Genomic DNA, 288,358 nt, shown 5'->3' with positions numbered 1-288,358 from the left:
TTTGAGATTTAACGTAATTTGTATCTGCGCGCTTACAAATATTATAAAACTACAATGAGAGACTAACTGATCAAAAACGAAAAGCGAGAGTCCCTTAGTGTAATTTACATATTTTCTGAAATTCTAACAAATGTTATTGATCAAGAAATATAAATTTTGCATCATTAAATACACAATGTATGGTTTGTCAATTAATGATTCCTGAAGACGCAAATCGTATTTTACTCAGCTTGATATTGAATACCTAATTCATATATCAATACGGAAAGTGTTTTTTTACACATTGATAGGTTGGTTTGTATTTATATGACATAATAAATTCAAATAATAATTTGATGTACAATCAGACAATTTAATTTTATTTTTTCATTTAGTTTAAACATTTCGTGAGTAATTAAATACAACTGTAGAAAACTTTACTGATTTGAGTAAAAAACAAAAGAAATTATTATATAATAAGATACCTATGATTTCGACATAAGACTAAAGTTATATTTTTAATCATAATTACATACTTCGTTTTCTAATTGTTTTCTAGATTACAAACTACAATAACGCTTCATAATTCGAGTATACACATTAAGAAGATATGATTTGATAAGATACCTATGATTTTGTATTTGACATATAAATGGGCATGTGATGTTTTTTACTAAACTGTAAAAAAACATAATAAGTACAATATGTATGAAAATTAAATTGAGGTGTTCCAAATTTTTTTTTTACAAACAACAAAAAGCTTTTAAATTCTTTTTACGATGTATGCAAATTGGAGTATATATTGACGTTGTTATATGAAACAAAATAATGTTAAAATCCTTTATGACAATTTATCAGTGTGAATAAAAATGCAGATATTGCGCAATATTTATAATGAAAGGGACTTCCTCGTATATTGGCAAAATGCCAATTTAAAAAAAGCCATTCGTTCAACAAAGAAGATATACATTATATTCCAACAGGCGAAATAACTCTCAAGATTATGAATATGTTTAAAATATAATTTCTTTTAAGGATGATCATAAATACACATATTTAAAATAAACAAATGTAAATAAAGCTTTTAATCGCTGATGCATTCGAATTTAGGAGTAATCAAAATACTTTTTGCCATTATTTACTTTATAATATATTTACAAATATACTCTAAGTTAATACATTTTATGACAATTTCTCAAACTCCGAAATTGTGTGAACAAGTTCCTTTAATGACAAGAACACTGCTTAGTTAGGAGCGCCTAAAACCAGTTTAAATCCATGATACTTTGTATTTAACATTCCAATGCGGTGCCCCCTGTGTTATTCATGTTAATGCTTTTACTTTTTTGTTTGTTGTGTCAAGTGCGTTTTTTGTTTGGCGATTTTCAATATGTTTATTTTTGATTGACCTTTAACACATCATCACCGACACGTATCGCATAGACGGACTCTAAACGATACGAAACTATGTAGAAAATAACTATTGTTAAGATTTCTATGCGTTTTTTTCGAGACCATGTAAAGATGTTCATAAGAAACGATTTCTGCAAACATTCATTTTTTTCTTGATTTTTTTTTAAACACCGCCTGTAGCGCCGTTAAATGTCGAATCGCCGTTATATGTCGCAAGCTACGAGATTTGTCGCAACGTTGACGATAAATGTCGCAAGGACCGATATATGTCGCAAATCCTACTGACGATATATGTCGCAACTTTAACGATAAATGTCGCAAAAATTTCAACTGCCGATATATGTCGCAACATTAACGACAAATGTCGCATACCTTTGTAAGTCATGGTATAAATGAAATGGTGAAGTAAAAATGACTAAAACTTTAAGGTTAGATCTAGATTACCCGACGGGGTTCTTTGGGTCGATTTTAACCAGAATGCTCAGTTTTTAGCGAGCATTGTCCGAAATGGTCAGTTGTGGTCAGTATTGTCCACAAATGTCAGCTGCGGTGAAGATCGACCGAAGCGGTCATATTAATTCATTTTCGACCAAAAACGTTAAGTTTTATTCAAAATGACAAAAATCCTTGTTTTGAATTGATCGGAAATCGGAAAAACGAGATTCACGTAAGTTTTGCTTTGGGTTTGAGGCCGTTTCGACAAGTTTGGTTATATAAGGTCAGTCTTACAGGAACCGTCTGGGTAAAACAAAATGTGAATCCCTCGGTTTATCTGCTGGAGATTGACAACTTTGCCATCTTTGAATAAGCGATAAAAGGCGAATATTCTTTGGTAGAATCGTCAATCGCAACGGTACCTGCTCAGCTCTTTGACTCATTGTGGGGCCGGCAAAGGACAATGCCTTTCTATGAAAACTGCCAGGAAATACGGGTTCTCTTCTGAAACGGTTGGTCGTGCGGATGCAGCTGCGCAATGCATTAGATACTAAACCCATAATCAAATTTTAAGTATATCGTGCATAGAACTGCTGCAAACATGCTTTGCCTCTGACACTTAGTATATCTTCGTTTTAACAAATGATATAACCTTCTCACACTTCTCTAACACACCCCCTTACTTTTACGGTAATTATGAGTTATAACTTTGCTGCATGTTGATTCACACAAAAGCTCTATTCCCTTATAATGCAGTCGATTATTTTCAATCGAATAAAACCCCTTGTATCTTTGAAAGCTTCGCAGTGTATATCGTTTTAAGGGTGTCCTTTCAGCAACCATTACATGATACGTCCCGTCCGATAACACTTCGAACATTATCCTAAACTCTGTATCAGACATTAGCCCAAACGTCCTCCAGCCCTTTGTTAGCGCCATCACAATCGGCAACAGCAAACATATCAACCTGTAATACATAATCAAATAACAACAATAAACTAAAACTCTGTTAACAGTTATATTATCTTATTGCTTTTACTAATATGTTTCATCAACGTTAAACTGTTGTAATATTTTAAGAATACCTTTTTTTTAATGAAAAATCGCAAATTACGGGAATTTCAATCTTTATTATAAGACCTTAATCGAAAAGCAATAGAGCTTACTGTTGACCAAGGTTGACATAAAAGTACACTGTATGGCATTATTTAAATTAAAACGTTATGGTTACGACGTCATTTCCCTTGACCTGAACCGGCCGATTATATGAGACCTTAATTGTGCGTTTCCTGATTCCATAGCAAACGAAACATATTTTCCCCATGCGGTCGCACATTAACTAAGCATTTGGTAATACGATGGATAGACACAGTGTCAAGTAAATTTGTCAAGTACTTTGATAATGATTGAAACAATCTAGATGCTTTGGGGCTGACCCTCTTACCCCGTTATCTCAACATTTTACAGTACATGTTGTATTGTTTAAATTAATTTATCGCAAGTCACGCGCACTGAGTTAAAGGAAGAATTTCAACGGCACATGCGCTTCTTTAAATTAGCCAATGTAAAAGACTCGACAGTATTCAGTTCGGTGGCAGCATTATACTGTTCCGAAAAACTCATTTAGAGTAATCGCCCTTTAACGCTCGCGATACGTTATTTGGCGACGTCGACGGCTTTTGATCAGACGTCATGGATGTCGCAAAATTGCCGCTAGAAAATTGAATAATTACAAAATATGCAATCAGTAATTAAAATATATTTCGCCACAGAAAAGTGATATTTCACCGTGGAAAAGGCAGGCGATGCAAAGACGATCCTTTTCTGAATTTAAGATTTCTCATTTTCGCACATAAACTTTATTAGAGTATGTTGAATCCAAATAGGAAATATATAATGAAATCGGTCATGGTCTCGATGTTTTAAGGAAAATACTAGTTGCGACAATCATTCGTATTTTTCTGTTACACATACTTTTCATGTTAAATGCATTTTATAATTATAGTTGAACCATTTAGTAAAAAGACGGTATTTATGTACCAATTTGAATATTTCGTTTAAAGACTATTGGCAAAGTCTTAATGATACAAGAAAATGAACAACCAATAATATTGCACCCGTGTTCTACGTTTTGAAGGAATTTAATGTTCGCCTCCGACAACAACAAGTAATTGTAAGCGTCATTTTTTTCGTAATCGCCTTTCAAAATTAAAATATCTTCTTTAACATTAAAAAAAGTCAAATTTCAGCAACAAAGTTCATGCAAATCACGTTTACTTTATGTATATGACTTTGCAAAGCTTTTTATGAAATCAGAGTATATAAAGGTATACTATAGTTACCATGGTATTATCACACGAGCAATCGTGGTATATTTATGCCCAACTAAAATCAAACATAAAAAATAATTACATAAAAATCAGCATCGCTGTCTTCATGGTTCTTTCTCTAGTAAGTGTGCCAAAATGAAATCCCAGATAACTCTACTGTTGGATAAGATACTTCATCCAATTAAATTTAATAATCGCGAATCGTGTTTGCATCTTGTAGAAACATGTCTAAACTAAATGTCAACCGGATGGACGATCTCATTTTCACGCTGGGTATGCGGATACTTTGATAACAGGTGGCAATTCGATTCCAGATAACAACAAAAGCCACGCGCGAGAGGTAAGTTCATCAGTTGTTTTGAAGTTATATTATAAAGATTAGTTTTTTAGACAAGGCGCATGGTCGAGTTTATAAATGGTGTATCCTTTTCTATTGCGAAGAACAAAATCACGGAAGAATGGTAGATTTGTCCCCCCAAAAATCGAAAATTCGGTCGGAAAACAGCATAAACTGGATGAACAGTAAACATTTCAACAAAATAAAACTACTTAGAAATATTGCAAGAAATTGTTTGATATACCAGTATGTAGAGTAATCACTGTGCTTCAAATACTTAAGTTTTGATAGTATTCAATGAAATATAAACGAAGATAGAGCATGTTTTAATAGGTAGTATTCATGAAGTTGCGGATACTTTGATTCCCGATATAAGGCACTTCGGATAACAGAGACTTTCAACAAATTGGGCACTCAGATAACCGAGTTTTAACTTCTACCTTAAATGCATTTATGTATATTATGGCTATTCTTACCAAACATTTTAAAGTACGAATCAATTTGCATTGTCATGCCCGACACATTGAGAATTTATGCATAACGTAATTACAAACACAAGTAAAATATAACCAATGGCGTTGTTCGTTTTCAAAAATCTTATTACTATTATTTATATAATTAATATTATAAGTTCAAATTTTAAATAAGATGCAAATGCTTATTTCTGAAGTAATATATTTCAAGTGACGACCGAAAATAAGTGTCTAAATAATAAACTTGTTTGTAAGTGGTACATTGAGATTAAGAGAATTGAAGATACATCGGATCGTGTGGATCAACACGACTGTGTTCAATTGAACTTATAGCAGGACTCTAGATGAGGGTAGCAAGGGGTCTTACAGCGATCAATACTCCTCATAAAATCCTTTGTCATTGGTGCCCATTAGAATCGCATCATGAAGACGATACTAATGCGTAGCCACAAAATTTAAAATAGATTGGAAAACACCCTTTATATTGAGCTCTACTTATAGGAAGCACACCCCTTTACACTTCACTTTCCATTTTATTATCATATTACAAAGGGATAAGAACATGTTTCGGTAATTCGTTGTTAATTTAAGTCAGTACATACATTTTTATGTATTGCCTGCTTACTATAGCAGTATTCCACAGCGATTTCTGCATTTCTGATTCACTAAATAGAGTGTGTTATATCAGGTAAAAAGTGTCGAGTTATCTGGATCGAAGTGCCATTGTCTTTGAGGTGATCGGTAAAAGAAGTGTCCATGAAAATTTGGCATCCGACTCTTAAAACATTTGAATTTCCTCAAATACGTTATTTAACTAAAATTTAACATGATGTAACATTAACGGACATATTGATCTTTTATTTCGATTAGTTGGCATGTTCTTGATTTATTTCCAAGTATTTTTTATTTTGTTGAAATACGTACTGATCATCGAATTCATGATGATTATCGATGAAATTTCATTTCTTTTTTTTATAATCAACTGTTTTTTTCACGACTTTCTTGCTCCGCAATACAAAGTACTATACCATTAATCGACCAAACAATGTTACGTGTCTGAAAACAAAATGAACAGAACATAAATGCACAAAAAGCTGAAGATTTCAACTCTCGCGCGTGGCTTTTGTTGTTATCTGGTATCGAAGTGCCATCTGTTATCAAAGTATCCACATACCCGGCGTGATTTTGCTGCCATTTATTTAATTAAATTGAAAATTTGTCTATTAAAATGATTGTTAGCAATAAGACTTTCGTACTGTGGCTGTCATCTGAACATCTGTAAATTTGTGATGTCATTTGTGTGACATCAAAGCAGGTGCGGGTTCAGGGTTTTCGAATACGGGGAGGGGCGTAGGTGTCAAGTTTTACCTGGGGTGGGTACTTTACTGAAAAATTGTTAACCCTAAAACGGTTGATAGTAGTTTATGCTATCCAATTCCATCGCCGAAGGCCTTTTTTTGTTAAGCAACCTTTGGCATTCGATTTTAAGGCCCAAATATGCACATTTTAATTAAAAAAAAATCTAGGCTGATTTTAGGGGGGGGGGGACGCACGCCGCTTCCGCCCTCCTAAATCCGCCCGTGCAAAAATTCGAAAACGTTCAGGGGAGCACATAAACGAAATATTTGTTTGACAACTGTGATGATTTGAATATAATCTGGTGAAATTAACATATTCAAAAAATGACATTTCTATGACGAATTGTCGTTTGTATCTTATTTTTGTCAATGACAACAGTAATGTGTCGTTAAAGAGACTTTTTTCAGCTACTGAACTTATCTTATCGCCGTACAACAATATTGAATTGACACAGACCTTAGTGCAAGCCTTTCTTCAAATTTAGGTTGGAAAATCGTACATCTTGTTCAGTTAACTGGTAATTACGACCGACAAGGAGTCCTTGTCATTTGAGACTGATTACTGACGTTGGGTGTAAAGCCGTTCACACAGTAAAGTGAGCTGTAATCGGCGATAATTTGATTATGGGTTTAGTATCTAATGCATTGCGCAGCTGCATCCGCACGACCAACCGTTTCAGAAGAGAACCCGTATTTCCTGGCAGTTTTCATAGAAAGGCATTGTCCTTTGCCGGCCCCACAATAAGCCAAAGAGCTGAGCAGGTACCGTTGCGATTGACGATTCTACCAAAGAATATTCGCCTTTTATCGCTTATTCAAAGATGGCAAAGTTGTCAGTCTCCAGCAGATAAACCGAAGGATTCACATTTTGTTTTACCCAGACGGTTCCTGTAAGACTGACCTTATATAACCAAACTTGTCGAAACGGCCTCAAACCCAAAGCAAAACTTACGGGCACCTCGTTTTTCCGATTTCCGATCAATTCAAAACAAGGATTTTTGTCATTTTGAATAAAACTTAACGTTTTTGGTCGAAAATGAATAAATATGACCGCTTCGGTCGATCTTCACCGCAGCTGACATTTGTGGACAATACTGACCACAACTGACCATTTCGGACAATACTCACTAAAATCTGAGCATTCTGGTTGAAATCGACCCAAAGAACCCCGTCGGATAATCTAGATCTAACCTTAAAGTTTTAGTCATTTTTACTTCACCATTTCATTTTTAACATGACTTACAAAGGTATGCGACATTTGTCGTTAATGTTGCGACATATATCGGCAGTTGAAATTTTTGCGACAGTTATCGTTTAAGTTGCGACATATATCGTCAGTAGGATTTGCGACATATATCGGTCCTTGCGACATTTATCGTCAACGTTGCGACAAATCTCGTAGCCGGCGACATATAACGGCGATGCGACATTTAACGGCGCTACACCGCCTCTATCCATGAAGTGATTCCACTTTTTTCGACAATATTTCGTATATTTAATATCAATTGAAACTCTAATTTCCCCGTTCTCGGCAAACATGTTTGTTTTGGTGGTGGCTATTTAGTTCGTTTTGCAGAAATATTTGTAGCCGAACTTTGTCAGACATTTTCTCAAAATCTCCGAAATTCTGTAAACAAGTTCCTTTAATGAAAAAACACTGCTTAGTTACAGAGCTGGAGTTCAAATGAATAAATTAATACTCTTGTCGTTTAAAATAAATTACATTCACCGTACCATTTTATTTATCACAGAAAATCTCGATAGCAGTGCTTTAGCTTTGTTTTTAGTTATGATTGTTTGTAGCTAGGATTTTGAAATTATTGGAGATAATTCGTTTAATAAAGCGAAATTTACTATCGTTTCATTTGCTTAAAATAAGTTACATATTTCATGGTTTTCGTGATTTCGTATCAATTGCGTGTATTTTGGAGATGTGCCTTTCTTGACAGATGAGTCTTGTGCTTTATTTTGTAATGCACTTAGATTAATATCATTTTGTTATGCTCCCCCAAAATTTTTGGGAGGAGCATATGGTCGCCGTTTCGTCTGTCCGTGTGTCCGTCCGTCCGTGCACAATTTTTGTCCGGGCTATTTCTCAGCAACTAATGACCGGAATTCAATGAAACTTTATGGGAAGCTTCACTACCAAGAGGAGATGTACATATTATCAGCCGGTTCTGGTCGGGTGAATTTTCACAGAGTTATGGCCCTTTGGAATTTTCTATAAACTGTGCATATTGTACAATTCTTGTCCCCCAACTACTGACTGGAATTCAATGAAGCTTAACGGGAAGCTAAACTACCTTGAGGAGATGCGCATGTTATTTGTGGGTTCTGGATAGATGATTTATTTAGAGAGTTATGGCCCTTTGAAATGTTTAAGTTGCTAAACCATCCATCGTATTATTTTGTCCAAAGTTATGCCCCTTACGGCGTTTCCTTTTATCTGAATATACAGTGCAATATTGAGACAAAAAAAACCTTTGGGGATCATCACCCGTCTCCGGGTTTTAGAATGGCTACGGTGTGCTGATTTGAAATATAAGTAGCCAAAGGGTTTTTATTGTATACCATAAATCTCAAAAGTTGTTAAATTAATTCATGTCTCTAAATGCTGCTGATTGCAAAAAGCAATATAAGAATAATTTTAGAAGTTTTTTTTTTAAGAGTAAATTTGCTTTTATTCCAAAACGATACTAACTATAGAGTAGATTCAGCATGGCGAAACGTAGTATATGTGTCCGGATTCGATTTCTGCACTAAAACAAGCTGCACGTCCTCAATCATGATTAATTACTGTAAACGTATAGAAATTCGTCGGTATGAAATTTCGTGGTTTAATAAAAAACAACTAATTCGTTGACACGTAATTTCGTGGATTTCAAAAAAAAACTAATTCGTTGACACGTAATTTCGTGGATTTCAAATAAAAAACAACTTACCGTCATAATTATTAAAGTTTTAATAAAACAACCAGAGTAATAACGAAGCATAATCTGCTTATCTGTGTTGACAGCAAGACTCGAGGTTAATGTGCACTGAAGCGTGAAAGTGTTTCCGATAATTGTCGATAAGAGCGATAAAGCGGCGCACTTGTGGGTCTTCACTCGCTAATTGCCATCAATGTTGTTTTAACAATATTTGTAAATCACAGCGCAATAGGTCCCCTAGTCGTAACAATTGAGTAATAAGGTCCCCAAAATACAGGTGTGAAAACTGCAATGTCTCTTTTAAGTTTAATTGGCATTAATTGACATATGTGATAAATGTCCCGTAAAAGAGGATAGTCGTTGATGTACAGTTTATATACCGTGCTTGATTATAAAAGCATTATCAACCAAACACTTATCAATAAAACAACATATCGCATTAACTTGCGTTCAAACAATGTCTCTTTCAAAATGGTTGAAAACGGGAACAGTACCGACACGTTTTCCTACTATGGCAGGATTGCCAGACCCTGCAAAGGCTCTGTCTACGACTGAAGCTTTATTTACACAGACCGCTAACGATGCAGTAGAAGAAATGGTCATTGGACGTAAACGGAAGCGTGGGGAGTACGCTTCTTACTGTGACGAAACCAGGGCAAAAATTGCGCGTTACGTTTATTAACCATGATGAATAAAACGTATATTTACAATGATGAATAAAAAATAAAAACTCGCACGACTTTAGTGTTTTATTAATGCACTGGATGGCGAACAAATTGATATTTTATATAAACACACTACTTGTTATTCATACTGATTAATCATTAACATCGTAGTTCTTATCATACTAAGTAATCATAAACATCTTAGTTCAAACATATTTAATTTACAACAAATTCGTGGAAAATAACAACAACATTTACAATTTTGAAATATTTTAATTAGTCGAGATTAAAGTGTAATGTGACCTACTGAAGTGAAGTTACTATTACAAAAAACAAATATCTCGGACAACCGACAACAAAAGAAAATGGCGGAAATGCCATTAAAAAAAGACCGATTTCGGATTAAAATGTATCAAAAATCATTGGTACTTGAATTCGTGGTTCGGCGGAACCACGAAATCCACGAAAATTAGTACCACACGAACTTTAATGATTTTACAGTATAACTTGAATAAATGACAGACAGTGGTTATTGCAACGAATACAAACTTGTTTGAAAGAACGAATCATCAATCGGCAAGTGAAGTTTTATTTTATATTTTCATATATGTTCGTGACCTTTCAACGGTGCACTGTCAAAGAACATAAAAACATTGGTAAAGGTGTTTTAATTTGAATATATAATATAATGAACAATGTTTATGCTATAATTTAATCACATTAATGCAGTTTGAGCTACTTCATAATGTTAATTTGTACAATTAAACTGTGTCGAACATTTAAATAAGGGAAAACAAGAAGCTCAGAGGAGTGGCCAGTTTTAACCACAGGAGCATGACTTAAACAAATTTGGTAGAAGAACAACACACGATGTTAAATGTAAATCAATATTTAATCTTTTGATCTCGTTATTTAAGAAAATGAATCTAGTCATTTTGCTACATAAGTTAAAAATCATGCGACTCCCCGGCCCGTTTTTGACCCCAGGGGAATGCGTGAACGAATTAGGTGAGGGATCACTAGGCGATGTTACTCACCAACTATAAAATCACCGACCTTTGTGGCTTTTAAATATAATTGTTAAGCCTTGATGACCCACATATGCAATTGACCAAACGATTTGAAACAATTAAAAATCACCCAATTATTATTCACAAGAAGTTTCGTCAAATCTGTCGATGATTTAAGGTGGAGAAGTCTTAAGAAGATAACGTTTACGTACTCACCTCACCCACCTTGGGCACGCGCTGACTTGATGGTATCCTAAGAACGCACGCATTTCACTCACTTTAAGCATGCAATGACTTCATGAAATCATAAGAGCTCACGCATTTCAATCACCTTAAGCACGCAATGACTTCATGGTATTTTAAGAGCTACACATGAGCACGATGTGATCACGTGAACTAAATTTTAAACTTACATTTGACGAATAGACTAGCGCCTTGAACTAGAACCAATACCCGATAAGCACTTCTCGACTGACAGCTGGTATTTAACGTTAACGGAACAACATTTAATTTATCATTACAATATTTAGTACAAACATCAGCAGTGTGATTCTAAAACAATAGTTTATAAGTTAATCGTACCGTATTAACAATTGTTTAATTGCAGATCTTAACATTCTAAGGATTTATATTTAACAAATACATCAGGCGTCAATAAATCAAAGTGGTAAACAAGCGTGTTATTTTTGCACCATAGACTAGATATACTTTTCGGGTTTTATCCCCTGAGATGGAATTACTAATATTTTTGAAGGTCATAATCCTTCTCTCGTGTTTACATAAATGCACGGGAAATGTTGGGCATGATATTTGGGAACACCTTTTCACGAACTCATCTTATAATAAGTACATTCGCCCAGTAAAAAACTGGAGAACACCAACTGAAGTTGGCATTGGCGTTTCATTAATTGCCATAATCGAGTTCGACGAAGTTCAACAAACTTTACAACTTACTTCGAAAGTGAGCATTATTTGGAAAGATGAATTCTTGGTTTGGGATCCCGATGTCTTTCAGAATGTTTCTCATATACATGTTCCTCAGGATTTTTTATGGAAGCCGTATATATTTCTTGAAAACTCCGTAACTAAGCAGGCCGAGCTTGGAACACAGTCCCTTGAAGTACTCTTGGACAACACTGGCACAGTCACGTGGTCTCCGACAGAGGTGTTCCAAACGACATGCGCGGCAGATGTGAGGAAGTTCCCGTTTGATACACAAAAATGTTCGATGGTGTTTGCGACTCACGGTTACACAGAAATGGAAATGAAAATGAAGACTTTAAAGGACCATATCGATTTCCATGGAAACGGTGGAACTGCAGGCTGGACAATAACAGAGACATTGGTAGAAACAGAGATTGCGGATGGCGGAAACATTCACACCACATGCTTTATGACACTCCAACGTAATCCACGCTATATTGTCCTTAACATTTTTCTTCCTATAGTGTTTTTGTCATTCATGAACATATGCGTTTTTATTTTGCCAGTACCGTCGGGCGAAAAGAGAGGCTTCGTCATTACGGTCTTTTTAGCTTTGGCCGTGTTTCTGACAATTGTGAGTGGAAACCTGCCCGAAAATTCAGTCAACGTTTCGCTTCTTAATATCTATGTCTTCAAGAGCACCCTGCTAAGTGTCATTATCGGTATTGTCACCATTGTTCAGATCAGGATCTACCATCGGGATTCAAACCTGCCTGTTCCTCCATGGCTGCGTTTTATTGCCAAAAAATGTACGTCAAACCCAAGGTCGAATGATGTAGAGTTTGAAACTAGTGTTGAACAGGGAGAAAGGAGTGGGTCCTCAACAAATGGAAGGCGTGCTTGGTGCGAGAATTTGAAAGAGGGTGACGTCACTTGGCCACGGACGGCTTGTAGACGCATTAGACAACATTTTCTTTGTTGTTTTCTTGCTTATTAACATCATCATGACCGTGACGATATTTGTTATGGCTCTGATGGAAGAGGAAGTCGTTACAGAAGATCATTAATATTAAGATTTACATTTTAATGAATAAAGGCTTTATAACAACGATTATTGTGTATTGTATTTGAAAGTTGATTGTGTACACGTATACATGTATATTATTAGACATTATTTCTTATTTACATTTGCTACATATGTTTTTTGTTCACAGAAAAAAATCATGTATTTTATCGCTGGGTATCAGTTTGGTCATCCAACAGTTTTAGTGAACTTTTTGCGATTTGTGTGCTAACTCTTGTGTCATGTGCTCGTATATGCTAGTGTTTTGTTTACACGAGGACATGCCGATACGCCTTTTCAGTTTATTTACATGTTCAAGGATTCAATGTTGTTAGAAGTAATTGAACGCCGCTACTATAAATAACGGAGGGGTAATTTTTGCTATTTCGTGTTTAACAATTTCCACCAGACGCTCAACATAACACACATGCTAACATATAATCATATATAAATGCAAATTCATTAAATCGTCATCTTTTCTTTAAACATATAAAAAAAAAGAAACATCATAATAATTTTTATGAGCACGAAGAATGGTTCCTATGTTCTTAGATAATAAGGCTAAATTCAGCCGAATGTATGCAATATCATCAACAAGTATACTGGAAAAATGTGTGTGTGTGTCGAATAAATTGCAAGTTTAAATAGTATAACAGTTGAATTTGATTTGTAAATTAAAAATAAAACAAGTTGAACATACTATGATATTTTTTTAAAAGAAAAGAAATTATAAAGCGCCAGATATTGGTCATTTACATAAAAATTGAAGTTTATTGTCAGTGGAATGGTAAATTGTGCAAACTTTCGAATGAAAAACTTAATTTGATTTTCGTGTATATATGTGTTTATATATGTGTTAATAGATTAAACATTTTGTTTACAAATTTTGTGTTTTAACATTCCCATTGTATATTCCACAAGGGTAACTGAAATAATGTTCAATGAATCACCAAAGAACGTTTTTGTAAAATTAATACAGCATTTATTTATTTTTAACAATTGTTCGTAGCATTTGGTATGACTAGAAAGTTGCCGTCGCTCTGGTTCAACATCCAAATATTTCGAAGTTAAATGCTATTTAAATTGAAAGGTATTCTCTTTACTTGCTGTTTATTTTTTGAGATTTTATTATGTTAATTGTGATTTCCACATGAATGGTTTACGAATGACTCTTGGTCAAGTATAAAGTTCGGAGCGCATTAAACCAGTTAAAATTAATGCTACTTTGTATTGAACATTCCAATGCGGTGACCCCTTAGTTATTCATGTTGAGTGTTTTTTCGTATTTGCTTGTTGTGTCTAGTGCGTTTTTGGCAAGTTTCATATATTTATAATTTATTTGATTGACCATCATATTCGACATGTAGCGCATAGACAGACAATTTACAATACGAAACTATGTAGAAAATTACTAATGTTAAGATTTCTATGCGTTTTCTTTCGAGACCATGTAAAGATGTTCTTAGAAATGATTTCTGCAAAGATACTTTTTTGGAATTATTTTTAACAACGCCTCTATCCATGAAGTGGTTCCACTTCTGTCGACAATATTTTGTATATTTAATATCCAGTAAAACTCACGTTTCTTCACGTTTCTTTACAAATACATTATAGTAGCCTTCTTAAGTTACATCCTACAAGTAAACACAGTGGAAATGTTATTTTGAAATCACAAAGTAAGTTTATTTTCCTGTTAGCAGTGACTTTTTAAGCATTTTAAGAGCATATATTATTTCAAGCATTTATTTAATCTATTATTTCTTTTAAATTCGGTTGGTTTCTGTGTTAATGGAGCAGAAGTTCCCTCAAAAAGAAGTCGTGATGACCCAAAGCGAGTTAAAGCAACGAGTCTTACATCGTAAACGGAGAGGGGCTGTCCGGTAAGCGCGGTTGTGTGTTCACGCGCTTCAATCGACCATGTATCATTCCCCGTTCTCGGCAAACATGTCTGTTTTGGTGGTGGCTATTTAGTTCGTTTTGCAAAAATATTTTTTGCCGAACTTAATCAGACAGTGTTAGTGAAAAAATGTTATCAACTACAGTTTTAAACGAATATGACTATTGTTAGACGTATTGACTTTCTGTGATATTTGTAAAGATTTTCAGGAAAATAAATCATAGATTTACATTTTTACTATTGCCTTTCTGTGATATTTTTTCATTTTGCGGACAATACAATAATGGTAAACATTTTTAAGTATTTAGTTATTGAATATTTAAGCATGCACGTTCAAAGCATTGTAAACAACTAAATCAACAAATATATATAGAACTGGTTTAAATGCAGGTGTGTAAACTATCGCCCTATATTAAACTGTGCAGTAAGCACAGGCTAATCCGGGGTAACACTTATACATATGGATTTTTTCGTATAGACAATGTTTATATTCTGAAAACAGAAATCCAGTCAAAGAAGAAAGTGTCGCCACAGATTTGCCCTTTCGCACTGCACATGCTTATTTGGGACGACACTTTATTCACATGCATTAGGCCAGTTTTCCCAGAGCGCAGATAGAAATAATTTGTTGAGCCTGCGTGCAGGGAGCAGTCAGACAGGTTGGTGTGTGATTGTGTGTGCGTCCTAACATATCGAAACTACAACTTCATCTTTCATCATCCAGTTTTCAAATAACTTTACAACAAGTGGCGATGCAATGTTGTGTCCCTAGTCAAAACATTGAATACAATCTGGAATGTTATTTTATTCATCAGCTAATTTTAAAGTTACTCTTCTTTTGAAAGTAGAATTACAAACATGGGACTTATGCTATAAGCGTCCAGCGCAGCTCCAGACCAGCCTGCGCATCCACACATTCTGGTCAGGAGTATCAATGTGCGCTTATGACACCAGAAAACATTGCATGACTACAGAGCAGACAAGGTAGTTCCTGAGGAAATTGTGCAGTTGCACAGGCTGGTTGGGAGCTACGCTGGCCGCATTGGCCATAAGACCCATTTTTGCATGACAAAGACGGTACAAAAGTGAAACACACAATGAAAACTGATTTTATGGTAAAGGAATTAAGATGAGATCTGTTAAAAGTGTTGCCATTTGAAATACCATGGTATAATTCTACGCTACAGATGGATACTTACTATTAATATTTCTAAGCATATTATGGATGTGTTAAAGTTATTTAACTTAGTGGGGAACATTTGTCACAACGATTAATAATATTATGATTAACACTATTTGACATAGAGAGCAGACGATGCTAGTTTCGAATATTTTATAATATAAATCAAGAGCTATAATTCATAAGTGTTTCAAGAAATCAGACTGTTAATTAAATTAAGCCAAGATATTAAGCCAGCAATATTGTAACGAAGATTGATGATAATACAAATAAAACTAATTTTGAGTAGGAGAGCTGACAAGGTAAAATTGGCCAATTTTTATGTCCCCCACTATAGTAGTGGGGGACATATTGTTTTTGCCCTGTCTGTTGGTTGGTCTGTTGGTTGGTCTGTTGGTTGGTTGGTTTGCGCCAACTTTAACATTTGCAATAACTTTTGCAATATTGAAGATAGCAACTTGATATTTGGCATGCATATGTATCTCATGGAGCTGCACATTTTGAGGGGTGAAAGGTCAAGGTCATCCTTCAAGGTCAAAGGTCAAATATATGGGTCAAAATCGCTCATTTAATGTACACTTTTGCAGTATTTCAATATTCAAGATAGCAACTTGATATTTGGCATGCATGTGTATCTCATGGAGCTGCACATTTTGAGTGGTGAAAGGTCAAGGTCATCCTTCAAGGTCAGAGGTTAAAATTATGTGGACAAAATCGCTCATTTTATGAGTACTTTTTCAATATTGAAGATAGCAACTTGATATTTGGCATGCATGTGTATCTCATGGAGCTGCACATTTTGAGTGGTGAAAGGTCAAGGTCAAGGGCATCCTTCAAGGTCAGAGGTCAAATATATTTGGCCCAAATCGCTTATTTTATAAATACTTTTGCAATATTGAAGATAGCAACTTGATATTTGGCATGCATGTGTGTCTCATGGAGCTGCACATTTTGAGTGGTGAAAGGTCAAGGTCAGGGTCATACTTCAAGGTCAAATATATGGGTCAAAATTTCTCATGTAATGTCACTTCTGCAATTTTGAAGCTAGCAATTTTATATCTGAAATGCATGTGTATCTCATGGAGCTGCACATTTTGAGTGGTGAAGGGTCAAGGTCAAGGTCATCCTTCAAGGTCAAACGTCATATAGGGGGACATTTTGTTTCACAAACACATCTTGTTATATAATGTAAAGGCCATAATTCAGATGTGCTTCAAGCAATCTGGCTTGTTATCAAACCTGCTAAGATGTAATATCCTAAACAAGTTTCATGATGATCAGATTTAAGTTTTTGAAATAGAGTGCGGACATTGTCTTAAATATCATCTGTCCGCTGGAAGGGTTTCCATAATATTACCCATTTTAAAACAGGCATATAACAACTGAATTTGTCTAAGAATCTCCAAAATATATCAGTCAAGGACACATTTCTTTATGAAGGAGAATTTTAGCTCCGATATTTTCTCAACAGAGACATCTATAATGGAGGCGATGAGTCCTGTGATGATTCCTATCATGCCCATAATGAACCAACTGGCCAGCTCGCGCTTTAGCACCCACTGAAAGATACAAACCTCATAGAAACATAACAATGAGAATATACATGAACCTTGCTCTGCTTAATCAGAGACAAGACTTCCTTTACACGAAACATTTCAGAAAAGCAGAAAGTGTCGTCCCTTATTAGTCTGTGCCGACTGCACAGACTAACGTGAGAAAACACAATTTCTGCACATGTACTAATCCATGTTATCACAGAGCGGCTAAAATGGTTGTTAACAAATCTTCAGATGCAGAAATACGGTAAAAAGTTCTTTTGACAGAGATTTTTTTAGCTACTTAAATGGGTCCAATTAAATGACCAGGCCCATATTTATCTTACACTTATTTACTCAAGAGGTTTTAATTTGCAAGGGCAACAATGACCCAGCAACATGTGGAGATCTAGGCATAAGGATTGTTTCTTCAAATCTGAGTTCCATTCAATGAAAAAATTCAAGTTTCAATACCTGTAGACTAGACAAATAAACTGAAGAATGTTTGTCCACAAAATTATAACATTTTATGCTGACAGACCAACTGACAAACAAACAAACCATCTAACAAAAGCATGACTTTCAAATCACATGCAAAACTTTGTTTGCAGGAGGAAATGATTGTTTTAATTATTGTTTTATGTAAATAACTGAAAGAAGTAAAGATAAAAAAGCTTCCATCTGGGTTGTCTTACTTGCAAGGTGGTTTATGTCTGGGATATGACAGACTTATAACTAAATGAGAACACTATTGTCTGGGAGACTCTTTGTTGATTGGTTGCTTAGCAATTAGCCTCAATAGCAGAGTGCAGGATCACGCGACTTTGTTGCTTCCCAGTTTCAATGTTAAAAAATGTAAACACACCGGTAAGAGTGTTTTTTTCCGAATAACTTTTAAAAACAAATGTTCTTAAGAATTTCAACAAGTGCATAAAAGACAGATTTTTTATGCTGCTTATGGCAATGCGAAATACATAATTATTACTTTATTGAATAAGCATGTGTTCAAAACTTGTATGTATACTGCATTCATTTATATGGTTATGCTTCACGCAATATGAAATTTTGTAACCGATTTAAGACCTATTCACAGTTTTATTCTTATACCTTAAAGGGATCTTTTCACGCTTTGGTAAATTGACAAAATTGAAAAAAGTTGTTTCAGATTCGTAAGTTTTCGTTTTAGTTATGATATTTGTGAGGAAACAGTAATACTGAACATTAACCATGCTCTAATATAGCCATTATATGCATCTTTTGACGATTTTAAAACCTAAAAATTATAAAGCGTTGCAACGCGAAACGATTGAATAATTTGGAAAGTTCTGTTTTTGTCGTTAAATTTTGTGAAACTACGAAGATTGCTTATATAAGGTATAAAATACGTCAGGAATATGTACTCGGCGGAATAGCTCAGTAGGCTAAAGCGTTTTTACTTCAGGACTCTGGCAGGACTCCAATGGGTCACTGGTTCGAAACCTGCTCCGGGCATTGTTCTTTTCCTTTTTTAAATTTTTTTCTTGATTTTTTACTGGAGCTTTTACGATCCAATGTTTACATTTATCAATATAAAGCATTTAATGAATAATATAAAAAAATGCCAAAATCTGTGAAAAGGCCCCTGATATCGGCACACACTGCGAGAAAAACTGTCTTTTATGCATTAAAGATTTTTGCAAATGAATTGCAATAACTTGAGATATTTGCAAAAATAAAGTTCTTAAAGGTATGTTTACATTCTGTCTAGCCCGTGTGTAAAGCCCTGAAAAAACCCGTTGATTCTGTGCCCTGCTCAATAGGCAAGTGATCTGAAACAAATGTGCTGAATGTGTACCTCGTACATTCCTGACAACACATGGCTTGTGTCATCAATGTCAAACTCTACATTTGATTGGAGTCCATTATTTTCCGCATCATAACCATGTGGAGGCACTGATTGTATTCCGTCATCATTGATCTGGAAAATAAAACCTTGGTCTGGGAAAACCAGATTTAATGCATGTGCGTAAAGTGCTGTCCCCAATAAGCCTGCGCAGTCTGAAAAGGCTAATCTGATGACATTTTCCGCGGTTATTGCATGTTTTGTCATTAGGAAGTCTCTTCTCAACAAAAAACCCATTTAAGACAGACAGTGTCATCCCTGATTAGCCTGTGCAGACTGCACTTTATGCGCTTGCAATAAACCCTGTTATCTTAGAGCGCTGCTCAAACACAATATGAGAGACAACTCAAGACAAAAAGACTCCTCATTCAAATCCTGGACTGCCAATCATTGAACCTTCACATATTTGATTGTACTCCACACTCTGGTTTCTAGAACTGGGCTGGTATTCTTAATCTATCTTAGGTAATTTTCATCTAAGAATTAAGAAAAATGATATCGTTCCATGATCGACTATTCATTTTCAAGGTGAGAAAAATTGGTTATTAATTACCTGTACAGTTATGAAAGCACTAGACCAATATTGCTTAACCTCATGTCAATGAGCAACAATACACAAGTCTATAAGAAATACTTTGACAACAATAGTCACAAAAATATATTTTTATAGTACATGTAAAGTATTTCATTTTAGTTTGCATTTTTATTACAAATGTAAATGAATATACATCAGATAGCATTTACATATACCCGGTATTCATCTCTTAAGCTTTCTGTGGACAGTAAACTACTTAAGTCATTTGATAATAAGTCTTAAGTGTATGTGTTATTTGTCATATTTACACTGAAAGTATTATAGTTATGTTTCATGTTTTTATGATAAAAATTAATATGGTTCTTCTATATCAATATTTCATTTTAACAATTGCTTTCAATTAATATGATACATTAAATTGTATTTTTGTGATACAAAACCTTTTTAATGACAAATTTAACAACCTTGTAATTTTTTATTACCGAAGTTGTTGTTATTGAACTTGGTTCTTAAAAATAAAATAAAAAAAAAAACAGTGTAATATTTTACTGGCGTAATGCTGCCTTTTTCTGTGGAAATGTCATATACAATTTAAAAATATAGATGTATTTCTGCGTTTTAAATACAATGACACGTTTGGCAAATCTTACATATATCGAATTTACCGAAACATTTATAAATGAATCATTAGTCTGTTAATTTCAAAATAAATACGAATGTTTTGTCGTGTTACAAATAATACACCTTAAACAATATACATATTTGCTAAATTTACTTTGAGTTATTATTTTCTTGCTTATTTCATTGCGTTGTTTGATTACGTTGCGTCTGCGTTTTTCTTATATTTACTTTTCGTATGCGAGAAAACGCAGACCATATAGATATAGTTGAAAAGTGCAAACGATATGAACAATAAAGGAATAGGCAGATGGGATACCGGTTTCATAACATTGATTTAAACCATTAAACCATTAATTAAACATTGATTGATTGGTTGCCATACACATGTAAATCTTATATTTTATTAAAAAATAAGCACATATTATCAATCTTACCGATGGTTAGTATATTTTAAATAACCCGTTAAATATATATTCCACTGTATCTATGAATTAAAGTACAACATCTATTCTCTAAGAAACAATAATACCTGAAAATCTAGCTGTATGAATGATCTGAATGGAAACCCCGTACAAAGTAAGTTGCAGATAAGTAGAGACGTTGAGAAACATATCCGGTCGCGCGTGTCATATGGCATCAGCCATTGTCATTTTTTCATAAAAATATCATAAATAGCACTGTCCCAATCCCCCCTCAAGAAATAATAACCCTGCAAAGATTATGTTTTTAAAAACTTTCCAAGGTCTATATCTTCAAATAATTTGTTTACATTATACATACAGTAAGCTGTCTTAAGTTTCTTAACACGATGCATAGTTTTTATTCGGCATATTTAACCTGTTTTCAGATACGTCATTTGTGAAACGTTTTTGCGGAGATGCCCTCAAAACCAAGTGGGGATTAAAACTGCACGATGACAGGCACCTCGGCTTTTCCATATACAATGTATTCATGTTGTGAGAAGCACATCACTTGGAGTTCACAAGATTCAAATGCAGTCGAAATTGCGTATCGTTTAAAATATACATGCTCCTTTCAAATTGGAACGTTTGTAAAAGTGTCTTCATTTGTGAACTTATTGTTAAGGTGCAAAAGCATTGGGACAATTTGTCGAACATGTGCAGAATTTGCCATCAAAACAGATTTGACAAAACATCGAAGAAGAGAGGAATCAGCCGTGAATGGAAAGAAGGGAAATGCAGACGGGTACCGGTTTCATAACATTGATAAAAAAAATTTTAAAACATTGAAAAGTTGCCCCACAGTTGTTAATCTTATATGTTAATAAGCATATAGTATCGATCTAACCGATAGAGGGGAAAAAATAGGTGGAATTTTAACAGTCCGCGTTTAATGTTTATGTGTGTAAAGGGCTTATTAAATTTGCACATCAATACTTATATTTTTGTTGTGTTATAAAATAATGCATGTAAAACAAGTAAAAATATTTGTTAAAATTATTATGAACTATTATTTCCTTGCTTATGTCCGCAAACGATTATGTCCTTGCTAATTTCACGCAGCTGTTTGATTTATATGCGTCTGCGTTTTTCTTCTATTTACATAGCGTATGCAACAAAACGCAGACCATATAGATAACGTTGAAAAATGCATGCGATATGAACAAACAAGGAAAATGCATACGGGATACTTGTTTCATAAAATGGATTTTAATCATTTATTTAATATTGATATGATGCGCTACACTTGAAAATCTGATATTTTGTAAAATATATTATCTATATAAAACAGGTTAAAATTTACAAATCCGCGTGTACTATTTTACGGGTGTTATGCTTCTTTTTCTGTGGAAATGACTAATTGAAAAACATTAAATATATATGTATTCTGTGTGTTAATATACCATGGCACGTTTGTCAAATCTGAAATATATCGTGTTTACCGATATATTCATACATGAATAATAAGTCTTTTAATTTGCAAGTATATACGTATATTTTTTTGTCGTGTTACAAATAATACACCTTAACAAATATTGTAACATAACGCACACAAAACGCACATTTGGGGCTTTGTTGGATTAATATGATAGTCAAAATTTGTACCAGATTTCATGCGGTCTTGGATAGGCGGCCACCTGGATCAAAGACCTATAGATTACATGTAATCTATAGGTCTTTGCCTGGATCAACATTTCAGTAGCCTCGGGTTATCAAATGTCAATAAGTACCGGGCACGAATATTTGCTTACCTTATGTGTCAATCTTAGGTCAATTCCGTATGTATTCGTTATGTGTCCGTTGCATACGTCATTTATGTTGCAGAGATGTGGCTTTGCAAACGGCCAATCAGAATAGTACACGTTTAATCAACTCTACGTTGCAGACACGTGACTTTACACGGCCAATCAGAATTGCAAACGAAACAATTATCAACGCTTTCATTGTTTATATCTATATTAATAAAAACAGTTTTACTTGAGCAGTCGAACATAGAAGGCGCATTATTGATTGCTGTCGCGGGGCGGCTTGCGGCCTTGTATGTTACTGGTAGTTCAGAATATTAAAACGTTGTGTTGTGTTAACAAGCAGAAATAAAACGTAAAGAAAACAGACTTGGACTTTGTCAACGTTTATCGCGTATTAATGACTATGTCACAATATATTTTCTAAAATTTATATGAATTATAATTTTCTTGCTAATTTCACAGCGCTGTTTTATTTCATTGAGTCTGCGTTTTTCTTCTATTTACCTAACTGATGCTAGAACACGCAGACCATATACATAACGTTGAAAAATGCAGACGATATTAACAAAGAAGGAAAATGCAAACGGGATACCGGTTTTATAGCGTGGACTGAAATCATTAATTAAACATTAATTAATTGCACTTCACTTCAACATCTTATTTTTTATTACAATATTAGCATATAGTATCGATTTTACAGATGGTCGAAAAAAAATAAAACAGTATAAAACAATTATGTCCGCGTTGTATTTTTGGAAATGACTTATTAAATTTGGACATAAATACTTATATTTGTGTTGTGTTACACATAAAACACGTTAAAAATATAATTATTTGCTTATATGAAAGAATAATTATTTCCTTGTTAATTTCAAGCGCTGAACTATTTATTTGCGTCTGCGTTTTCTTGCATGTACATATCGTATGCGAGAAAGCGTTGAACATTTCAGACAATATGAACAAAAAAGGAAAAGGCTGACAGAATACCGGCTTCATAACATGGATTTAAACCATTAATTAACATTTGATCTTACCGATGGATAGAATATGTTACGTTATCCATTTAATATATCATTTATCATATCACGGCCGATAATCACGGCGCCACCTCTTTTTTTGCAATGCATTAATAAATTAGCCAATGCTACTTTCGAGGTGGCGCTAATGACCGGATGTTTTTAATTTTCACGGATATTTAAACAGGATAAATAGGTTTTGTGGTTTTTGTTCAACATATTTCGCCTTATTTTAAAAATAGGGCAATGTAGTGCGATTCAGCGCATATTAATTTATCCACAAATGTAGAGAAATGCGCCACGAGTGAAAATATTATGTTTCTATGATCACTCAAATATAACAAACGATCTTACACTGACATCAACAAATATCCTGTTTCTTTTATGCCCCCTTTTCAAGAAAATAATAAAAAGCTGTTTCCCTTTCGCTGAAAAGTTACCCTTTCTCCCGTGACGTGCCTCAATACATTTCAATATACAAAATGACGTCATTTTTTCGACGAAATGACGTCACTATTCCAGCGAAATTCTTTGTTCATTTGCACTGCTGTTATTTCACTGCCATTTCATGTCATATTTTATCATAAGGTATAAAAGAAACATACAATCACAATTAATTTTGAAACGTGAGGACCTTTATTAGTTGGTCATGGTGGAGTTTTTGAAAGCAAATCTATTTATTTTGACTGTGTGACGAGCAAATTTCCATCCGAGTTATTCGCTAACGACATCAAATGATTGCGTTCAACATATACTAACTGCTGCATGCACAACCACATTGGCTTCTTGCAGATCTAATAGATAATTTGTGTTTTTCAAAAAGAGATGGAGCCAATGCCATGGAGGTGGCGCTAATGGCAGGAGGTGGCGCCGATGCACGCTATATGAATCATCAGGTGACTTTAATATGATAGATAATGTTCCGTTTTCATATTTCTTTTTATTTGTTAACGTAAATATGTAAACCCAAATATGTACAGAACATGTACACAGTCTATAAAAACAAGATGTAAATATATGTCACAAATTCAATTGAGAAATCAGCAACCTAAATAAAACATATTGCAGGATATAAACCCAAAATATGTAATACTCAATAAAATCCAATAACTAAATTCTCAACGTTCTCAAAATATTTCTACTACAACAAATATGTTAATTTAGTAAGATAGTTCTCGAAATAATTAAAAGAGGTTACAACTTCTGCTTGAAACGATGGGTTTTCTCCCCTTATTCAAATGCTTGATTCACTAAAAGGCAAATGTCAAAGAATCTTAATTAGGCTAAAATATGTCATTTGTTCCCACTAACATCTCCAAAAAATAAGGTAAGCTTCGTCTTGAATAAGGAATATAGAACTGGTTCCTTTTTCATCATTCATCCGCGAAAAAGGAACTGGAATATAAATACAAACAAACATGTTCCAATGTACTAGATTGCTCTTTTACATCACATAAATGTAACATATTGTTATATGCTCCAGGTTTTATTTATGTGAAGTTAGTATTCGAAGTAGAACATGCCGGTCCGGTTTAAATAAGAAATACGATGCATGCGCGAAGAAGAAACATGAATTTGTAACGTATGTTAATATATTCGAGCCATGTTGTTTTGATTTACTTAAGAAATGTTTGCATTATTTTTCTTTAAAACCCTATATCAAGTATGTTACGCATGAATAATGATTAAGAAACAGTTCCGTATTCTTTATCCGAATAAGTAACTAGGAAAAAGGAACCAAGTTTATCTTCGTTACAAATTATGTCCTTTTTGACGATTCTAACAGCATCGTCCAAGGTATCATAATCGTAAAAAAAATTCTCACAATGGCGATATGTAAAAGACCGAGCCAGTCCGATTGAGATAACTCGATTTTTCAGTTACTTCCCTTTTGCATTCGCCACTGCGTAGGAGATTGCTCGTCATTGATTACATTCTCCTAGCAGAGTTGTCGTTCGTGTTTCAATATTCAACAATGGCCGCCCCAATGAGAGTCTCGAGTCAAAACTTTCTTACTGCATAAATTGGCTTGTTTCGCTATTTAGAAGCTGTCATTTATGATATATGAATTATTTATTCACTAAATCTCCGCTAATGACAACAAAGGATGGAATTCGAAGAATATATTCGATGTGAATGGATCACTTTCTATGGCTTCGCCCATGAGAGACTTGATAACACTCGTGTCAAAACTTTCTTACAGCTTAAATCGGCTTGTTTCGCTATTAAGTAATGCATTTGGCATGCATGTGTGTCTCATGGAGCTGCACATTTTGAGTGGTGAAAGGTCAAGGTCAGGGTCATACTTCAAGGTCAAATATATGGGTCAAAATTTCTCATGTAATGTCACTTCTGCAATTTTGAAGCTAGCAATTTTATATCTGAAATGCATGTGTATCTCATGGAGCTGCACATTTTGAGTGGTGAAGGGTCAAGGTCAAGGTCATCCTTCAAGGTCAAACGTCATATAGGGGGACATTTTGTTTCACAAACACATCTTGTTATATAATGTAAAGGCCATAATTCAGATGTGCTTCAAGCAATCTGGCTTGTTATCAAACCTGCTAAGATGTAATATCCTAAACAAGTTTCATGATGATCAGATTTAAGTTTTTGAAATAGAGTGCGGACATTGTCTTAAATATCATCTGTCCGCTGGAAGGGTTTCCATAATATTACCCATTTTAAAACAGGCATATAACAACTGAATTTGTCTAAGAATCTCCAAAATATATCAGTCAAGGACACATTTCTTTATGAAGGAGAATTTTAGCTCCGATATTTTCTCAACAGAGACATCTATAATGGAGGCGATGAGTCCTGTGATGATTCCTATCATGCCCATAATGAACCAACTGGCCAGCTCGCGCTTTAGCACCCACTGAAAGATACAAACCTCATAGAAACATAACAATGAGAATATACATGAACCTTGCTCTGCTTAATCAGAGACAAGACTTCCTTTACACGAAACATTTCAGAAAAGCAGAAAGTGTCGTCCCTTATTAGTCTGTGCCGACTGCACAGACTAACGTGAGAAAACACAATTTCTGCACATGTACTAATCCATGTTATCACAGAGCGGCTAAAATGGTTGTTAACAAATCTTCAGATGCAGAAATACGGTAAAAAGTTCTTTTGACAGAGATTTTTTTAGCTACTTAAATGGGTCCAATTAAATGACCAGGCCCATATTTATCTTACACTTATTTACTCAAGAGGTTTTAATTTGCTTATTCAACTGTATGATGATTGCTTGCACACATCACTTATCTGACCATTTAGATTGTCATTCTAGAAACTCCCTGTTATCATTCGATCCTTACAATAGAATGTAATGACCCTCAATACCTGTAGACTGTGAATAAAATAAACTGGACAATGTTGTGTCCCTTACCCTGGTTGAATGCAGCTGCTTATCTTTGAGATGTATCTGGTTTTCACAAACGTCATAGTCCAAACCCTGGAACAGAAAACATCACTTGTCAAACGCTGACATTTCACTTGCTGCAGAAAGGAAATTTGAGCTTTGCTCTGTGAAAATGGGGGGGAGGGGGGTGAATGCAGGTGAGTAAAGTGTTGTCCCAAATTAGCATGTCCAGTCCGCACAGACTAATCAGTGACGACACTTTTCACATAAATGGTATTTTTCATTTAAATGAAGTCTCTACTTAGCAAAACTCCAGTTAAGGCGTAAATTGTTGTCCATGATACGCTTGTGTGGACTGCACAGTCTAATTTTTTATGACGACAATTTGTGCACATGCTTTAAAATCTGTTTATCAGAGCAATGCTCATTTGCTTTCACAGCTGTTCAAAGCATTATGAAGTCTAATGAGACACCTTGGTAGCCAGTGACTTTATGAAGTAAAATTAGCAATCCCAGAAAAGAATCCATCCACTGTTTTTCATACCATATATATTAGTTTTTCAGGGTTCAACATTGCCGCCTTTCTGATTGTCCTGGACAACCAAAAATAAAGGTCAGGACAAGTAAACAAATACTCTGTGAGTCCGACCGGACAAGCGAAAAAATTATAATTCTTCTTTTTCAATAATTAACTAGCAAATGATCAAATAGGTATGCTGGTATTAACTAGCAAAACTTGCTGTTGAAATCAAAATAATACAGCACACATTTTTACAGATACACACTTAATGAGCTGTTAACAAAGGAGTATAATGGCATAGTTCAATTTGCAACACTATTGCAGTTAGTTCTTTAATACTTCATTTCACAACTTCATTCTTCCTTGCAGTTTATTTATGCATCATTACATGCCTTGACATTTAAGTCAGTCCGATTGTCCGGAACAACTTAAATATTGGGTGAGAAAAATAAAAATAGTAAGCTAATCGGAAGAGACAAATGAAAAAATGTAAGGCCTTCTTTTTCTCTAATAATCTAGCAAACAATCCATTAAGTATGCCGGTAATTACTAACAAAACTTGATGTTGAAATTAAAATGATTAAAAGCGAAAAAAGTAGATAACACTATATTGCACAGTTAATAAGGGAGTATAATCACACAGTTCAATCCACAACACTGTTGTGGTTAGTTCGCTTATATTTTATTTAAGTCATTTTCGCTTGCAGTTTATTTAAGTTAGATTTTTTTAACATCATTAACAGTTTTAACTTGTTCGTAGGCTCTTGTCAAGTTTGGATGTTTATAAATCAAGATATCTGCTAAGCACAATAATTGGCTGTTACACTATAAATACTCCTATTGATATTCAACATTATTGTGATCTATGATAGAGACATTAGAGTACACCGAGAGTTTACCATATCAGTCACTATTACGTCATTGTTTTGTTTAAATAATGAAAGAATGAGGGACATTATAAACAAACAATCGTTTAGTCGTGCTAAGCTACCATATGCACGTATATGTTGTTAATTTACTGAATAGTTACATGGTTTATTTAGATACTTTTCAAGATAGTACAAGTAACTTTTTTCTCTGGACAAGTGACATTTTATGGCACTAGTTCAACTGGAAAATTTGATTAAAAAGTTAATGTCAAGCCCTGCCATACTATTGTTGGAACTTGCAAATTCATTTTCATTTTGTTAACGCCAGCTGTGTTTGGGATAACTTGTCATACTTGTAAACATTGCATAATTTTGCTGTAATTATAACCCACAAACACTAAGCTACAATAATAATGGCAACTTATACTATGTCACAAAAGAGTCTAAAAATACCCTTATATTGTTTTGACACAGGCATAGGAGCAATGTCCACTGCTACTTTCAAGCGCATATAACTCAGAGGATCAAGGCACATTAAAATTGTGTCTTGCCTATATGCACGTCATTGTCTTGACATTGTTCAAGTTTCAATTAAAGGGGCCTTTTCACAGATTTTGGCATGTTTAGAAACGTGTCATTAAATGCTTTATATTGATAAATGTAAACATTGGATCTAAAAAGCTCCAGTAAAAAATCAAGAATACAATAAAAGAAAGAAAAAAAGTAACCGTCAGCAGGGCTTGAACCACTGACCCCTGGAGTCATAGAATAAACGTCTACCATTTAGACCACTCGGCCATCCGTCCTCATATAATGAAGGATGTATTTGATACTTTATATAAGCAATCATCGTAATTACACAAAATATAACGGCAACAACCAACAACAGAACTCTCCAAATAATGCAATCGTTTCGCGTTACAACGCTTTAAAATGTTCAGGATTTTAAATCGTCAAAAGATGCATATAATGGCTATGTTAAAACATGGTAAATGTTCAGAATTACTTTTCCCTCACAAATATAATAATTTAAACGAACATTCGCGAATCTGAAACAACTTTTTTTTTTAATTTTGCCAATTTACCAAAACGTGAAAAGGGCCCTTAAAATCACTTGAGAAATGTAGAGGTAGTCTTCTCCCCAACATCAAACATCAAAACATTGTATGCTTCTGCTATACAAATGGCTTAGTTTAATGACACATAACTCAGAAACATGTACTTTATTGGGCAATAAATAGGTGTCTTACACATTTACACACTTCATGATGATTACAGTGTTCAAGTTTCAATGCAATCACTTGAAAAATGTAGAAGTAGTGACTCCACAATATTCATGCTGCTTTCATAAACTATCTTACTTTAAGGGCACAATACCCAGCAACATGTGGAGAACTAGGCATAAGGAAGGTTTCTTCACATCTGAGTTCCATGGCAATGAAAAAATTCAAGTTTCAATATAATCGCTAGACAAATATTGAAGAAGTTTGCTCCACAAAATTATAACATTTTATGCTGACAGACCAACTGACAAACAAACAAACCATCTAACAAAAAGCATGACTTTTATAATCACATGCAAAACTTTGTTTGCAGGAGGTAAAATGATTGTTTTAATTATTGTTTTATGTAAATAACTGAAAGAAGTAAAGATAAAAAACCTTCCATCTGGGTTGTCTTACTTGCAAGGTGGTTTATGTCTGGGATATGACAGACTTATAACTAAATGAGAACACTATTGTCTGGGAGACTCTTTGTTGATTGGTTGCTTAGCAATTAGCCTCAATAGCAGAGTGCAGGATCACGCGACTTTGTGGTGTTCCCAGTTTAATGTTAAAAAATGTAAACACACCGGTAAGAGGTGTTTTTTTCCGAATAACTTTTAAAAACAAATGTTCTTAAGAATTTCAACAAGTGCATAAAAGACAGATTTTTTATGCTGCTTATGGCAATGCGAAATACATAATTATTACTTTATTGAATAAGCATGTGTTCAAAACTTGTATGTATACTGCATTCATTTATATGGTTATGCTTCACGCAATATGAAATTTTGTAACCGATTTAAGACCTATTCACAGTTTTATTCTTATACCTTAAAGGGATCTTTTCACGCTTTGGTAAATTGACAAAATTGAAAAAAGTTGTTTCAGATTCGTAAGTTTTCGTTTTAGTTATGATATTTGTGAGGAAACAGTAATACTGAACATTAACCATGCTCTAATATAGCCATTATATGCATCTTTTGACGATTTTAAAACCTAAAAATTATAAAGCGTTGCAACGCGAAACGATTGAATAATTTGGAAAGTTCTGTTTTTGTCGTTAAATTTTGTGAAACTACGAAGATTGCTTATATAAGGTATAAAATACGTCAGGAATATGTACTCGGCGGAATAGCTCAGTAGGCTAAAGCGTTTTTACTTCAGGACTCTGGCAGGACTCCAATGGGTCACTGGTTCGAAACCTGCTCCGGGCATTGTTCTTTTCCTTTTTTAAATTTTTTTCTTGATTTTTTACTGGAGCTTTTACGATCCAATGTTTACATTTATCAATATAAAGCATTTAATGAATAATATAAAAAAATGCCAAAATCTGTGAAAAGGCCCCTGATATCGGCACACACTGCGAGAAAAACTGTCTTTTATGCATTAAAGATTTTTGCAAATGAATTGCAATAACTTGAGATATTTGCAAAAATAAAGTTCTTAAAGGTATGTTTACATTCTGTCTAGCCCGTGTGTAAAGCCCTGAAAAAACCCGTTGATTCTGTGCCCTGCTCAATAGGCAAGTGATCTGAAACAAATGTGCTGAATGTGTACCTCGTACATTCCTGACAACACATGGCTTGTGTCATCAATGTCAAACTCTACATTTGATTGGAGTCCATTATTTTCCGCATCATAACCATGTGGAGGCACTGATTGTATTCCGTCATCATTGATCTGGAAAATAAAACCTTGGTCTGGGAAAACCAGATTTAATGCATGTGCGTAAAGTGCTGTCCCCAATAAGCCTGCGCAGTCTGAAAAGGCTAATCTGATGACATTTTCCGCGGTTATTGCATGTTTTGTCATTAGGAAGTCTCTTCTCAACAAAAAACCCATTTAAGACAGACAGTGTCATCCCTGATTAGCCTGTGCAGACTGCACTTTATGCGCTTGCAATAAACCCTGTTATCTTAGAGCGCTGCTCAAACACAATATGAGAGACAACTCAAGACAAAAAGACTCCTCATTCAAATCCTGGACTGCCAATCATTGAACCTTCACATATTTGATTGTACTCCACACTCTGGTTTCTAGAACTGGGCTGGTATTCTTAATCTATCTTAGGTAATTTTCATCTAAGAATTAAGAAAAATGATATCGTTCCATGATCGACTATTCATTTTCAAGGTGAGAAAAATTGGTTATTAATTACCTGTACAGTTATGAAAGCACTAGACCAATATTGCTTAACCTCATGTCAATGAGCAACAATACACAAGTCTATAAGAAATACTTTGACAACAATAGTCACAAAAATATATTTTTATAGTACATGTAAAGTATTTCATTTTAGTTTGCATTTTTATTACAAATGTAAATGAATATACATCAGATAGCATTTACATATACCCGGTATTCATCTCTTAAGCTTTCTGTGGACAGTAAACTACTTAAGTCATTTGATAATAAGTCTTAAGTGTATGTGTTATTTGTCATATTTACACTGAAAGTATTATAGTTATGTTTCATGTTTTTATGATAAAAATTAATATGGTTCTTCTATATCAATATTTCATTTTAACAATTGCTTTCAATTAATATGATACATTAAATTGTATTTTTGTGATACAAAACCTTTTTAATGACAAATTTAACAACCTTGTAATTTTTTATTACCGAAGTTGTTGTTATTGAACTTGGTTCTTAAAAATAAAATAAAAAAAAAAACAGTGTAATATTTTACTGGCGTAATGCTGCCTTTTTCTGTGGAAATGTCATATACAATTTAAAAATATAGATGTATTTCTGCGTTTTAAATACAATGACACGTTTGGCAAATCTTACATATATCGAATTTACCGAAACATTTATAAATGAATCATTAGTCTGTTAATTTCAAAATAAATACGAATGTTTTGTCGTGTTACAAATAATACACCTTAAACAATATACATATTTGCTAAATTTACTTTGAGTTATTATTTTCTTGCTTATTTCATTGCGTTGTTTGATTACGTTGCGTCTGCGTTTTTCTTATATTTACTTTTCGTATGCGAGAAAACGCAGACCATATAGATATAGTTGAAAAGTGCAAACGATATGAACAATAAAGGAATAGGCAGATGGGATACCGGTTTCATAACATTGATTTAAACCATTAAACCATTAATTAAACATTGATTGATTGGTTGCCATACACATGTAAATCTTATATTTTATTAAAAAATAAGCACATATTATCAATCTTACCGATGGTTAGTATATTTTAAATAACCCGTTAAATATATATTCCACTGTATCTATGAATTAAAGTACAACATCTATTCTCTAAGAAACAATAATACCTGAAAATCTAGCTGTATGAATGATCTGAATGGAAACCCCGTACAAAGTAAGTTGCAGATAAGTAGAGACGTTGAGAAACATATCCGGTCGCGCGTGTCATATGGCATCAGCCATTGTCATTTTTTCATAAAAATATCATAAATAGCACTGTCCCAATCCCCCCTCAAGAAATAATAACCCTGCAAAGATTATGTTTTTAAAAACTTTCCAAGGTCTATATCTTCAAATAATTTGTTTACATTATACATACAGTAAGCTGTCTTAAGTTTCTTAACACGATGCATAGTTTTTATTCGGCATATTTAACCTGTTTTCAGATACGTCATTTGTGAAACGTTTTTGCGGAGATGCCCTCAAAACCAAGTGGGGATTAAAACTGCACGATGACAGGCACCTCGGCTTTTCCATATACAATGTATTCATGTTGTGAGAAGCACATCACTTGGAGTTCACAAGATTCAAATGCAGTCGAAATTGCGTATCGTTTAAAATATACATGCTCCTTTCAAATTGGAACGTTTGTAAAAGTGTCTTCATTTGTGAACTTATTGTTAAGGTGCAAAAGCATTGGGACAATTTGTCGAACATGTGCAGAATTTGCCATCAAAACAGATTTGACAAAACATCGAAGAAGAGAGGAATCAGCCGTGAATGGAAAGAAGGGAAATGCAGACGGGTACCGGTTTCATAACATTGATAAAAAAAATTTTAAAACATTGAAAAGTTGCCCCACAGTTGTTAATCTTATATGTTAATAAGCATATAGTATCGATCTAACCGATAGAGGGGAAAAAATAGGTGGAATTTTAACAGTCCGCGTTTAATGTTTATGTGTGTAAAGGGCTTATTAAATTTGCACATCAATACTTATATTTTTGTTGTGTTATAAAATAATGCATGTAAAACAAGTAAAAATATTTGTTAAAATTATTATGAACTATTATTTCCTTGCTTATGTCCGCAAACGATTATGTCCTTGCTAATTTCACGCAGCTGTTTGATTTATATGCGTCTGCGTTTTTCTTCTATTTACATAGCGTATGCAACAAAACGCAGACCATATAGATAACGTTGAAAAATGCATGCGATATGAACAAACAAGGAAAATGCATACGGGATACTTGTTTCATAAAATGGATTTTAATCATTTATTTAATATTGATATGATGCGCTACACTTGAAAATCTGATATTTTGTAAAATATATTATCTATATAAAACAGGTTAAAATTTACAAATCCGCGTGTACTATTTTACGGGTGTTATGCTTCTTTTTCTGTGGAAATGACTAATTGAAAAACATTAAATATATATGTATTCTGTGTGTTAATATACCATGGCACGTTTGTCAAATCTGAAATATATCGTGTTTACCGATATATTCATACATGAATAATAAGTCTTTTAATTTGCAAGTATATACGTATATTTTTTTGTCGTGTTACAAATAATACACCTTAACAAATATTGTAACATAACGCACACAAAACGCACATTTGGGGCTTTGTTGGATTAATATGATAGTCAAAATTTGTACCAGATTTCATGCGGTCTTGGATAGGCGGCCACCTGGATCAAAGACCTATAGATTACATGTAATCTATAGGTCTTTGCCTGGATCAACATTTCAGTAGCCTCGGGTTATCAAATGTCAATAAGTACCGGGCACGAATATTTGCTTACCTTATGTGTCAATCTTAGGTCAATTCCGTATGTATTCGTTATGTGTCCGTTGCATACGTCATTTATGTTGCAGAGATGTGGCTTTGCAAACGGCCAATCAGAATAGTACACGTTTAATCAACTCTACGTTGCAGACACGTGACTTTACACGGCCAATCAGAATTGCAAACGAAACAATTATCAACGCTTTCATTGTTTATATCTATATTAATAAAAACAGTTTTACTTGAGCAGTCGAACATAGAAGGCGCATTATTGATTGCTGTCGCGGGGCGGCTTGCGGCCTTGTATGTTACTGGTAGTTCAGAATATTAAAACGTTGTGTTGTGTTAACAAGCAGAAATAAAACGTAAAGAAAACAGACTTGGACTTTGTCAACGTTTATCGCGTATTAATGACTATGTCACAATATATTTTCTAAAATTTATATGAATTATAATTTTCTTGCTAATTTCACAGCGCTGTTTTATTTCATTGAGTCTGCGTTTTTCTTCTATTTACCTAACTGATGCTAGAACACGCAGACCATATACATAACGTTGAAAAATGCAGACGATATTAACAAAGAAGGAAAATGCAAACGGGATACCGGTTTTATAGCGTGGACTGAAATCATTAATTAAACATTAATTAATTGCACTTCACTTCAACATCTTATTTTTTATTACAATATTAGCATATAGTATCGATTTTACAGATGGTCGAAAAAAAATAAAACAGTATAAAACAATTATGTCCGCGTTGTATTTTTGGAAATGACTTATTAAATTTGGACATAAATACTTATATTTGTGTTGTGTTACACATAAAACACGTTAAAAATATAATTATTTGCTTATATGAAAGAATAATTATTTCCTTGTTAATTTCAAGCGCTGAACTATTTATTTGCGTCTGCGTTTTCTTGCATGTACATATCGTATGCGAGAAAGCGTTGAACATTTCAGACAATATGAACAAAAAAGGAAAAGGCTGACAGAATACCGGCTTCATAACATGGATTTAAACCATTAATTAACATTTGATCTTACCGATGGATAGAATATGTTACGTTATCCATTTAATATATCATTTATCATATCACGGCCGATAATCACGGCGCCACCTCTTTTTTTGCAATGCATTAATAAATTAGCCAATGCTACTTTCGAGGTGGCGCTAATGACCGGATGTTTTTAATTTTCACGGATATTTAAACAGGATAAATAGGTTTTGTGGTTTTTGTTCAACATATTTCGCCTTATTTTAAAAATAGGGCAATGTAGTGCGATTCAGCGCATATTAATTTATCCACAAATGTAGAGAAATGCGCCACGAGTGAAAATATTATGTTTCTATGATCACTCAAATATAACAAACGATCTTACACTGACATCAACAAATATCCTGTTTCTTTTATGCCCCCTTTTCAAGAAAATAATAAAAAGCTGTTTCCCTTTCGCTGAAAAGTTACCCTTTCTCCCGTGACGTGCCTCAATACATTTCAATATACAAAATGACGTCATTTTTTCGACGAAATGACGTCACTATTCCAGCGAAATTCTTTGTTCATTTGCACTGCTGTTATTTCACTGCCATTTCATGTCATATTTTATCATAAGGTATAAAAGAAACATACAATCACAATTAATTTTGAAACGTGAGGACCTTTATTAGTTGGTCATGGTGGAGTTTTTGAAAGCAAATCTATTTATTTTGACTGTGTGACGAGCAAATTTCCATCCGAGTTATTCGCTAACGACATCAAATGATTGCGTTCAACATATACTAACTGCTGCATGCACAACCACATTGGCTTCTTGCAGATCTAATAGATAATTTGTGTTTTTCAAAAAGAGATGGAGCCAATGCCATGGAGGTGGCGCTAATGGCAGGAGGTGGCGCCGATGCACGCTATATGAATCATCAGGTGACTTTAATATGATAGATAATGTTCCGTTTTCATATTTCTTTTTATTTGTTAACGTAAATATGTAAACCCAAATATGTACAGAACATGTACACAGTCTATAAAAACAAGATGTAAATATATGTCACAAATTCAATTGAGAAATCAGCAACCTAAATAAAACATATTGCAGGATATAAACCCAAAATATGTAATACTCAATAAAATCCAATAACTAAATTCTCAACGTTCTCAAAATATTTCTACTACAACAAATATGTTAATTTAGTAAGATAGTTCTCGAAATAATTAAAAGAGGTTACAACTTCTGCTTGAAACGATGGGTTTTCTCCCCTTATTCAAATGCTTGATTCACTAAAAGGCAAATGTCAAAGAATCTTAATTAGGCTAAAATATGTCATTTGTTCCCACTAACATCTCCAAAAAATAAGGTAAGCTTCGTCTTGAATAAGGAATATAGAACTGGTTCCTTTTTCATCATTCATCCGCGAAAAAGGAACTGGAATATAAATACAAACAAACATGTTCCAATGTACTAGATTGCTCTTTTACATCACATAAATGTAACATATTGTTATATGCTCCAGGTTTTATTTATGTGAAGTTAGTATTCGAAGTAGAACATGCCGGTCCGGTTTAAATAAGAAATACGATGCATGCGCGAAGAAGAAACATGAATTTGTAACGTATGTTAATATATTCGAGCCATGTTGTTTTGATTTACTTAAGAAATGTTTGCATTATTTTTCTTTAAAACCCTATATCAAGTATGTTACGCATGAATAATGATTAAGAAACAGTTCCGTATTCTTTATCCGAATAAGTAACTAGGAAAAAGGAACCAAGTTTATCTTCGTTACAAATTATGTCCTTTTTGACGATTCTAACAGCATCGTCCAAGGTATCATAATCGTAAAAAAAATTCTCACAATGGCGATATGTAAAAGACCGAGCCAGTCCGATTGAGATAACTCGATTTTTCAGTTACTTCCCTTTTGCATTCGCCACTGCGTAGGAGATTGCTCGTCATTGATTACATTCTCCTAGCAGAGTTGTCGTTCGTGTTTCAATATTCAACAATGGCCGCCCCAATGAGAGTCTCGAGTCAAAACTTTCTTACTGCATAAATTGGCTTGTTTCGCTATTTAGAAGCTGTCATTTATGATATATGAATTATTTATTCACTAAATCTCCGCTAATGACAACAAAGGATGGAATTCGAAGAATATATTCGATGTGAATGGATCACTTTCTATGGCTTCGCCCATGAGAGACTTGATAACACTCGTGTCAAAACTTTCTTACAGCTTAAATCGGCTTGTTTCGCTATTAAGTAATGCAACAATTAATGGAATTCGAAGGATATATTCAATGTGAATGAAGCACTTTCTGGATCTCGACAGTTTGACAAGGCAAAACTGGCATACTGATGATACTGGTATTTTTAGTTATCAATTTAAGTCACATTTTGCTTAATAAATTTTGTTTAAGCATTTTGCGACTTATTGAATGGCTATGATACCCGATATCAACATGTCATATGGGATTTTCATATCACCAAGCTGTCCTGAAATACAACATTGAATACAAACTCTTTACTCAAATTAATGGTAAGTATGAATTCTTTCTTCTTTCTATTTAAGTAGTCGATGTCATTACAGTCCAAATAATTAGACGTAATTTACCGTTTAGTCCATGTATATTGACCTCATATTTATAGGATTAGATATTATGTTAAAAGGGGCCTTTTCACAGATTTTGACATGTTTTGAAATAAGTCATTGAATGCTTTATATTGATAAATGTAAACATTGGGTATTAAAAGCTCCAGTTAAAAATCCAGAATAAAATTCTTTAAAAAAAAGTAGTCCGCAGCAGGGCTCGAACCAGTGACCCCCTTAGTCCTGGAGTAAAAACGCATTACTCATAGTTATGATTAAATTTATTATTCTCTATTCTCAAAATACTATTAAAATCTCATCATCTTTATAACCCATATCATCATCATTATCATTATCATACAAATAATAAACCAAAGACAAAATAGGAGTGAGTGCTTGTATTTGACAGGACTTTCAACATATACATGTAAAAAACAATTCTTCTGACGCCCGTATGTGTTATATGTGCAATGGATATAGACCTCAACGGCACAACTCAGTTGATGAGTCTCGAGACGACTGGAAACGGTGTTACATCTTTGTTCAGGTGTATAAAGAACTGAAACGATACTATTTAAATGCTGTAGGGCAACTAATTATGAATACTTTACATGCACATGTGTGTCATGTGAAAAAGTGCAAATTTATTCATAACAATTAGACGTCAAGTATATATCTCAAATAAAGAGTAAATGTTTGAATAAACTGATCCCCGCCGATGCCCAAAGTGCACACAGTACGCCCCCAATGCCCATCAATCACGCTAACTTGCTTAAATATTATAAATTAACAAATGTGAAACATTAATTGTTTCAAAGAAGCTGCTAATATCTGCAAGATTCATCCACCACCACCAATCAAGAGAAGTGTACATGACTTCACGTACACCCCATACAATAATCAGTAGTAATAAACGATTCAGGTAAAACCGCGAGCGGGATACGCAACCCTACTGCCATTTTGTTTTCTTATTTTTTCTTTTAATGGCAGGGGGACGTATGAGGACCCATGGCTCGAGACCGGTGTCTAGGTGCCTTCATCACCCCCCGAAACCTCTAATTTAAGAGAAATCTACAAATAAGCAGCTATTATTATACTGTAAACATTAAGTTTTCTTTAGTAAAAAAAATGTAATTAAAACATTATCAATTTCATTGCGCAAATTAACATAACAAACAAACATCAAAAGCATCCCGCACACACCCCGGACATCAACAAGAAACAAACAAATCACTCAAACCATAAAATCCATAAAGCACCTAAAAAGAATGTTGATAAATCATAAGTATTCCGAGAAATATATAACAGCTATATTAAACCGACTTCCACATCTAACCAGTCACACCAAAATGAAAATATTAAGTAATCGTACAATAAGAATGTCTTTAAAATTAAACGTTCATTACGAAAGACAAAAAAAAAAAATAACACTGACATTTATACATACCAATATTTCAATAAATATGCTGTAGGAACTATCTCCAGGAAGTGAGAGTCTCGAAAAACATGACACCCATAACTTAAAAAACCTCATTCAAACACAATATTAAGTAAAAAAATGAGTCAAAATAATCAAGAAAACTTAGCTGCTTCAGACTTAAATGAAAAAACACCCATCGTCTTTCCCAGTAAAGTAATCGGTTCGTGTTAAGATCCCATCTCACATGGACTAAAAACCGAACTGAAAATAAACTAAATATAAACTTTATAATTGCAAAATTATAAACATAAAAGCAATGTAACCAATTATTTAACCATACATATGTTCATTAAGGGCGGGTGAGCGGGGTTATCACCCTTTCGTTTTCTTGTTCCATAACGTTTGCCTGTCAAATACACCCTCGAATGGCGTCTTAATAGATGTGCAAATTATATATACCCCAAAACGAAAAACTCGTGCGCTTTCGCGCTAAAACATGCACACAAAACCAGTGCATTATTCGCGCTAAACCATTACCATAATCTCTCTTCTAAATAACACGTATTAAACCATACTATACCGTATTTATCAAACCGAGAATAATTTCATTTAGCCTGCTCGACTATTCTGCCAAGTATAAATGGCTGACGTATTTTATACCTAGTATAAGCAATCTTCGTAGTTTCACACAATTAAACAACAACAACATAACTCTCCAAATTATTCAATCGTTTCGCGTTGCAACGCTTTATACTTTTTAAATCGTTAAAAGATGCATATAATGGCTATATTAGACCATGGTAAATGTTCAGTAATACTGTTGCCTAAAAATAACATAACTAAAACTAAATTTGCAAATCCGATACAACTTTTTTCAATTTTAGTCAATTTACCAAAACGTGAAAAGATCCCTTTAAAGTTAAATGAACCATATCCCAGTAAAAGAGACATTGAAGCGATTGTGGCCAGTTTAGATCCAGTTCAGCCTGCAGTTGCTTGAAAACTGTTTGCTTAAGAGCGGTTTTCTGACAATGAAAAATAGTTTAATTGGATACTGATTAGACTGCCCTTTTCCTGTGACCTGGCTAATTAAATTCCGAAGCCTGGTAACAGTTTAACGTTAATGTTACCAATGTGTCAGACCAGGGCCTGGATTTTGAAATCTATGACATGCATGGTCAGAAGATGTCATTAAAGATTATACATTTTTTCAAACACATACAAATGCATACAAATATAAATAGTAAAATGCACTAAGTCAGAAGGCATTTGACTTCGGCTGGTGCCTTGGCCCACCAGGTGTTTCGGTTGCAATAGTTTAATGGACTCACTACTTGGATGTGTAGTTACATTATTTACAGTATATCAAACAGTATTTAGCATGAACCAATGATTTTTCAAACATAAATTATTGATGTAAAATGCTTGAAGGAATAATATTTAAGGTTTAACTCTTTCAGTGCTGGAACCGAATTTTGAAGGTCTTTGCAAACAGTTTGGATCCAGATGAGACGCCACAGAACGTGGCGTCTCATCTGGATCCAAACTGTTTGCTATTCTGATAGTATTCTTTGAAAAAAAATGAAGAAAATGCTAATTTTAGAAATTCAGCAGACAACATTTTAGCAGACTACAAATTTCCCAGAATGCAAAGGTTTAAGAAGGCATTTTCTTTTTGTTTAAAGGATATCTTTGAAAATTATATTTTTCATGATTATTTTGGCAACAAGGGATAATGCATTTTTAAAAAATGTGATTAATTTTCTGACAAAAAACTGGTACCATGAGTAGCATGAAACAATATTTTTTTTAAACATTTGTAATTGATGAAAAATGATTGCAAAAATAATATCTAAGGTCATATAAAGAATTTTTATTGCCCCTTCGAAGAAGAGGGGGTTTATTGCTTTGCACATGTCGGTCAGTCTGTCGGTCTGTCGCTCCGTCCACCAGGTGGTTTTCCGGATAATAACTCAAGAATGCTTGGGCCTAGGATCATGAAACTTCATAGGTACACTGATCATGACTCGCAGATGACCCCTATTGATTTTCAGGTCACTAGGTCAAAGGTCAAGGTCACATTGACAAAAACATAGTCACACAATGGCTGTCACTTCAACGGAGAGCCCATATGGGGGGCATGCATGTTTTACAAATAGCCCTTGTTAATTTTATTTTAATAGGTTACTCTGAAAATTCTATTTTTCATGATTTTTTTTTGCAACAAGGTGTTATGAAATTTAAAAAATGTTACGGGATTTTTAGACCAAAACGTTACTATGATAATACTATGATGCACTTCGCCAAAACATTTATAATTATATTGTTTATTCTTGAAAATGTATTTCCCCTATTCACTAAAAATAACACTTTTGATCAGAAAATTCATATAAAATGATGTTTACTTTTATTTTCAAGAATCATAATGCCTCTTTTTAGTTGTATTTAGCCACAAGTTCTCGTCAGCCACTTAAGGGTTATGTGTTGCCTTTCTTTTACTAAATGCAAAATAATTCTACACTTTGAGACATTCATAAAATATTTTATGTCTTTACAACACCGACAGGCTAATAAATTTATCTATCAAGTACTTCCATACTAACAGGACCATTCTAGGCGGGCAACCTAGCAACCTTGATTTGTTCATATCTTCCTATCAATCTGTTATATGTGTTATGAGTCATTTGTTCGGAGAACATTTAATGTTTGTTATAACTTTTAAATAATTCAATGTTCAAAGTGATATTGTTATTGACCGATAAACCAACATACTGATTAAAAGGGAATATTTTATTAATTATTTGCATTTTATCTTACATGAGAAATATTTGCCTAAATGTTTTTCAAACTATAGAGAAATCTATATACAATTAATAATTGACGACGTTTAACAAAAAAAAGAAATAGTAAACTGGTTTCTGGATGATAACTCAAGAACGCTTATGCCTAGGATCATGAAACTTCATAGGTACATTGGTCATGACTCGAAGATGACCCCTATTAATTTTCAGGTCACTAGGTCAAAGGTCAAGGTCACAGTGACCCGAAATAGTAAAATGGTTTCCGGATGATAACTCAAGAACGCTTATGCCTAGGATCATGGAACTTAATAGGTAGATTGATCATGACTCGCATTTGACCACTATTGATTTTCAGGTCACTATATCAAAGTTGAAGGTCACGGTGACCTAAAATAGTAAAATGGTTTCCTGATAAAAACTCAAGAACACTTATGCCTAGGATCATGAAATTTCATGTGTACATTGATCATGACTCGCAGATGACCACTATTGATTTTGAGGTCACTAGGTCAAGGTCAAGGTCACGGTGACCCGAAATAGTAAAATGGTTTCCGGATGATAACTCAAGAACGCTTATGCCTAGGATCATGAAACTTCATAGGTTCATTGATCATGACTCACAATGAACCCTATTGATTTTCAGGTCACTAGGTCAAAGGTCAAGTTCACAGTGATCCGAAATAGTAAAATGGTTTCCGGATGAAAACTCAGAACGCTTATGCCTAGGATCATGAAATTTCATAGATACATTGATCATGTCTCGCATATGACCCCTTTTGAGGTCACTAGGTCAAAAGTCAAGGTCACGGTGACCCGAAATAGTTAAATGGTTTCCGAATGTAACACAAGAACGCTTATGCCTAGGATCATGAAACTTCATAAATACATTGATCATGACTCGCAGATGATCCCTATATAATTTCAGGTCACTATGTCAAAGTTCAAGGTCACGGTGATCCGAAATAGTAAAATGGTTTCAGGATGATAACTCAAGAACGTTTATGCCTAGGATCATGAAACTATATAGGTACATTGATCATAACTAGCAGATGACCCCTAATGATTTTCAGGTCACTAGGTCAAAGGTCAAGGTCACAGTGACTCAACTTTGAAAAATGGTTTCCAAATGATAAGTCAAGAATGCTTACGCCTATGATCATGAAACTTCTTAGGTACATTGATCATTACTTGCAGATGACCCCTATTTACTTTCAGGTCACTAGGTCCAATGTCATGGTGACTTGACTCGCAGATGACACCTATTGATGTTCAGGTCATTAGGTCAAAGGTCAAGGTCACAGTGAGTCAAAACAGTTTAATGATTTCCGGATGATAACTCAAGAATGCTTACGTCTAGGATCATGAAACTTCATAGGTACATTGATCATGACTTGCAGATTACCCCTATTGATGTTTAGGTCACTAGGTCAAAGGTCAAGGTGAAAGTGACTCAAAGCAGTAAAATAGTATCCAGATGATATCTCAAAAATGCTTACGCCTAGGACCATTAAACTTTATAGGTACATTGATCATGACTGGTATATAACCCTTATTGATTTTCAGATCACTTGGTCAAAGATCAAGGTCACAGTGACTCATAACAGTAAAAAGGTTTCCTGATGATAACTCAAGAAAAGCAAGGCCTAGTATCATGAAACTTCATAGGTAAATTGATCATGACTGGCAGATAATCGCTAATGATTTTCAGGTCACTAGGTCAAATGTCAAGGTCACAGATACAAAAAAATGTATTCACACAATGGCTACCACTACAACTGACAGCCCATATGGGGGCATGCATGTTTTACAAACAGCCCTTGTTTGTCTTATGTTGGTAAATGTTCATCTCTGTCAATTCTAGGTTAAGTTTGAAAGTAGGTCATATGTGGTCCAAACTAGGTCAACAAACCAAATCACAGAAAAGGTTAGTGAACACTCCAGAGGTCACATTTTCTTCCAGATCTTCATGAAAATTGGACAGAATTGAATGTTATCTCGATGAAATAAAGTTTCAGTTTGAAAGTTGGTAGTTTGTCAAAAACTAGGTAATTAGGTCAAAACATAGAAAACTTCCTTTACCTTTCTACAGGTCACATTATCTTCCTGATTTTCATGAAAATTGCTTACAATGTCCATCTTAATCAAATCAAAAGCTGAATTTGCAAGTTGGTCCTGGCAGGCTAAAGCTAGGTTACAACTTAGTAAAATCATACACAAGTTTTTGACACTATAGAAGGAGTTTTGGGTGAGCGATACAGGGCTATCTTGTTTTAGAACAGCCTGTAGTAAGAAAGGGAAGGTATTGTATTTGTTTCAAAAGTTACATTTTATTGTTATTAGAAGTAACTGAGCAATTATATGATGTAATAGTTTTGGTTATTTTGCTCACTTGTTATGATGTGACAAGGTGAGCTTTTGTTATCACTCTTTTGTTGTATTTTATCCAAAGTTTATTGTGAACACATAAGATATCATTTTACAATGTTTAAATTTGGGTGTCCCCTGTTTGCCAGATTCTTATGAAACTAGTCACCTCTATGTCATTTTTGGTTTCATATTCTATAAAAAAATAGGGAACTAGGTCAAATATAAGAAAAGGTCTGTTAATACTTTAGTGGTCACATTCTCTCTCTGATCCACTTGTAAATTGGTTAGAACATTATTTTAAATGCTTTCAAAGTCAAGCATGAAAGTAGCATATTTAACATTTAGGTCACAAGGTCTAGTCTCAGTGATTAACAGGTCACGTTCCAAAGTGGGTCATGTGCTTCCAAGCATTTGATCAATAACTAAAATCATTAAAATCCATGTTAAAACTTACATTTTTTACCTGATCTTCATGGCAGTTGATCAGAATGTTCAAATAAATAAAAGTAGGATCTCGGTAACAAGACTCAACTAGATCGGATAGACGCAAATAGTTTGTTCATACTCACAATGCCTTTTTTTCTAGATCTTCATGAAAAATTAGTTAACACCACTAGGAAACAATCAGTTTCAGGTGAGCCACATTGTGCTGTTAAAGCTATCTATGTTTAGTATAGATTGTTACAAAACCTTGTTTATCAATAAAAATAAATGAAAAAAATGGCTTTCTAAAACTTGTAGTCTTGGATGATATATTCATCAACTTGTAATCTACGACAATCTTTTGAGAAGAAAAACAAAGTTTGATTATTATTATACTCCAACATACTGTGATTGGGGGCTAGCACAGGAATTCTCAATTATGTTCCTCGAAAAATAATGGGTTAGCATATTGTTGCTGTTTTATCCAGTTGTCTGGACCATTTCTCCCAAAAGAATTTTAAGTTCAAATATGAGATATTTAGATAATTAAATTTCATTGAAGGGATGCAGTGTCCAAGAACGAAAACGATTGCACCACAACCATTAACTATTGACCTGCGGATAAATGACAAGCAATAAAAATTACACAATTGCGGTGATGTAGATTAACTTAAATGGATGCTTATTAATGTTATGCTTTCCGGTAATTTATACAGAAATATCAGTGAAATAAACCGGTATTTCACTTTTTTAAACAGTGAAAAATAACAGTGAAAATATCGATATTTTTCGCATTTTTTCTGGGAAAATCGATGTTGCCGGTGGGTTTCCGTGAGGTTCTATCGTGGAGGATAAACTCGTTTGGCTTTAATATATTTATTAATGGTAATAAATATCCTAAATATACAACAAAGAGATGTATACTCTTTGAATGTAAAGAATCGAATCTATATAAATATAGCAATACACAAATACAAGTAATGCATGATCCGACGGTGATTCTTAAAATACAAACAATACTAACAATACACACAATACAAAATACAATTTAACAACGAAATATTGTGAAAATACTAAAACATAGTTACCTGTAATATATTTATCAATGGTAATAAATATCATTAATATACAACAAAGAGATGTATACTCTTTGAATGTAAAGAATCGAATGACTTTAGCAATCATACGATTCACGAGATCGACATTAAACATATCAGTGCACGGGAAAAGGGATGAGTGATCTGAGTATTAGACAAATTATAAACGTGCAACTGTATGGATAAGATGAGCTGAACTTATCTAACCTAGAGAAAAACGACCTTAACGAATAAATCGAATACTAGTAAACAACTAATCAACGAGTACAATATGTATTAAAATAACTACCGTTATGAACTCATAGACAAGTCGTGATTTTCATTTAAAAATAACGATATTTAGTAATTGGTACAACAATAAAACAACACAACACAATATAGTTTAATATTTAATAATAAATACGACCTGTAACATATTACCGTCCTCCGATTTTGATGTCGTCCTCGACATATGCTTCAATTAAATTCGAAACAAAACTCGCGCAATTATCAGTAATACATTATGAACGCGTGAAATCGTCTAAGGAGGATCTCTCACATTTGGAACGTCGAAAAACGCAACTCTGATCATATTAAAAACAGACAACTGTGGACAATAAGGCATATTTAATGTGTAATTATAGCACACACATAATATACACTAGCATACTTATAATAATGAATAAAACATCATGAAGATACACCTTGTAATTTATTTAAAATAAATATGTATAACATATTTTCACGATTTAATGGAGATAATAGACTTTTACACTAGGTAATCTTCAGTGCGTTTCCACGCTGGGGTTGTTGTTGCGCGCTTTGTTTTGCGCGGTAACAACCCTGGTTCTCCAGGCTTCCGCTTGTGTGGTGGAACGTACACCGACTTCGATCGACCATTACACCTCAACGTACTGCGTGCTGACGACTGGTCCGAACGCGATCTATTGGATTCTGCATCTGATGTTTCGTGCGTGTTTGTCGTCTCCGATTCGGACGTAGACTCCGATTCAGATGTAGACGTTACGTCTAGCGGCAGTTGGCGGATTGGTAATAATTGGTTCCGGTGAACTGTCTTGATATTTGTTTCACTTTCGTGCTGGATCCGGAACACCGGATTCGACGGGTCTGGTTGGCCGATCACAGTATATGCATGTTCTGCCCATATATCGGCGATTTTGTGAGTTCCTTTTAACCCGTAATTGCGAAGTAAGACTCTGTCGCCCACGTGAATAACAGTTTCACGTACTTTTCTATCATACTGTTGTTTTGCTTTCTTTCCACGTTCTTGCGATACACGGCTGGCTGTTTTGTAAGCATCCCCTAAGTGTTGTTTGAGCTCTTTAACGTATGTTGACGGTGCTGAGCCTCCAACACCCTGTCGTTTCAAACCCAGTACTGCATCGATCGCAAGTCAAGGGGCACGTCCAAACATTAACTCATATGGTGAGTAGCCAGTGCACTCATTCCGAGTCACGTTATACGCATGTACCAGTGCTGGTACTGCAGATTTCCAGCCTTTTTTCATTGTCCAGGGTGCGCAAAATCTGTAACAGTGTACCGTTGAATCGTTCGCATTGACCATTGCCCTGCGGATGGTAAGCAGTCGTGCGCGTTTTCTTTATACCTGTTATCGCACAAAGCGTTCTGATCACGCGCGACATAAAGTTCTGACCGCGATCGCTGTGCAATTTCTCAGGAAACCCGTAATGTACAAAATAGTTGTCGAACAGAGCTTTTGCCGTGGTGCGAGCTGTTTGATTCCTTGTTGGAATAGCTTGAGCATATCTCGTAAAATGATCCGTGATTACGAGTATATTCTCATAACCCCCCTTTGATGCTTCCAGTGAAAGAAAGTCTATACACACAAGTTGCATAGGTGCCGTCGAGGTTATATTTACTAGACCCGTGGCAAAAGTAGGGGCAGTTTTACTCCGAATACATCTGTCGCATTCTCGTATCCATTTCGTTATGTCACTTGACATTCCAGGCCAATAAAATCTTTCGCTGAATAGAGATATTGTCCTATCTCGACCCTGGTGTCCCATATCATCATGCAATGCTTTAAAAACATGCAATCTGGCCGATTCTGGCAAAACAACCTGTTGTACGGTTTGTTCATGTAATGTTGTTTTATGCATTAGAATCCCGTTATCAATGTATAGATGCTTCAGCACGCGGACATACTTTTTAACTTTCGGCGGAAGTTGACGGACGTTACTCTGATTAGGTCGCCAGTTCAGAACAATAAGTGTCTTGACCTGTGAAATTGTTGGATCAGCATTTTGACCGTTTATCCAGTCATCGGATTTTAGAACTTCCGGTGGGTTGCAGGCTTTATTTATTTTGGTCTGATCGACAACAGGACTTGAATTCATAGGGGTTGAATGCGTTACCAGGACAGCTTGTACCACGTCCTGATCTAACCTCGAAAGTGCATCGGCCTCAACATTCAACTTTCCGGACCTGTAGTGTATTTTGAAGTCATAGTTCGCTAGTGCGGCGACCCATCTATGACCACATGCATCTAGTTTGGCTGAGCTTTGCACAAATGTTAGTGGATTATTGTCCGTGTAGACATCAAATGGGATACCATACAGGTAATCATGAAATTTATCGGTGATTGCCCATTTGAGAGCAAGAAACTCCAGCTTACTAGCATGATAATTCTTTTCCGATGTCTTCAGACTGCGGCTCGAAAAGGCAACCACTCTATCCACGCCGTCGTGTTCTTGATACAATACTGCACCAAGACCGTGCGAAGATGCGTCCGTATGCAACTTAAACGGCTTCGAATAGTCAGCATACGCAAGAACTGGGGCTGTTGACAATTTTTGAACAAGAGTGTCGAAAGCAAGCTGTTGTGCCTCACCCCATGTAAACTTTTTCTTCGTAATTGACTGGTTTCCGGATGTGCCGATCAGCAGGTCGTTGAGGGGCCGGGCTATATGGGAAAAGTTTTTAAGAAACTTTCGATAATAACCAGCGAATCCTAAAAAACTTCGAACCTCTTTGATAGATGTCGGTACTTTCCATTTAAGTATCGCTTCGATCTTACTTGGGTCGGTTTTGATACCGTCTTTTGAGACCAAATGACCAAGATAAATCATTCCGGTTTCATAAATTCACACTTGGAGGCTTTTAGTTTGAGCTTATGGTCTTTTAAACGTTGTAAAACTGCTTTAAGTCTTTGAACAGCCTCTGAAAAATCATGACTGAAAACAATTATGTCATCAAGGTATATGAGGCATTCTTTTAGGTTTAATTCGCCCATACAACGCTCCATTAATCGTTGGAATGTAGCCGGGGCATTGCAGAGGCCAAATGGCATCCGGTTACACTGAAAGAAGCCTAAACTGCCTACTTGGAAAGCGGTTTTTTCTTTGTCTTCTTCCGCCATCTCTACTTGCCAGTACCCCGCCTTCAAGTCAAGTTAAGTGAAGTAACGGGAACCGGAAAGGAGGTGAATGGTGTCGTCAATGCGGGGAATGGCATACGCATCCTTGTGGGTACGGCTATTCAGCTTCCTGTAATCAATGCAGAAGCGTATAGTTCCGTCTTTCTTCCGGACAATGACCACGTTGGATGAGTACGGGCTGGATGATGGCTGAATAGCGCCGATGTCCAACATTTCCTGCACATGCTCACGAACCTCATTTATGAGTCCAGGCGGTACGCGCCTGTAAGGTTCTTTAAATGGTTCGTTATCACTTAGCCGTATTTTGTGGCGAACGAGATCGGTATTACCCAGATCTAACGGCCCTGCCGAAAAAACATCCTTCATTTCAAACAACATGGATTTTAGTTACTCTTGTTGTTCCGGTTCTAAATGATTAATATCAATTTTCAAACTATCACATAATCTATCCCTATCTTCCTTTTTTGTTTGTTGTGTTGCACACGTCGCGTTTAATGGTGTCTGTGCGGTATCTGGTGTCCATGAGCGCAGTACCTTTGCAGGTTGCAATTCACAGAGGACGGTTTTAGGGACAATTTTAATGGGTTTGGCTGACAAGTTGAAAATGCGGACAGGAACTCTGGCAGTATTTCCTCGGCTGTCAAGGCGGACAACACGCGGGCATACACCAATTCGACTTGACGCCTTCTCTGATGGCTCAGTAACAGCGGCCGAATCCTGTGTTAATTTTCGAACGAAACCGGATATTGTCATAGTTTCGTACGGTGGTAGTTCTACAGTGGATCTGTTCGTAGAAACCACCAAGCCTATGTTCGTCGCCAGAGACGTAGCCATTAAAGCTGCTTTCCATTCCTCAGATAAGTTTTCTAATGGCAGTGAGTGAAGGTGTCGTATCACATTGGTACCGATGATAACTGGTACATTGATATTTTACTCCGTATTGGGCACTACCAAAACAGGTACGTCAAAGGTTTCTTCACTTATGTTTGGAACTGATATGGCTGCTTCGATGTATCCCATATACACAAGTTCGGTTCCGTTAGCTCCTGTAATTGACAGCTGTAAATCTTCTAAGCTATAGAGAAATGGCTTTGGGTCCATTTGTTCATAACAGTTTTGACTAATAGTCGTAACCATGGCTCCACTGTCAATCAATGCCCGTGTTCGTAAGCCATTAATACAAATATCGGATTCGTTGGAACAACCGATAAGCCTATTAAATAAATTGCGTTTTCGTGGTTTGGGGTCAGAACCGGAAACGTCGTCTATTCGACCCTCAATGGCGACGTTTCTTAGTTTAAATGTTCCTTTGATGCTGGTTGATTCGTCATCAATTTATCGGGGTTTGCAGTATGATCATTATTTCGGTTATTCTGATAATAATTGGGGCGTCTCCTGTATCCACCTCTCTGAAACCCTCTCTGTCGGTATTCACCTGTGGTATTTGCAGCTCTATCATTGCCAATCTGCCGACCTGTATGTCCTTCCTTTCTCAAGTCTTCCAACTTTCGATCGAGACTCTCAATTTTCTTCATTAGCTGTTGCAGTAATTCGTTACTTTGACACGTATCTGTCTCAACAGCAAGCTGACTCACTTTCCCTATCTTATGTTTGGTATCCTTGTCCTTTAGTAGCTTCACCTCGAATTCCTCTTCGCGTACCTTATTTCGTAGTTCCTCATGTGTTACATTATTTTCGAAGTGAACCCTGGTGGCATTTCTCAATTCTTCGCTCTTGAGCCTCTCCAAAACCTTTTCTTTAGCATGGACCGCCTCTCTTCGTCATCAATTTTGGTCTTTCTGGTTACTTGAAGGAGCATTTCTTCGAGTCGTAAACCCCACTGTGTAACGGACTCGCCAATTTCCTGTTCTGCACTGAGGAAACGGGATAGTAATGTGTCGGTACTGGCGACATTTCCGAAATTGTCTTCAAGTTCGGTCATGATTTCATCAACCGTCGCATCAGCACGCATATGAAGCATCTTTTTCTTGGCTTGCCCTTTAAGTGCTCTGCGAAGGCCTTGTTTGACAACGTGGTCAGCATAAATAACTTTCACACTGTCTACCTCTAATTTGAAATCCTCGAATGACGATTCGCTCCTTGGTACTGGTACCTCTCCTGAAAATGACGAGATGTTCAATTTAATTTCTGTGGCATCTCTCATGCCGTCCTTTTGAATTAGCGTTTTGCCGTATCGTAAAACGTCAGCATCTGGTAATCTTGGTTCTAATGCTGCTTTTTCTTTTTGAAGAGTTTCGATCTTACGCTGAAGTTGGTCAATCTTCTCTTTGCTGCTATGTTCAAGCACAGACGCCTTGCCCACTGTCTCATTTCGTTCATTTTTCCAGTAATTGTCCGATGTACGATTCTCTCGCATCTCAAGTTTGCATTCTAGCTTCTGCATCCTCTCAGATAATGAGATTTCCATATCTCTTAGCTTCATTTCTTGAGATAATAATCGCTCTTCTCTGCTCTCAAAACTATGTTTCATGTCTCGTTCCTTTTGCTGTAAGTCAAACTCTTTACGTTTCCAACATTCATACATATGCTCTTCTCTTTCCCGATGTTTGCTTTCGCGATCCTCTAGCTCCAGAAGCCGCCGTCGTATCTCTAACTCCCTTTCTGTGCGTTCATTTTCTTCTCTGTTACGGATAATGTGTGCTTGTCGTCCGTATCTGCTGTCTGTTTCCGTCTCCTGTTGTTGTGCAGACTTTTGATGTTCAAACGTCTTGGTTTGCGTTTGTTCGGTGTCACCAACGTACTCATCAAATGTAACGAGGTCACCGACATTTGATTCAAGGCTATTGATTCTTTCCCGTAATTCCATTCTTCTAGAAATCTGTCCAAATCTTCAAGATTCTCTCTCTCGTGTAATGGAACATGAGACGAAACACGTTGTTGTCTGGAACAACTCGTAATTCGCTCCTGTGTTCGTAATGGGAACTCACATGCATGGACCGATTCATTCAGGCGAGTACGATTCCTCTCCTGGATATATTGTCTACCGTGCCTTATTTCTTCCATCTCTTTTTCTATATTTCTCCTCTGCAATCTATCCTCTCTTTCACTCACATTTCTAAACTGTTCTAAACTCATCGTGCTAGCCTAACCTGTCTACTATATATACTGAATACTTATATCTATGTACTTATGTAGAGGCCTCTTTATACTAATCAACAACTAGCACTACTATCAATAAATACTATTCTTTTAAGACAACACTATCTCCTTAAAGCACTATATTATCACAGCAACCTCACGATCACCTCACGTTTCGTATGAAGTTGGTTGCAACATGAAAAAATACTTTTTTCAAACATTCAAATGATGCAGTATAATTAATTCACTGCCCTTGCTCATAATCTACACACATTATCTCCCCTGAATTGCACTTCCGTTTGCCAGCTTTAAGAAACACTGATTTACTTAATTTTATTTTCAAACGCACTCAGTTTGATAATTTTCTGTCAATTTATTTGTAATGTGGTCAATTTATTTCAATTATTTTGGAAGTCTCCAAAGTTGATTTTGTACGTGCCAGTATCCTGAATCGAACTCAGTTCTCCCGCGTGATAGTCTAAAACGCTATCAACCGCGCCAATTCCGCTACAAATTACAGTGAGCGAAATTAACGATTTTATAGTGCGATACGCGCGTCACTCTCGCGTGCAAAATGCGGAAAATCACGACGAATTACCAATGTGTATAATACAAATACAGTGTATTTTACACGTAATGCATTACAATGCATGGTTTCATGTACAATTTTGGTATGAGAATATTTGGTAAATATTTCTGTCGATGCTATAACGTCCACAGAAATATGAAATACTTGTTTACAATACTTAAAATCGTACGTAAAAGTTAATGTGTGCACATTTATACCGTGAATGTCCCGGGAACGGTTTCTCCGTGAGCAGACAGACCATAGAACGTTCAGCAAACGCGTGTTGTCACTAAACAATCCAAGTTCAGTCGACTGTTTCTTTGGGAATAACTCCCAAATATGTCTCTACTATGTCAAATAGCAAAGGCGTAGTTTGGCCAATTTGAGCAAAATGCTGTGCTCGACGATTCAATGTTGAACGATTTACTTCAAACGTTGTTTTCCTGTTTTCCACGACGACTTGTTGGGCGCCAATGTTGCCGGTAGGTTTCCGTGAGGTTCTATCGTGGAGGATAAACTCGTTTGGCTTTAATATATTTATTAATGGTAATAAATATCATTAATATACAACAAAGAGATGTATACTCTTTGAATGTAAAGAATCGAATCTATATAAATATAGCAATACACAAATACAAGTAATGCATGATCCGACGGTGATTCTTAAAATACAAACAATACAAACAATACTAACAATACACTCAATACAAAATACAATTTAACAACGAAACATTGTGAAAATACTAAAACATAGTTACCTGTAATATATTTATTAATGGTAATAAATATCATTAATATACAACAAAGAGATGTATACTCTTTGAATGTAAAGAATCGAATGACTTTAGCAATCATACGATTCACGAGATCGACATTAAACATATCAGTGCACGGGAAAAGGGATGAGTGATCTGAGTATTAGACAAATTATAAACGTGCAACTGTATGGATAAGATGAGCTGAACTTATCTAACCTAGAGAAAAACGACCTTAACGAATAAATCGAATACTAGTAAACAACTAATCAACGAGTACAATATGTATTAAAATAACTACCGTTATGAACTCATAGACAAGTCGTGATTTTCATTTAAAGTTAACGATATTTAGTAATTGGTACAACAATAAAACAACACAACACAATATAGTTTAATATTTAATAATAAATACGACCTGTAACATCGATATGCCACCGAATCCAACAAATATCCTCTATATATCCATCCTCTTCAAAAGCATCGTCAAACCAGTACTTTCAGTACTTTGATTTAACATCCCGATTTGTATCTAACTTATTGTAAGACAGGATTTTTAGTATATAATTAACTTTAAATAACTGTTTTTATTATTTATAAACGAAAATCAATGAAATTTGTTTATAACTCTACCGACGGGAATAAGTTACATATTGATTATACATCTATCTCGTTATTTATACACAAACATACATTTATCTGTCAACAAAATAATTTGTGAATATTCAGCAACTGAAAAAAACTAAACTGCTTTTGCTTCTGATCGGAGCAGTATAGTGACCTCAATTTTCTGTATTTATTTAATAAATAAAATATGTGGTAAGATGTCGAGAAACTAGGACTATAATACTACTGAATTGCTTCACGGATTTAAATTCTATTTATACCATATTTTGCTTATGTTATAACATATATTTAAAATAGTATAATTCCTACCGGGCACATTCATTTATATATTTATTTAATGAATCTAAATTAGAACATTGAAACGATAATTTACCGGGTAATAAAATATTACATATGTAATTTGGATTATTTAGTTAAAGTATTACGAATGTGCAATTTCCTATTGCTTATTGGAATAATGAATATAATTATAACAAAGTTTATGACATTGGAATGCGAGAAAATATGGTATATCAAGCTCGTGTATGTTATGCATATTCATAGATAAAAATGTAGTAATTTCATATCAAGAGATATAAAGTTGCATAAAAGATGTAGACAATTGATAAATAATAAAACTTATTTGAAGGGAGCGGGAGGGGGCAGTATACTCATCCGTCAGAAATGACAAAACGTGCAATTATATATATATATATTATATATTGTCTGTTTTTAAATGTAAACATCAATATTGAATGATTTTTTCAAATATATCGTTACATTTATATTCATTTTATTTGTTGGGAATAAGCAAATTATTGATTTACAATTAAATTAAATAATTAAATCATGGTGATTAATAAAAAAGGGTATATTTGAAATTGTAAAAATTGTTCTTATGTATCCTTCTTCTTGAAAACTTTACGCGTATTTGAGATATATATTGTTTTACCTTAAAAATGCGATAATTAAATAATTACTAGAAAACAAAAGTTGTATCAAGTGACATGCATAAATCTTCAAAGTGTGTGTATAATCTCATGTCGGCAAATTAAAATAATTAAACTTAGATACTTTGATCGCAAAATGTTTAGCTTATTTTAGTGAATTTTAGTGTATTTCGCAAAATGATGTTTTTGTCTACACATATTAAAAACATAAATATTAACAGTTTATATATGTTTATAGTTTATAAAGTTTTCGTGTTAAGTAAAAGTAATTACCAGTAATTGTCGCAAAAGTATGTCGTATGTATTTTATTTTTGGTACAATGACATGTATCTTGCGTCTTGTAATATATGAGTTGTGTCTGAAATAATAGATAAAATAAGCATAGCGTTTTTAAAGTAGACAAATATATAAGCCTCAGATCTATCAATTAACATTGGTCTTTGTTTAACCGTATACAAATCTAGTAAATACACTGATAAAAATTTCATCACGTTATTTATAATAAAATGAGCAAATTACTGTATATTTTATAAAGATATTCCATGTATATAAAACCGCTGTATTTACAATGTATGTAATACAAGAGAGACTGAATTGGTGAAATAGATTAATGATTGCATTCTTACATATCATGAACTATTTTATTAAAATATTAACAGTAATCAAAGACCTATAGATTACACAGATTGGAAACTTCGCGCCTTATCGGGCTATCTCTCGGCGGGGTCACGTGGTCGAGAAACTGATAAGAACACTTGGGATCAGCAGACGATTTATTCCATGAATCAATCGGAGTAGTCCGGAGATAGCCGGTGTATCACGATTGCGATAAGATAGCGACGCGTCAGTAGCAACGGCTACGATTATCGAGCAAAGTTATGCGAAAATGTTACAGCGCTGTAGAAAGGCGGCTGTAACTTGGTCAATAATGATCCGATTTTCATAAAATAAAGTTTCATAGAAACATGAGTAATTATGTTTTTATAAAATCTCGATTTTATTTACCTACAATAAGAATTTATAATGCCGCGATCATTGAAGCAATTGCGCTAAGAACTTCCAAATCGCGGCGAGAATGCTGTTGAATAATTTATTTAAAAGGCTTTTGCTGATAAAATATTCTTGTATAATTTGGTATTTCAGACAGTTAAAACCTGATAAAATATTATTATTTCAAAACGGACAGATATATGTGGACACATAGATCTAGGTCTCTGATTAAAACAACATTACAGTATAATAAATGCTATGATCGTTCGATCCAAAACCGGGTTTAGTTCGACTTATTTCAATATTGATTGTGTAGATTTTTTTCAATTGTTTAATTCTCTTTTTATTTAGATCTTATTAATGAGTTATAGGTTATTAAAGTTTTGTTTGTAATCCAGTTTTTTTCTTTTGGTTATTAAATTAAGCTTTCAGTATCGTGGGCTAGGATTTCGCGAAAAGAAAAAAACAAAAACATTTCACGCGCGTGTTAATCGTCGAATCAATTAGCGAACTGAAGATGCTTTGAGTGTTTTTACTTTACTCTTGAGAATTAATTAAAAGAAGGGATTCTTACTTCAATTATCAGTTTGCGTTGTTGATTGATTTTAATTGTGTGATCAGTGGCCGCGGCCGGCGAATTCATTCTTTATATGTCATTGTGATGTCCAATTAAGGTAAGTCTTTGTTGTGAATGTGTTAGATTTTAATATACTTGTTTATAATAGTACGTTTTAAACACAATGAAATGCTGTATAAAACTGTTTAAAAAAAGGCTATTATCGATTGTGTATCTTATAAGTTGGACATACTAGTACATATTTTGGATTTTACATTTTTTAAATTCTGTATCATTTGTGCAATCATGTCGCGTAACAGAGACCCTGATTTTTTCGCTTGGAGTGATAGTGATGTAGACCTTGATGAGCTTTTTGAAGGGGACTATACTGACAATGACTCTGTTTGTACTGATAAACATAGTGTTGATAAGAAAGATATATATGTGTGTCCAATTTGTTCACGAGAATACAAGACTATATCTGGGTTCCGAGGTCACGTAACGAAAAAGCATGACGAGAACTTTAAAGGTATGGCATTTTTCTTCATTTCTTCAAAGTACAATTCTCACAATATATGTGTATCAAACAGGTATTTCCTGCTCAGCAGCCACGTTATAGTTCCAAATTATTTGCAATAGATTTTATATCCAGTACTAGCATAGATTAGGTTTATAATGGTATCAGTCTAAAAGTCTGCAAATCTTTAAATATAATATAAGTGATTTGCTTTTATACCGGAGGGGGGGGGGAGTAGTTCTGATTAAAAGAGACAGGTTTCATCTGTTAAAAATGACTTTAATAATGGCATTCATTAAAGTATCACATGATGAAAAAACAGTATAAAAAAATATATATATTCCATACTTCGCGAAAGCTGTCTGTCCCCAGTGGACATGTTTGACAAAATTTCTTTTGGGCAAGCTGACAGATTTTAGGAGCTAGTTCAAATGACTGTCTGGAAAAATTAAAGAAAATAAAATTTATATAAATACTTTGGTCTGACGGTTTAATGGATCCTGTCAGACCGACTGTCTGGAAGATTTTCTGAGCTTCGCGAAGTCTGCAATTCTTGTTAAATATTTAATCACTATCATTTATTGGCGAATCAGCACATTCGCCTTTGGCCATTCACAATGTATTTGAGTTTAATTATGGCCAAGACATACAACAATAAAACATTTAAGCGTATAATACAAAACAATAATAACAATCATAGCATTAGATTAAAACAGAGCAAGTGGATTCAGTTGTAGAGCACATTTGCAAGATAAAAGGGAAAAACAGTGTAAATTCCCTTTCTATAGTATGCACAGATATATCACTAGTTTCAGGTATTGCTTGAACACTAGCATCTTCAAATTCTGTCTGAATGGTTTGAACATTTACATCAGTGAATTCACGCTGGACTGTCTGTTTACTGTCACATTCAAAGTTTATTTCAGGATTCACATTTTCACTGCTTTCATGTTTTGTCTTTTTTAAATAATGGTATTTATGACGCCGACCAGAAACACCTGCTCTCTTCTTTTTTTTTGGCATTTTGATCTGGAAAAAGAAATACTGAATTATTCATAATGCTTTTAAGATTGATTAATTAACATCACTCTTTCGATTAACGAACACGGTCTATTAACCCTTTCCCACTCAGAAGCAAAGTGAAAATGGCTATGTGCTTAACCCTTTGCATGCTGGGAAATTTGTCGTCTGCTAAAATGTTGTCTGCTAAATTTCTAAAATTAGCATTTTCTTCGATTTTTTTCAAAGAATACAATCAGAATAGCAAACAGTTTGGATCCTGATGAGACGCCATTTGTGGCGTCTCATCTGGAGTTTGGATCCTGATGAGACGCCACGTTCTGTGGCGTCTCATCTGGATCCAAACTGTTTGCACAGGCCTTCAAAATTCGGTTCCCGCACTGAAAGGGTTAACCCGTTTCCACTCAGATTAAAAAACATGATGGGATTTTGTGATTCTAAAAAACGACTTTCTGAAACGCTATGAAAAGTTCCTTATGGTAACATATTTACGCTGAATTCAGACCAATCGCACATGCACAATTTTTTAAGCTGATAAACATCAACGTATGAGGCGATATCGATTTTAGCTGACTTACTAACACATTAAAGTTGTGAATTCAGTCAAGTGTTTAACACATCATTGTCAATTACCTGTGAAATGTCAGTTGTCAATACACTGTGTAACATTTCCAGGAAATTTTGTTGGAATTTAATTGATTCATACCTAGATTAACATATCACCAAGCATAAAAATCTGACTTAATCTATTTGGGATGAAAAATGAAAAAGTTTATCAAAAACACGTTTGACAGCTATCTTGTACAACAGAAGAAAAGAGCTTAAAATTGTACCAACATTGTATAAGGCCAAATCCTTTAAATTGAATATTTTCTTCTAGTTTGTTTAAATCTATACTTAGATTAACATATTGCCTAGCATAAAAATCTTACTTCAACGATATGGGATGAGAAATAGAAAAGTTTTCACAAAGAAACAAACCACTTTGGCGACAGGTGTGAAAAATTATTGAATGAATTAACAGTATAAAATTGTACAAAGGCAAAATCCTTTAAAATGACTTATTTTCGTCTACTTTTTATTAATCATACCTAGAATTACATATCACCAAGCATAACAATCTGACTTAATCGATTTGGGATGAAAAATGAAAAAGTTTATCAATAAGAACAAAAACACGTTTGACAGCAATCTTGTACAACAGAAGAAAAGAGCTTAAAATTGTACCAACATTGTATAAGGCCAAATGCTTTAAATTGAATATTTTCCTGTAGTTTGTTTAAATCTATACTTAGATTAACATCTTGCCTAGCATAAAAATCTTACTTCAAAGATATGGGATGAGAAATAAAATAGAAAAGTGTTTCAACAAAATACAAACCACTTGATTGAATGAAATAACAGTATAAATAGTACAAATTGTACAAAGGCAAAATCCTTAAAAATACCTCATTTTCGTCTACTTTTTATAAATCATACATAGATTAACATCTCACTTAGCATAAAAATCTTACGTTATCAATATGTGATGCTTAATGAAGAAGTTTATAGAAAAATGCTTCGGGCCTTTCAATTTTTCAAAAATTATCGAAAATGAACGAATCCAGTGTTCTCTTTCAAATTCCGATAAATTAATAATTAATTAGAATAATAACTACCAAAACCTAAAGAATTATCAAGACAGAAAATAAATACTTATTTCTTATCACACAAAGAATATTCAATATGTCTTTTTTCGGAGACCGACTTTGCTCACTACGTAAAGTTCGTAACGTTGCGCTTTCAGGCATTCATTGCTCTGCAAACTGACAACCGAGCGCTAAAAACACTAATTAACACATTAAAATTGTTAATAACAATATCAAAATAATATAAACTTACCAGATCATGCTCAGAATACCCTACGACATCAAATATTAACGACTAATTACGAAGAATAATTGTTTGCTTTAAAAGAAAATGGCCGACAGCAGCTGGAACAGTGAAGATTCTACAGGTACACCGGCATCTCCAAAATCAATGTCACGTGATCCGCGTCCGCCGATAGATATTATCGCATATCGCTATAGCGGAGACGAGAGATTCCAATCTGTGTAATCTATAGGTCTTTGCAGTAATGTGTGAGTTAAATCAGTATGAAGATATATAGCCTATTCCTGTCAGTTGATTTATGTATTTAACAAATGCTTTTATTTGCGTATATATATTTTAAAATACTGCGACATTTATTGACCGGGTTTGTAATACGCGCATTATTTTTATATAAGCTTACCAATGGTTTAATGCATTGCTTGGTGTGCACCTGTTTGTATTGATCGCTGCTGATAATAGTCGCTGCTCTGTGCCCACAGCAGGATGTCAATAAACGGGAATAATACACTTGATTGTCGCCAATATTGAACCGAATTAAGTACCTTACTGTTGTAACTATGTACTGTAGAGCTATAGAAGATTGCAAAATGGGTTTTCCGAACTGGGATTTATGTGTAAGAAAACTTAACGATGACTTTGAGTTATATATATATATATATATTTATATTCCTAAAATATATGTAGTTCTTTGTCTTTTAAGACCATGTATGTTAAAAACAATTTTATCACACTCTGTATACTTTAATACAATAAATATTGGCTATTTATGATTTTTCGACAGTTTGCTTGTTGAGGGAGACTGTTACACGCTTTGCATTTTTTTCATCCTTGTTAAGTATGAATATTTAGATTTGTGCATCCTCGTTATGTATTCACAGTGTGATTGACTGTTATAATGTGTGATCGACTGAATCCGCGATTGTTTATGTAAGCGAATGACTGTAAGAATCAGTGAGGGACTGACTTAATCCGAGTGTTTTACTGACGGTGCAAGTTTACAATTTCGTGATTAAATAACAGTTAGAATAAGTGATTGATTAACTAAATGTGCGAATGAACACGTGGGCGATTGACTGACAGTGGGAGTTAACATGTGGGTGATTGACTTACGGGTAGACTGAGTGAGTTGATTGACTGACTGAATCACTATGCGAATAAACAGTGAGTGAGTGATTGGTGAACTGCACGCATGACCGCATGAGTGATTGACCTACTGTTTGAGTGAGCGCTTGTTTGAGTGACTTTGCGAATCAATATGTGAATGATTATCCGACTGTTATAATGTGTGATTAATTCACTGACTGCAAATGATCATATGAGTGATTGACAAACAGCGCGAGTTTACACGGGAGTAATCGAGTTACTGTTACGAGGAGTGATTGATTAACTAGCTGTGCGAAAAAATGAGCGATTGACTGACAGCGCGAGTTAACATGTGAGTGATTGACTAACTGTACTGTGTGAATGAACATAAGATTAGATGACTTCTGGTAAAATGTGTGATTGATTGACTAATGGTGCGAGTTTAAATGTGAATGATTATCGTGCGCTAACAATGATTGATAGATTGACTAACTGTGCGAATGAACATGAGAGTTAGTGACTTACTGTTAGAATGAGTAATTGACTGAATGTGCGAGTTTACATGAGAGTGATTGACTTATTGTAAGAATGATTGATTGATTGACTGACTGTGCGAATGAACATGAGAGTGATTGACTTACTGTTAGAATGAGTAATTGACTGACTGTGCGAGTTTCTATGAGAGCGATTGACTTACTGTTAGAATGAGTAATTGACTGAATGTGCGAGTTTACATGAGAGTGATTGACTTACTGTAAACATGAGTGATTGATTGACTTACTGTGCGAATGACCATGAGAGTGATTGACTCACTGTAAGAATAAGTAATTGACTGAATGTGCGAGTTCACACGAGAGTTATTGACTTTCTGTAAGAATGATTGATTTATTGACTGACTGTGCGAATTAAAATGTAAGTCAGTAGAAACTGTTATGTGTGACTGATTTACTGCCTGTATATGAACATGTGAGCGATCGACTGAGATTACGATTTTAATTGTTAGTCATTTACTTACCATAAGCATGAGTGATTGATTGACTGAATATGCGAAAGAGCATGTGAGTGAGGGACATAAGGTTATGTGCGATGGATTGACTTACTGTAAGAATGATTGATTGATTCCATTAAAAATGTCGGGACATTTGACCAAAAAGTGGGACACCTAAAACAATCAGTCATGTCACCTTTACTATAGTCTGTAATCAGCATATTACGTACAAAACCTCATTTTATCGCGCAAATATTGACGAAAAATGTGTTTAAGAATTTCATGAACACAGGCGTTCGCCTTTCCGGATGAATGCATAACGTGAAATGTGGGGCATGCCTCTATTTGACTTTAATTTGTGACAGAGGCATGTGTTATATTGTGTAATTGCTAAACGCAATGTGCGCGCATTGAGCACTGTTTTTATTCAACCAATCATCACCAATGATGCAATATGTACTAATTATTTTCTGAAAATCAGTCAAAAACGAAAGTAAATTTATGTGAAACATCAATGAGTATTGGTTAGCGCTCAATTTGTTTGATATACAAACTGGTGTTTTGACAGGTTTTTAAGCCCGTTGTGGCATTTTACACAGATTACCGCGTAATAGCATCTTTTGACTTTATTTGGGCCATGAAATACAAAAGCACAGTCTGATTTTAATTCACTATGATGCATCTATCGCTAGCAAATATCATAAAAACACCATGGTGGGAATGCCCGATAAAATCAATAATTTGCCGATAGATCCACGATAAGGTTTCAAAAACAACACTGGATCACTCGACAAGTAGATATGGTTTGTTGATAGGGGGCAATAAACAGAACAGCACAGAATAGTTTAGTTTTGACTTAAGCATGTGAAGCTCATCGTCGTTAACATACATATAAATAAATAACAGTATGCATTGAAGTACACAAAAAACACACATCATTTTAAAGAACAATATATCTAAATAAACACGAAATTAACATATTTCGTGAACGTATTTCGTTAGAATGGCACATGGATGGGTTTAATACACAGTGATCACACAGTGTTATTCGTATAGTATTACAAATATAGCAATAATTACATAATGCTGACCTTATTTTCTTTGTAAAACATGTATTACTATTTAACACTACATATATATGACATTTTCTCTTATTTTAAAGCATTTTAAACTTAACATGGCGAGCTTTCTTGATACAGTTTGTTTGAACTATTAAGAAATTTAATAAACTTGAACATATTTTTGCCGGATTTTATAATATTTCGGAATTAATGCGTTCCTAACATCATTATAATAAGGACATTTAAGAACAAAGTGAAATTCATCCTCGATGTCATTTAGGTTACATAATATACATGTGCGTTGATCTCTGTCAATGTTCTGGTGTCTGTCCGTTTCTACAGATAATTTGTGAGACGACAAACGTAATTTAGCAATAATGTTCTTTTTAATGTTTTTTTTATTTTCAACAATATCAAGATAAGATAATCTTTCAAATGTGTGTATCAGAGTTTATTTTCAGGTCCTACCGGCCTCTTCACGAAGTCTTTATGGTCCGACCTGCCCCTGTGACCTTTCAGGGAAAATATATAAATTTTGAGCCAAAGTAGGTCAAATTTACCCCGGCTTCCCGGGTATTCGCCAAAGATATAATGTAGATCCAAATATACCAGTGCACAGTGGCCAATGAGACCTTAATGTGAACTGGTAGTTGACAATTCAAAGACAAATTCTTGTCTGTACGCAGCTCCACCAAAGGAGTGCAAGCAGCTCTTCCTTTATGGCCCCTCTCGCTGTCACCGGCCGTCGTCTTCATCCCCGAGACAGTTTCCCCAGTGCGTTGAGCGTACTGAGTACCGCCGTCCCGGGGTCCCTATATAAGGCAACCGCTTCGATGTTCTAGTAGCTACTCTAAAGCGCAAAAGTAGCCCCAGGTCCGCCCGTTTTTCTTCCGCACTGGTGATCTTGCTGTCCCACTATCCCCGTCCCTCTACAGACGGGACCTCTGGCAGGTCCGGGAGCTCTCGACGATTAACAGCGGGTGACCAGTCCGCTTCATCTTGGAGAAGACAGCAATCCAAGCAGTGTGGAATACGTCCGGCTCGAGGGTCACGGACTCAGCTGGATTAGCAGAGCCACCCGCAGAAGTTCACCTCTATGAAGATACTTCTGCGGGCGACTCTCGCCTCGGTCGCGACGCGCACGCTCCAGCTGCTGACCGACTGGTATGAAGATGGAATGGATCTTTCAAATACTGCTTTTAGTTCCTTATATAGGATCATTGAGCTACACGACGTCACACTGACATCCCAGTTAGTGATATACTGGTCTCGTAATCTATTTTTGAATAACGGGATAGTGATCATTGTTTACAGATTCGGGGAATAGCCATATATCGGTGAATCGATTTGGTTGAGAATGTCCCGTATTTTCGATGACCAATTGTTTGCATTATTTTTACGTTCAATTTCTAATCTCTGTAAAACTACAACTTGTTTAAGAATATAATGTCCTGTTTCACAGTATGTAATTAAAAAAAAATATTTAACCATCCTGACATATCTATCGATATGCAATGGAAATCGACTAACTTCGCATATAGCGATAGTGAATTTGTTGACATTTTTACGTTCAATGGACTTTTACAAAATTTACGTTGAACGCGTTCAATATTTTCCGCTTTGATGGAGCCCCAAACTTCGCAGTTGTAGTTTAAAATTGATGATACATATGCGTCAAATAAATTAAACATGATATGTATGGGTACGTTAATATCTTTTGTTAGGTTGAACAAAGAATGGATTGCTTTTAAAGCTTTGCATTATAGTGTATTTGTTGCGGACACGAACGATCCACCACTTGACATCACAATTCCAAGGTAATTAAAATTGTTCACAATTTCTAGTTCTTGACCTTTTTAAGTCCATTTTAATGCTTTATTGATTGGACCCCCTTTTTGAAATACCGTGAACTTGGCCTTTGTTTTTTCGATGTTAACTGTTAAATTCCAGTGATCGCAGTAGGTTTCTAAATTGTATAATGACTTTTGAAGACCCTCTTGTGTTTTAGAAAATAAAACCGCGTCGTTAGCGAATAATAAGAGATAGATAGATATTTGATCTAATGTCATGCCGGCGTTTATTCCATTCTGCAGACTAAATAAAGAGTGGGAACAATATGGGCGAGGTCTCCCCCTGAAATAGACCAACGTTTACTATTGAATATGTCTGACAGTGAAGCCATGTGTTTAACCTGTAAGTTTACTTCAGTGTATAGGATTGAATAAGGGTCAGAGTTTTCCGTCGATGCCCAGATTTATCAGTTTACTCCATAATTGACCGGGATTGATGACGTCATATGCTTTCCGGTAGTCAATATAACAATAAAATAGTTTTCCTTGATTCTGCAACTGTCTTTCTATGAGGGCATTAATAATAAATATTGCAACTACTGTGCTTCAGTTTGGTTTAAAGTCGAATTGCGCATCCGTTAAAATGTCATTTGTTTCCGTCCATTGTTTAAGACGTTCGTTTCATATATACTTGTAAACAGTTTGGCAAAACAACTAATTAACGTACTTCCCCGATGGTTATTTGGGTCTGTAATGTCGCCACGTTTATGTATTGGTATTTTTTTTCTTTACAATTGTCTGAGCAAGTTGCGAAAAACTTTTGCGAAAAACTTTTAAATCTGCATTTGAGACGATGGTGTTACCTCTGCCACCACCAGATGTGGATGAGCGGGATATGCGCTTTGAACTTCGGAGGTATATTTCATTTTCAGACTTTCCCCAGTACGCGAATGTCTGTGGCACAAGCGGAGTTCTTTTACACGGGATTAGGAGTAACGGTAAGGTGCTTTTGTTGTCATAGAAATCACTCTGATTGGCGAACAGACGACGGCATCCTGTTCCCAACCGGTAACTTCATACACAAGGTTAGCTGTGCTTTTATGCTGGGAATGGACACAACCATTGGCTCTATGCACGCAAAGAGGAGTCAGTAGAAACCGAAATGGATTGTCATACTTTGGTGTTTTTTTGGGGATACATCATGTAAGTGGACAATTTGATTCGTTATTTGTTTACATGTACGCCGATTTAGCTCAAGCTCTTGTTAAATTCCTTGCGTATAAATTAGTTATTTCAGCCGTTTCGTAGTTATACTCGCAACAAGGGAAAGAAATGGCTATTGTTGACATTTCATTTGACCTCTGGATTAAAAGCGCGAGAACGCGATACGGAAAAGCGAAATCTCGATGCTTCGAGATAATGATGCTTAATCGTTGTCTCACAAATTTAATGGACAATGAGTAAATATAATAATCTATTGCTTTGAATTTCATTGGAAGTATAAAACCTATTTAATAATAATACATGTATAGGGTTTGTTGACAATTTTGCGACTACTAGTTTATCTAAGCTGTATGCACAATTTTATTAATGAAATTCGTGTAACACCAGCTCTGATTAAAAAAAAACCTAAAGCGCATGAGTTCCTGTCTTTTTATAGTAAGGCTGACTCCAGATTTCAAGCACCGCCGATTGCCCACGCGTATTATGTCGTTAAAATGTTAAATCACATTGCGACTTTATTCGGCGTAACTGTCTACGATAGAATTTGACTAAGATTTATAGCGATATCCAGCCTGCCAATTGCAAAGCGCCAAAAATCGTGTTTTAGGGAATACACATTAACAACGGTCTGATATATTATATTAATTGTTGGAATTTCATTTTTTTTCAATTACCAGTTAAATTTAAACTTAAAAAAATGTTTTCGCTATATGTTTTTCTATTACGCCATATCAACACCTGCATCCTGTGTAAAACCCTTGAACACATAGTATCATCTAGCATCACTAAGCACTTCACACAGAATCTAATCTTTTCTATGAACCGCAGCACGGGTTTCGAGAAAAGAGGTCATGCCAATCCCAACTCCTAATGCTCATTGATGATATTCTTCAGGCTGTTAACCTAAGAAGCCAAGTTGACCTCATATTGCTTGACTTTTCAAAGGCATCCGATATGGTTAATAATGAAAAAATACTTTATAAGTTGCACTATGATGGAATTAGAGGCAATACTCTTAAGTGGATAAAAAGTTTCCTGGACAATAGGTCACAATCTGTAGTTGTCAATTGCTACACCTCCAGTACTATCCTGTCTCCTCCGGTGTACCCCTGGGCTCGGTCCTCGAACCTCTCCTATTCCTCATCTATATAAATGACCTTCCTGAATATGTCCGCTCCTCTAAAGTAAGACTCTTTGCTGATGATACTGCCATCTATCTCTCCCTCACTGTTGCTTCTCACTCTACCCTACTCCAACAAGATCTAAAACAACTCGAACAATGGGAAACAAAGTGGGGCATGCAATTCAATCCATCAAAATGTCAAGTCATCAAAATCACAAAACGCAAGACAGTAATACCAACACAATATCTCTTACATAACACCATTCTAGAATCTGACCTTTCTGCTTAATACCTCGGGGTCCCTAAATCTCATGACCTTTCTTTCAAAAACCACATCGACAACATCACAAAAAAGCAAATCAAACACTATGTTTTCTCAGACGCAACCTAAAAGTACATTCACCAGAACTAAAATCCACCGCATACAATACACTGGTCAGACCCCAGCTGGAGTACAGCTCCTCCGTGTGGTCCCCGCATACCGCGACTCGCATTGAACAGCTTGAATCAGTGCAGCACAGGGCTTCCCGTTGGGCTAAACAGGACTTCCTGGCTGTCCAGTGTCACAGAATTGCTTATTTCCTTAAACTGGCGACGCCTTGACCTCCGCCGTATTGACCAGCGCCTGGTTATGTTCACAACATCTTGCATAACCAGGTAGCCATTCATATACCTGACTACCTCAAACCATTCATTAGACCATCAAGAACCTCCCATTCAAAAGCATTCCAGAACATTAGTTTTTCTTCTTTCCCAGAACAACCACTGGAATGCTCTACCTCCTGACATTGTCACCCTACCTGGACTATTAGCCGGGTTGAACATATCTCCCCATAAGCATACCTGATCTGTTTTTAACATGTTTGTAATAATAACACACTTTTTTCTTTCTTTTATATCTTTTTATTTCAGTCTTACTAACATTCTTGTCGGTTTACGCGCGACAGGTCTATGACCTTACTGTAAGATAGATATATAGATATTTCCCCGTTCGATGACGTCATGGCCAAAGTAAGCACTGGAATTTTCTTGTTTTTAACAAAAACATATTTATTTTTTTCGTTTTTGATAATCATCATTTTACGTTGTATTTCTATTTGATAAAAAATAAATAGTATGCCAATTTATTTTATTATATCAAGAAAAAAGTAAATGAACTGGTGGGAGGTGTCTATAGAGGCTATGTATGTCAGGCTGTGACTTCATTCTGTCGTCTGCCTTTTGCTTCTGGCGAAAATTGTTGTGTCATTCCTGAGTAATTTTTCCACGTTAAGTTTAGATTAAACCAATTTATTTAAGCGCGGTTGCATAGAACGTACTAACCAATTATTTAAAACGCTCTCGAGTCCGTTTCCTGGGCAAATAAACCAGTTTGGTGTCTTTGGGGAAGATCTAAAGAACGCTCCTACAGGTAAAAGAAATTAGATCAATTTTATTTGCCTTTTAAATATTTTTCTCATATCTTGCATATTTAGTTTGGTTTAAACCTATTTATTTAAGCTCGATTGCATAGAAAGTATTTACTACTTATTTGAAACGCGGTCCATACAATCACCGAAAAGCACACACTTTGAAACGCTCTCGAGTCCGTTTTTTGGGCCGATTAACCAGTACTTGGTGTGTTTGGGGAAGATCTAAAGAACGCTCCCACAGTGGGGATCGAAGCCGTGATTTCCCGGTCGCTTGGCGGACACAAATTATATCAATTTTATTTTGCTTTTTAAATATTTTTTCTCAATTCTTTAAGGTTTAGTTTATTTTATACCTATTTATTTAAGCTCAATTGCATAGAAAGTACTTACTACTTATTTTAAACGCTCTCGAGTCCGTTTCCTGGGCAAATAAACCCGTTTGGTGTCTTTGGGGAAGATCTAAAGAACGCTCCTACAGGTAAAAGAAATTAGATCAATTTTATTTGCCTTTTAAATATTTTTCTCATATCTTGCATATTTAGTTTGGTTTAAACCTATTTATTTAAGCTCGATTGCATAGAAAGTATTTACTACTTATTTGAAACGCGGTCCATACAATCACCGAAAAGCACACACTTTGAAACGCTCTCGAGTCCGTTTTTTGGGCCGATTAACCAGTACTTGGTGTGTTTGGGGAAGATCTAAAGAACGCTCCCACAGTGGGGATCGAAGCCGTGATGTCCCGGTCGCTTGGCGGACACAAATTATATCAATTTTATTTTGCTTTTTAAATATTTTTTCTCAATTCTTTAAGGTTTAGTTTATTTTATACCTATTTATTTAAGCTCAATTGCATAGAAAGTACTTACTACTTATTTTAAACGCTCTCGAGTCCGTTTCCTGGGCCGATAAACCAGTACTTGATGTCTTTGGGGAAGATCTAAAGAACGCTACCACACTGGGGATCGAAGCCGTGATTTCCCGGTCGCTAGGCGGACACAGATAAAAGAAATTAGATCACTTTTATTCGATAACAACAATCTTGCATTGCAATGGAAGCTTTAACTGTCTTTTTAAACTGATACAATCTGCGTTTCATTAAATAAACAAATCCGATCGTTGAAATTTTTCAATATTTTGACAATACACAAAAATACATTTCGTTTGACAGAAAATGTCACTTACTAAATTTGAGAGAAAAGACAATGTTCTCTATTTGGTACAAGATGTACCACCAGATGGCAACTGTTTCTTTCACTGTCTAAGTCATGCAGTGGCAAGAAATTTTGATAATTCTCAAATGTTTCGAAATCTGATCTGCCAAAGAATTGTCAATGCTCTGGACTATTGGCAGAATAAGGTACAAATGTATCATGGCCATACCATGTCATTAGATATATACAAAACTGCTATGCTGGATGGTAATTTGTGGGCACATGCGTCTGAAGTTTAGGCAGCCTTTTATTTACTAAAGTTTGACATCAAGGTATATCTTAAGGGCATAAATCAGAACGGCCAACAAACCTACACATTGGCTACATATCCAACAAATTCAAATAAAAAAAAAAGAAATCCCTTTGCTGCTGGAAAATGATCATTTCAAAGTATTGTACTGTCTCGTTTATCATCAAATTTCAACGCTATCCACTGAAAACTCAAACAAGACAAAAAATAACAGTAATTTGAGTAAAACTGAAAAAAATGTTTCCCATACCGCTACACACTCTACCAGGTCAGAGGCGTCTCATTTTTAGGACCATTCTTACTCAATGCCTGCCACAAACCCTCATGTTTATATAGAACATCCTTATGCATAATTAAATCATGCATCATCACCTCCATGTAGTGGAACATCCGATAGTATTGAAGAGAGTACAGCTTTTGGTGACCGTATATAAGTTACATATGTACAACATCCTTACGCAGAAATGAATCCAGCATCTTTCAGTGACCCGCCAATAAATAAAAGAAAAGATCTTGATGATTCATCAACTTCTATTACAACTGAAAATAAAAAAACTGAAAACCAGTCCAATTCGGTCGGTCTTATGATTCATTAAGTGATCCGCTCATAAATAAAAGAAAAGATCTTGATGATTCATCAACTTCTATTACCACTGGGAATAAAAAACAGAAAACCAGTCCAATTTGGTTTGATGATTTACTTTTCATTTGTAAAAAGTTAGGGATTTGGTGTGATGTAGATTCACTATCGGATATACATCCAAATGAAAAGAGAAGAATAGTTTACAAGATGAAGAAGAAAATAGACGTTTATACTGACATCAATGAAATTACAAATCCTCCGCCTTTTTCTAATGACAAGCAGTTCAACAAAGCTATGGATTCCATTCGCTCTTTTGAGCTTCGACAAATGTCGTGTAAAATACATGATTGTAAAATTTGTAAAGAGCGTCGAATTGAAATGCAAATGTCAAAACACGGTGATACATTCAAACGATGCCACTCTGACAAATATGAAGTAAAAATGTTTTCATCTGAAGATGTAATGGATCCTCAACCCCAGCCTCTTGAACTTCAAAACTTGACAGATATTGAACAGCAACTTATATGTAGAATTTCACCATGCATTCATGTTCACATGCTCAAGCATGGTGGTATTGCTTCTAGTGGCCACTGTGTAACATTTCCACAAGAGATCAATGAACCAGCCCAAATATGTCCAAGCCTGCCCAATGAAATCAGTACGCTTAAAGTTAGAAAGTTAAGTTTAAAACATTCCAGCAAAGAATTTAGGGTACGAAGGAAAAAATACAATCTGACCTTGAATGGCTAAAATTAAATAACCCCGCATATGCAGATATAAAAGTATGTCCAAAAAGGTTAAATTTATTACCTGAAGATGGTAAGCTTACAGATATACCAACTGGTGAGTACACCTCAGAGGTATCACATTTAAATGACCTTGGACCTGCCCCTGATCAAACACAGCCAGTAGAGACTGATGGCGAAACTGTGTCTGCCGTCCTTTTACCGGATGTACCGATTGATTTAAAACAAGAAGTTACTAATATTGTCAAAGATGTTGTGGGTGAAGGCCATTGGTGTGTTACAGTTAATAAAAGGGAAACTGTAACAATACCATGGCCCACACGCCAGAACACTCCTTTGTCAGAGTTCACAACAAAACATTTGTTTACACAAGCTTTTCCCTGTCTCTTTCCGTATGCAACTTGTGATTTCCACATTAACCGTCCCGTTACTTGTACCTAATAAGCAAACTGAATAGATATCGTTGCAGGAAATTAAAATGATCCGTAAAACTAAATTTAGATTCACATCGTACAGGTAGCACACCACGGTAGAAACACACTCTCTCGGAGCCGCGGACGCCTTCTTGATCTCCACCAAGCTCAATTCAGAAAACAACGAATCTGCAATCATAAAAACACATGCACTGCACATAAGTAGTCTGAAACTTACAGTGAAGATAAACAAAATAGCATTGGAGCCTGTACAGGTGATACTATTGACAAAAATGAAAGAATGGCAAGGCCGCAAACAGGGGCTTCAAAATCAACTTTTTACCATGTACGAAAGTGGCTGGGGACGAATGAAACGTTATGATAGCCTGCTTTTGGAATGATATTTTTTACACGCAAAACATAGCACAACCCATCGAACCATGAATAAATACCTCGTTACCAAGTGGTTTTCGCGCAATAATAATTCAATAAGGTGATTTTATTTAAACTACACGGTCGGCAAATTAGCACCATTTTACAAACAGAAGCTTTTGTGGGGTTTTCAAACATTACCTCTTGTGACCTTTTCAATTGACAATATACTGTTCTAAATCAAAATAAAATTTCAATTAAATTTAATTCTTTGTGACATTTTGCTAAGCAAGTTAATCATGCTATTATACAGCATTGCAGTTAACCAATATATTTTTCAAAAGGTCAAAATAGCTTAATTAGTAGAACAACCCAGGCCGGCATCATCGCTAATTGAGATGGCTCATCGGGTGGTTTCGGGTTCGAATACAGATCTGACCATCGTAGGTAAACTTGTGGTTGCAAGGCTGGCAACTGATAGTGTGACAATCTGTTCTGGGCGCCAGGGCGGGGTTTTGGGCTAACAGTTCAGTTCATCAGGTCACATGAAACCCTTTAATATGGACCGTTTGTTGTTTAATTACTGATTAACATAATTAAAAGTTCATTTCCTTATTTTTTATATCAGTTTTTACGAACTTCACGTTCTTCTGCTAGGAAGTGACTTAAATAATTTAAATAAAATATTATCTTTATTAATTGTTTTTGTTAGTTTCTTCTATTAAACATTAATCTAGCGCGCTTTGAGGCTTTGCCTTATTTCATATTATTGGTGATTTCTTTATAAATATATTAACGTTATTATACGACATCAAATCAATTCATAAGCGAATGTGGGTTTAAATGAGTGTATAATTCTTTCATGTACATTATAAATATATACTTAATAATATCCCATAGAGATGGGACTGCAGAAATATGTCTATAGACTCATTGATTGTTCCACTGCACGGAAATCTTTAGTAAAAGGCGAAATTTTTTTTTTTTCTTTTTCATAAAACTTTATTCATGACGTACCCTGGGGTGTAGATTGCCCCAGGTACCCGCTAAAAGAACTAAATGTGAAATAACAAATGAATGGTGACTTATTATAATATTTAACAAGATTAACAAAGTTATAAAAAACAAAATTATGTTTTTCACAATTTACAAACAGTCTTTTGCACGTCTGCACGTTTAATTAATATTCCAGTCTTTGTTCACGTCTGCACGATTATATGATTTTATTGTAAAATTTATATGATGTTATTGTAAAACAGAACACAATGATAGCTTTTAACAAATAAAAGTCACCATCTTAAATTTAAGCGGGTCTTTATTAGTATTATGTATTGAGTTTATATCCTTGATTATAAATCGAGTAATGTATCCACACTTCCTTAATAATTGTAAAGAATAACGAAAAGAAACATATAAGGTTGTACATTTAAATGAAAAAACTATAATGAAATAAAATGTGGTTCCCAGCGAACCACCTCAGGTCATGCACGGGCACTTCCTGTGATGGTCTGCCAGGATCATGATATATAGTCTACAGCTGCCCTGGATGATGGAGTTGAGGCACGTGACAGCCTTCGGTACAACTACTCACCCGCCTCAACCCCACCATCCAGATAAGCCTGAACAAGTGTGAAAAAGCATGTATAATATGAAATATATTTTTTGAAATGAAACTCAATACGCAAGAAAGGTTAGTACAGTGTTCCTATGGCCTACATGAATGTAAATGAGGCAATGGTATAGCGTATATACATAGTGATGAAACATGAGTGATAATGAAATTCAATGAATGAAATGAGATGAGCCCATGACCGGGTTACACAGTATATGATATATGATTGAAATGATTCATAGGAACATTGATGATAACAGTGATGATACATATATAAATACATCAATACAAAAACTCATCACACAAATGACACAAAACACTGTATCACTTTGTTGTTCTCTCTCTCTGATCTAGCATGACAACCCGAGTAACAGCAACTAACGGCCCCGCAGCTGCCATCCTGAAATCAGAGAGAAAACACAAAACAGCAGAGAGAAACTTAATATACATATTTCAATCATAACACTAAATGTTAGCATAAATTGCAGGATTCAAGTCTAATCTAAACTCAACTTTTTTATTTGCATTAACGTCACAATAATTACCCCATATTAATTCAAATTTCTCAGATGAAAATCTTTCAAAATCTAATAAAATGCGATATTTTAATCTATAAATAAGTTTGCAAATAAGATCAAATGGACTAAACAGTTTTTTGTCAAATTTTACATCATTTCTGGTTCTCCAAATTATTTGTCTTGACTCCGACAGCAGAATAAGAAAAACATATTTAATCTCCTTATCATATGAATTATCAACATTAAGATAATGAAATTGTTTGAGAGACAGTTTATGATTGTCTGCAGTTAATACATGCATTAAGAATAATACGACTTTATTTATAGATGTAGAAATATAACACTCAACAAATAAATGATCTATACTTTCTGGTTTCGAACAAAATGTGCATTTACTAGATCTTATCATATTTCTCGAAAAAAGATATTGGTTGGTTAAAAGAGCATTATGAACAATGGAAAAACATGTGTTCCTACACTCAGGATCTACTGCACTTGAAAAGACATTTTTAAAGCTATTATTAAAATCTACAGATTTACAATCCCTTACACATTTTGGTTCAATATTCATATTTTCAATAAAGTAATTATAAATCTCTTTAACAGTCCAGAGAGAATTCACATTTGATTTACAGTTTTCCACAAAATCTGTAAATACACTTAAACATTTAACATAAAAAGGGGGAATAATTTCACTATGAGGAATATTATTAGATGCAATTGAAGGATTATATTTCTTCAATTGCAAACCTGTCCAATAAACAGCAAATTCTACCCAAGGAGTATTGTAGTTATTAATTATTTTAAAAATATGACATAGATAGAATGAATGGATTTTTAATTCTAAATTTGGAACATTAAGTCCACCTTTTAACATGTGTGTATACAATGTTTTGCGGGATATAGGCTCTAATTTTCTGCCCCATATAAAGTTGAAGCAACGTTTTTGAAACATGTTTATATAATGACTAGGTACAATTTGAGCTTGTATAAAATATATAAGTTTTGAAAATACAAATGTGTTCAAAATCGAACTTTTACCCTTATACGATTTACCACGAGATTTCCATAAATTAAGAATTCTTTCAAAATTAGATAATAAATCATGAAATAAATCATCATCTGTTAAATCATAACCAAACCTGTAACCTAATAACTTGCAATTTTTTCCCCAAGAAATGCCGAAAGGATGATCAGACCTTGACTTCCATTTCCCCAAAAACATTCCACAGCTTTTCTTATAATTTACCCTTGACCCCGAAACCTTTTCAAAGTCTGACACATGTTTAAAAAATAAGGAAATTGACTTTTCATCTGATAGACAGGTGGTATTGTCATCAGCATAAAGGGACATTTTCACATGAAACTTTCCACCAGGAGTTTTGATACCATTTATATGTGGGTCATCTTGAATAACCTTAGCAAAGGGCTCTAAACATAAAACATAAAGTAGAGGTGATAAAGAACAGCCCTGACGGACTGATCTTGTCAATGCAAATGGCTCAGAAATATGTCCATTTACAATGACAGATGACCTTATGTCTTGATACAAGACCTTAATCCAATGTATAAAAGAGTCATTAAAGCCAAATGATTGAAGAGTGCTAAACAGAAAAGGCCATGACACACGGTCGAAGGCCTTCTCCTGGTCCAAGCAGATAAAACAAGCTGTTAAGTTTTTCTGCTCGACATAACTTATTATATTACGAAGTAAATGAATATTATCAAAAATAGTCCTCCCAGGTATTGAACATGTTTGAGTTATTCCAATAATAGAGGGCAAAACCTTTCCTAATCGTGAGGCCAAAACCTTTGACAAAATCTTCCTATCAATATTCAAAAGTGAAATTGGTCTATAATTTTTAACAGATGTTTTATTACTGTTATCTTTGCAAAGTAATGTTATATAAGATAATTTTTGTGATTCTGACATATGGCCAGATTCAAAACAAGTATTAAATAAATACAATAAAATATCACCAAACAGATGAAAGAATTTAACATATATCAAAGAAGTAAGTCCATCACTTCCTGGAGACTTAGTATGATCCATTTCCTTTAATGTAGAGAAAATCTCATCCAGAGTAAGAGGTTGGCTTAACAAAGCATTATCATCATTGGAAATTTTAGGTAGGTTATTCAAAAACTTAGAGTTTAAAGAAGTGTCAACAGGTTCATCAGTATACAAATTTTCATAAAATGAATGAAAAGTTTTTAAAATATCATGTGATGATTTCTTGTCCATACCATCATCTATTATATGAGTTATAGTTTTATTAATACCATTTTGAAATTTCTTTATCATGAAAATAATTTGAAGCATTTTCATTGCTATTCAGCATATTAATTTTGCTTCTTATGTAGGAACCATCATATATTTTATTTTGTAAATTTTCAAGTTGATTTTTGATATTAATTTTTTCTCTCTGATTATACTCCTTTAATTGACGTTTCGGCATAATGCCTTTATCAAAACATTGGAAATTATATGTTAACTACATTTTTACGTCTTTTGACTGCACAATTTAAATAACAAAGAAAAATGTTTTTAAACGTCAAATGACGTTGTACATTCAATTTATTAAATATATAAAGCACACATTTAACATAGGATTAAGATACAATATGTAAGTGTTTAACGTCATTTCATTTTTGGCGAATTTTTACATTTTTTTGGCGCCATTTTATATAACGCCATTTATGACGTCATCATGTACAACGTCATTTGACGTTTAAAAACATTTTTCTTTGTTATTTAAATTGTGCAGTCAAAAGACGTAAAAATGTAGTTAACATATAATTTCCAATGTTTTGATAAAGGCATTATGCCGAAACGTCAATTAAAGGAGTATAATCAGAGAGTTATAATTTTTTAATATCCCTTCGGATAATTCAACTGAGCTTATTAATTTTTTCTTCAATATCTTGTGAATTATGGTAAGTTTTAATTAATAGTTTTATTTCTTTGTATGCATTAGATTTCTTTGATTTAGAGTAATCAATACAAAATTCTTTTATTTTATTTTTAATTCCATCCCACCAATCTAAAGTAATATCTTCCGTTCTACTTATTATTTTAAAATAAAACTCAAAGGCTGAAATAAATTCATCATCATTTAAAATTGAATTATTTAATTTCCAATAGGAATTTCCAATAGAAATGGTTTCATTAGAGTTGTTTAAATTAATAATTACATTTACAAAATCATGGTCTGAATAAATGCAAGGTTTAATGGAAAGCTCAATACAATTACCAATTAATAAATTCGACACATAAATCCTATCTAGTCTACAACTTATTAATTCTTTTTTAATAGATATTCTACTCCATGTTGTAGTGGTTTGTTTAGGATACAAATGTCTAAAGACATCTTTTAATTTATATTTATCAATTATATGTTTGAAAACAGCACAGCCAATAGGAAGTCTATCAGTATCTCCCCCTGATTTATCTAACTTAGGATTCAGAACAAAATTGAAATCTCCAATAACAACTAGATGATAAGAACTAACCAAATATTTCTTAATGGAGGAAAAATAATTATTTCTATCTCCAGGGGCATTTGGAGCATAAATATTACATACCCTGAAATTTGTGTTTACAAACTCAACATCTGCATATATAAAACGACCATCATAATCCGTTTGAAAACTATGGCAAATAATATTTTTATCAGTAATAATAGTACATACACCACATGACTTATTTCCATTTGAAAAACTCCAAATATATTTATAATCTTTGGAGATAAAATTTTCTACATCTTTGGCTTTGGAGTAAATGTCTATATGTGTTTCCTGTATACATAAAATGGCAGGCTTATTTTGCAAAATGTAATCTTTAATATACTGCTGTTTTTTTCTGGATCTAAATCCATTTATGTTAATGCTATGTATTATTAAAGACATTCTTGTAAGTTTTGAAATAATCTTAAAATAATTACTTGCACAATGAACGACACCAACGTTTTAAAAACGTTAGTTATTTTTAGAACACCATCCATTACACCGAAACATACAGGACAGACATTACATGAGCTAGAAATAATCGAGGAAAGTGCATGTACAATTAAAGATGGCTGCGCCCACAAAATAAACGTTATCGGGCATTTAATTCTATTGGAGCAGTGAAAATAAAGCAGACGAAATATATATACAGAGACTAGGCTAACGATTTTGTAAACTCGCTGTTGTAATGAGTGTACTATGTACCTAAGTAATGTTGGAAATAGATAAATGCGCTCACATTTACCACGAGGATATTGGAAAAGGATTAAAGGTGTACTGTTGATGAATAGAGTGTTTAGAAAAGGTGTTTTATCAAAGATATAAATTGAGTACATATAACAATGAATAGCGTATACACACACTAGCATATGAACGTAATTTATACGCTCACACATAATAAGAAATGCATTTGTTATATGAGATTTTAAAGTTATAGTTTTTGTTATTGTACATATATACATACTAGTATTTACATAGATTTTATTTATGCATATGCTATATACTAAATAAATAATGTGAAAACATGACATTTTAAATATGCCAATATATCGGTCACACAGATTTTCTATGTGATCGGTATATATGCCAACATTATATTGTAATACATAAAATATAATGATAAATATATATACAAGTGAACTATTTACACAAGGTATTGATATACATTGATTTTTAACAGTAAAGGGTAATTTAAAAAAAGGATTTTTAAAGATGTTAGTTGATTTTTGATAAAGGTAATCTATTAATTGAAATGGAATTGTGTTTATGTTTGTTCTTACACATTTAATCAACAGGGGTCATGTTCAGATCTTGCGAATCTAAATCAATTACTAATGTATGTTCTTCGAGATCATCAACTTCTAACACCGTAAATCTGTTTTGGGGTAAGGGAGACAATTCTTCACTACTGTTAGTATTTTCTTTATCACATACTCTTTTTGATCCTGTGATCAAACCCTTTCGACCCCTCTTTTCTCCCCTCACCTCTAAATCCTGTGCGTCCATGTTTTCCTCCTCTTTCTCTGTTTGTGTCACCTCTTCTGCTGTTATCTGTTTCTTTTGACCGCTTGATTTCTTTTTCTTGCTAACAACGACCTGGAAATCGTCCTTCTGTGTTGATGATTGTTCAACCGTCACTTCCGGCCTTTCTGCAACTGTCTCCTTGACATTTGATGATGGTGCCTTTTGTGCCACATCAGGTGCCTTTTGTGCCACATCCTTTACAACTTTTGTCCCTGAAACACTCTCCTGGTTGTGCTTAAATATTGCATTAATATTTTGTGGGCATGTATTGCGTACATGTCCCACCTCTTGACAATAGAGACACAAAGGTTGCCTTCCTCGCATGGTAATAAGGGCTCTTGAGCCACATTCGAATGCTAGTATGTGTGGTATAGCCTCTGTCATATTTGACTCACACTCAAGTGTGACTATCCTCACTCCAGATCTTGTGACAAAGTCACCAACCTTCAAAGTGTCATGTTCTACAGAAACCACTTGCCCAAACCCTTTAAACATATCTGCAATTGCCAAATCGCTAATAAATGCTGGTAGCCAGTGCACTCTGCACGTGACCAGTTGTTTTCCATATTTGAAAAAACGGTACTGAACCCCGCTATGAGTAACAGATGATTGCATTGATACTCTAGATAAAAAAGAGCGGCACTTATCTGAGTTTGCGAAGGTGACGTCATACTCTGCCGATCCCGGAGGTCCCGAGGCTAACCACTCCACGTCAGTAACTTCCACTCCATTTTTCGTCAGAATATTTACTACGCCCATCATACTGCATCCTCTTTTTCCTTTAACTTTTACTGTTCGTTCCCTAGCACTGTCTACTAAAGCACTTCCGGTCAATGCCGGCAAATGCATTACTGTCATCATTTTTAATTACTTTAATCGATCACTAAGGCGAAAGATTTATGCGTGACTGTAGTGAAACCAGAGTTAACATGAGCATAAGAGTTAAAGATTTTATATAACCTTCTTATTTCAGTACACAGTTTACATTACGGCTACTTAAAGCAGAAGTATGTTTCCATCATTTTATTCTTCAGGAAAATATACTGCACATCAAATAGGTATAACATTAATTAACTAACATTTCAAAAATACATTATTTACTTTTTTTTAATTATAGGTAATATGTGCACTTGAAAATTAGATAAAAAGACAAAATTAATCAATTTATTAGTATCTATTTTTAGAAGAGATGGGCAGCAACTCTGGCTTCTTCCTGACAAGGGAAATCACTGTAACACTTGACAGATACGAGCATGAGGTTTAATTTTAAAGCAAGATAAAGATTGTTAAATATTCTTTTCTTCCTTGTTTGGCTTTAAAGTGTTTTAATGTTCAGTAGCTTCTAACTCATTTACCGCATAGCAGTAAATAAACATTAAATGTTCTAGATGAAAGCCAAGAGATGCAGGTGTGAGTGTTCCTGTTCCACTGCGCTTCTTTGAGAAAATGGGACTTCATGCGTTCGTGCAATGTGTTGTACCAGATAAGCCTGTGCAGTTTTACAGACAATTAAGCCTGCTTTTATGGTATTTCTTTAAGTCATTTGATAATAAGTTATAATTGCATGTGCTATTTGTGATATTTACACTGAAGGTAGTATAGTTATGTTTTATGTATTGGTTATAAAAACAAATATGGTACTTCTTTATCCATTTTTCATTTTTACAATTGCTTACAATTAATATGATACATTCACTTGTGTTTGTGTGATACAAAACTTTTTTTAAAGACAAATTGGGCAACCCTGTAATTTTTCATTACAAAAGTTGTTCATTATTAAACTGGTTTCTTAAAAATAAAAACATACAATTAAATTTAGCTCTAATAATAATCAGGACTAAACAATTATCTGCTTCATATTTCCACACAGTTATATAGAAATTCTCTATGGACAACGTCATATTTACTACATTAAAAAAATGCAAAATATGCACAATCCATAAAAGATATATTATTTACGCTAAAACAAAAATTACATATCCTCAAATTATATGCAACGTGAAAATGCTTACCAACTTCACTACTTAACTTCTGATAAAACAACATGTCTAGGGAAAGACCTCACATGAAATAGCAGGTTTCTATAACCTGCTCCTGTGTGCTTCTGATGCTGCCGCTCCTCTTGAATGCTTAAAACTAAATCTAGGCAACACTTTTCAAATGTAAAATAGTTTCACAAATATTCAAAAGCAACTTAAAAGACTATTCTGAAAAGCCTTTATAACTATGGTTTGGAGTAAGAAATGCCATTTATTTATGCAATTAGTGACAACTGTTGCCAGACTGAATTGGATTGGTTTCCATTCAGCCCCTTTTTAGCACCACCCTTTGCATTTTCTGTTATGGGGTCTGTAAGTCTGGTTAATAATCTCGTTGGTAAATTGTTATATAATCAACTTCAATGTCTTGATTTCTTAAACCATATAATGTCTATAGAAAATTACCAATATATTATACAATGTGAATACATGGATGGTAAATATTTCATGCACAAAACTATATGAAGAATATATACATGCATACTTTAAACACATTGTAGTATAATCTGATAATGATAAAAGGAGGTTAATTTTTTGAGTATAATATATCTAAAAATCGAATGTCCGTCAATTTCAAAGATTATAATTTTACTTAGGTTTTAGCTTACACATAATCCCAAACTTATACATTTCAATATCAGTAAAAACAACTGGTAAATAGTATAGGTCGCACGTCTGGTACAAAAATACTGCACTATCTTTACATTACAACATCAATATATACGTTATAGTCATAAACATCAATATAGTATACAGGGCTGGACTATAACTTTCAGATCCACTTGTCCCATCAGACGAGTGCCTTAAAATGTCCTGACCTCAAAATGCTGCATTCCCAAAGTGGTGAGGAAAAATGCTCTTACATAATATACTATTAGTTACATGATGTAAAGGTAAGGAGAAGTATCTTTTTGGTCAGGACATGTGAACTCTTAGGGCACTTGGTTATGTGGCTTAAAAGGTTTATATATAGCCCTGATATAATATTTCAAGCAGTACAGAAATATTGAATTGTTAAACTATCAAAGTGACGCTTTACATCATCAATTTCTTAAAATTATTCGTATTGTTATACAATTAACAGCCGAATGACTTTTGGTGCTCTTTTTTTCCCCTATTTATATGTGAACAAAACTGTTTTAAACATATATTTAAAAGTTTTATATTATAAAACCATTAAGTGAACTGGTTATTCGCCTAAGTAATTGTGATTTTATATCTTTTCCTAAATGTTTGACAGGCTTTAATACCTCATATCAGAACTCCATATCATATGGTATCCAGGCGTTAGTGACGAACTATAATTTTAACTACTTCTGCAAAAAGGACTGCCACTTCCTCATCGGCCTGCTTAGCCACAGCAGGAGTTTCCACCAAAAGTGACAATTCAAGAGCGCATCCACTTAGTCTCCAAATACAAGCTCTTCCAACAGGCTGAACACAACTTCTGCAAGTTCTGGATTATACATAAGTAATTTACAGTTAACATTTTCTTTTCCGGTCATGGCTAGGTCAGATACCGCTTATTTGGACATATCTCCTCCATATAGGTTACAATACACTAAATGATCGCTTTATGTAGGGCTGTACTCTCTAAAAAAATATCATAGTTGACAGGAAGGCATGTTTTACACTTTTTACCATTATTCGGGTATTATCTTGCGGAGATAATGGTAGGGTATGAATAGGTGTTCACTACTGAATCCCTGTAATATGATACACGTGAAGACTATAGTAAACCATTGCACTAGAAAAGGTAACATTCCACTAAGAAACGGCCGAAAAAAAAAGAGTTGCAAAAACAGTCGATTTTGATTTGTGTCAAGTTCTTTCTTGCATTGTACATGACATATCTTTTTTATTGCATAAATCGATTCCGCTTAGAATGGCCTTTAAGAAAAGGTATGGTTATGGGGGTCTCTATGTGCAAAATGTTGCATTTATTTTCGCTCAAAGTTGTCGCTTTTACATTGAATTATATAGGGAAACTATTTAGTGTATTATGACCTAAATGCAAACGTTTCATTTGGATTACTTCTTTCATGTTGGTAGTGAAGCGTTAAAAACACCCCACATTGTTCGGTCAACTTTTTGCCTGAACACCGGTTGCGCAATAATTTGCATAGCAGGTGCGTGGTTATTGCTACTGTTATATACCCCCACACATTTGGGACAAAATAATGTTTACTGATCAATTGATTTTTGTAAAATAAAACTGTGATGGAGTTTTTGTATTATTATTTGTTATAATATTGGCAAATTTTTTGTTAAACATAATATAATACATCATTTCAATTTATAAATGATTGTGGATATAATATATTACATTTTTTTTTAATGCACAATATATACATACAAATTTTAATATCCCATTTCTGAAACTGCAGAAATTATGCTATTTAAAGCAACCTGCAAGGCAGGTAAATATTAATATCATAAATACTACCAACGAAACTTGTAGTTCAAGGTCTTTTATATTGCCTTCTTATTTCAGTACAAAGTTTACTTTACGGTTGTTTTAAACAAAATTATGTTTCTATAATTTTATTCTTCATGAAAATATACTGCACATAAAATGAAATAAAATAAATTCAATAACATTTAAAAATTAAATACTTACTTCTTTTTTAATGATTTGTAATACGTATGCTTGACAATTATCTGAAAAGACAACATTAATTAATTTGTCTTTATCTATTTTTAGAAGAAATGGGCAGCAACTCTGGCTTCTTCCTCTATCCTGACAAGGGAAATCACTGTAGCACTTAACAGATACGAGAATGCGGTTTCATTTAAAAGCAAGATAAAGACTTTTATATATATATTTGTGTTCCTTGTTTGTCGTTAAAGTGTTTTAATAGTCGATAATTTACCGCATAGCCGTAAATAAACTGTAAATGTTCTAGATGGAAGCTAACAGATGCATGTGTAAGTGAGTGAACGTGCATGTAAAACTGAGCTTCTCTCTGAAAAAATGGGGCTTAAACCGCTGAATGCATGCGTGCAATGTGTTGTACCAGATAAGCCTGTGCAGTTTTACAGACAACAAATCCTGCTTTTATGGTATAAAGAAGCCTCTTCTAAGAGAAAATCCTGTTTATGCGGAAACTGTTGTCCCTTATTATCAGGCTTATTTGGGACGACAATTTACGCTCATGCAATAAGCCCAGATTTCCCTTAGCGCCGATCACCTCATACCTTGCTGTGCTGCAGCTCCTATCAATGCATACTTTCCAGAATTTGCTTCATTCTGGGAAACCTATAGGATTCATGCATTTGCATAAAGTGTCCCCCAAGGTTAGCATGTGGAGTCGGAAAAAGCTGATTAGGGACAACACTTGTTTTTTTTTATATGGAATTTTGCCATTAAAGGAACCCTCTTCTACACGAGTATCCAGTTAAGCCGGAAAAGTTCGTCCCTGATTAGCCTGTGCAAATTTCAACCGCTCTTTCGAGTATTACAGGCAGATATGGACACTGTCGAGTCCATTTCCTGGGAAGAACCAGTACTTGGTGTCTATTGAGGAGATAATGTGAACGCTAACGGAGAAGGGAGCTAACCCAAATACTCCCGATCGCTAGGGGGACACCTCATCCACTACACCACTGCGAACTATGTTAGTCACAGAAGATATTCCAAAAATTCACACAATCCGTGTGATAATGGTAACAAATTAGGGGAGGAAAATACCATACCCCCATGTGTTTGCAATTTTCAACAGGTCCATTTTTATTTAAGAATAACTCTCAATTATAATAACATGACAACACGAGTACAAAGACAAAAACATTCTAAACATTGCAAACCAAGGTTATCAAATACAGTAATAGTATAGTTTGATGGTATGGGATGCGGATATCAAATACAGTAATAGTATAGTTTGATGGTATGGGATGCGGATTGATTTAACACATAATGATATTGTTTTTTTTTTTGTTTTTTTGTTAAAAAATATAAAAGCATTTCAGCCCAACAGCATGTTTGATATTAAGCTAAGGCAGTTGGACATGACCTTAAACATAGTTACACACAGGTTTGTGAACATTAACAACTGTAAATACTCCCGATAGTTACAAAATTCTTTTTTCATAGTGCTAATCAAAGGAAGATTCTTAAAATGATTTTATTTGTATAAGAGCTAGGAGCTAGGGTGCAGACTCAATAGGTTTTCCCGGGGTTTACGTATGGGCTGGACAGAATGTCACACTGTTAAGAACTTTATTTTGCAAATTTCTCAATTTATTGAACTACATTTGCAAAAACCTTTAGTGCATAAATGACATTTTTTTCTGGCAGTTCACGCCGATATCTTAAGGTATTAGAATAAATCCGTGAATACGTCTGAAATCGTTGACAAAATGTCACGTTGCGTGAAGAAAAACCGTGTGGAAGCAGTTGACCAAATAGAGATACCTGTATTTATATGCATAAAGAATAAATTTATACTAAAATGATTACAGGTAAATTCACAAAATTAATTTAAGTTCACAGCATATTTGATTTGCTTAGTTTATATTCATCAGGCTAGTAAACAAAATTCAATCTCGTGATTTTGCTAAACAACTAGCACATTTACTGTTGCTTCAAATGCAAGAGAAATACTTGCTAATCTATAGACAAAGAAAAATTTTGTTGAAATTTTGAACTATACGTTTTCCTGCTAAAGGTGAGTAGACACTAAAAATAAAAGTGGGGAGACAGAACTTATGTACAGTTCCATTAAAAAAACCTATGCCTCTTCAAAGAAGAGGGGGTATATTGTTTTGCACATGTCGGTCCGTCGGTCTGTCGGTCGGTCGGTCCGTTCACCAAATAGTTTCCGGATGATAACTCAAGAACGCTTAGGTCTAGGATCATGAAACTTCATAGGTACATTGATCATGACGGGCAGATGGCCCCTTGATTTTCAGGTCACTTGGTCAAAGGTCAAGGTGATTGGGTTGGGGGGGGGGGCATATGTCTCCGATCGCGGAACACTTGTTTGAGACAGCATCTTCACACAAATATCATTTTTGGTATTTATTGAAAATCATGCACAATGAAGTTCTGAGCCAGACATATACAACTCCATGCATTATACCCCTGTACAGAATATGCACACACTTGTGCCGCAAGTGTAACTGTGTCCTTGACCTTTAAGTGCATCACAAAGTTGTTGCAAGCAGCACATCAGTGGCAATGTGACCTTGACCTTTAAGTGAATGACAAAGTTAATGCAAGCAGCACATCAGTGGCACTGTGACCTTGACCTTTAAGTGAATGACAAAGTAAATGCAAGCAGCACATCAGCGGCACTGTGACCTTGACCTTTAAGTGAATGACAAAGTTAATGCAATTAGCACATCAGCGGCACTGTGACCTTGAACTTTAAGTGAATCACATAATTGATGAATTCGGCTTAAGTTACCGTGACCTTTTACCTTCAAGTGACCCACATACCAGGCAGAAAGTCAGTGTGACCAACTGACCATGACATTTAGGTTAGACATATCGTTCATGCATGCAGCACATCAGCTTGATCTAAGAATCATTTGTACCTAATACCTTTTAAAAATCCCATCATGCACAATAAAGTTATGAATCAAACAAGGAATGAAAAAGTTATGATCCAAACCCAAAATGTCGCAAAAACATACGGACTTACAGTCTTACACATTCGCAACTCATATTCGGAGTATATGCACTTCCATAATTATAAGGGTGGGAGGGGGGGGGGGGGCATCAAAAGAAATTTTCCCTGGAAGCCATAATATCTAACTAATAGGCAATTTGTCAGAGGACCATACAATGTAGGGCTGATGTTATCTAATAGGTTATAAAGAAGAAGACATATAAAATAAATATTGGGACGGACAGCCTGTACCGTAATAACTATAGCTTGTCAATAACCCCGATTGTGTTACCTCAAGTTTAAACCATACAATAATAAGAAGTAGCGTAACTCTTTTATTGTTTAACCTAGCACAATAACAAGAGATGTGTTTGTCAGAAACACAATGCCCCTACTGCGCCGCTTTGAATGAAAAATTATTATTTTTGATTATATCTCTTTAAGAAATATTACTTCCCTTGTGCAAATGATCTGTACCTGCCAAATGATATGAAATAGAAATAATCTTCCTTTAAAGCTTTTTACTTCCCTTGGATTTTGTTTTTTGACCTTTGACCTTAAAGGATGACCTTGACCTTGATGTTTCACCACTCAAAATGTGCAGCTTCATGAGATAAACATGCATGCCAAATATCAAGTTGCTATCTTCAATATTGCAAAAGTTATGGCCAATGTTAAAGTTTTCGGACGGACGCACAGACTGACAAACGGACTTATAGTTCAACTGGTATATGCCACCCTACCGGGGGGGGGGGCATAAAAACAAACAATAAAAACTTCATATCCTATGAAGCCATGTATGCATGATCACATGTGGCACTTAAAAAAATAGAAGACCAAGTATATGAATCTACTTAAAAACAAGCTGGTATAATAACAATGAGGTAAATAAAACTCATGTTATATACGCCATACCGCATGAGGGAAGATAAACTGAAGACTGCGTCCAAACAGCCTCCCACAGGCTGCCCGAAAGAGCAGGCTAGGAATGAACAGACCACTGGGAATGGAGAGTCCGTAAGTCCACACTGCAAGGACGAAGAACACCACCGTGAACAGGCCCAACATCTCCAATCTATATGTACTTGGAAACAGAAATATGTATATTTTCAATATACAGTAACTGTAAAAATTTCCCTGAAAAAAAAGGAACTATAAGCATGTGCATAAAGTCAGTGTGTACAGGCTAATCAGGGATGACAGTTCTAAACTGGATTTTGGTTTAGAAAAGACCCTTTGACAAAAAATTCCATTTAATCTGAACGTGTCATCTCTATTAAGCTTGTATGAACTGCACAGACTAATCTGGAATGACTCTTAACACACTACTCTATGACTCTTTACACACTACTCTATGGCTCTGAACACATTACTATATGACTCTTTACACACTTCTCTATGACTCTTTGCACACTACTCTATAACTCTTTACACACTACTCTATGGCTCTTTACACACTACTCTATGACTCTTTACATACTACTCTATGACTATTTACACACAAGTCTATGACTCTTTACACACTACTCTATGACTGTTTACACACTACTCTATGACTCTTTGCACACTACTCTATTACTCTTTACACACTACTCGGTGACTCTTTACACACTACTCTATGACTCTTTACACACTACTCTATGGCTGTTTACACACTACTCTATGACTCCTTACACACTACTCTATGGCTTTTTACACAATACTCTATGACTCTTTACATACAACTCTATGACTTTTACACACTACTCTATGACTCTTTACACACTACTCTATGACTCTGTACACACTACTATATGACTCTTTACACACTTCTATATGACTCTTTACACACTACTCTATGACTCTTTACATACTACTCTAACACTATTTACATACTACTTTATGACTCTTTACACACTACTCTATGACTTTTTACACACTACTCTATGACTTTTTACATACTACTCTATTACTCTTTACACATTTTTCGATGAATCTTTAAACACTAATCTATGAATCTGTACACACTACTATATGTCTCTTTACATGCTACTCTATTCCTCTTTTCACACTACTCTGAGACTCTTTAAACACTACTCTATGACTCTTTACACAATACTTGTAATCTATGACTCTTTACACACTACTCTATGACTTTTTACACACTACTCTATGACTCCTTACACACTTGTCTATTGCTTTTTACATAATACTCTATGACTCTTTACATACTACTCTATGACTCTTTACACACTACTCTATGACTCTTTACATACTACACTATGACTCTGTACAGACTACTCTATGACTCTTTACACACTTCTATATGACTCTTTACACATTACTCTATGACTCTTTACAAACTGCTCTATGACTCTTTACATACAACTCTATGATTCTTTACGCACTACTCTAGGACTCTTTACACACTACTCTGTGACTCTTTACATACTACTCTATTGCTCTTTACACTTTTGTCGATGACTCTTTAAACACTACTCTATGACTCTTTATACACTACTCTATGACTCTTTACACACTACTCTATGACTCTTTACACACTACTCTATGACTCTTTACACACTACTCTGTGACTCTTTACATACTACTCTATTGCTCTTTACACTTTTATCGATGACTCTTTAAACACTACTCTATGACTCTTTATACACTACTCTATGACTCTTTACACACTACTCTATGACTCTTTACACACTACTCTATGACTCTTTACACACTACTCTGTGACTCTTTTACACACTTCTCTATGACTCTTTAAACACTACTCTATGACTCTTTACATACAATTATATGACTCTTTACACACTACTCTGTGACTCTTTACACACATCTCGATGACTCTTTAAACACTACTCTATGACTCTTTACACACTACTCTATGACTCTGTACAAACTACTCTATTACTCTTTACACACTACTCTATGACTCTTTACATACTACTCTATTACTATTTACACACTTCTCGATGACTCTTTACACACAACTCTATGACTCTGTACACACTACTCTATGACTCTTAACATACTACTCTATTACTCTTTACACACTACTCTGTGACTCTTTACACATTACTCTATGACTCTTTACACAATACTATTACTCTATGACTCTTTACACACTACTCTATGACTTTTTACACTCTACATTATGACTCTTTACATACAACTCTATGACTTTTACACACTACTCTATGACTCTTAACACACTACTCTATGACTCTATACACACTACTCTATGACTCTTTACACACTTCTATATGACTCTTTACACACTACTCTATGACTCTTTACACACTACTCTATGACTCTTTACACACTACTCTATGACTCTTTACACACTACTCTGTGACTCTTTACACACTTCTCCATGCCTCTTTAAACACTACTCTATGACTCTTTACATACAACTCTATGACTCTTTACACACTACTCTGTGACTCTTTACACACATCTCGATGACTCTTTACACACTACTCTACGACTCTTTACATACAACTCTATGACTCTTTACACACTACTCTATGACTCTTTACACACTACTCTATGACTCTGTACACACTACTCTATGACTCTTTACACACTACTCTATGACTCTTTACATACTACTCTATTACTCTTTACACACTTCTCGATGACTCTTTAAACACTACTCTATGCCTCTTTACATACAACTCTATGCATGTTTACACACTACTCTACGACTCTTTACACACTACTCTATGACTCTGTACACACTACTCTATGACTCTTTACACACTTCTATATGACTCTTTACACACTACTCTATGACTCTTTACATACTACTCTATGACTCTTTACACACTACTCTATGACTCTTTACACACTGCTCTATGACTCTTTACACACTACTTTGCGACTCTTTACATACTACTCTATTACTCTTTACACACTTCTCGATTACTCTTTACACACTACTCTATGACTCTGTACACACTACCCTATGACTCTTTACATACTTTTCTATGCAGGTTACACACTACTCTATGCACGTTTTCCAAGAGCACGGCCCATATGTTAATAATGAGCTTGCTGGATATGAACAGACCACTACAGCACTAGGAAAAGAGGTTCCATAGGTCAAGCATGAAATACATGAGTCTTGTAGGATCAGTGTCAGCAGGATGAAGGTAGAAGAGGAGAAAACAGTTTTTTTGTATTCAACGGCTCGGAAATCATGGCTCATTTATATTTTTTTAAATTATTAATTAAAAAAAACTAAGTATTCAAAAGTCTCACCCTTGATATCAATAACCCATAAAGCCAAGAGCACCAGCAACCAATTAATGTGGTACAGTATAAGCACTAAATGTGATGAAATTATCATTATTATGTGAAAACTGGACTTAATTCACGCGTGCAAAGTGTTGTCCCGGATTAGCCTGTGCAATCCACACAGGCTAATCAGGAACAACACATTCCGCCTACACTGGATTTTCGTTTTCGATTTTCGCTTTACATAAGCAATCCTCGTAGTGACAGAAAATATAACAATAACAACAGAACTCTCCAAATTTATTCAATCGTTTAGCGTTGCAACACTGTATAATTGTTCAGGTTTCTAAATCGCAAAAAGAACTACAACGAAAATTTGCAAATCTGAAACATTTGTTTTTAATTCTATCAATTTACCAAAACGTGAAAAAGTCCCTTTAACGCAGCGGCCTAACACCATTTCCCTACACACCTTGCACCAGTAGTCAAGGTGGACTCTCACCTCTATTCCAGAACCCATAGACTGGTTGTCGGGGTCAAAGTCCTGCACGACGGGGAAGCCATTGTGAGGTTCTGCCTTCAGCAGGCCCACTATACGACCCACCTTCTCTCGCGTACGCAGCACTGTGACTGGATGACTCATCACCTCTCTGCGGGCAGAGAAAGAGAGAGCAGTAGTAGTCGGATAGTGGGATATAAAGTAAATGACATGCTCTCTTCGAAAAGTGGACATGATGCATAAGTGTATATAATGTCATCCCTGAGAAGAACGTGCAATTCACACTCGCTAACAGGGATTACATCTTGGATTTTCGTTTCAAATAGACTTCCTTTAAATGAAAAATTCCTTAAAAGCATAAAGTGTTGTCCCTTTATAGCCTGTACAGACTTCACAGCAGGCAGGGCTTATCAGACAAATTTTACAAAAAAAGGCTTCTGATTTACCTTGCAGATATGTTGGAAGACATGAGTGGTGCTTCCCAGCCCAGTATAGGCACCCCCTGCAGGTGAATGTGGGCGTCATAGATACCCTGAGGAGAAAGTGTCAAGAACACAAAATAGGTTTTCAGTTGCTATTCCATTGAATGGTTGACCAGGACAAGTCTTTGGCAGCTTTACAAGTACCCTACGGTTTAAAGAAATTGCAAATTATATATTGTATGTTACCTTTATTATCATAGCCTTTATCAATTTTTATTATTTCTTATGGCTATTCCATGTACATTTGTGATCAAATTATTGAATTTAAAGTTGTATTCTCTCTATTTTAAAACAGTGTGTTTGAAAGACACTTAAGTTTGTCTGTTGGGAAAACCAGTATTTTTCCGCAGAAAAGAAGATATTGAGAACGCTTCCGGAGTACGAATTGCACAGGATGACTTACCTTACCTCGTTAAAGAGGGCTCCAGTCCACTTGGCAATCATGAGCACAATCATCACAGGGAGGCCAAACGTGATGTTGCCTGTGGCCTCAATGATAATCACTGTGAGACTGATGGTCATCCTCACACAGCCTCCTGCAGGAGAGATCAGATAGTTGAACAGCACTCTGGGAAAACAGGGCTTAATGAATATTAAGTTAATTAACCCTTTACTACTTAGATACTTATTTTGACTCGTTTGTAGTCCTTGAGAAATTTGAAATAAATGAAATACCTTTCTTACTAGATTCAAGATTTAAGGGCTTCATATCCAATTCTTAGATACTGATGAGCAGAAAACATAAAAAACCTGAACAGACTGCGAGTAACTCATAGGCTGTTCTGGTTTTGACCTGTATACCAATAGCCATTTTCACTTTTCTTCTGAGTGGGAAAGGGTTAACATACACTTGGACTGATACAGACACATGAACTGATGTCAATGGCTAAGATCTAAAGAACTATCGGTACATACCCCCACACATGTGGGACAAAATAATGTTTACTGATCAATTAATATTTGTAAAATAAAACTGCGATGGAGTTTTTGTATCGTGATTTGTTATTGGCGATTTTTTTTCTTATATATAATTATATATTTGAGACATCATTTTAATTTATAAACGATTTTGGGTATATTTAAATATAAACATTCTTTCATGCACATTGTTATATCCCTGTGACAGGACGACAGAAATTTATACTGATTTTATAACAAACCAGGTTAAACATAGTATAATGCAACGTAACATGCTCATAAAGTAGTTCAAGTTCTTTTATACTGCCATCTTATTTCAGTACGAAGTTTACTTGACGGTTGTTTAAAACAAAAGTATGTTTCCATAATTTTATTCTTCACGAAAATATACTGCGCATAAAAAAGAAATAAAACAAATTCGATAATATTTTATTAATAAAATACTTACTATTTTAATGATTGGTAATATGTTTGCTTGAAAATAATCTAAAAGACAAAATTAATTAATTTATCTTTTTCTATTTTTAGAAGAAATGGGCAGCAACTCTGGCATCTTCCTCTAGCATGTCAATGGAAATCACTGTCACACTTGATTGATACGAGAATGCGGTTTCATTTAAAAGCAAGATAAAGACTTTATATATATATATATATATATATATATATATATATATATATATATATATATATTTCTGTTCCTTGTTTGTCTTTAAAGTGTTTTAATAGTCAGATAACTCCTTACTCATTTACCGCATAGCCGTAAATAAACTGTAAATGTTCTAGATGGAAGCTAACAGATGCATGTGTAAGTGAGTGTTCGTGCATGTAAAACTGAGCTTCTCTCTGTGAAAAAATGGGGCTTAAACCGCTGAATGCATGCGTGCAATGTGTTGTACCAGATAAGCCTTTGCAGTTTTACAGACAACAAATCCTGCTTTTATGGTATTAAGAAGCCTCTTCTAAGAGAAAATCCTGTTTATGCGGAAACTGTTGTCCCTGATTATCAGGCTTATTTGGGACGACAATTTACGCTCATGCAATAAGCCCAGATTTCCCTGAGCGCAGATCACCTCATACCTTGCTGTGCTGCAGCTCCTATCAATGCATACTTTCCAGAATATGCTTCATTCTGGGAAACCTAGGATTCATGCATTTCCATAAAGTGTCCCCCAAGGTTAGCCTGTGGAGTCGGAATAAGCTGATTAGGGACAACACTTGTTTTTTTTTTGGAATTTTGCCATTAAAGGAACCCTCTTCTACACGAGTATCCAGTTAAGCCGGAAAAGATCATCCCTGATTAGCCGGTGCGAATGTCAACCTCTCTTTCAAGTATTACTGGCAGATATGGACACTGTCGAGTCCGTTTCCTGGGAAGAACCAGTACTTGGTGTCTATGGAGGAGATAATGATAACGCTAACCGAGTAGGGAGCTAACCCAAAAACTCCCGATCGCTAGGGGGACACCTCATCCACTACACCACTGCGAACTCTTATCTGCGACGACACTTTTAAAAGGCACATGCATTAAGCCCAGTTTTTTTCAGAACAAGGCTCATACTATGTTAGTCACAGAAGATATTCCAAAAATTCACACAATCCGTGTGATAATGGTAACAAATTATGGGAGGAAAATACCAAACCCCCATGTGTTTACAAAAACTTCAATTTTCAACAGGTCAATTTTTATTTAAGAATAACTCTGAATTATTATGACATAACAACACGAGTACATAGACAAAAACATTCTTAACATTGCATACCAAGGCTATCAAATACAGTTATAGTATAGTTTGATGGTATGGGATGCGGATCGATTTAACACATAATGATATTGTTTTTGTTTTTTTTTTTGTTAAAAAATATTAAAGCATTTCAGCTTTATCAAGCATTGGCATCCGTTATGCGGAGCTCTTGTTGTTTATAGTTAATAGCGGTTATATGTAACAAGGATGATGGTCGAATTGACATAAGTGTATACGATTCCACTGTCATCGACGCAATAGCTTCGATGTAAAAAGATGACGTTCTGGGGAGGCAGACTGGGTTAAATGGCAATGTCAATAGCCACATATGGTACGCAGACATTACAAAAGTTGCTCAAAACTGTTCTATTCCTTTGTGTCGTGAGTTTTAGTACATGTTACTATAAACATCAACATTTGATCCTAACATTTTGAAGTGGTAATATTTGTTTCTAAAATTTTATAATATCACACTTATACTCTTTTGTCGTCTGCAAATAATACTGACAAAACAGTTTATTGTGCAAATAGGTGATGATACTGTGGAAGGTGAATTATAAAATCATAAAAACAATAAATGTATTTATATAAGTAGATTTTTTTTCTTGAAATCCTTGTATTTTTTGTTATAATTTACAGATGATGAAATACTTGAGACACCAATTTTCAAGACAATGGAATCTGGTGAGCCTATTCATCAGAACAAACAAAAATTAAATGGGTCCTAAGTTCTATATCAAAGTAGCGTTTGTTTAATAAACAATTTGTTTTTAGCTCACCTGAGCACAATGTGCTCATGGTGAGCTTTTGTGATCGCTTATAGTCCGTCGTGCGTCGTCCGTTGTGAGTCGTGCGGCGTCAACATTTGCCTTGATTATTGTCCAATCTTCATGAAATTCGGTCAGAAGATTGGTCTCAACGATATCTTGGATGAGTTCGAAAATGGTTACGTTTGCTTGAAAAACATAGCTGCCAAAAAGGGGCGGGGCATTTTTCCTTATATTGCTATATGTGGCTATAGTAAAACCTTGTTAACACTCTAGAGATCACATTTTTAGTCCGATCTTCACGAAACTTGGTAAGAGGAATGATATCGTGGATGAGTTGAAAATGGTTACGTTTGCTTGAAAAAAACATGGCTGCCATGGGGCGAGGCAATTTTCGTTATATGACTTTATGTGGCTATAGTAAAACCTTATTTACACTCTAGAGGCAACATTTATTTCTGATCTTCATGAAACTTGGTCAGAATATTATTCCCATTATATATTGGATGACTGTGAAAATGATGCCAGTTGGTTGAAAAACATTGCCGCCAGGAGGCGGGGCATTTTTCTTATATGGCTATAGCATCACCTTGTTAACACTCTAGATGCTTCATTTTTTGTCCAATCTTCATAAAATTTGGTCAGAAGATTGGTCTCCATGATATCTTGGATGAGTTTGAAAACAGTTATGTTTGCTTGAAAAACATGGCTGCCAAGGGGCGGGCATTTTTCCTTATATGGCTTTATATGGCTTTTGTAAAACCTTGTTTTCACTCTTGAAGCCACATTTATTTTTCGATTGTCATGAAACTTGGTCAGAAGATTTATCCCAGCATATCTTGGACGAGTTCGAAAATGATGCCATTTGGTTGAAAAACATGGCCGCCAGGGGGCAAGGCATTTTTTTCTGATATGGCTATAGTAAACCCTTGTTAACACTATAGAGGCCACATTTATTGTCCGATCTTCATGAAACTTGGTCAAAAGATTTGTCCTAATGATATCTTGGATGAGTTCGAAAATAGTCGGGTTGGTTAAAAAACATGGCCACCAACGGAGTGGGACATTTTTCCTTATAAAGCTATAGTAAAACCTTGTAAACACTCTATAGGCCACATTTATTTTCCGATCTTCATGAAACTTGGTCAGAAGATTTGTCCCAATGATATATTGGACAAGTTCGAAAATGATTACGGTTGCTTGAAAAACATGGCCACCAGGGGCGGGGCATTTTTTCTAATATGGCTATGTATGGCTTTAGAAAAACTCTTGAGGCCACATTTATTGTCCGATCTTCATGACACTTGGTAAGAAGATTCATCCTTATCATATCTTGGACTAGTTTGGAAATGTTTCGGGTTGGTTGCAAAACATGTACACCTGGGGCGGGACTAAATTCCTTATACAGCTATAGTTAAACCTTGTTAACACCCAATATGCCACATTAATTGTCCGACCATCATGAAACTTGTTCAGAAGATTTGTCCCAATAATATCTTAGATGAGTTGAAAAATAGTTACGGTCGTTTGAAAAACATGGGCACCTGTGGGCAGTGCATTTTCCCTTATATGGCGATATGGTTATAGTAAAAACTTGTTAACACTCTAGAGGCCACATTTATTGTCTAATCTTTATGAAACTTGGTCATAAGAATTATCCCAATAATATTTTTGTCGAGTTGAAAAAGTGTTCCAGTTGGTTAAAAACATGGCCACCAGGGGGCGGGGCATTGTCCTTATATGGCTTTTGTAAAAACTTGTTAACACCTTAAAGTCACATTTTTTGTCCAATCTTCAGGGAACTTGTTCACAATATTGGATTTAATGATATTTGGGTGTGTACGAAAATGTACCCAGTCTGTTGAAAAACGTTGCCGCCAGGGTTTTCACTATTCATGAAAGTTGGTTAGAACCTATGTTCTAATGACATCTTGGGCTTCACAGAACAGGTCAATTCATTTGAATCTCAGGTGAGCGACTTTGGGCCTTTTATGCCCTCTTGTTTCTTAGCATTACAGATTTGCAAGGTTTAAGTGTAAGTTGTTTACATGTATTAGTGTTTTCTTATGGCAATTTCGGGGCCGATATTCGGCCCCATTCCCCTCAAGAAAGAGTATATATTTTCCCCATTTTTTTAGAAAAAATCCCCTCCAGAAGTTGTAAAAAATTTTTTATAGAAAGAACTGACTAATGATAAGTATATCTCAAATTTATTTCATAAACAACTAACAAAGTATATAACTATAATTATCTCTGAGTTAAGAGCTTATCCTACACACTGAAATAGCTCTTGTATTGAGATCCAACCCAACATATTGAGAATATAGCGAATGTGCTTGAATGTAGCAAAACAGATCGTACATTTAATAGTTACTTTGGTGTTAGCAAAACTGACCAAAAACAAAGCCTGGCCAATCAACAAATCAAAGTACTGACAGTACTGGTGTGACGATGCTTTTGAGAGGATGGATATAAAAGCATCAAGTTAAGTTTATCTACATCACCACAATCACCACAATTGTGTATGTTGTTACGAAAAAAAAAAATTGGTACAAAAATGTTGCGAAAAAAAGTTGGGTATGAAAACAAATTTGGGTACGAAAAAATATAAAGGAACAAAAAAATTGAGACCGAAAAAAATTTGGGTACGAAAAAAAAATTGGGGATGAAAAAAAAATTGGGTACGAAAACAAATTGGGTAAGAAAAAAAATGGGTACGAAAAATTTTAGGTACGGAAAAAAAATTGGGGGACGGGAAAGTAGTACCTGTGGGGAACTTGACCCACACTCGCACATTTTCGGCCCTTTCCGTCAAACATCAGATAAGTTCCTCGAAGGCAATAGTATGAATACATATTTCGGAAGCGGTAATGCGGTCCTACCTATGCGCGTCAAAATGTAAGCGAAATATGTACACAAGTCTGTCAGGAATGATTGCAATAACGAAGAAAATCGTGTATTGATATAAGTTTTTTGAAGAAATGTGCAGAAAATATATTAAACAAGAGCTGTGTTTGTGAACACAATGCCCCCTGCTGCGCAGCTTTGAAGCCATATATTTTACCTTTGACCTTGAAGGATGACCTTGACCTTTCACCACTCAAAATGTGCAGCTCCATGACATACACATGCATGCCGAATATGGAGTTGCTATCTTCAATACTGCAAAATTTGACCTTTGACCTTGACCTTGAAGGATGACCTCGACCTTTCACCAATCAATATGTGCAGCTCTATGAGATACGCATGCACGCCAATATTGAAAAACTTATGGCCAATGTTAAAGTTTTCGGACAGACAGACGCTTTATATCTGACATTTGACCTTGAAGGATGACCTTCACCTTTTACAACTGAAATGTGCAGCTCCATGAGATGCACATGTATGCCAAATATCAAGTTGCAATGTTCAATATTAAAAAAGTTATGGCCATTTAAGTTTTCGGACGGACGGACGGACAGACTGACACACTGACTGACTGACTGACTGACTGACAGTTCAACTGATATAGGCCACCCTACCGGGGGAATAAAAAGCAATGGCGATATTTTTCACAGCCACATAATTGTTAATAGTTTGATATCACACAATGAAAGTGAAAGTAGAACTGTCAAAAATGACAACATGTCAACGTGTTGTTTTTGCTGGCACGAGAGGGCGATTACACTCAATGTGTTCACATTTTGACCATAGGCTTTGTCAATGACCTTTATAGCATGGGTAGCTTTGATATTATTTATTGCTATCATGTAACTGCATAATTGTGTATATGTTTACAATACACAAAGCATAAATAATTATATAAATATACTGCTTGAGCTTATGAGAACTATAGCCAGGTCAATAAAGGACTTAAAATACAATTTTGTGTCCTGATTTCATGAAGAAATGACCATGCATGTCCTAGATTTCAAATTCAAGGCCCTGGTGTAACACATTGGTAGCATTTCCGTTAAACTGTTACCAGGCTTATGAAATTAGTTTTTATTAAACTATATAAGGAAATATAAATCAGGCACTGATTTTTCTTGTTTTAATACAGTCATAGATCAGTTGTGGCTTCTGGGTAATGACCAATTTTTGCTTACTTGTCACACCCTTAAAACTTTCCACACGTCTATAATAGCAAATCTGGATTTAGGTGATCTTCAATGGTACATTTAAACTTTAGCTCTGTTACAAGAGTGCTGGTAAAGTCCAGTCACATATTTAAATCTAGGCCATGTCAAAATCAAAGTGTCAAAGACAAATGAAAGATGCGTTCATTAATTATTGTCCAGTTGTTTACTACTGCAGTAAGTTTTTATATAATATGACTGATGAACATCATGTGAGAGAAAATTCACATTATCATTGTATATCAGGTTTAGCAGCCTTTTAGATAACAAAGTATGCTAGTTTTCGATGTCGCTTCTGGGGATCAAACCCGTAGGGCTTTTAGGAAGATTCTGAAATTTTCGATCCTTCGAGAGCAACCAAACCAAAAATTTAGTTAAATATTGCCGACTCGGTTTTTTTAGTCGGTTATTGAGGGATAATGGAGCTTGATTGGTCATTGTCGGCTCTGGTACTACTTACATGTACCCCGGGTACTCTTAAGTATACTTATATGTACCCTGGGTACTCTAAGTATACTTACATGTACCCCAGGTACGGTAAATAAACGTAATTGTACTCGGTCCATATTAGACTGTACCCGAGTTGTATTCGCGCCCAAAATCCGATGTCGTAAAACGCGCAACCGATTATCTTAAACACACTTCTCTTCAAAAAACACTGCATCAACATGCTTTTTGAGTATGTGTTCCGATAATATAGAGGCCATTCTACAGAAAATTGACATAAATGTGTATATATAATTATTACAAAAAAATAGTCGACAACGACTGATTTAGGGTTAAATTTCCCGGGTACATTTTAGTATATTTACCGTACCCGGGATACATGTAAGTATACTTAAGAGTACCCGGGGTACATGTACGTGATACCCGAGCCGACAATGAACAATCGAGCGATACTGGAAGGTGCAACATCTCTCACACCCCCTAGCATCGCCTTTAGCAGTATTCAATTCTCAGCAGGAAAGTGCTGGAGTCATTGATCCCGATGGACAAGAAAAACAATTGATTAATGTTCGAAATAAATAATTTGATTAATGACTATTCTATTATTTGAGCCAGGTCACAGGAAAAGCGCAGTCAAATCAGTATCCAATTAAATTATTTGTTATTGTCAGAAAAACGCTTTTAAGCAAACAGCTTTCAAGCGACTGCAGGCTGATCTAGATCCAAACTGGCCACAATCGCCTTAATGTCTCTTTTACTGTGACACAGTTCATTTAACTTTAAAATGATAAAAAGTACTAACACTAAGAAAGAGTACAAACCAGTAAAGAGTTTGAAATCAATTTTGAATTTCAGGACAGCTTGGTGATCTGCAAATCCCAGATGAAATGTTGATATCGGGTATCATAGTCATTCAATAAGTCGCAAAATGCTCGAATACAATTTATAAAGCACAATGTGACTTATATTGATAACTAAAAATACCAGTATGCCAGTTTTGCCGTGTCAAGCTGTTACGATCCAGAAAGTCCTTCATTCACATCGAGTATATATCCTTCGAACTATTGTTGTCATAAGCGGAGATTTAGTGAATAAATAATTCATATATCCTAAATGACAGCTTCTAAATAGCGAAACAAGCCAATGTATGCAGTAAGAAAGTTTTGAATCGAGACTCTCATGGGGGCGGCCATTGTTGAATGTTGAAAAACGAACGACAACTCTGCTAGGAGAATGTTATCAATGACGAGCAATCTCCTACGCAGTGGCGAATGCAAAAGGGAAGTAACTGAAAAATCGAGTTATCTCAATCGGACTGGCTCGGTCTTTTACATAGGTCGCCATTGTGATTTTTTTTATGGTTATCATACCTTGGACGATGCTGTTCCAGCATCGTCAAAAATAAGGTCACACACACACACACGCACGCACGCACGCACGCACGCACGCACGCACGCACACACACACACACACACACACACACACACACACACACACACACACACACACACACACACACACAAACGGACGGTCGGGTTAGTTTTTACGCCGTAGGTTTGAGCTTGAATCTAGAATATCATCCTACATTTATACCAATCGTACTCACATAAACTTCCTCAAGACCCTTGACATGTATGTTAGTTCAAGTTTTAGTGCACACAAGAACAACTCGATCTCTGGTTATGGAGGGCTGTTCACATAAGGTTTTCACCAATTAATAAAAGATTTGTGTAGAATTAGACCGGAAATGTGTATTTACATCGTTCCCTAAAAACTGCTCGAGTTGTTCCAACCCATTCTCTTTGGCTAAGATATTGAATATGACAGCAAAACAAATGCGAATTCATTTCTTGGTGTGTGTTAGAAGTAAGAGACACATTATAACATTCATTTCAATCATCATAATTCATTTAATGTTCACGCACAATTTTAGGAAAGTCTTTACTCTCATGTAATAACGTTGTATTGCCATCTCACAATTAAAATTTATGTCAAAGCAACATATAGGCACATTTTACATAAACGATGGAGATAATAAGGTGAGGCTAATGGGTATTTGGCGTTACCGAGCAGTATATTACTAGAATGTCGACGTTTTTCTTTACATGAAAAACAAGAGCAAAATATTCCTAGAATACCTGAGCTACGGTACCGTCCGGTTTCACACACGGGCACAGTTGATGCAGGAAGCACGAGTACTTGTCACGAGCTCGCCTGCTGACACGTAGTGACTTGGGTAGAGAGGTGGCACGTGGCATCCACTCGTTGTCCGTGTTGCTGCACCACAGAAGTTTCTGCATTTTTAAGCGCATGCCTCTAACTCTTGACTGGGCGGGTACACCGCTTTATTTAACCACACTGTATTGATCCACACAGCGATTTAAAGCAAATGTTACAATCCTCATGAAGCTTTACAGAGAGTGTGTGTAATCGAAGTCCCAAAAATCAACATTTTCAAAAAAATCAAATCGCATTAATAATTACGTCTGAAAATGTGTTTTGGTTAATTGTCGAATTATGATAACTGGTGAAACATCTTTAAAATGTCAAAATGTAAATTATTGATTGTTTCTTTCTTAACAAGCATTTTCGATGAATAAGTGTGTTGGTTAAAAACGTTCATATTTTCATTTAGGAATTGTTATACCCTTTCTCTGTTGATCCAAGAGCTGAAGTGATTTTTCGTGCATGTGTTCACAGCCGGCGTAAAGCCACTTCCGGTCGGAAAGTATTGCGAATTTCCAGGAACTGTTGGTGGTAGTGCATTTTGTCAGATTCCGTTTTCCTATTGATGGAGAAGTTGTAGGGAAACCAGAGCTACCTGCTACGGGTGAAGCCTCCTCTTACTGCGTCACTGGGTTCTGTCGACGGAGAATCGGTTGGCACTTCTCCGGAAGCTGAATTGGGTGAAACAGAGGATAACCATCTGGGACTGTGTGTGGATGAGCAGTTTGTACACCGCAAGATCATGTCGGGGGATTCGCTGTCGGAGAATTAGAGCTGCCGGTTCTTGTCTGGGGATGTGCAGTGGGAGTCTGACATATCTGTTCATGGCATTCTTATCGCATGCGGCAGTCCTAGTCTGTTAACGAGAGCCGGTTAAATGTGTTGTATTCAATGGCTAATTATGATATTTCGAAATTTTCCTTCTATAACATAATTGAAAAAGCAGTCAAGATTTAAAAAAATGTTGCAAAAAAGAGGGGGGGGGGGCCACAAAGATCGAACTTGTTTCCAAACTCTGACCTATTGTATATTTAAACATAAGACTAACTTCTCTCTCGTCTGTTTTGGTCTCGTGCATGTCTCTGTTTTTTCTTCTACAACGCATTGTTGTCGCGCACATGGTAGGTGGCGCCGCAGTTAAACTTAAATACGGGAGGGGTCAGGCTTGCGGTGCCTTAGCAATGTTTACTCCAAATTGTCCCACATTTTGATTCTAAGGATATAAATCGATATCGGAAAATCCAGGTTAGTCGCATGCCTGGGGCTAAAATCACACTACGGTTAGGTTCAAATTGTTGTCCACGTTCTTCACTACATAGTTTAGTCGGTCTCGATCGAAAAGGGGTTAACTACGTAGTATCTCTTTCATTGTTTCGTGTATTTATTTATTTAAATTAACATAACATAAACACAACAAGTTATTGTTATTCTCTCCCAATTATGAACGCACTTAATTAACAAATTATATTTAACAAACAATAGATCTATTACCCATAGAAAATGTAATATGAATATGTTAAAAACTCAGGCATTTTTTTGTCATTGGCAACATTTGAAATCTATTTGACAAAAGAGTAAAGTGCGCAATCAGGGATTTCTCATCTTGATATATACATTCACCCAAAACAAGAAATTCAAAGATGTACCAAATATGAGCACGCATCAGAGTACCGAAAAACACGAAGTCGCTCTTCATGGCATCAAGCTGCTGGTCGATGTTTCTGAACTTAATCTTCTTGATGGATCGGGTGCCTCCCTTAGAGTACTGTAACTGTCTTATGTAGCTCAAGGATTTTATTTCTTGTAGTGTCCGGATAGTGGTATATATTCAATTGTATTTCTGTGTCAATTTATATTAAATATCCCAACTGGATACGAAACTGAGTAAAAGAAGTTATATCAAGCCAGCCGTTTTATGCGAATATTCTATATTCGATTTAATGGATTTGCGAATATTCGAATACCTATATAGGAATTCGATGCCATCTCTAGTATATATGTGTTCGGGTGCGGGTGATGAACTACTTTCGTCAGCATACTATGCCATCCCTCTAGATTGTTTGTTATTCTGGGACCGTGCGTGATAAAAGGGTTCCACACTTCCTTCTCGCCTTCGACCCACTGTTCGGCGAAATAGTTGGTAAAGCTCTCTACTGCTACCAATCACGGGTTCATAGAGCAGTGATTTCTTCCTTGTAAAGTGTGTGAACGGGTGTAGTTTCTTCTCTGCATCGTTTCCGTATCTTCTGCATTGCCCTGTCGGGGGCTACTTCAATTTGATTTTCAATATGCGTATGGTGTCCGTTGTTTCTGACGAGGATTCTTTCTCTCTTGCTTGCCTGTGAGGGACAGTCAATATATGCGTTTGCTTTTAATTTGTAATTCAAACGACATATATAAAAATAAATATTATTGAAAATCTCCATTACATTTTAACAGTTCGATGCAATGCATCAATCATATATTGACATATTGGTATATTGACATATTTATGTTTGCAAATCTCTATTTAATCTTAATATTTCGATTCAATTCACCAATCGTTCTTTTTTATTTCCCATCTGGGTATCAAGTTTGTATTCTTTCATTCAAACGGCATGCTAACAACACTTCGCATGCAATAAAATCGATGAGTAAATACTTGCTACAAATCTGTAACCGTCGAGCACAATGCTCATCCCACCATTTTCATTGGCCTGGGGCGTATCCCCAAGCCCATAGTAATGATAAAAATTTATGAGCCTATCCGAATAAGCTGGCTGCCAAAATCCGAATTCCCAAAAGTCCGATTTACCAATTAATTCATGCGCAATAAAATTAGTTTTTCGCAGATCTCAATAACCCGCTTTGTAAATATGGAATATCACTATATAAGATAAGAATGTTATAAAAAGTGTAAAGAAATATTATCGAAGCAAAATTGCTCAGCATTGGCTACGACATTGTTTTTATTGTTTACATATTCATGCGAGAATAAGTTCCTCACTTGACGGTCTAGACCGAAAAGATACGAGTGTTTACGGAGACGGTAAGAAGAATTTTTTTTCTGAGACATTTCTTGAAGACATTATATGTGGTATTTATAAACATATTTAAGAATATTGTTATTTTATTTTGCGTAAACAAGACATTCTAGAAAAAAAATGAAAAAAAAAATTCACGATCATTCTCGGAAATAGACGAAGTCACCGGATATGGTATTTCACTGCGCAGATCGAGTGCGCAAATCGAGCGCCAAAAATTCGACGTGAGACAAATTACACAATCTGTACACCGTTCTTTATCAGAGTTAGTGGATTTTCTTTTGTATACACATTACAAAGGAAGTATGAGTGTTTTCCTGATCTGTTAAATATGTAATACGCTATTTTAGGCTTTTGAAAGTGATTTATTTGACGCAAACCATAACAGTTGTTTGCGGCCATGTTGTTGTTGTTGTATATCTTCACCGCATATGTAGACCAACCTCTACCAGATCTTTAGAGTTGGACAAAAGGTTATCGTTCCCACCACCCGCATCGTGTAGTCCTCCACCGTCTTTGTACACTGTAGTATATACACAAATATTGTCTTTTCTTACAGTCTCTGAGCTTCTGCACGCAACCGCTAGGGTCCATCCGTATAAATTCGCACAAAGGGCGAAACTCGGACAATACTTTTTCCCAAGCACACTAAATCTAGCCCCAGGCCTTCAGCGCCTACAGCGCTTTGATTAGTAACCAAATCAACATGAAGTTGCGCATTTGCAATCTTTCCTGATCAAGAAGTTTGAAATAAGTTGACGTTAGATTGGCTGGTTACGGAACTCGAGTGTGGATTTTATAACATAAACTGTTAATTTATTTATAACGCATGGATGTAGATTTGTGAATGTTTGTGATTTTCGACGTTATTTAATTAAACTAAAAGTTTTGTTTCTTTTGAATTTTTTAAAATAATATTGTATTTATGTAACAAACAAATAATATACATTTATCGCTATATACCTTATATAGTTTTTCATGATTATTAAATGTTTTAAAGCTCATGCAGATATTAACGCTTATTAAACCAAAATGAAAATTGAATGACATATGGGGTATCTCAAAATTGTTATATACGCTAGTTAAATTCTTCTTATTGAGTTGAGATCACATCCTCTTAATATGTTCGCATATACGGCAAGGTGCGCCCGACTTTCCCCGGTCAGACAGTCCCCACACAGAATTGTGAATAACCTTCTCGAGTTATGGGGTGTTAGGGGCCGAAACATGTGCTCGAGTAAAAGGGGGTCATTTCTTATGAATTATTAAAGATTTTGTTCGGAATAAATGATTTCTCAAGGATAGAAAGTTTTCGATTTATCGAATTATTGATGCTCTAGTAAAAGATGCCGTACTGTATATTAATCTTATATCACATGCTCAACGGTTAACCGTTTTGCCCGAAATAACACATTATAGACTAAATAAATGTATATAAATAAATCGGCGTTCATTACTTTATTATATTTTCCAATATTGCGTGATCTTTTGAAAAGTATGTATTAAATAATTACTTGGCACGTATGTATCAGTTTTTTAATACATATTTAATAAAGTATTGAGTTTCTTAATAGTAAAAAGTTGTCTTCGCGGACACATTACGCGGGCGAAGGAAAATAAGTGGTAGTTGTTAAATCGTTATGAATGAAATGTACATGAAGTACCTCTATTCAAATGATAACTAGCACTAACGGGAATAAGGTGTAGATTTTTAAACTTAAAAACATTAGCATTCTGTTGCGGATTTTAACGGAATATAAATAAAGACCAGGTTAAATCTATTGTTTACAAAATTCTGTATTTATTATATAAATATTTACAACCGTTATTTCCGGAGAACCACGTGCAGTTTGTTTGTAATGGTAACATAAATAATCATATTAACTTTTACCACATGCACGTCTATAAAAATATTATAAATACGAATTTTGAGCCATCAAATTGTATCCCTTTCACACACCTTGGAAAGTCTTCGCGCAAAAAAAAGAAAACGTCTACATAATTCATGGAGTGAAAACATGCGGCTTTGTTTTGAAATGTTGAAATATTTATATAAAAAATACTCCATTATCGTTGATAAGCCGGACAATACACTACGATATTGAATGTGAAACAGTCACTGTTACTATTAATCGTAAACAAAGTTATAGTTTTCAACCGATCATTATTCACACTTGCCAATACCTTTTGTTATCTTTCTTTTTATAAATCAGTCCAGACATTCAGCGGACGGTGGGACACTATGAGAAACTTAAAGTTATTATCTAGATAAAAATTATGTGCCTGATAATAAAGGTAACTAAATTGTAACTCATATGTTGCTCTATTTCAAAATTAAATGTCGGAGTTATAGGATGGATAGAAATACCATTTATTGTAACTAATTCATTAATTTGTTTAAAAAAAATAGATCTTATTTGCTTGGTATGAAATATCGAAAAAAAATCTATTACAAAATAAAATATCATACGTACCACACTATTGACACTGATAGTTCCATCCAACGGGGAAGTTATCCATAGACGAACATATGAAACTGTGTGCATGATTTTAATGAATTAAGTGATGACGCCCCTTTACATTTTTCCTTATTATGAAATATTGTCTCATCTGAATACAAGTCTTACACTGATGTCAAGTACAAATGGGACGATGCATTACGAGGTCAATTTCGCTCAGGTATTATTTCCATGTTACCTGTATTCAATACTATTGTACAACATGTAGATTACTCAAGTAGAACGTCAATTAATGATGTTTTGAATAGATTTACCGATACCATTCGCAGTGTTGCGGACCCATTATTTTGTAAAACACGTGTTTATAATACTAAACCTAGTTTCAATGTAAATAATTGTATAAAGAATGCTGACTTGTTTGATAGCGAGTGCGTTACAGGACGAAATATGTACCACGAAGCTTTACGAATTTTTAACTCAAGCAAAACTGATATGAACAGAGAACGCTTATGTACAAGTAAGTACAAGTAAGAGATTATATATTTTCGCTCTCCAAAATTCCTTGTTCATTTGTGGGTCATAAGAACACTACAACAAATGAGTGGATTGAAAAGGGCTGGCGCAGAAACGCCAACCGGCATTTATTTATTGTTATATAATAAAGCAATAATGGAAATAAACCATCAAAAATGGGCAAAATTGTCCCATAAAGTTGGACGAACAACAAAGTCCAAGTAATAAATGTACATTGAAATAACAAAACAGTAAAATGACAGTAAAAAATACACTGAAAATCATAACGACGGAGGAGGAAGGGGTGGGATGGTGGTTAAAAATGCGATTTGATCACAATTGAAACTGCTTTGTTCTGAAATCCTGGAAGTTATGGAACTTCCGGTTTAAATTAGAAGGTTACAAAGCAGTAAGTTTATATGTAATCAAAGGTTGCAACCGTGTAAACTACGAGTGAGAACGCTTTAAATATAAATCAATGTATACTCCTGCGTCTTATAAATTAGGATTTTATATTTTCGCTCTCCAAAATTCCTTGTTCATTTGTGGGACATAAGAACACTACAACAAATGAGTGGATTGAAAAGGGCTGGCGCAGAAACGCCAACCGGCATTTATTAATAGTTATATATTAAAGCAATAATGGAAATAAACCATCAAAAATGGGCAAAATTGTCCCATAAAGTTGGACGAACAACAAAGTCTCAATGTAAATAATTGTATAAAGAATGCTGACTTGTTTGATAGCGAGTGCGTTACAGGACGAAATATGTACCACGAAGCTTTACGAATTTTTAACTCAAGCAAAACTGATATGAACAGAGAACGCTTATGTTCAAGTAAGTACAAGTAAGAGATTTTACAAGGACTTAATCCGCAAGAAGAAGCATGTTGTTATAGGCAAAAAAATGTTGGAGATTGAAAATTTAAGAAAACACAAACCAAGGGACTTTTGGCGAAAAAATAGCGTCATTAGAAATAAAATATCTCTAGAAGAATTTACAACGTTTTTTGAAAACCTTAGTAGTAATATGTCTGATGTTCATAATGCTAAAGCAGAGGATTTCTGTTTAAACCATGATTTTAACTTAGGAAATTCTGCATTTACTGAACTTGACGTACCTATATCTGTTGAAGAAGTTAAAGGGATCTTTTCACGCTTTGGTAAATTGACAAAATTGAAAAAAGTTGTTTCAGATTCGCAAATTTTCGTTTTAGTTATGATATTTGTGAGGAAACAGTAATACTGAACATTTACCATGCTCTAATATAGCCATTATATGCATCTTTTGACGATTTTAAAACCTAAAAATTATAAAGCGTTGCAACGCGAAACGATTGAATAATTTGGAGAGTTCTGTTTTTGTCGTTAAATTTTGTGAAACTACGAAGATTGCTTATATAAGGTATAAAATACGTCAAGTCTGTGTACTCGGCGAAATAGCTCAGTAGGCTAAGGCGTTTTTACTTCAGGACTCTGGCAGGACTCCAGGGGTCACTGGTTCGAAACCTGGACCGGGCAATGTTCTTTTCCTTTTTTAAATTTTATTCTTGATTTTTTACTGGAGCTGTTACGATCCAATGTTTACATTTATCGATATTAAGCATTTAATGAATAAGTTAAAAAATGCCAAAATCTGTGAAAAGGCCCCTTTAAGTATGCAATAAAACATTTAAAACGAAATAAATCACCGGGTAGCGATAGTATTTTAAATGAATATTTCCTTGAATGCTGTGATATTTTGTCCGTCCATTTATGTGAAGTGTTTAACGGTATTTTTGTATCGGGCTTTTTTCCCGATAAATGGACTGAAGGGGTTGTAATCCCTTTGCATAAAAAAGGTGCAGTTAATGATGTAAACAACTTTAGAGGGATTATCTTAGTAAGCTGCTTTTCCAAATAATTTACCACTATTTTAAATTAACGCATTGAAACATTTTGCAAAGAAAACACTATTATTTCGGATGCGCAGTTCGGATTCAGGAAAGGTTATTCAACTGTTGATGCTATTTTTATACTGATGTCTATTGTTCAAAATTATTTAAATGAAAATAAACGTTTGTATGTTATATACGTCGATATGTTAAAATGTTTTGATAGTATATACCGCATTATGGTTGAAAATGTTTAAGTCTGGTCTACAAGGCAAATTACTTAGAATAGTGAAAAATATGTATGCAAATGTTAAGTCACGTGGCAAATCATGTTCATCCTATTCAGATTATTTTAGTTATGCTGTTGGGCTGACGCAAGGGGAGGTAATGTCACCGATTTTGTTTTCTTTATTTGTTGAAGACCTTGAACTTTACCTACAAGATAACATTAACTCTGGTTCGAATATAGATGATATTGTGTTGATTTTACTATTATTTGCTGATGACATGGCTATTTTAGGCAAGTCACCTGCTGAAGTTCAAACAATTTTAGATAACTTATACTTATTTTGCAATTCTTGGGGGTTAAATGTGAACACTGCAAAAACAAAAATAATGGTATTTCGGAAGAGAGGTGAATTAAAAGAAAACGAAAAATGGGTTTATAATGGTAATGTTATTGAAGTTATTGATAACTTTAATTATTTAGGCACAGTTTTGAATTATACTGGAAGTTTTAAACTAAACCAGGAGCATTTGGTTGGTTAAGCCCTTAAGGCCATGAATGCATTATTATCGTAATGCAATGAATTTGACATAAAACCCAAACAATTTTGCCAGTTGTTTGACTCTTTTGTGGGTTCTATATTAAATTATGCATCAGAAGTATGCGGCTTCACGAAGTCCGAAGATTTAGAACGTATACATTTGAAATTTTGCAAACGCTTGCTACAAGTGAAAATAAATACATGTAATGTTGCTGTTTATGGAGAATTTGGTAGATATCCATTGTATGTAAACGGGTTTGTTACGATTATTAAATATTGGTTTAAAGTTCTGAACAATAATAATATCATAATGAACACTGTTTACAAACAAGCATTGAGCGACTGTAATAAAGGTTTTACAAACTGGGTCTCAAATGTCAAGAACATGTTAAATAATTTTGGATTTGGTTATGTTTTTGAAAATCCAAACGTTGTACATGTTAATAGTTTTATTAGCGAGTTCAAATGTAGACTTGTTGACAATTTTAAAACAAGAATGGTACGGTAAAATTAATAATAGTACTGTATTAGATCATTATAAAGTTTTTAAAAACTGTCTGGAATATGAAACATATTTAGATTTACTACCTAGACGACTTCGACTATTGTTTGTAAGATTAAGAGTCTCTGCACATCCTTTTAGAATCCAAACTGGGAGATACGCCCAAAATAACATACCACGAAATGAACGTTATTGTTTATGTTGTAATGACTTGGATTTAGAAGATGAATACAATTTTATATGTATATGCCAATGTTACATTGATCTTAGGAAAATATATATAAGCCGTAAATTTTAAATAAACCCATCTGTATATAAATTCCACCAGTTATTAGATTCATGTGACAAATCAGTTATTTAAAATGTATGTTAATATTTGAAGGAAGCTCTTGCTATAAGAAATACAATTCTAAATAATGGTGTTTAAACAAATTCATCGATGGAATTTACGTAATCTTGCAATTGATTGTGTTTGTTTATTTTTGTCTTCGCAAATGACCATTTATGTTATGTTAAGTTAAAAAAAAAATCATTACCGCTTTGATGGAATATACGTATCCTTGCAATTGATTGTGGTTATTTATAAAGACCGTTTGATGGAATGTACGTATTTTTGCAATTATAGTGTTTATTTTAGGGATGGCAACGAATACCGATATTGGTATTCGGATATTCGGTCATCCTTCCGAACGAATATTCGGATATTCGGTCAACATCTGTTAGAAAAAAATCAACTATGTTTACCGTACCATTACTCCATGAATTCTACTTTCGTTTTTACCGGAAGTTTCCCGGAAGTGACTAAATATTGACACAGCATTGCCGTCGCTAATTGTTAAAATTGAATGACGAAAACTGTTTTTAAACTTTTAATATTGTAAATCAACAATAGAACGAGAAACATAATATTTACATGACGACAAAATAATTACATGACAAAACAGTTAGATCTATAAATAATTTGAACTGAACTTAAACGTATTATTTACATAGCGAACACATGCAAACAAAACACCGTTGCCACATTTAAAAGTCACTCGGATCGGCGTCACTGGGCACATGAACATTGTTCTTATTTAAAAACACGATTGCGTCGACCAGATCACTGGCGAGTCTATTTCTTAGTTTATTGATGAGCAATCCAGTGGTTGAGAATATGCGCTCAGATGGCATAGAAGTTGCAGGTACATATAGAACACTCCTAGCAACATACGCGACTTTCGGAAATTCGCTCTCGTGACGTTTCCAGCAGTCAAGAGGTTTAGCGTTTGGCTCCATTTTTACAAGCAAATATCTCTGAAGTTCGTCAGAATTCTCTTGCTCGGTTAGAGGTTGAGTAAATTATTTTCTAAAAGCTTTTTTGATTGGACAACGTGATTATAACCATTCGATCTTTTTTGTTTTTCACACCAAGTCGGCACTTCCTTTACTTATTTAATCTTTTATCATGTTAAATGTAATTCGAGTTATTAGATCAAGACGGGTCGGTGTTTTAATTGCCATACGGTCTTATTTGTTTTTTTACACCAAGTCGGCTTTTCCTTTACTCATTTAATCTTTGATAATTTTAAATGTAATTCGAGTCATTAGATCAAGTGCAGGTCGGTGTTTTGATTGCCGATGCGATTAGAACCTTGAAACTAATTTTGACACAAAGTGACTGTCTTTGTTAGGCAATTAGCGGGATTTATGACCGGTATACTGTCATCACCATAGCGACGAATTATCCGGACTAAACATTATGACACGAGGAACGACTTTTTGTACAATGTTTGAAGCAAATTTCACGAATACAAAGTCTTTGAAATTACTCGATTTTTTTTATTTTTTTCTTCCGAATATTCGATTCAGAAAATAGTATCCGAATATTCGGTCCGGGACCGAATATTCGGATATTCGTTGACATCCCTAGTTTATTTACATTTGTATTCGTAAGCCTATTTATGTTATGTTATGTTTAAAAAAATAATTTTATTATCGCTTTGATGGAATTTACGTATGATGTAATTGTAATTGATTGTGTTTATTTCTATTTGTATTCTTAAATGACCATTTATGTTATGTTATGTAATGTAATATTGTTAACCTATTTACGTGACAGAAATCAATGTATATATTTGTGTATGAAGACGATGTACTTATGTAAAAGTCTGAATAAACTGTCTGTCTGTCTGTCTGTTTGTCTGTGTAATATTGCACACTTTATCCAAGTCGCCTGTGCTGAATAACAGAATGTTGTTGGTCTGTTACTCGACAGCAATAAGAGTTCCCGATCCACATAATGCATAGATCTAATCCTCAGCACCGGACGTGCCTTCAATCTCGTCGGTGTCTGAGATAAGCTTGTTTTTGTTGTACCAAGTGGATCACTCAGTCTATTGTAGGACTTTCTGCTACTGTTGGAGGAAGATCAGTTTGCGAACAGGGACTTCCCGACTGTGGCTGAGGTTTTGGTGAGCCACCACTTCCGGCTTGTGAGCTAGCTCTCCACTGCCGCCGTTAGGAGGAATAAGTGTTGGCAAACATCCACTTCCGATGCGATGTTTCAACGGGCGGTTGGGAGCTACCACTAAAGGTTGACAGACAGGCTATCGATGATCTACTACCGTCGTTAGAAGGAATAAGTGTTGGAGAACATCCGCCTCCAATATTGGGACTGGCGATTGGGGAGCCTCCACTTCTGGTTTGCGGACTGGCTGTTGGTGTCGCGTCTCTTTCGAATAGTGGAGATACAGTTGGCGTCCCTGCATACTTTGTAGAAAGGTAAAGTGTCGGTGAAACTGAGCAAAGAAAATTAGGCGTTGTAATACAAACCATTACAAATGCGTATGTTAAATCATATTAGTACATATAACATCTCCATAGCCTTTTTACACCAAACTTTTTTACATCTATTAATATTAAAATTCAAAGTGCATACTTATGTAAGTAAATATGAATTAAACTACACTAGATCGTACTATGTGTCCAACATGACATATTTAAGATAACCGAGTTCTTTACGATTGAAATACATGGTTTGCTAGTATTTTGTTGAGACACAGTTTCTTTAAAGCACACATGTATATGTCATGGCTATAATACATTGGTCCTTTTCGATAGAACATTAAAGTTAAATTATTTAATAAATAGCAAAAGAGACGATTTCCAGACAGGCTGACCTCACGTTGACCTTGGTATACTGCGAGATGGAATGTGTTTCGTTTAAATAAAGTGCACGATGTTTGTGCTGAAATGCTGGATTATGCAAAACCATTTTTTGACTAAAATGTTTATTATATAGTGTAAACAACGTTTCACAATAGCCATATAAGGAAAACTGCCCCGTGCCCTGGCGCCATGTTTTAACACAACCGGTACAATTTTCGGACTAAGATATCATATGAACCAATTTTCTGACCACGTTTCGTGAAGATTGGTCTAATCATTTGACAACTAGCGCGATAACAAGGCTTCACAATAGCGATATTAAGTAAACTGCCCCATCCCACTTCCACCTTCTGGCCGTTAATTGAAACGCCTTTTCTGGTGTTGGTCGCCTGTTAGCCATGAGCTTTGACACATCCGTGCTTCACTTGCCCCTGTATAGAGTCTGTTGGTGAGGAATTGGAGTTCACTGCTGGCACCATCCATGACGTCAATCTAATCAGCGAACGGCAAGATGGATCTTTCATCGATGGGGTGTGGTGGTCTTGCAGGGTCTACTGCATTATCTTCTCAAAGAAAAGGTTAACCAAAGCGTATGAAGGCATGACAAATATTTATAATACCATTTGTTTTTATTATAATAATAATAATGTTACCTATCTATCTTCGGATACTGTTGAACTCCCCTTTCGGGTATTATTAACAGATCGCGCTGTCAGATTTTTTTTATACAATATTGTACAATCCATCTGATTGCTCTTCGCTGAACCATTTCGATTTTATTGTTGTTTTGTTTAGTGTATGGCGACCAGACTGGGGACGAGTATTCTACTTGAGGCCTGACAAGAGTTTTAACGGCAGTTTCTTTTACTTTTTTGTTTTTAGTTTGGATGTTACGTTTAAGGAAACCAAGTGTTCTATTTACTGTTGTACATATTCTATTAATGTGAGTGTTGAAAGAAAGGTCTTCGGATAAGTCTACTCCTGAGTATTTTGCACATGGTACGGTTTCAAGGATATGGCCATGTAATTATAATTATGTTTGATTTTATGTTTGTTTCGAGTTACATTAAGAACTTGGCATTTACTGGTGTTAAACTGCATTTCACATTTGGTTTCCCATTGTTCCAAGGTATTCAGATCATGCTGTAATTGGTTGCAATCATTTAGGTTGTTGATCGTGAGGTACACAGCAGTATCATCAGCGAAGAGACGGACTTGGGATCTTACATGATCTGGTAGGCTGTTTATGTAGAGTAGAAATAAGAGGGGGCCTAGGAAAGAGCCTTGGGGCACACCAGATGTCACTGGAACTTCATTAGATTTCTCGCCCTCCAGAACGACCACTTGAGTTCGACCTATTATGAAAGAACGGATCCAGTCAAGAGTACAGCCTCTGATACCATGTTCGTGAAGTTTATAGAAAAGTTTAGAATGGTTGACTTTATCAAAGGCATTGCTTAAGTCCAGAAGAATAAGATCTGACTGCTGGCCTGCAAAAAGGGTTCTCGCAAGATCATCTACCAGTTGGATGAGTTGCGTTTCGCAGGAACGGCGCTACCTAAAGCCATGTTGGAGATCATATAATATGTTTCATCTGGTAAAATGAGCAGATATGTTAGATGCTATGATATGTTCAGTAAGTTTACAACTAATACAAGACAGAGTAATAGGACGGTAGTTAGATGGGTCACTCTGGAGTCCGTTTTTATAGAGGGGGCCACATTTCCCTTTGTCTAGTCAGATGGTAAGGTACCAGAATCTATAGACTTTTTGAGAAGTATTTGAAGAATAGGAGCTATTTGGCTGCAAAGTTCTTTCAGCACAACTGGTTTAATGTTGTCGGGACCAGCAGCTTTATCAGTTTTTAGGTTTGATAATAGTTTGAGAATACCGTTAAAGCTGATGGAAATATCGGGAATTGATGGGTACTTGCTTCTAAGATAAAAGGGGAGATCAGAATCACGAAGTTTGTCTCAGATTTTATGGAGACAAGACTGTCCAAGAGATAGAGTGGAATGAAAACAGGTTGAAATTGTTGGTTAAGAATGTTTGCTTTTTCAATGTTACTATATTTAAGTGTGCCACTGGATTTGTCATGAAGAGGTGCGATACCTTGATTGTCCTGTCGAGCATTCTTAATTAGTGAAAATAGTTTTTTATTTTTTTGTTTGAAAGAACTTTGATCCGGGTTGGTGTCATCAATGCCTAAGATGCTCTCCAAGTATTTTGTAGATGATGTTTTGATTTATTGCCATATTAAATGATTTAAGGCTAGGTGTTTATTGGCCAAATGATGTATTCAAGCGTGTTTCGACATTCTGAAAAGTTTGTCTCTTTTTCTAATGAGTCTTTTAATTTTAATGGTTATCCGGGGAAAAGATCTTTTTCTCTTATAATTTTTATAGGAATGAATTTAGAGATACATTGTTATATGAGATTATTAAAACTGACCCAAATGTCCTCAACGCTCTTAGTTTCATATCCATTTAGTAATTACCCTCCTTGCCAATCTGCTTTTTGTATATGTGTATTTTTCATGGTTTTTGTTTATTTGATTTAGCTTTTACATTAGAATTTATGTCTATAATGTCTTGGTCTGAGATTCCAGGAAGAGTACGAATAATATTTGTGAGTGTATAATAAGATGTTAAGAATAAGTCAAGTGTGTTATCTAGTCTAGTGCTGTCTGTGACCATTTGGACCAGGTTAAAATCATCAAGAAGGTTTATAAAATCTTCATATATTTGTGGGTACACACAGCAAGGTTTGATATTTGGGGTATGATCTTCATCCCAAGAAAAATGTGGGTAATTAAAATCCCCTAGCACCCAGATGTTACCTTTTAATGATCTAGTCTTTCTAAGGACGGTCTAAACTGTTCTGCTCCCTTGGACGATAAAAATCAGCAATATAAACTGGTTTTCTTTTGGACATTTCTAATTTAACCCATAGTAATTCACAATCTGTTGAAAGTTCAGGCTTTTCTGTAGCAGTTAACGTTTGGTTGACTATAATAAAGACACCCCACCTTTGAACCTGATTCTATCCCTTCTAAAAGTTGTGTAGCCAAAGGACTGGGAAAGATTTCGGCAGTTGAGTGTTCCTGAGTCAACCATGACTCTGTACCCACGATAACGTCAGGTTTGTGTTCATCAATTAGAGCGTATATGTTATGTTTTTTTATTGACAATTGATTGACAATTAATGTTCAAAATTTTGAATGACCGACTTTGCTTGATATTGCAGTATGTTTAATTCTTTTTTGGTGAGGAACCTCCAGAGGGACTTGTATGACTAGTGATCTTTTCTCCATTCGTATCGAGGACAGCGAAACTGTTTTTAGATACAAGTGAATCTATGTTTTAAGTAAATGGGGAATTTGAATAATTTTGTTGGTCACAATTAGTACAAGACCAGGGAGAAAGACAAGACAAGACAAGACTCCACCAGGTTATTGTTAGCAGAAGGACTCATATTTTGACAATTTATGTGGAACCAACATGAGCAACCATCACATTGTATTGCACGGTCAGTGTCCAAAACCTCCTGGCCATAGTAGCCGCAGGGGTATTGGGATCATGGATTTGTCTCTACATCATGAGACAACGACAACAGTATATACTGTAATTTGCACAGATACGCTAATGTGGATACTCTGCAATTTCGGATGGGCACTCTAAGTTCCATTGTTTTCATGAGACAATCAGAAGATATTATACGGCTAGGTTCATACCTGTTTGGCTGATTTTGGGGTCTGGGTATCTGTTATTTTTGTAATTAACATAAGTGTGTTGGTTTTCTTTGTTTTCAATGCCTCTAAGCCAATGTAGAGTATAAAGATATAGTTAAAGGAAGTCCGTTTAAAGTCTAAGTCTGAGCCATGGCTAAATTCAGAAATCTTAGAGGATATTAAGTCACGTGATTCTTACCTACATAAATTTAAAATGGCAACAGGGATGACTATAAGCAATTTTTAAAATACAGAAACCTAGTACAAAGAAACATAAAGTCTGAATATTTCTCAACTAAAATAGAAGAGAATAAATGTGAACCAAAGACACTCTGGCAGAGTTTGAAATCTCTTGGGTACAACAATACTAAAATAGATAGTCAAAATATTGTTTTATCTGTAGATAATGAAATTCATCATGATATTGTTAAAGTGTGTACCTATGCAAATGAATGTTTTACCAATATTGCCTCAGTTCTGGTACAAAAGCTTCCAGGAAAACATAAATTTGACCTAAACTCTGATCATTTTTCCCAATTTTATAAGGATAATAAAGAAATGCATTTGAAGCATGTTTCTGAGAAATTTGTGCTCCGTGAGCTGATCAGTCTTCATGTTAGTAAAAGTACTGGTTTAGACGGCATGCCCGCGAGGTTTTTGAGGGATGGTGCAGAAGTTTTAAAGATCCCCATTACTTTTATAATAAATTAATGTATTTTTGAAGGTATTGTCCCTGATGATTTTAAACAAGCTGGGGTTAAACCTTTACACAAAAAAGGCAGCACCATGGATGTAGGTAATTATCGGCCAGTGAGCATTTTAAGTATTGTTTCAAAAATTCTAGAGAGGGCTGTTTATACTCAACTTGAATCTTACATGGTTACACATAATATTATCTACGAACACCAATCAGGTTTTAGATAATAATACTCTACTGATAGTTGTTTAATTAATCTCCTTGATACTAGTAAAATGAATACTTCTAAAGGCCTATACACAGGGATGATTATGCTAGACCACCAGAAGGCATTCGACACTGTCAATCATGACATTCTATTCGTGAAGCTAGAGTTAATGGGTGTTCGGTCAATTCCATGGTTTAAGTCATACCTGATGGACAGAAGCCAAGTAGTAAACATAGGTAAAACAACTTCTTCCCCTCTACCAGTCACCTTTGGGGTGCCCCAGGGTATTATACTTGGCCCCCTGCTTTTTTATGTTACGTTAATGACATGATCACTAGCATTAATAATGACTGTAAACTTATATTGTACGCTGATGACAGCACCATATTGTTTAGCCATAAGGACCCTGATTTTATATCTTCCAAACTTGATAAAGTTTTAGAAAATTGCTCGGACTGGCTGGTAGATAATAAGTTATCATTGAACTTGGGGAAAACTGAATATATACTTTTCGGCCCAAAACGAAACTTAAGTAAGCAAGAGTCTACACAAGTCACGTGTAATGGTCATAAGATAAATAGTACTAAACAAGTTAAGTACTAAGGCCTTCCAGTAGATTCTAAACCAAACCGGTTTTAACGATGTATGGCTATTCCCCGAATCTGTGAACTCTAATCAATTAATACCGCTACTTAAAACCAGATTACGAGACCAGTATATCACTAACTGGAATACAAGTGTCACATCATCTAGTTCAATGATTTTATATAAAGAATTGAAACCAATATTCGAAAGATCTGCGTATCTTGATATTGTTGAAAATAAAAAACATAGGAATATTATTGCTAAATTACGTTTGTCGTCTCACAAATTATTAATTGAAACGGGTAGACACCAGAACATTGTCAGAGATCAACGCAAATGTGTTTTATGCAACCTCAATGATATCGAGGATGAATATCACTTTGTTATTAAATGTCCTTATTATGTCGATATTAGGAATACATTAATTCCAAAGTATTACAGATCACGACCTAGTATGTTCAAGTTTATCGAACTACTTAATTGTTCAAACAAAATAGTGTGAAGAAAACTTGCCATTTTTTGTTTAAAATGCTTTAAGTTACGAGAAGATGTGCTATATGTGTAGTATAAATGATATATCTTCCACAAAGACATTAAGCTTAGAATAATGTTATATTTGTAACAATAATTAAATTTCGTGTTAACATTACATGATCACTTTGTATTAACCCCATCCATGTGACATTCTCACTAAAACATGTTGTATGTCATTACTTTTTAAATTGATCTTTCCTCAAAAGGATGTATGTTTTGTATATAATTGTCACGCATGCTGTTATTGCATATGTATGTTTATGGCGATGAGCTGTATGCTTAAGCTAAAATAAAATATTCTGTTCTGTTCTGTTATCATCTGCTCTTTTACAGTGTCACTTCGATTATATATGTTCATCCTGGTACGAAGGTCTAAATAAAGGTCTGAAATCTTAACTCCAAATTGTCCAGAACAAGATAATCAGATTTATAAAAGGTTACTCTCCAAGACATTCTATTTCTTGGCAGGACTTTGTTCATCTGAATATGGGAAATGTTAGCTATAGAGTAAAACAGCTAAGGCGTAATCACATGCATAAAGTCTATTACAATTAAAACATGTCCTTCATATCTTAGAGAAAACTTTATTAATGGCTCAAGAACATCTAAGCCATTTAATTTTATCTTACCTAGTGTCTATAATACTTATTGTAAACAGACATTCCTATATACTGGACCAAGAGACTGGAACTCTCTCTCTGACAATATTAAAAGTGTAAAAAACATTACCAGGTTCAAACAATTAGTGAAAAAGCACCTTCTAGAACAACAATTATCAGAAAGTAAATGTGACTTTTTATTTTACTAATACCCATGTTGCAACTATCATCCGTGATAAACCATGTTAAGTTGTGATATTGTGCACAATAAGATGAATGCATACTCTTAATAATCCCGTATTGTACCAAAATCTTAATTGTTAATTATTGATGTTTGTTTGTTCCTATGGTTATGTATCACTTTCACTTTCTCTTTTTCAGTGTGTGTTTTATGGACCCCATTGGAAATAAGCTTTCAGCTTAATGGGTTATCCATAGGTCCTCAGCATTCATGCTCATATAAACGTACTACTGTTAAAAAAATCATATATTGTTAAAAGTATGCATACTGTAACAGCGTTTTATTTGTTGCATTTAAATTGTGATTCAAAAAAAAGAAGAAAATCAACCTAGTCTTAATTCCTTGATATCTGTGATATATTCTATGTTAATCTGTGATAATTTATAGGTCTTATGTGTCATATATGTGTATGTGCTATTGACCTTAAATGTGAATAAATAAATAAAAATAAATATTCAAAGATCTTTCAAATTTTGTTTGTTTAAAAAAAGATTTTATTGGATTTTATCTCAAGTATAAATGAATGATATTTATATGCGTATTAATGCCACCATTTTTGTACCTTTGCCACCCATCTATAGGACCCTATAGGAAATTAGTTGCACAACTTTCATGGGACATCCTGTGGTATATATATAATGTCTTGATTTCAACATCTTGTAACTTTTTGTTATTTCATGTCTCTATCAAATATACTTACTAGTTACTTGTGACTGAATTTAACTGACTAACTTTGTCTGTGATATCCAAAATGTGATCTACCAATGCATTGTGATCCAAAACCTGTGATAATTGTTTTCCAATTGTTAAATGTTATAAATTGAATGTATTGTATAATCTGTACTTGTATGCCGAATAAATCAATCAATCAGGAACCAGCATAGCTGGTTTGTATGTTTGAGCAAGGAACGACAACTCTGCGTGTAGATTTGTAAATGACGATATTAAATGTTGATGGTATGTAACCTAAAATCGATATGGTGAAAATGGTACACTTCCGTATGAAATCAGTAAACAAAAAATTATCAGTATTTCTTATACTTCTCTCTTTTATAGAAAAGTATCGATTCCGATAATAAACCGGACATGTACTATATTTATAAGATCTAAAACGGATTGTATTCAAGTGCAAATAGGTATTATAATTTAAACTTTCTTGGATTTTAAACTGTACTAGAATTCGGAGATACGGATCTGGATAAATACGTCGAAGAAACAACTTTAGGCGTTTTCTCGACGGAATTTTCTGAATGGTTTTATTATGTCATATACCTGTAAATAATAACCGCAAGGGGAGTTAGACAGTATAGATATAACTAGATTGATATATAGATATTCAGAAAGTTTCAGGTTTGAATCAGACATGGCTATGACTGTCATGATGTATCCAAGTAAGAATCTAGGTTGTTTCGCTCTCATACCTGTTCACCTTTCAGTCGTTTCACCCTGATACCCTTTCGCCCTAGGTCGTTTCGCCCTAATGCCTGTTTGCCCCAGGTTGTTTCGTCCTTATACCTGTTTGCCCGTCAGTCGTTTTGCCCTTATACCTGTTCGCCCTAAATCCTGTTTGCCCTAGGTCGTTTCGCCCTTACTCCTGGATTGTTTTTCCCTAGTTTTTATATATACAGCAATTCAAAAGAATTTATTATCTTTAGATTGTCACAAGCTGAATTCATACTTCCTTTTGAACTTTAACAACAATGTTTGGGAATAAGACTAAGAGAATAATAAGAAGCACTAGTCCATATAAACGGACTCACAGAGCCTTTGATGATTTTTGCTATGGCGGCTCTGGCAGTCCATATGCACCCCTTCATTAACATGGGTGCAGTTCAGCGCAGCGAATCCGTGAGCTTCACTAAACAGACGTCGTTCGAGACAAATTGAGGAAAATAATGAATAAACTTCTTTAACATGTTAAATTTACCTGAATGGCAACCTACGGATGTTATCCTTTGCATGCACCCTATAAAAAACGACGATGTTTCAACACACTTTTCTCGCTGACATGTGTATGTTTAAATTTGAAACAGTGTATTCTGTATCAAATACCACATCGTTATGGACTTTAAAGCTGGAGCACATAACCCGACGTGCAAAATATTGGTGTACTGCGACCTAACCAATATTGCGTCAATTTTCCAATATGGCGGACACAGTGTACAAAACAAAACCTAAGTCAATAAAATCAATTATTTCTTGCTTTAATGGTACCATTTGGATGAGTTTGTGGTTTAGACAGGTAAATTTTAATAAGTTCTTGCAGTTTCAGTGTTCCTTAACCCTTGCATTTTTGATAACATTTTGCACCCATGGACAAGAGAGAGCGCATTGCAACTATAAGAAGCACATGACTGGCAATCTTCTGTATTGTTTCCTTTAATGTTTACCATATAATTTGCACACAACAATGTGTCTAATATTCTATATAGTTTAGGGTAAACAAGTCACCGATACATACAAAACAAAGAAAACCAATATTAAAAGTATACTGCTTAGAGCGTAGACAAGAAAAAAATGCAAAAAAAACACGTCAAATATTCTTTTTTTAATTATCTGAATATACGGTTGTCAAAAGTACAGTCTCTTTCACACTTGTGGTCGGTATATTTCACGTGTAATATAGCTGTGTGTAAGATGTGTGAAAGGTGTTATATACAACGTACTTTGATTAATTATTCCATTAAAGATAATTGGTATGTTAATTAATCGGCTTTAATTGTAATTCAAACTAAAATAAGGGCAAAACAACCCACTTGTAAGGGCAAAACGACAATGGCACAAAACAACTCAGAGTGACCTAGGGCGAACAAGCTTTAGGGCGAAATGACCCAATAACCCCCAGTAATTTAATACAAGATTTTCTTGTATTTTTTTAAATATAATTACAGTGTATCAAGCGGTTAAGAAAATGAGTAAAATAATATCTGAATTATTGCAAATAATGCAGCAAAAGTGATTTACCCAATTCAATTTATTTAATGCCTGTTAAATCCATGCAGAAATTGTTTATTTACAGCGTGTTTAACCACGCAAAGCAGAAAGTTCCCGACACACCCACAATAACATTCACTACTAGTGTGGATTACCTGGTATACATGTAGAGACATCACATCTGGAGATGGAGAGTACTCTATTGCAATATTTATAAGGCCAACTAAACTTTAAAAATTTATTCACTGAACTATTAAAAGTTTTGATATAATAAACATCCTATCAGAACAGGGGTATTTCCACTGAACACATGTATGTTGTCTGACGCCCTTTGCATGCACTGCTCTTATGCTAGAATTTACTATGATTTCATGCAACTTTTTCTGAAAATCAAGAAAAAGTGAGGTTTTTTTTAATGTTATGTTACCACTACAGGCACTACAGTAGAGCAGTTGTCACCTTCACTTTGCAATTTATGTGGAAATTTAATAAAGAAGACCACTTAAATGTATGAAATATCATCATGGATATATTATTTTATTTGAAGTAAGATTTCAATGGTTTTGCTCAGTTTGGTCGAGTTTTGTTTTTATTTTCCAGCATAATACTACTCAATGTAAACAAAACGCTCTCTTGGTACATTTTCATGCTGGCTTGCTCACTTGTTTTCATAAAAATGAACAGTTAACTATTTCTTGGTCTCAAGTATAAATATAAGAATTCAGGCTTGTTTAATAAAACTGTTTCAACATTTGTTTTCAACTCCTCTTCAATTTCTGGATGAAATATCGCCAAAACTTTCACACATAATTACCTAAATATGTACATTAATGGAAATTTTGCTGCAACCAGTTTTAGCTAAATTATGACCCTTTGTTTTTTTGTCCACCTTAGAATATATAGTGGAATTGTCAAAACACGTGTTTTGGGGGCATGTTATGCATTTCTAGTTTGTAGGCACTTTTCTGACGGAATGGCTGCTGAGCAGATTGTAGTTAGCTGGTGCCTCTATGAGTATGGTTATGTTCCTCAACAATAGGTTCAAGCGTTGTGCATATCTTATAAAAAACTGGTGTTTTCATAACTATTAATTCCGCATCTGGCAGCTTTGTTTACCATTTCAATGTCAACAATAAGAGTTAGGTAATGGTATGGATTTACAATTTTTCGAACAATATGCAACATTGGATGGACAAGTAAAAAATAGATGTTGATTTTAGCCCTCTCACTACTCTTCTTCTGTTGGCCTAATGATCTAAGTATATGGATACAGAGGCATATCTGTCCAATGTTTGCACAATCAAGATTCTTGATTGTGCAAACATTGGACAGATATGCCTCTGTATCCATATACTCTGATGACGAGTTATAATGACTGCTGCTAAGACCAGGAAACTTGCATGACAATAGTTCCTGACCTGCTAGCGCTGATAAATTAATATTGTACAATGCAGCCTTATGCTTGAATGCTTTTTGAACTTAACTTTCGTGTAAAGACAGTATTATATTATTATTTGAATTCTTAAATCAATTTTGCCCTATTTGTTTGTAATTCTTTTTAAGTATTAATAATAGTGATAAAAAAAGTATCAATCATCGTATTGGAATATTGTCAAAGACTCTTATGTTATTAGACCTACAGTAAACTCATTATTCATAGGATTTTGACACACAGACCAGGGCCTGATGATGATGATGATGATGATGATGATGATGATGATGATGATGATGGTGATGATTAAGATGATTAAGATGATGATGATGATTTTTGACAGTATTGTCTCTATTTAACATTTATATACTGTTAAATGTTTTTCCAGTGCAGCCGATTTGACTGAAGTAATACAAGATTCATTTTGTATTTGCTTTTATTAGCTCACCTGAGCACAATGTGCTCATGGTGAGCTTTTGTGATTGCCTTTGTCTGTCGTGCATTGTGCGCCATCAACATTTGGCTTGATAACACACTAGAGGCCACATTTATTGTATGTTCTTCATAAAATTATGGTAAAAAAATTTGTGCCCATCGGAAAATGGTTCCGCTTGTTTGAAAAACATGGCCATCAGGGGCGTGGCATTTTTCCTTATATGGCTTTTGTAAAACCTTGTTAACACTCTTGACGCCACATTTATTTTCCAATCTCCATGAAACTTTGTCAGAAGATATGTTCTAATGATAGCTTGGACAAGTTTGATATGGTTCGGGTTGCTTAAAAAACATTGCCGCTAGTCTGGGTGCTGGGCATTTTCCTTATATGCCTATATATGGCTATAGTAAAACCTTGAAAACACTTTAGAGGCCACATTTACTTTCTGATCTTCATTAAATATGGTCAGAAGACTTGTCCCAATCAAATCTTGGACGAGCTCGAAAATGGTTTTGGTTGGTTGAAAAACATGGCGGCCAGGGGCCGGGGCATTTTTCCTTAAATGGCTAAAGTAAAAAAGGTTGTTACTTAACACTCTTAAAAGTTTCTGTTAATTTTTAAAGTACAGTCTTCATGAAACTTGGTCAGAACATTTGTTCTAATGATGTCTTGGATTATTTTAAAAATGTTTCTGGTCTGTTGAAAAACATGGCCACCAGTGGGTGGGGCTTTTTTTCTTATATAGCGCCAGTAAAACCTTGTTAACACTCTAGAGGCCACATTTATTTTCTGATCTTCAGGAAACTTGGTCAGAAGATTTGTCTCAATGTTGGACAACTTTGATAATGGTTCAGGTTGGTTGAAAAAACATGCCTGCCAGAGGGCGGGGCATTTTTCCCTATATGGCTGGTAAAAACTTGTTAACGCTCTAAAAGTCACATTTATTTAAAATCTTCATGCAACTTGGTCAGAACACTTGTTTTAATGATATCTTGGATGAGTTCCAAAATGGTTCAGGTCTGTTGAAAAATATGGCAGCCAGGGGGCCATTTATAGTTCTCTCTTCATGAAACTTGGTCAGAACATTTGTTCTTATGATATCTACAGCATCACAGAACAGCGATTTGGGCCTTTCAAGCCCTCTTGTTTAATAATATTTTCTAATATGTTGTCAAGTTTGCTCATGCTTAAGTATTTTTGGGAGCGTAATTCATCTGGCAGCCCTCGTTTGATTATTGATATTGACTTATGAGAAGAATTTTATAGTAAATGATTCTGTCTTTGCAGGTGACGATGTCTCGATGACGGAGGTAAAGACGTTAACCATACAGCGCGAGGTTCAGCTGCGCTTCCTATCTCCCGAGGACATACCAGAAGTCAAGAGGTTATGTGCGGACTGGTTCCCTATAGAGTAAGTTCTATGTGCCAACTGGTTCCCTGTATAGTAAGTTCTATGTGCTAACTGGCTCCCTCTAGAGTAAGTTACTTGTATATGTGCCTATTGGTTTCCTATAGAGTAAGTTTATGTATTGTATGTTTTGTGCTCTATGTTTGGACTTAAATAAAACAATAGCATTAACAATATACACAGTATTGGATAAATACAAATATGCTTTAGTAAATGAATTTGTTTCAGGTACCCAGATATTTGGTATCAAGAGATCACCTCAAATCCGAAGTTTTATTCCCTTGCAGCAACGTTCCAGGCTAAAATCATTGGCCTAATTGTTTGTGAGATCAAAGCTAAATCAAAATTGAACAAAGAGGTATTCTTTTTGTGTGTTGTAGGTAATTTAAATCTATTTTTGTGCATACAAAGTCATAGGCTAACAGGGGTATACAAACTTAAATTTGGCTTATAGAGACATGGTACATTTGTACATGTAGTGTGCATTTCCTTGGAAGATCCTGTACAGTGCCTGGTGTTTTGGTTTTGAAAGACCTTGTTCAAGCCCTGGTTGCATGCCAGTGTTAATATACTTTATACCAAAACCAAGTTCTGAGTGAAAACAAGGCTCTATTTTTCATATTTTAACCTTTGAAGATCTCCTGCATTTTTTAGAAAACACAGTGCATATTCTCACTCTTGTTGGGGGAGGGGATGGGCCTGGAGCCCTTTCATGGATGGAAACTTTTAAGAGAAAATACTTAAAAAAAGAGAGAACATTTAGGAATAACTTAAAAAAAGAGAGAACATTTAGGAATATTACAAATTTAATGAATATGAATTAAATTGAAATAGATAACCATATTGAAAATAAACACATGCAATTTTACAACATTGTTGAACTAAATAGCCTAAAGTTAAATAATTACTTGGAGACGAGGCATGGGTGATTTTGTAATTTTTGGGGGAAAAAAAGGTTAAGGAATAGGTCAATAATCCATTATTTAATTTTCTGTCAACACTACAGCAACATCCTCAGTCCAAAGAAGTATTAAAATATTCAAATTACCTGGTAAAATCCCTAGTGAAAGTTTCAAAATATTATATCTATGGATACATGCAGTTCATCTCACTCTTAAGCTCTTTGAGTTGAACCTTTGGCAAATCAAATGTCGAAAATACTTGTATGTTCCAGGTTTCAAAAATAATGAAAATCCTTGCTATAAGATTGGGGTATGGCGGGCAGGGGGTTGCACAGTAGGGTCAATAACTTGTTTAAATAGACCAATCTTTGTGAAACTTTGGACTTGCATGGAGACCAAACTTTGGATTGTGTTTGGGTCATTACAGGTCAAGGTCACTGTTATTAAAAATAGAAGAAACAGTTTCCGCTTAACAGCTTTGAATTTAAATGGAGATATTGAATCAACCTATTTTGTGTAGGAAGCTTGCATTAAGTCATAGCTTGTGAACACCAGTCTCTGCGAAAGGTACGATGTACTACTCCTTTTCCGACCACAAGGTCTTTTAATCTTGTAACTGTTCCTTGCTCAGAACTGGGCAGTAAAATACAAATATGGTACTTTACCAGAATTTGTACCGCCCATGAGGGAGAGTATTCTAGTAATCGTTACTGGCCCTGATATATTTTTAAAGGCATGGTCCGTGGTCTGACTGACTTTTGCGGAGACAGGATTGTATATGGAGTCAGTTGGGTAAAGGTCACTTTAACTTAAAATGAAAAAACAGAAACCGGTCAAATAGAAAAATTGGTATAAGCTGAATAACTTCTGTTAGTTTAGAGGTATTGTAATTGTGTGTGTTAGTAGCTTACATGTACAAGATCAAAGCGCTGAAGGCACTGTAGGTGTTCGCTGTTGTAAAATGTCATCCTTGATTAGCTTGTGCGCATTGCACAGGCTAATCAGTATGCACAGGCTAATCTTATTTGACATGCATTATTATAAGCCCCGTTTTCCCTGAAAGCAGCCAATATGTACAGATTTCAATGATAAACACTAGACTGGCCAATCTCGTATTACAAGCTGTTAAACACTATAAGTCATATAAACCCTCTGCAGTGTACCAGTGGTGAACTATAAACAGGCAAATGTGATGGTTATCTTTTTTGCAGACGCTCTATATAGCATTTGTTGTCTGCTGCAACAGGTAGTGGTTGTCTTTCCATACCGTACCTAAGGCTTCTAAGCACATGCTGATTTGCAAAATATGGTCTGTAACATTAGTGGGAGCAAAAACCTAGCTTGAAATGGCATTGGAGGCCAGTGGGAACAAGGTCACTGTTACTAAAAATAAGAAAATGCTTTACGGTGAATAATTTTAGTTTGGATGAATGAATTGCGCACAAATTTTGTATGTAGGTACCTTTAATGTACATGCAGACTTACCTTGTGATTGCACAACTAATTTAATTACTAAAATATGGAATACCTGATTTCATGGCATATTCCTTGTTGGTAATTTTTAGCTCGGTGTTTTAGGTATTGTCATAGCCAGCTCGTTGTGTCGTCCGCCGTTTTGTTAAGGTTTTGAACATTGGCTCTAAAATCAAAGTGCTTCAACCTACAACTTTGAAACTTCATATGTAGATGCACCTTGATGAGTTCTACATGTCACACCCATTTAGGGGTCACTAGGTCAAAGGTCAAGGTCACTGTGACCTTAAAAAAAATCAATCTGACAAGCTTTAATTTATTCAAAACTGCACCCGTAGCCGAGCGTGGCTCCCGTTATGCTGTGCTCTTGTATAGTATTTGTGATCGCTGAGAAGTAATTGATTATCGACAAAATCACTTAAACCCGTAATATTATGAACTGAATTAGACAGACAGCATTTTATAAACAGGGATAAAAACTTATCTTTTTAAAACCATGGTTATCCACCCTAATGCTTGTCAAACCATGTATGAGCCAGGTCATATGAAAATGGATCTAATGCCATATGTGGCCAGCGTAGCTCCAAGCCAGCCTGTTCAAGTCGGCAGTCTGGTCAGGAGCAGGTAAAACCCTTATAAGATTGCGCAAATGAAATGGCTTGTCTGGTTCTTCGCTGGCCACACATTTCATAAAACTTGTTTTTCCCATGACATGGCTTATATGTGTTCCTGCTGATTTCCATGTCTGTTTTCATGTTATGACTTCAGGACTCGGACATCCTAGCTCCCTCGTTTCCTTGCTCAGCTCAGGTAGCATACATACTCAGTCTCGGAGTCGTTGTAGAGTTCCGTAAACATGGCATTGGTGAGTCAAAGAACCAGAGTAATGAGAAACTAGCCACTTCTATATGAGTAAAAGAACCAGAGTAATAAGAAACAAGCCATAAAGAACCAGAAGTAATGAGAAACTAGCAACTTCTTATGAGCCAAAGAACCAGAGTAATGAGAACTAGCCACTTGTATAGTGAGTCAAAGAAGCAGAGTAATGAGAAACTAGCCACTTCTATATGAGTAAACGATCCAGAGTAATGACAAACTAGCCACTTCTATATAAGTCAAAGAACCAGAGTAATGAGAAACTAGCCACTTCTATATAAGTCAAAGAACCAGAGTAATGAGAAACTAGCCACTTCTATATAAGTCAAAGAACCAGAGTAATGAGAAACTAGCCACTTCTATATAAGTCAAAGAACCAGAGTAATGACAAACTAGCCACTTCTATATAAGTCAAAGAACCAGAGTAATGACAAACTAGCCACTTCTATATAAGTCAAAGAACCAGAGTAATGACAAACTAGCCACTTCTATATAAGTCAAAGAACCAGAGTAATGACAAACTAGCTACTTCTATATAAGTCAAAGAACCAGAGTAATGAGAAACTAGCCAGAGTAATGAGAAACTAGCCACTTCTATATAAGTCAAAGAACCAGAGTAATGAGAAACTAACCAGAGTAATGAGAAACTACATGTAGCCCCTTCTATATGAACCAGAGTAATGAGAAACTAGCCCCTTCTAAATGAACCAGAGTAATGAGAAACTAGCCCCTTCTATATGAACCAGAGTAATGAGAAACTAGCCCCTTCTATATGAGCCAGAGTAATGAGAAACTAGCCACTTCTATATGAACCAGAGTAATGAGAAACTAGCCCCTTCTATATGAACCAGAGTAATTAGAAACTAGCCCCTTCTATATGAACCAGAGTAATGAGAAACTAGCCCCTTCTATATGAACCAGAGTAATGAGAAACTAGCCCCTTCTATATGAACCAGAGTAATGAGAAACTAGCCCCTTCTTTATGAACCAGAGTAATGAGAAACTAGCCCCTTCTATATGAACCAGAGTAATGAGAAATTAGCCCCTTCTATATGAACCAGAGTAATGAGAAACTAGCCTCTTCTATATGAACCAGAGTAATGAGAAACTAGCCACTTCTATATGAACCAGAGTAATGAGAAACTAGCCCCTTCTATATGAACCAGAGTAATGAGAAACTAGCCCCTTCTATATGAGTCAAAGAAGCAGAGTAATGAGAAACTAGCCACTTCTATATGAGTCAAAGAACCAGAGTAATGAGAAACTAGCCACTTCTATATGAACCAGAGTAATGAGAAACTAGCCACTTCTATATGAACCAGAGTAATGAGAAACTAGCCACTTCTATATGAGCCTCGTTCTGAAAAACTGACCATTCAAAGTCATACCTTTGTATGAGTCTTTTTGGGGGGAAACTGGGCTTAATGCATGTGCCTAAAGACTTATCATTCAGGGACAACACTTTCTGCTTTTATTGAATGTTTTGTTTGAAGGAAGTCTCTTCTTAATGAAAATTAAGTTTATGCGGAAAGTGTCTACCTTGATTAACCCTCGCTGACTGCACAGGCTTATCAGGGACAACACTTTACGCACATGCATCAAGCTCAATTTTTCCCAAAACGACTCATACAAAGACATGATTTTGAATGGTTGTTGTTTCTCAGTAGTTAACAATTTTGTAGCTTTAAGAAATTATAATATTTGCTATTTGTCATTTTGAAATTATTTTAAAGATCCATGTCAGTTAACTTGCATTGTACTTATTATAAAATGGTATGTACCATGTTCAAATTTAATTGCTGTCAGGGCAAAACCACTTAAATTTTAGTCAATTTAATTTCCCTCTTAAAATTCAGTTTGTTTGAATGTTGTATTTGAGCTTTGCACAGGATTATCAGTGACGACACTTTCAGCATGAAGTAGATTTTTGGTAAGAAGGCTATCTTTAAAAAAAAATACAGTTAAAGCTGAAAGTGTTGTCCCAGATTAGCCTATGTGAACTGCACATGCTAATCTGGGACAACACTTTTAGCACATGCATTAAGCCCCTTTTTACCAGAGTGAGGCTCAATTGAATTGCAGGCTCTCTCCTACTGGATAGCCTACTCTGCTACTTGACCTCGAAGGAGCGCTGCAACTGCAAGGTTGCATACCTCCATGTGCTGTCCACCAATCAGACTGCGATACGCTTCTACGAACGGCGTAACTTCAGCGCACATAGCTACCTGCCATACTACTACTCCATACAGGGAAAACCACGTGACGGATACTCATATGTACTTTATATAAATGGGGGAAAACCACCATGGTCATTGTTATATCCTTTTAGAAACTTTCTGGCATTATTAATAAAGTTTTTTACCAGTTTTGAAGTTGAAAATACAGAGTTTGGACCTGCAGTGTCAGACAAGTGGGTTTAGATTGATAACTTGAGTTTGAAATAACCAATCTTAAAGGGGCCTTTTCACAGATTTTGGCATGTTTTGAAGTTTGTCATTAAATGCTTTATATTGATAAATGTAAACATTGGAACTAAAAAGCTCCAGTAAAAAATCAAGAATAAAATTTATAAAAAAGATAGAAGTTAGCCCTCGGCAGGACTCAAATCACTGACCTCTAGAGTCCTGGAGTAAAAAGCCTGCTCTTAAGAACTCTCGGCCATCCTTCCTTACACAAAGTAAAGCGTATTTTATACTTCATATAAGCGATCCTCTTAGTTTCACAAAATATTACGAAAACAACAGAACTTTCCAAATTATTCAATCGTTTCGCATTGCAACGCTTTATAATTTTCAGGTTTTTAAATCGTCAAAAGATGCATATACATTGTAAAGGCTATTTTAGAGCATGGTAAATGTTCAGTATTACGGTTACCTCACAAATATCATAACTAAAATGAAAATTTGCAGTCTGAAACAACTTTCTTCATTTTTGTCAATATACCCAAACGTGAAAAAGCCCCTTTAATGAGATATAGCAAGTATTTTAAGAGTCATAGCTTGGGATTGTGTTAGAGGCATGTCAGATCAAGGTCACTCTTTATCAAATAAAAATTGAAAAAACCCAAACAGTTTCCTCTCAATAACTTGAGTTTGGATGGACTTTTGCATTGAAATTGTGTGTAGGAAGCTTAAATGTTTAGCTTAGTTGGGGTTTCAAGTGCTTTTTCTAAACATAGAAAAACAGCCATAGTTTCTGGTAAGTATCTTTACTTTTCATTTAACAATCTTGATGAAACTTAGGATATTGCAAGTCTGCATGGAGACCTAGATTTGGGTCGTTTTGGGGCTGGTCGCACAAAGTTTGGGATGACTGTTACTAAAAATGGAAAATTACTTACTCACAATGACTTGAGTTTGGATAGAAGTATTGTACTGGAAATTTGTGTGTAATTAGATAAGACTCGGACCTAGCTTGGGATTGCATTTGGAGCTAGTCAGGTCAATGGCTTCCACTCAATTACTTGAGTATTGATTAGAGTTATTGTACTGTAATTGTTTTGTAGGTTGCTTCTATGCAGACCTAGCAAGAGTGCTAATTTTTAAAGTTTAAGGTTATGTAAAAAAAATGAAAAAAGATGTCTTCTCAATACTGAGTTTGGATGGAGATATTTTTTTGAAATTGTGTGTATTAGTAGCTAGCATGCATGCTTAGCTTGGTATTGCGATTCAGACCAGTTGGGTCAAGGTCACTGTAAAAAAAAAAACCTGTTCTCTCAAAAACTTGCATTTAGAACTAAGCCTTTAAAGGGGCCTTTTCACAGATTTTGGCATGTTTTGAAGTTTTTCATTAAATGCTTTATTTCGATCAATGTAAACATTCGATCTAAAAAGCTCCAGTAAAAATCAAGAATAAAATTAAAAAAAAAAAGAAAAAAAAGGTAACTCTCAGCAGGACTCGAACCAACCACTGACCCCTGGAGTCCTGGAGTAAAAAGTCTGCGCATTAGACAACTCGACCATCTTTCCTTTTACAATTATAAATGTATTTTATACTTCATACAAGCGATCCTCGTAGTTTCACAAAATATAACGACAATAACAAAACTCTCCAAATTATTCAATCGTTTCGCGTTGCAACGCTTTATAATTTTCAGGATTTTAAATCGTCAAAGATGCATATAAAGGCTATTTTAGAGCATGGTAAATGTTCAGTATTACGGTTTCCTCACAAATATCACAACTAAAACGAAAATTTGCGAATATGAAACAACTTTTTTTCAATTTTGTCAATTCACCAAAACGTGAAAAGGTCCCTTTAATGGTTAGCAACAACCATATCTCTCGCTCTTTTAATTTTGTTCAAGGCTGAGTTGTTGATTATTGTGTTTTTTTTATCTGAGCTTTTACACCTCAAAGTAATATCTTTTGTGCTTATTATTATTATTTATACTATAATTGTTTTATTAAATTGTCAATTTAAATGTCAGTGCTTTTACACCTCAAAGTAATATCTTTTGTGCTTATTATTATTATTTATACTATAATTGTTTTATTTAATTGTCAATTTAAATGTCAGTGCTTTTACACCTCAAAGTAATATCTTTTGTGCTTATTATTATTATTTATACTATACATGTGTTATTATTCATTGTGGGAAAAACCGGGTGCTACGATAGTATACTCTCATAAAATTTTGCAATTAAAGCTTTGTCTTGGCGCTTTGTTGGTACAGTCTCTCGGAGTTGTGTTATAGAAACATCATATGGCATATTTGAGCTTCACTTTGGGAAAATTGGGCTTATTGTATGTTGGTAAAAGTGTCTTTATCCCCAAGCTCCGAATTGGTGCAGGGGGATTATGTGGTTATCTTCGCCGTCTGTCTGTCATCCTGGCCACTATCTCCTCCTATACTATTAGCACTATAACCTTGAAACTTAAGCACATGGTTGCTATGAGCATACGTGTGACAGTGCACTATTTGGAATTTTGATCTGACCCCTGGATCAAAAGCTGCGGCTTGGGGATACGCGTCGGCAGTGGCCACACCATTTCTAGTTTCAGATAAGCAAGTGCAGACTGAACAGGCTAATCAGGGACAACAATCTTTGCTTTTCTGGAATTTTATGTTTAAAGTTAGTCTTTTAAACCAAAAATTATGTCTAGGCACAAAGTGTCGTCACTGATGAGCCTGTGCTGTATGCACAGAACTGTGTTTCCATGAGCGCCGTTCATTTATAATACAATTTTACATGGGACATCCATAATAAGCACCAAAAGCTATTACAAGTAAATTGTTTGTATTCATTCTCATTATTTACTTCAAATGCACTTATGTTTGGAACTATTGATCATACTCATCTTTTGTTTGTAAAACTGCTGCTGAGACACAGCTATCCATGTTGAGTAAACTGCTATGTTCCTTGACTGGTTCCCACTGACTACGTGAGTCACTGTGGTTCCCTGCTTGGCAAGCTGCATCCATGCGCCCTTCCACAGCAGATCATGCGCTCTGTGCGGAGATGCTTCTGTCGGATACTCAGCGCTGGAGCTCCAGAGACTCCTAGTAGCTACGTGTCGTAGCCCTGTCCGGTATCATGGAGCAAACAAACTGGATGGGTTTTCACCAAACTATTCTAAGAAAGTGGAGGAAATAATGTTCTTATAGCTAAAATGTTCAAAATATGATTTATTTTGTGTGCCCATGTTTGCATTTATATTTACCAACTCTAATTATATCAATCATGACTCTACATATAGAAATATGTGTTTCTTACATAAAATTCAAGTTAAACCCATATTTCTGCAAACTGAAGTGGTTTTGTAACAAGAATGATTTACAAAGATGGTTAATATTACATGATTCGTGACTTAGAATTGATTCGTGACTTAGAATAATCTTTTACAAGAATTAGCTTGAATTAATTATTTTGTTGCCGGTATTTCTGCAAGCTCTTAAATATTTTGCAAGCAAAACAATGCAATTGAGATAAGAACTATTCTTCTTAGAACAAAACTGTGTTCTTCATTTTATAAGTAAGACTGGGTTGGTGAATGGGTCCCTAGTCGTACATGGAACATACAGGGTGGAGTGGGGTGATAGTTGTCTGCAAATAGTCAGCACGGGTTGTTTTATTGTTTAATTTCTTGTTTTGAGTTATTGTCCTCTTAATGATTTCATTTCATCCTTACTGATATAAGCTGCATTCTGTGAAAAGGGGGTTTAATTCAAGAGCTTAAAGTGTCATCCAAGATTAGCCTGTGCAGTCTGCACAGGCTAGTCAGGGGCAACACTTTCTGCTTTTATTGCATTTTTCGTTTAAAGGATGACCCATCTTGACGAACATCTAGTTAAGTCGGAAAGTGTTGTTTCTGATAAGCCTGTGCAGCCTGGGCAGGCTTATCTGGGACAACATGTAGGCTTATCTGGGACAACACGTTAAGCACATGCATTTAACCCCCTTTTCACATAGCGAGGCTCATTTGTATAATATTTGTGCAGAATGTGTGCTGTTTACAGCTGAGATCCCCGGTTTGCCCCAATATATGTCCTGGTCATGATTTCTCTTATCTATCTGTTCGACATGTATTTGTCATTGTAATAGGCCAGGTTTTTGTAGCTGAAAAAACTTAACCTAAAACCAATGTTTCCAAAATATTCAATTAAATCTGTTCTACTGACAAAACAACTACTTTATTCTTTTTCTATATATAATAATTATATGTAGTGGATCTAGGTTCCAACAGCTTAACATATACAATAAGTGAAATAAATACACTATAAATTATGTGTATACCGCATATTCAAGTGCACATAATTTAAAAAAGAAAAATAACACTTACTTATAGAAGAATTTAGATTTTATTGAATGGTTTATATTAATTCCTCGTCTTGTAAGAACTAGAAATAGTATGTTCTTGTATATCTTTTTAAAACATTAATTTCTTATATTAAGGGGTTAAGTTTAAAGTATATCAAAATGCAATGTGCAAGTAACATGTGTGAAATGTGACTTGATGGATTTGAGGTATTCATTGTCTGCATTCCATTTAGTATTTGCTCATACATATTCAACTCAGAACAAAACATTAACCTGAAATATAAGAAAATTATATTTAAGTTCAAAGGTTATGCATCATTTTTGTCCTATGTATGTGTAGAAGCTAGTGCTGTGATTCCTCTACGGGGACTTGTACTCTTAAATCATTAATGAAGCAGTCATTTGGAAATACAGATTTAAGTTACCTTGCGGTATCAGCTATGTGATGCCATCATGGGTCTTTGTATATCCATACAGTGTAGCTCCATATATGCATTCACATCTGTCCACTCCCTTTGCATATGTCCAGTCTGATGAAGAGTCATAATGTCAGCTTATTTGACACAAAAACATTGCGTGATTTTAAAGCAAAAATGTACAGACTGATCTGGAGCTACTCTTGCAGTATATGGAATAATATCAGGTTCTTATGATGTTTGAAACTAAGCTATGGCATTATACAGTACATGTCTAATTATTAATCAGAAATGTGTACAGTGTATTTTATCAAGGTATTGTAAATCTTGTTCCATTAAATTACATAATTCTGTAGCAATAGGCATAATAATCAATGTGAGACATGAAATAAAGCAAAACATAATAATTATTTGTGCAATGAAATTTCATTCCCATATTGTCAGGTTTAAACTTGATGATGATTTAGATATAAAAGAATATTATTTTATATTTAAGCATGTAAAATGCTAACAATCTAGAATTCTTGCAATGTACTTACATGTACTAACCAGAAAAAGATAATTGCCGTTTTTAATATGTACAAACATACATACTGACAATTTAAATAATAATGTTGTTTGAAGTTTCCTGTATTTATTTATACCGGTAGTTAATGGTAATTGTAACAAAATGACTTGACTGAATGTATGATATATCAAATTGTGTAAAGTTCAAACACTGCAAAATTATATTTGTCTTTCATCTATTGCATGAAATCCTGTAATTGTGAGGTGTAACACAGATTTGCCAATTGGATATGAGCCTTGCTCTGTGAAAAGGGGTTTCAATGAATGTGCAGACTGCACAGGCTAATCTGAGATGACAGTTTGCACACATGCATTAAACCCCTTTTTCACAGAGCATGGCTCAAACATATACCCATATGCAGAGCTCTAAATAAGGTTGAAAATGTACATGTATACTAAAGGATACTTTTTGTGATATAGTACACCTTGACCATGACCTTTTAATGGTATTAGAGATTTATAAAGGGTGGTCTTTAAGCTTAAGTTAACCCGTTACCACTTAGAAACATATCTTGACGCATTTGAAGTCCAAAAAAAAGTTATATTTAATTAAAGACCCTTCTTACTAAATTAAATTTTAAAGACTTTATTTCCAACCCTTTGATACTGATGAGCAGCAAACAGCATAAAACCTTAACAGCCTGCGAGTTACTCGCAGGCTGTTCTGGTTTTATGCTGTTTGCACATAGCCATTTTTACTTTGATCCTGAGAGGGAAAAGGTTAAGTGGGCTTTAAACTAAAATGTTTTTTAACAGATTATAAAGGGTGTGAAATATGTAATTGTAAATGTAACAATCATAAAAAAACTGGTAGTGTTTGATTAAATATGTTAAGATAATTGTTTTCAGATAGAAATTACCTTTTTGGAAGGGTCAATGTTGACCTGTAGCCCCTCTATACTGGGAAAACAGGGCTTAATGCATTGGTGTTAAGTGTTGTTTCAGATTAGCCTGTGCAGCTCACACATATTATCAGAAAATACACTTTCTCTTTTAACAGTGTTTTTCTTATAAAGGTGTCTTCTAATGACAAATTGTAGGCTAAAAGTGGGGTCCCTGATCATCCTATGCAGACTGCACATATGGGACAACACTACCTACTTGCAATAAGACTAGTTTCCCCACAATGAGTTTCAATTATTTAATGGTTACTTGACCCCCTTGCTACAAATTCTAAATTATATTTGTAAATTTACATGGTTATTTACTCAAATACCTGTGTTACATATGACTGTGTTTGTTTTGTATTTATTGACAAGGAATGGAGAAGCTTATGTGTCAGCAAAGCTGTAAAGAAAATACATGTAATTAAAGTTTTTATGGTTTAAATTTTTTTGTCAAAAATAAGAGCAAGCAATTTGTTAAAGACATATTTTGGTTGCAAACATATGTAAGCTTTTATAATAGCCTGGCCTTTATAAACATAACTTGTAAAGTTAAGCCATTTTTAAATATCTGAATGTTATTTTGTATGAAAAATATAGGTTTTAGTTGTTACATAATTACCCGTATGTGAACCCAGTCATGTAAGAAATCATCCAGCTTTTGAACGCTGAGTGTGATTTTTTGCTTACGAATATTTGACTGTTTATACCAGTCATTGTATGTGCTTTGTTTAATTCTTAGTATTATAACCCGGTTAGAGGTTGTTGCTGTTGATGTTACCATCTCTTTACAATGGCATGTATGTACTTACTAGCTCTTGCAGTCATTTTACGATTCGTTTGTTTTGGATGTCACACAGCGAAATGCAATTGAGCCTAATCATTGGAAGTGGAAATTTCCATAACTGTATCAATTCGTTACTGGTAGAAACAGTGCAGTACTTGGGCACAAATGAATTACTGGTAACATATTATTTATTAAATTATGTATAATTATAACTCGCTACCATTTTTTTATTTTGTGAAACAAATCCTTATAATCATTTTAATTAAAACAGGAATCAGACAGGGAACAAAGTTGAAAAAAACAACATTTACATTTCAGCCGCATCTCGAAAAAATGGTCAGCCTAGCTCCTGACCAGCCTGCGCATCTTTCCACTTATGGAAACCTTTTGCAAAGTGTAGCTTGACCAGACGGCTCTAATGCGCAGGCTGGTCCGGAGCTACACTGGCTTCATATTGCATATATGGTCCATTTACGCAAGCAGCTCTTTTAATTGAGTTTTTACTCGCCTAGTTTATGATTAAAAAAACTTGCAGTTTGTACATAAGCTGATAAACAAATGGACATTACTTTACCACACATATTCATGTTCAACCCTTTACCACTTAGATACTTATTTTTACGCATGTGTAGTCCCTTAAAAAGTTAAATTTAATTAAAGACTTACTAGATTCAAGTTTAAAAGGCTTCATATCCAACCCTTAGATACTGATGAGCAACAAACAGCATAAAACCTTAACAGACTGGGAGTTACTCCCATGCTATTCTGGTTTTATGCTGTTTGCACATAGCAATTTCCACTTGCCTCTGAGTGGGAAAGGGTTAATTAGCGACCATTTAGTTGATAAAGAAATTCAGGAACTTATTTTCATGTCAAAAACTCATAATTGTTCTTATTGCTAACACTGCAGTGGTGAAATTGTTGTAGCCAATGGGAAAAGCCTCTCCAATTGCATACAAAGGAATTATTTGGTTACATTTGTTGTTTGCATAACATATAATGAAGAACAATTTAAAATATTGACAATTGGATATACCAGTATGTTTTGTATATCTCAACTACTTTAATGTGTTCTAGATACAAATCTTGCTTCCTCACTGCCGTTCAGATTCCCTGATTTCAACAGAACTTTCACTACCCATTACTCATACAAACTAGTCTGTTTATTGCATTAGTAATGAAAACCCAACTGGATTTTATTATAGATTGTTTTCAAAATATTAAAAGTGTATATATATCGAGTCAATAATACTGTTTGAAAAAAAGTATTCTATGACCATCAGTTTCCAAGCTTACAGTCAAATTGTATATAGCAAGCATTTTGAATTCACGCTATATTATAATATAGGAAAAATATACATTTATTAAATACAATGGCATTACTTTATACTTAATAAATTGAGAAAATTATAGTGCTGTCTATAATATGGTCACAATTATTTATTAGAAATATATGAAAATACAAATCTGACAAAAAATAATGTACATGTGAAGAAAAAATCTTAATCTAAACAATTTAGATTTTTTTTCATTAAAGAAATCATGTTCAATAAATTTTTTAATCAGTTGTATATTTATTCTCAGAAAAAACACTTATAAAATGGATATATGTAGTTGGTGTTTTCAAGGCTTATCCAATTGTTTGATGCATTATTGTCATGTTAATATATTGTACTTGATTTTATAAATTTACCTTTAAACTGTGTATATATTTTGTCTGTGAGATTATTTATAATATTTACTGTATGCTATGTTAGTTTTGAAAAACCTTTTGCTTGTATTGAATGTGATGAGTGACAATATGTTTCTGCGAGTATTTGTTACGGAATGTGGACCCAAAAACTGATGCAGAACACCTGAATTATTTGCTTGAAATCTCTTGGTGTTTTATATCAATTGATATAGAAATGAGAAGCCCTCTGGAAAATAAACAGGCTAATGCATGTGCTTAATCATATCATCCCGGTGAAGTCTAATCAGGGATGACACTTTAGTTTAACGGAATTTATTGTTAAAAGGAAGTCATTTCTACATGGGCATCCGGTCTAGACGAAGAATGTTTGCCCTGATTAGCCTGTCCGGACTTAACAGGCTAATCTGGGACGACACTTAACGCACATACATAAAGTCCAGTGTTCCCAGAGCGGGACTGAAATACAATGTAGAGCTTTTTTGTTCAGTACACTAATATTCATGCTAAGTGATTAAACCTCAGAGAAATATTATCATCAGATATAACTTTTTTTTTCTTAACAATATTTCAGTAAGATAAACCCGAGTATTTACACTAATTCTGTTGATTTTGGAATGACTGTTTGTTACATGCCATAGAAAACCAAAATGAATATTTGTTTGGTTATGTCCTGCATTTTCTTTTCCATAGTTTCAAAGTTTGTATCTGCTCATAGTTCTCCAGTCTAGTAAAAAGATTCATCTTCTTTACCCACAGGTGATAACATGTTTGGGTTAAAATCAATACCACAAACAGGTGTTTTCTGTGTAATCAATCATGTGACACTGGGCAGATTAAAATGGGTCTTGCAATATGCAGCCAGTGTAGCTCCAAACCAGACTGCTCAGTCTGGTCTGTAGCTACCCTGTCCGCTAATGAGACCTCAATACATTGCTTACTTTATAGCAGACACCGTAGCTTCTGACCAGACTGCTCTAGGCATAAGGCCAGCCAGCCCACCCACATTCGTCAATCTAATGACCAGTTTTTTCCTTTGGAAAACCTGGTTAAAAATGGCCATGAGCTTGTCTGGGCCATAACTTTGTCATTTATTGTGAGATTTTAAAATCATTTGGCACATTTGTTTAACAAAACTGAACGGTTTGTCGCGTGAAAGAATTACGTTGATATCTCCAAGGTCAAGGTCACACTTTGAGTTCAAAGTTTAAAAAAAGCCATAAATGAGCTTGTCCTGGCCATAACTATGTTGTTCATTGTGAGATTTTAAAATCATTTGGCACATTTGATCACCATCACTGGACAGTGTGTTGTGCGAAAGAATTACGTTGATATCTCCAAGGTCACACTTTGAGTTCAAAGGTCAAAAATGGCCATAAATGAGCTTGTCTGGGCCATAACTATGTTGTTCATTGTGAGATTTTCAAATCATTTGGCACATTTGTTCGTCATCATTGGATGGTGTGTCGCGCGAAAGAATTACGTTGATATCTATGGCGTTTATTGTGAGATTTTAAAATGATTTGTTCATTGGACGGTGTCACACAGAAGAATTATGTCCATATCTCCAAGGTCACACTTTTAGTCCAAAGGTCAAAAATGGCCATAAATGATTATCGCATAATAATTCTTAAAAATCGTCATAAATTAGATTCTCTTGTTTTGTGAAGACAGCATACAAAATAGTCCCTGTCAATGCGGCACGTGGGGGTATACGTCACGTCTGTGCCAAAGCTCTAGTTAAGTGACAAGTATATGGTATATGTGGCATGCATAGCTACAGAAGGATCTGCACAGTCTGGTCAGGAGCTGCACTGTCCGCCATACAGTAATGAAGGATTCAGGACCTTAATAGCGGACATTGTAGCTCCAATCCAGATGCACTGATATGCTGGCCCCATATTGCATCAAGATGGAGGACAAAGACAAAACAGATTGCATAATTAGTGTAGTCAATGACGTAATTTCTCAAATTAATGCAAAATAATAATCCACTATGGTTAAGCTTTAGTTATCACAATATTTACAATGAAACAAACATTATCAAATTATAAGGAATTACAAGATCTTCTGCCCAAAGTCATAGGTATGCATAAGAAATGACAGAATGTAAGAATGTGCTACTTTATTTTCATTTTTCTATTTTTGTGTATTTTTTCACTATATAATTTATTGAAATATCTTGCACATCCTGTATTATTATGTTTGATTGATTAAATAAAATTAAAAATCTTGCATATATCTTATGTTGTGCATTTTTTACACCAAAATTTGCCAAATATCACAATAGTTTAACATTGGCTTGACCACATTTTTTAGATGCATTAATACTAGGGATGCAAGAGGTTACACAAATAATTAACCGGTTATCCTTTTTCCGTAACCGGTAAGTAACCAGTTAACCAAAACACCTTAGTTAAAGTACATGTATACGTAAACAATGTCATACCGCTTGTACTGGTACTCTCTATAGGAACGAAAGTAATTTGAAATCGCTTGCGTTGATAACATGCATGTTTCTTAATAAAATGTATTGTAACATTTCTTTTAATAATTTTGTAAATGATTGCTTTATATTGTTTGTTTTTTTCTGCGCAAAAGAATATGAGGAATAACTTAAAGAATTACACAATGTTAATTTTCATGTGTAATCAACCAAATTTTGGTTGGGCTGCTTACATAACGTTCGCGTTGTATCGCTCACAAATTGTGTGTTTCTTGGTTTATTTGGTTTTAATTTTATTATAAATGTTTATTTATTAAATCAGTTTAATTTTTTGCTTTCTTAAATAAAACTTTCCTCAGACGGCCGGTAGTGGTGGCATCGTGGATGAAGTAAATTACTAACAATGATTTTAATTTCTGAACAAATAAGACGTTAACAACAACGTCCACACAATTTTAACAATGAACAAAATTCTTGATAAAACTGTTTCTGATAAATTCTTTATTTTTGCGAGCAATCAGTGTTTGATATTGGTTAGTGATATTATGGGCATCTTAACAGTTTATAGGTGTCTATCGCAACCGTTGTATATTGTTGGTGTTTTCACTTCATATACACTTATATTTGTTAATTCAGCATCAACATACTGAAACAATATCCTGGAAAGAGAAAAAAATGCATTTGAATATCAACCATTCTTTCGTTTGACAACTGATCACGCATGTACAATGTGAACCTAAATTTAGTTTTAGTGCAGATTCGTTTATAAGACAAAAAGACTCCATTTTATTTTCAGATCATTTCGGCTTATAGGACTGGGTGGGTCCCGTAAAATATATAATATAAAATATATTTTTATAAACAACTGGTAGCAATATGAGTTGCAGATAATTGGTCAGTAACCACATTTTAACTTACTCTTTTGACATGTTAATTCTTTTCAGCTCAATTCAACTGTGAAAATGCCCATAATATCACTTTAACAAAATATCAAAATAAGCAATTAAATGTCTCAACTTAATTTTATTGCGAGTTCAATAAACGTGTCAATTGCGTCTTCGCTAATAGACTCCCTGCAGTTCGCTAGATAAATTTTTGCGAGATAAACAAAACTAAAAAACCAATGATCAAAACCTACACCCTGTTTGTAACCACAAAAAGGTACCGATTTATTGCTTTATTTTATTGTTTATTGACACGTTATTCATTACCGTGGATGGTGCGGCATGTTGTTCTTACTAGTCGCCAGCGCAAATTGGCCATATGTCACGCGCAAAATGTAAAATCTTCATATTGTATTTTGAAAGAGAGAAAAAAATATTCCAAGAAAAAATCATTCTAAAATTATATTTCTAAGGTTAACCTTTTCCCAAAAATGTAACCGGTTAACTGGTCGTTTCGGTACAGTAACCGGTTAACCTCTTGCATCCCTAATTAATACCTGGTAAACGTAAATGTACAGAAACATACAATCACAACCCATTTGGAAACACGAGGACCTTCTTTGCTTTTTAAAACACCACCACATCACAATGTATAAAGGTCCTTTACGCACGTGCATTAAGCCCAGTTTTCCCAAAGCAAGACTCGCATCTTTCACATCTAGTCCAAGAAGAGCTGCATTAGTATTAAAATAAGTTTCAAAGTCGTGACATTTTCAATAAATTTATATAAGCTTGTTTGTGCATAAAGCCACAGAGGTTATGAGAGACTGAGCGGAGTCTGTACTTGGTCTGTGATGAGAAAGGTTGCTCAAACACTCCCGGGAAGATCTTCTGAGCTCGCAAACACTGAATCTCATGAAAACATATGATAAAACACTGTCACTGATTTACTTGAAATGATATCAAATGACTTTTATCCAAACATGAACTCTTTAATGACACAGAAGTCATGTTTGTAGCCACTGGATATTTTTGTGAATAACACAAAGGACCCTGGGCCCTGTATCACCAACATTCTCAAGTGTTCACCTAAACTCTGAAGATGAGAATACGTATTTTGATGCATTTGTAGTACCATAGAAAGTTAAATTTAGTTAAAGACCTTTCTTACTCAATTCAATTTTTTAAGGGTTTATTCTAATACTTAGATACTGATTAGCAGCAAATGGCATAAAACCTGAACAGACTGTGAGTTACTGGCAGGCTGGCATAAAACCTGAACAGACTGTGAGTTACTGGCAGGCTGGCATAAAACCTGAACAGACTGTGAGTTACTGGCAGGCTGGCATAAAACCTGAACAGACTGTGAGTTACTGGCAGGCTGGCATAAAACCTGAACAGACTGTGAGTTACTGGCAGGCTGGCATAAAACCTGAATAGACTGTGAGTTACTGGCAGGCTGGTATAAAACCTGAACAGACTGTGAGTTACTGGCAGGCTGGTATAAAACCTGAATAGACTGGGAGTTACTGGCAGGCTGGTATAAAACCTGAACAGACTGTGAGTTACTGGCAGGCTGGTATAAAACCTGAACAGACTGTGAGTTACTGGCAGGCTGGTATAAAACCTGAACAGACTGTGAGTTACTGGCAGGCTGGTATAAAACCTGAACAGACTGTGAGTTACTGGCAGGCTGGCATAAAACCTGAACAGACTGTGAGTTACTGGCAGGCTGGTCTGGTTTTATGCTCTTGCATAAAGCCATTTTCACTTTGCTTCAAAGTGGGAAAGGGTTATGAACAGAACAGAACATGTGTTTTATTATGACTTGCACAAAGTACATCGTCAATATAACAAAACAAACAAAGCATAATTAAGAGCATTCATGTCACGGTAATCATATATTTTCAGTAACTACGGTATACCTGTATCTACGGTATACCTGGTCTTTATTATAAAACATTTGATTGTTGTATACATACATAATGTGTTATTCAAAATGTTTAAGTATGTGTCCTTGTTTTACGAGGATGAACTTACATTTTACAAGGAGTTTCGTTTATTTAATGCGTATTTAATAAAAAGAGAAATTTTAATTAATTTGGTTTTGTTTTCAATGCCCAACATTTCCAAAAATTTAAACATCGATGGGCATTGGTAATAATACTTTGGTACATATTTTTTGTGTATCTCCTCTTAAGATGGACATATAAGCATGTTATGTATGTTCGTGATACAAGGCCCTGTTAAAGGTAAGTTCCCCATGTTAAGTTCATGTCATGATCGACCAAACTCAAGCTAGCACAATGGAAGTTGTTTCTCTCAGCAAGATGTCACGATACATCCATGGGCTGTGCCTGGGTTTGTTTCCGATAGCCCAGTGAAACTATCATCTCTAACAATCTGAAAGGAAATCAACATCAAATGACATATGAAAGAAAATCAACATCAAATGACATATGAAAGGAAATCAACATCAAATGACATATGAAAGGAAATCAACATCAAATGACATATGAAAGGAAATCAACATCAAATGACATATGAAAGGAAATCAACATCAAATGACATATGAAAGGAAATCAACATCAAATGACATATGAAGGAAATCAACATCAAATGACATATGAAAGGAAATCAACATCAAATGACATATGAAAGGAAATCAACATCAAATGACATATGAAAGGAAATCAACATCAAATGACATATGAAAGGAAATCAACATCAAATGACATATGAAAGACAAAATATTTAGCAACATATGAGCCTCACTCTGTGAAAAGGGGCTTAATGCATGTGCGTCAAGTGTTGTCCCAGATAAGCCTGTGCAGTTCGCACAGGCTACTGGTAATCAGAGAACACTTTCCGACTTAACTGGATTTTTGCTGAGTAAAGACTTCTTTTAAACAGAAAATACCATTATATATTACAGTGTCATCCCCGATTAGCCTATATGGACTGCACAGGCTATATATGGACTGCACAGGCTAATCTGGGACAACACTTTACTCACATGCATTATAATGCATGTGAGTAAAGTGTTGTCCCAGATAATGCCTGTGCCCCCTTTTTCTCCAAGCACGGCTCATATGACTTGCCACAGAACTATATGGTTAGCATGGCATATGTTTTACTGATTCAAACTTACGACTGCTTGCCAAGTTTCAAAGAAAAATTGCAATGCCACAAAACCACAGTTTTAATGTTAAAGGTATTGTATTATTTCAAAAAGTTACCCAATAGCAAGGTAGGTCTGCATGTGAGCTACCTTTACAAACACCTTGAGTGCGATACACCCATCCATACCCAAATTTTTAAGCAGAGGACCATGATGTCAATGATAAGACAAGACCACCGTACCTGTTTGGTGGAAGACCAGCACTAACTTGTTGAAAGTCAAACTTCTCTGAAAACATTAACACAGAGCATGTTCAGAAGAGAAATTATTTCAACACAAAAATATATGTATCAATACATAAATATTTGTTCATGTTTAACAGTTATTTTTATCACAGAAAGATAAAAAAAAGTATTGTTATAATTTCGGAATAATGTCCTGAAACTATTTTGTTTATCGTCCTGTTTAATGTGTGATTAATATAAGGTATAAAACAAGTAATTTACATTTTTGGTAGCCAACAGGAGTTCCTGCATATTTTAATATTTTTCAAAAACAATTTGGTTGAATATTGATTTTATTAAACGAGTGGCGCTGCAAAGAGTGAAAAAACATTTTTCCAATTATCAAGAGTGAATTAAAATTGATATTCCACCAAATCCAACAAATTTTCTTTTTATTTTATGCTTACAAATTATTACTTTTGTATTTTTGCTAAAAAAATCCGTCTTAACATCATGAAAACTATAATTTTCACTATTAATTTTCACATGATAAAACCATTTCTAATAAAATCAAACATCCCTCGTATTATTTTTATTTCCAACTTCTGTAAGTCAATGTATATACATACCTGACAAAGCTTTGGTAGTTAATGCCATTTGAAGTGTTTGAGCCAGACGATCTACTGAAACATTGACAACATCAAGCATGTCTTCAGAACACTGTCCGCCCCGATAAAATGCAGCAAGAGTCTTTGAAACGATGTTCATATCTCCGAACGAGAACAAATGTTCCTTTAACTCCATGCTCTGATACGCCTGCAAACTTAGCAGGACTCCTAAATGTAATTTAGAGAATAGGCTCAGCAATTTAGAGTCATGTGTTACTGATTTCTTTTCTGTCCCATTCCCATCATTTGTTGCCATGGTGACTATAGGGCCGAGGATACACCAGCGAATGAGGCCTGCCAGGGGGCACGTAAAGCTGGACTGGATACGCACGAGTCTCACAGAGTCTGAACACAAACACGGGTCAGCAGAGATCCAGTCCACTATGCACTCCAACAGCTCCAGGGGTGAAGATTTACTGGCATCTGAAAACAAGAACAGTACTTAAAACACAAAATTGAGGAAGTCTCTCCTTAACAAAAATCAAGTCTAGGCGGAGTGTATCGACTCTGAAAATCTACCTGCGGACTTTAATCATAAACCTTGAGCAAATTCAAAGTGACATCATATTTATTGTTAAATACAGAAACAATTTTATGCTTATAAATACAAAAAGTAAACTTGTTTGTGATCTTAAATATTACAATTGTATTATTAATTACCCGTAATAATAAAATTTTGGGAATTTCTCCCACAACAATATCTTCCGCCCATGGTTATTGCAGATTCTATCACAGTCGCACACGCATGCACATTAGAATGAGAAGGGAGCTTAACATGGGTTACTAGTACTAACCCGATATACCAAAGTTATAAGTATGATGTCAGTTTGATTGTCCATGCACTGTTTATGAATGAAGTCGACATCATTTGATTTTCATTGTTGTGGTGACGTCATGTTTTTGCGGAAAAGTGGAGGACGTTCCGTTAATAAAATTTCTCATTTATAACCTTTAAATCGCGGATTTTTTATTAATAAAATTGTGTAAGAATCGAAATAATCATCAGAAATGAAATGACAACAAGTGTCAGATCTTTTTATCACATGCTTTTGAATGAGCACATTAAATAAATATTTACGCAAACATAATGATAAATCCCGAATTATGTTGACATTTCGTGACGTCATTTGACATTGCAACGTCATTTCAGCAAAATAACAAAAGGCGATTGGTCAATCGAACGAAAACTTAGCCAATGAAAACACTTAAGTATATTACACATGTGTAAGATAAAAATATTTGTAATGGTTATATTACATGGGAAACAGGGTATGGCATGTGATAAATTTTTACGCGTAATTAAATTAAAAAACCACAAAAAAGTAATATATTTATAGTTATCATCTTTAAGATAATTAATTATTGAAATATTTACTGTAACATATACTAATTAAACTAAATGCAAATCGCGTATTAGGCCTGATGTTTTATACGTCAAGGTATGTGCATCTGTCGCTTACATCATTTTAACAAGATGGCGGACTATACAGAATTAAATTGTGACTATCTGCAAAAATGGCAAAAAACGATCGAATTAACAATGGAGATCATACATTTAGAAGGGATTAATGAAATGCCTGTGATAATCAACGATGCATAAAAACATTTTATACATGTATAGCAAAAGCATATTTGTTTGTAATCTACTCAGTGGATGTATGTCACGGAAACGAGTGTTTGCAAATTGTTGGTGTTCAGATTATTCGCAAAGTTAAAACATCTGACACGATTATCGTTTGAAAATGGGATTAGACAAACATGTAAGTGGATCTGTGTATTATCAGATTCATATGCACATATTGCTTTATTATGTTTGTCGTGCTGTACAGTTTACTGAAACAGCATGGGACTTTAATGGACATTGCAAGGTAGATATAATAATATAAATCAAAGTAAGTTAAACACATCAAATACCATTAAATGTTCTTGTTTACATTTTTAAGATGTTTCCACAACTGCCTCTGATGCGATTTCATGTTTCTCCAAAAACAAGGTAAATGTATTCACGGAACGTTTTTGCCCTTTTTTTGCCTAAACTGCGCTTTAAATTCCCTTTTTGAAAGTAATGTGCCATGCTCATTTGCCCTCCTGGGAAAAATACTAGTATGGGAATATAGTGATAAGGGCTATAACAAAGTACCTGTGTATGGGTATATAGTAGTTAGGGCTGTCACAAAGTTGCAGGTAAAGAGAGTGGAGACGGCAGGCAGATTTCTGAAGCTGGAGCTCAAGCTGGGGTAGAGTTGACAGTAGTCCTCCACCAGGCGCTGGGCCATATCACACACATACTGGCTCTGGCTGCCCTGTTCCTGTATAAAAGGGATCATACCATGTGCATAAGGCTGATCAGGGACTACTCTTTCTGCTTTTATAATTATCCTAGAACACAGACTTGCTCCTGTACAACAATGATACTAGCATGACATAAAAAAGATAAAGGTTTTTCTGTGACGTTCGTCCAGTACAAAATTGTATGCATGGAAAATGTGAGCTAAGTTCTGAGACAATTGGGTTTGATGCATATGCCTAAAAAGTTGTATGAGATTTGCAGTCCCCATAGGCTAATCAGAGATGACACTTTATTCTGTTGTGGTATTTTTCTTTTAAAGGAAGTCTTTAGACTTTACTTAGTGAAAATTCAGTCTATGCCATCCTATATTGACCTCGGACAACACTATAAATATAAGCATAATGCACAGTTTTCCCAGATTAAGTGTCATATGTTGTAACAGTTCTTGTTAAAGATATAAGAACTCATGCAAAAGCAAGTTCACTTTGTATAGCCTGCTTTCTGCCTTCTGCCAATCATAACCATGATTCAGCCCAGGGTGACACAATCCTAATATAACACACTGTGTTATGCGGAGATTTTGCTGTGGTGCATTGCTGTGATATTCTTGATTGTAAATATTAATATAAGGGTCACATTGAGCTTAAAATTAAACATTTTTTCCGTTTCACTTTAGTAACCAACAAGAACATGTTTTCTGGAAAATACGTAACGTATTGACAAAACTGAATTCCACTGAGATTAATGTTATTATATTGTTTAAACATGCATTTAAGCCACGCTCTGTGCAAAAAGGGTTTAATAAATATGCGTTAAGTGTCATCCCAGATTAGCCTGTGCAGTCTGCAGATGATACTTTCTGCCGAAACTTAATTTTTGCTAAGAAGAGACTTTATGTAAACAAAAAATATCATAAAAGTGGAAAGTTTTGTCCCTGATAATCTGGGACGACACTTTACTCACATACGTTTAACCTCCTTTTCACAGAGTCTTGGCCCATTTCCATGTTGGTTATGTAAAATACAAATTAATTAATTGTGAATTCAATGTTTACATCCACTTCCACTTTACAGAACAGAAGAGTCTATTTTTTTTTATTTTGGCATTACAAGTCTAAAGACAAAATTGTGAATGTTAAAGTTGCCTTAGTTGCTCATTTTGCTAATCCTTACCATTTAAGTTTTTGGCATGACAAATTCACAAAAACAAGACATTGTTTGCCATTGAGATATAAAGAGTGTACAAAATGATGTGATAAGGGTATCTGATGGGTTTTTAATAGGGATGGCATCGAATACCTATATCGATATTTGAATATTCGCAAATCCATTCAATCGAATATTTGAATATTCGCATAAAACGACTGGATTGATTTAACTTGTATTACTCAGTTTCGTATCCAGTAGGGATATAAATTATACATTGACACAGAAAAACAATTGAATATATAATTGTTGTGTTGAGAAATAGAAAGAAAATATAGCTAAATTGTAAAAACTAACTTTGAAAAAGCCTTTTTAGGCGAAATATATCAGAAAATAGTAAAACTTGTTCTGTGTTAACTTCCATTGTTTTGTAAGTTATATCCGTTTGCTAAACACGAGACTGTTTATTAACGTTGCTATCGAATAATTGTATCGCTGTCGGCTAATATTATGACCGATACTGTAATCGGGCACAAATAAAAGGAAAGAAATCATGTCATAGAAATTTTATTTTATTTGAAATTTTAAAGTAACGATAGCATGTACGTTTATAAAAAACATCATGTCATAGAATTTTATTTTTATTTGAAATATTAAAATAACGATATCATTTACGTTTGTAAAAAGAAACATATAAATAAGTCATGCAAATTACATCACAAAGCCTTTTAGTGGTGACAGCGCCTTTTTAATGCAATGCGCAATGTGAGTAATTCACACATTTTAAACGTAATTATTATTCGCCAGTCAAGTGAAGCCGTTAATTGGCACCCCATTGACAAACAACAGTTTGGGGCCTTTCTTAGAGTGTGTATATTGCATTGCGCAATATACGCTGATACAGGCCGCGTTATCAGTTTGACACGATGAACGTCACATAAAACATGTAAATCCCAAGTGGTTTCGGTAAGCGGCTCTCAGGTCATTAGATATTAGGGCAATTACGTTTGAAAAAAATGCGAATATCCGAATATCAATTCTGTTATTCAAATAACGACCATTCAATCGAATATTCGAATAATTTTGCCATCCCTAGTTTTGAAGTTTGTCACATCCCTACCTAAAATTAGGGAGATAATTGCTTTCAATAAAATAACAAAAACACTTTTAGAACAATTTAGAAAAAGCTTTTCAACATGCTTTGACCATTTTGTCACCTACCTGCATCCACAATGCCACGCAGCCCAGAACTGGTCCACAGCTGATTGAGATTGCCATGGAGACCAGCTTGGTCATCAATACAATCTTGCTGGCGTCAACATGGCCGCCAAATATGGCTGCGAACACACTGTAGCATGAGTGCTCTGGGGCCTGGCGGAGGCTGGAACACACCAGCTCCAGGAGAAGTAGCTCATGAATGGAGTCCAGCTTCTACAAGAACACAGCAGTAGCTTATGTTTGGAGTCCAGCTTCTATTAGAACATAGAGCACTAGCTCATAAATGGAGTCCAGCTTCTTCAAGAACACAGAGCAGTAGCTCATGAATGCAGAACAGTTTCTACAAGAACACAGAGCAGTAGCTCATAAATTGAGTCCAGCTTCTACAAGAACACAGAGCAGTAGCTCATAAAAATGTAGCTCATGAATACACCAGCTCCAGGAGCAGTAGCTCATGAATGGAGTCCAGCTTCTACACGAACACAGAGCAGTAGCTTATGTATGGAGTCCAACTTCGACATAAACCCAGAGCACTAGCTCATGCATGGAGTCCAGCTTCTACAAGAACAGAAAGCAGTAGCTCATGAATGGAGATCAGTTTATACCAGAACACAGTACAGTAGCTCATGAATGGAGTCAAACTTCTACAAGAACACAGAGGGAAAGCACATGAATGGAGTCCAGCTTCTACAAGAACACATAGCAGTAGCTTATACAAATGTAGCTCATGAATAGAGTCCAGTTTCAACAAGAACACAGAGCAGTAGCTCATTTATGGAGTCCAGCATCTACAAAAATACAGAGCAGTAGCTCATGAATGGAGTCCAGCTTCTACAAGCAGGGTTTTTTTTACTAAGAAAGTGACGCAGATATTCGCGTCTTCCCCTACCAGAATTTTTCCCCTAAAAAAACAATTTCCCCTCCAAAATATAATTTTTCACCAAAATATAATATTTTACCCTCAAAAAAATGTTTTTTTTCTTTTGGGAAGTCGACATTTATCCAATTTGTACCATGTAAAACGATCTTGCGCTCTTTCTCTCTCCCGACAAACACTCAAATCTGGGAATACCAGTGATTCTAAATATAGCTCTAAAATAACGTCAACCGGGCAACTAATCGTATTAATCATGTGACTATTTTACTGGATTCCGGTCTTGCGCGAGAAGGGTGTTTCGTCAATTAATTACCGGAAACCCGTTGAATTTTCATCTGGGTTATGTGAAAGCCAAGATATAAACGTTAAAACAGAAAGTCTCACAATTGGCGTTCATACACGAACAAAATAAAACGTTCGGACTCGGAAAATATGAATTGCGTCGACACATTTTTTAAGAATGAATCATCAAAAACCGTTGAAACCCAGCAGGATTCGGAGGTACATGTAATCAACATCGAACATTGTGAAAGTACACAATCGGCAGCTGCCTCACCTTTCCCTTCCAATACTGTAGCAAATCTAAATCATCTACCCATTTATCATGAAATTGAAATCACAATATTGACATCGTCCCCCGGCCCCAGTTGAAAACATTTTCCATTATTAGATCTAACCCTGCAACTTTATTTAGGACTTTAACTTTAATATCATACTTGTTCATGTGTTTAAGAACAAAAAGGTCAGAGACATGCCTCTTTTTCTAAAAAAAAACACCCTGAAGTCTGTAGGTGAGTTATAGACATTGAAATGAACAGTATTTATTTTTTCCCTAAATATGTCTCTTTCGCGCTCTATTTTCCTCTTTGACCCAGCGTCTTCCCCTTTTTCTAAAACAAACCCCTGACAAGAACACAGAGCACTAGCTCATGAATAGTAAAACTTCTTCATGAACACAGAGCAGTAGCTCATGAATGGAGTCCAGCTTATGAATGGAGTCCAGCTTCAACAAGAACACAGAGCAGTAGCCCATGAATGGAGTCCAGCTTCTACATGAACACATAGCAGAAGCTCATGAATGGAGTCTAACATCTACAAGAACACCGAGCAGCAACTCATGAATTGAGTCCAGCTTCTTAGAGAACACAGAGCAGTAAATCATGAATGGAGAACAGTTTCTAAAAGAACACAAAGCTTAGGCAGTAGCTCATGAATAGAGTCCAGCTTCTACAAGAACACAGAGCAGTAGCTCATGACTAGAGTCCAGCTTCTACAATAACACAGAGCAGTAGCTCATGAATGGAGCCCAGATTCTACAAGAACACAAAGAAGTAGCTTATGAATGGAGTAAACTTCTACAAGAACACAGAGCAGTATCTCATGAATGTAGTCCAGCTTCTACAAGAACACAGAGCAGTAGCTCATAAATGGAGTCCAGCTTTTAAAAGAACATAGAGCAGAAGCTCATGTATGGAGTTCAGCTTCTTCAAGAACATAGAGCAGTATCTTATGTATGGAGTTCAGCTTCTATAAGAACACAGAGCAGTAGCACATTAATAGGGTCCAGTTTCTACAAGAACACAGAGCATTTATCACATGGATTGAACCCAGTTTCTAATAGAACACGGAGAATTAGCTCATGAATGATGTCCAGCTTCTACAAGAATAAAAAGCAGTAGCTCATGAAAAATGTCCAACTTCTACATGAACACAAAGCAGTAGCTCATGAATAAAGTCCAGCTTCTACATCAACACGGAGCAGGGTTTCTAAGCAAGCTGTTTTGGGTCAACCTGTCATGGATGTAATAACAAACAGAAAGATGGTTGGGTAAATCACTATATGAGTATCGCATCAAGAAGACAAACAGTGCAAAAACTTCAACTTCAATCAGACAATTGTTTTATTTTCATTCAACTAAAAATTACAGCTATTTTTAAAAGCACTTATAATAATGTCAATAACCTTATTTCTGTGGCCTCTTTTCTTTGCAATGTCTACAATATATTGCTGTGCGATGTCCATGGCAAGTTTTTCGCCACTGCCCCTTGCTGGCATTCCTCGATGGGAGTCAGATGTGAAGTGACGCACCAGAAAGTTCAGCGCCTCCCTTGAGCATTCTGGGAAGTCTAGGTGCTGCAGTTTTAATGTTATATCCGACATACTTCTCTACAACAATTCAAACACATAGTAGTTGAGTGTATAAAAAAGGGAAATTATTAAGAGACTTTTCCCTGATTAAGAAAGTCTTTGGAAAATCCCAGTAATCCCTCTGTACAAACGAACCAGGCCAATTTTATCCATAAAAAGTTTGGATCTGCAATGTTTATAAGTAAATTTGCAGGTATTGGCAAGTGCTTACAGGTTCTGATACAACTGATGTTTGCATTTTCACAACATCACTTATTTCACTACATCACTCACCTATTTCACTACATCACCTATTTCACTCTATCCCACACAAGTATTTCACAACATCACCTATTTCACTACATCACATTTTTCACTACATCAACTATTTCACTCGATCACATTCTAGTATTTCACAACATCACCTATTTCACTACATCACCTTTTTCACTTTGTCACTCAGCTATTTCCTTATATCACTCAAACTATTTCACTAAATCTCTCCACCTTTTTCATTGCATCACCTATTTCACTACAGCACATCACCGACACCCTAATGATCTGTGTGTAACGGCCCTTTCACAAGAAATGTGTAAGATTAATAGGTTATTCTCATGAGTAAATCAAGTGTGTTCCACTTTTTTAGCGCTTTTATTGTACATCCCATACATACTTGTATAGAGAAACAAAAAATAAACGGACTTGGCCATCATCAAACATAAGCAGTTTAACATCAATGTGCGTTCAACCCTAACAATCATCATCTCTTAGATATGCATTTGGAGATATATGAAACACTAGATGCAACAAAAAAAGGAACATAAATCAGCAATTTTTTTGCCAAATAGGGAAAAGTTCCACTACAAAACCAATGAGAAAACAAGAGATGTGTATGTCAGAAACACAATGCCCCCTACTGCGCCACTTTGATTTATAAATTTTTATTTTTGATTATATCCCTTTAAAAAATATTACTTCCCTTGTAAAAATTATCTGTAGCTGCCAAATGATAAATAGAAATTATCTCCTTTTAAGTTTTTTACTTCCCTTAGATTAGTTTTTTTTACCTTTGACCTTGAAGGATGACCTTGACCTTTCACCACTCAAAATGTGCAGCTCCATGAGATATACATGCATGCCAAATATCAAGTTGCTATCTTCAATATTGCAAAAGTTATGGCCAATGTTAAAGTTTTCCGACGGACAGACTGACTGACAGACAGTTCAAATGCTATATGCCACCCTACCGGGGGCATAAAAATTAGCGCGAACAAACATGAAATTGGGAAAATTTGTGTCATGAAATCTTTCAATTGGTAATATAAATGGGTCTTTCAAATTGCTTGGCATAATCAACAAAAACTTATTCAAACATTCATGTACATGCATTTTGACTTGGAATGTTCAGTGCTCATTTATTTATTTACTTAAAGTAAAGGCACTTGAAATTGACCAAATTTTCCTTCCTTTTGGAAATGTTTCCCATGGGAAAGCATCTATTACTGGTACTTCATAATGAAGGAAACAAATCACTGGTATTTTGAGATCACCCAACTATACTTATGCATACATACACACTGTCTATATCTACATTAACTACGTTAGATTACTGATCGCCAAAATGGCCATTACAATTCCTGGTTGGCGATCAAAAATAAGATTTTCATGAAACTGGCGATTGAAAAAAATGGACCCTCTGATTTTCAAATTCACTCTCTAAATTTTTGTTTTCAGGCCATATAAATCGCCAGAAACATTGTGTATCAATATTCCCTACTTTAAAAGAGCACTTGGTACCTACTTACGCAAGTTATCGCCATAAACACCATATGGGGTAATAGATAATTCACTGATAAGAGATATAGCATGACATGCATATCAAATATTCAAGCTACATTACACAGTCATGTTTGCTGACATGGATACATCACCAGAAATTCCCAAGTAATATTTCAGTCGCCAAACTGTGATGTTCACCGCCCAATCGGTTTACGAGAATGCGTATGAGGGCGGAGTAAACCGCAGCGAATATAATTTTTGCTTGACGTCGGTCACGAAGTAATTGTTTAACGCAGACAGATTAACAAAGAATCACAGTTTTACCATTTACGCAGTATAAAACGGCAACTAAAACATTACATCAAAGACTGCATCTGGCATCATTATCACACCTTTTACATGTTTTTCAACCAACTTGCATCATTTTCGAACTCATCCAAGATATTATTGGGATGAATCTTCTGACCAAGTTTCATGAAGATTGGACAATAAATGTGGCCTCTAGAGTGTTAACAAGATTTTACTTATATAGCCATATAAAGCCATATAAAGAAAAATGCCCCGCCCCTTGGCAGCCATGTTTTTCAAGCAAAGGTTACCATTTTTGAACTCATCCAAGATATCATTGGGACAAATCTTCTGAGCAAGTTTCATGAAGATTGGAAAATTAATGTGGCCTCTAGAGTGTTAACAAGGTTTTACTATAACCATATAAAGAAAAACGCCCCGCCCCCTGGAGGCCATGTTTTTCAACCAACCGGCATCATTTTCGAACTCGTCCAAGATATTATTGGGATGAATCTTCTGACCAAGTTTCATTAAGATCAGACAATAAATGTGTCCTCTAGAGTGTTAACAAGATTTTACTATAGCCATATAAGGAAAAATGCCCCGCCCCTTGGCAGCCATATTTTTCAAGCAAACAAAACCCTTTTCGAACTCATCCAAGATATCATTGAGACCAATCTACTGACGAAATTACATGAAGATTGGACAATAAATGCGGCCTCTAGAGAGTTAACAAGGCAAATGTTGACACCGCACGATGGACAAAAGGGCGATCACAAAAGCTCACCATGAGCACGTTGTGCTCAGGTGAGCTAACAAGAGCTGTCAGAGGACAGCGCTTGACTATTCGAGTGCTTGACAGTATAACGTAAGCCATCATGGAAAAATTGTTCATATTCAATAATTTATTAGACGATTTTTCAAAAATAAAAAATGGAAAAAAAAACAAACATTTTTTTTTGGGGGGGGGGGGTAGGGGGGTTAAAAAGGGGGGTATAATGTTGGGTGTGGTCATTTATAAGACGATCTTTCAAAAATAAAAAAATGAAAAACATTTATTTTTTTTAATTTGGGGGGGGGGGGTGGGTAGTGGGGGGGTCGAGAGGGGGGGTATAATGTGGGGTGTGGTCATTTATTAGATGATCTTTTAAAAATAAAAAAGGGAAAAAATAAAAAAAATTGGGGGGGGGGGGAACAGGGATTCTGTGTTGGGGCGTGGGGTATTGTTTGGGTGGAATCCATTGTGGTATTCAGGTAAGTGTTGTTTTGTCAAAGTTTAATAAAATCTGATCATTAATAAAGAAGTTATGGCAATGTAAGCAAAATGTTCAATTGTCTAAGTACAAAAGGGGCAATAATTCTGTCAAAATGCTTGATACAGTTGTCTGCTCTTGTTTATAGGTTGGGGTCATGATGGTAAACAAGTATGCAAAATATGAAAGCAATATGTCAAGGGACACAGGAAAGATTTGGGGTAGTACGCAAACTTGAACATAGATTTATCAATAATATGCATATTCTAAGTATAAAAGGGGCATAATTCTGTCAAAATGCTTGATACAGTTGTTTGCTCTTGTTTATAGGTTGGGGTCATGTTGGTAAACAAGTATGCAAAATATGAAAGCAATATGTCAAGGGACATAGGAAATATTTGGGGTAGTATGCAAACTTTAACATTTGCACGCTAACGCCAACGCTAACGCCTGGGTGAGCAGGATAGCTCCACTATATATATTTCATATATAATAGTCAAGCTAAAAATGTGTCAATTTACGACTAAGACATTGCAGTAAAAGTATTTTTAGAGAGCCAAAAAGCACCAGACTACGTTGCTTGACAAGTGTGTTTGTTAAAAATATTGGGGAGAGGGGGGGGAATTCCTGTCATTATATGAAAATGAATAACAAGAGCACTGCATAACGGGTGCCACGCTCGACTTCAGGTGCAGTTTGAATAGATTAAAACGTTGTCAGATTTTTTTTATTTTTTTTTACAGGTCACAGTGACCTTGACCTTTGACCTAGTGACCCAAAAATGGGTGTGGCATGTAGAACTCATCAAGGTGTAGCTACATATGAAGTTTCAAAGTTGTAGGTTGAAGAACTTTGATTTTAGAGCCAATGTCTTTAGAGCCAACGACGATGGACATGACACAACACGACGAACTGGCTATGACAATACCTCGGGTTTTCTCCGAAAATAGCCGAGCTAAAATTGAAATGATAATAAATGAAATGCAGCATTTAATTTCAGAGGAAAAATATTTTATTTACCGTAATAACTCAATGTTTTTGGACACTTAAAAATAATTATTTATTTTCATGTCGAAAAACTTAGATACGAAAAATATTCACAAAAAACAGGTGTCCGACAACTTAGATTGGAAAATTAAAGTGTCCGAAAATAGCGTCAATTGTATCAACGACTACCGGTAATAGCAAGCGCTTGTAAATTACCATGCCATGAAGTATAAATAACAGTTATATATGTTTGCACTGAGTTTTAAATAATTTTCAATGCTTAATTTATTTGACAGACAGTTACTATAAGGTTGCATTTTGACCAACGAGTTCAAAGATGAGCATGTTATGTACCGATACTCGCTAGTATGAACCTGTAATTAACACAATAAAAAAAGCAAACTATAAATTCTTTGTTTGTTCATTTCCGATAGTTGTTGTCTAACACCTTCCATTGTTCTTCTTAAAACTTGCAATAGAGTGCATCACACTTTGAAGCGTTTAGTATTTGTCACAGTTATTTTACTGAGAAGGGGTAGTACAATTGCGGTAGATAATTGAACTGTTAATTGGCACTACCTCTGGTAATTGTCACAACGCTTACCGGAATGCTATCGGGCCAAACCATTGTTTAATGCCGGTTAACAAGGTTATTTACCTAATGAAGCAAATGTAATGGTCCGTTGCCCTCAGGAATGCAGGCACCTGCCATGTTTTATGGTGTTAATCTGGTTGTAAAACCCCATGATCGAAGTGTTATTAGATATAGAAAACAGAAATTTGGTAAAATAGCGCTGTAAAATATACTGTCCGAAAACTTAGAGACATTACTCATGGACGAAAACTTGTGTGTCCGAAAATTAAGAGTCACGAAAAATAATTATTTTTGCTAAAAAAAGGGGTGTCAAAAAACTTAGAGTGTCCGAAAACATAGAGTAATTACGGTAAATGTGTTTTGATTGATAATTAAAAACAATGCTTTTTGATACCAATACATTTAACATATAATAATTATGTTGTTGTTCGTTCTTTGTTAGTCTCATACTGTGACACAAAGCAACAGGTACACTCATATATAGAGCAAATTAGCTTATATGTGGGTAGTCATCGTAAGGCTGAAATCTGGCTACGACTTTTTTCCTTAGCACCAATGTAGATCAATGACCTGTTATATCCACAGGTGGAAGTAACGTACCCTGGATAGTATATGGGCCCAGGAGCCCAATATATTCAAATAAATAATATAAAAACATGTTTAATGAGAGAAAAATTGACAAAGAGCCATGAAAAAAATCCCCACCCTCTGATATTGGAATCATAAAGTGGTTTCATATGCATGCACTATGTGACATGCCTCGTTGTTTTGAAGGAATAGGACGCAAGCTATAAAGTATGGGGAGAAAACTCAAAAATATTGTTTGAAAGTCTGTCCCAGATTTATTCTCATGGACAAAACGGGCTCGAAATATTGCTTGGTTATCAGCCGACTGTGAGTAAACGACTGGACAGATTTCTTTGAAGTAAATTTTTTTGAAAGGTTGTCCAATTGCCCATAAGACCAAGGGATGCTTTGGATTAAAGCTATTTTTGACATGTTTGCGGCCCGCGAAGACAGGTCTATGATAAATTCTAGATAATGACCTTGCTATGATTCCAATATCAGAGGGTAGGGATTTTTTTTCATGGCTCTTTGTCAATTTTTCTCTCATTAAACATGATTGTATATATTTATTTGAATATATTGGGCTCCTGGGCCCATATACTATCCAGCAGGGATGGAAATTAGTGGTTGCCCGTGAGCCTGGGGCAAGTAGATTTTGGCCTGGGCAACTCAATTTCAAAAGTTGGTAGTCCGGCTGGGCAACTAACTTTTTTAAGCTTGAAACAATTCAGTGCAATGAAAATTGAATACAAATTGGTGACCATGGATTAATTATGATTTAAATAATATTCATTACAACATGTATTAAGGCATAGGAAATGATAATATTCAGGCTCATAATTTCAATTATACATAATGCATTAAAAGTGTGTCATGTGAGCAATGTTATGTAATTATCTATTACTTTATTTAAAGAATGTAGTAGGTACACATGCCATGAAATGTACATTATATCTGGGCTCGTTTCTCTTTAGCTGGGCATCCAACATACTAAAGATGCAGGTTGCCCGTGCTGGCAACCAATAGTAAAAAGTTAGTTCCCATCCCTGTCCAGGGTACGTTACTTCCACCTGTGGTTATATTGAGATCTTTGGATCCTGCAAACCATGATGTCATGGATCTATAGAGTATTTGAATTTAAATATTAGAAAAATTTTGATAATAAAAGAGAGCTATGTGGTTTAATAACTCTATAGTAGTGTAGATTTTTAAAACTTACATGCATAAAATTATAAAAATGGGCTTGAAAAAGGGGACACCCACTTCTGCATCAACCCCATTTCGTGCTTTTTACTGCTGTGCCTGAACAAATCTTATAGGATAGGCCTGAAATTTCTCTTACTCAATTAAATAATGCTAAGTTTGTTGTTATGTCATAACAATTAATATAAGCGGTTTTAAAAATGAACACATGATGTTTTAGGCTAGATTGCACTTTACCGTTACGCATCTGTTTACCACTATTGACAAAGCGGGGGTTCCAATACTAAGGAAATATATAGGATAAAAAGGATTATTAGGTGTTGCGTTAGGTGTTAGCTGTTTCGGGTTAGGGTTAAAGTACGCTTTTCCGTTCTTTTTTACATTGTACGTACCGGTAAAGTGCAATTGCCCCATGATTTAGATCACAGGTACTTGACAATTTTTTTTTTGTCCTTATATATATAATAAGATACTACTCTTATTATATATATAAGGACCAAACTTTTTTTTTCAAGTACCTGTGATTTAGATATGTTTATTAATCAAGGTGCAAACGACAACTTAGTAAACTAAAGAAGACAATAACAACCATCTATACGTTTACTTAATGTCCGTATATTGGTAACTTTACTCTCAAGATGCCAAATATACAATGAACTATAATGCTGTAGTTCAGACCGCAAAGTAACAAACATGGGTACGAACAATGTCAAGTGCGAATGATTACAGTATATTTCAGTGGTAAAACATCATAAACAGCCATCAAGATTGTTTGTCTGATATGATAAAACACATAAACATACAAAGGCAATGCATATATTTGGACGAGACAAAATATTACCAATTTTGGATCAGGGATTTTGTATTGAAGCTCGCCTTTGGTACGAAGTTATAGCCGGAAACAGAATTGGTTTGGGGATCAGCTAATAATATTTATATAGAAAAAATACATGTTAATCATGCTCTCGGATTGAAACGATTTTCTATGAACATATTCTTTTTTCAAATAAATATTATGGATCCTATCCTGTTTTCTATGCAGTGACATTTTAGTAATTTAATTTACAATAGCATACCCCATTACCTGAGAAAAGAAATATGAAGGTAAACATTTACATTTTATAAATATTTTTATTGACTTACAGACAAACTGTCTGCAATCGCTTCCAGTCATACAGTACTGCTGATGTTTGCAATTGATCTTTACACAAAAAATCAGCCTCCATTCGAAATTGTTTTGCGTTATATTAATTATTACGTTTTACATAAATCAACAGACGACCAGTTTTTTTGAAAAAGGGAAAAAAATGTATGTTAGTTTTCTTATACTTAAATATGAAGAGTGTATGCACCACAAAATCCGCATTCACTATTCAGTGCCCAGACAGTGACATAGATTGAAAACAGAGCCTTGTTTAAGTTGCTTCAGTTTTGAATAAAGTTCATTCTGAACCAGGGTATGTATTGTGCTGCTTCTTAGAAGATAATATTATTGCGTAACATCAAAAGTGAACTCTTTAATTTGTCATGTTTCTTTTTTTTTCACAATGTCTTACTTATTTATTTTTCAAATGTTTTCATGTCAGCTAGTACTAAAGACAAGCATTATACAATGTCAGAAACTTAATTATCAATCGTGCTATTCACATATTTCATGCAAATAATTTTGTCCTGAAAAAAACATAAAAAAATTGTACTTCATGCACAACAATACATCATGGCATCCATTATTGGGGAAAAGATGAGCTTCAATATTGATGGCTGAATAAAAACTTCATAGCACAGAGAACTCCTCGATGTTTTGGTGTCAGATTAAAAAAAAAACCTGGACACTTTGTCTTTATTAAAAACAAGTCCAGTGCTCCAGCTAGGCCTAAATGGAAGGGCACAGTGCCCTGCCCTCCCGAAGCCCCGCCCTGCCCTTCTGATGCCCTGCCCTTTTATTATTAAATTTTAATATATTATTTTAAGACATTTTATAATTTATGTTGCATAGTTCGTCAAGACACAATACAAGATAAACTTGAACAATGTCCATTTCTGATTTCTTTACGTTTTATTTCTGCTTATTAACACAACACAAAGTTTTCCAATGTCCTAACAATATTCTGAACTACCAGTTACATACGGCGCACGGCCGCAGGCCACCCTGCCATAGCAAAAAATTATGCGCCATCTATGTTTGGCTGCTCAAGTAAGTCTGACTATTAATATAGATATAAACAACGAAAGCTTTTATAATTGTTACGTATTCAATTCTAATTGGGCGTGTAAAGTCATGTGTCTGCAATGTTAAGTTGATTTAACGTGTACAATTCTCATTGGCCGTTTGTAAACCATGTGTCTGCAACATAAATATGACGATTATTGACACATAAGGTTAGCAAATATTCGTGCCCGGTACTCATTGACGTTTGATAAACCGAGGTTACTGAAATATTGATCCAGGTGGCTGCCTATTTAAGATTGTATGAAATTTGGTACAAATTTCAATTATTATATTAATTTAATAATGCCCAAAATGTGCGTTTTGTGTGCGTTATCAGTGCTCCAGCTAGGATTTGAAAAGGGCAGGGGGGCTTTTTTGTCAAAAGGGCACTTTCGACGCGCAGTATATTGTCAAATGGGCACTTTCGACACGCAGTATTTTGTGAAAAGGGCACGTTCGAGCGCGCGTAGGAATGCTTCCTATTGCATGTTAATTTATATGTTATAAATAATTGTATTATTCCCATTATTATTAAACCATTCAAATACAATGTCTACAATGAGGATTAAAAAAAATTCAATGAAATAAGAGATTTATGAATTATCATATGTAAAAAAAAAATATTAAAAAAAAAAAAAAAAAATTTTTTTTTTTAGAGGGGGGGGGGCAGGGCGGGGGTTCGGGGGGGGGGGGGCAGGGCGGAGATTCGGGAGGGCAGGGCGCGGCGCCCTTCGATTTAGGCCTAGCTGGAGCACTGGTTATGTTACATTTATAAATCTCTTATTACATTGTAATTAATTTTTTTCTCATTGAAGACATTTTATTTGCATGGTTCAATAATAATTGCAATGATATTCTAACAATTATTAATAACATAAAAATAAATATGCAACAGGGAGCATTCCAGATACGTCTGCGCCCTCGAAAGTGCCCTTTTGAGAAAATTCTGCGCGTTGAAAGTGCCCTTTTGAGAAAATAGCCCCCTGCCCTTTTCGAATCCTAGTTGGAGCACTGCAAGTCATTTATAATGTGTTCACACTCTACAGTCCAACAGTTGTTGAGAAAGATCAGTATTGATCTGCAACATAAGATATTGTTGACGATGTTTATTCAGCTGCCTAAGCGCTGATTTGCTCCAAAGATCTATCAATAAACAAAGATTTGTGTCATCGCGATTTCCTGTCGATTTTTTCGGCCCCTGAGATTTCAGTCAAGTGAGAAAGTGACCTGGTCATCTTATTGTGATAATCTTATCAACACATGTGAAGGCATGTGTTTTCACATGCATACCCAGGGCCCTCAATCTATCAAGTCCCCCACCTGAAAAGTATACTTTTTTCCTCTTTTGGGGGGAAAAATTCCCCCTAAAAAAAAAAAAAAAAAAAAAAAAAAAAAAAATTTTTTTTTTTTAAATAGAAAGATGTGTCTCATGATTATTATATCTCAATTCTATTTCAATTTAATCTTTCAAACATACTTTATTATGAAAAATGCAATGAATATAGTGCAAACATGTACAAATGTAATAATGAGAGAGTAAGTAAAAAAATCCCCAAAAAAGGGAAACGCCGCGAAAATTCCCCCTCCTAAGGGCTGCGGACCCCTTCCCCCAAAGTAGTGTGAGGGCCCTGATACCCATAAAATGCTCTTAATTCACCATGGGGACATTTTTTCTCCCTTGGAGAGAATGTGTTTACGCCTCTATTGCAGATGCTATTTTAATTGTCTTGCTAATACTAACGATCTCTAATAAGTGAAGGTGAAATCAATATATGTGTTTCCTGTTTAACATCTTTATCCAAAATTTGCTCTTTGTTTGGAATATTAAATAATGAATTTGAACGGTTAATGAAATATAGAGTTATTGTTTTGTATGATATGATGATGATGCTCATTATTGTTGATCATAAAAGCTGAAAAAAAGCAGAATAAATTAAAATATGTTTTTTGCATTAATTTTATAATTTCAATAAGCATGTGACTCTTACAATATAACTCCATCAAACTTTCTCTGTACAATTTATATATCACCAATTTTCCCCAATTGCTGAGACATGCCAAACGAAAACAACATTCATAAATATCTTGCACAGTATCAAAACCTGCATGAATTATGCAAGTTAAGATCTCGCTGTTCTTGATGAGTTTAACATGAATCATTATGATGAATAATCCTAATGATAATATGTCTTGAATAGCCTCAAGTTATGCCTTTATGTCATCTCCATAACAGATATTGCAGGTGAGTGCGATCTGGGTTTTAATATGTTAATTTATTCACAGTTGCAAATTAACGATCTGGTAGGTAATTATTTATAACATGTTTGATAAAATGAAAGCTGAACATGTTTTGTGCATGTACATGTATTTGTGGATAATTTATGATCATGTCTGTTGTAAACAATTATATAAAATGGGTTTGTTATTTTTTAGCAAATTCATGTTAAAATTCTGCTTGCGTGATGATTGAAGCATTGTTTGACGGTTAAAAGTGATATTGTCAGTTCACTTTTTATGTCCCCCACTATAGTAGTGGGGGACATATTGTTTTTGCCCTGTCTGTCTGTTGGTCTGTTGGTCTGTTTGCGCCAACTTTAACATTTTGCAATAACTTTTGCTATATTGAAGATAGCAACTTCATATTTGGCATGCATGTGTATCTCATGAAGCTGCACATTTTGAGTGGTGAAAGGTCAAGGTCATCCTTCAAGGTCAGAGGTCAAATATATGTGGCCAACAGAGCTCCAGATAAGGTTTTGTGAAATTCTTAAATTACTACCAGATTTTCAAAAAGAATTCTTAACTCTGAAATTTTATTTTTAACGTTACTACCCTTCCCAAATAAGTGTGTAAAACTCGAGTTTAACACGGGTTTTATCCGTGTTAAACCAAGCGGTATTGGCAGTTGGTTTTTAGTGGGTTTTGGTATGTTGATTTTTGTGAGTTTTGGTAAGTTGGTTTTTTCTGTGTTTAAAGTGGGTATTTTTACCAACTTGGTTAAAACTGAGTTAAACACAGACAAAACTCACTTGTTACACATATGTGGGTTTTGGTAAGTTGGTTTTTTGTGAGTTTTGGTATGTTGGCTTTTGTGAGTTTCGGTATGTTGGTTTTTTGTGAGTTTTGGTAAGTTGGTTTTTTCTGTGTTTAAAGTGGGTATTTTTACCAACTGGGTTAAAACTGAGTTAAACACAGAAAAAACTCACTTGTTACACATATGTGGGTTTTGGTAAGTTGGTTTTTTGTGAGTTTTGGTATATTGGTTTTTTGTGAGTTTCGGTATGTTGGTTTTTTGTGGGTTTTGGTAAGTTGTTTTTTTCTGTGTTTAAAGTGGGTATTTTTACCAACTTGGTTAAAACTGAGTTAAACACAGAAAAAACTCACTTGTTACACATATGTGAAGTTTTGGTAAGTTGTTTTTTTGTGAGTTTTGGTAAGTTGGTTTTTTGTGAGTTTCGGTATGTTGGTTTTTTGTGTGTTACAAAGACTCACAAAAACCAACATACCAAAACTCACAAAAAACCAACATACCAAAACCCACAAAAAACCAACATACCAAAACTCATAAAAAACCAACATACCAAAACTCACAAAAAACCAACATACCAAAACTCACAAAAAACCAACTTAAACACACTTCTGTCTACAAAAGTGTGTTTAAGTTGGTTTTTGTGAGTCTTTTGTTTGCTTAAGGGATCATAAAATTTTGCTTGTCTGACCTGTAACCTTTGTAAAAAAATATATTTACACCTTTATGGTAAAAAGGTATTTGAGATAAAATCGCAACAGATCATTACAAGCCCCATGTGATTAAAAAGAAAAGACACACACAATTTGCAAAAAAATATGTTTATATTAAAAAAACAAATAATGTGAACTTTTGTACAGTGCATTTTTAACAAAACCAGGAAAACATCTACCCAAGATACATTATCACAATATGCGAGCACATTTAACATAATAAATTAAAATAAATAACATTCTCCTCTTAGGGCTACCACAGGTAAAAATGGGAGGAAAGGTATGAATCATGATATATACAGTTTCAGTTAGTGAGGGGTGATACAGAGGATAAAATAATAATAATTGTTTTTAACTGTATTGGTGGTACAGGATTAATAAAATGACGCCTTTAAGGAATCCTTCATCCTATCTTTTCCTGAAATAGCCCTTTACACATATTTACACCTATGAACAAAGGAACATATTGCTCAGCACTACACAGTTTATATATTCTCCCCGCAGTACATGACACGAAGCCTCCTCAAGGCCCATCTCATGTTCTTTTCCACTGTTGATATGGGCAGGGCAAACTTTTTGGAGATGACATCTGAAATGTATATGAACACTCAATGCAGGATTTTACTGTACATTACATTATTAAAAAAACGTAGAATTTCTTCCACCCAAATCAAGTCTGATCTGAATAACTTGATTTTGGTGGAATAAACTTTTACATCAATATCATCAGTTCAGATATCCCATTTTAACATCATCTACATTAGAAGGATTTCAAAAGAGGTTTTTGAAACAAGGAGGCAAATTACTGTTGCTTGAATTTTTTATATCGTTCAAAATGAGAGCTTGATCGTTAACTTTATACTGAGGTTATTTTTGTCTGCCTATGTGTTAAATTCTCAAAACTTTTTTATACACAAACACAATTTTTAGTAACTCTTAAATTTGAGCAGTAGTATTAAATTAACGCAAGACAGATTATGTGCTGGAGTCAAATTTGAATTAATTGCATTCTGTTTGTTTCAAAATGAATATGGAGGCAGTAGAACACCTATATATTTAAATCCCCTTTTTCCCTAAAAAAAAAAATCATACCAACCATGGCGTAGTGTTCAGCAATCAGGAGACCCTCTCGAATCTCCCCCTTAGGGTAGGTTGAACAACACTTCATAGAGCAGTCACCAGCTGATCAGGTCTGAAAACTATACTGTCATGGCCTTTGCGAGGTGCGTCTTGTGCATGATCTCATTTGAGATCAGGTCCTGAAAGATATTTTATAATGTAAGTGATAAATATTTCTGTTATGGTATATCTTGTTACTATAAATATTATTAATTTAAATCAAAACAAGTTTGTTTGCTTGTTGTTTTTGTTTGTTTATTTTTGCAATTTAAATCCTGTGATCACATGTGACTTAACGCTTGTCATAAATAATTAAAAGAAATTACGTGTGGTAGAAAATACTGTTTGAAAATGTACCAAGATATGTGGTCTCATTTGGCTGTGTGGACTGGTCGGAAGTGTGACGCCTTTCAAATGCTAAAACCTGTATAGTTTTACCTCTCAACAAATCCAACTTTTCTTGGTCAAGGACAGGGCTCGGTTTTCCCACTCCTGATCTCCTCAAGTTGGCCTGCTGGTGCAGGGTAAAATCTGGTGTCAAAATCCATACATCAGTTAGTCCCCCTTCTGCTGTCTTTTGGCAGGAATATTCTATCCAAAGAATCTTCCAATAAATGTAAATTTCACCTTGTGAGTTTAACCTTCAAATTTAAAATATAAAAGTTTTCATTGAATATGTGGGAAAGAAATCTGTTCATTAATGACCAGATATAGGTATAAATAACATTTAAGATGACAATAATCATAAAATACAGCCATAATTATTCAAATGGTGTTGTTTTTCCTTATAATTGCATTACATTTATACTTATCCATTTACATTTCCCAGTGACAATACATAAATATGATAATGATCATAATTAATTCAATATAAAACTAAATAAAAAAGTGATGTAAAAATGAAGATACAAACCTAAAACAACTGTTCTTCAGTATTCCAAGATAACAGGCAGTTGATGAATTATGAGACCATATCACTTTAACCATCCACTTTGAATCTCCTTTGCAACAAACTTATTGTTGATTTACACATTGTAGTAAATACACATTGTTTTCACCACACAATACTTCATGCTGAAAGTTATTCAAGACATTTTAAACTAGAATTATAAGTCTTAATGTTACTCAATTATACCTTAAAGCTCAAAGTCAGTTGATGAAAACCCCCTTTGTTTTCAAAACATAATTTCCTGTCTCCAGCCAATCAAAGTCGCTTGTTTTCAAATAGATGGTGGCTCAGCCAATCAAAAGTCTATCAACACCCCTTTGTTAGGCCTATAGATGGAGCACTGATACTGTGATAAGAATTAATGTTTATGATTTAATGGGGGAGCAGGTCGATACCAAATGTAGTCACGAAGACGCGGGAACGACCTGTAAATAACCTACAACAACACACACACATTTAATGGGGGGGGGGGGGGGTCTAATCTCTTATGTGTGTCAGCCAATTACTAAATCTGAGAAATATCTACTGATTTCAACACCAACATATATGTATTTATTGAATAATACACAGCACCCTTAGCATATTATATTCAATTGTGAATATTTCAATATAACATGCTGAATGGTGTTAGCAAATAATAATATTATAAATATTATTTATTTTTATTGCCTTTTAAATTGTATGTTAAAGGTCAATGTGGTAGACATTTATTGTATTGGGGTTAAATATCAGTATAAGAAAGTTAAAATAGTTATTGTTTTTATGTTGATGAGATATAATTGATGCTGGCAAGCCCACATAAGTTTCCATATATTAATCATCACTTTCACACTGAAACTAGTTTTATTTATTATAGAAACAGTGTCACCCTCCCCCTCAAAAAAAAATGAATAAAAAAACACACTGTAAGTCTATTGAATTCTCCAAAGAACATGAATTAAATGGAAGTATTCACATTTTTATAGATGTGTGATTGTTCTTATAATATATTTAATATTTATGTATTGATTCAAAGTGAAAGACAAACAATTTCATATTCAGGTATAAAACTAAGTTTGAACATTTTAACATTTTTACAGTATCTGTGAACCTGTGATGTTCTGAAAGAGCAATTTTTATCCAATATTTCCTTAAAATTATAGGGAACCCACAAATGTACAAAAGGTGCAATGGCAAACAAGCTGTAAAAAAGCCCCTTAACAATTCACCTTGATAATATATGGCTATAAACATGAAACAAAGACCTAGTTGAAGAATTATTGTTTTATTGTTGAGTTATGTTAATAAACAAAAGACCAACTTATTGAAAAGTGTGTTAAAGCGAGTCTTTTAACCTTGTTGCGGCTTTCAAATTATTTATAAAAAGACCAACTTAAACTCGCTTAAACCCACTTCTGTTTATAAAAAGACCCACTTCTGTTGTAAAAGACTCTCTTATGAAACAAAAAGACACACTTAAACACACATAAACCAACTCATAAATAAAAAGACTCACTTTTGACACATAAAAAACCAACTTCTTACAGCAAAAAAACTCGCTTTAACACACATCTACTTTAAAAAACAACTTTAAACTCAGTTAAGCACAGTTTAGCTCACATAAAACTCGCTTTTATTAGCAAAAACCAACTTCCGCTCAGAAAAACTTAGAAAAAACACAGTTTTATGTTGGTTTAAGTGTGTTTTGGTATGAAAGTGGGTTAACTTTTTGCAAGGGTACTAAGTTTTGGAAAATAATTATTATTTTTTCTAAATGACCTAAAAATAAATTATAACGGTTATTTTCATACAAAAAAAATTCAAAATAAACATACTAGCAACTTTATTTATACGAGTTCAACAGTGTCTTTTCAGTATTATACAATTTTATTTTTCCAATACCTTCATATGCCCAAACTGTGCTTAGATTGCATGCCTTCGATGAATTTTTACATATTTCACATTAAAAACGGGTCGCCCCTTCAATCTTTTCAACGATTAGCCACGGGACTTGTCCCTTCCACTTGTTCAATATTTTTTTTGTTTAAGTTTGGACCTGTCGTGTCGCGTTTTTGTTTAGCTTTTCCGACTGTGTCGGCAACTGAACATACAACATCGTATAAGATCTTTTCTATAATGTCTTTCTAAACATTTAACTCCGGCTCACTTTGCGTACAATATGTTAAAAGCGTGTTTTTGGACGCTTTGCAGTTTTTTAGGACGCTCTCTAGGCGCCGCCATTGTTTTTTGACATATAGACTGTATACGCCGCTTTTATTGGAAGAAAAATGCGCTTTGTTAAACAAACCCGATAACCATTCTATATAAGCACCGCAAAGATCTTTAATACGCGAAAAGAACTCAATAAAAATCGATACGAACCGATGTAAAAATAATATTCGTAACTTGATTTTGTAATTCTTAATGGCACGACAAGATTTAAAAATAAATACGTAACGGACTTGAAAATAATTCGTGATTACGAAAATACGACCCTTATCTGGAGCTCTGGCCAAAATCGCTCATTTTATGAATACTTTTGCAATATTGAAGATAGCAACTTGATATTTGGCATGCATGTGTATCTCATGGAGCTGCACATTTTGAGTGGTGAAAGGTCAAGGTCAAGGTCATCCTTCACAACGTCAAGGTCATCCTTCAAGGTCAAACATCAAATAGGGGGACATTGTGTTTCACAAACACATCTTGTTTGTTATTGTTTATTATGGGATGTCATGCTTGAGTGTATGTAGAAGAAGTGACAAGTCTAAAAGGGCCATACCTTTAATCTTTTACAGTGTAATAGTCATGAGTTTGCATATGGATTGGTTTTTAATACTATGAAGAACTGCTGGGAACAATATACAAGTGCTTCATTCTAATTTTAAAATAATTCTGTGAAGGTTGCTGTTCTTTTTTGGTGAGTTCGATTTGCAAAATTGTAAGTATTTTTACCTGAGTTCAGAATATATTTTTTTTACATATACCAAAATTATGAGTTTTATTGGTGGTGGAAAGTTACTAAAACAAGAATGAAACAGGACTTAAATAAACAAAATTGATGTTAAATAACTTACACTGCTAATAATAGAAAAAAAAGTAAAAATAGATAATAGAAACACTATTTTGTGCCCCTTTAAAGAAATTACTGTTATTTTTTCTAAATGTTTCTTGCAGAAATACACAATACATGATTTTTTTCATTCAAAATTTTACTTTTATATAACAGAGGTCTAGTTCTTAAAATCCTGTGTACAATTCTGTACTTCAACAATTGCCAGATGATCTTAGTGTTGAAAATGCAATACTGTGTTATTTGTTGATATATGTTTGTCTCTTTGAAATCATTAAGTAACGTAATGCATTTGTTTGATTAAATGTACTGAAAGTATGCAGATAGTGTTAACATTATTATAATTGCAATAAGTTAACCTCTACATTTTATTATTTGCTTGAGTTCTATAATGCACTCTCATTGGTATCTAAAGCAACAGTCATTTAAAATGGCCGCGATTATTGAAAAGGGGGTTTACTGCATGTTCGTAAAGTGTCGTCCCAGATTAGCCTATGCAGTCTGCACAGGCTAATCAGGGACGAAACTTTATGCTTTTATGATATTTTTCGTTAAAAAAGTCTCTTATTAACAAAAATCCAGTTTAGGAGGAAAGTGTCATCCCAGATTAGCCTGTGGGGACTGCACAGGCTAATCTGGGACAACACTTTATACACATGCATTAAATCCTTTTTTCACAGAGCATGGCCCAAATATTTTCCCAGAAATTAAGCACAAAACGCAATAATTTTCAGTTTTTAAAGTTCTTTTAAGCTGACAAAAGCATAACATGGTTGATAACACCAACATGTTCATGAATATAAAAGCTTTATGTTAAGTTGGTCAGGGAAATAATCGAACAAGAGAAAAAACACATTCACTAAGGAATGTAATTTATTACACCTAGTCAAGCACTGTTCCCTAATCCCCCAATTATGTTGCTGCATGTATACAAATTCAACAATTCAATATTGTTCAGCTTACCTGAGCAAATAATGTTGATAGGGAGCTTTAAGGATACTGTAATGTCATTTATCGGTCAATGCATCCTTTCAAGTGTTAACATTTTCTTTCTACTACAGTACAGCCAACGCGGAACAAACATAGTCCGCGGCTACGCCACGGCCAGAAATTTAGTACGCGGCGGCCGTGTCGAGTGTTCACACGGCGTATCGCCGAGGCACTCGGCATCGATCCGCGCAACGACGCCGAGTATGTTTTAACCTCGCGTACTTTCGCGGAGTAAATCCGCCGCATATGTACGTGGTGGATTGAGTGAAAAGATATACACCTACATGTACATTTGTGTAGCATAGAAACCTAGATTTACGCTACTTTCATATTTATTATTTTCACGTTTTAATAAGCGATATGGCACGTAATGCGCTTTAAGAAATTATCATTGAATAAATTACGCACAATGTTAATGTTTCGTTCCATTCTGAAATGAGCTTTATTAAATTTGTTATCCGAAACACGCTTCCGAATTTTAATGCTAATTCGACATTAACAAATTCTAGCGTCAAATAAACAGTGCTAAAATATCCTTTGTCTCCATAAAAAGCGTGCGAAAATTATGCAGACATGTACAATGTCGCATGGTAAGTTTGGGTGTATTTTGTATTGTATAAAAACATGTACATCATGTCAGGTGATTTATGCGTGTTCAGTGGGAAAAAAAACGCCCAGATTGGACGTTATTTCATCACATCTTTAAATAGTAACAAATGCCAAAATGTATTTAATACTTGAGAATAATTGCGAATGTGTGTGTGTCTTGAGCACTTTTATGGTAAATATTTACAGGAATATGCTTTTAAACTGGAATATACCGGATTATCGGGTAATGATTAGCGATATCATCTGTATAATATCAACAAAATGAAACTACTTAATATACCAAGGTTTTTTTTGGCCCGATTTTATAGCCGAATTTTGGCTATGTTCTCAATCCCAAAAAGTATACTTTTTTCCCAAAATGTGGCAAAAAATTCCCAATTTCCAAAAAAAAAAAAAAAAAAAAAAAAAAAAAAAAAAAAAAAAAAGAAGTGTCTAATGCGTATTTTATCTCAATTTTACATCAATTACATCTAACAAAGTATTTGTATGATTTTGTTCTTTTAATTTGAATGATTATAAAGAGTAATATCAAATTTAGTATTTCCCTAATCACTGGACTTTTCGTGTGGAAAAAAAGGCTAATGAATTTATTTTCCCAATAACATGAAAATGCCGATAAAATTCCCAATTCCAAAGCCATGGGCTATCTTCCCAAAAAGTGGAAAAAAAACCCTGTATATGCATAGTCAAACAATAGTTATAATAAGCTGATAATTAACAAAACAACAATTAAGTGTTAAGTGTTGTGGCTTCAAACTGCTAATTGTCTCAGCTAAAATATAATAGCAAAAACAACAAGCAATTATAAATCCACCAACTGCTGGAGTCTTGACCACACATATGTGCCAAAACATAATTACGTGACATTTATGTGTGAAATACAAACACTACGGGCGGGAAACAAACTAATTTGGCCAGACACATTAAATATGCTCATATGCTAATACATGTTGTCGTAAAAATTAAACCGTAAACAAATATGTTTGTTGATCGTTTAATATAAAGACAATAATCATACGGCGCAATAAACGCACACAAAGTAACTTAAAGTACTTTAGCCGATTCTAAAAATGACAATGGCAAATGATTATTGCAATTTTATTAAAACATGCCCGTGATAATCGTATTTTGTTTTTGTTTGTTTATTTTGTTTTTATAAATTCGAATTTTTTTATTTGCATTCTTTTAAAATAATAAGTATTTCTATGCGGATGACAGCATTTTCTTTAGAAACTGGAATGCAATCACTAAAAACAAAACAACAGCATGCTTTTTTATTAACTTGTTTATCTATGTTGAATCCGCACACAATAAATTAATTATGATTTTAAATAATATTATAATTGTTCTTTTAAATTTCTTTGACTAACTAATCATTTAAAAAAGATTTTGATTTGAAGATGCGCATGGACTCGGCATCATGTCACGGATCGCGGCTTGTCTCGGTGGACAGATGCGAAGCTTCGCGGCGAAATGCGACTTTCCGCCGCATACTGATGCGGCTTCACCGGCCGACTCGGCATCGACTCGTTGCGCCTTGCCGCCGCGGATCGCGAAGTATGTTTGTTCCGCATTGGCTGTACTGTACTTCTCTTGAATTGCTAGGCAGAAATTCAACAAAACTTCACAGGAATGGTCCATGGATGACACGCAAAGTTTTCCAAATTGTTCTCGTCCGTTGCATATGTAGGAGCTGAAATTAGTTTTTAAAAATGAAAACATAAAATTATTCTCTGAAATCACAATGGTAAGGATTTTAATGTTACATCATTAAGTTGTCCTATACTAAGTTTGTTCAAATTATACCCCCATTGTAAAAAGGGGCCACACCCCTAGGGTCACATGATTTATATAGACTTTTATAGTTAATAACTTAAAAAAAACTTCTTCCATGAAACAGCAATGGTCAAGATTTGGTGTGTAACATCCTATAGTGATCCTCTACCAAGGTTGCTGAAATCATGCCCCTGGGGTCAAAATAGGCCCGCAGTAGGGATTTATTGTTTTCCTTATACGAATATAGTGTAAATATATTGAACACTTCAAAATCTCTGAAACTGCAATACTCAGTTTGTTATTTATCTAATTTATTTGTTATTCATTTATTTACAGTTTTCTTATGCTAAGTTTGTTCAATTGGTGCCTCCGTGGGAAGAACTGGCCACCCCCCAGGGTTCAAATGATTTATGAAGACTTAATTGTATAGTAAATATAAACAATCATCTCTGATATTTGGTGTTTAACTCTTTCCCAGTTAAAGTTGTCCATTAAATTTCAAGCAGGTGTTTTAATAATAATTATAAAATAGAGAATACAAGGTTAACATTGTATTTGATAAGATTTACCTTTTTGTGGGAAACCATAAATTTGGAATTTTAGGCAGTTATTCGAGAAAATTGCATATCTTTTGAGATTGGAAATGGTGTCAATTAAAAAAAACACTTACATATAAGCCTTGATTTTGAGTGGAAATGAAAGGAGGGCATATAGTGATTGCACTGTCCGTCACACTTTTCGTTTAGGTTTGGAAAAATGCTCATAACTTCTATTTCGCTTCAGATGTAACATTCATATTTGGTATGCATGTGTATATGGACAAGGCCTTTCCATATGCACAGTAATTTTGACCCCTTTGATCTTGACCTTGAACTTAGGGTCCGCGTTTAGGTTTCGAAAAATGCGTTTAGGATTCGAAAAAAGCTCATAACTTCTATCAAAGCATTTATCGGGGGCATATGTCATTCTATGGAGACAGCTCTTGTTTCTATGTTTATTAATTGTTATTGTGACTTTGATTCATGACCTTTACCCAATGTGCTTAATTTGCAAACAAAAATGATGTTGTTGTACAATGTGTCTACATTCGCATTTCAAAAGCTCTATTGGTTCTTGAGAAATGAAGCCAAAACCATTTGTCTGTGTATGTAGTAGCAATGACCTTGTATCACACCCACCTCATGTACTATTCTTGGATATACTGAATTTACAAATGCATCAACATTCATTACAATTACTCAACACGTTTGTAATGTATTGAGCACAAACAATAATTAAATATCGTAAGAGGGATGTTGTCCTTGACATGTTTTGTGTAGTTTCATTACAATAGCTAGATATGTTATTGAGTTATTTAGTGGAAATTATTTGTTTATATTTAGTACGATAAATTCATTTGCAATGTCAAATGTCGAGGTTTTGATAAAATGCATCTTCTTTTGAAGCTCCATGGCAATAGCTCAATTTGTTTTTGATTTACTCAGTACAATACAAGTTTCCTATTTTAAGTAACATAATTAACATGGTCTGTGACCTTGACCTCATGCATGCCACTTACAACCCTAGAGAGGACTGTATATTAGGTATATATGTATTAGTTTCATAACAATAGTTTAAGTTGTTCAGAAGTTAAATTAACTGAGTTTAATATTGAGCAGGAGCAATAGTTTTATATTTACTGGCCATGACATTGACCTTGACACTGACTAATTCATGTGCAATGCTCAACTAGCTAAATGGATACAAGGTATTCATGTTTTATGTTTCATTACAATAAATCAAATTAGTCAATAAATTGAGTGGAATCAATTGAGAATTTTTTGTAACAATTACCTTGAACTCACCAATCCCATACCCAAGGGTAGGGTTGGGGGTAAAAAGGCCCATTATTAGGACAATGCGAACTAGAGTTGCTTATTGTTTAAAATGAGGTCATTTTAATATGGAACATTAATTGTAATTAATGAAAGTGCACATGAACTTTAATTCTTACATCTTTTATGTCCTTTGTTTTTTGTCATTCTTGACTTTTGTTTGTTACTTTACTTCTTTGGAAACATTAAAGATATGAGCTGTGCTCTGGGAAAAAGGAGCTGAATGCAAGTGTGTAAGGTGTCCTTCTGAATGCAAGTGTGTAAGGGGTCGGTCTGAATGCAAGTGTGTAAGGTGTCGTTCTGAATGCAAGTGTGTAAGGTGTCGTTCTGAATGCAAGTGTGTAAGGTGTTGTTCTGAATGCAAGTGTGTAAGGTGTCGTTTTGAATGCAAGTGTGTAAGGTGTCGTTCTGAATGCAAGTGTGTAAGGTGTCGTTCTGAATGCAAGTGTGTAAGGTGTCGTTCTGAATGCAAGTGTGTAAGGTGTCGTTCTGAATGCAAGTGTGTAAGGTGTCGTTCTGAATGCAAGTGTGTAAGGTGTCGTTCTGAATGCAATGGTGTAAGGTGTTGTTCTGGATTAGTCTGTGCAGCCTGCACAGGGGCTGAATGCAAGTGTGTAAGGTGTCGTTCTGGATTAGTCTGTGCAGCCTGCACAGGGGCTGAATGCAAGTGTGTAAGGTGTCGTTCTGGATTAGTCTGTGCAGCCTGCACAGGGGCTGAATGCAAGTGTGTAAGGTGTCGTTCTGGATTAGTCTGTGCAGCCTGCACAGGGGCTGAATGCAAGTGTGTAAGGTGTCGTTCTGAATGCAAGTGTGTAAGGTGTGGTTCTGAATGCAAGTGTGTAAGGTGTCGTTCTGAATGCAAGTGTGTAAGGTGTCGTCCAGGATTAGTCTGTGCAGCCTGCACAGGGGCTGAATGAAAGTGTGTAAGGTGTCGTTTTAAATGCAAGTGTGTAAGGTGTCGTTCTGAATGCAAGTGTGTAAGGTGTCGTTCTGAATGCAAGTGTGTAAGGTGTCCTTCTGGATTAGTCTGTGCAGCCTGCACAGGGGCTGAATGCAAGTGTGTAAGGTGTCCTTCTGGATTAGTCTGTGCAGCCTGCACAGGGGCTGAATGCAAGTGTGTAAGGTGTCGTTCTGGATTAGACTGTGCAGCCTGCACAGGGGCTGAATGCAAGTGTGTAAGGTGTCCTTCTGGATTAGTCTGTGCAGCTTGCACAGGGGCTGAATGCAAGTGTGTAAGGTGTCGCCCTGGATTAGACTGTGCAGCCTGCACAGGCCAATCAGGGATGAAACTTTCGGCTTGTATGTTATCTTTGTTTAAAGGATGTCTCTTAGTTAAAACTTTGTTGAGGCAGAAAGTGCTGTCCCTGATTAGCCTTCATATAGGGCTGCTCATTAGCCTTCATATAGGGCTTCTCATTATATTATACATTGTTAAAAATTCTATCAAATTGTGGTAATAGGCATATACAAACTTGCAGCAATCTCTTGAGTATTTTTCAAGTAACAATTTTTAATTTTAAAGACAGGCTAGGCATACGTACATGCACACTGACTAATGATAAATAGAAAACCACACCAATTAATTTCTGAGTGCTGAAACATTCAAATGCAGATGATTGATACATATGTTGTTTGGTAATATGATTCGAAATATTTCGTGCATCACACAATTGTAAAAATTAGTGTTGGCTTTTATGTCATGTGACAATAGAAAAGTAGACTTCATACAAATAATAATGGAAAAGAAGCTTTGATTACAAAATATATAGAAAATATTTATGATTGAACAGATTCTGTAACAAAGCGAATACAAAATATAAGTGAGTATACATGTATATGATTTAAATATCAACATTGTATTAATTCTCTCAATATTTAACTTATACATGAATACACAATTTAATTTTATGTACAATGTATTAAATTATCATAATATTTTGTTTACTGTTATGAAATTTATGACAACCAATTATTACCAGATACTGACAGGTTTACTTGTATTTGTTGCAGAGCCAAAAACTGTGTTTCTGTGTTTTATGAATAAATCTGTGAAGAATAGTAGGAATTTCCCATGTTTTTGTACATGAATGCATTTTTGAATGTTCAGCAGAAAATTATTTGTTATTGGATTAAATTCAAATTTCTTAGATTGTCATGTACTATATTTTCTGAATTGTAATTCTTATTTTTGATTCATCAACCTTTTATCAGTTTAGATTCTGATTACAGGTTTTAAAACAGCAAAGGACCAAACAATTGTATGAAACTGATTGTTAGCCTCTCTCTGGGAAAATGGGGCTTTATGAATTGCGTGAAGTGTCATTCAAGATTAGCCTGCGCCATATGAACTGGCTAATCTGGGACGACACTTTCTGCCTAAACTGGCTCATCTGGGACGACACTTTCTGCCTAAACTGGCTCATCTGGGACGACACTTTCTGCCTAAACTGGCTAATCTGGGACGACACTTTCTGCCTAAACTGGATTTTCACAAAAAAGAGACTAATAATCATTAAAAAAAAAACATTTGTGCAGACAGTGTTGTCCATGATTAGCCTGTGTGGACTGCACAGTCTAATAATCTGTGACTACCTTTTACGCACATGAATTAAATTTTGTTTTCTCCAAGCATGGCTTATTTGTAATTCAAAGAGGGTGAACTGTTTCCCTATTGTATATGGTTGTCGCATAAGCGTTCGATCAACGTCATGCGCAATTTGCTGTTATGACTTGAATCGCATTAACCGAGTGAATGCAGTTTATTACGTGGGCAAGTCGGTCCCATTCTAATTTTGCAAATTCATCAATATAATAAAATATACAACAATTAAGTCATAAATAAATTCAAGTCCATTTCTTATTTAATAACTGTTCTGATTTCCTTACGTATAGGTAATTTCTCCAAATATACATCAATTCTACATTTAATAATTCATTTTGATTAAGTAAGATAAAAAACAGTCTCATACAGTTAATGACTACATGATTGGACCTTCCTCTGTCCGTCCACGTTCCACTCTCCAAAGTAACTAGCCTAAAGTATCTATCCAAAGCTTTTCTCAGAGTGTGTGTTTTCTAACAAAGCACACATATATATCGATAGATAGCTGACAATCAAACAAAACTCTGTATTCCATTTTTAGCTCATCTATTTTTTGAAAAAAAATTATGAGCTATTGTCATCACCTTGGCGTCGGCGTCGGCGTCCTGTTAAGTTTTTCGTTTAGGTCCACTTTTCTCAGAAAGTATCAATGCTATTGCATTCAAACTTGGTACACTCACTTACTATCATGAGGGGACTGGGCAGGCAAAGTTAGATAACTCTGGCATGCATTTTGACAGAATTATGTGCCCTTTTTATACTTAGAAAATTGAAAATTTTGGTTAAGTTTTGCGTTTAGGTCCACTTTTCTCAGAAAGTATCAATGCTATTGCATTCAAACTTGGTACACTTACTTACTATCATGAGGGGACTGGGCAGGCAAAGTTAGATAACTCTGGCATGCATTTTGACAGAATTATGTGCCCTTTTTATACTTAGAAAATTGAAAATTTTGGTTAAGTTTTGTGTTTAGGTCCATTTTATTCCTTAAGTATCAAAGCTATTGCTTTCATACTTGCAAAACTTACTAACTATCATAAGGGGACTGTGCAGGCAAAGTAATGTAACTCTGACTGGCATTTTGACAGAATTATGTGCCCTTTTTATACTTAGAAAATTGAACATTTGGTTAAGTTTTGTGTTTAGGTCCACTTTATTCCTACAGTATCAAAGCTATTGCTTTCATACTTGCAACACCTATTAACTATCATAAGGGGACTGTGCAGGCAAAGTTATATAACTCTGAATGGCATTTGGACGGAATTATGGGCCCTTTATACTTAGAAAATTTAAAATTTGGTTAAGTTTTGTGTTTTGGTCCACTTTACCCCTAAAGTATCATAGATATTGCTTTCATACTTGGAACACTCGCTAACTATCATAAGGGTACAGTAAAAGGACAAGTTGCATAACTCTGGTTGTCATTTTTACAGAATTATGGCCCTTTTTTGACTTTGTAACTTTGAATATATGGTTAAATTTTGTGTTTCGATCCACTTTACTTCTTAAGTATCAAGGCTATTGCTTTCAAACTTCAAATACTTTCATGCTATCATGAGGTTACTGTACCTGGCAAGTTGAATTTTACCTTGACCTTTGAATGACCTTGACTCTCAAGGTCAAATTATTAAATTTTGCTAAATTGCCATAACTTCTTTATTTATGATTACATTTGATTGATACTTTGACAAAACTACTCTTACCTGACATACCACAATAGACTCCGCCCAAACCATCCCCCGTGCCCTTCGTTCATTGCCATATTTTAAAATCATTTGGCACATTTGTTCACCATCATTGGACGGTGTGTCGCGCGAAATAACTATGTCGATATCTCCAAGGTCAAGGTCACACTTGGAGTTCAAAGGTCAAAATTGGCAATAAATGAGCTTGTCTGGGCCATAACTATGTCATTCATTGTGAGATTTTACAATTATTTGGCACATTTGTTCACCATCATGGGACGGTGTGTCGCACGAAAGAATCACGTCAATATCTCCAATGTCAAGGTCACCACAACTTAAAATAGTTTTATTTTGAAACAAACTTACAAAGGGGGTTAATTTTGTTTGTTCATTTCAAAAGTTCAGTTTGAGATGTCTCCCTTAATCAGATTTTTTTTCACAATGAAAACCTGGTTTTGTGACAATTTTGTCCCTTGCTTTTTTTAAACGGTTACAAAACACAAAAATTTATTTTTATTATTTTATGTTTGAAATACCGTCCAACCATCGCACCCAAGAATCCCCCCCCCACCCCCCCCTCCTCCACCCGAATCCCCCCCCCCCTTCCTAAATTTTTTTTTTTTTTTTTTTTTTCAAGATCATCTCACAAATTACCACCACACCCTCACACTATACCCCCCCCCCCCACCCCATCCCCCCAATTTTTTTTTTTGAAACGGTTAAAAAAACACAACAATTTATTTTTATTATTTAATTTTTGAAATACCGTCCAACCTTTGCACCCAAGTATCCTCCCCCACCCCCCCCACCCAAACCCCCCCCCCCCGATTTTTTTTTGTGTGCATTTTTGGAAAATAATGTAATAAATGTCCACACCCCCACACTATACACCCCTCTTCACTCCACCCCTCCCTCCTTTGTGATTGAAAATGAGAGTCCTTTCACCTTTAAAAAGAAAATAGATGAGCGGTCTGCACCCGCAAGGCGGTGCTCTTGTTTTTTGTCTATATAACTCCACCTTTGCACAATCTGATCGTTGGTTGGCATATTTTTTCTGAATAAATCACATAGTAAGAAATGTCCTATATTACATTAGAGTGTGTTTTGGTGTTGGTTAGCAATAATTCTAGAGGTATGGAAATTGCATTCTGATAATCAATCACTAGGTGTCTAATATGTATACTTTTTATAATTATTTTAGTATCTGTTATGTACCGTTATAACAGTGTTTTAAAGGAAAATGTTGGTTTGATGTACAAGCATATGTTGGTCTAGAACATGATAACATATGCTCCTTTGTAATTGCATAGTCACATTGTTGACAATAACTATTAACTGTTTTCTAAAATTCTATTATTATTATTATATAAATATATATATATACAATAATGTTCATTACAACATGTTTTTTTTCAAGCTGAACTGTACATATTTTCTCACCCGACCTCGTAGTTTCGTGAATTGACCTGACCATGCAGAACTTTATAGATGACCTAATTTGTAGGTTCAAATGTACCTGAAATATCATCAAGTGTTTTTCTGTTATACAATTACAGTCCTGATTACAAGGGGGATTTAAGTGTAAATCTGGTATGTTATTATGTATACACAGTTATATTTATTTACACTTTTGATTGCTGCCTAACAGTATAATTTTATGGATGCAATATTTTGTTGTTTGAGTTGCCTTAATTTATGCCATGAGAATATTTTCGCATTGAGGTAAGTTGTTGAATAAATTACAGTGAAAGTTATGATGGATATGAGTTAAATTACATGTGGCAGGCTCAGTGTCAGAGTGTACATTCTGCTGTGTGGAACAAATTAAACTTTTTAAATTTCTATTTTAATTTAATTTACTTTATGGTTTAGTACCATCTTTGACATAAAGCATTCAACATCGCCTTTTGTTTAAATAATATGCCTGCCGGTTTACAACAGCTCTAAATGGTTTTTTAATTAGAAGTTATTTTGTGATTTGTCCAACATGGTTAATTTTACCTATGGATAGATGTTTGTTCCTGTAGATTTACTGGCAGACAAAAAGTGTAAACTATTGTCACAGATTAGAATGTGCAGTCAGCAAAGGCTCATCAGGGACAACACTTTTCGCTTTTATGGAATGTTTCGTTTAAATTAAGTCTCTTTTTAATAAAAATCAGATAAGGCTGATAGTGAAATCCCTGATACACTTGTGTGAACTGCACTGGATACTCTGGGGTGACCCTTTAACACACATGCATTAAGCCGGGTTTTCCCAGAGAGTGGCTTAATTACAAACACAGGTGTGTCCATTTTCAGGTGCCACAGCGATTCTTGTAGCTGATGTCCTTGTTTGTATAGGTGCTGAAGATGATTAGGTCCCTTGTGGTACTGGCTACCTTAGTTTTCTCTACTACAGGTAATACATGAGAAAGTGCTTGCAAAACAACTGAAACAATGATTTAATTTATTGTATTGGTTTCATAGAGTCATAAAGTTTCTTTAGTTCTGGTTTTGTTAGCATTCTGATTTTGTTATCATTGTTTGTAATTTTTGTGTTGTCTATTCTGAACATTGACATTTGAGTGCATGCTGCATGTAATCTTGTGTTATCCCAGATAGCACAGGCTAATCAGGGACAACATTTTCTACGTTTATGGTATTTTTGTTCAAAGGAAGTATCGTCTTGACTGCAAAAATCAAGTTTAGGCAGAAAGTGTTGTCCCTGATAAGCCTGTAGGGACTGCACAGGCTAATCTGGGACAACACTTTTAAGCACATGAATTTAAACCAGTGTTCACACATACTCAACTCCATCTATCTATGCATATTAGTTTGTCTTACATTATCATGTTTTGCAATAATTAGTTTGCATTTACAGTGTATGCTCAAGTGCCGAATATACCAACTTTGTCAAAAGAGCAGTCCTTGGCCTTGGGCAGTGTTGCCTTTTTCCCATGTCAGGTCAAATACCTTGGAACAAATCAAAGTGTAAGTTAATAATGCATGTCGGGTAAATAAATCTTTCAAAATATGAATGCCTATATAGTTGTGTTAGTATCAGAAGCAATAGTTTTTAATATGTTTTGTCAGGTCTCAGACCGCAGATATAGTGGAAACATGAATATCTATGTGAGTCTATAGACCTCAGAAACATTTAGCAAGTAAATCTTGTAAACAATTAATATAAATAGGTGTCAGGGTTAAAGTCATGTAATCAATGAAATGTAAGTATGTGTAAGGTCTTAAATCTTGTAATCAATGACATTTGAAAACATGTATGTCAGAAACCTTGGAAACACATAAAGCAGGTTGGCCGGTGGGAAGGCAGTGTCACGTAGAACTTTGTCCGCTGACAAAATGCTTAAATCAGATCACCAGTAATGTAGGATAATGTTTTTGGGCATAATTTCTTGGCCAATTTGAACACCAGTCAGATCCCTTTGAGCACTTCGTAACTATGGCCCTTCAATTATGAACAAATTGACAAATTAAACTTGTCCGCTCTCTAACTGTAAACTTTTTAATTGGATCGTTATGAAACTTGGCGTTATGTCGATGTATTAAATTATAAAAATATTGGCCAAACTAACCTCTTCCACCCTAATAATTAGTTTTAATCCTATCATCATCAATGGTTTGTACTCAATGTTATGACTTTGGATGGGTTTATTGTGCTGTAATTAAATTAAAGTTAATATATTGGTAAATAGTTGAAAATCTACTTTCTTGCCAGGGTAACATTTCTTGTTTGACTTTCTAAACTTTCAGGTTAACCATTTCATAAACTATACAACTACGTCATATATTATGTATGTTTGTCTTTGTAGTCAACATATCAGGTGACTGACAGAAAATATATATTTTACTATCAAAACAAAAGAATAGTTGAGCACGCTGTTGTAGGAAAGTTCTTGTGCTATACAACATCAATGTTGACAAATGCACTCCTTGAAACTTTTCAGGTGATTTGGGAACATGTGGACCACAATGTGACCCTTTCTATGGGATGGGGTCTGCTCAACTTCCCTTGGAAGCAAAAATACTCCATTACTAGTCCACAAGGTGAGATACACAACACCAGTGCCTGATTTTTTTATCTTTCTGTCATGGCATGAACTTGATTATATAAGGGGAGAAGAAAGTTACGTGGCAGTTTATTTATCTCGTTTAGAATGTGTGTTTACAATATTTTATAATGATGGATCATTTTTAACTCACCGAAGCTCAAGTAGACCTATTGTGATCATGCAAAGTATGGCTTTCAGCGTTATGCAGTGTCTGGTTGTGTTGTCAATATTAGCTTTTTTCAACTCTAGAGGCCACATTTTTGTGCCCCCCCCCCCCCCTCTGATCAATAACTCGTCAACAAATTAACTGATTGGCTTGATACTTCACATGTGCATTGGCCTTGGACAGTAGATGACTCCTTTGAAATTGGGGTCACTATTTGAAGCCCTGTTGCGGGGGGCATACGTCTCTGACCGCAAACTCTTGTTCATCCAATCTTATTGAAAGCTGTTCAGAATGTTCATTTGGACAATGTCTAGGCAGAGTTCAAATCTTGGTGATATACATCCAACATCTAGGTCACTAGGTCATCTGGATGAAATTTTATCTAGGCCAAGTTGGAATCTGGGTCGCATGCCCTAAAAAAACTAGGTCCCCAAGTGAAATCATTGAAAAACTAAGTCCCCAAGTGAAATCATTGAAAAACTAGGTCCCAAAGTGAAATCATTGAAAAACTAGGTCCCCAAGTGAAATCATTGAAAAACTAGGTCCCCAAGTGAAATCGTTGAAAAACTAGGTCTCCAAGTGAAATCATTGAAAAACTAGGTCCCAAAGTGAAATAATTGAAAAACTAGGTCCCCAAGTGAAATCATTGAACAACTAGGTCCCCAAGTGAAATCATTAAAAAAAACTAGGTCCCCAAGTGAAATCATTGAAAAACCTCAATACCAGTCTAGAGACCAAATTTATAACTCAGTCTGAAATGAAATTTTTATAAGAATGAGTATCTTGACTGAACTAAATCTAGGCCAATTTGTCATCTTGGTCATGCGTGTCCAAAAACCATTTCACATGGCCAAATGTTGGAAAAAAAACTTGCTACTATTCTAGAGGTGATATTAATGACTGAATCTTTATAAAACTCAGATAAAACACAGAATGTTTATCTTGCCATTTTTTAGACTGAGTTTGAATCTAAACGTAAATTAATGTGAATGTAAATTTTAGAGTGCTAACGAGGTTTTACTATACATGTAGCCATATTAGGATAAATTCCCCGATCCCTGGTGGTGATGTTTTTTAACAGACTGGAACTAGTTTGAACTGATCCAAGATATCATTAAAACAAATGTTCTTACCAAGTGTTAACAAGATAAGACAATAAAGGTGACTTTTAGAGTGTTAACAAATTTTTATTATAGCCATATAAGGAAAAATGCCCAGCCCCCTGGTGGCCATGTTTTTCAACCAGCCAAAATCATTTTCGACATGTCATTGAGACGGATGTTTTGACTAAGTTTCATAAAAATGGGACAACAAATGTGACCTCTACAGTGTTAACAATGTTTTAGGATAGCCATATATAGCCATATAAGGAGAAATGCCCTGGGCCCTGGCCATGTTTTTCAACAGACCAAAACCATCTTTGAACTCATCCAAGATGTCATTTAGACGTATGTTTTGACCAAGTTTCATGAAGATCGAAAAATAAACTTCGCCTCTAGGGTGTTAACAAGGTTTTACTATAGCCATATTAGGAAAAAAGTCCTGCCCAATGGTGGCCATGTTTTTCAACCAACCGGAACCATTTTGGAATTTGTCCAAGATATTATTGTGATACATTTTTTGATCGTGTTTCATGAAGATCTGACAATAAATGTGGCCTCTTTATTGTTTAAAAAGTTTATAACTAAATCTTAATCGAACTATGTTAAAATTTAATATTTATCTTGACCAAGTGTAGGTCTTGTTTGAATCTGGGTCACATGTGTCCAAAAACTAATCACAAGATTAAATGTTAGAAAAAAAAGCTACCACACTAGAGGCAACATTTATGACTCAGCCTTTATGAAGCTTCGTCCGAATGTTTTATTTAGACAATATCAAGGCTGGTTTGAAACTGGGTCAAGTGCTTTGAGGAACAAGGTCACCAGGTCAAATCTTAGATAAAAACTTTGCTACTCTAGAAAACATTTAATAATTAAAATTTACAAAACTTGTTCAGAATGTTAAGCTTAAAAATATCTAGTCCATGTTTAAATCATGGTCATTTATGTGCAAAAACTAGGTCAGTTGGTCAAATCTAAAAAATACTTTTACCCCTTCTGGAAAAAAATATATGGCTCGATCTTAATGCAACCTAATAGTCGATTTGTTTATCTTGACTAATAGGCTAAGTTAGAAACTGGGTCACCTGGTCAAATTTTAGCAAAACCTTGTTTCTACTCGTCAGGCCTAATTTGTAATTCATTTATGATTGATGAAACTTGATAAGATTGTTCATTTTGGCAATATCAAGACAGAATTTAATCTAGGTCACTTGAATTAAAAACCTAGGTCACCCTGTCAGATCTTTGAAAAACCATCTTAACTCTCTAAGGGCAGCACTTAGGACTCAAGCTAGCACTTAGGACTCAAGCTTGATGAAACCTGGTCAGATTGTTATTTTTACAATATATATCCTAATTTGATGGTCAGATGTTCTGAAAACTAGGTCACTTGGTGAAATCTCCATTAAGAATTTTCTTGTGTTCATGTATTTCATTAAATTGTAAAGATTGAATGCTCCCTAGAGTAATTCAATTGGGAAAAACAACTTGTGTTGATAGTTAATCCATTATGTTGAAAGTCTTGGAGTGTTTGTTGCAAAGCATCACGAGCAAATGCCTTAAATTAGATGAGTCGTGGGATATGCTATTTTCAAGGTCAAGGTTGTATTTTTACATAAGATTTATATGCAGCACTTATGTCAAACTAATTGTAACTATTGTGTCAAAGTGGTATGTATGGACTATTAAATCACCTTCAGTGATAGCTTTAGCTGTGGTAGTGTGGGAAAATGTCACATAGAGCCTGGTAGTTGACAGCTTCAACAACTTTGAGTACACATGTAGGTATAAACAGATAAATGACTAATTTAATCCACTTTATACCTCCGTGCAGGTTGACATTATATTCTTTTGACTTCATTAAGGTAGTGTTTACAATTAATTTCATGATTGTAAATATGGTTGTTGAAGACATATTGTATGCTTCTTTATTTTGTTTTAAACTCTAAATATAAAAAAAAAAGTTAACTGTCAAATGCATGTGCATAAGTGCTCATTGACAAAAATAAAATTATGGAAATCATATTAAATTGGGGAAAAACAACGCTAACTGTAAGAAGATCATGTAAGAAACATAATTTGTTAAAGATGAAAGAAAGAAAATGAATGCTCTGTTATAAGCATACCTTTGGTCCCCCTGATATCCCTATTATTGTTACATGTCTAATGTTATTGTTCAAAACATTTGTCTGTTATTGAATAATTTTCCTGTTCAAACAGGAACCAATGATCATGTAACATGCTAATAAATTGAGCCGACATTTGGTTTCAGATGCAAGTGATCAATGGAACCTGGTTGTGTACAACCTGGAACATTCAGATGCAGGCATCTACCGATGTTACGTGCTGGGTTACAAGAACATGGTCTCTGTCAACCATATACTCCATGTTACAGGTTGGTTTCCATAGCAACCCGTAGTCTTCAAAGCGGATGTCCAAAAGTTAGATATAAATGAGTCTTGCTCTGCATGCACTAATAGTGTCGTCATAGATCAGCCTGTCCTAGATCAGCCTGTCCTAGATCAGCCTGTGCAGGTCACACAGGCTGATCAGGAAGGACACTTTCCGCTCTTATGGTAATTGTCGAGGAAGACTCTTTTTAAAAAAATTCAATTTAGGCGGAAAGTGTCGTTCCTGATTAGCCTTTGGGGATTGCAAGGGTTATCTGGGTTGAAGCACTGTTTGCTCATGCATTTAACATTTTCTCAAAACTCAAATATTTGCAGATTTCTTTTCTAATGTATGTTGTGACAATCAGAATACAACAACAAAAATACATTGAAATTGTTTCAAATATAATATTTTGGTATTATCTTAAAGATGCTATTAGCAATGGTGGAAGACACCTCTGGAGTAAATCAGCACGTTGATTAGTGGATAGTCTATTCACACTTAACATTTTCATATCATTAAAACATGTACAGTTTTCAGTCAAGTAAATACTCAAAACACTATTTTTGCACATACAATTTATTTCCAATGTATGATGCATTGAATTGACCTCTTCAGTCAGCTGCTTAGAGTTTGGGTAATCACAATTTCAAAAGTTGTTGAGAAGATTGAGAGTTCTTACACAGTGTTCAATTTAGAAATCATAAACAAGCACACACATATTAAAGTGTTCAAATGAGTCAAATGTTGAGGATTTAGTAAATGAGTTGTAAATAATAACTATTTTTATATATGTTTGTTAAAAACCGTTCTAACTCTACATGTAAAAATAAATCTATGATTTGTTATTCAAAATAAATTATGTGTGGGGACTACTGTTAAGAACATTCCAGTGAATTGAATAATTACCATTTCAGGTGCACCAACTCCCCCTACCTACCAGGAAGTGGATGTTACAGGTTTGTTTTTACACAGAATGAAATAATATCTGATCAATTCTCAATATTAGGATGCTGATTAGTCAGTTAAACCTTTAATCCTACTACAGGAATTATAAAAAAGTTACTCGCACAAGACCTAATAGCATCAAATTGTTTAAATCCGCTAAGTCAGATTTGTTTTGTTTTTCAAACACTCATTATTTGTTTTAAATGTTTTTCACTTAATTTTTTTTACAGATTGATGCTCAATTTGGAATGCTACCTTGCGTAGTTTCATTGGAAAAAAACAACAAAAATGGCTCTTACGCCTTATACCTCGATAGTTACTCAAGACCAGCCTGTCCATCCGCACATTCTGATCAGAAGCTATCTTGTCAGCTAATAAGACCACAATACCTTGCTTTACATTCGTGACAGGGAATATCCTGACCAGACTTTGCAAATGTGCAGGAAGGTCTGGGGACAAACTGGCTGTACATGGCATAGGACCGATTTTTGCATGTCATGGCTCAATTGTGCAACTGGCCTACACTGTATCATTCCATTCAGAAACATTTAGCAGTAATATCAGCAACATTCTAATATTTTAGTACATTTAAAAAATACAATACATAGAGAATAGCAAGTTACTGTGTGATTGATCTGGGGAAACTGGATTGCAGTCTTCACAGGCTAATCAGAGGTGAAACTTTCAGTCTAAACTGGATTTTCACTTAGAAGATACTTTCTTTAAACAAAAAATACCATAGAAGCGGAAAGTGTCGTCCCTGATTAGTTTATGCCGACTACACAGGCTAAATTGTCAAAACACTTAACTCACATGTGTGAAGCCCCTTTTTTTTCAGAGCAAAGTTCATAAATTTAAAGATGTTTTGCAACACATAATATGAGTGTTTCTGGTCTGCAGCTTGCTGTATAGACCAGGGTGTAGAGACCTGTGCGTTGCCCATGTGTCGAACAATCACACCGTTTGTACAGATAGTGGCCATGGCAAGCAACAGCACCTGTATGGCAAACAACCTCCTCAAGGTCCTGTGGTGTGGGCAAGGTATGGCATCAGGAGTTAGTTTGAATCCCATCATCACACCTGGCTTAATGATACAGCACAGTTTGGTAAAACATAACTGGGTTTCCACCTTGTTTAAAATAGCGAATATATCCAGAATAGTGATGTAATTTTGTGACATTTAAAGTGACATAATTTGGCGTTTATTGTGTTGCCTTGTGTTTTTAGCAATTTTATTATGCCCCCGTTCGAAAAAGAGGGGGTATATTGCTTTGCTCATGTCGGTCTGTCGGTCGGTCAGTCCGTCCACCAGGTGGTTGTCAGACAATAACTCAAGAACGCTTGGGCCTAGGATCATGAAACTTCATAGGTACATTGATCATGACTCGCAGATGACCCCTATTGATTTTGAGGTCACTAGGTCAAAGGTCAAGGTCACGGTGACCAGAAATAGTAAAATGGTTTTTGAATGATAACTCAAGAACGCATACGCCTAGGATCATGAAACTTCATAGGTAGATTGATCATGACTCGCAGATGACCCCTATTGATTTTGAGGTCACAAGGTCAAAGGTCAAGGTCACGGTGACCCGAAATAGTAAAATGATTTTCGGATGATAACTCAAGAACGCTTTTGCCTAGGATCATGACACTTCATAGGTACATTGATCGTGACTCGCAGATGACCCCTATTGATTTTCAGGTCACTAGGTCAAAGGTCAAGGTCACAGTGACAAAAAACGTATTCACACAATGGCTGCCACTACAACGGACAGCCCATATGGGGGGCATGCATGTTTTACAAACAGCCCTTGTTTATATTTTTATGCCCCCCTTCGAAGAAGAGGGGGTATATTGCTTTGCTCATGTCGGTCTGTCTGTCGGTTGGTCGGTCGGTCGGTCGGTCCGCCCACCAGGTGGTTGTCAGATGATAACTCAAGAACGCTTGGGCCTAGGATCATGAAACTTCATAGGTACATTGATCATGACTCGCAGATGACCCCTATTCATTTTGAGGTCACTAGGTCAAAGGTCAAGGTCACAGGTGAAGGTCACAGTTACTGGAAATAGGCATTTTAAGGATTTAGCATGGTTCAAACAAGGGAAACAACTACCGTTTATGCATGTTCTTTTTGTTACAGCATTTGCCTCCCTTGTAATATATTGAAATTTTACCAAATGTAAGGCTAACTGCATTTTTGTAATGCATACTACTACTACTACTACTACTACTACTACTACTACAACTGCTGCTGCTGCTGCTGCTGCTGCTGCTGCTGCTGCTGCTGCTGCTGCTACTACTACTACTACTACTACTACTACTACTACTACTTCTACTTCTACTACTACTACTACTACTACTACTACTACTACTACTACTACTAGTACTACTACTACTACTACTACTACTACTACTACTACTACTACTACTACTACTACACCACCACCACCACCACCACCACCACCACCACCACCACCACCACCACCACCACCACCACCACCACCACCGTTCACAGTGACAAAAAACGTATTCACACAATAGCTGCTACTACAACTTATAGCCCATATAGGGGGGCATGCATCTTTTACAAACAGCCCTTGTTTGTTAAGAACATTATGTATTAATTCAGGCACAAACATCTGATCCTCTTGCAAATACTCATGGTTTAGGTTTTCTAAGCCTTATTAACATTTTTTATTTAACGCTCATCTTGTATAGTATGTTGGTATATGAGTGGAAATAAATCACTAGAATATGGTGTTTATAGCCCATGAAAACTTAAAAGATGTGACTTAAATATTGAAAACAGCATAAACAAATTTGAGTTTCATACGAATTTAGAAGAAGATGTTTTGTTCGAATGAAGTGTAAGGTTGGTCAACTTATTGACCAATTTGTATTGACTATTAAGAATATGAATATTATGAGCAGGGTCATGCAAAAATGGGTCTTTTGCCATATGAGACCAGCGTCGTGTCAGACCAGTCAGTGTTTTTTCCACCATTTTGGGAATGGGGCCTGTTCCCTTCGGATTGGGAAAATATGCAGCATTTTGACAAAAATTGGGAAAGAAGTGTTGTTGTTGTTTTGTAAAAAATGCTTCAAAATTGGGAATACAAGTGTTTTCAGTGTTAACTTTTCTAAGGTTGAACTTATATGGAACGGAGTTGAACACAATATTGAGATGTAAAAAAATAAGATTTTTTTGGGGAAACTTTTATTGGTAATTTTTATCTCCCATTTGAGAAAAATATATACTTTTTTCCATTGGGAATGGGGCCGATTACCGGACCCGATTTTGAATGAAAAAAAAACACTGACCAGCCTGCCCAATTATGCAGTCTGGTTAGAATCTACATTTTTTGCTATAAAGTTTTTCACAAATTTTTGGGTTTAGCTACTCTGTCGGCATATAGCATAAGACCTGTTAACGCATGATGTGGGTCTTATGATATCAAGTAATTGCCATAGCAGTATATTGAATAAAAGTATATACTATCTTTGTCCTTTATTGTTATTTGTGAGATAGTTCATCCTTAAATGTTTATATTGTTTTATGTTAGCAGTCTCTAAATGTCATCGTGACGACTGAAGTTTTTGTAAATTCTGTCATCCTTTTCCTTTTACCAAGATGGCCGCAACCACATGCCGTGTTGCATGCGCATTGGTTTGTCAACAAAGTGCCAGAACCTCTGTGACGGATGGGGAACCAACGATGGCACAAGTTACACCGAGTGTATACCAAGTGCCATGAGTCTAATACAGTGTCTTAAGGAAGGACAGAGTATGGAAGCTGAAGGAATTGTGATGATGATATACATTATTGAAGCACTTTCAGCGTAACAAAAGTGGGCCAATGATGAATAAGTTTGAAATCCGGAATGATTTTATTTGAGGATTTAGTTCAATTCTTTTTATTTGACGAATATATTATGAAGGCTGTTAGCAATATTTTAGAATATTATGCAGATTTAATAGGTAATTGCAGTTTTGTAATGGATTTAAATGCTGAACTAAAAAAATTCGTAGCATGTTTAAAACTTACATGAAAATATGACAATTTTTAATCAGGAGTGTGATTTCTCCTCCTTTTAAAAGATCCTTTAAGATCCAAGCTTGATTACCACAGTTCTAAACTCATTTCCAAACTATACAGGATCTGTTTAATAATGAAGAGTTTTGGCTAATCCAGAAATGTTTTTATTCCATTATTTTTTTTCCCAAATCATAATCTTGGCATTGAATGTGTCATATCTTAAACTGCCTAATTCTTTAGAATTTTGTTGAATCTGACATTGACATTGTCTGCTGCCAGGCAGATTGCCCAGCCAGCCGACATCTGTGTCTGCGGTTGCTACGGGCGCCAACATTCTTGTGTCCTGGTTACCACCGCTGGAAAATCCCAACCTCGTGATCAACTATAAAGTGCAGTTCAAGAAGTCAGAAGAGCCTTACTATAAATTTGTGATAGTAAGCTAACTTATATTCACATCTGAGTATATATATTAAAGTCTGAGTATTAAAATGAGCTGTGCTCTGTGATAAGGGGGTTTAATGCATGTGCAATATTGAAGATAGCAACTTGATATTTGGCATGCATGTTTATCTCATAGAGCGGCACATTTTGAGTGGTGAAAGGTCATGGTCATCCTTCAAGATCAAAGGTAAAAAAAACAAATCCAAGGGAAGTAATAAGCTTTAAAGGGAGATAATTTATATTTATCATTTGGCAGGTACTGATCATTTTTACAAGAAAAGTAATATTTTTATTATATCCCTTTAAAAAATATTACTTCCCTTGTAAAAATTATCTGAACCTGCCAAATGTTTTTTTTTTATAAATCAAAGTGGCGCAGTAGTGTTTCTGACAAGCACTTCTCTTGTTAAAGCTAAGGATTGGATGACACTTTATTTGTATGCATTAAACCCCCTTTTCACAGTGCGAGGCTTGCATGTATTCATTACCCCATATTGCAGGTAAGCAATGTAACCAATTTCGAGCTGCTACAGTACCTTGAGACTACGACATTGTATGAGATCCAGGTGATAGCAGTCTCACAGTTTGGTGCTAGTCAACCTTCATACGGCGTGCAGATGGCTACCAGAACAGGTGCTTGTTAATGGCTCATGAATTGATATTTCAAGGAAATATGTGCCTTAAGTAAGGTGTCTGATATTTATACTACAAATTACTGTGAAATCAATTGAATTTGCGGGGTGAAAACTTTGCTCTATTGCAGTGGTCATATGTAAGCTGTCTTAAATTTGTTCGATGTCAATTTTTAACAAAAAAATCTAACAGTTACTGCATTAAATATATGTTCCAAACAATGAGCAAAACAGCATTGGAGAGCTCCATTATGACAGCTGTTTATTTCAATAAACACATGCAGTCTGCACAGTCTAAGCAGGGACGACACTTTATGCTTTTATGATATTTTCTGTTTAAAGAAAGTCTCTTTCTTCTTAGCAAAAATCCAGTTTAGGCAGAAAGTGTAAACCCTAATTAGCCTGTGCAAATTGCACAGGCTAATCTGGGACGACACTTTATGCACATGCATTTTACCCCTTTTTCACAGAGCATGGCTCATTTATATTGGATCCTGACAAAATGACTCTTCTTTGCTTATTTGGTATTATCCAGTATAACATTTACAATTAATGTGTAGGATGGATTATTAAAACTTAATTTGCTATAAAAAATTTGCAAAAATATTACTCTTTTTCTGGGCTATAATGTTTTTATAAAGTTATTTATATTTAGAAAGCCCATGCTTCACATGCAAAAACTGTAAAGCTATACTACAACTCGTATCAATATGTTTTTCTTGTCATTTCTCAGAACAGGTAAACAACTTTGGTCAGCTTAGATAATCATAAAACTATGTAATCTTTGGTTTTACAGAAATGATGTAAAAATTTTTTTTACAGAAATAATGTGAAAAAAAACTGACTTAAACCAGCAGGCATCCAAAACTTATTATGAAATATTTATTTCCATATAAGCCAAGTTGTATTTATGTTAATGATGATATAGTTTGATTTTAAACTTATTTATATCATGTTAATTATGTATGATTACAGATGCCTTTGACATGTATAACAAGACTGTGTCAGTGAGAGGTAAGTGTATTGGCATTTTTGTCTTAGAGGAGACAATACAATCTACAAATACATTGCATTGAGACATTAAAATGATTTTGCATTTTAATGTAGAATGTGTACATTTTGTCGAATAGTTTCATAGTTTTTAGTATTTGTCAATCAAGAATATTTAATGTTCTATGTTAATCTTTTTTACACTGTAATATCACATGTTTAAGATTCAATTTTTTGACTCTGGAATATTACATGTATGAGGCTAACCTATTAAACAGTAAATTATCCCATATTTAATTAAGGTTAACCTATGTTAACCCTGGAATGCAACAGTTTTAAGGTAAACCTATAATACACTGTAATATCAAATAACAAATATACAGTTATAAGTCACTAGTATGTTTCTATTGTTTTTCCTGCTGTCTCCAGAATGTTGTTCAACAAAGCAGATCAGTAACGAGTGTCTAGACTTTTGTGATCCTGCAAATCTTGATCTTGGAGGTATAAACATGGACGCCGATAAACTGTACACCTGCTATGGGGACGTGCAGGACGCGTACTCCTGTCTCATGGGTACGACTAATACCTCTTAATCCTCGTTGAATCAATGGAATAATCATCAAACTGAACATATTTTAACCCCTGTTTAACAACAGATTGATTAAAAAAAAATGTAATTGGATTATTCAAACAATTAAGCAATATCTAAGCATACTTTGTTTTGAAGTTAAAAAGTATGTATTTGTTTATAGAAAAAGTAACATAAAACCAAACTACATGGGTAATAGTTGAACTTTTGCCATCAAAGTATACAATTTAGCAGCACTCTGTGAGAATGGGACTAAATGCATGTGCATTAAGTGGCGTCCCAGATTAGCCTGTGCAGTTGGTGCAGGCTAATCAGGGACAACTCTTTTTGCCTAAACTGGATTTTTGCTAAGATGAAACTTGCTTTAAATGTTGAATACCATAAAAGTGGAAAGTGTGGTCCCTGATTAGCCTGTGCAGACTGTGTCATCTGGGATAACATTTTAGGCACATGCATTAAACCCTGTTTAACCAGAGTGAGGCTCAATTTGTTAAAACTATTGGTAACAGTTATTTGTTAAAACTATTGGTAACAGTTATTTGTTAAAACTATTGGTAACAGTTATCTGTTAAAACTATTGGTAACAGTTATTTGTTAAAACTATTGGTAACAGTTATTTGTTAAAACTATTGGTAACAGTTATGTTAAAACTATTGGTAACAGTTATTTGTTAAAACTATTGGTAACAGTTATCTGTTAAAACTATTGGTAACAGTTATTTGTTAAAACTATTGGTAACAGTTATCTGTTAAAACTATTGGTAACAGTTATCTGTTAAAACTATTTGTAACAGTTATCAGTTAAAACTATTGGTAACAGTTATCTGTTAAAACTATTGGTAACAGTTATTTGTTAAAACTATTGGTAACAGTTATCTGTTTAAACTATTGGTATCAGTTATTTGTTAAAACTATTGGTAACAGTTATTTGTTAAAACTATTGGTAACAGTTATCTGTTAAAACTATTGGTAACAGTTATTTGTTAAAACTATTGATAACAGTTATCAGTTAAAACTATTGGTAACAGTTATCAGTTAAAACTATTGGTAACAGTTATCTGTTAAAACTATTGGTAACAGTTATCAGTTAAAACTATTGGTAACAGTTATCTGTTAAAACTATTGGCAACAGTTATCTGTTAAAACTATTGGTAACAGTTATCTGTTAAAACTATTGGTAACAGTTATCTGTTAAAACTATTGGTAACAGTTATCTGTTTAAACTATTGGTAACAGTTATCTGTTAAAACTATTGGTAACAGTTATTTGTTAAAACTATTGGTAACAGTTATCAGTTAAAAACTATTGGTAACAGTTATCAGTTAAAACTATTGGTAACAGTTATCTGTTAAAACTATTGGTAACAGTTATCAGTTAAAACTATTGGTAACAGTTATCAGTTAAAACTATTGGTAACAGTTATCAGTTAAAACTATTGGTAACAGTTATCTGTTAAAACTAATGGTAACAGTTATCTGTTAAAACTATTGGTAACAGTTATCTGTTAAAACTATTGGTAACAGTTATCTGTTAAAACTATTGGTAACAGTTATCTGTTAAAACTATTGGTAACAGTTATCTGTTAAAACTATTGGTAACAGTTATCAGTTAAAACTATTGGTAACAGTTATCAGTTAAAACTATTGGTAACAGTTATCTGTTAAAACTATTGGTAACAGTTATCTGTTAAAACTATTGGTAACAGTTATCTGTTAAAACTATTGGTAACAGTTATCAGTTAAAACTATTGGTAACAGTTATCTGTTAAAACTATTGGTAACAGTTATTTGTTCAAACTATTGGTAATAGTTATCTGTTAAAACTATTGGTAATAGTTATCCGTTAAAACTATTGGTAACAGTTATCTGTTTAAACTATTGGTATCAGTTATCCGTTAAAACTATTGGTAACAGTTATCTGTTAAAACTATTGGTAACAGTTATCCGTTAAAACTATTGGTAACAGTTATCAGTTAAAACTATTGGTAACAGTTATCTGTTAAAACTATTTGTAACATTTATCTGTTAAAACTATTGGTAACAGTTATCTGCTAAAACTATTGGTAACAGTTATTTGTTAAAACTATTGGTAACAGTTATCTGTTAAAACTATTGCTAACAGTTATCTGTTAAAACTATTGGTAACAGTTATCTGTTTGAACTATTGGTAACAGTTATCTGTTAAAACAATTAGTAACAGTTATCTGTTAAAACTATTGGTAACAGTTATCTGTTAAAACTATTGGTAACAGTTATCTGTTTAAACTATTGGTAACAGTTATCTGGTTTTTTCTGTTTGCAGGGGGAGGCAATCACACACCGTGCTGTGCGAGAATGAATGTTCCCAGCAAGTGTTACCCGATGTGCGCAGGCCAGTTTGTGTTTACATTTGAGCTGACAGTGTGCCTGTATAACCTCCCTTTGATAGCGGCATGTGTGGAAGAGGGCGCAGGTATAGCAAGGGTTTTCCTTATATAAATTCTGTGTCCCCTTGCAAGATATACACTGTAACTCCAATATAAAGCGCTCCGTTAACGCTGAATCCAATATAACGCGGAGGGTGCTTGGATCCCATTTTTTCTCCAACCTTCCATTTGATTTCTGATTCAAATCCGTATTATGCAACTTCATGTATTTTCAGACAATTCAAAGATGGCGGCAATCACAGTCATGTTGATTGCTTTATTCAACCGTCCGTTGAACCGATAATAATCGCCTCGAGGTTAAACAACACCGACAGCTAATTGGTGTAAATATGTTGTGTAATGTCAATAAAGGTGTGAAAAACTCGCGTGTCAGTGTTTATTACATGTATTCCTCATCAGAGCGGTTCAGTGCGATAATTACCATAAGTTAAGTGCAAGCGGGATAGTTATACAATTCAAGTAATTCAAAACGATTGAAACATTCTTACTTTGAGATGGTTGCAGTTTGACTATATTAAATGAGCGGCTGTGAAATATACTGCCTACTGTATAAAACAACTTTTTCTGTCATTTCATTATCAATCTAGTATTATGTCATTTAATCTTTCAGTTCATGTATAATAAATTAAATAATGCAGACGATTTATTTACATGCGAACGCAGTGTACCGGCAATTGTTAACAGAGTTTCACTTTCTTTTTCGCGCGGTATCAGAAAGTCCCCGGGAAACACGTTTTTGCATGCGTATGACGCAATAAAACAATTATGAGTCGTATTGCATTCAATCTAAATTTAAAGTCGCTCGTCCAATGAAAGCTCTGCCCCATTATGCACTGTACTCTTAACACTTCTGAAAATGGCATATATGCGTACGGTTGTGTTTACGAATTTCTTAAACATATATCGTCATTAATTTTCAAGATTATTATTTTTTAAGTGATGTTGCAATTTTATTGGATTATCGGATAAATGTGCACATAAGAAAAGCGGTATGTATACTGTTATCGATACGATTTGGTTTATATGAATGTATTTGCGTCAGCACAGCATGGCAATATACATGATCTATATTATAGGCTATTCTATACCTGTTTTTTTTATAGCGCCCTGCAGTAAATGAGCTCAAAACCTATAACGCGGATCCCTTATAACGCTGTTTTGCGGCTTGGACCCCATTGACCATGCTATATTGGAGTTACAGTGTATTCAGACTAGTAACAAAATTCTTCTCCCAAAATGTAGCAAAGTTTCCTCAGAAAAAAATCATAAAATACTATAAACAAGAAATATCTTTAAAAAAGATATACGGCGTTGATAGTTCAATGAATGAGATCAAGGATAGCGAATGTTTTTTTTTCTGTGCAGTTCTTAGCTGCATCACACGCAGTACGGGATGTTACGCGGAGTTTTCGCGGCTTATTTGACATTATTACATATTGCTGGTCATAAACCTATAGATACAAAACAGAAAACCAAAAGAAGAATTGAAGTGAAATTAAAACATACGAGCCAACCGGCCACACGAGAAGTATCCGTATTTATAGGCGCGTTCTTCGAACAAACCTATTTTAGTGGTTTGTCGGGCATTGCTATTTGATTCGATTATTAACAGTATCGATAATCATCGCGCTCATGCTTAATACATTGGTCAATATGGTGGAATAATTATTGTTAAATTAATCAAAAATAATATTTATCATTGTATTGTTGAAAACCCATTAAGAATCTACATATTTCTGGTCTAAAGAAAATTCCAGGTCACCTAGTTCACGGATAGCGTATTTATTATATAACTATTATTTTACTGGCCGCAAACTCCGGTGATGACCTGTATATAAACTCTGACATCCATACACTGGCCGCGAATTGACCCGGGTTGAAATGCAATGTATTAAAGTGAGACCTCGCTTCCACTGCTCTTTATACTTTTACATGTTAACATGTTGACAAGAATATGGAAGTAAGTACTAAATATGAGAACATAGCCTTTAAATATAAACGCGTTGCGCTGGTAATTCTCTGAAAATAAAAGGTGTATGCACAAACTGTATTGATGTCGAGAATTGAGTGTAAAACTGTTCTATCTATTAAGCCTTTTCATTAGAAATAAAATTGTTTCATGCAGTTAAACAGTGTTACAAAGACGCGGATATGTTTCCAATGTTCTGGTGGAATACTCAAATCAGCCAATGGAATAAATGAAGTGTATTCATTCGTACCTAGCCGCGGGAAATTTTATTTGAATTTTATTGGACACTTACAAAGGTCAGGAGAGGTGAAAAGCTGGCTTAATACAGCTTACGCCGAAAAAAGTTCACAAAATCAATTAAACTTGCAGTCTTCCGCGGTTTATACTCGTTCAATTTTTAAGCAGTGATCCACAGCTGACTGGATCATAATTTTTTTCATTATCTTGGACACAAAGGAAGTCTTTTTTTAGAAAAAATCGAGTTTAGGCGGAAAATGTCATCCCTGATAAGCCTGTCCTGACCTCACAGGCTAATCTGGCACATCACTTTTCGCACATGCATTTAGTGCGTCTCGTAATAAGCAATTTTCACAGTACTTGCTTGTAATGTTCCAGTATTCCTGCCAGCCCCACCTGTGAACACCCGCATTATTGACAGTTCAGTTACGTCTGTAGAAGCGACGGTTGCCTGGGACAACCCATCCAGTTACGTCCCCACCTGGTCTTACATTGTTGACTGGAAGAGGCAGGCAGATATCTCAAATAACTGGAACTCGGTAGGTGTGATTTGAAAGTTTGAAAACAAAAACAGTAATTGCTTTACAATACACGTCTATTTACTTGTCATATATCGGTATTTTAAGTTTTCCATGTCATTCTGTTTAACAAGTTAATTGTCTTTTTCTGCTGGTACGTTACTTGCAAACCCCTATTTTTTATCAACTTTAGATTTTATAAAAAAATTATTTTGTTTACTTTGCATGCATTTAAAAGTGGTTTTGCCAAGTTTGTCACCCTGTTGTCGGCCATCACACATGGTTTCTGTTATAATGTTTTCAGAACCATTCATCATTGATCTTGTTTGATATCCATGTTGATTGGACTTCATGAACACCCAACTCCTTTTGGGGTGTTTTGGTTCAGTAGGTCAAATGTCAAGGTCACATGGGTCACTTACTAACATATTGATTTTTGCTCAATATCTTGAGAACTAGTTATTGTAGATCAGTCATGTTTCACATGGTGATAAGTTGTTAAAAAGACATGACATCTTTGAGTTTTTTTGCAGAAGTTCGAATCTCATGGTTACATGGGTCACTTATGTACATTTTTATTTTCACTCAATATCTTTAGAACTAGTTTTTGTAGATGTTTCATGTTGAGAGAGGCACTCAGTATCTGCTGTCTAGTTTACAGCCTTACACAAGACATTCATATCAATTTGAGGTCAAGGTCACTCTGTAAGATGTGCATATCTATTATAGGTCAATATTGCTCTGTATGATGTGCATGGCCATTTCAGGTCAAGGTCACTCTATATGATGTGCATGGCCATTTCAGGTCAAGTTCACTATATGATGTGCATGGCCATTTCAGGTCAAGGTCACTATATGATGTGCATGGCCATTTCAGGTCAAGGTCACTCTATATGATGTGCATGTCCATTTCAGGTCAAGGTCGCTCTGTATGATGTTCATGGCCATTTCAGGTCAAGGTCACTATATCATGTGCATGTCCATTTCAGGTCAAGGTCACTGTATGATGTGCATGGCCATTTCAGGTCAAGGTCACTCTGTATGATGTGCATGGCCATTTCAGGTCAAGGTCACTATATCATGTTCATGTCCATTTCAGGTCAAGGTCACTGTATGATGTGCATATCCATTTCAGGTCAAGGTCACTCTGTATGATGTGCATGGCCAATTTAGGTTATGGCCACTCTGTATGATGATCATATCTATTACAGGTCAAGGTCATCTATTATAGGTCATTCTGTATGATGTGCATGTCCATTTCAGGTCAAGGTCACTCTGATTGATGTGTATATCTATTATAGGTCAAGATAGCTCTATATGATGTGTATGCATATTTCAGGTCAAGGTCACTGTATGATATAGGGTCTATTTCAGTTCATGGTCACTCTGTATGATGTGCATATTTATTTCAGGTCAAGGTCAAGGCAGGCACTCGGTACCAGCTAACAGGTTTACAGCCTAACACTCTCTATGATGTGCGTGTATACACAGTCAATGACAAGGGCGCCAGTCTGCCTGAACTGACCTTAATGCTTGTTACTCAAGGTATGGATTATGCTTTTTTTGGGGAAAATTTAGTAAATTAATTGTTATGCTCTCTTGTTCCACCTGCCTTCTCTCTATAGTGGAAATAACTTCCCCTTTTCAACAATTTTAATTTATTTAAAATGGGTATCACAACATTTTGCACAAGAGGGCTTGCAGCATAGGGGGTCAGAGTGTCACTACAGTCTGCACAATTTTATCAGGGACAACTATCTCTGGTTTAATTGTACCTTTCATTTAAAGGTAGTATTTTCTTAATGAAAATCCAGTTAAGCGGAAAATGTTGTCATTGGGTAGCCTGTGCAATATGGGAATTGAGCCCCGGTCTCTTAGAGCTAGGCTCATGTTAATTAATTTTTTTAATAGCTCATCTATTTTTTGAAAAAAAAATGAGCTATTGTCATCACCTTGGCGTCGCGTCGGCGTTGGCGTCCGGTTAAGTTTTGCGTTTAGGTCCACTTTTCTCATAAAGTATCAATGCTATTGCATTCAAACTTGGTACATTTACTAACTATCATGAGGGGACTGGGCAGGCAAAATTAGATAAGTCTGGCGTGCATTTTGACAGAATAATGTGCCCTTTTTTATACTTAGAAAATTGAAAATTTTGGTTAAGTTTTGTGTTTATGGTCCATTTTATTCCTTAATAATCAAAGCTATTGCTTTCATACTTGCAACACTTAATAACTATCATAAGGGGACTGTACAGGCAAAGTTATGTAACTCTGACTGGCATTTTGACAGAATTATGTGCCCTTTTTATACTTAGAAAATTGAAAATTTGGTTAAGTTTTGTGTTTAGGTCCACTTTATTCCTAAAGTATCAAAGCTATTGCTTTCATACTTGCAACACTTACTAACTATCATAAGGGGACTGTGCCGGCAAAGTTATGTAACTCTGACTGGCATTTTGACGGAATTATGGGCCCTTTATACTTAGACAATTGAAAATTTGGTTCAGTTTTGTGTTTGGTCCACTTAATCCCCTAAAGTATCATAGATATTGCTTTCATACTTGGAACACTCGCAAACTATCATAAGTGGACAGTTAAGGACAAGTTACATAACTCTGGATGTCATTTTTATGGAATTATGGCCCTTTTTTACTTAGTAACTTTGAATATATGGTTAAATTTTGTGTTTAGATCCAGTTTACTTCTAAAGTATCAAGGCTATTGCTTTCAAACTTCAAATACTTTCATGCTATCATGAGGGAACTATACCTGGCAAGTTGAATTTTACCTTGACCTTTGAATGACCTTGACTCTCAAGGTCAAATTATTAAATTTTACTAAAATTGCCATAACTTCTATATTTATGATTAGATTTGCCTGATACTTTGACATAACAACTCTTACCTGACATACCACAATAGACTCCACCCAAACGATCCACCCCCCCCCCAAAAAAAGTTTTTTTTCTTTAAAAATCATCTAATAAATGACCACCACACCCTAACACTTTACCCCCCCCCCCCCAACCCAACCCCCCCCCCAATTTTTTTTTTTTAAACATGGTTAAAAAACACAAAAAAAAAATTGTATTGCTATGCCCCTCTTCAAAGAAGAGGGGGTATATTGTTTTGCACATGTCGGTTCGTCGGTCCGTCCGTCCGTCCACCAGATGGTTTCCGTATGATAACTCCAGAACTCTTAGGCCTAGGATCATGAAACTTCATAGGTACATTAATCATGACTGTCAGATGATCCCTATTGATTTTCAGGTCACTAGGTCAAAGGTCAAGGTCACAGTGACTCAAAATAGTAAAATGTTTCCGGATAACTCAAGAATGCTTAGGCCTAGGATCTTGAAACTTCATAGGTATATTGATCATGACTGGCAGATGACCCCTACTGATTTTCAGGTCACTAGGTCAAAGGTCAAGGTCACAGTGACTTGGAATTGTAAAATAGTTTCCAGATGATAACTCAAGAATGCTTAGGCCTAGGATCATGAAACTTCATAGGTACATTGATCATGACTGGCAGATGACCCCTATTGATTTTCAGGTCACTAGGTCAAAGGTCAAGGTCACAGTGACTCGAAACAGTAAAATGATTCCAGATGATAACTCAAGAATGCTTACGCCTACGATGATGAAACTTGATAGGAATATTGATCATGAATGGCAGATGACCCCTATTGATTTTCAGGTCACTAGGTCAAAGGTCAAGGTCACAGTGACTCAAAATAGTAAAATGGTTTCCAGATTATAACTCAAGAATGCTTACACCAAGGATCATGAAGCTTCATAGGTACATTGATCATGACTGGAAGATGACCCTATTAATTTCCAGGTCACTAGGTCAAAGGTCAAGGTCACAGTGACTCGAAACAGTAAAATGGTTTCCTGATAATAACTCAAGAATAATTAGGCCTAGGATCATGAATCTTCATAGGGACATTGATCATGACTGACTGATGACCCCTATTGATTTTCAGGTCACTAGGTCAAAGGTCAAGGTCACAGTGACAAAAAACACATTCACACAATGGCTGCCACTACAACTGACAGCCCATATGGGGGGCATGCATGTTTTACAAACAGCCCTTGTTTTATTTTTGAAATACTGTCCAACCATCCCACCCAAGAATCCCCCCCAAAAAAAATATGCATTTTTTTGCATTTTTGGAAGAAAATGTAATAAATGACCACACCCCCACTCTATACACCCCCCCCCCCTCCACTCCACCCCTCCTTCCTTTGTGATTGAAATTGAGATAGGTCCCTTCACCTTTAAAAAGAAAAATAGAGGAGCGGTCTGCACCCGCAAGGCGGCGCTCTTGTTTTAACTTTTATTTAAAATAAAATTAGTTTAGGCATTTTAAACAATAGTTAAAATGTTGCTTTTGTGTTGCAAACAAAAAACTGGAAAATAAAACCAGGCACATTAATTTTATGTTTGTTTGATTAGTAACCAAAACTTTTCCAATACAATTATAATGTTTTTATAGAAATGAAATTATTAAAGTCAATGTGGTTTCATTTCAGGTATACAGAGCGACCCCAAGCCATACAATGAAACGGGTAATTTTTCTTTATTTTAGTAACACTCTGAGATTAAAAAAATTAATGTGCGTAAAGTGTCTTCAAATATTACAGGCTTATCAGGGATGACACTTGCAGCCTAATTATGATTTTCCTGAAGAAAAGTATTTCTTGAAACAAAAAATACAATAAAAACAACAGTAAGTGTGGTCCCAAATGAGCCTGTGTGGACTACCTGGGCTAATCTGGGATGACACTTTTAGCACATGCATTAACGCCCCTTTCACAGAGCTAGGCTGATATATATTATATCATTTTTAGGCGTTGAATACTTGGGCAAACTGGTTTATTTCCACACTATTTCACGAGCAAAATAGATTATCAATTAAACTATTTTAAAGGATGCATATGTGATAGGTGTGGTCCAGCTCACTATTTTTAAAATGTAGTTACTTGTAGATGAATTTGTATTTCTTCGAATTTGTTATCCCTCACCTAAGGTGGTGGGATATAGAATTGGTGATGTCCATCTGTCTGTCATTCCGTTTGTCTGTTTGTCACAAACTTTCCAAGGCTATTTGTTAGAAACTATATAAGATATCAACATGAAATTTCATGGTTGTATAGATAGCAATGAGAAGACATGCCATGCACAAGAACAATAACCATACTCTTTCTTAAATAAGAAAGAGCCTTTTTTTGCATGATGTAACTTTTCAGGGCCTTGTTTTAGATACAATACAAGATATCAACATGGAACTTCATGGGTATATACATATCAATAAGGAGAATTGCTTTGCTCAAAAACCATAACCCAACATTTTCTTAAACAAGAGTTATTGCCCTTTGTTAATTTTGTATGATGTAGTTGTCGGGGATATATGTCACGTACGCTTAACAATTTCAACATGAAAACTCATCAGCATATCAGTATGAATGAGGAGAATTTCAATGCATACAAACAATAACTCCAGACTTTTTTAGGATTGTATAGTTTATCAAGGGCTTTGCTCTCATCCATAAACAAAATTTGGCGATGGATATCAATTAAACGAATGTGCTTGTTTGTGTAATTTTTACCTTAAAAAAAACTGCCCTTATTAAATCTTTCAGTGCTGGAACCGAATTTTGAAGGCCTTTGCAAACAGTTTGGATCCAGATGAGACGCCACAGAACGTTGCGTCTCATCAGGATCCAAACTGTTTGCTATTTTTATAGTATTCTTTGAAAAAAATGAAGAAAATGCTAATTTTAGAAATTCAGCAAACACCATTTTAGCAGACAACAAATTTCCCAGCATGCAAAGGGTTAAAAAAATTATCAAAGTTTACAGTTGTTTGCCTATTTGTCCAGAGTGTTGCAACACCAAGGGAGTACCCAGCAGCTGCCTGAAGATCTGTACCCATGATTTCCGCTTAAAGCCCTTGGACCAGATATTCACTGAGGCCTATTTATGCACAAGCTATTTTGATGAAATGTTGCATTGTGGAACAGGCACGTATTGATTGTTATAATTACATTATTTGAAGTATTTAAAAGTGACTGTTGTTGATAAGTATGTGCATATAGTATTTTTCCTATGAGTACATGTATAAGTATGTGGTTTTGTGTATTGCTCTTTTATTAGTTTTGTATGATGGAATTTCATAATGAATTGGCACAAAGAATATTAATATCAATACAATAAAATGATGTTGCATCTCTCATGTTTAAACCTTTACCACTTAGATACCTATTTTGACTCATTTGTAGTACCTTAGAAAGTTAAATTTAATTAAACACCTTTCTTACGAAATTTAAGTTTTAAAGGCTTCATTTACAACCCTTAGATACTGACGAGCAGCAAACAGCATAAAACCTGAACGGACCGCGAGTAACTTGCAGGCTGTTCTGGTTTTATGCTGTTTGCACATAACCATTTTCAGTTTGTTTCTGAGTGGTTAAGGGTAAAGATAAAGATCTCACATGGAGGGTTTAGGTCAAATCCTGCCCTGAATTTAATTGCTAATGCATATAGAGAATCAGAGCCCTGTCTCGTCATTGGGAAAAGCTGCACACTTTCCTTTGTAGGGGGAATTTTTATGTTACTTTTCCATTCATGGGGATTTTAAATGAAAATACAGTTAAATAAAACTTGTACACGCGTGCATTATATTAATATAATACACTGTAGGCCTACTATTTTTGAAAGTGTCTGGTTTCCATTGGTTGAATCATCATTATACAACTGACCTTCAGATACCTTGGCATCGATTTTATGCTTTTGAATTTTCGCAAAACACAGAATCCTTGGTTTTAAAAAGCCGAAAAACAAATTGGCATCCACAATATTTTATCATTCACATAAATTATTTTAAAGAGATAGAAATGTTTACATAGATTGGTCGATCATTCTTTGCTGGCCGATAATTTATGTACATACACAAATTTTAAATGTTTAAATGACACAAACTATTTTAACCAGATTTTCAGAAGGAAAAAACTGGTTATTAGATTGGCGAATGTCGGCGGGTGGGCTGGCGGCTGGTGGGCTGGCGGGCGGAACAAGCTTGCCCGGGCCATAACTTTGTCGTTCATTGTGAGATTTTAAAATCATTTGGCACATTTGTTCACCATCATAAGACGGTGTTTCGCGCGAAAGAATTACGTAGATATCTCTAAGGTCAAGGTCACACTTTGAGTTCAAAGGTCAAAAATGGCCATAAATGAGCTTTTCCGGGCCATAACATTGTCTTTCATTGTGTGATTTTAAAATCATTTGGCATATTTGTTCACCATCATTAGACGGTGTGTTGCGCGAAAGAATTACGTTGATATCTCCAAGGTCAAGGTCACACTTTGAGTTCAAAGGTCAAAAATGGCCATAAATGAGCTTGTCCGGGCCATAACTATGTCATTCATTGTGAGATTTTAAAATCATTTGGCACATCTGCTCACCATCATGGGACGGTGTGTCGCCCGAAAGAATCACGTCAATATCTCCAATGTCAAGGTCCCCACGACTAAAAATAGATTTATTTTGAAACAAACTTACAAAGGGGGTCAATTTTGTTTGTTCATTTCAAAAGTTCAGTTTGAGTTGTCTCCCTTTATTAGTTTTTTTTTCACAATGAAAACCTGGTTTTGTGACAATTTTGTCCCTTGTCTCCTGTCAAATCTAGTGATTTAAATGGGGGCGATATACTTCATCACCTGTGTCATCCAATGGGGATGTCCAATCAGAGCACATGTTTAACTCACTGACTGGTACCAAAGTATTGATATTTTGCTTTGCAAGTCATTCCTGTAATTGATTTACCATTTGAAACAGTGTACACGTAAAATAGCAATAAAAACAAATCCTATGTAAACAAAATGGATTTCTAGATTTGTGATTTATTATTTCTCAGTATGCTTTCTTTACAATGGGGATTTTTATGAAAAATAGGAGAAAATATATACTTTTTAAGTGTTGGAAGCAGCCGCAAAATTTCATTGTTAAAAAACAGTTCAAGGGCCTTGAGAACTGAGTTTAATTTTCTACAGATACTTATCATCTGCTGACTTTATCTAAGGCAAGGATTAGTTTCCCAGTTTTGAGGTCACTGTTTCCCCATAAATTCAAATTTTTCATATTTATTGAATTTCTGTGCATATTTGTTGCCAAGCTATTATTAATATAACATAATAACAGATTTTGTGGCATGCGCAAAAACAAGGCTCCTATGCTCAAGATAATTGAGTTCAAAGGTCAAATAATTTTGGAATCGGATTTGTGAGCATCATGTTTTCAAGGGTTAAAGGGTGTTTGATTTGGTGTTGTGTGTTAAGTGCTGTAGTATTGGGTGGTATGTGTTTATTGCTGTAGTATGCAGGGATGTGTGATTGGGTAGTATGTGTTTATTGCTGTAGTATGCAGAGTGTGTGATTGGGTGGTATGTGTTTATTGCTGTAGTATGCAGGGGTGTATGATTGGGCAGTATGTGTTTATTTCTGTAGTATGTCGATTGTGTGATTTGGTGGTATGTGTTTATTGCTGTGGTATGCAGGGGGGTGTGATTGGATGGTATATGTTTATTGCTGTAGTATGCAGGGGTGTGTGATTGGGTGGTATGTGTTTATTGCTGTAGTATGCAGGGGTGTGTGATTGGGTGGTGTGTGTTTATTGCTGTAGTATGCAGGGGTGTGTGATTGGGTGGTATGTGTTTATTGCTGTAGTATGCAGAGGTGTGTGATTGGGTGGTGTTTATTGCTGTAGTATGCAGGGTTGTGTGATTGGGTGGTATGTGTTTATTGCTGTAGTATGCAGGGGTGTGATTGGGTGGTATGTGTTTGTTGCTGTAGTATGCAGGGTTGTGTGATTGGGTGGTGTGTGTTTATTGCTGCAGTATGCAGAGGTGTGTGATTTTGTGGTATGCGTTTATTGCTTTAGTATGCAGGGGTGTGTGATTGGGTGGTATGTGTTTATTGCTGTAGTATGCAGGGGTGTGTGATTGGGTGGTATGTGTTTATTGTTGTAGTATGCAGGGGTGTGTGATTGGTAGAGCTGAAACAATTCACCAACAGCTCGATTCGATTTCGATTTCAGACACTCCGATACCGATTTTTTCGATTCGATTCATCTTCAAACCTAGTTTTATCATATATTCACTCTTATGCCTCAAAATTTACATTTCTGTTCAAATGTGATTTCAATAAAACACTACACTTAAAAAAAATAGCAAATTAGGACTCAATTTTAATATAAAACTTCTGACTAGAAGATTGTGTTGATTACACAATAATATAAAAAATAAATAAATAATCATAAGAACGTATCTGGAATCAGTTGAATGGTAGTGCTATCACTATTATACTTTTACCCAAAACCGCTATAAGCATGTCTACCATTGTGCCATGACAGCATCACCTGATACCTGTAGGACTAATCACATTCTCTAATAAACTTAACAAAACTCCAACAAAAATAGAACTACTTTTCTGGCTGGCGACTCGAGTAGTTGCACTTGTGCGACCTCTTAGTCATGCTAAATCAACGTTATGTTTGCGTTTGACATATTGCATTAGATAAGTGGTTGAGCCGGACTTAGCGTACGCCACATCCGCGAAGCACAGTTTACACTTTGCTTTATTGGTAGGGCTACCATCCCGAAACCCAAAATACTGCCACACTTTTGATTTTAGCTTTTTAGGCGCATCTGATAATTTTAATTTGTCGGCAACAACTTGGTCAGCCATTTTACGCTTTTTCCGAAAGTAGACAGTAACGGGCTTATTGATTGGATGACTAAAGTAATAAGCAACCAATCTCGCGCTGTAATTAAAGGTAAAGATAAAACCTACACCTTCCTGCATTAATAGTCAAAATACAGCGCGCTTTACGTATCTATGTATATATATATGTATAAATGTTAAAGAATCAAATCGAATTTGGTAGGTTTGGTATCGTAATCGAATCCAAGCATTTCGAATCAATTTTCGATGAATCGGATCGAATCGTTGCACTCTAGTGATTGGGTGGTATGTGTTCATTGCTGTCTTATGCAGGTGTGTGTGATTGGGTGGTATGTGTTTATTGCTGTAGTATGCAGGGATGTGTGATTGGGTGGTATGTGTCTATTGCTGTAGTATGCAGGGGTGTGTGATTGGGTGGTATGTGTTTATTGCTGTAGTATGCAGAGTGTGTGATTGGGTAGTATGTGTTTATTGCTGTAGTATGCAAGGGTGTGATTGGGTGGTATGTGTTTATTGCTGTGGTATGCAGGGGTGTGATTGGGTGGTATGTGTTTATTGCTGTGGTATGCAGGGGTGTGCGATTGGGTGGTATGTGTTATTGCTGTAGTATGCAGGGGTGTGTGATTGGGTAGTATGTGTTTATTGCTGTAGTATACAGAGTGTGTGATTGGGTGGTATGTGTTTTTGCTGAAGTATGCAGAGGTGTGTGATTGGGTAGTGTGTGTTTAGTGGTGTAGTATGTAGGGACCTTTGATCAGGCGGTGTGAGTTTAGTCACTAAATGATCTCTTAAGATATTTTTTTTCCATGGAAAGCAGGGTGTATCCCCTGTCCTATCTCATTCCAGCTTTGCATTCTCAATCTGGAACTCTGTTGCAGATGGCAGGGACCACACAGAGTGTTGCAGACGGAGAGGCATTTCAGATGCGTGCCTCAAACTGTGTGCAATGACAGCAGCAGTTGAAGTGACCTATGACTTTGTCTCCTGTATGCTCTACAAGGACACATTGAGCACCTGTTTTGAGGAAGGGAGAGGTACAGTCAAATTATGAAGTATCTGACAATGTAACTATTATTGGTCCTATTCACAAAACTTTCTGGCATTGATATTATATTAGCCTCATTTTGGGAAAACTGGACTTAATGTATGTGTATACAGTATAGTCCCAGATAAGCCTGTGTACACAGGCTAATCAGGGATGACACTTTACGCCTTAACTGGATTTCCTTTAATGCAAAATACCATAAAAGCAGAAAGTATCGTCCCTGATAAGCCTGTGCTGACTGAACAGGCCAATCTGGGATGACACTTTACACACATGCATAAAGCCCAGTTGTGAGTGGGAGTGAGAGGCTCATATTTCAGCAGAGATTTTAATATCTTACTTCTTATATTACAGATAATACATTTTCAATGGCTTGTCCAGAAACACATACACATTTGGTCACTGTCAAATGTGACCATATTGAATCAAAGTCAAAATGTTTTTGAAAACAAAAGGTTATACTCGTGCAACTGATTTTTCAATAGCAAATTTCCTCGTCAAGTGATATAGATTTGCAATTTAACCCTTTACCACTTAGATACGTATTTTGACGTACCGTAAAAAGTCACATTTAATTAAAGACTTCTTACTAGATTCAAATTGTAAAGGCTTTATTTCCAACCTTAGATACTGATGAGAAGCAAACAGCATAAAACCTGAACAGACTGCGAGTTACTCACAGGCTGTTCTGGTTTTATGCTGTTTGCACATAGCTATTTTCACTTTGCTTCTGAGTGAGGAAGGGTTAAATAAAAAGTTTTGTGTCTTATAATCTCTTGTCTGAAGACCTTCTCAACTTTTGTTATGACCAATATTAAAAAGTTCCAGGTTATTGTCACGTTGTTTATGCTCTCTAAGAAAAATTTAACTTTAACAATATTGAAGATAGCAACTTGATATTTGGCATGCATGTGTATCTCATGGAGCTGCACATTTTGAGTGGTGAAAGGTCAACGTCATCCTTAAAGGTCAAATGTCAAATATATGGCTTCAAAGCGGCGCATTAGGGGGCATTGTGTTTTTAACAAACACATCTCTTGTTGTTTCTACTTTATAAGCAGCATAGATGTTTAATTTAATAACTTTATACTTTTGTTTGCAGTGGTACTTCCACAAAGTCCTAAAGGCCTATACATCGTGAAGGCAGAGCCACTGTCTATCACCCTACAATGGAAAACCCCGTCTGGGCCAGCTGTGACATCATACACTGTGCAATACGCTGTAGGCACCTTGAAGGAATACAACACAGTCACATGGTCACAGGTTCGCAAGTTTGAAAATGAGCCCTGCTTTTTGAAAACGAGGTTTAATGCACATGCCCAATTTGTTGTTTCAGATTAGCCTGTGAAGTTTGCATAGGCTAATCAAGGACAATTTTTCACGCTTTTATGAATTCTTTTTGTTTAAAAGAAGTCTCTTCATAAAAAAATAAAATCTCACCAAATGTTGTTGTGTCTGATAAGCCTACTCAGATGCACAGGCTAATGTGGAAAAGCACATGCATTAAGCCCCATTTTCCCAGAGCAAGGATGAAATCTTTTGTTATGAAGGGCTGGAAACTTCTTTTCCTGCGGAGTATATGTTTTTTTATAGGAGTAACAAAACATTTATAAAAATAGAAGAAATAGAAAAACAGTTTTCAATTCTACATGGAAAAATAGGGTTGCATTGCTTTTGGGGCTAGAAAGGTCATGATCATGGTGGCTGTAACTAATAATAGAAAAAATGCAAACAAGTGGTTTTCATTCAAAAACTTTAGTTTGAATAAACAAATATTAATGAAACTTATATATCAAGCTTGCTTGAAGATCTTGTATTGGATTGTATAAGGGCATTTCAGGTAAAGTTCGTAGAGAAGTAGCTAACACTTAATAACTTCAGTTCTGATACATTTATTGCACTGACATTTTGTGTGAAGGTACATTCAGATATAGCTTTAGACTGCACTTTAGGCCTGTCAAGGTCAAGATAATTGTAATCACAAACCAGAAAAAAAAATAAAAAATTATTTAATGCTTTCCGGTGGTTTATAGAGAAATATCAGTGAATTAAAACTGATAATTTCACTGTTTCAAACAGTGAAATTATCAGTGAAAATTATCAATAATTTTCACTGTTTACTGTGAAATGACGTCATTATTTTAGCGAAATTCTTAAGTTAAACTCTTAAACAATATATATAAACTGTGAAAATGAGCATAAAATAAAAAGAAAATTTGTTGGATTCGATGGAATATCGATTTTAATTCACTCGTGATCATAGAAAATATATATTTTCACTCGTGGCTGCGCAACTCGTGAAAAATATAATTTTCTATGATCACTCGTGAATTAAAATTGATAATCCACCGAATCCAACAAATATCCTCTATATAGTTGATAAATTTTTCGTTTTAAGTTTACATATACCTCTGTAACTACTACAAATATTCAATTTCAAGTATTTTTTGTTCTTATTATATAAGTTGACTGTTAGAAAATGTAAATTATACTATGAAAGTGGACAAGTTGGGGGGCACACTGTCGGGGACAGCTCTTGTCAAATTATCTGTTGACCAAAAAAAAGTGACAAAGTCCTTGTACACAAAGTATTTGGCAACTAAAAATGTGTAGAAAGATTTTGAGTTATGAATTATTATTTACTTTTTTAGATTTAAATTTGTATATTTAATTTAGTCTTTTATAGCCATGAATATGTGACTTATGTGATAAAGTCTTCACCATATTTCATATTACAAATGCCACTGTTAAACTGTTAAGTCCCTTTGTCTTTCCAGGTGACTATGATCAATTCCACGTTCTCTATTATCAACAAGCTTGAAGCCAACACATCCTACATCATACGAGTGCTGAGTGTCAACTCTGCTGGAACCAGTCTCCCATCCAACGCTGTCACAGGCTACACTAAACCATGTGTGTAGGCTACGCTTAACTATGTTTTCAAGTAATTTGTGAAAACAACATCTAAAAAGCATCTTTTAGTTGATGTTTTAAACACTACTTTAAAAAGAAACTTATTGATTTGGCTAAGCTGGGAGGATACTTGCATTAAGCCCTGTTTATTACAGAGTAGGTGTATTAATTGGTTTTTATTCAACCATCTAAGGCATAAAGAAAAATAAAACGGCGATGAAAAAATACAATCACAATTACTTTAAACATACTTTGTATTGACAGCTCCCTTGAGTGACAGCAGTGAACCTGACTGGGATAAGGTGTGGCAAAATAGAACAGGTATTTTGCAGTAATAAGTGATTGAGCCTTGTTCTGAAAAGTTTGGGCTTGTGCGTAAAGTGTCGTTCCAGATCAGTGCACACAGGTTATTCAGTGATGATACTTTCCATCTAGCTATGAAGAGAATGCCTTCAATAAAAAAATACTATGACACCAGAAAGGGGTTGTCCCTGATTAGCCTGTGGTGACTGCACAGGCTAATCAGGGGCGAAACTTGACTCATGCATTAAGCCCAGGTTTCCCAGAACGAGGCATAAACCATTCATTGTGATAACCACATAGCCACATTTTCTAATCATATTCTCTCTCTGTTATGTTTGTTTTTACCTTTCTTATTTCAAATGGTTATTTAAATTTTAAACTTAAACCTTTGTCTGGTATTTTCAAAAATTGTGTGAGTTTATTTGATGTAAGAGATACGATCATCAACCATTTCTACAGTTATAAATTGAAGAACAGACTTAGATTTGAAATGATATATATTTATATTTATAATGATATAAAACTTTGTTGCTCTTGTTTTTAGCTGGACTATTCATTGAATAGCCTACTCTATACTACCCACCCACATATGGGCATCTGTGCCTGCATCCGGTTAATGATCTGGTTAATTTAATAGCGCAGCATTTCCAAGTCACTGTTTCTTCTACAGGTATTTTATTGAAACTTACCACTTGTGTGAGGTGTTATTGCGTGGGATCACTTATCAAGTTCCATAACAGTGACCTTTGCAATTTAGCAGACCCTTTTTGTAAGTACAAAAGTTCTGGTTTACGTTGACGTGAAAATACTCTATATTCCTTTTTTTATGCCCCCGGTAGGGTGGCATATAGCAGTTGAACTGTCCGTCAGTCAGTATGTCAGTATGTGTGTATGTCAGTATGTGTGTATGTCAGTCTGTTTGTCCGTCCGGAAAAAAACTTTAACGTTGGCCATTACTTTTGCATTATTTAAGATAGAAACTTGATATTTGGCATGCATGTGCATCTCACGGAGCTGCACATTTTGAGTGGTGAAAGGTGAAGGTCAAGGTCATCCTTCAAGGTCAAATGTCAAATATATGGCTTCTGTCCGTCCGAAAACTTTTACATTGGCCATAACTTTTTCAATATTGAAGATAGCAACTTGATATTTGGCATGCATGTGTATCTCATGGAGCTGCACATTTTGAGTGGTTAAAGGTTAAGATCAAGGTCATCCTTCAAGGTCAAATGTCAAATATATGGCGTCTGTCCATATGTCAAAAAACTTTAACATTGGCCATAACTTTTTTAATATTGAAGATAGCAACTTGATATTTGGCATGCATGTGAATCTCATGAAGCTGCTCATTTTGAGTGGTGGAAGTTCAAGGTCAAGGTCATTCTTCAAAGTAAAAAAAAAAAGAAAAAAAATCAAAGCGGCGTTCTCATGAAGCTGCACATTTTGAGTGTTGGAATTTCAAGGTCAAGGTCATCCTTCAAGGTCAAGGTCATCCTTCAAGGTCAAAGGTCATTTTTTTTTTAATTCAAAGCGGCGTTCTCATGAAGCTGCACATTTTGAGTGGTGGAAGTTCAAGGTCAAGGTCATTCTTCAAGGTCAAGGTCATCTGTCAAGGTCAAAGGTAAAAAAATAATAATTTCAAAGCGGCGTTATCATGAAGCTGCACATTTTGAGTGGTGGAAGTTCAAGTTCATCCTTCAAGGTCAAGGTCATCCTTCTAGGGTAAAGGTAAAAAAAATAATATTTCAAAGCGGCCTTCTCATAAAGCTGCACATTTTGAGTGGTGGAAGTTCAAGGTCAAAGTCATCCTTCAAGGTCAAAGGTAAAAAAATAAAAAAGATAATTTAAAAGTGGCGCAATAGGGGGCATTGTGTTTCTGACAAAGACATCTCTTGTTTTTTTCAAACATGGTTGAAAAACACAAATATTTATTTTTATTATTTTATTTTTGAAATACCGTCCAACCATCCCACCCAAGAATCCCCCCCCCCCCCCAAAAAAAATATTGTTTTTTGCATTTTTGGAAGATAATGTTATTAATGACCACACCCCCACACTATACACCCCTCTCCACTCCACCCCTCCATCCCTTGTGATTGAAATTTAGATAGGTCCCTACACCTTTAAAAAGAAAAATAGATGAGCTGTCTGCACCCGCAAGGCAGTGCTCTTGTTTAGTTTCATGCAACAAGAACATATCGTAACTACTACAGATAATCAAGTGTTTCAGATTGGGTCAGCCCTCCAGCTTTTGGCTGATAAAACTTTCAAATTACCGAAGAAATTTAATTCAGTGCGACAATCAGGCCGAAGAATAAACCATTCGTGAAACAATGTGACCGGTACATTTCTGTAGGAAAAAGTCAAGTCTTTTGGAAGATTAAATATCAGTGTGCATTCTAGACCGCATGATTACGCGAATTGCACTATTTTTCCAAAGATGCCGCACATTTGCAGCATGTGTGCGAGGAATTCGCGCACTCGATATCCATGAGTATTTTAAAAGATCCAATCCATATGGACTTCGCCAAAAATCGTCTGTCAATAACATGTATCTATTTACCCAACTTAAGCCCGCCTTAAGGCGGAGCGTCGTTGTGTTGGAAAATCAATATTGACCAATGAGAGCGCACGCTTTGAGTGACAGCACTCATAGGCAGTCAATACCTGCATTAAAATTATGCAGACGACGGGTGAAGTAATTGACACAAGTGTTTGGTTTTGTGGCAGTTTGTTTGCTTTGTTAGACCTACTATTCTAATCTGACACTACGTTGTACACCTTCACGATGAAAGCGTGGCTAGTTACTTAGAAATCTGATGATGGCAACCAGGGTTAATCATTGTGGAAATTGTGCATTTCATGCGTAATATTGTTGAAACATTTATTCGACGCGTAAGGCGTTTTAACAAATTATCTTTGAATTGATTTCACATAACTGTAAACATTTTGTTTAATTCGCAAATGGGCATAATAAATAAAGTAATTTGAAAAATCTTCCAAATTTTAATGTTTGACGTTTAATTTGAACACCACTGGATTATGGGTAATGGATGGAGTTGGAATATGTATGCATCAATCCATCAATGCGTATGATAAGGTTATATGTATTTACCTATAAGTATTATTTAATTTCTGTTGGAGTTTTGAATAGAAAACTCTTACACATCAGGAGAGAGACCTCACTATTAATTGTATTCTTGAAATTCTCTCTTTTCATTAAGTTGTCCTGGAATGCTTTGAGCTTTTATGAGTACACAAGTACAGCTCATCCGGAAGGTAAATAGCTGGGACTTGGATTATTGCAACTAATTTTAAATTGTGGCACTTGATAATAAAGTTTCATATTGATACATTTCCTAACCTCTTAAATTGGTCAGTTTTGCCATCACATGTTCAGTACACAGGCTGTGAATGGGGATTTTCAGTTAAAAAAATCAAACTCTAAAGCCTTGAGAAACAGTCTAAACCCATACACTCAGGGCAAAGATAAGTATTAATGGCAAGGCCAAAGGAACTCTTTTGAAGCGCCGTTAGAGGCATGGAAAAGAGCTGTGCTATGGAAATTGTTTTGACCATGAATAATTTAACTCTCCTAAGTCTATAATAAAGTGTTATTTGAAGTAAAATGTTATTGGATTGGGTTTTGACTTGTTTTTATAGGCCCGTTTTTAAAAACGGGGCGTATTATAGTTTCACCCTTGGCAGGCGGCGTCCACAGCAGTGTCCGCTCTTTAATTCAAATAGTTTTCATCCGATCTTCACCAAACTTGGTCAGAAGTTGTGTCTAGACAATATCTAGGTCAAGTTTGAATATGGGTCATGCTGGGTCAAAAACTAGGTCACAGGGTCACTTAGTGCATTTCAAGGATTAAGCATGGTGTCCGCTCTCTAATTGAAGTAGTTTTCACCCGATCTTCACCAAATTTTGTCAGAAGTTGTGTCCAGATGATATGTAGGTCAAGATCAAATATGGGTCATGCCGGGTCAAAAACTTGGTCACGAGGTTACTTAGTGCATTTCAAGCATTTAGCATGCAGTCTTAGGAGTTTGCCCAGGATTCAAAAAGATCACTGGTTCTCTGTTAACAGCATGATATCAATTTGCAGGCAATTGATGTAATTGATTACCCAACTGCCTGTCTTATCTGGTCTGGTCTGGTCAATATTTATTGCACATCAGTGACACAGTTGTTACATGGTTTCCTCTTAGATAAAAATCAGTAGTAAAAATATATTTCCCAAATTATACCCCCACAAACGAAGTTTAGGGGGGTATATAGGAGTGAGTTTGTCGGTCTGTCGGTCTGTCCGTATTAAGTGTCCGCTCTCTAATTCAAGTAGTTTTCATCCGATCTTCACCTAACTTGGTCAGAAGTTGAATCTAGATGATGCCTAGGCCAAGTTCGAACATGGGCCTTGCTGGGTCAAAAACTAGGTCACAGGGTCACTAAGTGCGTTTTAAACATTCAGCATGTTGTCCGCTCTCTAATTCAATTAATTTTCATCCGATCTTCACCAAACTTGGTCAGAAGTTGTATCTACATGATGTCTAGGCCAAGTTAGAACATGGGCCTTGCCGGGTCAAAAACTAGGTCACTGGGACACTTGGTGCATTTTAAACATTCAGCATGTTGTCCGCTCTCTAATTCAAATATTTTTCATCCGATCTTCACCAAACTTGGTCAGAAGTTGTATCTAGATGATCTTAAGACCAAGTTCGAACATGGGCCTTTCAGGGTCAAAAACTAGGTGACGGGGTCACTTAGTGCGTTTTTTAACATTCAGCATGGTGTCCTCTCTTATTCAAGTAGTTTTCATCCGATCTTCACCAAACATGGTAAGAAGTTTTATCTAGATGATCTGAAGGCCATGTTGGAACATGGGCCATGCCAGATAAAAAACTAGGTCACAGGGTCACTTAGTACGTTTTTCACATTGAGCATGGTGTCCGCTCTCTATTTTAAGTAGTTTAAATCTGATCTTCACCACACTTGGTCAGAAGTTGTAACTAGATGATGTGTAGGTCAAGTTCGAACATGGGCCATGCCGGGTCAAAATCTAGGTCACGGGGTCACTTAGTGTGTTTTTAACCTCACCATGTTGTCTGCTCTCTAATTCAAGTAGTTTTTATCCAATCTTCACCATAATTGGTCAGAAGTTGTATCTTGATAATGTCTAGGGTAAGTTTTAATATGGGTCATGCTGGGTCAAAACAAGGTCACGGGGTCACTTAGTGCGTTTTAAACATCACAATGTTGTCCGCTCTCTAATACAAGTATTTTTCATCCAATCTTCACCAAACTTGGTCAGAAGTTGTATCTTGATGATGTCTAGGTCAAGTGTGAAAATCGGTCATGCCGGGTCAAAAACTAGGTCACAGGGTATCTTAGTGCGTTTTAAACCTCACCATGTTGTCCCCTCTCTAATTATACCCCCACAAATGAAGTTTAGGGGGGTATATAGGAGTAAGCTTGTCTGTCTGTCGGTCAGTTCGTATTAAGTGTCCGCTCTCTATATCAAGTAGTTTTCATCCGATCTTCACCAAACCTGGTCAGAAGTTGTATCTAGATGATGTCTAGGCCAAGTTCGAACATGGGCTTTGCCGGGTCAAAAACTAGGTCATGGAGTCACTTAGTGCGTTTTAAACATTCAGCATGTTGTCCGCTCTCTAATTCAAGTAGATTTCATCCGATCTTCACCAAGCTTCGTCAGAATGTTGTATCTAGATGATGTCTAGGCCAAGTTTGAACATGGGCCTTGCCAGGTCAAAAACTAGGTCATGGGGTCACTTGGTGCGTTTTAAACATTCATCATGTTGTCCGCTCTCTAATTCAAGTAGATTTCATCCGATCTTCACCAAACTTGGTCAGAAGTTGTATCTAGATGATCTTAAGGCCAAGTTCGAACATGGGCCTTGCCGGGTCGAAAACTAGGTCACTGGGTCACTTAGTGCGTTTTTTAACATTCAGCATGGTGTCCTCTCTCTTATTCAAGTAGTTTTCATCCAATCTTCAACAAACTTGGTCAGAAGTTTAATCTATATGATCTGAAGGCCATGTTCGAACATGGGCCATGCCAGATCAAAAACTTAGTACGTTTAACACATTGAGCATGGTGTCGGCTCTCTATTTCAAGTAGTTTAAATCCGATCTTTACCACACTTGCTTAGGAAGTTTGACTATATAATGTGTAGGTCAAGTTCGAACATGGGCCATGCCGGGTCAAAAACTAGGTCACGGGGTCACTTAGTGTGTTTTAAACCTCACCATGTTGTCCGCTCTCTAATTCAAGTAGTTTTTATCCAATCTTCACCAAAATTGGTCAGAAGTTGTATCTTGATATTGTCTAGAGCAAGTTTGAATATGGGTCATGCCGGGTCAAAACAAGGTCACAGGTTCATTTAGTGCGTTTTAAACATCACAATGTTGTCCGCTCTCGAATTCAAGTAGTTTTCATCTAATCTTCACCAAACTTGGTCAGAAGTTGTATCTAGATGATGTCTAGGTCAAGTTTGAATATGGGTCATACCGGGTCAAAAACTAGGTCACGGGGTATCGTAGTGCGTTTTAAACCTCACCATGTTGTCTGCTCTCTAATTCAAGTAGTTTTAATCTAATCCTCACCAAACTTGGTCACAAATTTTATCTAAATGATCTCTAGGACAAGTTTGAACATGGGCCATGCCGGGCCTAAAACTAGGTCACGGGGCCACTTAGTGCGTTTTTTTAACAATCAGCATGGTGTCCGCTCTCTAATTCAAGTAGTTTGCATCAGATCTTCACCAAACTTGGTCAGAAGTTTTATGGAGATGATCTTAATGCCCAGTTAGAACATGGGCCTTTCTGGATCAAAAACTAGGTCACAGGGTCACTTAGTGCGTTTTAAAAATTGAGCATGGTGTCTGCTGTTTTTTGTGAAGATGACATGCAAAATATTATGTGTCAATGCGGCATGTGGGGGTATTCGTCACGTCTGTGACAAAGCTCTAGTTTTTATATAAAGACATTATTCACCTGACATTTTATATGGAAACACAATCTACATACACAGAGTGATTTGGATTGATTTTAATTTTTAATGCACCGTGTTTTAGTATTACATTTCCATGCTTATTATTGAGAAATTTATAAAGAAAAAATGTTCCTGAGACTTGTGAGAAGGTAAGTCTTTTCGTTATTTATATAATCAAAATCTAAATTATACTAAGTAACATGCTTTTCTCTATAAAAGCTACTTTAACTGGATATTTATTATCTTTATTTTAACTATTTTGAAGTGTTTGTTTGATATTATATCAGCATTCATGCGGCTCTAAATAATTACATGTTTATCTATTTTCAAGATCATTTATATGTTTAGTAATGTATGATTTTCAGACACAATAACCTTTTTAGGAAATTCTGTACGTTTGGTGTCATTTTTAGCTCAACTATTATATATGAAATATATATAGTAGAGCTATCGTACTCACCCCGGCATGAGCGTTGGTGTTTCCCTGAGCGTGCAAATGTTAAAGTTTGCGTACTACCCTAATTATTTTCATTGTCCCTTGACATATTGATTTCATATTTTGCATACTTGTAAACCATCATGACCCCAACCTATAAACAAGAGCAGACAACTGTATCAAGCATTTTGACAGAATTATTGCCCCTTTTATACTTACAATATGCATATTATTGATAAATCTATGTTAAAGTTTGCGTACTACCCCAATATTTCCTATGTCCTTTGACATATTGCTTTTATATTTTGCATACTTGTTGACCAACATGACCCCAACCTATAAACAAGAGCAGACCACTGTATCAAGCATTTTGACAGAATTATTGCCCCTTTTATACTTAGAATATGCAGATTATTGATAAACCTATGTTAAAGTTTGCGAAATACCCCAAATGTTTCCTATGTCCCTTGACATATTGCTTTCATATTTTGCATACTTCAACTTCTTGTTTACCAACATGATCCCAACCTATAAACAAGAGCAGACAACTGTATCAAGCATTTTGACAGAATTATGGCCCCTTTTATACTTAGATAATTAAACATTTTACTTAAATTGCCATAACTTCTTTATTTATGATCAGATTTTATTAATACTCTGACAAAACACCACTTACCTGAATACCACAATGGATTCCACCCAAACAATACCCCACGCCCCAACCCAGAATCCCTGCCCCCCCCCCCCCCCCCTCCCCCCCCCAAAGATTTTTTTTTCCTTTTTTTTATTTTTGAAAAATCGTCTAATAAATGACCACACCCCACATTATACCCCCCTCTCAACCCCCCCCCCCTACCCCCCCATTTTTTTTTTCCTTTTTTTATTTTTGAAAGATCGTCTAATAAAATATGGAATATGAACAATTTCCCCATGATGGCTTACGAATAGTCAAGCGCGCTGTCCTCTGACATCTCTTGTTTTTTCTGCATTTCTATCCAAAATATGAATTTTCTTAAAATAGTTGGCCCCGTTTTCAGGAATAATGCAGTTTATCCACTTATTTAAGCATCTAGCAATATTTCTGAACTAAAGAATTATTCTGAATTTTGGGTTATAATTATAATCATAATTACCTAGAATAATATGAAATAATATTTTCGTTTTGATTTGCATAAATTATGAATAATTAATCTGCTTTTGGCAACGACATATAAGAGTAAATACACACTTTCAGGTGCAGATAATTCAAAAGTAGCCCTGCTATCCACATTTTTTCTTTCAAAATTTAGTCTTTATAATTATGCAATGTATAAGAAAATTTGACCAGTCAAATATTTCCCTTCTTTGTCCATAAAAAACAAAATGCACATTTGAATGCGCATTATCGACTTAAGTATCTGGATGTATCTGTAAATTAATTATAAATTTAATCATTTAATGTCACAATCAAATATCAATTATCAATATAATCCCTTAATTAATTTATAAATTGTATTTCAGGACATGCTGGGTTTGCCATAATGCAGTTTTTGCAACATTTTTATGTCTTTAAAGACGACGAGAACAATTCCGACCGCTTTATTAAATTGGAAGAATTTGTTCGACTTCTTAAGAAAAAAGATGTGAATGTATCCAATGTCAAAAGAACATTTAAAATTACAAAGTAGGGATAAAAATTATTAAGGGAACTGAATCTGTGCCTGTGTTGTCAGTGTTACATTATTGTCTTAAGCACAGTTATTCTTCTGATGGATGTAAACTGTTTTCAAAATTAATTGAATGTAGCCTAGTGTATGGAAAAAAATGAAAAGGCCTTGTACATTACATCATCATATGAACTTTATCGGCTGATATCAAAGACAACCTTCAGTGACATCACAACTCTGTTTTATAGAGTACACACAGATGAGAATAATATTAAAACTATAAATAGGGCAAGTACATTGATCATTATATATGTAAAATATATACAATTCACTACGCATGCACACTTTGCATTCCTGGGTCTACCATGTGAAAATGATGATCAATCTACTTGCGTTATTTATAGTTAACTTGTAGTTTCTTGATGGTAGACATACCCAGTAAAATTTATTACCGAATATACTGAAAATATGAAAACTTAACATTTTTTTTTCAAGTATTAAATGTAATATACCAGTCATGATATTTTAATCAATATAAACTAGTGATTGTAAAAAATTCTGTATTTTAGAAATTTTCTATTTTGGTTATGCGTGGTTGACAGTCCCTTTAAATTGCATTATCACATGAACACACCTATAACTAATTTGTGTTGCATAAAATTTAATGATAACTCAAAACAGTAGTATTGTATTCAATAATTTGGATCTGCATATTCTGATTGTTTAATAAAAGTTATTCTGTTTTCGAAAAAAACACTGTGTTATGGTTTTTTCACCGAAACCTTATCAGCATAATCAAATGGGTACTGGCTGCCCATCTCCTGTTATTGTGTAACATCCCTATCATTTATCAGTGAAGCACAGCTTCTGTTAATTATTGGTGCCATTTCATGCTGAGAATCTAGCAGTACTTGGGAGATCATAGGCGATCAAAAATGAGTGGAAATTCCGGGCAAACTCCTATGACTGCATGGTGTCCGCTCTCTAATTGAAGTAGTTTTCATCTGATCTTCACCTAATTTGGTCAAAAGTTCTGTCTAGATGACATGTATGTCAAGTTCGAATATGGGTCATGCCGGGTCAAAAACGAGGTCATGAGGTCACATAGTGCATTTCAAGCATTTAGCATGGTGTCCGCTCTCTAATTGAAGTAGTTTTCATATGATCTTCACCAAATTTAGTCAGATGTTACATCTAAATGATATCTAGGTCAAGTTCAAATATAGGTCATGCCGGGTCAATAACTAGGTCTCGAGGTCACTTTGTGCATTTCAAGCATTGAGCATGGTGTCCAAACCTTCGAACGGGCGTATCTTGTGACCGTTTGGCACTCTTGTTTTTAATTAGTTGTACAATGTCTGAAAGTTTTTTCATGATTTAGGACAAATGTCCGAAAACAATTTACTATTAAGGACACCTGTCCTGAGGAAATTGGGGCCAATCTGAAACACTGGATAATCCATTCAAACTTCACACATGTCTTTCAGATCATGTGAGGTTAGCAACCATTGCCAATAAGTCTAAGCTGCAATTTAGCAAAAATTATGCAACTTCTTGTTCTTTTCGCACTAAGGAAATTAAGGTCAAGGTCTATCTGCAACAACTCTTACACGAGCATGAAGACCAAGCATGGGGTTTCATTTTGGACCACTTGGGTCAAGGTCAAAGTTTCTAAAAATAGATGCTGAAATTGTTTGTGCAGGTATGTTACACGCTGATCTGGTGAGGAATTGTATTTGGGGCTAGAGGGGTTTAGGACACTGTTACTTAAAATAGAAAAATGTTATCTGCTATTTTTTAATGAGATTGCACTCACCAAACGGTCTGATTTACTCCACAGAGTGCTGCAGGAACCAGAAGATGGATGCAGAGTGCATTGATGCCTGTGTCAGAGGAGAAATCCCCACCACTGCAAAGTGTGGCCAGGACTTCCATTTGTTCCTCATGTGTGCAGCTGGTAAGTTCATCCCTTGTGCTTGGAAAACTGGGCTTAATGCCTGTGTAAAAATGGTTGTCCCTGAATAGCTCCCCCATGGCTAATCAGGAAAAACACTGTCCGCTTGTATTCTGTAATTTGTTTGAAGGAAGTCTCTTTTTTGCACATCTAGTTTAAGCAGAAAATGTCATTCCTGCGTTTAAGCAGAAAAAGTCATCCCTGATCAGTCTGTGTGGACTGCTCAGTCTTCTCTGGGAAAACACTTTATATGTATTTAGTTTAGTTTTCCCAGAACAAGGTCCTAATATCCACAGAATTTAAACATTATGCAGATCTGTACTTTTCAAACAATATCACCACTGTATATAAGTATGAGAGTGGGTGATAGTATGCTTCTGATCAGCCTCATGCTTTCTTACAGGTGGGAAGGCTTAATTCACAGAGGAATGGACTTATTGCTTTATTGTATTTCTATTTAAAACTTTCATAATTCTTTGTTCTCAACAAGGCTCACTGTAACTCTAATTTAACATGGATAACAGGGTCCTAGCTTTGTACCAGTGTTTTTAACAGATCATATAATAAGTTAGGTTCTCAAATATTCCAATGTTGTGTTCACGTATATAGATTATCTTGTCATTAACAAATACTTGCATGCAAACCCTATTGTTTCGATAAATACAGCTTGTATCAGTTTAAACCTATTTATTATACCCCCACAAACGAAGTTTAGGGGGTTATATAGGAGTGAGCTTGTCTGTCAATCGGTCAGTCAGTCTGTATTCAGTGTTCGCTCTCTAATTCAAGTAGTTTTCATCCGATCTTCACCAAACTTGGTCAGCTGTTGTATCTAGACATACATGCCATAATTTTTCAGACCAATTCCGGGACATTGAGTTAAATTGTCCGGGACTTTTGCCGATTTTCCGGGACATGTATAAAATGTAGCGATATTTATAGATATATGCATTTTTGGTACGTTTTTTTTGTTTCGCATGTTTAATTGCAAAAGTTCGAAAGCCTATCCGAAATACACTTGATCTATTAAAGTCAAATTAAACATTACTACTTCCGTTACTAGATACAAGCCACGTGTTTTCAGTGTAAGTGTTCTAAACATAGATGGTGACGTCACTGCGTTATTGTTATTAAGACCGGTGTGTAACGCATAGTTGTTGATACGCCTTTATTCATTTATAACATTTATATAATAAAAAATACAACAATACAGTACCGTTAGATCGTCAACTCAAATCAATTCACAATACATACAACCAATCACAATAAAACAATTACAACAAAACAGTATCTGCTGGGCGTTTTGACATGGCGAACGCAATTCAAATTCACTTATTATTTTTAACGTTATGTTTACTGGGGGTTTAGAACAAGACAATAATAAACCTAGTGAGGATGACGTTTTTATATGCTTACTTTTTTACTCAACTTCTTTGTAGGTTAAACATGCGAACATAAACTGCTTTTAAATTTTTGACTCAGCGATGTTGGACTTCAGATGTGTGAACAACTATCCTTTGCCCTTACGCAGTGGGAAATAATGACGTAGTAGATTAAAGTCAATTAACAACCACATTAAACGATGCCGCCTTTTCAGTTTGACAGCGAACGTGAGAAAATCGATATGATAACAGGCCCCCTGTTAATTGATCGATTTTGACACATAGCGTAGTCTGCCTATTCTGGTAGGCATTGTCATGGAGACGCTGCAGATATACACAGACGAGGTGCAGTTAAGCATAAGATAAGGTACATGTATATATGGATTTTGTAAATTCCGGGACATTTGACAGATTTCCGGGACAGCGGGACAAGTTCTTCATTTCCGGGACTGTCCCGGACAATCCGGGACGTATGGCATGTATGATCTAGATGATGTCTAGGTCAAGTTCAAATATGGGTCATAAAAAACTAGGTCATGGGGTCACTTAGTGCGTTTTAAACATTGAGCATGTTCTCGCTCTATAATTCAAGTAGTTTTCATCCGATCTTCACCAAACTTGGTCAGAAGTTGTATCTAGATTATGTCTAGACCAAGTTCGAACATTGGTCATGGCAGGTCAAAAACTAGGTCACAGGGTCACTTAGTGCGTTTTAAACATTGCGCATGGTGTCCAAAATCCGATCTTCACCACATTTGGTCAGAAGTTGTATCTAGATAATGTGTAGGTCATGTTTGAACATGGGCCATTCCGGGTCAAAAACTAGGTCACGGGGTCACTTTATTTTAGTGCATTTTAAAAATTGAGCATGGTGTCCGCTGTTTTTGTGAAGACAACATCTAAAATATTCTGTGTCAATGCGGCATGTTGGGTATTTGTCACGTCTGTGACTAAGCTCTAGTTTAACCTTGATTGCATAGAAAGCCAAAGGCTTTTTTGAAACACTCTCGAGTCATTTTCCTGGGACTAGAACCACAGTGGGGATCGAACCTGTGACCAACCAATCGCTAGGCAAGCACCATATTCACTACACCACTGCGATCTCACAGCTTGAACTTGAATATACATGTCTGATAATCACATATACTCAAGAATTCCATTAAAAAACATATCTAGGCTGAGTTTAAATCTCAGTGATGTGTGTAAAAAACTTGGTAACCTTGTCAGATCTTAGGGGAACCTTGTACCACTGTAGGTGCCGCAGTCATGACAAACTCTTGATGAAACTTGGTCAGAAAGTTTATCTTGACAATATAAAGGCATTGCTTGAATTTGGATAAAGTGTTGTCAACTTCATCAATACGGTCATGTCTTAAAAAATTGGTGTCCCAGAATGCAGGTGAGCCCTTAACGGCTGTCATGGCCCTCTTGTTGTTGATTTTTTAATGCCCTCGAAGGTGGGCATATAGTGATCGCATGTCCGTCCATCTGTCTGTCTGTCCCTCACACTTTGCGTTTAGGTTTTGAAAAATGCTCATAACTTCTATGTCGCTTCAGATGTAACCTTCATATTTGGTATATGTGTGTGTATATGGACAAGGCCTTTCCATACGCACACAAATTTTGACCCCTTTGACCTTGACCTTATACTTAGGGTCCGCGTTTAGGTTTTGAAATCTGCGTTGAGGTGTCGAAAAAGCGTTTTTCGGGGGCATATGTCATCCTATGGTGTAAATTATTTTACATTTGATACTATAGTTGATAATTCCCTTAAGTGGAACCACTTTGACTTGGAGCTGCATACAAATGACTTTTCAACATGCCACTGGTTGTTTGCCATCAGATGGTCGTAACCACGGCCCATGTTGTCACATGGTCCCTGAGTTCCCAAGTGGCGCATGTCTGTCTCTGTGCCAAGGTGGATCTGTCTTCCCAGACGGCCAGTTGGCTCTGTGCCGTGCCCATCTCAACACAATCATGACATGCTTCTCAGACGGGCAAGGTATGTGTACTTATATTGGTGTAATGCTGGGTTTACATTTTGTTCATTTATTTTTGTTATGATTGTGTTTGTTTGGCTATAATTTATGGTACCAAACTTTTGGGATTTTGTGATAAGCTGTGTATACAGAGTGAATCTCTCAGGTGACTCATGGCATGGGTTTGAGTGCCGGACTGAAGCCACATGTTTTGCCATCTGGTGACATGATTGTCATGATTCCTCAATTGGATTTTGTGGTGACCCACTGGGTGTTTCATTATGTATATAAGTAAGTAAGTAAGTTCATAGAAAACTGGTTTTATTGCATATGGGTAATGTGCCATCACAGATTAGCCAGTGCAAAGGACACTTCCCGCTTTAATGGAATGTTTGTTGTGAAGGAACTCTTCTAAACAAAAATCCAGTCTAGGGGGAAAGTGTTGTCAAGATTAGCCCCTGCAGACTGCACAGGCTTTTCTTGGATGATACAATATGCTCATGATATAAGCCCCATTTTCTTTAAGACCAACTTATATGTTTAAAAACATTCCATTCTTTGATTATGCAATTATTTTATGAACCTTAGTTCATTCAAATGATTTAATTTAAATACAAGATATGGGATGCTTTGAAAATATGTTTGTTAGCAATTAAAAATGTTATGCCATTATTTGTTTGCTGGTATTTCATTGAGACAGAAGGGATTTTTTTTAAATATATGTAAGTACTTATTATAATGAGTTTGCTTTTGAGGGTAAAAAGTTTAAATTCTGGTAATATTCTTATGTCCAGTTGAAAAACGAAACATTTGAATACTGATTTTAAGTATTTAATACCATCCCTTACATTTCGATGATAAGTTCATATTATATTCTCTTATGAATAGTAACATGATAAGAGTCAACATTAATGGTATGTGGCAGCTACTTCTCTTTCAACAAACCTCCCCTCCACATCTTTTCGCATGTAACCCCCACTCCCACCTGCCATACCCCCCTTATCTAATTTAAGATTCAGATTTAAATGGTAATGAAAAAATACCCATCTTTGCCTCCCCTTTTTGTTCACCTCCACCCTAAGGCAATGTACACGCAAGCCCCCTGCAAAATATATACTGTTACAGGCAAGCTCCCCCCACCTCCCGAGGCTTTCAGGGTGACTGACTACACATCTGATTCTGCTACCCTAGCATGGGCTGTGCCCTCCAGTAACTGTGGAGCTAACTCCACTTGCATGTACACTGCAATGATCCTAGATGACACAAATGAAATGACTCGAATAGTAAGTTGTTATTCGCCATACTGTTCATGGCAACACACATATTTGGGGCATGTTGTGGGAAAACCAGATTAAATCATATGTGATGTCTGCTCAGGCTAACCCTTGAACACTCTCATGACTTGGTATTTCTGTTTTAAAGAACATAAATCCTCTGTGAATTGAAAATTCTTTCCTGTATCATCTTGTTTGGAATGCATAGGTGTATCTGAGATTATGCTTTCACTGCATGCCTTAAGTTGAGTTCGTTTTTTTGTCAGCAGTCACATCAGTTCCTGCTGTGATCTTCTATTGTTTTAATCATGTTATTTAATGCATCCCCATTTTATAATTTGTGTTTGTATTTATGGAGTACAAGTGAAACTTTTGTGTAAGTTTAATTCCCTGTGTTTACCATTTGCAACTTGATTGTTCATTTATTAAAACAAGGATTATACTTCACAGCAATGATGTATAGTACAACCAAGAGTCATTTAGCCTTAGCATGTATCATCGCTGGGTCTAACTTGACAATTTGGAAATTCTGTGACATTACTGACATGTTAAAGGGACAAGTTTCCATAGTCAATTTGATTGGTTGTAATAACGGTATGCATATTTCTGCAAAATCATTTTTATTTGTATGTCAGACATTTTTATTGATTTCATGGCTAAACCAAACCACAAATTAAATATCCGGACAATAATTGTTTCTAATTTTTCTTTTGTAAAGCACTGAATAATTGGAGACAAAAAGACATTAGTATCAAATCTTGTTTTTGTTTTGCCATCCAGATCCTAACCTGCTAAGAGTGTATTACACTGTGTACTAAGCATACACTTGCCATTTCCTGTAAAACCTGAATGCAATAAAGCCTTTTACATACAGTTAACTTCATTATGGTAGACCAGTTATAGCCAACATACAGTGGATCAAAGACAGTAAATGACAATTTATGATAAACACCTGATTATATAAGTTGCAATTCTTTTGTTGAAGAGAAATAAAAACATATTGATTTGTATTTGTTGATATTGTATATAAAATGGACAAGTTTATTATTGGCATCTGATAGATCACTTGTTACAAACACACCAGTGAATGACCAACAGGAATGCCTATATATTTTTTTTACCAGAACTCTATATTTTTGAAAAAACACAAACTTTTATACCAATGAATAAGAATGATTTTGCAGTGTATCAATATAGCAGCATTGAATGATCTCCAAATGATAACTCTGACTGTGCAACATAATCAATATTTAAACAATGCGCTGATAAATAGACTGAAGTGAAATGACTTTGTGCTGTACTTTATGTAACCCATTGTCTGACTCTGTTCTCGTGAGCTGTACTGTATGTAACCCATTGTCTGACTCTGTTCTCATAAGCTTTACTGTATGCTACCCATTGTCTGTCTCTGTTCTCATAAGCAGTACTGTATGTAACCCATTGTCTGACTCTGTTCTCACAAGCTGTGCTGTATGTAACCCATTGCCTGACCCTGCTCTCATGAGCTGTACTATATGTAACCCGTTGTTTGACTCTGTTCTCATTAGCTGTACTGTATGTTACCCATTGTCTGACTCTGTTCTCATTTGCTGTACTGTATGTAACCCATTGTCTGACTCTGTTCTCATAAGCTGTACTGTATGTTACCCATTGTCTGACTCTGTTCACATTAGCTGTTCTGTATGTAACCCATTATCTGACTCTGTTCTCATGAGCTGTACTGTATGTAACCCATTGCCTGACTTTGTTCTCATGAGCTGTACTGTATGTAACCCATTGTCTGACCCTGTTCTCATGAGCTGCACTCTATGTAACCAATTGTCTGACTCTGTTCTCATAAGCTGTACTGTATGTAACCCATTGTCTGACTCTGTTCTCATTTGCTGTACTGTATAGAATCCATTGTCTGACTCTGTTCTCATGAGTTGTACTGTATGTAACCCATTGTCTGACTCTGTTCTAATGAGCTGTACTGTATGTAACCCATTGTCTGACTCTGTTCTCATTACCTGTACTGTATGTAAGGCATTGTCTGACTCTGTTCTCATGAGCTGCGTTGTATGTAACCCATTGTCTGACTCTGTTCTCATTAGCTGTACTGTATGTAGCCCATTGTCTGACTCTGTTTTCATTAGCTGTACTGTATGTTACCCATTGTCTGACTCTGTTCTCATGAGCTGTACTGTATGTAACCCGTTGTCTGACCCTGTTCTCATGAGCTGTACTATATGTAACCCATTGTCTGACTGTTCCCATGAGCTGTACTGTATGTAACCAATTGTCTGACTCTGTTCTTATTAGCTGTACTGTATGTAACCCATTGTGTGACTCTGTTCTCCTGAGCTGTACTGTATGTAACCCATTGTCTGACTCTGTTCTCATTAGCTGTGCTGTATATGCAACCCATTGCCGGACCCTGTTCTCATGAGCTGTACTATATGTAACCCATTGTCTGACTCTGTTCTCATTAGCTGTCTGATGTTACCCATTGTCTGAATATGTTCTCATTTGCTGTACTGTATGTAACCCATTGTCTGACTCTGTTCTCATTAGCTGTACTGTATGTTACCAATTGCCTGACTCTGTTCTCATAATCTGCACTGTATGTAACCCATTGCCTGACTCTGTTCTCATAAGCTGCACTGTATGTAACCCATTGCCTGACTCTGTTCTCATGAGCTGTACTGTATGTAACCCATTTGCCTGACTCTGTTCTCATGAGCTGTACTGTATGTTACCAATTACCTGACTACTCTGATTCTTAGGAAGTGAATGCAAGTCTTACGCACACATTTTCTGGATTGGAGCCAGAGTCTGTGTATCGACTGTCTGTCATGGCAACCAATAAATATGGAGAGAGTTTGCCAGCACCCTTCACTCGAGTTGTCACACGTCAATCAGGTGAGCAAGTTTGTCTATGTCACAGTGGATCAAGCCAATATAAATAAGGCATTTAATATTTCCTATCTCAGAAATACAAAAATCTTTTAATGAAGTCCAAAAAGCATAATTTATTAATAAAGTAATAATAATATGAACCAAAATATTATTTTTGGAAAAGAAAAAATATTCAAGAACTTTTTAAAATTTATTTTCTAAAGCATATTTAATGTTAAATTCTAAAATGTAAATGTTTTTTATTTCATTAAACGCCTATATCTATACACAAGTGCATATTCAGTGGCATTTTACAACACATTGAAAACAATATTGATCCATACAGAGCATAAAATGACCATCACTTTACAAATAAAAAATCGCAATAATCAAACATTTGAAAGATAAACATATAAAACAACGTCATTATGATAAAGATATATAAATCATTTGTTGAATAAATAAAAATGGAAAAAATAGTAAATTTATATAAATTAAAACTATATAAAATGACATATTGACTAAAACAGGCAAAGAATAAAAGTATGTTTATGTGGAAGTGAACATTATCATGCATGCATTCTCGAAGTGAGTAATTACGGAAACATAGAGTAAAAATCACTAAATTAAAGTATTATTAAATGTATTTGTTGATTGATTTCTTAATTACTGGAAAATATTTGAAAATATATTTCCAATTGATAACATCCAAAATGATTTACTCGCACGGAGAGTTAAACACAGTCCTCTGTGGGAGAGGTTGATTCACTTTCCTCAACACTTTGTTATTCACAGTTTGGTCAACTTGAATTTTGAGCAATTGTTAGCAATTGGACTCCAGAACTTGTTAGTTAAATGATTTGTAAGTTTATCTGGCATTCACGATTTCGACATTGTTAAATCACGCGTAACGAGACTGCCGAGATAACGCGAGATTTAGGGTTCGGGGGGGTTCTGCCAGTATTCGCTCTACATGACACACCTTACCTATCCGCTATATTGACTTTATAAATAGAATTAAAGCGATAAATTGCCGATTTATTACTAATAAAAACAATCATTATTTCTATTATAACGTTCAACGACCATCTGCTCAATAATAGTTCAGTACCATTGTAATTAACGGCGCCGTAATTAACTACTGACAAAAATAACAAAATCATACCTTAGTTACTGTACTGTGTGCAGAAACCTGTCAGAAATTAAAGCAACCCTTGACTATTATAATTTTTGAGTGCAAGTACATTTAAACCCACCCACATATTAAAAAATAAACATTTTTTTATTATATTAGCTCATTTTTCTAAATTTTCAGAAATAAAAACCAATTGGTATTTGCACATTTCAGTGCACATAAGACTACTTTATTGTTAAATATGTTTGATTTGTAGATTGTATAATAATCTATATATTTTTATTAGTTATGATGCAAGCCTAACTTGTTGTGCTTTTTAAATACATAAAAATCAAATTGTTGACAACTATAATATTATTTAAGATCATTATTAAGCAAAAGTAAGTCCCCAATTCCAAGCTTACCCTGGCCAGCTAAAACGGTAGAGTGCTGATCTCTGACTCACTCATGGGTTGGTAAGTTTAAGCCTCAACTCGGGTTCATCGCTTAGAAATAATTACACCTTAGGCTACCCTGTCTGTAACCAAAATTGCAGTTGAGGGTCACCGTCATACATGTATCAAATACAATGTATGTGCTTATGTTAACATTTCCTGAAGATTCAACCACTGAGCAGGATTACTAAGTTAACCCATTTTATTAATGAAAAAAATTAAATATACTATTAGATGTATCCAAAAAGACAAACCAACTAGTACCTACTAGTACTATCATAAGGAACATCATCCATTAACCATCTATACTTCAAGGTCTTTTGGCTCTGCTACATCAACAGGAATTAGCGTTTGGTTAATGTTTTCTGTGTTAATCATAGGGATTACAATTTATAATATTTCATCCCAACAACAAAATCTTAACAATGAAAGTAAACATTTTACAGTCAGGTTTTACTTCTATAAGGTTAAAAACTAAAGAGTGAATCAGTTTTTGAGATGAGCTTGTACCAATCACACACACAAGCTCCTGCACATACACACACTTTAATGAGCAAGTTTTTGGAGTGTCACAGTTATTGCTTGTTGGAATGTCTCAGACTAACCAGCATATACAAGCAGTCTTCACTTTAGCATTTTTGAACTACTAGTGGCAGCCCGAATCTGTATGCATTAAATTTAATAGAACAGATTAAAATACCCACTAGCCCGACTATATGAATCTGGAAATTTTAATAGCCCAAATTTAATACACATCACAAGCCCCGGGCTGTCTGGCTAGGGGTAAGCGTCAAGACTGTAAAAGCAATAATAATTCTTCAAACATTGATACTTGTCTTGCTTTGAACAAATCTGCCATGACGGGTAGTTAATTGGGATAGCCCAACACACAACCAATTAAGGATGACTGTGATGCAGGTGAAAGTTTCACCCATATGGATATTTAGCCAATGGATATTTGACAAGGGACACTTATTTTAATTCGAAGTAAATGTTTTCTTAGCAGTGTTAATTTTCAGGTCAACACATCACATGTTATGTTAAATGATTACATGACAACATTGGATGTGTAGCAACTTAAACCAACATCCATTTTATTATATTTCTGAATGTGTAGGATATTTTTTAATGTAAGAGTATGAAGTAGACACACATCTAAAGTATCTTTATTTTATTTTTTTCAAAGAACATAGTTATGTAACTGTGATGATGTATAATATTAATTGCAAGAGTTAATAAAATTCCAGGTGTAGAAGTCTTGAGCTTGATGCAGGATGAGATACAGTATCCCAGTTTCTGTTGACACTGTGATATTCCTGAAAAAAAAGGTTTTTATAAGTTATAACAATAAACCATTCAATAACATTTAAAGACAGCAAAGTTATCTGTTTTAAAATAATTGTTATTTTTAAAGAAAAGTATTTTACCAAATGTCATCAAACTTCTAATTTGCCCAAACTTAACAAATAAGATATTTTTCCATTCCCCACCCGCTTTGGCATGTTTCGTTTTTACCTACTTAAAAATCGAAATAAAGCATAAACATGAACGACAATTAAATCAAAGATACTAAGCTAATAACAAATTACACAAAAAATCATACCATATAAGTTATATCTGCAAATTATTGGGAAATTATAATTTCATCAACACTGAACTGTATGCAGACGCACTGCAGTAGCTGATCGAGTACCCCCCCGACCTCACTAAATCCACTCAGAGTTGTCTCCCTTAAAATAATGTCGAAAAGGTCAATAGTAATGTCCCTTTAGCAAAAATAGACGTAAAAAAAGATTAAAAGCATCAGAAGATACTTTGACATTGGCAAAAAAGAATGCTTAGAAATTGATAAACCAGGGAGTTTGAACTTTGATTATGTGTCAAAATTTTTATTCCAAGCAGTTCTGCTGAATGGTGTCTTGTTTTCATGAATTTGAAACACTATTTTTCATTGTTTTCTATTTTCTCAACTTTGACGTAGCAGCTTTAAAGCTTGGAAAATTTTTCCTTATATGAAATGGAGATTTTCCATTAATACCAATTTTATATACGTTATAAAAATCTTAGTTCCTTGTTTTTCTTATATTTGTGAGTAAAAAACTTAATCCTTCTGTCTTTTATACATGTACATTATCATATTTAGCATTCTGTAACATGATAAGTAGTGTAAACATTTATATTGATTCGTTTGAAGACTTTATTAGATTCATATGTTTTAAAGCCACCTACATTATATTAAATCACCAATCCTTCAAATGTTTTGACTTTTAATATGCTTTTTTAAAATAGATTTGCACCTTTCAACTGTAGACATTTGATCAATTTAATTGCTAGGCTGGTAAGTTGGGTGAAAAGAAACAGATGCCTATTGATTTTGAAGCCAACAAGTCAAAGATCATGGCAATGCAGGATTGTAATATAAACAAATGTTGTGACCACTTCGACAGTTATAATGGGCAAATGATATGTTTTCCTCCCATGATCTAAGTAACTGTATTCAGGGTAATTTTAAGCTCGGCTGTTTTCGAAGAAAACCCGAGGTATTCTCATAGCCTCCTCGACGTCCGACGTCCAGCGTCGTGCTAAAACCTTTACATTGGCTCTAAAGTTAAAGTGCTTCCACCTACAACTTTGAAACTTCATATGTACATGCACTTTGATAAGTTCTACACGCCACACCCATTTTTGGGTCACTAGGTCAAAGGTCAAGGTCACTGTGACCTCAAATATAAAACTTGAACTTTGCCTCTAACATCATAGTGCTTCCACCTACAACTTTGAAAGTTCATATGTACATGCACCTTGATGACTTCTACACGCCACACCCATTTTTGGGTCACTAGGTCAAAGATCAAGGTTACTGTGACCTCTAATATAAAACTTACTTTGCCTCTAACATCACAGTGCTACCACCTACAACGTTGAAACTTCATATGTACATGCACCTTGATGAATTCTACATGCCACGCCCATTTTTGGGTCACAAGGTCAAAGGTAAAGGTCACTGTGACCTCTAATTTAAAACTTTAACTTTGCCTCTAACATCATACTGCTTCCACCTACAACTTTGAAACTGTATATGTACATGCACCTTGATGAGTTCTACATGCCACACTCATTTTTGGGTCACTAGGTCATAGGTCAAGATCACTGTGACATCTTGTATAAAACTTTAACTTTGCCTCTAACATCACAGTGCTGCCAACTTAAAAACTTCATATGTACATGCACCTTGATGAGTTCTACACGCCACCCCCATTTTGGGTCACTAGGTCAAAGGTCAAGGTCACTGTGACCTCTAAACAAAAAAATAAAAAATAAAATTTACTGACAAGCTTTTGCAGCCGAGCGTGGCACCCGTTATGCGGTGCTCATGTTAGTGTCCATTAACTGCCATTTGTCTGTGTTTAACTGTATAAATTTGTTACAATGTAATTTTTTGCATTTTTTCAGTTGGTTTATATGTGAGTCAATACCCACCTGGTGTAATCAATCAAGGTCAGAGTGTGACCTTGACCTGCATAGGGACAGGTACAGAAGATCCACTGGAGTGGGAGCGCAACAAGCGGCTAGCCAGTAATACTAGTTCGTACACAATTGATAATGTTACACCTGATGACAATGGGGAGTATATCTGCAAGGAAACCAGTGACGGATTAGACATAACAAAGTCATTGTTTCTCAATGTGAAGTGTAAGTGTAGACTTTCTTTAATAACTTAATCAGTTTAAAAAAACAAACAAGGTCATTGTTTTTAAAACCAATAAAATGGTTTTTGTTCAATAAGTATACGACCATAATCAGTGGTATGGTGACAAATTTTAGATTTCAGGAATTGTTTTCTTAAGCTGTTTAAAAGTTTAAATGATGTATGACGTTCATGGTTTTTGCTATCATGTAGTTTGCAGTGTGTTGTTGTATCCGATTACATAGTTACTGGCCGTATTGATGCTTAAGCTTTAAACTGCAGTATATAAAAATAGTAAATATTGCACTAGTTGTGATTTCGTAATTCAAATTTCATTTTATCAAATGAGTTTTGCAAATTTTGTTATTACACCCATTGGTTCAAAGTACAGAGTGTTATACTGGAGTCACCATGGTTGTCTGTCTTCCCATATGAGTCGTGTTGTGAGAAAACTGGGCTTGATGCATGTGTGTAAAGATTCGTCCCAGATTAGCCTGTGCAGTCCGCACAGGCTAATCAGGGACGACACTTTCTGCTTTTATGACATTGTTAATTTAAATGCATTTTCATCTTAGCAAAAATCTAATTATGGCGGAAAGTGTCGTGCCTGATTAGCCTGTGCGGACTGCACAGGCTAATCTGGGACGACACTTTACGCACATGCATTATGCCCAGTTTTCTCAGAACGCGACTCATATGTCTGTCTAAAGACACACTTTTTGAGACGTTTTTCTACGCTTTTAATCAAGCAACATTTACATTTGCTTGAACTGTTCCTTTTAATATGAAATATTTTGCATGTGTCACTGTTAGTCTGTACTTCTATCCAGCTGTATTGTGTCTTTGATACGGGATAAAATATACAAGTCCATTTCAGTTGTAATTGCGATTTATATCTGTTGATTTAATTCTAACTCAAAGTTTATCAATGTCGGTATATTATTCTAAACTACAAGATACCTGCGGCAGCATAATAGCCCCAAAACAAAGACAAATTGTGTGCCTTCTATGTCCGGCTGTGTGTGTGGTTCTTAACAAATACTCGAGTGAATAATATTAATATATATTGAAACACTCAATGGTGGCGTGTGCTATTTCCGACGGGAACGTGTGCAAAATCATGCTGCCTAAGGTAATGACGTAATATGACGCATTCAACAGGCATATATGGATGTTAGCCTGCCATTAACATGAGATTATACAACCATCCATGGGCCGCATGCTTACACAAGACATGACTAATCAGCGAAACAAGCAATGGGCAGTAAATGTGTTGCATTCTCCTTGTCTAGTTTGATGTTACCATATGGTGTTTATTTGTATATTTATCTAGGTAGACACAATACTGAACTTGATGCAAAACAGACCTAATTTTATACTGTCCTCAGAAATATATCGTAGGCACTATGTAACAGTATGTATGAGTGATATTTTCCTGTCTCATCCATGAATTGATGTGACTAGTATAAAATCTGTCTCCCAACCTCAAATGTATAGGTCACAGTTCTAGATCTAAGTGGGCCATAAAACTGCTTGAAAACTCAAGTTTCAGCCATATATATATTTATATTTATTTATGTGTATGTAAATGTAAAACATCATTAGAGTACATGTCATTTTTAGTGAGGCTGTTTTCGGAGAAAACCCAAGCTATTGTCATAGCCTGCTCGTTGTCCGCCGTCCACCGGCGTCATGCTAAAACTTTAACATTGCCTCTAAAATCAAAGTGCTTCCACCTACAACTTTGAAACTTCATATGTAGATGCACCTTGATGAGTTCTACACGCCACACCCATTTTGGGTCACTAGGTCAAAGGTCAAGGTCACTGTGACCTCTAAAAAAAATAAATAAAATATTCTTACAAGCTTTCACAGCCGAGCGTAGCACCTGTTATGAAGTGCTCTTGTTAAAATCCGTCTTCTTAAAGGTCAATTAAATTGTTTCCATTGTAATTCTCACCCTACTTCTGATTCATGTAGGGCAATTGTTCATTTCCTGGCCATTAAAACCATCTTACCCTGGAAAAAGTCAGGAGGTCAAATGACTTGAGAAAAAACAACAGCAACCAAACTGAACCTCTGTGCCTTGTTTTTAGTCACACCAAAGCCAGTTGCCATCTCCACCACGCACAAGGCCCTGCCAGGCCTCAAACACGAGGCTCGTCTGTTCTGCCAGTACAAAGGGTTCCCCAGCCTCATAGCCTGGACTAGAGACAACCACCAACCCTTGACAGAATCGAGGTTCAACATTCAGCCCCACATTTATAACTTCACTGATGGCATCACTACCAGCTACTTGGAAATAAGAGATGTGGTGCTGGATGATTTTGGAATTTACACTTGTAATGGCAGCAATGAATTTGGCTTTGCCCTGATTACTGAGACGTTTGAAAGTACGTGTTAAGAAAAAAAAAAGCCGCATTCTGGGAAAATGGGGCTTAATGCATGTGCATTACACTGTCTGCTTTTATTTTTTATTGAAAGGCAGTCTCTTCTAAGTGAAATCCTTTTGGCAGAAAGTGTCGTCGCGTATGAGTCTGTGCAGACTGCATATACCAATTGGGGACAACACTTATGCACGTGCATTCAGCCCTGTTTTCTCAAAGCAGGGCTCATATGTTTTTATTTAACTGACTGTATAATAAGTGGAAGTGATTGGAATATTTATTCCTGTATGAAAGTCAAGGGCATATTGAAGTTGAGTGTGATGCTATACTCTATGATATAAAAGTGTTTAGCAGATTAAATAGGTAATTTTAATTTCACTTCTCAATAATTGGAGAACTAAGTCAGTTATCTAACCTGGATTATCTCTAGTAACTTGTTTTTCCTGCTTATTGTCCACTACCTGTTTCACCGGAAGAGACTTATGGTTTGCGCTCTGTGTGTCAGTCAGTCACACTTTTCTGGATCCTGTTTTAACTTTAAAAGTTCTTAATATTTTTTCATGAAACTTGAAACATGGATAGATGGCAATAAGGACATTATGCATGTCATTTCATTTTGTTCCTACATAAAAAATTCTGGTTGCTATGGCAACAAATATATATATATATATTTTTAAATATTTCTGACAATGGTGGAGCCAGTAGGGGACATATATTGCTTGACAATAGTCTTGTTTTTACTTGTTTCATTCTTGATCCTTATGCAGTGCATAATATATATATATATATATATATATATATATTCACACATATGGCCAGTTACGGGGTCTCTGATTTAGAAATAGGTTATGGGGTTCCCACTTTAAATACATGTATCTCCATACCCTTTTTTATCCGATATAAACACGAATTAAGGTATATAGGGGTACCTACTATATTATTGTATATAAATACGTCATTTATTTAACGTCTTATACAAGGAAATATATAGCGAACTTATTTGCGAGGTATATACAATTTCAATTTCAGACGTGATTGTGGTTTTCGATTTAAGACCTTATTGTGAGATTTGATTGCATTACCTCCCCTACACCCCCCTCATAGTAATTAAAGGAGCCTAGAATGCGGGGTTGTATAAAGACCCCGTTTTTTATATTGACCTCGTAAGTACAGTCTGAAAACTACCGAGACCGCGTAACTGGCACTATATATTGGTATATATATATATATATATATATATATATATATATATATATATATATATATATATAATAATTATATTGTTTGTTTCAATACATGTTTGTTATTATTACAATCCTTCACTGTTGCTTGGTAAAGTTGACATCGGTAGGTCAAAAATAAGCAATAAAACACTGCAATGTCAAAATGTTCAACAGCAAAAGAAACAAAGAATTCAACATAATTAGAGCTTTTGGGTCTACCTATGTGTTTATCTTCAAAGGATTTAACCTTGTTAGAATTAATGTCAAAATTTTGTCAACCTTGGTTTTTATTTACAAAAAAATCCATTTAGTTAGAGCTAAAATTTTAGTGAGATTATATGAGGACCATTATCATGTAATGACCGAAAATATAATTTGTCAAAAACAGTAAGGCAATATCATTGTTTTTTATCCCTTTTCCATGTCCAGTATCCGCATATTGACATTGTGGCATTTTTCATATTTCATCTTATTGCAGATGACTACCCATACGGCTCTCAAGTTCCTCCTGGGAATGCCACCAGCCCCACCCATGTTTCTGGTAGGTTGTCTTTATATTCATTGAAATATGCAGGATCACCAGTCAAAAGGTCTAATTTAATACATGGGACTGAATTATTATGTATATCTGAAAATAAATACAAATTTGATGCTCCAGAGAAGGTTAAGGGTATTGGGTAGGTTTCATTGGTTGGAAATGGACTTAGTTCTTTATATATGGGAGTACATAATAGCTTAATTCTATATCAGTAAACCCTGATAAATATTCTCTCGCTGATTTATTTACTTTGCCTAAAATAATTATCATCATACAGTTTTAGGTGTAAAAAGACTCTGTCATACATCTAGGGGATTTTAAGTGTTTTTGTCCAGCTTTTATGGGGGTAAAATGACTCCAGGCTACATTTTTATAAGGCAGGGTAGAAAGGAATGGCAGTCCTACATATAAGGAGATTAAAAGCTCTCAGACAAAAGTCACTGGACATCAGAGCTCCAGAAAACTGGACTTTATTCATGTGCTTAAGGTGTTTTTCCATATTAGCCTGGGCAGGGTTCACAGGCCAATCAGGGACAATACTTTCTGCCTACACTGAATGTTTTTTTATGTTCCATATATGTATAGGGGGGGGGGACATATTGTTTTTGCTCAGTGGGTTGGTTGGTTTGTTTGCCCCAACTTTAACATTTTGCCATGACTTTTGCAATATTGAAGATAGCAACTTCATATTTGGCATGCATGTGTATCTCATGGAGCTGCACATTTTGGGTGGTAAAGGTCAAGGTCATCCTTCAAGGTCAAAGGTCAAATATATAGTTTTAAAGCGGCGCAGAAGGGGACATAGTGTTTCTGACAAACACATATCTTGTTTGTTTAGGAGAGCACTACTATTTACAAAAAGTTCCTTAAATCAAAAAGAGTCATGCCTGATTAGCTGTGTGATCTGAATAGGCTGATTTAGGACAGCCTATGCATGTGCATGTAACCTAGTTTTCCCGGAACATTTTGTGGTTCTGGGGGGTAAATACCATAGGTTTCCACGTATAGCGCGCTCCCGTGTATAGCGCGCAGGTTGTTTTTTTTAATGCAAAAATGGAGAAAAAATATTTAAAGACAATAAAACCACCAAATCGGAACGAAAAAGGCCACCATTTTACTATTGCACAATCCAATAATCCGGAGCATTGGAAAGCTTAATTAAGCATTCAAAATAGGAAGCGTCATTATGATTAGGAGCATGGGTTGCATAGCACTATACTTTTCTGACAATTTTGTAATTTTCCAGCAAAAGATTAACAGTCCACATGCATTTCGTGAAAAACATGAGAAAATAAAAATTAGTGTACATCGTGTGATTTTTCCTCGGGGAAAGCATTGGCATTACCGGTAAATTTGAATGTCGCATGGGAGACAGGGATACAGTTGTTGAGGTACACCACTGTTGAACGTTCAATATTTATACACACAAAATGCAATTGCATATCTTCACGTTCTCAAGTGTCAATTAGTGTCTCAAATGTCAATTAGCGTCTTAACAAGTTGTGGCACATATTACTCAATAACATCTGCCAATTACGAAGTGCAAAATGACCCCCTTTCACGCCTACCGTTACCCGCAAAAAATACCTCGTTCGCACCTACCCTTTCCTGCTCTCCGGCATGTCGACAACAATCCCCATTGGAATTCATCATTAAGAAGTGTAAAAACACAAACATAGAAATGTCTGCAAGTTTATTCAAACAAATATATTTTTGACCAAAACTTCTTCTACTGCGTTCATATCTTTCAGTAGCGACTTCTTGTTGTTTCGACAATGGCCCCTCAGTCTGTACGATTATAGGGTGGTAGTTTTCTGGAAAAAAACATGGCAGCCATTTTTATTATTTACAATTACACAACATATTTTTTACCAATATAGCAGCCAGGATAGCGTTGAATCAATGTATAGCGCGCACCAGCTTTTTTATTTGAATTTTTTAGGTAAAACAATGCGCGCTATACGTGGAAACCTACGGTAACTCAATCTAACATTTATGCTGTTAAAAGTACTTTTGGTCCTATATTTATGGATGTTAAAGGTCACTCATTCCAACATTAATGATGTAATAGGACGTTAAGTCCAGCATTTATTTGGAGTAAAAGAACTTTATTTCCAATAGTTTTAGAAATACAATCACTTTAGGCATATTTATTATAGGTAAAGGTAATGATTATCAGTTTCATCTACCCTGTTTCAGATTGCTGCAAGGCAAGGAAGGTACCTGAGGATTGTCGTCAGAGCGTGTGCTCCTATGCCATCGACCTTGCAGCCCTTGTAGCAGATCCAAACCTCTCACACTGTGTGACATACTTTGAAGACTATATAGTGTGTGGAGCAGGTAAACGGCAATAGAATGAGGATTAGATGAGCCTTGTCATGGGAAGGCTGGGCTTAATGCATCTTCGTAAAGTGTTTTCCCAGGTTAGCCTTTGTAGTCAGCACTAATCTGGGATGGCATTTTCTGCCTCAATAAATTTTTTCTAAGAATTGACTTCCTTGAAACAAAAATACATAAAATGCAAAAAAGTGTTGTCCCTGATTTGCCTTTGTATACTGCACAGGCTTATCTGGTTCGACACTTAACACACATGCATTTAACCCAGTTTTCCCAGAACAATACTGTTTTTTAACGGGACCAAGAATACTTATGGTTACCATTTTTCTGTCTTTATTTTTTAGCCTACTCTGACAAACTTTGAAAATCTGACTGTTCAATGGGTTTATGCCTGTAGGATTCATATTCCTGTTTATGTTATCATTATGCATATATTTCATATAATCTTCTGATATTCATACTTTATTTTTGTTGTCAACTTGAAGGAATGGAGATCTATTCCTCAAAAAACTGAATAAAATGAATAATTTGTTTAGAAATGCTGAATATTAATAGGAACATTGTATGTGTTGTTTAGGTTCCCAGCATGTACAGTTGCTTGGAGGCAAAGAGCAGTTTGCTTCTCTGTTGGTTTGTTATCCCCCGCCATAGGCGGAGGGATATTGTTTTGGCGTTGTCAGTCCGTCCGTCCGGAGCCATATCTTGGAACTGCTTTGGCGGATTTCATTGAAACTTGGTATGAGTCGTATGTGGATAAGAGGATGATGCACGCCAAATGGCATTGAACACCATCAGTAAATAACAGAGTTATGGCCCTTTGTATCTTGAAAAGATGCTTTTTGTGTGTGTCCGGAGCCATATCTTGGAAGTGCTTAGGCGGATTTCATTGAAATTTGGATAAGAGGATGATGCATGCCTAAAAGCATTGTACACCATCTGTTTATAACGGAGTTATGGCCCTTTGTATCTTGAAAAAATGCTTTTTTGAGTGTCATATATAATCCTTTTGTGTCCAGAAGCATATTGGCGGGGGATATCAATTCAATGAATTTGCTTGTTTATTAATTTTTCTGTCCGTAAGAGGTTAACCAAAAATGACATGTTTCCTATAAGAAAAATTAAGCGTTCTTCACAACTTTTATACTTTAATAAATGATGTCTTTGAACACTATGAAAACACCAATATCACTTGACCTCGTTTTGACCTTGACATTTGACAAATTTTTGGACTCAGACATCTTTAGAAGTTCTAAATTCTTTGTTCACCAAAAATGACATGTTTCGTGTAATATCACTACTGCTAGCTAGAAAGCTTTGATACAAGCATGAATGGTATCTATGAATACTCTCAACACACCCACATCACCTGCTCTAACATTGACATTGACCAATTTTTATACAGTAGTATATAGTAGTGAACTCGTCTGTCGGTCGGTCTGTCTGTCGGTCTGTCTGTCGGTCCGTATTAAGTGTCCGCTCTCTAATTCAAGTAGTTTTCATCCTATCTTCACCAAACTCTAGACCAAGTTCGAACACGGGCCTTGCCGGGTAAAAAACTAGGTCACGGGGTCACTTAGTGCGTTTTAAACATTCGGCATGTTGTCCGCTCTCTAATTCAAGTAGTTTTCATCAGATCTTCACCAGACTTGGTCAGAAGTTGTATCTAGATGATCTTAATGCCAAGTTAGAACAGGGGCCTTGCCGGATCAAAATCTAGGTCACGGGTCACTTAGTGCGTTTTTTAACATTCAGCATGGTGTCCTCTCTCTTATTCAAGTAGTTTTCATCCGATCTTCACCAAATTTGGTCAGAAGTTTTATCTACATGATCTGAAGGCCAAGTTTTAACATGGGCCATGCCAGATCAAAAACTAGGTCACAGGGTCACTAAGAAGGTTTTACACATTGAGCACGGTGTCCGCTCTCTATTTCAAGTAGTTTAAATCCGATCTTCACCACACTTGGTCAGAAGTTGTAACTAGATGATGTGTAGGTCAAGTTCGAACATGGGCCATGCCGGGGAAAAAAACTAGGTCACGGGATATCTTAGTGTGTTTTAAACCTCACCATGTTGTCCGCTCTCTAATTCAAGTAGTTTTTTATCCAATCTTCACCAAAATTGGTCAGAAGTTGTATCTTGATAATGTCTAGGGCAAGTTTGAATATGGGTCATGCCGGGTCAAAAACAAGGTCATGGGGTCACTTAGTGCGTTTTAAACATCACAATATTGTCTGCTCTCTAATTCAAGTAGTTTTCAATCAATCTTCACCAAACTTGGTCAGAAGTTGTATCTAGATGATGTCTAGGTCAAGTTTGAATATGGGTCATGCCGGGTCAAAAACTAGGTCAAGGGTTTCTTAGTGCATTTTAAACCTCACCATGTTGTCCGCTCTCTAATTCAAATAGTTTTCATCTAATCCTCACCAAACTTGGTCACAAGTTTTATCTATATGATCTCTAGGAAAAGTTTGAACATGGGCCATTCCGGGCCTAAAACTAGGTCACGGGGTCACTTAGTTTTTTAACATTCAGCATGGTGTCCACTCTCTAATTCAAGTAGTTTAAATCCGATCTTCACCAAACTTGGTCAGAAGTTTTATGGAGATGATCTTAAGGCCAAGTTAGAACATGGGCCTTTCTGGGTCAAAAACTAGGTCAAGGGGTCACTTAGTGCGTTTTAAAAAATTGAGCATGGTGTCCGGTGTTTTTTGTGAAGACGACATGCAAAATATTATGTGTCAATGCGGCATGTGGGGGTATTCGTCACGTTTTGGACAAAGCTCTAGTACGACTTAAAAAATGAATAAATGCTGATAAAGCTTTAATTTCCTTTTTAATAAATGCAACATCTTGTGTTAAGATGTTTGTTAGCTTTATTTTACTACTTTGCATAAAAACATACACTATTTTGCTTGTGTATTTCTAGATGGCAAGGACCACACATCCTGCTGTACAAAGGAAGGTATCAGTGATTTTTGTCTGCCACTGTGCCGTGGCCTGGTCCCTCAGCATGACGACATCAGGAAGATGCTTGTCTGCATCCAAGACTTCAAACCCATCATTGAGTGTGCCATCAATGCAATACGTAGGTTGACCTTTCCCTCTGTATGAAACCCTGATAACCCATCATTGAGTGTGCTATCAATTCAATACATAGGTTGACCTTTCCCTCTGTATGAAACCCTGATAACCCATCATATAGTGTGCCATCAATTCAATATGTAGGTTGACCTGTCCCTCTGTATGAAACCCTGATAACCCATCATTAAGTATGCCATCAATTCAATACGTAGGTTGACCTTTCCCTCTATATGAAACCCTGATAACCCATCATTGAGTGTGCCATCAATGCAATACATAGGTTGACCTTTCCCTCTGTATAAAACACTGATAACCCATCATTGAGTGTGCCATTAATTCAATACGTAGGTCGACCTTTATCTCTGTATGAAACTGATAACCCATAATTGAGTGTGCCATCAATTGACCAGTCGCCAAATTATCGATCGCTCCGCCCACATAGTCACGTGGTCTAGTGATAAGAAAACTCCGACAAGCAGATCGCAATTATAGCGGATTACGTGAGCGAAATACTATATTTGTAACGAGGTATCATGCTCTTTTCTATAATATAAATTATTTAAAGCCGCACAGTAAACTAAACTGCTTTGTAAAACTTTAATACAATCATACATGCTTTAGAGAAAAATGGCGTAATCAAAATAAATGAGTAAACGGCAGACTGACTATCAGAAACGTTTCCTATACATAATATAGGAAGTTGATGAAAATCCGTTGTAAAAATGAGCATTCATTTTATATTGATTTTGAACTTGTATTAAATCGTCTGACAGTGAATCCGGTGGCTATTCATATTTAATTTTGAAAATATTTTTTATTAAATGCAAATGACACATCCATATCATGATGGGTTTTTTGTTTATTACAAATGTTTAGATCTTTGTTTTATTGTGTTATTTTTTAAAAAAACACCGATTGTTTTATTTAGATATAAATTAAATTTTGATTGTAACCATAATTTAATACAGGCCTAATTTCGTGGTTTCATTAACAGATAGTCTAATATGCATTTTATTTCATTTATTTTTAATGCGAACCTGTTACATTTCACTATCGAAAAATGAAATGTTGGTATCACGGTGCTGTTCACGAACATTCGAATTGAATACATTTAGCATATTATGCATGTCTTTATTTATAAAAAGATGGCCCTTATATGTTAATTGCAATTTTCACATTTCTCCCCGTATCAATATATGTTGTATTATAAATGCTGTTATTGTATTATAAGCTGTACACTTTTTACTTGAAGTCGCTTTAAGCTGGCTAAGCCGCGTTGAAATCACCTTTTTGTTGTTTTTACTTTAGTTAAAACAATATTTAAGTTAACAATTTATAATGATTTCCCTTGTTTATGATCCACTGAAAATAAATATTTAATTGGAAATCATTTAAGTAATTAAATAGTTTTCTTTTCTTGTGTACAGTACCTAACAATGCCATAATGTTCCTTCATTCTGAGATCCACGCAACATACTGGCATTTATTAATCATCGACAACTACGCTGAGATTAATTTGCACGTGTTGTGTTGCCCAAACTGCTTAATAATATTGTGCATCAAACGGTATAACACGTTTTTATAGAACACACGATTTATTGTGTTTGATTTCTCATTACTCGTTCATATGTTCAATAAATAAAGATAAAATAATAACCTTTTATAAAGTATGTATAGCACCTACAATTTTGAATAATGATCGAACAGTTATGATCATGCATTTGATATAAAATCTGTGTAAACTCTTAAAAATTACGTCCATTCCATATGAACGACACGCTTTGTTTGTCGGACAAAATGGCGGCCAGATAAGCGTTGCTGAGGGGTGTGTGAAAAATCGAAATCTGATTGGCTGATCGACAAAATGTGGGCGGAGTTGGCGACTGGTCAATTCAATGCATAGGTTGACCTTCATTTCTGTATAAAACACTGATAACCCATCATTGAGTGTGCCATCAATTCAATACATAGGTTGACCTTTCCCTCTGTATGAAACCCTGATAACCCATCATTGAGTGTGCCATCAATTCAATACGTAGAATGACCTTTCCCTCTGTATAAAACACTGATTACCCATCATTGAGTGTGCCATCAATTCAATACGTAGAATGACCTTTCCCTCTGTATAAAACACTGATTACCCATCATTGAGTGAGCCATCAATGCAATACGAAGGCTGACCTTTCCCTCTGTATAAAACACTGATAACCCATGATTGAGTGTGCCATCAATTCAATACATAGGTTGACCTTTCCCTCTGTATAAAACACTGATAACCCATCATTGAGTGTGCCATCAATTCAATACGTAGGTTGACCTTTCCTGTGTATAAAACACTGATAACCCATCATTGAGTGCGCCATCAATTCAATACATAGGTTGACCTTTCCCTCTGTATAAAACACTGATAACCCATCATTGAGTGTGCCATCAATGCAATACGTAGGTTGACCTTTATCTCTGTATAAAACACTGATAACCCATCATTGAGTGTGCCATCAACTCAATGCGTAGGTTGACCTTTCCTCTGAATAAAACACTGATAACCCATCATTGAGTGTGCCATCAATTCAATACATAGGTTGACCTTTATCTCTGCATAAAACACTGATAGCCCATCATTGAGTGTGCCATCAATTCAATACGTTGGTTGACCTTTATCTCTGTATAAAACACTGATAACCCATCATTGAGTGTGCCATCAATTCAATACGTAGGTTGACCTTTATCTCTGTATGAAACACTGATAAGCCATCATTGAGTGTGCCATCAATTCAATACGTAGGTTGACCTTTATCTCTGTATGAAACACTGATAATGCATCATTGAGTGTGCCATCAATACAATACGCAGGTTGACCTTTCCCTCTGTATAAAACACTGATAACCCATGATTGAGTGTGCCATCAATTCAATACGTAGGTTGACCTTTATCTCTGTATAAACTAGAAATGGCGCGGCAGAGGCCGACGCGTATCCCCACGCCGAATGTTTGACCTAGGTGTGCCCCAGGGTTGGTAATGGGGCCATGCATAGCTGAGATTGACCGTATTGTCATAAGAGAGGTTCAGTATCAATTTGAAGTGAATCGGTGTAGAAATGAAGAAATTATAGTAAAAGGCAATTTTGGGTGGGTGTGGTCTATGTGGGCGGGGCGCCCCAGGGTTGGTGATGGGGCCATGCATAGTTGAGATTGACTGTATTGTCATAAGAGAAGTTCAATATCAATTTGAAGTGAATCGGTGTAGAAATAAAGAAATTATAGTAAAGGCAATTTTGGGTGGGTGTGGTCTATGTGGGCGGGGCCCCAGGGTTGGTTATGGGGCCATGCATAGTTGAGATTGACCCTAATGTCATAAGAGAAGTTCAGTATCAATTTGAAGTGAATCCGTGTAGAAATGAAAAAATTATAGTAAATGGAATTTTTTGGTGGGTGTGGCCTATGTGGGCGGGCGCCCCAGGGTTGGGATTGGGGCCATGCATAGTTGAGATTGACCCTAATGTCATAACAAAAGTTCAGTATCAATTTGAAGTGAATCCGTGTAGAAATGAAAAAATTATAGTAAATGGAAATTTTTGGTGGGTGTGGCCTATGTGGGCGGGGCGCCTCAGGGTTGGGAATGGGGCCATGCATGGTTGAGATTGACCGTATTGTCATAAGAGAGGTCCAGTATCAATTTGAAGTGAATCGGTGTAGAAATAAAGAAGTAAATGTAAAATAACCTAAAAAAATGAGTGATAATTTCTGACGCGGCCCCACCCCAACCGCTATAACTTTTGACCCAGGGGTCAGATCAAAATTCCAAATAGTGCAGGGTCGCACATATGCTCATAGCTACCATGTGTGTAAGTTTCAAGGTTCTAGTGCTTTTAGTGTAGGAGGAGATAGTGGCCAGGACGGACGGACAGACGGACGGACGGACGGCGGAGATAACCACAATATCCCCACCTTTTTTTCAAAAAGCGTGGGGATAATCACTGATAACCCATCATTGAGCATGCCATAATTTCAATACATAGGTTTACCTTAATCACTGTATTAAACACTGATAACCCATCAATGAGTGTGCCATCAATCCAATACATAGGTTGACCTTTATCTCTCCATAAAACACTGATAACCCATCATTGAGTGTGCCATCAATGCAATACGTAGGTTTACCTCTATCTCTGCATATGTATATATATATATAAATATATGTGTATTTATTTATTTATTTATAAATAAATATATTCCAAGTAATTCTTACTAGATCAATATTTTTTCATAAGCGTGACATTTGTTAACCAATCATTTACAAAAGAATGGAAATAAAAAAGGTTGGGAACTAGAAAAGTCTGATAATCCTGAAGTTTTTCTTTATATTTTTATTTTATTATGCCCCCCTTCAAAGAAGAGGGGGAATATTGTTTTGCACATGTCGGTCGGTCTGTCTGTCCGTCCACCAGATGGTTTCCGGATGATAACTCAAGAACGCTTAGGCCTAGCATCATGAAACTTCATAGGTACATTGATCATGACTGTCAGATAACCCCCATTGATTTTCAGGTCACTAGGTCAAAGGTCAAGGTCACAGTGACTCGAAATAGCAAAATGGTTTCCGGATGATAACTCAAGAATGCTTAGGCCTAGGATCATGAAACTTCATAGGTACATTGATCATGACTGGCAGATGACCCCTATTGATTTTCAGGTCACTAGGTCAAAGGTCAAGGTCACAGTGACTCGAAATAGTAAAATGGTTTCCGGATTATAACTCAAAAATGCTTAGGCCTAGGATCATGAAACTACATAGGTACATTGATCATGACTGGCAGATGACCCCTATTGATTTTCAGGTCACTAGGTCAAAGATCAAGGTCAAATAGACTCAAAACAGTAAAATGGTTTCCGGATGATTACTCAAGAATGCTTACGCCTAGGATGATGAAACTTAATAGGAATATTGATCATTACTGGCAGATGACCCCTATCGATTTTCAGGTCACTAGGTCAAAGGTCAAGGTCACAGTGACTCAAAATAGTAAAATGGTTTCAAGATGATAACTCAAGAATAATTAGGCCTAGGAGCATGAAACGTCATTGGTACATTGATCATGACTGGCAGATGACCCCTATTTATTTTTAGGTCACTAGGTCAAAGGTCAAGGTCACAGTGACAAAAAACATATTCACACAATGGCTGCCACTACAACTGACAGCCCATATGGGGGGCATGCATGTTTTACAAACAGCCCTTGTTTTATTTTGATAATGGGTATAGAATACCATAATAATAGGAAATATGCAAAGAAAGAATAAACAATGTATATGGAACATTGGCAGATCTTTTGTGTTTAATGTTTTATCATAAAAGAAATTTCCAAGTTAAATTATGAATAAATAGCTAAAAAATATTTGGATAACGAGGCTTTTAATTGATGCATCAAGTCTCATGTTAACAAACATTGACTCTAGGTGGGAAATGACATGCCTGATTACAGATTAGCCTGTGGGGATTGCTCTGGCTAATCTAAAACATCATTTCACGCACATGTATTAAGCTCAGTTTTGCCAGATCTAGACTCAAATGCATATGATTTTTAGCGAGGCTGTTTTCAGAGAAAACCTAAGCTATTGTTTTAGCCAGCTCGTCGTCCGCTGTAGGAGTGGTGCTAAAACCCTAACATTGGCCATAACTTTTTAAATATTGAAGATAGCACCTTGATATTTGGCATGCATGTGTATCTCATGGAGCTGCACATTTTGAGTGGTAAAATTTCAAGGTGAACATCATCCTTCAAGGTCTAGGGTCGAAAAAACAAAGTAAAGGGAAGTAATAAGCTTTAAATGGACATAGTTATCTGACCTGCCCACGTTTATATTTTTGTTAAATAAATAGCCAGCTCGTCGTCCACCGTAGGCGTGGTGCTAAAACCTTAACATTGGCCATAACTTTTTAAATATTTTAGATAGCACATTGATATTTGGCATGCATGTGTATCTCATGGAGCTGCACATTTTGAGTGGTAAAATTTCAAGGTGAACATCATCCTTCAAGGTCTAGGGTCGAAAAAACAAAGTCAAGGGAAGTAATAAGCTTTAAATGGACATAGTTATCTGACCTGCCCACGTTTATATTTTTGTTAAATAAATTAAAGCGGCGCAGTAGGCAGCAATGTGTTTCTGACAAACACATTGTGGTAAAAGGTCAAGGTCAAGGTCATCCTTTACGGTCTATGGTAAAAAATACAGATTTAAGGGAAGTAATAAGCTTTAAAAAGGGAGAAAATTAATTGAACATAGCCACATTATATATTTGGAATGCATGTGTATCTTATGGAGCTGCACATTTTAAGTGGTAAATCTACAGTCACGATAAGGGCTTTAAATTATATGCTAATAAAAATAGAGATTTGTTACAGACAATTATTTTCAAGGGAAGTAATTTATATAATTACAAATCTCATATATTTCCTTACCAAGAATTGAAGTTTTTTTCACAGTTACTGTACAGATTTATTATTTTGATTATTATAATCCCCATGATTGATTTGTCAAAGTTTTTTTTTAATGATATAATTATAATTTCTTTGATGGTCATTACATATCTGTGGACTTATGCCCATAGAAACATGATCAACTCTGGCCATGATCTCTTTTAAACCACAGGCCTTGGTTGTCAGTGATGTCTGACATGGCCATAATTGACTGTGAGACCCCCCCCCCCCACCCCGGTTGGATTGGACAAAGTTCAAGGGAAGTAATAACCTTTAAAGGGAGATGATTTCTATACCTGCCAAATGATAAATAGAAATGTTATTTCAATGCGGCGCAGTAGGGGGCATTATGTTTTCAGGTCGGACCTCAAAGACCTCGTGAAGAGGCCGGTAGGACCTGTAAATAAACTCTGATTTAAAAAAAAAAAAAAGGGCATTATGTTTGTGACAAACACATCTCTTGGGTATCATTGGTATTCGAATATTCGCAAATCCATTCAATCGAATATTCGCATAAAACGGCTGGTTGGATATAACTTCTATTACTCAGTTTCGTATTCAGTTGGGATATTTAATATAAATTGACACAGAAATACAATTGAATATACAATTGTTGTTTTTAAAAATAGTAAGAAAATGTAGCTTAATTGTAAAAAAAAACTTTGGTCAAGCCTATTTAAGCGAAATATATCAGAAAAGAGTGAAACTTGTTCTGTGTTAACTTCCAAATAATTTTATCGCTGTCGGCTAATACTATGACCGATACTGTAATCGGGCACAAATAGACGAGAAAATATCATTTTATTTTTATTTGAAATTTTAAAGTAACGATTGCTAGTACATTTTGATAAAGAAACATATCATAATGCATGCAAAGTACACCAAATATTCAAGAGCAAATATAAGGTTAAACATATTATTGTTGGATATGGTGTCCGCCTAGCGATCGGGAGGTCACGGGTTCGATCCCCTCTGTGGGAGCGTTCTTTAGATCTTCCCCATAGACACCAACGAAACGGACTCGAGAGCGTTTCATATAAGCTTAGGCTTGTTACGCAATCGAGCTTAAATAAATATGTTTAAAAAAAAAGGAAAAACATCATGTCATAGAATTTTATTTTGCTTTATAACGTACTTTAATGCCAAAACGACACACTTTTGTCATTTTTCTTGCTGAACCATTGATGCACTTTCTTTGCAAAATCAACAAGCACAATACTAACACAAAGTCTTATTTTTCCAAACGAGAATAATGTCATATGTCGTTGCCTAGCCGCCCGATGCCGGTTAGAAACCAAGAAGCCCGTCGTAGGTTACGTAAAGCGAGCCTCGATTTAGCACGGTACGTGCCAAATTTCTTGTAAACAGAGAAGAAAATCGTCAATGGGTTATTCTGGAATAATTCTGGGCGGAGCTTAAACACTGAAAGCACAAGCTGTAACTAAACAAAACCAAAACATGCTGATACATTTTCCACCAGCGTATTAATCCGGTATTTTATGAATGAAAGTCGGAGATCTAATTGACAGATCAGCTGAAATATAAATTATGCGCAAACTGAGTAATTCACTCATTTTAATGGCTGTTCATACTGTGATCACAGAAACTTAATTATTATTCGCCAGTCAAATGAAGCCGTTAATTGGCACCCCATTGACAAACAACAGTTCGGGGCCTTTCTTAGAGTGTGTATATTGCATTGCGCAATCAACGCTGATACGGGCCGCGTTATCAGTTTGACCAGGTATATGTATTAATGTACTAATACACATACCTGGTTTGACACGGAGATCGTCACATCAAACATGTTAATCCCATGTAATTTCGGTAGCCAATTTGTAAGTGGCTCGCAGGTCATTACATATTAAGGCAATTACGTTTGGAAAAAAATTGCGAATATGCGAATATCAATTTTGTTATTCGAATACTGACCATTTAATCGAATATTTGAATAATTTTGCCACCCCTTATAAAAAAATATAAAAAAATTCTGACAAGCTTTCGCAGCCGAGCGTGGCACCCGTTATGCGGTGCTCTTGTTCATTGTAGTAATGGTCTTGTACAGCAGTTGTCATATACAAGCATTACAATGTGCACTTAGTTATTCTTAACCTTTTATGTCCGCAAAGCCTGGAAAATCAAGGTTGGCATGGGTCAAATAACTACCTTAATTTCTTTGAAATAATTTTAATATCCTGACAATTCCAAAGAAACAAAACTAGATTGTTGCTCATTGGTTGACAGAATATGCACCCACAGCCCCTCAGAACGCTTCAGCGCAGGTGATTGAGGACAGCGTGCTTGTGTCATGGCAGTACCCAGACCGCAATCCTCACAAGGTCAACACGTTTGTTGTGCATTATACACTCAACGGGAAACCAGAGTACAAACCACAGACTGTGGTGAGTGAACTTTTGTGTGTGAATTGAAGGCCCCATGAATATAATATGTATGATCTAGATAGGAAGACAAAACTATTTTTAGATACTAATCAGTTTTTGAACCCATGTGAGCCAGTTTCAGATAAAACAGTTTGTTAATCCCCTGTATCTAATACAATGTTGCTTAAAAAAAGTATGTTTAAACTAAGCTACCACAAGGAAGAACAATATTGGTCATACACACCTATTCTTGTAATAAGGTGATGGTTCTGTTCCAGGGTAAACTATTGACGGAGGTGAAGCTGTACCTGCCAGACATCAAGACAAGTGACAACTACACTGGCTGGGTGGTGGCAGAGAATGACTGGGGCACTAGTCTGCCTAGCAACAACTTCACTGTTGTTGTCTTACGTGAGTAACTTCAGTGTTGTTGTCTTACGTAACTGACTTGACCATTGTTGTCGCCTTCAAGTGACTTAAGTGTCATTGTTTTATATTACTGACTTCAATTTCTTTGTCCCATAAATAGCACTAAAGTGTTTTTTATCAATGTTAGTCATTCAAGTGTTAAAGTGTTATTTATCAATGTTAGTCTTTCAAGTGTTGTCATCTTATGTAAGGGACTGTGGTTGTTGTCCTGCTTAAGTTACTTCACTGTTATTGTGCTATGAAAGTGACTAATGTGTAATTGTCACTGAGGTGTTATTATCATATGTCAGTTTCTTAACATGTTGTTTTCCAACATTAATTACTTCAGTGTTATTGTTATATGTACATTCTTTTGCATGTTTGTATCTCAATTTCTAGAAGCAACATAAAAAACAACAACATTTGTTTAATAGCTAGACTTGTTAACATGAACAGATCTGACATGTTTTTCTGTGCTCAAATCATGACCCCAATAGTACACACACGTTTTTATGCCCCCGGTAGGGTGGCATATAGCAGTTGAACTGTCCGTCAGTCAGTATGTCAGTATGTGTGTATGTCAGTATGTGTGTATGTCAGTCTTTCCGTCTGTCCGTAAAAAACTTTAACATTGGCCATAACTTTTTCACTATTGAATATAGCAACTTGATTTTTGGCATGCATGTGTATCTCATGGAGCTGAACATTTTGAGTGGTGAAAGGTGAAGGTCAAGGTCATCCTTCAAGGTCAGATGTCAAATATATCGCGTCTGTCCGTCCGAAAACTTTAACATTGGCCATAACTTTTTCAATATTGAAGAAAGCAACTTGATATTTGGCATGCATGTGTATCTCATTAAGCTGCACATTTTGAGTGGTGGAAGTTCAAGGTCAAGGTCATCCTTTGAGGTCAGAGGTAAATTATTTATTTTTTTTAATTCAAAGCGGCGTTCTCATGAAGCTGCACTTTTTGAGTGGTGGAAGTTCAAGGTCAAGGTCATCCTTCAAGGTCAAGGTCATCTTCAAGGTCAAAGGTAAAACAATAAAATAATTTCAAAGCGGCGTTATCATGAAGCTGCACATTTTGAGCGGTGGAAGTTCAAGGTCAAGGTCATCCTTCAAGGTCAAGGTCATCCTTCAAGGTCAAAGGTAAAATTTTGAAAAATCAAAGCGGCTTTCTCATGAAGCTGCAAATTTTGAGTGGTGGAAGTTCAAGGTCAAGGTCATCCTTCAAGGTCAAAGGTAAAAAAAAAAAAAAAAAATTCAAATCGGCGCAATAGGGGGCATTGTGGTTCTGATGAACACATCTTTTGTTTAATTCAGCGTCTGCTTATTGAAAGCATATGAGGTCCCGTCATGCTGAGCTTGCATTATATGAGGACCAGGAATGTATCATCCCTATCTGATTTATGTTCTACATGAGCCTTGCATTGGGAAAACAGGGTTTAATGCATGTATGTAAAGTTTTGTCTAAGATTAGCAATCTACACAGGCTTATCATGAGGGACTACTCTTTCTGCTTTTATTGTATTTTTCGTTAAAAGGAAGTCCCTTTCTAAGAAAGAATGCAGTTAAGGCTGAAAAATTTGTGCCTGATTAGCATGATGTCCACGCACTAAGCTTTTTAAGCTCAGTTTTCCCAGAAAGAGAATGAAAAAAACCAAGGTTGATTAATTAAAAAGCATAACTGCTATTTCCAGAATGTTTGCAAATACATTTAACTTAAGTTTGATGTTTATGTAAAAGGGAGAAAAAAAGCACACAATCTTTTGAAAAGACAACCTTTCTGGTATGATGATTAAATTAATGAACGGTTGCAAATGAACCTTACGCTGAGAAAACATGGTATATTGCATGTGCGTAAGGTGTCATCCCAGATGGGCCTGTGCAGTTTTGCACAAAGTCTCATCAGGTACAACACTTTCTGCTTTTATGGTATTTACACCCCCACAAAACAAAGTTTAGGGGGTATATAGGAGTGAGCCTGTCTGTCTGTCGGTACATCCGTGTCCGCTCTCTAATTCAAGTAGTTTTGATCCGATCTTCACCAAACTAGGTCAGAAGTTGTATCTACATGATGTCTAGGTCATGTTCGAACATGGGCCTTGCCGGATCAAAAACTAGGTCACGGGGTCACTTAGTATGTTTTACACATTCAGCATGTTGTCTGCTCTCTAATTCAAGTAGCTTTCATCCGATCTTCACCACTCTTTGTCAGAAGCTGTATCTAGATGATGTGTAGGCCAAATTCGAACATGGGCCATGCAGGGTCAAAAACCAGGTCACGGGGTCACTTAGTGCGTTTTAAACATTTGGCATGGTTTTCGCTGTTTTTTGTGAAGACAACATGCAAAATATTCTGTGTCAATTTGGCATGTGGGGGTATTCGTCAAGTCACACAAAGCTCTAGTTTTTGTTTAAAGGAATTCTCTTCTAAGTGAAAATCCAGTTTAAGCCGAAAGTGTCATCACTGATTAGCCTGTATGGACTGCACAAGCTAATCTGGGACAACACTTATTGACAAGCATTAAACACCGTTTTCACAGAACATTTTACCAAGACTAAAACTGCTCTTTTTTCTGTCTTCTAGGTCTGGTTCCACCCAAGCCTGTTAACATTCGAGCCACAGTGCTGGGAACCAACATATCACTTATATGGGACCAGCCCAGAACCAGGCTCAATATTACCAAGTATAATGTGTTCTATAAAGAACCTTCTGATGAAATGTCGACAATGGTAATAGCAACTGCGTTATAATAATATTTGTTATGCAACAATAAGCATAATTAAATTTAAGATGAGTAAGCTATTTGAATATTTATTGTTTGTTATTTAATATTATGAAAACAAGATCTTTAAGATTAAATAATTAATTGAGAACATAGTGAGAAGTGGTGCTACATTATACATTTATGTACATTATAAAGTATTTAAGAACAATACATTATTTTTATGCCCCCCTTAGAAGAAGAGGTGGTATATTGTTTCGCTGGATGTCGGTTGGTTGGTCTGTCTGTTGACCAGTTTGTTTCAACAAATTGACCGATTGGCCGGGTACTTCACATGTGCATTAGCCTTGGAAGTAGATGACACCTATTGAAATTGGGGTCACTAGGTCAAAGGTCAAGGTCACTGTCACAATAAGTGTAAAAAATGTTTCTGATCAATAACTCATCAACCAATTGACCGCTTGGATTGATACTTCACATATGCATATGTCTCCAACCGCAGAACTCTTGTTCTTATATACACCGTTTGAAAATAACCCAGCATGTACAGATACTAAGATGCATATAATGATTGGTCTGTCTCCTCTTGTGTTCATGTTGCTGTTTGTACACGGTTCACCCAAAATGTCTTGTCAGGTTAGGCATTTATAACATTGTGGTGTAAACAACTGTTTAAATCCACTCGCCCTGCAGTGCAACCACCTGACAAAGTCAGGTAACCCTTGAATAATTTGTTGTCTCCCTAAGTCTTCTGTTTGTGACAGTAACCTGATCCCTATCAATACATTGAAGCCCCCACTTTCTGGAAAAACTGGGCTTAATGAATGTGCAGACTGCAATGTCTACTCTGGTATTAAACTTTATGTAAATGCATTAGACCCAGTTTTACCAAAATGCGGCTCCATTACTTTTCTGAAAAATAAAGCATGAATATCTTGCTGTTTGGATAATATGTCAGAAACCACACGCTGCCTACTTAAAAATGGGCAAGTAACAGCTACAAATAGTATGATTTACACATTTAAGTTTCAATCTTCAACACAACATAATCATGTCTCTTCCAAACAAAAACCTATTAATAAATAAAGGAACTGACTGATCTTAAAAAAGATTTGCCCAACCTGGTATTTGCTGTATTATATCTGCCCAGGGCACAATTTGAGTGCCCAATGCCAGTCCAGGAGTAGAATCGTACACGCCTGTAACAGTTCCACACTCATCCAAAGGGACACCATGTACACACACACATGTTTATGTTTGTTCTGTTTTAGGTTCCCGCTACTAATAACTTTGCCATGTTGATTGGCCTGAAGCCTGGTACCAGCTATACGGTCCAGGTGGCAGCACTAAGCATGGACGGGCTGGGAACCATGTCTGACAGCATTGTCATCAAGTCTCAAGGTGGGCAAAGGTTTAAAGCACCTCTACCAGTTTCTTTTTAAGGTTTTCCGAAGGAAAAAACTGGTTATTAGATTGGTGAATGTCGGCGGGTGAACAGGCGGGTGGGCCGAACAATGCTTCTGAGCGCAACTCATCCATTTCTCAACGGATTTCAATGAAACTTTCACAAAATGATTGTCACCAAGTGCCCTGGCGCATATTGTCGGGATTTTATGATTCAGTTGAAATCAAGGTCGCCATGACTAAAAATAGATTGACTTTGACACAAGGGGGGTAACTAAAACAATCAGTAACAATGCACATTTTGAATCTTCTCCCTTTATCAGATTTTTTTTTATTTTTTTTTTTTTAATTGAAAACCTGGTTTTGTGACAATAATTTTGTCCCTTGCTAATTATTAAAATATTGTGGTGCATTTATCCCCCACACACCCTCGCAAACGAAATGTGAATGTTTTCTTAAATTATCTCATAAATAAGTATAAAATTATTCAACAATTGTGATGGGGTTATTTCTTTAAGTTTATGTCCAGCAATTGCGATTAATTAATTTATGTAGATGGGCATTATTGTCTTGCCATAAACTGCACTCGTAGAGCTTGTTTTTTTCCCATGCCCCAGGTGAATTTTATGACTAACTTATAACTATGACTATTCCCATATCCCAGGTGATAATGAAGTTTAAGACTTGCTTATAACTAAAGCTATTTTCTGCACCAGGTGATGATGTAGTTTAGACTAACTTTCACTAAAGCTATTGCCATGCCCAGCTGATTATAAAGTCTATGACGAACTTATAACTATAGCTATTCCCATGCACCAGGTTATAATGAAGTTTATGACTTACATATAACTATAGCTATTCCCATGCGCCAGGTGCTTATGAAGTTTATGACTAAATGATAAATATAGCTATTCCCATGCCCCAGATGATGATGAAGTTTATGACTAACTTATATCTTAAACTATTCCCATGCCCCAGGTGATGATGAAGTTAATTACTAACTTATAACTATAGCTATTCCCATGCCTCAGGTGATGATATTCATGACTAACTTATAACTATAGCTATTCCCATGCCCCAGGTTATGATGAAGTTTAAGACTTACTTATAACTATAGTTTTTTCCATTTACCAGGTGATGATGAAGTTTATGACTAACTTATAACTATAGCTATTCCCATGCCCCAGGTTATAATGAAGTTTATGACTAACTTATAACTATAGCAATTCCCATGCGCCAGGTGATTATGAAGTTTATGACTAAATTATAACTATAGCTATTCCCATGCCCCAGATGATGATGAAGTTTATGACTAACTTATAACTATAGCTATTCCCATGCCCAAGGTTATGATGAAGTTTATGAATAACTTATAACTATAGCTATTCCCATGCTCCAGGTTATGATGAAGTTTAAGACTAACTTATAACTATAGCTATTATCATGCCCCAGGTGATGATGAAGTTTATGACTAACTTATAACTATAGCTATCCCCATGTCCCAGGTGAAGTTGAAGTTTAAGACTAACTTATAACTATAGCTATTCACATACCCCAGGTGATGATGAAATTTATGACTAACTTATAACTATAGCTATTCTAATGCCCCAGGAGAAGATGAAGTTTATGACTAACATATAACTAAAGCTATTCCCATGCCCCTGGTGATGATTAAGTTTATGACTAACATATAACTATAGCTATTTCCATTCGCCAGGTGATGATGATGTTTATGACTAACTTATAACTATAGCTATTCCCATGCACCAGGTGATGATGAAGTTTGTGACTAGCTTATAACTATAGCCATTCCCATGCCCCAGGTGATGATGAAGTTTAAAACTAACTTATGACTATAGCTATTACCATGTCACAAGAGAAAATGAAGTTTATGACTAACATATAACTATAGCTATTCCCTTGACCCAGGTGATGATGAAATATATAACTAACATATAACTATAGCTATTTTTCATGCCCAAGGTGATGATGAGGTCTATGACTAACTTATAACTATAGCTATTCCCATGCCTCAGGTGATGATGAAGTTTAAGACTTACTTATAACTATAGCTATTCCCATGCCCCAGGTGATGATCAAGTTTGTGACTAACCTATAACTATAGCTATTTCCATGCCCCAGGTGATGACGAAGTTTATGACTAACCTATAACTAAAGCTATTCCTATGTCCTAGGTGAAGTGAAGATGAAGTTGAAGACTTACTTTTAACTATAGCTATTTCCATTTGCCAGGTGATGATGAAGTTTATGAATAACTTATAACTATAGCTATACCCATGCCCCAGCTGATGATGAAGTTTATGACTTGCATATAACTATAGATATTCCCATGCCCCAGGTGATGATGAAGTTTAAGGATAACTTATAACTGTTGCTATTCCCATGACCCAGGTGAAGATGAAGTTTAAGACTAACTTATAACTGTAGCTATTCCCATGCCCCAGTTGAAGATGATGTTTATGACTAACTTATAACTATAGCTATTCCCATCCCCCAGGAGAAGATGAATTTTATGACTAACATATAACAATAGCTATTCCCATGCCCCAGGTGATGATGAAGTTTATGACTAGCATATAACTATAGTTATTTTCATGCCCCAGGTGATGATGAGGTTTATGACTAACTTATAACTTTAGCTTTACCCATGCCTCAGGTGATGATGAAGTTTAAGACTTACTTATAACTATAGCTATTCCCATGCCCCAGGTGATGATGAAGTTTATGACTAGCATAGAACTATAGCTATTTTCATGCCCCAGGTGATGATGAGGTTTATGACTAACTTATAACTAAAGCTATTCCCATGCCTCAGGTGATGATTAAGTTAAAGACTTACTTATAACTATAGCTATTTCCATGCCCCAGGTGATGATCACGTTTATGACTGACCTATAACTATAGCTATTTCCATGCCCCAGGTGATGATGAAGTTTATGACTAACTTATAACTATAGCTATTCCCATGTACCAGGTGAAGATGAAGTTTAAGACTTACTTATAACTATAGCTAATTCCATTCGCCAGGTGATGATGAAGTTTATGACTAACTTATAACTAAAGCTATTCCCATGCACCAGGTGATGATGAAGTTTAAGACTGACATATAACTATAGCTATTCCCATGTGCTAGGTGATTATGAAGTTTATGACTAAATTATAACTATATCTATTCCCATGCCCCAGATGATGATGAAGTTTATGACTAACTTATAACTATAGCTATTCCCATGCCCCAGATGATGATGATGTTCATGACTAACTTATAACTATAGCTACTCCCATGTCCCAGGTGATGATGAAGTTAATGACTTATTTATAACTATAGCTATTCCCATGCACCAGGTGATGATGAAGTTTATGACTGGCATATAACTATAGCTATTCCTATGCGCCAGGTGATTATGAAGTTTATGACTAAATTATAACTATAGCTATTCCCATGCCCCAGATGATTATGAAGTTTATGACTTACTTAAGCTAGTCACATGTCCCAGGTGAAGATGAAGTTAATGACTAATTTATAACTATAGCTTTTCACATACCCCAGGTGATGATTAAGTTTATTACTAACTTATAACTATAGCTATTCCCATGCCCCAGGAGAAGATGACGTTTATGACTAACATATAACTATAGCTATTCCCATGCCACAGGTGATGATCAAGTTTATGACTAACTTATAGCTACAGCTATTCCCATGTCCCAGGTGAAGATATAGTTTAAGACTTACTTATAACTATAGCTATTTCCATTCGTCAGGTGAAGATTAAGTTTATGACTAACTTATAACTATAGCTATTCCCATGCCCCAGGTGGTGATGAAGTTTGTGACTAGCTTATAACAATAGCCATTCCCATGCCCCAGGTAATGATGAAGTTTAAGACTAACTTATAACTATATTTATCCCCATGTCGCAGGAGAAAATGAAGTTGATGACTAACATATAACTATAGCTATTCCCATGCCCCAGGTGATGATTAAGTTTATGACTAACATATAAATATAGCTATTGTCATGCCCAAGGTGATGATGATGTTTATGACTAACTTATAACTATAGCTATTCCCATGCCCCAGGTGATGATCAAGTTTATGACTAACCTATAACTATAGCTATTCCCATGCCCCAGGTGATGATGAAGTTTATGTCTAACTTATAACTATAGCTATTCCTATGTCCTAGGTGAAGATGAAGTTGAAGACTTACTTAAAACTATAGCTATTTTAATGCCCCATGTGCTGATGAAGTTTATGACTAACTTATAACTATAACTATTCCCATGCCCCAGGTGATGATGAAGTTTGTGACTTACTTATAACTATAGCTATTCCCATGCCCCAGGTGATGATGAAGTTTAAGGCTAACTTATAACTGTAGCTATTGCCATGCCCCAGGTGATGATGAAGTTTACGACTTACTTATAACTTTAGCTATTCCTATGACCCAGGTGAAGATGACGTTTAAGACTAACTTATAACTATAGCTATTCCCATTCCCCAGCTGAAGATGAAGTTTATGACTAACATATAACTATAGCTATTCCCATGCCCCAGGAGAAGATGAAGTTTATGACTAGCATACTACTACAGCTATTTTCATGCCCCAGGTGATGATGAAGTTTATGACTTACTTATAACTATAGCTATTTCCATGCCTCAGGTGATGATGAAGTTTAAGACTTACTTATAAGTAGAGCTTTTCCCATGCCCCAGGTGATGATCAAGTTTATGACTAACCTATAACTATAGTTATTTCCATGCCCCAGGTGATGATGAAGTTTATGACTAACTTATGACTATAGCTATTTCCATGTCCCAGGTGATGATGAAGTTTAAGACTTACTTATAACTATAGCTATTTCCATTCGCCAGGTGATGATGAAGTTTATGACTAACTTATAACTATAGCTATTCCCATGCCCCAGGTGATGATGAAGTTTATGACCAACTTATAGCTATAGCTATTCCCATGTCCCAGGTGAAGATGAAGTTTAAGACTAACTCAAACTATAGCTATTCCCATGCCCCAGGTAAAGATGAAGTTTATGACTAACTTATAACTATAGCTATTCCCATGCCCCAGGAAAAGATGAAGTTTATGACTAACATATAACTATAGCTATTTTCATGCCCCAGGTGATGATGATGTTTATTACTAACTTATAACTATAGCTATTCCCATGCCCCAAGTGATGATGATGTTTATTACTAACTTATAACTATAGCTATTCCCATGCCCTAGGTAATGAAGGTACGGTGTCCAGTCAGCAGTCACAGTCCAGTGAGGTGAGGACAGGAATGGCGGTGGGGCTTGTACTGGCTGCTCTGCTCATCATTGTGATTGCCGTTGTTGTCATAATCTTTGTCAGGTAGGGTAATTGCTGTCATTTTGAACTTCTGGAAAAACTGGACTTAATGCATGGGTGTTTAGTTTAGTCTCAGATTAGCCTTTGCAGGCTTTCATTAATATTTTCATTTCAAAGTAGACTCCTCTGAAAAAAATCCAGTCCAGGCGGAAAGTGTGGTGGACTTTACAGGCTCATTTTGGAAAACACTATACACACATGCATTAAGCCCAGTTATTGCAGAAAGCAGCTGAATTGATAATACTGTGGGGGCTTAAGGAATGGAAGGAAATGTTTACTGATGTGTATGCTTTTCAGAGCTTAACCAATTACCCACTCAGATAGGCCTTTTGAACTGTTTTCAGTCGCATAGAAAAGCAAATCTTTATTGAATAAAGTCTTTATATAATTAAGTTTAAAGGCCTCATTTCAGACCCAAAGATACTTATAAGAAGCAAATAGCATGATATTTGCTGGATGTTCTTGTTTTAAGCTGATTCAGTAATGCAGTTATACATTTGTGAAGACTGATAAATATAGGATCTTGCATGAGTGGTCGTTTTGTATTGAATTTATTAAACAAGTCATCTAAATGAAGATTAAAACGAGGCTTGCCGAGTTTTTATTAGCTCACCTGTTTGCTCAGGTGAGCTTTTGTGACCGGTCTTTGTCCGTCCGTCCACATTTGTTCGTAAACACTCTAGAGACCATATTTATTGTCCGATCTTCATGAAACTTTGTCAGAAGATTTGTCTCAATGATATCTTGATCAAGTTCGAAACTGAGTCATGCTGGGTCAAAAACTAGGTCAAAAAAAAGAAAAACCTTGTAAACACTGTAGAAGTCTAATTTCATGCCCAATCTTCATGTAACTGTATCAAAATGTTTGCCTTAATGATATGTTGGTTGAGTTCAAAAGTGGTTTCGGTCCTTTGAAAAACATGGCTGCCAGTGGGCGGGGCAGTTTTCCTTATTTGGCTATAGAGAAACCTTGTAAACACTCTAGAAGTCACAATTTTTGTCCAATCATCATGAAAATTGGTAAAAACATTGGTTTTATTGATATCTCGGATGAGTTTGAAAATGGTCCAGATCGGTGAAAAAACATGGCCGCCAGTGGGGGGGGGGCATTTTTTTCTATTATATGTATGTAGTTAAAACATGTGAAAACTGTAGAAGTCACATTTTTGGCCCAATGTTCATAAAATTTGGTCAGAACATTTGTTTCGTTGATACAAGAGTTGAGTTTGAAAATGGTTTCGGTCAGTTGAATAACATGGCTGCCGGGGGGGGGGGCAGTTTTCTTATAATTATATAGTAAAAAAGCTTGTGAACACTCTAGAACTCACATTATTAAATTTTGCCCAATCATCATGAAACTTGGTGAAAAGATTGGTTTTATATATATCTAAGATGAGTTCGCAAATGGTCCTGATCGGTCAAAAAACATGGCCGCCAGGTTGGTGGGGCAATTTTCCTTATGTGACTAGATAGAAACCTTGGGATCGAACACTTTAGAAGTCACATTTTTTGCCTAATCATTGTGAAACGTAGTCAATACATTGGTTTTATTGATTTCTAGGACAAGTTGGAAACTGGCTCAGATCGGTGAAACACACTTTTTAGCTCACGTTTTTGCTCAGGTGAGGTTTTAGGATTGGTCTTTGTCTGCCGTCCGTAAACACTCTAGCATTCACGTTTCTCAAGCTTTCTTTATCAAAGTTGCTGAAAGATCTCCGTCAAGTTTGATAATGAGCAAAATCAATTAATTAATGCCATAATTGTTGCCCTTAGATTGTTCAATTTTTCATTATATTATTCAAAATCCTTGTAAACACTCTAGAGGTCACAATTTTGTTTAAGATTTTATGAATCTTGGTCATAATATTTATTTTTGTAAGCAAATTTTGATGTTTGGTTAGGGGGGTCAACTCAAAATATAGGTAACCAGGTCAAATCTTACAAAAACAAAAACACTTCATACGCCAGTGTTTTGGTTCAATAATGATGAAACTTGACCAGGATGTTTGTCTGGACAATTATCTAGGTAAAGTGTGACATTTGGTAAAGATTGAAAAAAACGACTCCTCTCAGGTGAGAGAACTAGGGCCAGCTTGTCCCTCTTGTCTTTATTTAAAAGACGAGTTTAATAAATTCAATACAAAATGACCAGGAATCTAAGATTCTATTTATAACATGACCAACAAATTTTCTTTTAATTGTATGCTCGTTTCTCTGTTTATTCACATTGTAAAAGAATTTCACTGAAGAAATTCGCTGGAATAATGACATTGTTTTGTAAAAAATGTCATTTCACAGTTATATGACTAGTATAATAACACCCATGTAATAAACAAAATTGAGCATTACGTTATACACTCCTGTAGCGTAGGTCATGTTATTATATGTGTTCTAATATCATAATGGATATCTGTGTCTCTTTAACAAAGCTATTTTTCAGTAACAAGTACAGACATATCTGGTTTGTTTGACCATTTACACAACCATGAATGACGAAAAAGGGAAAGTTCTAAAATACAGTATTTTTTTGCAATTATTAGTTTATATTGATTAAAATTTCATGACTGGTATATTACATTACTTGAAAATAGTTCATATTTTCAGTATATTCAGTAATAAAATTTTGTGATGTGAAATGGAAAGAACATCACGAAAATAGGTGACATAACGATACATATACACACTATAAATAACGCATTGATCATTTTATATATAAAATATATTCAATTCACTACGCATCCACAATTTGCATTTCTGGGTTTATCACGTGACGATGATGATCAATCTACTGGCATTAAGTATAGTAACTGGTAGTGACATGGTAGACATACCCAGTAAAATTGATATACTGAAAATACGAAAACTTAGCAACTTTTTTCAATTCGGTAATATACCAGTCATGATATTTTAATCAATATAAACTAATAATTGTAAAAAATACAGTATTTTACAACTTTTTTTTTCTCTGTCGTTGTGGTTGACCTTCCCTTAAAAAGCAATGCTTATGCTATTAAATAATGGAAACATTATATTTCAGAAAAGCTTTTAGGACTCTTAACCCTGAGAAATGCAATGTGATATGAGCTTTGCTCTGAGAAAACTGGGCTTTATGCATATGCGTAAAGTTTTGTCTCAGATTAGCCTGTGCAGCTTTCACAGACTTATTAGGGATAGTACTTTCCTCCTAAACTGCATTTTTGCTAAGCAGAAACTTTCTTTACACAAAAATACCTCAAAAACGAAAGGTGTCGTCCCTGATTAGCCTCTGCAGACTCTGGGATGACATATTAATGAAGGGACATATTCATGAAGGCCAGTTTTCCAATGGCGGGGCTCTAATATTTTAATGCAGTTGTTGCAAAAAGTTTCCTAATGTGTCCCTCTGTGTCTTCAGGCGGTCTCTGAAATCTAAGAATGGCACCATCAGCACAGTGGCCTTCGAGAATCCCCAATACGCTCAGGAGGGAACGGTATGTACAGGGGCGCAAACAGGAAGAGCCATTTTTAGCTCATCTATTTTTTGAAAAAAAATTATGAGCTATTGTCATCACCTTGGCGTCGACATTTAGGTCCACTTTTCTCAGAAAGTATCAATGCTATTGCATTCAAACTTGGTACACTTACTAACTTTCATAAGGGGACTGGGCAGGCAAAGTTAGATAACTCTGGCGTGCATTTTGACTGAATTATGTGCCCTTTTTATATTTAGAAAATTGAAAATTTTGGTTAAGTTTTGCGTTTAGGTCCACTTTTTCAGAATGTATCAATGCTATTGCATTCAAACTTGGTACACTTACTTACTATCATGAGGGGACTGGGCAGGCAAAGTTAGATAACTCTGGCGTGCATTTTGACTGAATTATGTGCCCTTTTTATATTTAGAAAATTGAAAATTTTGGTTAAGTTTTGCATTTAGGTCCACTTTTTTCAGAATGTATCAATGCTATTGCATTCAAACTTGGTACACTTACTAACTATCATGAAGGGACTGGGCAGGCAAAGTTAGATAACTCTGGCGTGCATTTTGACAGAATTATGTGCCCTTTTTATACTTAGAAAATTGAAAATTTTGGTTAAGTTTTGTGTTTAGGTCCATTTTATTCCTTAAGTATCAAAGCTATTGCTTTCATACTTGCAACACTTACTAACTATCATAAGGGGACTGTGCAGGCAAAGTAATGTAACTCTGACTGGCATTTTGACAGAATTATGTGCCCTTTTTATACTTAGAATATTGAAAATTTGGTTAAGTTTTGTGTTTAGGTCCACTTTATTCCTACAGTATCAAAGCTATTGCTTTCATACTTGCAACACTTATTAACTATCATAAGGGGACTGTGCAGGCAAAGTTATGTAACTCTGACTGGCATTTGGACGGAATTATGGGCCCTTTATACTTAGAAAATTGAAAATTTGGTTAAGTTTTGTGTTTTGGTCCACTTTACCCCTAAATTATCATAGATATTGCATTCATACTTTGAACACTCGCAAACTATCATAAGGGTACAGTAAAAGGACAAGTTGCATAACTCTGGATGTCATTTTTATGGAATTATGGCCCTTTTTTGACTTAGTAACTTTGAATATATGGTTAAATTTTGTGTTTCGATCAAATTTACTTCTTAAGTATCAAGGCTATTGCTTTCAAACTTCAAATACTTTCATGCTATCATGAGGTTACTGTACCTGGCAAGTTGAATTTTACCTTGACCTTTGAATGACCTTGACTCTCAAGGTAAAATTATTAAATTTTGCTAAAATTGCCATAACTTCTTTATTTATGATTAGATTTGATTGATACTTTGACAAAACTACTCTTACATGACATACCACATTAGACTTCACTCAAACTATCCCCCGTGCCCCACCCCCCCGAATCCCCCCCTCCTATTTTTTTGTTTTTTGTTTGTTAAGATCATCTCACAAATGACCACCACACCCTCACACTAAACCCCCCCACCCCCCCAATTTTTTTTTTTTTTTAACTGTTAAAAAACACAACTATTTATTATTATTATTTTATGTTTGAAATACCCTGCAACCATCGCACCCAAGAATCAACCCCCCCACCCCCCTCCCCCCTCCCCCCACCCGAATTCCCCCCCCCTATTTTTTTTTCTTTTTTTTAAAGATCATCTCACAAATTACCACCACACCCTCACACTTTACCCCCCACCTCACCCCTCCCCCGCCCATTTTTTTTTTTTTTTTTTTTTTAAGATCATCTCACAAATTACCACCACACCCTCACTCTATACCCCCCACCTCACCCCCCCCCAATTTATTTTTTTTGATACGGATAAAAAACACAAATATTTATTTTTATTATTTTATGTTTGAAATACCGTCCAACCATCGCACCAAAGAATCCCCCCCCCTCCCCCCCCCCCCCCCCCCTGCCGATTTTTTTTTGTGTGCATTTTTTTGGCATTTTTGGAAGATAATGTAATAAATGTCCTCACCCCCACAATATACACCCCTCTTCACTTCACCCCTCCCTCCTTTGTGATTGAAAATGAGAGTCCCTTCACCTTTAAAAAGAAAATAGATGAGCGGTCTGCACCCGCAAGGCGGTGCTCTTGTTAAGCTCTACTTTAGGAGCATTTCTGTTCTTGGTTTTTCTTCTTAAGGAGAAACTTAAGTTTTACTTTAAGAAAAAATTAAGTTATCATTTAGGATCATGTGATGTTTTACTTTATCAGCATCATAAATGGGACATCTTATGTTCTACTTTAGGACTATCATAAGTTTTACTTTGGAATGCCCTAAATTGTAATTTAGGAGCATATTATTTTCTTGTTTATTAAGGAGTGCCATACATTGACTATAGGAACAACTGAAGTTCTATTTTATACATTTCTTATCTTTTACTGTAGGAGCATTATATAAGTTCTACTTTAGGAGTATTATAATTTCTAATGTAGGAGCATCTTATGTTCTACTTTAGGGGCATCTTTACATCTACTAAAGGAGCATTGTTAAGTGTACTTAAGTTCTATGTCCGGAGAAATATATTTTTTCTAAAAGAGCATCAATTGTTAAACTTCAACAGCATCGTGAGTGTGAGTTAAATAAAAATATAATATAGACATGTTCAAAAGTTGATAACTTTGTGTGAATCTTATTATTCGTATGTTTTATGCAACAGTTTAGCTTGTATATAAAATAATTTTATCACATGCCATACCCTGTTTCCAATGTAATATAACCATTACAAATATTTTTATCTTACACGTGTGTAATATACTTTATAAGTGTTTTCATTGGCTTATTTTTGTTAGATTGACCAATCGCATTTTGTTATTTTGCTGAAATGACGTTGCAACGTTAAATGATGTCATGAAATGTAAACCACATTCGGGATTTATCATTATGTTTGCATTAATATTTATTTAATTTGCTGATTTAAAAGCATGTGATAAAAAAGATCTGACACTCGTTGTTATATCATACCATATTTTATTAAACTTGTCCAGGAAATTCGTTAGTTAGCATGCCAAAGGCTCCCTTACTAACAAAATTCCTGAACTTGTTTAATAAAATATGGTATGATATGACAACTCGTGCCAGATCCTATATATATTTCCATTTTATTTATCTTATTATTCATATATTTTTTGCAACAGTAAAGCTTGTATAAAAAATAATTATATTTCCATTTTATTGACTAGAGGATCTAAATAGACCTTATAACTAAAGCTATGACACATTTTTATGTCCCCGGATCAAATGATAGGGGGTATATTGTTTTTGGCATGTCTGTCTGTCTGTCTGTGATTGTATGTGTCTGTCTGTCATTGTGTGTGTCTGTCCAAAACTTTAACCTTGGTCATAACTTTTGCAATATTGAAGATAGCAACTTGATATTTGGCATGCATATGTATCTCATGGAGCTGCACATTTTGAGTGGTGTAAGGTCAAGGTCATCCTTCAAGGGCAAAGGTCAAATATATAGCTTCAAAGAGGCGCAGTAGGGGGCTTTGTGTTTCACAAACACAGCTCTTGTTTGTTGTTCTTTAATGCATAATTAATGAAAAATAATGCCTGATGCTGGTCTGCCAAATGTCCTGGTCACATTCTGAAGTCAGCACCTGTATCAAAGCAGATGAGTTGCAAAAATATTATCAATATATTGATTACCAAGGCCTTCAATTGAGTGTTATATTTGAACAAAAATATTTGACAGGTGTATATAGTCATATTATTCACTTTCATTTCCATTTTGTTTGCTTTTTATTTAGGAAATCTGCCATTCATGCCACTTCATTAGTAATGATTTTTTTTAAACATTTCAAAACAGTGGCTTATTGCAAGGTTTCCTTCAGTTGACAGATTAATGCAAGGTTTCTCTCAGTTGACAGATTATTGCAAGGTTTCCTTCTGTTGACAGATTATTGCAAGGTTTCCCTCAGTTGACAGATTATTGCAAGGTTTCCCTCAGTTGACAGATTATTGCAAGGTTTCCCTCAGTTGACAGATTATTGCAAGGTTTCCCTCAGTTGACAGAGATAACAGAACACAATCTTCATAAGAGCTGTGTTTTCTGGAATAACGGCTAAATGCATGTGCGTAAAGTGCCATCCAAGATTAGTCTGTGTCCCTGATAAGCACATGACTTAAACATTTCCCCCCTTAAGAAGCAAAGTGAAAATGGCTTTTGCAACCAGCATTAAACCAGAACAGCCTGTGAGTAACTTGCAGTCTGTTCAGGCTTTATGCTGTTTGCTGTTCATCTGAAGCTAAGGGTTGGAAATGAAGCCTTTAAAATTTAAATCTAGTAAGAAATGTATTTAATTAAATGTAACTTTCTAAAGGACTACAAATATGTCAAAATACGTTTCTAAGTGGTAGAGGGTTAAGCCCAATTTTCCCAGAAAGAGGCTAAACACCACTCCTCCCCTGCAGGTTACTGGTTTACCTGGTGATGACTCAGAGGACTCTAACCAGTTTGGCTACACCAACCTGCGAGAGGACACTATGGTGGATCGTCCCTATGTCACCATGCAGCCTGCTTCCACTCCTGTTGCTCAGGCTTTTGGGAACGGCACTTACACCAACAGTCCTGCTACACTGAACCTCGAAGACTAAAGCTACACTTGTGATAAATGGTGGTGTAGATTGTTTGCTCCAGGCTGTACAAGTGTTTTTATTCACCATTCAGATGAATATACTGAAACTTACATCAGTAATACTATAAACCTATGTTACTGTTGAGCCTACTTGTTCATTTTATGCCAATAAATATATGATGTCATTAATGTCAATGTGACATAAACACCATCTGTGTATGAGCTGCGCTTTGGGAAAAGTGGACTAAATGCATGTGCATAAAGTGTTGTCCCAGATTAGCCTGTGCAGTCTGCAAAGGCTAATTAGGTATGAATGTTTCTTCCATGTATTTTTCATTTGAATAAGTCTTTTCTAAACTAAAATCTAATGTGAAAGTGTTGTCCCTGAGTAGCTTTTGCGAACTGCACAGGCTTATCTGGGATGTCATTTTACACACATGCATTAAACCCACTTTTCTTAAAGTGTCATATATATAGATACATCTGAGGTCCAAGGGTTTCTATGGTCCATGTGTTCTGTATTCTATGATGGCAAAGTCTGTGTATGGAGTGGTTCTCATTATGGCAATAAATTGTTTAATACTCGTTATTGTATTTATGTATTTATTTTAAAAATCATGCCATATGTTTGTTGTTTGAAATTGATCAGTTTGGAATAATTTTGTATTCTCTTATTTCTTATTAAAAGTTTGCTTTTATCAACTTATCAGATTCCAAAACACTATATTTTGTTGTATCACATTACTTGTACACAAAACGCCCATTACTTGCACATTACTCTCATTTATTGATTTATTGACTTTACTAATTATAGATGGAGAGGAGTTATAACATTGAGGCAAAAAAGGAATTGTAAATAATTTATAGTAAATAAAAAAATAATCAGAAAAATGCATTTAGTTCCAGATATTTAAGGCATATTTTTTTTTAAGATTCTTAAGTCTGTAAATAGCATGCTTAATAAGTAAAGTAAATAAAATGTAACATTTGCTTAAAGCACTATGAAACATATTTATGATAAACACTTTGTGTTATTTTACTAAACTAGCCTTGATCATGCAAAAAAATATCATATGACATATGTAGCCATCACAGCTCCTGATCAGCCTGCGCCTTTGCTCATACTAGTATGGGGCTACCACATTTTGGAATCATACCAGCAAATCTTACATTTATAGCAAACAGGCTAGCTCAAGACCAGATGTACAGGCTTGTCTATAGTTAAGCTCACCGCATATGACATAACACCCATTTTTGCATGACATGGAATAAAAAAATATTAATAATAGTGCAATATCTTCTTTAAAGTCTAAGTAGAATAAGTAGTATTTTATCTTGGTCAATTATGGGTGCCAATATCAAAATGTATGGCTTTTTGTATTTTAGCCATATGTTTTAAATGTTTAACTCTGAATAATACTCATCATATAAATAATGTACATATTTAATTGAAATTACATATGGTAATAATACTCAATGTTTTTAAGATATATGTTTTCAAGCTTGATAGTGCTGTAGTATTGATAGAATAAGAATGCTCAATATCTGTATACATAGTAACGTATATAATTGTACATACATTATAGTTGTTCATAAAAAATAATTCTGGTAAATGTTCATTGTAACCATATGAAAGATAGATGATAACGTAGAAAGCTCACATTAACGGATGCTTATGAGTGTATGCATATCTCGTGTGTCTTAAAAACCACCAGAATAAATTGTGCAGCATAATATATATAAAACATCCATCATTGTAGCATTTAGCGCCTTTCTAACGGGCATTATTTACTTAATTAATGCTTATTTCTTTAAACACTTTGTTGTTGATATCACTGAATCTCCAAAAACAATGTCTACCCAATAGTCTATGTTCTCTCAATAATACTTTTAGGCACATGATTATGTTGATATTTTTCACCTTAAAACTATAAGGGCTGTCCCAGAATGTATTAGTTATATATTTCAGAATAAGATTCATTTTTGCCTGTATTCACACATTTGGGAAGTAAACAAAGGTGGGCACTTAGAACCATCTGGCTCTCTTGTTTTTGAAATTGTTCCGGGTAATTGGTTATTTGTTGATGTGGAAAAATTATAATTTGTATCATGCAATTTGTTTGTAAAAAATATTTGTATATGTGTTTACAAGCAAAGTTATGTATATTTTTATAAGCAATATATGAAATCAAACATTTATCTTTACAAGGACATTATTTTGTTCACTGTTTATTACTTTTTTTATATCAGTCATCATTTTTACAGTCATTAAATAAAAACATATTATGTTTATGACTATGCTTCTATATATTTGGTTTTTGGATAATTTATTTTAAACATTTTGACGAAATGATCAGCTTTAATTTGTTATATAAAACAGTTTATTTTGAAAAATCTAAGAAAACAAGTTTATTTATAGCTATGTCCCTTTATTTTGTGAGCTGCATTTTTTGCTCACTTTACAATATTATAATTGAGAGGGATTGAATCTCTAAAGTGTTATCTGTTTTGTTATTAGCTCACTTTAGCACAAGATACTCATTTGTTTAAGTCAATGCACACAATTCTATAGTTAAAGCTCCCCTTGTCAGCCATCTTCTGTATTGTCTTGCTGTTATCAACAATTATTTCATCACTTGGTGTATGTTACACAAACTGGACGAAAAAATCTTGAATGGTTCATTTAACAATTCTAATTAGTTTATCTCAATGTTTCAATCTTGTTTCAAAAGAAAACCAAACCTGAACAGCAAAAAAAATCTCTTAAGAAAATCTTCAGAAACCTGTCCTTCGTCCATTATGTTCTTTAGTAATAAATATTGACTATACCAATTGTGATTCTAAGTCGAATTCCTGCTTTTTAGAATTTGGACATGTGGGTGGGTGGTTGTTAACAGGTGGTTTACTGTCAATATGTTTTTGTTTACGTTGAATAATATTGAAGAAACTTTTGTTATAGCAAGCTTGAATCAAAATAAAGCTTTGAATTGTTTGTGTGTCTAGCTGGGTGAGGTCACTGATACTAAAAGTAGAAAAAAAACAACAGTTTCCCCCTAATAGCTTGAGGGTTGACGTACATGTATTGCACTGAAATCGTGTGTACAGCTTACAGGCCAGTTCTGTCAAAGTCAATGTCTCCATGTCTTGAAATAGAAAATCAGCAAACAGGTGTTTTCAGTCAATAACACTAGGCTGCATAGACTCATCTTGAAATGTTGGTATGTCAAGAACAAAACGTTTTTCAATCAATAACCAGCTGATTCACAATAATGGTATTGCACTAAATTGAGTATGTATGTAGCTTATGTTACCATGAATAATTAAACTCAGGTGGGTGACCCAAAATGGTTGTATTTTATGCATAGGTGTTTGTTTTTTAAGTATTGTATTAGGACAAAGAGCTGTACAAACATTTGTACTTCCAAAGAATTGGTTTATAACAAATGTGTTCCTTAATTTACGAAAAGTGATACTTTTGTTGTTGAAATGTTATTTTATTAAAACACTGAAGTCAATGAACATTTTTATTGCTGCATACGAATTTCTTTTGTCATTAGGTTGAATCTTAATAAAAATATTCTCACTTATATGCTAGTGTTTAGCACTTTTATGCTTCTGTTTAGCAATTATATGCTACTGTTTAGCACTTATATGTAAAAGCTTTTTTATTGCTGCTTAAGAATGGCCATTTTGCTTTATGTACATTTTAAATACCAGCTCTCTTACTATACGCTTTAGGTGTTGCTGTTAGTTTTTAACCGGGTTGACAAAAGTATGTCATTATTAATTTAAAATTGTGTTGATACATCTATGTATTTCTGTACCGGGTAGCTCATTGTTTTCCTTAAACACAAACACCTGTTGCGACTCATATTTATGACATATATTTTTTTCTTCATAGTGAGTTCAGTTATTTCGGATTTTTAACAATATGTTATTAGTTATAAGCTTAACACTATATTTAGCAAAAGTAATAATATTCTGTAGTCATAAATCAGGGCCCAGTGACTAAAAACTTACGAAATTAAAAAAGCTTTTGTAACCATTGAAGCATGAGTTGAGTAACGTCATGTGAAAATGGACCTAATGTATGTGATTGGCAAACAGTAACTCTCCAGACCAGGGTAGATTGAGAACAGACTGGGCATGTGCCCAAGCTGGTTTGGAGTCACGGTGTCTGGATAACTGGATAAGACCCATTTTCGCACAACACGGCATATTTAATGAAGAAACTGATAATTTAGAACTTCAGTAATGTAATGTCTTTGTTATATTTTTGAAAATTGTATAGTGGTATGAAATATATAACATGGCAATATTTTTAAAAATATGTTTGTAGTCGATATTATTTTTATTGATGTACATGCATAATTATATAAAAAGGTGTGTGAGCACCCTTAAGATGTGAAATAAATTATGGTTGCGTTCATGCGATATATGAATGCAATACTTCAAGTGGGCTATATTATGATGCCTGCTTATCTGGTACGTATTCATGAAAGTATAGTGTAGTCTTATTCACCAGTAGAATACACATCTTGTTCATCTGTTGTTTAATTAACAGGGTAGAGAAATCTCACATAGTGCACACCTCTGCTAACATTAAGGTTTGTTCAACAACGGTCATACCATGTCCTCATGAAAATTGTGTATTTTGTGACTTTTATTGGAATATATTGAACATATGTTATATTCGCAGAAATGTGCTTTATTGGCAATAAAATATATATGCATCGTTTTCCATTGAGCCATTTTTTATCAAGTACATGAGCGGCATTTAAAAACATAAAAGCATTTTTACACACAACCGACGCGACGTCTTTTCGATTTGGGGTTATAAAGTCCATTGGCTCAAGCCAATACAACTAAAAAACCGGTAACGCCTAGGGCTGGGCTAAATTTTGGCATTGCAGTTTTAGATTAAACTTTTTTTAACTGTTCACTATATTCATTTCAGGAACACAACTTCACAAATTAATTCCACGGGTTTTCGAGTCTTGACCCCTTGGGCATTTTTTGGAAAACAACTTGGTAAAAGACCAATCTACTATCTTCCATAGCAAATAACAACATCTGGGCCTTGGTGATTCGCAGTTTTAACAGTTTAAATTTAAGGAAAACACTTGACCCTAGGGCGGGTAATTGTTGACACCAATGGAATGATTTGAACAACCTAAGTAGTGGACCTTTATGCGGTTCGAACTTTAAATAAGTGTCCACTTTTCAAATCTATTTTAGCTATACAAATGCAGCGGACCGGAACAATTTAAAGATCAGAGGGTCAGCAGAGGATCAGTTCTGTGTAGTTAAATTAAATGAACCGTGTTCTGATAAAACTGGGCATAATGCATGTGCGTAAAGTGTCGTCCCAGATTACCCTGTGCAGTCCGCACAGGCTAATCAGGGACGACACTTTCCGGTTTATGGTATTTTTAGTTTTAAGGAAATCCCTCCTTACCGAAAATCACGTTTAGGCGGAAAGTGTTGCCCCTGATTAGCCTGTGCGGACTGCACAGGCTAATCTGGGATGACACTTTACGCACATGCATTAAGCTCAGTTTTGTCAGGACAATGCTCAAATCTACAAGCGCTTGTGTCGTTTGAAGCACATTGTTGTCTATGAAGGACACCCCGTCAATGTTACTAAGCATTTCACGAGGAAGTCAGGTTATGGTGAGCGAACAAGACAATCTTTATAGTTGTGTTATTTCTTGGACGTTGCCATTTTTGTTTTTACAATATTCCTATCTTAAATGGCGTCACTAAAACGATGTGATAATAACAACAAACCTGAAACAACTCAGAGGAATGACATGTATTCATTGACGTCGATTCGAATTGCTTGCGTAGTAATGTGCGACATGTACGTCACATTCCCAGTTTGCTTTCGTCTCGCAGATGATGGCCATAACATTGAGAAAACGGTGGTAATAACAGATGACACAACACATTTGAGTGGTATCAACCATCGAGTAGTAAGATCACACTTACTAAATTAAAAAGGTAGGATTCCGAAAGTAACAAAACAATATGGTGACCGATAATTCCATGATTCGAATATGTTTAGTTGACATATATGAGTGCTCGTGATCTTAAATGAATGCCCTGGTTCCGTCGTGCGTCTAGAACCTAAACCACTGACTGGAAAATCTCGAGAGACAAGCCACATGCATGCGTTTCTTATGAACTCGAAAGGATGCCATGGTGGTCCTAAAGACACGTTTTAAATATGATTCTGCTGTTAGCGAAACTATGGTCGTCATGTTATGCCTTTTTTGCAGCTCATCATTATCTGATGGTTGTATAAGACGCCTTAAATTTAAAATCTAGTAAAACATGTCTTTAATTCATTTTGATTTTCTAAGTGACTGCACAATGTTTCAAAATGCTTTTCTGAGCGGGAAAGGAATAACCACAGACAGACCTCTCCCCCCCCCCCCCTCCCCCCCCCCCCTCTACACAAATCACTATACCATCACCCCACATGAACAGACACCAAAACACCACAAACACACCACCCTAACAAACACATACGCAAACCCAACCAACAACGTCCCCAACTCATAACGGAATTTCTAATAAATTGGAACACAGATCAAACACAGGTGGTTAGCGTGTGGCTATGATATTAATTAGTGAAAACATCATTTTGAATGATAAATAATCATATTATAACGAAAAATTAACTTTTCTGAAAAAAAATATTTCACTATCAAATATATATATATATATTTGATAGTGAAATATTTTTTTTCAGAAAAGTTAATTTTTCGTTATAATATGATTATTTATCATTCAAAATGATGTTTTCACTGATTAATATCATAGCCACACGCTAACCACCTGTGAGATCAAACCCGTCTTAAACTTGTTCAGTAATTGCTGTTTTATTGTTCACTGAATTTCTAACAAACGGTTGTCATTTCTTTGACATGTCACGGATTAAATATAATAGGCATAAACCACTACACAAAATATTAGATTCATCAAGTTGAAAAGGAAGAATCTGGTGATCATGGCTCATTTGTCAATAAAATACATTAATAAAAACGTGCAACTGACATTTTATCGTGCGATAGTATTGATCGATTTTTGTGAACTTGTGGCTCTGATCTAACTGAAAAACAATAATTAATGTGACGAAATAATACATAAAGACGCAAGCAAGCTCTTCCTGAGGTTTTAAAAATATGATAGCAAACAACAAGGACTTGTTAATGAATCAAGCACGCAATTCATAATCACATCTAGTGTTTTTGTGACGACAAAGTCTGGAATAGTCAGTACTGTTTTGTTGTTGTTGTTAGCTTTCCATCGTACTTCTAAATAACACAACTTTTGAATAATATTTTTTGAATACTCTTCCAGTGGTTAGTGTGAGTTTCAATGCGAATTGCAAGTTTGTTATACTTTTGTTTATAGCAAGCATATCGTTGCATTTTAGGAGTAAAATCAACATGTTTGTTAAGACATTTAGTTGAAAAAAGTTACGAATATATCATCGAAACGACCCTAAAGCTGTTTATGTTTATCAATTATTCCACTCTTTGTATGGCCATAATTCTATATTGATTAAAAACAATGAATCCTATCCGTTCGGGAAAATGATTTGTTAAAGCGGGATTGGCTTTGCTGTCTTTTGGTAATGTTATTGTTTTTTCCGGACAAATTGTAAAGTAGTCAATTCAATTTTTTGGCATTGAAATGGTGAAGGTCTTGAATATTTTTAACCTCCCCAAAAAAGATAAAACATAATTTTATAGCGCTTACAATTTGCACTTTATATCACTGCGTACAAAGAAAATACAACGCGGCGACCATATCAGGGTGCAGCATCAACGGGGTTCTCATGGGTTTTCACACGGGCCGGACAGAATGATAACACGCTGTTAAAAAAATATTATTTGCACACATCTCAAGTTATTAAAATATATCTGCACACATCTTACGTGCATCAACGACAGCTGTTCTGGAAGTTTGTGTCGATATCTAATCATTTAAGAAAACATGATTGAATACGCCTGAAATCGGTGACGAAATGTCACGTTGCGTGCAGCATAACCGTGTATAAAAAATCACTACACATCGCATTTTTGGCCAACAACAAAGAAAAGTTAATTCATAAATGCATATCTTTTCCTGCAGGTGTATCATTTTTTCTGGTCTCCATTTACACAGCAGTGCGATCATATCAATCGATTGAGACGAACCTTTTAGTAGGGTAAGTTGGTGATGATATATACATTACATTTCGAAGACGTTGTTCGGAAGTATCTGCTGACAATAAAAGCCGATTATGTCCATGTTCATTAGCGTCCATTCCGGTCGGAAGTCGAAGTGTATCAGATCTCAGCGGCTGGTCTATGTGTGGTCATAAAGAACCACGTTTAAGTCATTTACGAAACACATAAAAGTTTCATTCACTCGTGAAATTGTATTATGCAAACTGCGTATATAATTAATAACAGGCTGTTGTATCAACTTGAATCCATCTTGGTATTGTGTAATATTATGTGCTATATATATTTTTCACGCCGTATATCGTTACGTTACTGTCTGACGTTTACGCACTTCCTGCGT

The 288,358-nt window shown here is 35.3% G+C and overlaps 5 protein-coding genes, 2 long non-coding RNA genes and 1 other non-coding gene across 10 annotated transcripts; 3 read left to right on the top strand and 5 right to left on the bottom strand.

The window, feature by feature from the left end:
• The first annotated feature begins 11,575 nt into the window (after positions 1 to 11,575).
• On the top strand, positions 11,576 to 13,481 carry LOC127870505 (acetylcholine receptor subunit alpha-1-B-like). Its single transcript, XM_052413098.1, has one exon. It carries the CDS (start codon positions 11,661 to 11,663, stop codon positions 12,849 to 12,851), a length of 1,191 nt encoding a protein of 396 aa, XP_052269058.1. The 5' UTR covers positions 11,576 to 11,660; the 3' UTR covers positions 12,852 to 13,481.
• A 45,395-nt stretch (positions 13,482 to 58,876) lies between these two features.
• LOC127870267 (uncharacterized) lies at positions 58,877 to 60,918 on the bottom strand. Its single transcript, XR_008044732.1, has 2 exons — positions 60,808 to 60,918; positions 58,877 to 58,935 (listed from the first exon to the last, which is right to left on the bottom strand). It is a non-coding gene; the product is annotated as an uncharacterized LOC127870267 (long non-coding RNA).
• A 13,030-nt stretch (positions 60,919 to 73,948) lies between these two features.
• On the bottom strand, positions 73,949 to 74,067 carry LOC127870529 (U5 spliceosomal RNA). The gene has a single exon (XR_008044876.1). It is a non-coding gene; the product is annotated as a U5 spliceosomal RNA (small nuclear RNA).
• On the bottom strand, positions 74,043 to 81,816 carry LOC127866922 (uncharacterized). Its single transcript, XM_052407788.1, has 2 exons — positions 80,180 to 81,816; positions 74,043 to 75,069 (listed from the first exon to the last, which is right to left on the bottom strand). The coding sequence occupies exons 1-2, from the start codon at positions 81,077 to 81,079 to the stop codon at positions 74,968 to 74,970; spliced, it is 1,002 nt and encodes a 333-aa protein (XP_052263748.1). The 5' UTR covers positions 81,080 to 81,816; the 3' UTR covers positions 74,043 to 74,967.
• Positions 81,817 to 123,164: 41,348 nt separating this feature from the next.
• On the top strand, positions 123,165 to 144,984 carry LOC127866921 (N-alpha-acetyltransferase 60-like). Its single transcript, XM_052407787.1, has 6 exons — positions 123,165 to 123,320; positions 128,274 to 128,397; positions 128,623 to 128,752; positions 131,538 to 131,634; positions 133,728 to 133,962; positions 137,023 to 144,984. The coding sequence occupies exons 2-6, from the start codon at positions 128,288 to 128,290 to the stop codon at positions 137,165 to 137,167; spliced, it is 717 nt and encodes a 238-aa protein (XP_052263747.1). The 5' UTR covers positions 123,165 to 123,320; positions 128,274 to 128,287; the 3' UTR covers positions 137,168 to 144,984.
• A 2,888-nt stretch (positions 144,985 to 147,872) lies between these two features.
• On the bottom strand, positions 147,873 to 165,343 carry LOC127866920 (integrator complex subunit 15-like). 2 transcript variants are annotated; one of them, XM_052407785.1, is made up of 7 exons: positions 165,264 to 165,343; positions 157,586 to 157,789; positions 154,749 to 154,958; positions 152,233 to 152,401; positions 150,054 to 150,515; positions 149,443 to 149,488; positions 147,873 to 148,482 (listed from the first exon to the last, which is right to left on the bottom strand). In XM_052407785.1, the coding sequence occupies exons 2-7, from the start codon at positions 157,781 to 157,783 to the stop codon at positions 148,413 to 148,415; spliced, it is 1,155 nt and encodes a 384-aa protein (XP_052263745.1). In that variant the 5' UTR covers positions 157,784 to 157,789; positions 165,264 to 165,343; the 3' UTR covers positions 147,873 to 148,412. The 2 variants fall into 2 exon arrangements, with proteins under 2 accessions (XP_052263745.1, XP_052263746.1); XM_052407786.1 differs by having other exon boundaries at positions 157,586 to 157,756; positions 165,264 to 165,340.
• Positions 165,344 to 165,379: 36 nt separating this feature from the next.
• Positions 165,380 to 284,516, top strand: LOC127866916 (Ig-like and fibronectin type-III domain-containing protein 2). The gene is made up of 37 exons (XM_052407782.1): positions 165,380 to 165,526; positions 187,330 to 187,429; positions 187,892 to 188,001; positions 188,976 to 189,075; positions 192,622 to 192,744; positions 193,658 to 193,699; positions 194,589 to 194,729; positions 197,321 to 197,473; positions 198,005 to 198,159; positions 198,667 to 198,799; positions 199,774 to 199,812; positions 200,218 to 200,361; positions 202,678 to 202,827; positions 205,386 to 205,546; positions 206,938 to 207,070; positions 210,063 to 210,098; positions 211,413 to 211,553; positions 216,152 to 216,307; positions 217,421 to 217,581; positions 219,096 to 219,231; positions 219,496 to 219,552; positions 230,470 to 230,586; positions 233,809 to 233,967; positions 235,070 to 235,227; positions 237,984 to 238,119; positions 243,118 to 243,357; positions 245,449 to 245,745; positions 247,441 to 247,503; positions 249,700 to 249,840; positions 252,764 to 252,922; positions 261,642 to 261,799; positions 262,057 to 262,189; positions 264,777 to 264,922; positions 266,187 to 266,316; positions 271,586 to 271,712; positions 275,104 to 275,179; positions 279,615 to 284,516. Exons 2-37 carry the CDS (start codon positions 187,381 to 187,383, stop codon positions 279,795 to 279,797), a joined length of 4,743 nt encoding a protein of 1,580 aa, XP_052263742.1. The 5' UTR covers positions 165,380 to 165,526; positions 187,330 to 187,380; the 3' UTR covers positions 279,798 to 284,516.
• Positions 170,510 to 172,208, bottom strand: LOC127866919 (uncharacterized). Of its 2 annotated transcripts, none has more exons than XR_008043162.1 (3): positions 171,930 to 172,208; positions 171,465 to 171,631; positions 170,510 to 170,961 (listed from the first exon to the last, which is right to left on the bottom strand). It is a non-coding gene; the product is annotated as an uncharacterized LOC127866919 (long non-coding RNA). The 2 variants fall into 2 exon arrangements; XR_008043161.1 differs by having other exon boundaries at positions 171,469 to 171,631.
• Positions 284,517 to 288,358: the final 3,842 nt, after the last annotated feature.

This window comes from Dreissena polymorpha, chromosome 2 (genome assembly GCF_020536995.1).
Source record: "Dreissena polymorpha isolate Duluth1 chromosome 2, UMN_Dpol_1.0, whole genome shotgun sequence".
Taxonomy (NCBI): domain Eukaryota; kingdom Metazoa; phylum Mollusca; class Bivalvia; order Myida; family Dreissenidae; genus Dreissena; species Dreissena polymorpha.
This window is presented reverse-complemented; position numbering and strand designations above follow the sequence as displayed.

Excerpts from the sequence above, each read along its gene's own strand:
- LOC127870505 (XM_052413098.1), top strand. The coding sequence starts at position 11,661 with ATGGAATTACTAATATTTTTGAAGGTCATAATCCTTCTCTCGTGTTTA.
- LOC127866922 (XM_052407788.1), bottom strand. The coding sequence starts at position 81,079 with ATGATGACAGTAATGCATTTGCCGGCATTGACCGGAAGTGCTTTAGTA. Across the intron at positions 75,070-80,179 it reads TGGACGCACAGGATTTAGAG|GATGGCAGCTGCGGGGCCGT; the intron begins GTGAGGGGAGAA and ends CTCTGATTTCAG.
- LOC127866921 (XM_052407787.1), top strand. The coding sequence starts at position 128,288 with ATGACGGAGGTAAAGACGTTAACCATACAGCGCGAGGTTCAGCTGCGC. Across the intron at positions 128,398-128,622 it reads GCGGACTGGTTCCCTATAGA|GTACCCAGATATTTGGTATC; the intron begins GTAAGTTCTATG and ends AATTTGTTTCAG. Across the intron at positions 128,753-131,537 it reads AATCAAAATTGAACAAAGAG|GACTCGGACATCCTAGCTCC; the intron begins GTATTCTTTTTG and ends TTATGACTTCAG.
- LOC127866920 (XM_052407785.1), bottom strand. The coding sequence starts at position 157,783 with ATGTCGGATATAACATTAAAACTGCAGCACCTAGACTTCCCAGAATGC. Across the intron at positions 154,959-157,585 it reads AAAGAGGCCACAGAAATAAG|AAGCTGGACTCCATTCATGA; the intron begins GTTATTGACATT and ends GTGTTCTTGTAG. Across the intron at positions 150,516-152,232 it reads TACTATATACCCATACACAG|ATGCCAGTAAATCTTCACCC; the intron begins GTACTTTGTTAT and ends TCTTGTTTTCAG.
- LOC127866916 (XM_052407782.1), top strand. The coding sequence starts at position 187,381 with ATGATTAGGTCCCTTGTGGTACTGGCTACCTTAGTTTTCTCTACTACA. Across the intron at positions 192,745-193,657 it reads CCATATACTCCATGTTACAG|GTGCACCAACTCCCCCTACC; the intron begins GTTGGTTTCCAT and ends TTACCATTTCAG. Across the intron at positions 235,228-237,983 it reads CAAATGAAATGACTCGAATA|GAAGTGAATGCAAGTCTTAC; the intron begins GTAAGTTGTTAT and ends TCTGATTCTTAG.